Source organism: Pinus tabuliformis, chromosome 5_1 (genome assembly GCF_031772625.1).
Source record: "Pinus tabuliformis cultivar Carrire ecotype Pingquan chromosome 5_1, CPIR1, whole genome shotgun sequence".
NCBI classification, from domain to species: Eukaryota; Viridiplantae; Streptophyta; class Pinopsida; order Pinales; family Pinaceae; genus Pinus; species Pinus tabuliformis.
This window is the reverse complement of record NC_142305.1, coordinates 739,268,774-739,557,131: the sequence shown is the minus strand read 5'-3', so window position 1 is coordinate 739,557,131 and position 288,358 is coordinate 739,268,774. Positions and strand designations below refer to the sequence as shown.

At 38.7% G+C, this 288,358-nt stretch overlaps 1 protein-coding gene across 1 annotated transcript; it reads left to right on the top strand.

Moving 5' to 3' along the window:
* Positions 1–89,791: 89,791 nt before the first annotated feature.
* LOC149167067 (uncharacterized) lies at positions 89,792–277,116 on the top strand. The gene is made up of 4 exons (XM_089431456.1): positions 89,792–90,027; positions 188,100–188,193; positions 276,226–276,330; positions 276,468–277,116. Exons 1-4 carry the CDS (start codon positions 89,897–89,899, stop codon positions 276,741–276,743), a joined length of 606 nt encoding a protein of 201 aa, XP_089287582.1. The 5' UTR covers positions 89,792–89,896; the 3' UTR covers positions 276,744–277,116.
* The last annotated feature ends 11,242 nt before the right edge of the window (positions 277,117–288,358 follow it).

The window sequence follows — 288,358 nt, the reverse complement described above, 5'->3', positions numbered from 1 at the left end:
TAGTGAGTGTGTGAAGAGGCCAATTCACACAAGTGGCTGCATTGGACCCCAATCAGAATTGCGCAAAGAAATAGGAGGCTTGGAGGGCAGACCAGAGGTTAGATAGAGGCCTTTGATTGTCTATGAGTAGCAGAGGTATTGCAGAGAGAGCAGGATAGCTTTTGAGTTGATTCTTTTTGTAATATTGGCTATATTTCCACTTGTATGATAATACAGAGTTGGGGTTTTAGGCTGAGGCTTTCCCCAGGTAAATTCTTCTGTGTTATGTGTGATTTATTTCTCCATATCAGTTATATGTGTTCTTATTGATGTTGCTCATGTTCGATTAAGCTTCCGCTAAATTGGTTGTAGAAGTAGATCAAGTATTTTGCTTTAGTATATTGCATTATCAGGTGATCTGCAGGTGAGAATTTCTACATGGTATTAGAGCTAGCTAATTTGTAGAAAAATTCTACAGTAGTTGCTGACATCCCACCAAAGTATGGCATACTGTTATCCAGATCATGGGGAGCCAAACTTCAGGGATCCTTACAACTAGATATGTCATATGAAACAATCTCTGTTTTTGGACAACCTAAGAAACTATACCCAGAAACTTTAATGAAATATATGGTAAGTAGCCAGGATAGGCCTCAAAACTTTCCCATCTACTCCATACACTCAGATATCGAATCTTTTATCTTGTATAATGCTGATCAAACACAAGAAATTTTTTTAGACAGTACTAATACAGAACCAAAAGAAATTGGAGTTTCTACACAAAATGAAACTAACCAGACAACATAACTATTCAATGAACAAAAAGGTCAAATTTCTGTATGTTTCATTGCTTTATTCCTCTCCTTCTGAATTTTCATAAATTCTACAATTCTTAATTTTTCAGCCTACTCCTTCTTACGCTTATTGACCATTTCCTCGTGCTTCTTTAGGAAGATGATTTCATCTTTGGGAAACAACCTAATTTATCCTACTTCTCTAGTACCCTCATAAAATCATTAGATTTAACATGAGTTGTTTCAGATGTTGTTTCATCATCCTCCTTTTGATCCCTTTTCTCCTCTTGCTGCTCTATCTCAAATGTTGGTTCTTGTGTAAGAACAACATCATCGATAGGTTCTTCTGGTACATCAATCTTTTTATTTTCATTTTACTCTGTTTCAACTGTTGGTTCTTGTGTAACAACAACATCATAAACACGTTCTTATGGATTAGCATATTGTTTTCTTCTTCCTGCTTTGCTTCGACTGTTGGTTCTTTTGTAACAGTATCATCATCAGCACGTTCTTATGGAGCAACAGGTCGAAATTCTTTGTCCTATTCCCCCACTGTTACTCCAACTAAAATAGTAATATTCTCCATGATTTTAGCCTCCTCAAGGATTTGGTAGCATCCCTTACAAAGTTTTTCTGAGACAGTAGATGATACCATTTCTACAACCTCTGCTAACATATCCAATCTAATTTCATTCTTAAAATGAAGTTGATCCTTAACCAAGGCAAGTTATTTCTTTAAATCCTTATTTTCCTCTCTCAGTTTTTCAATTTGAATGAGAGGACCAATTTTCGTCTTACCTGTTAAAGTAACAACCTCTTATTCTTATGCCTGCTCTTTTGTTACTGTTCCTTTTTCCTCTTGTTGTTTCTCTAGTTCTTGTTCAAGCTCTCGTGTAACAGTCGAGATTTCAGATGTAGAGGGGCCTTCTTCTGCAGACTTCTCCTACTTTTCTTTGTCATGTTTCTCCTCAAACCCATCAAGTCTAGTTGTATCAACACATTCCCCCTCAGCTGTAGTAGTAGGTTTTTGAGTCTCTTCTAGTATAACAACTACTCACACCCTTTTCCCAGGGGTTCTTCCACCAATTGGCCTTTTCAATTTCCTTTTCTGCATTATTACCTTTATTGATACTACCCTGGCCCCTCAGGGTCTTCACTTCCTCAGCTCCAGTTTTAGGCATAACTATTGTTCCAATAGTTTCTTCCTCTGGCACTTCCTCTACAATCAAGCACCCACCTCGTCTTTCCTCTAATGACTCACTAGACACCACCACAGGTTCTTCTATCCGTGTCTCCTTTCCTCATGAGGATGAAATAGGGGTCATTCTAATGGAACTCCACCTCTTAGGGTTTTGTCGACCAGTCATAGGAGGTGTATCATCCCTACTCCACTTAGAGCCTGTAATTGTCTTTCTCTTGGAAGATGTAGCAGTTTCAGCAACAAGTGTTTTTTTAGTGTTGGGTGTTGCTTCAGTACTTGGTGTTGTTTCAGCACTAGGGATTACTTCAGCACTAGGTGTTGCTTCAACACTCTCTTCATGATCCTCATTTGCACCAGCACAAGGTCTCACTATCAAAGCATGCCATTAGCTCCTTTGTCTTTGTAATGAATGCATGGTGATTAATTTATTGACCGCATGGTTAGTGACACAAGTTTTTGGATGTGCTATAATGACTCTAGCAAGTAGTATGGTAAATTAATCAACCATCATGTCCTCAGGCGTGCCATAAATTGAAAGTGATAATTGAAAATAATCCCAAAACGACCCTCACGGGTAATAAATTTTTTGAGGAAGAGGGCTACATTTTCCCAAGGGTAAGGAAGAGATGTTCTATCAAAACCCCTATGCATGGGTGTTAATTCTTCTCCCTCCTATAATAATATGGCCTTAGCTTTAGGATTGACCACTTTCCTTGAGAACTATCGTTCTCCTATCCTAGGAAGCCCTGTCACTTTTGTGATAACTTCTTCTATAACAACAATTCTAAAACCCTTGACCACATAGTGTTTTTCAACTAAGGATTGGGCAAATTATAAAGCGACCAATTCATTGAAAACTTGTAATTTCCAATGCTTTTGGATGTTGTAACAACACATTAACAAAGTCAGGTTTGTGTCTGATTGTTGCTCCGCCCATATCTGCTCACAAGCACACTACTCAACAATGCTAGGAACATGTTACAAATTTGTTTGAGCACACACATATTTTTGCTTAGGGGAGAATGTCAAGGTGTTGGAATTACCAGCAGTTACTCCTCCTTATTACCAATTCAAAACTTTTAAATCAAAAGGAGTTTCTGAACGATTACACTGATCTCCGGATGTAACAACACGAATAATAAAGAAAAAAAAAGTAATAATGATGAAGGAATATTGGTACTAACAACAACAATTACATCGATTTAATTGGAAAAAATAATGGTGTCAAAACGGTCTAATCATGTAGTATTATGGTAGGGTGAGGTATGTATTAATTGGATGAATAATTGGATTTCCTAGATCTGGTTTGATTAGGAAAGACAACACGTGCTTAATCAATTGTTTTTGTAACATCAACAGCTCCCAGAACCTTAATTAATCCAAATCAGTAAAGGTACTGAAATGTAATCCTATAACAACAAGCTTCGATAAACCATCCAAACCTGAAATAACCCAGCCATTAACCATTAAAATACCTAACCCATAAGCACCAAATCCCCTAGATCTTGACCCTTAATCCCTTAAACCCTAACCCCTAATCCCTTAGCCCTTAATCTCTATACCCCAAATCCCATAATCCTCAAAGCCCTTAGCCACTTAACCCCCAACACCTCAATTAATTAACTTTTTAGGCACATTCAGAGCTAAATTTGGGGCTAAAAATGGAGTTAACCAAGGAGGTAATTTAGGTGCAAAAAAAGGAGCTAAATCCAACGTTATCACTGACACTATTTTTGGGGAAATTGATAGCACTATTTCCAACAATATTTCTTACGCTATTTTTCGGTCTTATTTCTAGCTCTACTTCTGATGCTATTATCACCTAACTTAGCACCTAAATGTTTTGGCTAGTGAAAGCAACACCAAAAATCGCATCGTCCCCCTAAATGACGTCGACTTTTTCAAAAAAATGGAGAAAAATACACTCAAACAGTCTTTGGAAGCGAAAAAGGGAGCTAACCACAAGGATTTGTTGTAGTAGGAGAAATTCGACATCTTTTAGGTAAACCTTAGAAAAATTATTCATGGTAAATATCATATGCTCATTTTCATTTGTTACCTTTTTCTTTATGCTTTTTGTTTCAACCTTGTTTTTATTATTTGATAATCTTAAACTCTGTTTTTGTAGATCTTCAATAATTCCTTTGAAAAGCTTGCACCCCTCCTTGCTCAGATTTGGAATTTGTTCTCCTTGTTCGCTTGCTTTTGATTTTCGCAAAGCATTTATGATGCTGATCAAGTTGCAAATAAGCTAAATCAGGAGTCTCTCAACCCCTATTTTGTTTTTCATAAGCCTTATTTTTATTGGAAAATTGTTAAGATGTTTTTCATGTAGGCTTAGTTTTGAAAAAAAAGAAAATTTGTAAGTGGAGGGACACATTATTTGACTTCGTTTTCTCTCATAATTGCTATCTTGTTTTGTTTTTTTAAAGCCTAATTACCTATAATTTTGCAAGATATAATTCATCAAAATATCAACTTAAGAAAACGTATATTTTTCTTTCATGCTTGTTCTTTTGTAGAGATATTTTTATAAATAGCCTTGTTGAGGTTTCTTTGAAGTATGCCTTTTATTTTAACTTTCATTTTTGTTGTTATTTTCTTTTTCGTTTGTGATTTTTGGAGTGAGTATATTTATATTTCATTTCGAATTAGTTTTAGTGAGACTACCAAGATTTATATGGGAGAATTTTTCTTACCCAACATTAGTTGACATACATGGAGAACTTTTTTCCTCTATAAATTTCATGGGTCTTCATTTACCTAAAAGGAACATCTTTTTTTAATTCTAAGTCCTCTTACCTTAATTCTTTTCCCCTAGAGGAACATTCATATTTTCCAAGTGATAGAGTTTATCTTTCCAAGTAGAGAACACCTTTAGTCTAACCCAATGAATCCCACCCATCCCCCACTTCATATAAAAGCTTCTAGATTGATAGTTGTAGGGAAAGATGAGGCAGTCAAAATTATTATTTTGTTTCCTTTAAAATCTCTTATACCACCTCACCCTCTTCATCCAATTGAAAAAAACAATTTTTTAGATAAATTTTATTAAAAGGGTGGTAAAAGAGGGTTGAAAACACATATGTGTGGGAAACACAAGTAAAATCATTGAGGTACTGAACAAGCTTGCTAGTAGTGGGACTATGCTTGTGTGGTACTAAGACAACTTTGTTGCGGTACTGAACAGGCTCGCTCGCAGCAAAGTGATGTCGAGTAAGGGAGACTGTTTATATCAATAGATGTATACTTTCTTTAAACTTCCTATATGTACCTCTTCTGTCATTCATAGAAGGTAAATTTAAAATTAATTATTCTCCTAAAAACTTGGATTCATGATTTTAGACTCAGTTTGTTTCAAGTACTTATCTTTTAAGAACTTATTTTTAATTTATTAAAATTCAAAAAGAAAAAAGTTTAAAAATATTTATTGAAAATAATACTTTATAATAAAACTTTCCATGCATGCATTTTCCAGCAAACTAGCAATTTTGACACCTAGACTCTGCAGAGCTCTCTATGGAGTTCTACTCAGCCAAATGAGGCCCAGGAAGATTCCTTGGAATGTTAACATCATGGAGAATAATCAGGAGGCACTAAATCAAGCAAATTTGAACATTAATTATGCCTAAAATTTAGTAGAAGCGAAGGTTATGAACTTGCAACAAGAAATAAATTCTTTGTGATTTGTTTTTAGAATTCCATCTGCCAAAACTTTTGTTGTTGCAAATTGAATTGAAGACTCCCTTCTTGATCCAAAGAAGTCTTGACAAAGATCATTGGGAACCATAATTTTTTTTTAATTTATTTATTTAATTAGATTTTAGTTTGAGAGCATGTTTTACCAATTTTGTTATTTTGATTTTAATGAGCAAATCAATTTGTTTTTATTTTGAATTTTGATGGGTTTTGCAGGGTATTTGTTGGAAAGGATGAAGCAAAGAGATCTTGGAGTAATTAGATTGATAATGCAGAAAAGGAGAAGAGGATTTGTACCTTCAAAATAGATGGATCTAAAAATTCTTTCAATATCTCTCCATTTTTGGAGATTTTCATTTGTTACCTTTTTATTTATGCTTTTTGTTTCAACCTTATTTTTATTATTTGATAATCTTAAACTCTGTTGCAGCAAATCTTCAATAATTCCTTTGAAAATCTTTCACCCCTCCTTGCTCAAATTTGGAATTTGTTCTCATTGTTTCGTTTGCTTTTGAGTTTGGCAAAGCATTTATGATGTTGATCAAGTTGCAAATAAGCTAAATCGGGAGTCTCTCAACACCTATTTTGTTTTTCATAAGCCTTATTTTTATTATAAAATCGTTAAGATGTTTTTCATGTAGGCTTAGTTAGAAAAATTGTAAGAGGAGGGACACCTTATTTGACTTCGTTTTCTCTCATAATTGCTATCTTGTTTTGTTTTTTTAAAGCCTAATTACCTATAATTTAGCAAGATATAATTCATCAAAATATTAACTTAAGAAAACATAAATTTTTCTTTCATACTTGTTCTTTTGTAGAGATATTTTTATAAATAGCCTTGTTGAGGTTTCTTTGAAGTCTGCCTTTTCTTTTAACTTTCATTTTTGTTGTTATTTTCTTTTTCATTTGCGATTTTTGGAGTGAGTAGATTTATCTTTCATTTCGAATTAGTCTTAGTGAGATTACCAAGATTTATATGGGAGAATTTTTCTTACCCAACATTAGTCGACATACATGGAGAATTTTTTCCTCTGTCAATTTCATGGGTCTTCATTTACCTTAAAGGAACATCTTTTTTGACTTCTAAGTCCTCTTACCTTGATTCTTTTCCCCTGGAGAGAATTCATCTTTTCCAAGTGATAGAGTTCATCTTTCCAAGCAGAGAATGCCTTGAGTCTAACCTAATGAATCCCACCCATCCCCCTACTTCATATAAAAGCTTCTAGATTGATAGTTATAGGGAAAGATGGGGCAGTCAAAATTTTATTATTATATTTGTTTCCTTGAAAATCTCTTATACCACCTCACCCTCTTCACCCAATTGAAAAAACAATTTTCTAGATAAATTTTATTAAAAGGGTGGTAAAAGAGGGTTGAAAGCACATGTGTGGGAAGCACAAGTAAAATAATTGAAGTACTGAACAAGCTTGCTAGCAGTGGGACTATGCTTGTGTGGTACAAAGAGAATTTTGTTGGGGTACTGAACATACTCGTTGGCAGCAAAGTGATGTCGAGTAAGGGAGACTATTTATATCAATAGATGTATACTTTCTTTAAACTTCCTATATGTACCTCCACTCATAGAAGGTAAATTTAAAATTAATTATTCTCCTAAAAGCTTGGATTCATGATTTTAGACTTAGTTTGTTTCAAGTACTTATCTTTTTAGAACTTATCTTTAATTTATTAAAATTCAAAAAGAAAAAAAAAATTAAAAATATTTTTTGAAAATAATGCTTTATAATAAAACTTCCCATGCATGCATTTTCTAGCAAACTAGCAATTTTGACACCTAGACTCTGCAGAGCTCTCTATGGAGTTCTACTCAGCCAAATGAGGCCCAGGACGATTCCTTGGAATGTTAACATCATGGAGAATAATCAGGAGGCAATAAATCAAGCAAATTTGAACATTAGTTGTGCCTAAAATTTAGTAGAAGTGAAGGTTATGAATTTGCAACAAGAAACAAATTCTTTGTGCTTTGTTTTTAGAATTCCATTTGTTGAAACTTCTACTGTTGCAAATTGAATTGAAGGCTGCCTTCTTGAGCCAAATAAGTCTTGACAAAGATCAATGGGAACCATCATTTTCTTTTGATTTATTTATTTAATTAGATTTTAGTTTGAGAGTATGTTTTACCAATTTTTTTATTTTGATTTTAATGAGCAAATCAATTTGTTTTTATTTTGAATTTTGATGGGTTTTGCAGGATATTTGTTGGAAAGGATGAAGCAAAGAGATATTGGAGGAATTAGATTGATACTGCAGAAAAGGAGAAGAGGATTTGTAGCTCCAAAATAGATGGATCTAAACTTCTTTCAATATCTCTCCATTTTTGGAGATTTTTGGTAAATTACAAGTAGTTTTTTTTAGGAGGAAGGGTTTCCTCTTGGCTGCAAAATTAGAAGTTTTTTGCACTTTTGTAACAAGAATTATTACTTAGATTAAGAGGAATACTCAGATATAGGTGTTTAGGGATTTGTTTTTCAAGATCTATTCTTTGTTTTTTAAGTTGAGCTTGCAATATTGCAACTCTTGTATCTATTTGCAGAGCTCATGGTTTTGAAAGAACTATTGGAGATCCAATAAAAAATAGAGAAAGGAGATCAGGTTTTATCACATTTGTATTCAAATACCTTTATTTGTCATGCATATTTTATTATTTTTAATGGGAGATGTGTTTCATATTTTGTAGTTTTGTTTGATATGAAAATGATTATATTCTAGATCAATTATTTGGTCTAATGTTTTTCAAGATATTTTATTTATTTCTGATTTGACCTTGTTCTTAATCAAATTTCCGAGTAACTATTTACTCATAAATTTGTCATGTGAAATAGATTTAATTTTCATTAAACTGTAATAACTATTTCTACTTTTTTGGAGCATGCCCACTGAAGATGGATTGTCTGCCACCTCCTTTCACCAACTTGCCCACCTAGGGAACTCACACTTCCGGAAGTTATTCAAGGCCCCCCTAGGGCATCCTTAGCTGAAATTATTCGCATAGCAGGGTTATTCCCTCGATATGTGGATCAAGAAGACTCAAAGGATCTTGTCAAACCTATTTCCATGGGCGAATTAGAGGGCACTATTAAATGGTTCAAGAAGGATAAGAGCCCTGGGTCGGATGGGTGGACAATTGAATTCTATATTTCCTTTTTTGATATCATTGGACAGGATCTGCTCAATCTGGTGGAGGAATGTAGACTCACTGGTCATCTATATGAGGCCATCAACTCCACCTTCATCGCCCTTATTCCCAAGGTGGACTCGCCCAGTTCCTTTGATGACTTCAGGCCCATCTCTCTCTGCAACTGCCTCTACAAAATCATTGCTAAGATTATTGCCAATCGTCTTAAGCCCATTCTGTCTAATCATATTCTTCCTGAGCAGTTTGCCTTCCTACACAATTGACAAATTCATGAGGCTGTGGGCACTTCTCAAGAGGCCCTCCACTCTATCAAGTTAAAGAAGCTCAAAGGAACCATTCTCAAGATTGACTTATCTAAGGCTTTTGACAAGGTTAGCTGGTTATACATCAGAATGCTCCTCACTCACTTGGGTTTCCCGGTATCATTCATCACCTGGACCATGTGCTGCATTACATTTGCATCTTTCAGTGTTCTTATAAATGGCTTTGATTCCTATTTCTTTCATGCAGAACATGGGCTGAGGCAAGGATGTCGTCTGTCCCCTCTCCTTTTTCTCCTTATTATGGAGGGACTCAGTCGACTCATGCACCAAGCTAGAAGGGAGGGGAGGATAATGGGGCTAAAGATCATTGATATATGTATCATTACCCACCTCATATTTGTGGATGATGTGATTATATTTTTAAATGGAGGCATCCAAGATTCCACTGCTTTCCATGAGATCTTGCTACTTTTTACAATAGCTACAGGTATGGAGCCCAACAGGATGAAATCCACTATCACTTTCTCTGCTTGCTCAATTCAGGAAATGTAGTCAGCCTCTCAAAAGTTTCCTTATCAGCGCCTACAATTGGAGACTGGACTTAAATATCTAGGCTTCCGGATCAAACCCCATGGGTACAAGATTGCTGATTGGACATGGTTGGTAGCCAAGATTGAAAGGAGGCTGCTCAATTGGAACCATAGATTCCTATCAAGGGCAGGGAGAATGGTACTCATCAAATCAGTTCTGGAGGCAACGTTGGTGTATTAAATGTCATTAGCATGGATCCCTAAGGGCATCCTATCTCGGATCCAAAAATTATGCTGCAGATTCCTTTGGAGTGGACATAAGGAAGGAAAACCTTTTGCATGGGTGGGATAGACCCAAATCGCACTACTAAAGAAGTGGGGGGGCTGGGGATTTAAAGATCTATCATATATTTCCCATGAAATTTCTGCCAAAACGGGTTGGCTCATTCTCACATCTAACAGTCTATGGAAAAAGGTAGTGCATTACAAATACATCTAGCCATTACCAATCATGGACTGGATTCGACTTCCTACTTGGAATAAATCGGGCATTTCATCAATTTGGAGAGTCGTCCTCCACGCTCTACCCATTGTCAGAAACGGTTTAATCTGGCGCATCAGTGATGGTCATTCAGTAAGGATAGGCATTGATCTGTGGACTGGTAGTGGAAATCTGTATCGACTCCCCCATGAACTCATCCAGCACCTCAAACAAAATGAGATACACGGGATTGCAGACATAACAGACATGGAGAACTCCACCATCTTCGCACAAGCATGGAAATAGGCTCTGAATTTAGGCATCCTGATCCAGGTGGATATTGGTGGCCACCTGCCAAGTCCACCTGGACCCCCACCATTGTTCCTCTCAACATTTTCAGTTTCCTTAATTATAGCGCAGTTTACTATTTTTAGCAGTTTTTCGGGTCCTAAACTTCCGGAGCCATTTTGAGGCCCTAAACGACGTTTTTTGGGAAATCTTGCTTAAATCGTCTTTTCCGTTGTAGTCCTCATATAGATCTTTCCAACGGGCTATCATGCGCGTAAAATGGAGATCGTATGCCAAAGTTATGACCCCGGGAAGTTGATGTACCAACTTACCCAAAAACGGGGCCCACAATTTGGCGTTTCATCTTCTAGGGTTAGGTTTTGGAATGTTAAGGGTTTTCCATTGTTTCTCAACAATAAATAGGCCCTCGAGCCTCATTGTAAGACAGTTCGAAATAGTTCAGAGGCATGTAGCCGACACATCTCTTCTCAGAGATAAGCTACCATCGCCCTAGCTGGGTTATTTCTATTTGTAAGCATATTTCAGTATTCTCCATTAATGAAATGAAGTATCATTTCCGTCGCATCTCTGTTTTTATGGTTATCGCATCTCTGTATTTATGATTATCTCTGTAATCTATTGCATTCCTGCTTAAATCCGGATCAGTGGTATCAGAGCGGTCTGCTTTTTCTCTGTTTTTCTTTGCATGTCCCCAACAAGGTCGGAATATAAGGAGTTAGGGCTTGAATTGGTCGAACCTTTGCAAGACCAACCTCGCAAATCTCGACGACCTCCCATGGCGGATGAGAAGAAAGACGAGGGGGCAGGAGATCCTATCAGAATCTTGCTCGAAGAAGCCCTCGAGCGGCAAAGGAACGCAATGATGGATAGCTTTGCGCAGATCCTTCAGCGGCTACCCAGAGGCGACGCATCGGCTTCCAACAGCTACTCTGGAAATGCCACACCATTTAAGGTAAAAGTTAATTTCGAAATCCCCATCTTCGAGGGTCAAATAGACGCAGATGTCGTAGATAAATGGTTAAATCTGCTAGATGGGTATTTTTCTGTTCATGAATTTTCAAGTCGGGAAAAGATTGTTTTCGCTCTTCTCAAAGCAGCCCGCCACGTCAAGGACTGGTGGGAAACATACTGCGAGCAGAAGGATGAAAGTACAGGCTCACTGTTTTCAGCCGCACCCACTTGGAATGACTTCCGGGATGCCACCAAGGAGCAGTACTACCCTGTCAAAATCTATGAGGACAAATACATCAAATGGACCACACTGCGGCAGGGACGAGACTAAGATGTACCAGAGTTCACAAATATTTTTCATACCCTTCGCACACAGTTGGGTATCAAATATTCTGAGCTGCATCTGGTACTCAAATACCGCGGCTGCCTACACAGATACATCCAGGAAGAGATGGAGTTCTTGAACATCTCCTCACTCGGCACAGCATACCGATACGCTGTCAAAATCGAGAAAAAGTTCAAACAGAAGAAGCGAGACTTTGGATCTGCAAATACGAAGCCCAAAGGACAAAGCCAAGGCATGGTGACCCAAGACAACCCCTCTAAGCTGCAAGAAAAGAGCAACACCATGAAGCCGAAGAAGGACACAGGAAAGTGGTGTGAGTTCCAAAAGAGTCCCACTCATAACACAAGTGAGTGTCGGACCAAGCAGTCGCTGGTGGCCGAGTTGAAGGCTTCCGAATCAGATGCATGTTCCGACTCTGAGTCAGAACCCGACAAGGGGAATGACAAAGGGAAGCAGATCATTGATGCGGATCCCAGCGCCACTGTTGCGACTGCCAAGATCCAGAAAAATGAGCCCGAAGATCCAGAGGAGGGGGAACGTCTTTTCCACTCACAGATGTGGGTGAAGGGTTCGCCGCTGCAATTCATTGTCGACAGTGGCAGCCAAAAGAACCTCATTTCAGTAGAGGTCGTGAAGCGGTTGGGCCTACCAACTACACCACACCCACAGCCGTACAGTATCGGTTGGCTTCACGAAGGACGAGATCTCAAAGTTCGCCAGCAGTGTCGCCTTCCCTACAGCATCAAGCCCTTCACAGACGAGGTATTGTGTGATGTTACACCTCTGGATTTTTGTGATGTACTATTAGGCCAGCCATACTTGTGGAGGCGACATGCTGTGTATGAGTCAAGGCCTCGCGCCGTCATCATTTCTTTGGATAATTCATTATACAGGATACCGGAGGTAGCCCCACCTACCGCCACCTCTTTGATCACTGCTAAGAAAGGCAGCAAGCTCATCTCACAGACTAGGAAATTTATTTTCTGTCTGGTTCGCTCCCAAAGTAAGGGGAAGATCGTTGATACATCCATAACCACCGCGAAGGGTTCCTCCACACAGCAGCAGCAACAGAGGGATACAGTCGTGACAGAACACAGGAACAACTTCTCCTTACCCAGAGGGGTACCACACAAGTTTCAGGTGGGCGACAAAGTTTGGTTACATTTGCAGAGGGAGCGCCTTACCAGAACCCATCAGAAACTCAGACCACTTCGACATGGTCCTTACACCAGTAACAAGGCTACGGGAAACAATGCTTTGAAGCACAGCATTCTGCCATTCCTTCGCTTGCACCGAGTGTTCAATGTGGACCGTCTCCGACCATGCTCCCCACCATTTCTGGACACATCAGAGATTGCAGAACAGCTCACCAGAGACCCAGCTCAGCAGAAGCTTCCTCATCTCAGGGAGGAACTCAACGCAATGGGGACCATTGCTTCCTAAGGGGGGAGGAATGATCCAGGTGGATATTGGTGGCCACCTGCCAAGTCCACCTAGACCCCCACCATTGTTCCTCTCAACATTTTCAGTTTCCTTAATTATAGCGCAGTTTACTATTTTTAGCAGTTTTTCGGGTCCTAAACTTCCGGAGCCGTTTTGAGGCCCTAAACGACGTTTTTTGGGAAATCTTGCTTCCCGCGATTTTTTTGGTAAAAAATCATCTTTTCCGTTGTATTCCTCATAGAGATCTTTCCAACGGGCTATCATGCGCGTAAAACGGAGATCGTATGCCAAAGTTACGACCCCGGGAAGTTGATGTACCAACTTACCCAAAAACGGGGCCCACAATTTGGCGTTTCATCTTCTAGGGTTAGGTTTTGGAATGTGAAGGGTTTTCCATTGTTTCTCAACAATAAATAGGCCCTCGAGCCTCATTGTAAGACAGTTCAAAATAGTTCAGAGGCATGTAGCCGACACATCTCTTCTCAGAGATAAGCTACCATCGCCCTAGCTGGGTTATTTCTATTTGTAAGCATATTTCAGTATTCTCCATTAATGAAATGAAGTATTATTTCCGCTGCATCTCTGTTTTTATGGTTATCGCATCTCTGTATTTATGGTTATCTCTGTAATCTATTGCGTTCCTGCTTAAATCCGGATCACATCCCAGCTTAATGGAACAGGCATGGGATGATTACTTAAAGTCTCTGTTAGAATCCCACGTTCGCATCAAAGAAGGGACAGATGAACTTATTTGGGCGCATGTTGGGCATGGAATATATACACCAAAAGATGGTTACCCTGTCATTCAAGCTACACTTACACCACCTGTACTCACTGATTGGTGGCATCATATATGGAAACTCAAAGCCCCACCTCATACCAGATTACTCATGTGGAACATCTTGAAGAACAAAACACCTACTGGTATCAATCTCATGCACAGGTCATATCACGGTCCCTCCAGATGTGTATTATGCAAACAGGCAGAAGAATCAAATGACCATATTTTCCTCCATTGCAGCTCGGTTATTTAATTATGGACTCAGGTCCTCACAACACTTGCTATTCTACCCGATGGGACGAGAATCACGTTGTGGATGCCTGGAACCAATGGAGATCGAGGACCTCAAATAAAAAGCAACATTGTATTCCATTAATTATTTGCTGGTCTATTTGGCTGAACCGAAACGGTTTTATTTTCCGAGACAAGGCTATAAACTGGCCTTTGTCTATCGCCCGAATAATATCCACATACCATGACATTTTAGAGGACGATAACACATCCCCTGTTCAAACTGTGATTGTCGAGGTCATAAATTGCAGTATATCATGGGCCTATTTTGATGGCGTTGCTCAGGAATAGGGCTGTGGTGGGGGGATTTTGTTGTACCAATCAGAAAATCACACCTTCCATATAAAAATGGGACTGGGCTCAGGCACACATAATTACGCTGAATTAGTCACACTTCGTCACCTGATCCACTTTGCACTTGCACATCACCGCAAACATCTACAAATCTTTGGGGATTCAGAAATCATCATAAAATGGATCAACAATGCATCCATTTGTCATATGCATTGACTCATAAATATATTAGATGAGGCATTGCTTTTCAAATCCCATTTTGAATATATTTCTTGTCAACATATTTACAGGGAGCGCAACGAGGTTGCTGAAAAATTATCCAAGGAGGCAATGGTCCAGCCTAGGGGCATCTGGATCATAAAGGAACAGTAGGGGGATGAGCATTTCCAGTATTACCATCGACTGTACATAGATCAACACTATATGAGGGCCAACATGCCCTAATTTTGTAGTAAATTTTTTGACACAATTTTTTGATATAGACCTATGATATACATATTAATACAACACTGATTACAGTCCACCCTATAAGGGTTTTTTGTACATAACTTATTTGATGACCACGGGCCCAACATTTTCATATGCCACTCAGGTATCTACAAAATGTAATTTTCTTTACTAATAGAAAATTGTGATTTTTCCCCAGGGAAAAACCTATTTCTACTTTTTGATGGCTTATCTTTATTATTATTATCTCTAAAATAGAGCATGCATAACACTTAAAATATCGATTGTTGGAACTTTTTCAATAGTTTGATATTCATCATAAAAGAGGCATGTTAAATCCCCATTCTTTTAAATCACTTTGTTCTTGATTTGGATCAGATCTATACCTAATTCTAATCAAGATAGGAAATATTATATTTTCTTTCAGTTGGTTGCATATAAGAGTAGATTTGCATTTATAATTAAATCCATTACATTTTATAAGTCTCCTCACGTAGGAGCAGCCTTAGGTGTGGCTTGGTTGAGCCCTTATTTCAACTATTGCTTTCTTGCAAGCTAGCAAAAAGAGAGTAATTCTAACATCTATCTTCTTGTTGATGAATTATTAAATATATTATAAGGTAGCAAGAAGGGTGAGGGGGTGATTGAACCCAATAGAACCAATCGAAGCCATATTTACAAATGGATAAGAATCTGATTTGGGATTCTGACTGGGTGGTTTTCCCAAATGTTGATGATGTCATTTTTGGCCATCAACAAATTATCAATAGGAATTCTTGCTTTTCTGTTGCTATGAATGGAGAGGTTCCCATGGACTACTTGAAATGGGGATGTTTCAAGTGTTATTTCAATAGTGATAATAGGCAAAAGAAAGCACAACACGACTAACCCTAGTTCCTATCAAAACACTAACAAAAACACCATGGGAAATTTGTTAAAGTAAGAAAAGCATATTCTTTTCTTCAGGCATGAAAAATTTTGTAACTGTTCTTGTAGGGCGAGATTAAGTTGTCCCAAGAGAGTCTGCTACCTCAAAAATCCATTTTTAGGTTGTAGACTTCTATTTGGTTTCTACATGTGTCCACTTTTTGAAACACACCTAGACAACACCCTAATTAATCGAAATGTGACACTATAAGGATGATGTTATGGATTCTCAAATGTTTGCATAATTTCTTTGTTTAAATCATTTTCTTTTTTTGTTTCCACACTCCCTCAGTTCCAAAGTGCCTCCTACACATCACCTAGATATGGGAACTTAAGTAATTCCTAAAGACAATTATCAATAACAAAGGTAGATAATTTAAACTTCTTTTATAACTAGGAAACACTGCCACATTAAATCATTATCATTATTGATGTTTGTATGGAAAATTTGCATATCGACAGCATCCCCACAAGCATGGGTCATCAACTAACCATATTCATTGCACCAAGAGGCACTCTCCAACCTAGTATGGTAGAGATGTTGTAATGTCTTGTAAACATTTTGACTTGGTTGAAATAAAACAAAAATAGAAATAGAAATAACCCTATGTTAAAATAAAAATAACTTCAAACTAAAATCATAAAAATAAAATTCTACGTTATTATTCTTGTTTTTATTAATTTTTGTTGGGTAGTAAAGGTAAACTTGACTTGATCAAGTTACTGGTGGATTTTTAACTCCAGGTTTTTGAGAACCCATTGTGTTCATGTAGAATATAACCTATTTAAGGGGGGGAATTAAATAGTTACAAACTTTGTCGTGCCCTTTTTTGAGAAAAAAAATATAATTTTTAGAAACTTTTCAACTTTCGACAAGCCAAAGCAATTTTTTTGTTTAGAATTTCATTTTACAGTAAAAGAAAATTGTCAAAAAAATTATTAGCTTCCTATTGCTTATTTTTTAGAATTTTTTTATTCACATTTGATATGTCAACTTAGAAATTGTTTGACTGCGAGTTCTTTAAAAGTCAAGGGATTCATAAAAAGTCATGTTTTTTGGCACTAGTGTATTCTTTAATAACCTTGCATTTAAAAAAAAAAGATGTGTTGCAACAACCTAGACAGACTCTACTTCGATATGGCTATATTTACGAAACCAACAGATGCACATCATAATTCCTAAGAATTTTTTGAATTGAACATATTGTCGCTTGGATTTTACAAGCACCGCAACAACACTCAAGACGGGGGTTGTCACTCTGATCCCTGCCCACTTCGTTCTAGTTATCTACCAACATCATGCTATGGTAGGTAGTCCCTATGGAATGAAGTGAAGGAAAGCAAGTTGAGAATCAAATTACAAGGAGACACAGATGAGTGGCCTAGCCACTTGGTTGAATTTAAGCAAGATTATTGATTGAGTTAGATTTTTATATTTATGAGACCAATGCCTTAATGGAGTCACAAATTCTTGCTTCTTATGAATTGAAACCAAATGACTCGATGGACACCCTTTGCTTGAATGCTTGATTGACCTATATGATGTGCAAATCCTAGGACCTACGTGAGATGCAGTAATCTTGGTAAATTTTAGTTAAATGCCTAGTCTAAGTGTAACCTTCCTTTAATTATTTTGAAGTTGGGCTCTGAGGTAGGTTGTGGGAAGGAGGCTAACAGGAAGCAAGCTAGGGCCCAATTAACGATACCTTATGTTATGATTATATCACCCGATGGTTCTGCCGCTATAGAGACTATGGCTCTGACGCTTGCAAGGTCACCGTGTTAACCACTGAAGAGTTGTCAAGACCCCTCAAGCTAGATAAGAAGGGTTGTCTTATATCTCTATCAACCTAGCTTATGCAAGGAGGTAAATTATTAATGCAAGTCTAGATCTAGATTTCTTATGCAAGAGATTATGAGTGAGATTTATCTTGAGTTAATATTTTATTAAGTTGTTTACATACTTTGATCAGAAACCTTTTAAGAGTACTTATCAATAGTGAATTGCAATCTTAAACAAGATAAAATGCTTATAGATATAAGCGCAAATTTCAACAATATTTCAGAAGATACCAAGTAACCCAAGATGCCAAATGCTAACAATAGCCAATAAAGATGTTGATCACAAATTTATGACAGTTTAATTCAGAAAAATCAGATATTATCAATGTGTTACAGTAGTGCATAAACTACTTCAAATGATGAAACTTGCCCAACACATAAAATTTCCAATTTGACCAGCAATGTAATTAGCTTCTTTAGCACACTTTGTGATGGTGTATTCAACAATATTTCAGATTTAATTTTGAAATTACAACAGTAAGTAAAAACAGGTCAACAAGGTAAAACTTCCCAAAATAGATGGCCACTATGCCAAAAAATAACAAAATGCACTAGAACTTGAAATTTTCAATTTTAGGGCTTTTAGCGAGTTTGACTTAGCAATTTTCAAATTTGATATGTTTGTTATAACAGTGAGTTAACCATAGATCAACAATTTAACCAAGCCTAAAAATAGATGCCCAATATTTCTAAAAATAGAAAAAAATTGCCAAACTTGAAAAAAAAAAAACATTTTTTTTTCGTTTTTTAGAGAATGTGATTCAGAAATTGCAGAACTGATAAACTAATTACAATAGTTAGTTCGCCACACATTATTAAGCTAGAAATATTGAATATGTTGCCCCAAAGGTCTAAAAATAGTAAGTTTTTTTGTCGGAAACTGAAAATTCAAAATTTTAGTTTTTCTTAAGCATATGCTTCGGAAATATTTCAAACTTGAATTTCACAGTTATGCAATAAATTCCAGCAAGCTAAAATATTAGATCTAGGTCAAATAAGAGATGCCCAAGTGGCCAAAACTTCTGAAAATTTAGATTTTGCAATTTTAATCGATTTTGACCAATTGAAATATGATATTAGGGCTTAGATATTAGTAATTTGACTATTGTAATAAAATTGAAGAAAAATGAGGGTTTGGAGGTCAAACCCTAGGCCCAAAGCCTTGAAAATCCCCCTGTTGAAAATCATTGAAACTTTGGGATTACGTTACCTCTTGAAAAATAAGAATTTTGAGACCTTAATCTTGCAAAATCACCAAGTATTTAGCTTTAAAACTTCAGTTTAGGATTTCAAGTCAATTTTGGGGCAAAAGAGACCAATAATTGCAGAACAAGGCTAAGCGAAGCAAATTTGCGGGGATAAATGGGCCAGGATGACATATCGGGGGTTGAAATGGATAAAGGAGGCAAAAAACTGAAAACCCGTGTCTCAAAAATATTTTTTTCCTTCCGGATCTAAATTTTGCCATCAAATCTTCAATAAATGTCCCTGCAAAATTGTCTAGAGACTATATCTTACCCTCAAGAGCCTAGATCTAGCTCTTCTCTCGCTTGATTCCTTGATCCACCCTACAAAAATGAAAATAAAAACACTCAAACCCCAAATACATACGACATCCTAAAAATCCCCAAAACCCAAGTTAGAAAAAATAATTTACAATCTAGATCTACAAAATTATTCAAAAGATCTACAAATATAAAAGGGTTTTAAATTTTTTAAATTTTTGAGAAAAAAATATTTTTATGGAATTTTTTCCTTTGAAGAATGGTTAAAAATACTTTAGAAACCCCAATGTATATTATAGCCTTAGCGAAGATTTAATCCACCATATAAATTTTTGGAATCCAAACAACAATTATTCTTGCCCAAGTTCGTGAACTTGGATGCCAAGGACTAAAGTACCTGCAAGCACTATGAATTTATCTCAAAATAATTTGGTAGATCACATGGAGAATCAAACCACCTAAGATTAGCCCAAAACTATCAATAGTATGGTTCTATCTCCATCTAATGAAAGAGAAAATATTACCAATATTGAGCACAACATATAGATGCTCGTAGTTAGCACATACCACAAATCAATAAGCAAGAACACCTTGAATTGCACCCCAAAGTCTTTATTATGATTGAAAAAATAATTTCCAGCGGAAAATACTTACAAAGTTGATTCAATAGAAATTTTTTAGCCAAACATCAAGATGAATAGAGACTCAACTAACTCTCTAATTTATAGATAAATCCTCCAAATAGAAAAATGATGGTTAGTTTCTTTGATCCTCGTCAAAATAATCTTGGTCGTTGATAAACACTTCAAAATATTTTAATCTTGCCCCTTGATTTTTTTATTTTTGAGGAATTTTCGAATTTATAATTTAATTACATTTTAATTAGCTTGAAATTAATTATTTTGAGCTAATTTCCTCAAAATTTTGACTTTGACTTAACCACCATGGTCTAATGGTCCAAATTTTCTTGAAAAATACAATATTCCCTTGGTGGAGGACCTTTAAAAAATGACTCTTTTAAGACTCGTGAATTATTCCATTTGGAGAATTTATTTTCCTAAGACAATTTAACTTTACTCTAATTAATTAATTTTCTGTCTTAGGATTTCATTTTATTTTGCGAGAAAAATTAATTAATTTACACATGAGAGGATTAATTATTTTTCCAACCCTCAAATACATATGATTTTTCATTTACAAAGCTCAAAGAGAGAATACACATTCGTCTTAGACCCTCAAGGCATAACCCATCTGCGACACAATATGACCTAGTAAATCAAGTGATTTGTAATAAAATAATTTAGCCAATTAGCTTAAATTATTCCCAAATCACTTTTACATTAGACTCGACTAAAACACTGGGACTAACCTAATAATTCAACAATAAATTTCACCCTAGATTTGGGGGTTTATGTTAAAAGGAAAAAACTCTTCTGATTAGCCATGTCGAAAAACACAGGTAATTAGTAAGGTTAAAAAACCTCTTAGGATGGAATTCGTCATTATAGGCTTACCTAGGTTGTTACATAGACTCAAGGTTTACTAAGATAATTTACAATATATAACTTGTAGAATGGAATGACCATGACACATGGACTACTCGTATGTGATACGGTCCTCGTTGGAAAAATTGGTACTTCTGCTTCCCTGAAACTTTGACAATTTGAGTGCAACAGAACCAATATGAAAAAACTACAGATTTTGAAGATGTTTAACTTAGCACCATGTTTCTCAACATATTAGTTAAAAACTAAAAATCTAAAAACTACCCATTTAAGAAGACGAACCAACGTAATGCACCATAAATTTTCCATAATTTTTCACAAAGTATTTTGGAAGATACAAAATTTTGATTACAATGAATCGTAATGACCTAAAGAATTTTTTTGCAAACATTTTACTAGAAAATTAGTTAAAATTAGAAAATATCTATGAAATTCCATAAAGTTTATATCTACTGAAAGTAGATTCAATTATGCAAATGCTCGTATTGGATCCAAAAGTAAATTCACCATATTTGATGGAGTTTAACCATTCCAAACTTGGATAAAGGTGATAAGAGTCGAGTTGTTGCAGAGTTGCAGGTTTTCAACCAAACAAAATAGTTCAGCCGAACAAAACAAAAAAAAATTGTCGAATTTTTGTTTGTCGTGAACGAACATTAAAATAAATGGGGATTTTTTTTCGACCGAAAACGCTATCCATATTTTTTCCATCGGCCACAAAATTAAAATGGTGCGACTTTCCGATATAATTGTTTCAGTTGAACGCTATAAATAAAATTGGCCAAAACATTATTTTCGCACTCACATTCCTCATGTGCAACTTCTGAATTTCAAAATTCTTTGCATCTAATTTTTGTACAAAAAAAATGGTTGGATTTTTAAAGTGAATTTTTTGCGTTGAATTTTGCAAGTAAGTCTTTTGGGCTAAATTTTGAAACTGAGTTTTTTTGGGATGAATTTTGAAAGTGATTTTTTCGATTGAATTTTGAAAGTGAGTTTTTTAGGTTGAATTTAGAAAGTAAATTTTTTTGGTTGGATTTTGAAAATGAGCTTTTTTGCTAGATTTTGAAATTGACTTTTTTGAATTTGATTTTAAAAATATACATAGATTGAATTATCATGGGAAATCAAAGAAATTGCAAGAAAAAATATGATTGAATAAGAGATATTGAGACTCGTAGAGAATACTCGAGAAACTATTACAAAAGAAAGAAAGAAGAACACTTAAATATTATAAATGATATTTAAAATTTAATAGTGTATTGTGCAATTTAATTTTTGTTTTATGAACTAATTTGAAAAATATTTTGCAATGTAAACAGAGAGAGTTTTTCCTCATAGCATTAATAATGAGATTGAAAATGTTGAAATATAAAGTGAAAAAAGAAATGAACCAATGATTGATGTTGTTGAAGATGTTGGAAGAGATTCAAGTGAGCAAGTTGAATCACCTTTAGCTATGTATATATATGTCATGTATTATTGAAATTATACATATTTATTATTTTCAATTTTATGAACTCTATTTTTTAATTTAATTATTTAATGTATATTTATACTCATTTACATTAAATTCTCATGTGTACATATGAAATCAATATCGATGATGAGATGTTAGAAAATGTCGACACTGGCACATTTACAGATAAAAAAAGATGACCATGTTATATGACATCGTGTTAAGCTCATTATTGATAAGTTCTTCAAAGATTAAAATGTGATCGTTCAAGCTCAAATTTTGAGAGGTCTCTTAACATCAAAGAAATTAAAAGCAACTACAACACTATTGGGCGTTCAAAAATCAATGAAAGATAAAAATGTGGAGAAACATGTGATTCAAAATATAAATAGTGCTCTAAAATCAATTGCAAGGTCTAGAAATAAAAGTGATACAAATGCATGTAGAGCAATACAAATGGCAGTGGTTTTATCACGTATTAAAGAAAATCATTTGGTAAAATCTACGGCAAAAGCATTAGGGACTTCACGAAAAACATTGTACAAACATAGGAAATTTCGATTGCAAATAGATGTAAATGATGGGCTTGCTTGTTGGACAATTATTTGTAGGCAACCATACAAAGATAGACTTGGAGAAGATGTTTAGAAAATAATATATGAATATTGGATGAAAATTTCACATGTTTCACCAAAAGTAAGGGATGTGATGTGAGGAAAAATAGCACAAGATCAGTATGAAGAACATGCAAAACATATCTTGGACACCACTAAGATAGAGTTGTTCAATAAGTTCATAGAAGAGAATCGTGGAATTAATGTCTCAATCAGTGGTTTTGTGCAACAAAAACCATGGTATGTTAAACCTATCCATGATTTCATATCCTAAATTCTATGCGGAAGAGAAAATCATGAATTATTTTTCCAAAAGAAATGCATTGGTGGTAAAAATTGTGATCATATTGGAAATTTGATTTTATTTCACAAAAAATATCCTATTGATATGAATGATCAATCATCGTCCAACGATCTAGTCGCATGGGAGCGATGGTCGTTAAAGTTGTGTTGGAGGGTTGCATCGGGAAGGAGAATATATAGCAGGAGTTTCTATACGTCTAGCAGTTGGTGGCAGGGACCAACCGTCGCATGCGCCATATCTGGCACCAAAACACTCCATTTTGGGAACAATGTCACTTGGAAGCGAAGTAAAGAGGATAGGTAGTTTCAAATGACGGGTTTACAACAATGTTTATTTGTGTTACTAGTGTTTACCCTCACCTGCACATGCCCAGCTTAGGAGCTTAACAAGGAGAGGTTTTATGGTTGTTTTTTCACACTTCTGACAGAGACAACAGGAATGGTCAACCCTCAGGACTGTGTCAACCTGGCGCCCGAATTGGAAGATATTATTTCGGTTTGGGGCTTGGAGCCTACTCAACAAAACCTAGCAAAGGTGATTCATCCATGTAGATCTCCAGCTGGAAAACTGGGAGACACGGAGATAGACTAGAGCCCAGAAGGCGAATTAGGGTTTCTGAATGCAGGATTTCCCTGTGCTTCAAAGGCAGGGGGCTGGGGTCTAACACTATTTTCCTAGAGAGTCAGGTGACAATGGCATCATTAGTGGTTTAGGCTTCAAGGGAGTCGGTGGAGAATCGGGTAAGTTCAAAATTCCCCTCATGTTTTCCAGTATCTAGTATTTTTTTGGGAGGGTTGGAGGACATTTTCATTAGCAGTGGTATTCGGGGAAACGGGGGCCCGAAATCGTGCTTGGTTACAGACCTGGGGAAAAATGAAGTTGGTGGGGGAAAAAGGTTGAACATATCTAATGCATGTAAGAATCCATTGAGCCAAAAGGCTAGTGAGCTAAGTAATATCTGTGAAACTTCAAGCCGGAAGAGTCGACAGAAGAGGTCTTTCTCGAGGATATTCGGGTACAAATTGAAGGGGAAAAAGTAGTTTCAACCGAAATTTAGGGGCAAAAAAGGGTGGTTGGTCCCTTCTCTAGAACACTCATATTTGAAGATGAAGGGTTTCAAGGTTTCAGAACCAAGAAGTGGGGGAGCAACTCCAGATTTCAGACCCAAGGCAGGCAGGGTAGCTTATAACTCCTAGGGTTTTTACCAGTTGGAAACGAGTAGTGGAGAAGCAGTCAGGGCCACTCTCTCAGGAAGGGATTGATGAGCGAGAAGGGAAATCTTTTTCAAGTTCAACAGGAAAGGACCAGAATACTAGGACAAAGAGGAAGAAAGGAAAAGTAATAAAGAAGAAGGCGACATGCTAGAATTTTGTCCTAGGAGTCGACATCCAGATTGACAAGGCCATGGAATCCTCATAATTAACATTGGTTGGAAGAGAAAAAGGTAAACAATACTCAACAAATTACATTTCAGAATGGATATCCAAGGTGTGGAGCGAGGAACCATATCATCAGGTCGAAATGACCACCTTAGTTAGGGTTTGGTTTATGGTCAAATTTTGTAAGGGTGAGACATTAGAATGGGTTATGAATCGAAACTGGTGCTTTGAGAGAGCGCCAATTATTTTCAAGAGGTGGAATCCTCTGTTCGATGCTCAGAGAGAAAAGATTGCAAAGATTACAGTATGGATACGACTATTGGATCTCGCTCTGAAAATCTAGACGAAGGATGTCTTCATAGCGATAGGTAACACTCTTAGTTCTTTCCTGGAGGCAAATATGTCGTTCGTGGAAACAAGAAATAACAGTTTGGCTCACATTTTGGTAAGACTGGATCCAAGGGAGGGTTTGGCAGAGAAAATGCATCTTCAACTTCAAGATTACTCTTGCACTCAGCTCATTTATTATGAGTAGTTACCCTTTTGATGTCATAGATTCCATAAGTATGGTCACTTAGCGCACGATTTTCCTCTGGGGTTCAGAAGAAGAAGAATACATAGAGGTGATTCAGGGTTAGAGGATCGACCTTAGGTTGAAGAGGAGGAAATGGTACATGCAGAGGATTTGGAGAATCACCAAGAGGGTGTGCAGGGGCCGATGGAAACTCAGGATGATGAAAGTGTGCGACCAGAGACTGAGGTTGTGTCGGAGCAGGATCAACTCCAGGATATAGTTTGGGAGGATCAGGAGGAAGTGGTTAAAATTGACGATGCTCCCCAATCATTGGGTACTTGTTCTCTCCCGCTCTCCTCATTAAATGAATCTCTTAAACCTTTGCTCAATATGATACCTAGGCCTGATACGTTGATAGACTCATTTATTGGATCTGTGCCTTCAACCATGTACAGTATAATAACATCTATCCTGACACTTATAATAACCATTCCTCCTTCTGACGTCCCTATGTTTTTTTTCTTCCCATGTGGACCCTCCTGAGAATCTCACTATAACCTTCATCCCCAAGAAAAGAAGGATATCCCTCGGGAATCCATAGGAGGTCTGGGAGACTTACATGCTCCCTCTTTACCCAGGAAGACACAAGGTAGGAAGTCTAATCTATCAAAGGCTCAGCTAAGAGAAAAAATTGACATTGTCAATGGGAAAAAATTATCTCTTAAAGTGGTGCTTAGAGCAGTGCAGGCCCTGGTCAGGGTTTCCAAATGATTGTTTGTCTTTCAACTGTCGTGGGCTCGCTAGCACCCATAAGAAGCTAGCTTTAAAATCTATGTTTCTTAATTATTGTCCTAATGTTATTATGCTCCAAGAAACTCTTGGAGCTAGCAAGGAAGTTAAAAATTCCCTTAGTAAAATGATGTCAGATTGGTCTTTTCTGACGGTTGATGCAAAAGGCAGATTTGGGGGATTGGCTATGAGAGTTAAAGATAGTAGTGTGAAGTTTCTAAACTCATGGGGATCAGACCTGGTGCTGGGGGCCAAGGTCTATTTGCAGGAACTATGCTTATAATTTTCGCTCATTAACATTTATGGGTCATTTCAGGATAGGGTTCTATTCTAGAATAATCTTTTTTATAAATCCTTTATGAAAAATACCATGTTGGTTGTGGGGTGGGGGGATTTCAATTTTTCTTTGGGATTGTCTGAGACTTAGGGTCTAGTAGCTGAAGTTGGCCCTCTAGAAGATTTCTTTATGAATAAAATTCGGTCAGGAAAGTTTATTGATGTAAATCTATTAAAATCTAGACCTACTTGGAAGAACAGGCGAGTGGGGGAAGCCAGGGTAACGAAGAGCCTAGACTGGTTTCTACTAAAAGAGGAAATGGCTATTCAAATTCCTTTCTTCAAGCACTGGGTAGGAATTGGAGGAGATTTGGATCACTTCCCATTATGTTGGAGATGAAAGGGTCCAGTCGGAAGCCTCGGTCACCTTTCAAATTTAACTCAACATGGCTAAAAGAGGCCTCATTTAATAGTTTAGTAAAACAAACTTGGAGGTCGTTGGTTAGTCAACAGGGGTCTTATTTAGCCCAATCTTTTATGGAAAATCTAAAAAAATGAAGAGGGAAACGATGGAGTGGGAAAAAGTCAAAAAGATAAGGGATAAAGCCGAGTTAAACAAGATAGGGGAGGAACTGGACTCATTGGAGAGCCTAGAAGAGCATGGATATGAGACTGAAGAGAAGAGGGAAAACATCAAACAGTTGGAGTTAAGAAGAAGGAAAATTCTTAATGATATTAAAGAACAATGGAGACTCAAAATTAGAGCAATATGGACCGCAACTCGTGATGAGAATTAATTTTTTTTCCAAAACTATGCAAAAGGAAGGAAAAATTCAAATACTATCTGGGGAATGAATAGGGCAGATGTCGGCATAGAAAAATCTTTTGACAATTTGGCCTCTATGGGAAGGGACCATTTCAAATATTTGTTCATACCTCGAGAAGATGTTTCAATTGCAGAGGTTATTCGGGTGGCCCAACTTTTCCCTCACTATGTGAAGGAGGAGGAAAATGAGATGCTTATGGCTCCTGTGAAAAAAGGGGAAGTTGAAGGAGTTTTAAAAGCCATGCAGAAAGATAAGAGTTCAGGGCCTAATGGCTGGACTGTGGAATTCTTCAAACATTTATTTCAGCTAATTAGGGAAGAACTTACTGGGGTGGTGGAGGAATCTTGGGTTAAAGGCTATGTATATGAACCTTTCAACGCTACTTTCCTAGTTTTAATTCCTAAAATAGATGACCCCTCATCCTTTGAGGAGTTTAGGCCTATTTCTCTATATAACTATATTTATAAAATTATATCCAAAGTTATTGATGTCCACCTGAAACCAATCCTTTCAAGTAATATATCAAAGGAACTGTTTGGGTTCCTTTATGGTAGACAGATTCATGAAGTTATCAGGGTAGCTCAGGAGACATTGCATAGCATCAAAAGGAGAAGGAAAAAAGGATTGATAGTTAAAATTGATCTAACTAAGGTATATGATAGAATTAGTTGGATTTCCATTCATATGTTGTTGATGCACCTGGGTTTTAGTATTGGTTTCATCAATTGGGTCATGGGATGCATATATAATGTTAACTTTGTAGTTCTAATAAACAGTGTTGCATCCCCGTTCTTCCACAGCCAAAGAAATCTTAGATAGGGATGCCCATTGTCCTCTCTCCTCTTCTTATTGGTGGTAGAAGGCCTTATTCAACTGATTCTGGCAGCGAAACGAAGAGGTGAGTTAAAAGGAATAGAAGTAGCTATCTATTTGTATATCACACACTTCTTGTTCGTGGAATACGTACTTCTGTTCAATGATGGAAGTAGAAGTGATATAAAACATCTGGAAGATTCTCTAGATATGTTTTTAAAAGCAACCAGGATGTGTATAAATGCTCAGAAATCATCAATAATACATGAAGGCTTCTCGGGGAATGAGGTAACCAGGATCATCTCGGTTCTCCCTTTTGAAGCAAAATCCATGAAGGATAGTTTCAAGTATTTGGGTTTCCATCTTAAACCAAACACTTATAGGAAACATGATTGGCATTAGCTCTTGGAAAAATTTGAAAATTGTATTAAACACTGGAGTTATAAGTGGCTTCCGAGAGCTGGGAGACTGGTTCTAGTTAAATAGGTCCTTCTAGCCATTCTAGTCTATTGGATTGCTCTCACATGGGTCCCAAAAGGCATCCTTACTTGGATTAGGAAAGTGTGTCATCATTTTATTTGGGTTGGATCAAAGGAGGATGCAGTACTTCCTTAGGTAGCTTGGGACAAAATTGCTCAGCCAGAGGCCTAGGGAGTTTGGGATATAAAGGACCTCTCATCTTTCGCATCCTCCCTAGCATCAAAATCAGGGTGGAGGTTATTATCAATGGAAAATCTGTGGACGATGGTTGTGAAATGAAAATACATATACCTTGTACCCATTGATGAACGGATGCATAGGCCTAATAAAATGCCCCTGTACACTTCAACAATATGTAAGCGACATTACATTCTTTCGTAATTGTAGAAGATAGTTTGGGCTACCACGTTGAAAATGGGGAGAAACTCATAATAGGAATTGATCTGTGGGTGGGCTGCAATGAGGGTTTCACTCTTTCAAGGGAGATAATGGATTGTCTGCATACCCAAGGTGTTCAATTTCTGAATCAAATTTCAAGGGAGGAACTCTCCACAATGTGGCATCATGGATGGAAATCAATGGAGGATCTACAACTAGAGGCCCTAGGGGAAGAAGGAAGGCGGAATTACCTAAGAGAATTGCAATGCACTAATGTTAGGATAAGGGATCGCCCAAATGTGCTTCGATGGGTTCATGCTCCTACAAGCAAATATTCTCCCAAGTATGGTTACAACTATCTAATGGACAGAAGGGCATGGGGGGTACAGGACTGGTGGTGCAAACTTCTATGGAAACTAAAAAGCCCAACGAAATCAAGACTCTTATTTTGGTGTATCCTAAAAAACAAATTACCTACTTGGGATAACCTTCAGAAGTGAAACAAACATGGTCTCGTATGGTGTACTTTATGCAAAAGTTTGGAAGATAATGTCTATCACCTTTTCCTAAGTTTTCCTTTTATCAATAAGATCTAGGAGGATACGCTGAGACTTTTGGGGATATCACAAACATGGAATGGGGAAAATATATGGGATGCCTGGAAAATATGGTGGAATTCTGCTACAGATGAAAATCTCAAAAATATCCCTTTGATTATTTCTTGGGGCATTTGGCTAGCTAGAAATAAGGGCATCTTCCAGGACATTACTCCCTCACACTCTTTGATTGTTGTTGAATGTGCCTCTATCTTTGCTTTAATCCCTCTAACATCTCCAAAAAAGACACCTAGGATCATTAGAGAAGAACAGATCAGGGTTGGTTTACCATGGGCATGCTTTGATGGAGCATATGACACACATAACATATGTGGATCAGGGATAGTTATCCATGTCAATAATCACATAACTATCAAAGCTTCGATGTGCCTTGGCTCAGGATCAAACAACTATGCAGAACTTCAATCCATGAAACTATTATTGGGTTATTCATTTTGGGATGGGATCAGTTCAAATCTTTGGTGACTCATTAAATGTTAGTAATTGGTTTAACGTAGTACATATATGTCAAAATTATATTTTGATTCCAATCTTAGAATAAACCTTACATTTAAAATTGAGTTTTGATCTCATAACTGTTTTCCACATCTACACGAAGCGGAATATAGAAGCATACCTCCTTTTTAAGGAGAGTTTGCAACAGGCTTTGGGCGACTGGCGCATAACTGAAGTGGAGGATGATAGGATCCATGTGTCAGATTAACAACCATACACTTTTTTATTTGGCAGGCCTGTGAGAAAATGTTTTTTAGCTTCTATCATCTTATTTTTTTATTGGCAGTTTTATGTTTTAACAGACCCTTTATGATTTGGTGGCTACTGGTATATACCTTATGGTTTTTTTTGTATAAAAACATAGTATTATATGGGATGTTTTCCCCATTAATGGGGAGGCCCAGGGTCTGGACATGGTTATTATTTTTTGGTATATGGGTCTAAGTAGTTCTTGCTACGATCAACCCAGATATGGTCTTGATATATGTTTTTGGTGGACATACAACACTCAGAATGCTTAATTGCATCTACAAATGTAAGTTTTTATTGTATTAATAGAAAGTTCGATTTTTCCTTTGAAAAAAATCATTGTCCAACATAAAAATGAAATGGAAGAGATATGAATATATCCATACACCGATTGGTTCAAGTAGTAGTACAAATGCTAGAAGAATTGATTTAGAAGAAGAAGAAATTTCTATGATAGAGTTTTTGTAGAATTTTGAGACAAAAATTTATAAATACGCCAAGCATTCTCATAGAGATCGATGGCAAGACCTACAATTCAAAAAATCTCGTGAAATTTTTCCACCATGGATCATTTTGTCAATAGTTGATTTTGTAGAAAATTACACATTTGTTGCACAAAATAAAATACAGAGTAAATATTATCATTCTGACCAAGTCTTTATGTTTGTTCGTGTTCTATATAGACATGTTGAATAAATTGTTGATCATAAGAAAGCACCAGTGAGAATCGACATGTTATTTAAGAATATCATTTTTATATCATCAATGATCTTACACACGATACACATTTCGTACAACATTTCTTTGATAAGATTTATGACTCATTTAAAGGTCGTGGAGTAAAATTCAATGAATATTGGATATGGTCAAATGGATGCACAGGAAAATTCAAATCTTCATGATCATTCTTTTGGTTGTGTCGTCTTCATATGGAAAACAACATTAAACATTGTTGGAATCTCTTTGAGACTGGTCATGGAAAAGGAGAACATGATGGTGCATGGGCATGTATAAAATGAGCATTTCGAAGATTCAAATGGACCACTCTACAAACTGACTTGTCTCAACTAAACAAGTTGTTCAATGATGCATTGTTGTACTAAGCCATGAGACTAACCCATCAAGGGAGGTACGCAGGTATGTACATATACATTAACTTGTATATATTTTTAATATATGATCATTTTTATTAATTTTATAATTTTAAACATTTATAAATTATATAGTTTAAATAATTGATTAATGATTATCTTTGATATATAAATTTTATTTTAAATAACATATTTAAATTATTGTTTGAATTTACTATAGGTTTTTTTGGCATATTGGAGTCCAAGATGTAGATAGATCGATTACATATGAAGCTGAAACAGTAAAAGGGACTCGAAAATTGCATTTAATTAAAACAAAAGAGTACCGAAATGCATTTGTATTTGATAAAAGAAAAAAATCTTGTTTTTGTCTTGTTTGAATAGAGGACACACAATTCAATGATGTTTTTGAAAACAATATGCATGTAAAAGCTTGGAAACATACAAAAATTAATACAAAAAGGAAAATGTAGGTTGTGTTATCACTCCTCCGAATCTCCAAGGCTGAGGAAGAGTCCAACTGAGGTAACCACAGACCAATCTTTTGACTTGGTAGCTAGCCCTATCAAGCCGGAGAGGGCTCTCTCCAAAGGATTACAGCCAAGAGGGTTGGATAGATTAGGGTTTTAGGCTAGATGTAAAGTGCAGAGGGTTGTTTGATTTGATTTGGTTGGGTAGTCACAAGGATGAGTGAATTAGGTCAGAGAATGAACTAGGTCAGGGCAAAGTGAATCAGAATTGCAGACATCTGATGGGGCAAGTTAGGAAAGTACTTTAAACTTACTAGTATAGTGATGAGATGGTTTAGACTAGTGAGATGCTAAAAAGACCTTGAGGGTCATGAATCCTTTTTAAACTGAAGAAATGAAGCAATTTATGATGATTTTCCCAAAACAGAGCATACAAAGATGAATTCTGCTTATCACACCTTGAAAATCAAACATAATTAGATTGAAATGGATCATGAAAGGAACAAAACATTCACACATATGAAATTGAAGAAGAAACAAGATCAAAATACCATGCCACAAGAATCCCACCAAAATAGCTGCAACTCATTCATTAAATTCTGCCAAACATTGATTACACTAGTGTCTCTGATCAATAGCCAAACATCCAACTGATTCCAACCTTTATCTATGGTGAAGAAAGGTACTAAATAGACATGAAAACCACTTCCCCTCATCCTTAGGGGTCGAATCCATGAGGTGAGGAAGACATTACACAAAAATATGAACTCAAAGCAAAATTGTAGGATGGTCCAAGTGACTCATTCCTATCTTAAGTGAACTGATTCATTACACCTCATATGCTTTGATTTACATAATGAATTTACCCTAGGTAATAGTAAAAACATGATAATTACATCATCCTTATAAATTACATGAGTAAAACATCAAACCCCACAGGTGAAAATCAATTTGGAGTGAAATAGTGAAAGTCTAGGCTAACTGTCAAATGCGCCCTCCATTTTGCAGGCTGATTTTAATTGTCTTCTCGGTGTCCAAATTGAGCCCAAGATAGCTCATTGGAGAGATTATCCTGTCTAGTTTCTATATACATTTATTTTTCAAAATGGACTTGATTTGACCCTCCAAAATGGATTCTCCCAAGACTGGTCAAAAGCGCAGTGCCCAAGCCAGAAATGAGGCAGAAACATGGTTTTTTGGTGGTTTTTGACCTTTTTGGCTGACCTGTTTGTTTCCAAATGCTTAGAAAATGCACAATGTGCATGTCCTCATCACTCTGAAACCAAATACGCTGACCTTTTTCTCATTATATGCCCCAAAAAAAGAGCACAACACCCTAGGTGTTGCGCATTTGACCTTTTCACTGTGCTAAAAGTGCCTCAAAAAACACAGTAATTCACAAGTTACAACATTTGCTTCAAAACTTGTGAAAATTGAGCCTAGGATAGCTCCTTGGAAAGAGTATCCTGTCTAGTTTCCATAGCTACCTTTATTTTGCAAAATGGACTTGATTTGACCCTCCAAAAATGGATTCTCCCAAGACTGGTCAAAAAGTGCAGAATGAGGGTGCAAAAATGAAGTGTGATATTGCAAGAAACTTTTGGAGGTCTTCCTCAACTCCAAATTGAGCTAATGATAGCTCATTGGAAATATATTTCTGCCTGGTTATCATTTGACTCATCAATAAATTCATTTGGACACTCCATCTAGGCGAAAAAAATGATTTTCCCAAGGTCACTCGAGAAGTGCAGCAACTCTCTTGTAGCAACTATATTTGTTATGAAACCAGCTCAAGAAAAGATAGAAAAGATAGATCAACGCCTTAGAATTCAACCTCTTCGAGGGGGCAACCTCCTTTACATTACATAAATGAACAATTCTTGGATGATTCAAATGACAAAACCTCCTTTCTATATATAGGAGTCTAAGGAGTCACAATATAATCCAGCGACCTAACAATAATAATATAAAGCCACAAAAATAACAATAGAGGGATTCTACGGGCACATTAATAACAATATGGGGGCAATGGGGCACAACAATATAAATAAGGGGTATAACTACAATAGTAATGGGGTAATCACTAGTATTATAGGGACCCAACATGCCCCTCTCCTTCAAAAAAGTGTTGTCCTCAACGCTTGAGTAGTTCTGGATACTTCTGCATAAAATTCTCATCCTCCCATGTGGAATCTTCAGCGGATAAGTTCTTCCACTTGATAAGATACTCTGAAATTGATCGATTTCGTAGCTGTCGAGTTCTTGTTTCTGTGACTGCTTCCGGTTCCAATATAATTTTTCCTTCCTCGTCAAGTTCTGGCAATATTGTTTGAACTGGGAGCTTGTCGCCTATAACCTTCTTTAAACATGAAACATGGAAAACTGGGTGCAATCGAGAAGCTGCAGGAAGCTCCAATTTGTATGCCATAGTACCAATCTTTTGCAACACCTTGTACGGACCATAATACTTTGGTGATAATTTATTATCCTTCTTAGCTTGCTTGAGGGACATTTGCTTATATGGTTGTAGCCGTAGGAATACCCAATCACCTACATCAAAACTTCTTTCACTGCGATGTTGATCTGCCTGTTGTTTCATTCTATTCTGTGCCAACACGAGGTTATCCTTTAAGAGTTGGAGGACTTGTTGTTGATGTTCGATGTGATGTTCCACTGCCTGAACCTTAGAATTTTCTCTTAAATATGATGTGATGGATGGTGGTTGATACCCATAAAGTGCCATAAATGGGGTCATTTTTGTTGCTGTATGGAAGGAAGTGTTATACCACCATTCAGCCAGAGGCAACCATTTGACCCATTGTGTCTGTTTATCAGATACAAAGCAACGAAGATATCCTTCCAAACATTTGTTTACTATCTCAGTTTGCCCATCAGATTGAGGATGATAAGATGAGCTATGAGCTAACTGAGTACCAAGACAAGAAAATAATTCTGTCCAAAAATTTCCAGTGAAAATGGGATCTCTGTCACTTACAATAATCTTTGGGTTTCCATGTAGCTTTTGAATTGTTTCCATAAATGCAGTAGAAACTGTACTGGCTTTAAATGGATGTGATAATGCACAAAAGTGTGCATACTTGGTAAGTCTGTCAACTACCACCATGATGACACTCTTTCCCTCAGACTTGGGTAAACCTGTGATAAAATCCATTGAAACCTCCTCCCAACGTTGGCTTGGAATGGATAAAGGTTGTAATAGACCCGGTGTCTTAATTGTTTCAACTTTATTTTGTTGGCAAACCAAACATTCTGCCACAAACTTTTGAATATCTGATTTAAGGCCATCCCAAAAAAATTCCTTCTTAACCCTGTGGTAAGTTTTTAAAAATCCTGAGTGCCCTCCTAAGGGAGAAGTGTGCAATTCCATAAGAATCTTTTGTTTTAGCTGGGAATTCTTACAGAGGTATAAGCGATCTTTGTACCATAACGAATCATTTTTCCAGCTAAATGTATCAGACGTACTGGAATCTTGTTGTAGCTTTCGAATAAGTGCCCACACTTCTTCGTCATTCTTCCATTCCTCCCTTGCTTCATTTATCCAATCTGGTTGGATAATAGAAATGGCGCACAACAATGCTTCCACATCCTCATCCTTTCTTGAGAGTGCATCTGCCACCACATTTTGCTTCCCTTTTTTGTAGATGATTTCAAAGTCATAACCCAACATCTTTGTGACCCACTTTTGTTGCTCTTCAGAGGATAATCTTTGTTCTAAAAAGTATTTAAGGCTATCATGATCCGTTTTTACCTTGAAGTGTCTTCCCATTAGGTAGGGTCGCCATTTCTTAAGTGCATGGAGTATTGCCAACATTTCCTTCTCATAAATAGCTTTGCTTAAAAACTTTCCCTTGATTGGACGACTTTCAAAAGCAATGGGTCTTTCATCTTGCATTAGAACAGCACCAATTCCATTTCCTGAAGCATCACATTCCACAATAAAGGTTTTTGTGAAGTCCGGTGTAGCTAAGACCGGTGCTTGGCACATTGCCTCTTTAAGATGTTCAAAGGCCTTTGTTGCTTCCGGAGTCCATGAAAATGCATCTTTCTTCAATAATGTTGTTAGAGGTGCTGCTATTCTCCCATAATTCTTAACAAACTTGCGATAATACCCTGTCAACCCAAGAAATCCTCGCAGATGCTTTATGGATGTGGGGATTTTCCATTCCTTAATGGCTTTAATTTTGCTAGGGTCTACCTTAACTCCTTCATGAGATACAATATGACCCAAATATTCCACCTCCTGGACTCCAAAAAACATTTGGATCTTTTGCATATAATTGTTTCTCCTCCAATAGTTGTAGCACCCTGTCAACATGTTCAACATGATCCTTCCAAGACTTGTTGTAGATTAGTATATCATCAAAAAATACTAACACAAATTTTCTAAGGAATGGTTTGAAAATTGAATTCATCAAACCTTGAAATGTTGAAGGTGCATTGGTAAGGCCAAAAGGCATGACCAAAAATTCATAATGACCCTCATGAGTTCTAAATGTCGTTTTTGGAATGTCTTCAATCTTCATTCTGATTTGATGATATCCTGAACGAAGATCCAACTTGGTGAAGTAAATTGATCCATGCAATTCATCCAGTAATTCATCAATGACAGGAATGGGGAACTTATCTTTAATAGTGAGCTTGTTGAGCTCCCTATAATCCGGACACATGCGCCATGATCCATCCTTCTTGTGCACCAATACTACTGGAGCAGAGAAAGAACTTTGACTCGGTTGAATTATACCAGCCTCTAGCATTTCTGCAACCATACGTTCAATTTCACTTTTTTGGACATAGGGATATCTGTACGGCCTGATGTTTGGAGGAACACTTCCTGGAATCAGATGAATAGCATGATCATGATCACGCATAGGTGGGAGACCTTTGGGAGTCTCAAATACCTTGGAATGATTGTCCAGGACTTTTTGGAGATCTGGAGAAATAGATGATTCCAATGTGGAAACATCTAGCGAACATAATTGTGCAATTACACCTCTTTGCTCCTTTTTTAGAAGCTTTGTCATACCATTAGAGCTGATTATCTTTCCTGGTTTCCCTGCAATACCCCTTAATTCAACTTCCTTTCCTTCCATAGAAAATTTGATGAAAAGTTCTTGAAAATTAAAAGCTATTGTACCCAAGGATTGTAGCCATTGGACTCCTAGTACAACATCAGCACCTCCCATTGGAATGGAAAGCATTGGGCTAGTCAATACATATTCTCCCATGGATAGCTTGATATTATGGCACTTTCCAGAGCAATTTATTGTTCCTCCATTTGCAATCATCACTTGACACTCTGGTGCTGGATATAGGAAGCAATTCAATTCTTTTGCTACCCTACAATGAATAAAATTGTGGGTGCTTCCTGAATCAATCAACACTATTACCTTTTTCTTCTTGATTTGTCCTTCTATCTTGATGGTTTGAGGAGTGGTAATTCCCGCCAATGCATTACAAGATATGGTCGGATTTATTTGTTCTTCATCTAGGCTTTGTTCCTGGAGTATATCCTCTTCTTTTGACCTTTCTTGCTCCTTTTCTTCTTCCTCTTCACAATCTATGTAGAATAATTTCTTCTCAGCACACTTATGACCTTTAGTGTATTTGCTATCACAACTGTAACAAAGCCCTTTTGCTCTTTTTTCTTCCAATTGTTGTGGTGTCAACCTTATAGGTTGTGGAAGACTAGGGGCAACAACACTTCCGTCTTTATAGTTGTGAGTGGTATGCTTCCTGGTTGCCATAATTTTGCTTTCCATTTTTCTTGCTAACCTGAATGCCTTCTCTAATGAATCAGGTTCCCAAAGGCGAACATCATGTTGGATATTATCCTTTAAAGACCCTATGAACACATCAATCCTATGCTCCTCTGGAATATCTTTTACCCTTATGTTCAATTTTTGGAACTCCTCAATGTGCTCCATTATTGAACCCTTTTGTTTGAGACTTATCAATTGGCTAAAAAAAGTGTTGCTTTTTGTATCCTCATAATGTGCTATCAATTCTTCCGTAAAAATTGCCCAAGTGATAAATTGTTTACGAGAGCAAAGCCATTGATACCATACAAACTGATTTGGTTCCAAATATAAAGTTGCCATACGTACCTTTTGTGTGTTTTGCACATTATTGAGATCGAAGAACTGCTCCATCTGTAATATCCATGTGGCGGGATCCTTGCCATCAAACTTCCTCATATCGATTTTTGGAATATGGTGGGTCTTCGATCCAACATTAGAGTCTATGGAATCATGATTAACATTTCTTTTGTTCACATCATGAGTTTCCTTTACAACCTTTTCACCATTAGTAAGTATTTCTTGTAGAAAATTTGTCAAATCTGTCTTCAAATCTGCCATGTCTGTCTTCAAATTTGTCCTCAAATCTGCCTTTAGATCATCCATCTTAGCTTCCATGCCCTTTATCTTAGATTCCATGCCATTTATCTTAGCATCTGTTAGCTTTTGTGAGCGTGACATTTGTTGCACTTGTTCTTGTAATTTTGATATATCATGTAGCATTTCTTCCTCTTCTTCATGAGTCATGCTAGAGCTTTCAGGTTCCTTACTAGGTGTTTGCATTTTCTTTCCTCGGGGCATCAGTTACCGATAATAATGCTTTACTATGCCCTTTGAATTCCTTCAAACCAAGCTTATGCAAAAATTAAAAAAAAAAAAAATACACACCTTTTTTTTCTTTGTAGAAGCCTGATATTGAATCTGATGTATCTCTGTAATTTTGAATCATCCAGTTCTGAAATTGTGATCTGTAGTAGCCTTCTATGTCCTCTTTCCAATGCCACTAGTCTGATCCAAATTGGATTCTCCAAGAAAGAGTTATGCACAATCTCCCGCAGTGACCTTCTTACGAAATTTCAATCCGATGCTCAGAAAGAAAGTTATGACGATTTTCCCCAGGTCACCTGTTTTGAGTGTAATTCAGGAGTCTGCAAAAAGACCAACTTCCTCAGATCATATCTCCGAAAATATCGCGCGAAAAGCTCTGAAATTCGGACCCAAGGTTCAGCGCGATTTCTTCTCAAATGGGTTTTTTTTGCGACTTCTGAAACGTCACAGAAAAAAAGTTATAGCGAAAATGCCACGATGACCTGTTTGGAGCAGCGAAACCCTAGAATCCAAAGCTCTGATACCAAATGTTATGAAACCAGCTCAAGAAAAGATAGAAAAGATAGATCAACGCCTTAGAATTCAGCCTCTTCGAGGGGGCAACCTCCTTTACATTACATAAATGAACAATTCTTGGATGATTCAAATGACAAAACCTCCTTTCTATATATAGGAGTCTAAGGAGTCACAATATAATCCAGCCGACCTAACAATAATAATATAAAGCCACAAAAATAACAATAGAGGGATTCTATGGGCACATTAATAACAATATGGGGGCAATGGGGCACAACAATATAAATAAGGGGTATAACTACAATAGTAATGGGGTAATCACTAGTATTATAGGGACCCAACAGTATTTTTGACATTTCTCCAAAACCATAACACCTGTGTAAAAACGGAAGGATGTTTTCATCCTTGGACTAGTATGGACAAAAACCTCTCTCACGTTTGTCAAATGCATCTTTGTTTGGTCAGAAACATAGTTTGAAGAAAAACTAGCCCTATATGTGGAAAATGATTTGTCCCTTGGAATGACTTCTTGAAAAATGATGGAGACATAATGTTTATGAGTTGGAATGGCCTCATACTTGCTTAAATGACCTCCCTTATTCCTCCTCTGCTCAGATGTCTCTGATTCCATAGCCAACCTTAGTTCAATGGAAGAGGAAATTAGGGTTTAGTGCTTGTGGAAAATGATGATTTGGATACCCTTGGGAAAAGACAACTCCCTTTGGCATTCAATTAACTTTTTGAAACATTACCCTTTCACTTGACTATTTCCTTTGACAAATTGATCTTTTGATGGTATTTAAGAAGTCTTTGAATTTGAATTTTCTTTAATGACGTTAGCATATAGAGATTGAGTTGGCATCTTAGGAACAATACTTATTACATATAGTGAACATAAAATTACATGATGAAATAAGAATTTCTCTTTACAAATCATCTTCGCATGGTGAAGAGATGTTATTTGATCACCCTTTTCTTTCCAGTCTTATTCAATGGAATGGAGTTTTATTGGAACCTTGGAAACCCTAATGACCTAATGAGACCTTGAAAAACCCTAAAAGACCTAATGAGACCTTGAAGGACTAAATTTCAAGATGACATGACTGATGTGATGGCATGATGTCATTAACTTTATGGACAATGGATACTTAGAAAGGTTGAAATGAGCCAGCAAGGGGTAAATTTCTAAAAGGAGTAAAGGAAACCCTAATTCAACCTTCAGTAACCAAATTTTTGCATGACGACCTAGTGGAATGACAAAAATTTCAGAATGGGACCCTAATATGATATGAAAAGAGGATTTTTCATCATAGATGGTAGTATGCAAATACTACACTAACATTGGACTTATTAGGGATGGCAGCTCCTTGGAGGTGTCAAGAACAATGTAGACCAAGTGCCTAAACCATGTGGGCCAATACGGTCAAAAACTTAACTGAAATGCATGACTAAACGCTGACAACTCAAATGAAACAAACTGACTCGAAACTGACTTGAAATTGACGAAAAAAATGACTCAAGACTTACTTAACTGAAACAAGTACTTACAAAGCTTATTAATGGCCGCAAACCATCAAGATTTGAGGGCTTCAAATCTTGATGACAACCACCTGCCTACTGAAGAAATATGTACAATCATGTGAAGTGAGCCTTCCAATGTAACCAATCCAGCAGGTGGCTACTTACTGAAATTCTGCTCACTTTCCCCGAGCAGGTAGAATGACGTACATGTAGGCAAATCACAATAACAACTGAAACCAAGTCTTATGCTAACAAACAAGACAACATTCATCTTCTCCAATGCTTGCAAAAGACTGCCGAAGGGATCTTGAAAATCCTTAAGCATTACCTTGTCTTGAGATCCAGCAGCAAAAATACAAGTACTCCCTTCATTCTGATCTGAAAGAGCAGTTAGTTGTTGATTGATAGGAAGGCATAGGGAAGTATAAACTTTCACTATCTAAGTGTTGGCTGTAAATTCCTCGAGCATGAGAAATTCTGACTTGATTTAATTTGGCATATTATCTCCTTCAGGCTCATACTCCTCAAATTCATAGTCTAAGTCATTCTTAAACAGAAAACATTCTTCAAGATTATCAAACATGACAGCCCTATCATCTTCATGAAAGAAAGCAATATATGTTAGCTGATCTATAAATCTAATTTCAAGACTGTCCTCATTTTCAAAAGTGGAAGAAGTTTCACTAACACCTTCTTGACTATGTGAACACGACAAACCTACATTAGCTTGGGTTGTAACATGACTTTTCAGGAGTTGATCTTTAGATAGAGGAGATAGTACTTTTTGTTTTCTTTTGCTAAAACAGTAATTGTCTTCTTTCCCTCCTAAAGTTTGACAAGGATGTTGAATATCTTCATTAATTTCAAGCAAAGGAGTATATAAATTTTCATCAGACTATTGATTCATTTCATGTGATTCCTTTTGACTATCAAGATGCACAATTCCTTCATCTTCAAGCAAAGAGGAAGCTATTGTATCAAAGTGACTAGCTTCTTCAGATTGTCCTTGAAACTCAACACTGAAATTTCTATCATTTACCATAGAGTCATCCAAAGAAGATTTTTCACTTACTTGAGCAAAGATCTTGTCTCGTTTTTCATAAAGGGACTGGATTACCTCCTTCTGAAGACTTTGTTCTGATGGGGTGAGAACACTTGGGTTGATAACTTCGTTTTCTTCATTCAAGGTGATCTCAACAATAGATCTCTCCTTCATGGGATCCGAAACAACATACTCTTCATCATCACAATCTAAATCTAGATATGGAATAGCCAACTTGACCTTATCACAATCTGAAATTGGAACTTGATTTTCCTTCATACCATCTTCTGCTGCAAGCAGATCTAAAATAAGACCTTGTCTTCCATCATTTTCAACTGTACAAAGATCTTCAGCCTGCTGCAAACTTTCCTGAGCATCTTGACAAGTATCCTCTAAGCTTTCTTTATGCTGCTGAAATGGATTTTCATACAGGGCTTCCATGATCTCATCGTCCATGAATTCATCATCTCCATAAACATTCTCAAGATTTTTAATAAAACTATCAACATGTTTATAGCAATTCTGAACTAATATTAAGGATGGACAAGATTCTTTATACCTTTCAAAGAACATGGTATGAAAATCCTTTAAACAATAAATACAAGCAGGCGAAAAACTTTCATACCAAGATTGGGCTTCACCTTCCAAAGTGGCCATGAATATCTTCATCAAGCAGTCTTCAGGAAAATCAATCTTTAATCTACGCACATGCATGTGAAATCTCACCAGATGAAGAGTAGCATCATAACCTTTCACATCTTTGAACATAGGAAAATTGATTTGCCATTTTACCTTAGGCATTTTATTTGGGAAACCTTGAATGTGATCTTTTTTCATTAGGGCATACCTTCTTGCAACGGATCCCATATTGAAAGTTCTTCAAGCTACTGATCTTAATGCACTGGAGTCACCATGAAGTGTTGATATTATGTATCTTTCAGTCAATGGAGTTGCCAGGTGAATGGTACAACCTTCCTATGTGTCCAACTGTTGTTCACCATCAACAATTAGATCTAAATTTTGTCGTACACCTAGGGAAAATGAATCTTTCGTTCCCCGACAACGGCGCCATATATTAACAGTGTCAGACAATGGGAGGAAGTCTGATCGAACATGTGATATGTACCTGTCTTTGCTTTTAAAAAAGCTATGATTGTCTTCAAACGAATCAACTAGACCAGGATGCAGAATTTGTCTCTTTGTCTCCTTAAGGCCAGCTTCTACAATCTAGGCACTGAAATCACTGAATCAACCTTAGTGAAGCTTTGTCCTATCATCCAGAGGACCAAATTCCAATTAGAACTAGTCGTACACCCAGGGAAAATTAACCTTTCGATCCCCAACAATGATGCCAATATATTATCGCTCCTCCGGATCTCCAAGGCTGAGGAAGAGTCCAGCTGAGGTAACCACAGACCAATCTTTTGACAAGGTAGCTAGCCCTACCAAGTCGGAGAGGGCTCTCTCCAAAGGATTACAGCCAAGAGGGCTGGATCGATTAGGGTTTTAGGCTAGATGTAAAGTGCAAAGGGTTGTTTGATTTGATTTGGTTGGGTAGTTACAAGGATGAGTGAATTAGTCAAAGAATGAACTAGGTTAAGGCAAAGTGAATCAGAATTGCAGACATCTGATGGAGCAAGGTAGGCAAGTTACTTTAAACTTTATAGTATAGTGATGAGATGGTTTAGACTAGTGAGATTCTAAAAAGAGCTTGAGGTTCATGAATTCTTTCTAAACTAAAGAAATGAAATAATCTATGATGATTTTCCCAAAACAAAGCATACAAAGATGAATTCTGCTTATCAAACTTTGAAAATCAAACATAATTAGAGTGAAATGGAGCATGAAAGGAACAAAACATTCACACATATGAAACTGAAGAAGAAACAAGATCAAAATACCATGCCACAGGAATCCCACCTAAAAAACTGCAACGCATTCATTAAATTCTGCAAAATACTGATTACACTAGTGTCTCTGATCAATAGCCAAACATCCAATTGATTCCAACCTTTCTCTATGGTGAAGACAGGGACTAAATAGACATGAAAACCACTTCCCCTCATCCTTAGTGGTCGAATCCATGAGGTGAGGAAGATATTACACAAAAATCTGAACTGAAAGCTAAATTGTAGGATGGTCAAAGTGACTCATTCCTATCTTAAGTGAACTAATTCATTACACCTCATATGCTTTGATTTACCTAATGAATTTACCCTAGGTAATAGTAAAAACATGATAATTACATCAGCCTTATAAATTACTTGAGTAAAACATCAATTTCCCATGGGTGAAAATCAATTTGGAGTGAAACAGTGAAAATCTGGGTTGGCTATCAAACGCGCCCTCCATCTTGCGGGCTGATTTTGATTGCCTTCCCGCTGTCCAAATTGAGCCCAGGATATCTCATTGGAAATATTATCCTGTCTAGTTTCCATATCTACCTTTAGTCTGTAAAATTCAATTGAGTTGACCCTCCAAAAATGGATTCTCCCAAGACTGGTCAAACGCGTAATGCCCAATCCAGAAATGAGGCAAAAACATGGTTTTTTGGTGGTTTTTGACCTTTTGGGCTTATTTGTTTGTTTCCAAATGCTTAGAAAATGCACAGGGTGCATGTACTCATCACTCTGAATCCAAATATGATGAACTTTTGCTGATTAGATGCCCCAAAAAAGGGTGCAGCACCCTAGGTGTTGCGCATTTGACCTTTTCACTGTGCTAAAAATGCCTCAAAAAACACAATAATTCACAAGTTACAACATTTGCTTCAAAACTTGTCAAAATTGAGCCCATGATAGCTCATTGGAAATATTATCTTGTCTAGTTTCCAGATCTACATTTAGTTTGCAAAATGGACTTGATTTGACCTTCCAAAAATGGATTCTCCCAAGACTGGTCAAAAAGTACAGAACGAGGGTGCAAAAATGAAGTGTGATTTTACAAGAAAATTTTGGAGCTCTTCCTCAACTCCAAATTGAGCTCATGATAGCTCATTGGAAATATATTTCTGCCTAGTTACCATTTGACTCATCAAGAAAGTCATTTGGACACTACAACTAGGAGAAAAATTGATTTTTCCAAGGTCACTCTAGAAGTGCAGCAACTCTCTTGTAGCAACTGTATTTTTCACATTTCTCCAAAACCATAACACCTATGTAAAAACTAAAGGATATTTTTCATCCTTGGACTAGTATGGACAAAAACCTCTCTCACGTTTGTCAAATGCATCTCTGTTTGGTCAGAAACATAGTTTGAAGAAAAACTAGCCCTATGTGTGGCAAATGATTTGTCCCTTGGAATGACTTCTTGAAAAATGATGGAGACATGATGTTTATGAGTTGGAATGGCCTCAATTCTTTCTGAAATGACCTCCCTTATTCCTCCTCTGCTCAGATGTCTCTAATTCCATAGCCAACCCTAGCTCAGTGGGAGAGGAAATTAGTGTTTAATGCTTGTGGAAAATGATGATTTGGATACCCTTGGGAAAAGACAACTCCCTTTGGCATTCACTTAACTTTTTGAAACATTACCCTTTCACTTGACTATTTCCTTTGACAAATTGATCTTTTGATGGTCTTTGAGAACTCTTTGAATTTGACTTTTCTTTAATGAAGTTGGCATATAGAGATTGAGTTGGCAGCTTAGGAACAATACTTATTACATATAGTGAACATAAAATTACATGATGAAATAAGCATTTCTCTTTACAAATCATCTTCACATGGTGAAGAGATGTTATTTGATCACCCTTTACTTTCTGGTCTTATGCAATGGAATGGAGTTTTATTGGAACCTTAGAAACCCTAATGACCTAATGAGACCTTGAAGGATTGAATTTCAAGATGACATGACTGATGTGATGGCATGATGTCATTAACTTTATGGACAATGGATACTTATCAAGGTTGAAATGAGCCAACAAGGGGTAAATTTCTAAAAGGAGTAAAGGAAACCCTAATTCAACCTTCAGTGACCAAATTTTTGCATGACGACCTAGTGGAATGACAAAAATTTCAGAATGGGACCCTAATATGATATGAAAAGAGGATTTTTTATCACTGATGGCAGTATGCAAATATTGACACTAATAGGTTGCAAGCTTCAAAGAGATGGATTCAGAGGAGACTATAGTGTAACCTGAAGGTGATTGAGTTTTTAATCTTGTTAGAGAAGGTAACATCTCAATTGCTTTCAAAGGATATATGTGTGTGTGTGTGTTTATGTTTTTAAAATCATTGTGTACAAGTATCTAGATAATAGTTAAAATATAGATTTAAATAGATAATAAAATCCAGTACATGTTGGTAACTAATTTCCTATTAATTATGATCTTAATTTACACTTGTTTTTATTATGTAGGAGATGTTTTTGATATAGTTGCACCCATTAACAACATAGAAAATGTCAAGTATTATTTGATGTGGTGCACTGAATGAAATATGAAGTTATTGGAAGACTATGATGATAACGGTTTTATATATGAAAGAGGGTCTATTATACTAAAAGGTTATTTTTTCCAAGAAACTCATCAAACCGAGAGTCATGTTTACTTTCAAGACTATCAACCCGATGCCATAAGTTGTCAATATAGTCATTTGGTGTGTGCACATAAAGTTGATAGAAGTTCAATCAAGAAAAAATCGGAAGTTAAAAATTGGAGAATGTCAAAAGTTGACCATGAACGGATCATTGAGGATGGCATTCCATTATAATTTTTTTAATTGAACTGTCCAATGATATTTTCTCCTTGTATTCATCTTTGAGAAAGATTTAAAGCAGATTGTTAGCCTTTCTTTTTTTGCACTCTTAAGTTGTCCATTCTAGCTAGTACTAAGTTTTACATAATCGTTTTCATTAATATGGTGACTTTGTTGTTAAGTTAAAAAGAAATTCAAAGATCCCAAATACTACAATAATGTAAGGACGTAGCATATCACAATTTTCTTGTTTTTTATTGATTGTACAACTATCATGTTTGCATTGCATTCTTCTTTTCTATGGACCGTTATTTTATTTTTTCAAATATTTGTATTGCTATCTTAGTAACATTATTTACTTTATTAAAATCACATTACCATAAATAAAAAAGTGCATTATTATTACATACAATTTATTATTAAAAAAAATATTTTATTGTGTTTGTCCTATACATGTAGTGCATACAAAACCTATTAAAACTAACAATGCATGCTCCACATATGGTATTTAATACAATTTTAAGTTATATGATTATTTTAGACATCTAAACCACTATATGATTCATGAATGCAAAATGTACCATGCTTTTTAATTTTGCAAATTTACAAACATTGCTCCATATTCATGAACTTAAATGTAAAACCTTTAAGCATCAAACCATGCATCATGCAAAATGTAACATGTTTTAAATAATGTTAGTTGCTGATTAAACTCACAAACTATAACTTGAAACCTTACATCAAACAAAAAGTTGGAAGTTAGCTAGAACAACCAAGCAAAGGTTGATGCATGAGAACTTTGGTGGGTAATAATGAAATCCAAAATGGCCCATGCGTTTTACTTATCATTTAATTTGAAACATACATCACTTGAAAAGATGGTATGGGGAAATTGTAACTATTACATTTAGGGTATCACAAGTTGTGTAGCCACTTTATATTAAAAGTTAAGTATCAACCCACATCCATAGTAGCCCTTCTATACAAGATGATGATCTATTCATGAATGCAAAATGTATACCATATTTTATAGTAAAATTTTAAGTTATGATTGTTTTAGACATCTACACCATTATAGATTCATTCAAATGCAAAATGTACCATGTTTGGTAATTTGCAATTTTAATTTATTCATTAAATAACTTGACAAAACAACTTTGAACAAAAGCTAAGAATCATCTACTAACATTATAAGAATCATCATGCAAAATGTACCAACTAAATGCAAATTTGCTTTCATTGCTTCATATTCACGAACTTAAATATGTAAAACCTTTAAGCATCAAACCATTCATTATGCAAATTGTACCATGTGTTTAAAATGCAATTATAAGAATTATTGAATGAAAAATGTACATAAACTCCAAAATTAGCATAATAAAAATCAATTCATAATAAATAGTTCTATTTAAAATATGTCCAAAATTTATATCATTATAAAAGTAAATATATAATAAAAAGTTGTCAAATAAAAATATGCATCAAAGAGATCAATTCATAATAAAGAGTTTTAATTTAAATATGTCCAAAATTTATATCATGATAAAAGTAAATATAATAAAAGACTATCAAATAAAAATTTGCATCAAAGAGAATCTTGTTGATATATATGATGTACAACATCCTCTTGTTCTCATCAGAATCATGGGTCCCCTACACAACATGTGTAATATGCATATATACATAAGATTTTGTACTTTAAAATTAAATTTTAATGTTTTAAAATTAAATGAGAATGTAATCATCAAAACAAAATTATAAAAGGTTTAAAATTCCATGCAATACCTCATGGTGTTCCCCCTTCATTACGCCTTCGTGGGGTTTGTCATGCATTGTGCCCTCCTAGATAATATGTACAATACATGTACATGTATATATTAAAAATTTAAAATTGCACATGAAAATGCATAAACTCGCAATATTAAAAAAATCAAGTATCAAATTCTTCAAATTGTCTAGACGATTCAATCCCTGTAACCGACTCAAGTTTCAAATTCCATGCAATACCTCGTGGTGTTCCCCCTGCATTTCACTCTCATGGATGCCCTGTACAATACATGTACATGTATATATTAAAAATTTAAAATTGCACATGAAAATGCATAAACTCGCAATATTAAAAAAATTGTTAAACAACTTTTTCAAATTGTTTAGACGATCTTATCCCCATCGCTAACTCCATTGCTAAAGACCCTAGAGAACGGAAACTGTCTCCACAAACCTAAAATTCGAAAATTTTAAAACTGTAAGATAGAGATCCCATTTTTCAATGAAACTTGCTTCAATTTATAACAAAACAAAACAAAACTATTAAATACTCGTGACAAGTGAATATTTGACACATCTCCTAATAGGGAGGAAGAGGGTGGCGCTATGTCGAAAATGTCAGATGGAATCAAAATCTGTTAACATTTAATTATATATGTAATTATTTCTTTTAAAAATATGTCTTCACAATACCGATATAATAAAAGTAGAATAATAGTATCAACATGAACTCTTAAAAAAAAACTAACATCTCTCAACACATCTTGATTATAACCTAAACCTGAGACCGTGATATTATCAATTGTTTTGTTCAACAAACAACTTAACTGCAAATGGTGAATATATGATACATTCGTGTTAGATTATATTTGAAAAAATTAACAGAATGTATGTGAATCAACATTAACACATACATTAAAATATCCACCCTAACCATTAACACATACTGATCCCATGCCCTCTTCTTTATGACCAATTAGATCTTTCCAACCATCATGACAACCCTTTGCATATGCTTTAACCTCTTCAATATTCATATTATCTATCTCCTCATCTTTTTTATATACAAAATTAGCACATGCACCAGCTCGTGCTCTTTGTTGATTTAGACCAACATCAATTCCAGTCAATGCAATCTATATGTTGTCTATAATGGCATCCCTTGCTTCTCGACCAATCTGAGAAGTGGCATCCATCTTCGACCACAAAGTTACCAGACATGGAGGTTGAGGTACCAAAGGTGGCAGAGGACAAGGCAATTCAATACCCCTTAATGCACCCTTACGCACATATGTCCGACCTTTCCTAATACCATAAAATTTAGATGGAATGTCAATATAATCAGGTCTCATACCCAAAAAAAATTATGCATAAAAAAAATTGCAAAAAAATGTGGAACCTCATCATTCTTTCTTTCTTTTCGGCCCTTCTTTGAAATTAAACATAGCTTTGGCATGTTCTTTTGTAACCCTTCTACTTACCTCGCCCCATTCTTCGGGGCCCCTCACTGTTTCATTTCTATGCCTCATCATTTCTATAAATAAATTAGTTGTTGGCCCAAGGTTCTTGTAAATATCAATAAATGAGCTTAGAGAGTGCACAACTATTTCCAAGCTTTGTCAACCCTCTATAGAGAGCTCCAAACTCGCAAGATATTTCTTCAATTTTGAATAATGTGCTATGCACCTCTGTTATGTACATTGTTGGATGCTTGTTTCCCAAGGAAGCTCATCAGGAATATCATATGGATAGGTGGTAGTTGGCATATGGTGTTCTTCTTGAATTGCCTTGCTCTGCCTACGTTTACTTCGACCAAAATTTTCACCCCCTACTTCAATATAATTATGTATAAATATAAAAAAAATGTATTTATGCACATGCAAGATAGACATGTGCACGTATATGTAGATACAATTCATTTACATGTACAAATTTGTTTTAACATAAATAAATTATTGATTTACCAAAATGATGAGGATCATGATGATTCGATTGAGATCGATGACCACACAGAGATGGTTGAGCATAATCATGCCCAAGTACATGAGTTGATTGAACTTGTTAACCCTCGCTCGATGACATAGTGAGAGAAGCTTCTAAAAAAATAGGAATTATAATAAATTAATTAAGTTAAATTGAAAAAAAAATATTTCAATATAAGTATGTACATATGATTCTACATATTTATCATTTAAGTAAATGCACATAAACATATATATACCACGATCATGATGTAACAAATGATGGCCCTCCCCCTATTCATTTGATAATCTCCTATATCCATGACCAATCTCATCAACATGCATAGAAATTCGCCCTCTAGTTGATGCATGAGACTGAGTTGATGCTCACCTCGAATTAAGTGGCAACTGCTCATGTGATGATCCAGTCCCTATATATATATATATATATATATATATATATATATATAACCCTTGGAATTACCTCGTATTTAAAATTCTTTAAAATTGCTATTTAAAAAGATCAAGAATTCATAAAATTAACGTAACTATCCAAGGGTTTCTTCAAAATTATTTGGTGTAAATTCTTATTTTAAAATATATTCAAGACTGAAAACACAAATGCTGAAGTGCACATTTTGAGAATTAAATACAAAATTTTCTAAAACATGTTAGGTTCACCAAGTTGCGCTTACATAGTTGGGGTCCACTTAGCATAGGATTGAAAAAAATACGTAGTCATTAAAAACACCACATTTATAGCTAAAAACACACACATACCAAAGATATCTTACAATGTCCATCAATAATTTTTGGTGGGGAGCTTCTTGACACCAATTCATCTTTCATACACATATCTTGAATTGGCATTGCCCCATACAATAGATCACTAGACATCCTATTAACATTTTCACATTGTCTTATGCTTAATGATTGAAATTGACTTACCATATTCTTTGCTTCTCCATGTAGTTGTTTTAACCTCTCCTTTTTGACTTGGTACACGTCTTTCATCTGGTTGCACATAAGTTCAGAATTGGTGAAGACTATAATTCCATTGGATCCATACTCCTTAGTTGTTCCTAAGTCTTCTATCAATGCAATATAATATGCTTCATTATTTGTTGTCCTTCCAAGTACATTCATTTTCCTTTGGAGGACTTTGTTCGTCGCAATATTGCATAGCACATAAGTAATCACTGCTTGCCCTCGATTGGGATAACAAGAAACTTCTATGCATAATGTCCATTTTTCAACCATGTTTAATGGATTTTCTGATCCTTGTAAACAATAAATTCAGTAAAATTAATAATATATTTATTTATCACAAATGCCTTAGTTTATGGGAGAATGATGAAAAATAAATATCTATTGTGATTGAATGATGGAATATTACAAGGATTTAGCCTAGAATTCCATATATGACACTTGGATATGATGATTAACTCCAACAAAGGAATATGACGAGGTCAAAACATGATGAGGAAGAAATCATTATATGGACTTATGTGGGTGCATCGAGTTTGGTATGCAAAATGGATTGTTAGGACTTCTTTCCCAAGGTTTCCTTAGATGCATATCATATCCTAATGTGTATATGTTGAGTCATATTTGATTTTCTAGTGTTGATAGTTCTATATATAGAATCTTACTCGTTATAGGCAAGGATATAAAGTGTGATATATTACCTCCTAAGGGGTAACTACTTTAAGAGCCACCCTAAATGGGTATGTTATTGAGATAATTGGAATTTATTTACTTACATGGGTATGTTATTGAAATAATTGAAATTTCTTTACTTACATATGATGAATGCCCACTTGAATAAAACAAAATAGGAGGTAATCAAATGATATTGAGGAATGGAAGCTCAATATTCTAACCTCCTTAATCTATCAAATCAAGGATTAAAGATGTGATATGTGGCTTGCGTACATGTTAGGAAACCAACTCACAAAAAATATAGAAAAGATAGATCAATGCCTTAGAATTCAGCCTCTTCAAGGGGGCAACCTCCTTTACATTACACAAATGAACAATTCTTGGATGATACAAATGACTAAACCTCCCTTCTATATACAGGAGTCTAAGGGGTCACAATATAATCAAGCCGACATAACAATGATAACATAAGGGCACAAAAATAACAATACTGGGTTTCTATGGGGCATACTAATAACAATATGGGGACAATAGGGGCACAATAATAACAATAAGGGATACAACGACATAGTAATGGGGGAATCACTAGTATTATAGGGGCCTAACATGCCCCTCTTCTTCCGAAAAGTGTTGTCCTCAACGCTTGAGTAGTTCTGGATGCTTCTGTATAAAATTCTCATCCTCCCATGTGGAATCTTCAGTAGAAAAGTTCTTCCACTTGATGAGACACTCTGAAATTGATCGATTTAGTAGTTATCGAGTTCTTATTTATGTGACTACTTCCAGTTCCAATATAATTTTTCCTTCCTCATCAATTTCTGCAAATATTGTTTGAACTGGGAACTTGTCACTTATAACCTTCTTTAAACATGAAACATGGAAAACTGGGTGCACTCGGGAAGCTGCCAGAAGCTCCAATTTGTATGCCATAGTACCAATCTTTTGAAACACCTTGTACAGACCATAATACTTTGGTGATAATTTATTATCCTTCTTAGCTTGCTTGAGGGACATTTTTTTATATCGTTGTAGCCGTAGGAATACCCAGTCACATACATCAAAACTTATTTCGCTGCAATGTTGATCTGCCTGTTGTTTCATTCTATTCTACGCCAACATGAGGTTATCCTTTAAGAGTTGGAGAACTTGTTGTTGATGCTCGATGTGATGTTCCACTGCTTGAACCTTAGAATTTTCTCTTAAATATGATGTGATGGATGTGGATGATATCCATAAAGTGCAATAAATGGGGTCATTTTTGCTGTAGTACGGAAGGAAGTGTTATACCACCATTCAACCAGAGGCAACCATTTGACCCATTGCGTCTGTTTATCATATACAAAGCAACAAAGCTATCCTTCCAAACATTTGTTTATTATCTCAGTTTGCCCATCATATTGAGGATGATAAGATGAGCTATGAGCTAACTGAGTACCGAGACAAGAAAATAATTATGTCCAGAAATTTCCAGTGAAAATGGGATCTCTGTCGCTTACAATAATCTTTGGGTTTCCATGTAGCTTTTGAATTGTTTCCGTAAATGAGTAGAAACTATACTGGCTTTAAATGGATGTGATAATGCACAAAAGTGTGCATACTTGGTCAGTCTGTCAACATGACACTCTTTCTTTCGGACTTGGGTAAACCTGTGATAAAATCCATTGAAACCTCCTCCCAACGTTTGCTTAGAATGGATAAAGGTTGTAATAGACCTGGGGTCTTAATTGTTTCAACTTTATTTTGTTGGCAAACCAAACATTCTGCCAAAAACTTTTGAATATCCAATTTAAGGCCATCCTAAAAAAATTCCTTCTTAACCCTGTGCTAAGTTTTTAAAATCTTGAGTGCCCTCCTAAGGGAGAAGTGTGCAACTCCATAAGAACCTTTTGTTTGAGTTGGGAATTCTTACATAGGTACAAGTGATATTTGTACCATAACGAATCATTTTTCCAGCTAAATGTATCAGATGTACTAGGATCTTGTTGTAACTTTCGAATGAGTGCCCACACTTCTTTGTCATTCTTCCATTCCTCCCTTGCTTCGTTTATCCAAACTGGTTGGATAATAGAAAGAGCACACAACAATGCTTCCACATCCTCATCCTTTCTTGAGAGTGCATATGCCACATCTTTTTTGTAGATGATTTCAAAGTCATAACCAAACATCTTTGTGACCCATTTTTGTTGCTCTTCAGAGGATAATCTTTGTTCTAAAAAGTATTTAAGACTATCATGATTCGTTTTTACCTTGAAGTGTCTTCCCATTAGGTAGGGTCGCCATTTCTTAAGTGCATGTAGTATTGCCAACATTTCCTTCTCATAAATAGCTTTGTGTAAATACTTTCCCTTGATTGGACGACTTTCAAAAGCAATGGATCTTTCATCTTGCATTAAAACAGCATCAATTCCATTTCTTGAAGCATCACATTCCACAATAAAGGTTTTTGTGAAGTCCGACGTAGCTAAGACCGGTGCTTGGCACATTTCCTCTTTAAGATGTTCGAAGGCCTTTGTTGCTTCTAGAGTCCATGAAAATGCATCTTTCTTCAATAATGTTGTTAGAGGTGTTGCTATTCTCCCATAATTCTTAACAAACTTGCGATAATACCCTGTCAACCCAAGAAATCCTCGCAGTGCTTTATGGATGTGAGGATTTTCCATTCCTTAATGGCTTTAATTTTGTTAGGGTCTACCTTAACACCTTCATGAGATACAATATGACCCAGATATTCCACCTCTTGTACTCCAAAGAAACATTTGGAGCTTTTTGCATATAATTGTTTCTCCTCCAATAGTTTGAGCACCCTGCCAACATGTTCAACATGATCCTTCCAAGACTTGTTGTAGATTAGTATATCATCAAAAAATACTAACATAAATTTTCTAAGGAAGGGTTTCAAAATGGAATTCATCAAACCTTGAAATGTAGAAGGTGCATTGGTAAGGCCAAAAGGCATGACCAAAAATTCGTAATGATCCTCATGAGTTCTAAATGTTGAATGTTGTTTTCAGAATGTCTTCAGTATTCATTTTGATTTGATGATATCCTAAATGAAGATCCAAATTGGTGAAATAAATTGATCCATGCAATTCATCCAATAATTCATCAATGACAAGAATGGGAAATTTATCTTTAATAGTGAGCTTGTTGAGCTCCCTATAATCCGGACACATGCACCATGATCCATCCTTCTTGTGCACCAATACTACTGGAGCAGAGAAAGAACTTTGACTAGGCTAAATTGTACCAGCCTCTGGCATTTCTGCAACCATGCGTTCAATTTCACTCTTTTAGGCATAGGGATATCTGTACGGCCTGATGTTTGGAGAAACACTTCCTGGAATCAAATGAATAGCATGATCATGATCACGAATAGGTGGAAGACATTTGGGAGTCTCAAATACCTTGGAATGATTGTCCAATAATTTTTGGAGATCTGGAGAAATAGATGATTTCGATGTGGGAACCTCTAGCGAACATAATTGTGCAATTACACCTCGATGTTCCTTCTTTAGAAGCTTTTTCATACCGTTAGATCTGATTATCTTTCCCAGTTTCCCTGCAATACCCCTTAATTCAACTTCCTTTCCTTCTGCACAAAATTTCATGAAAAGTTCTTGAAAATTAAAAGCTATTGTACCTGAGGATTGTAGCCATTGGACACCTAGTACAACATCAGCACCACCCATTGGAATGGAAAGCATTGGGCTATTCAATACATATTCTCCCATGGATAGCTTGATATTATGGCACTTTCTAGAGCAATTTATGGTTCCTCCACTTGCAACCATCGCATGACACTCTGGTGCTAGATATAGGAAGTAATTCAATTCCTTTGCTATCTTACAATGAATAAACTTATGGGTACTTCCCGAATCAATCAACACTATTACCTTTTTCTTCTTGATATGTCCTCCTTTCTTGATAGTTTGAGGAAAGGTAATTCCAACTAATGCATTACAAGATATGGTCGGGTTCATTTCTTCTTTATCTAGGGTTTGTTCCTAGAGTATATCCTCTTCTTTTGACATTTCTTGTTCCTTTTCTTCCTCCTCTTCACAATCTATGTAGAATAGTTTCTTCTCAGCACACTTATGACCTTTAGTGTATTTGCTATCACAACTGTAACAAATCCCTTTTGCTCTTTTTTCTTCCAATTGTTGTGGTGTCAACCTTGTAGGTTTTGGAAGGCCAGGGGCAACAACACTTCCATCTTTATAGTTGTGAGTGGTAGGCTTCCTAGTTGCCATAATTTTCTTTCCATTTTTCTTGCTAACCTGACTGCCTTCTCCAATGAATCAGGTTCCAAAAGGCGAACCTCATGTTGGATATTATCCTTTAAATTCCCTATGAACATATCAATCCTATGCTCCTCTAGAATATCTTTTACCCTTATGTTCAATTTTTGGAAGTCCTCAATGTGCTCCATCATTGAACCCTTTTGTTTGAGATTTATCAATTGGCTAAAAAAAGGTGTTGCTTTTTCTATCCTCATAATGTGCTATCATTTCTTCTGTAAAAATTGCCCAAGTGATAGTTTGTTTATGAGATCAAAGCCATCGAAACCATACAAACTGATTTGGTTCCAAATATAAAGTTGCAATACGTACCTTTTGTGTGTTTTGCACATTATGGAGATCGAAAAATTGCTCCATCTGTAGTATCCATGTTCCAGGATCCTTGCCATCAAACTTCCTCATATCGATTTTTGGAACATGGTGGGTCTTCAATCCAACATTAGAGTCTATGAAATCATGATTAACATTTCTTTTGTTCTCATCATGAGTTTTCTTTACTACCCTTTCACCATTAGTGACCATTTCTTGTAGCAACTTATTCAATTTTATCTTCAATTCTTGCATCTTAGCTTCCACGTCATCCATCTTAGCTTCCACGCCATCCATCTTAGCTTGCATGCCATTCACATTAGCTTCCACGCCATTCATCTTCGCTTCATTTACCTTTAGTGAGAGTGAAATTTGTTGTACTTGGTCTTGTAATTTTGATATATCATGTTGCATTTCTTCCTCTTCTTCACGAGTCATGCTAGAGCTTTCAGGTTGCTTATTAGTTGTTTCCATTTTCTTTCTTCGGGGCATTAATTAATGCTAATAATTCTTCACTATTCCCTTTGAATTCCTTCAAACTAATTTTTCAAACCAATCTTATGCAAAATTTAAAAAAGGACTACACACCTTTTATTTCACTTTGTAAGATCTCGATATTAAATCTGTTGTATCTTTGTAACTGCGAATCTCGAATATCTGAAATCTCATCCTGCGGTAGCCCTTTGAGTCCTCTTTCTAACCCCGCAAGTATGATCAATATTGGATTCTCCAAGGAAGAGTTATGCCAAATCTCCCACGATGACCGGATTATAGACTAGTTCAGTAGAGCGAACTTGTACAATGTGCCACGTGTCACTGTTTCGACCTTAGTACCTGAAAATGATACACAGAAAACTATAGGTCGTCCTCTTTCTGAAACTTCTTACGAAATTTCAATCTGATGCTCAAAACAAAAGTTATGATGATTTTCCCCAGGTCACCTGTTTGGAATGTAATTTGGGAGTCTGCGAAAACCCTAACTTCATCAGATCATATCTTCGCAAATATAGCGGGACAAGTTATGAAGTTCAAATGCAAAGTTCAGAACGATTTTGGCTCAAACGGGTTTTTTTTGTAGCTTCTGAAACATCATAGAAAAAAATTATCACGAAAATTGCACGATGACCTGTTTGGAGCAACGAAACCCTAAAATCCAAATCTCTGATACCAAATGTTAGGAAACCGACTCACAAAAAGATAGAAAAGATAGATCAACGTCTTAGAATTCAGCCTCTTTGAGGGGGCAACCTCCTTTATAGTACACAAATGAACAATTCTTGGATGATACAAATGACTAAACCTCCCTTCTATATATAGGAGTCTAAGGGGTCACAATATAATCAAGCCAACATAACAGTAATAACATAAGGGCACAAAAATAGCAATAGTGAGTTTCTATGGGGCATACTAATAACAATATGGGGACAATAGGGGCACAATAATAATAATAAGGGATACAATGACAATAGTAATGGGGGAATCACTAGTATTATAGGGGCCTAACAGTGCAGGGATGGATGGATGTGTATGTCAAACGAATTTTGTTGCACACGTAGTTGTTTTTGGATGTGAAATTTTTTATGATTTATATATCAACAACGATTTGAACAACTATATTTAATGGCTTATATATATATATATAATTAGTGGACTCCAAGAGAGCTCAGATTTCGTACACTTAAGATATTAGGGGTAGTACAAAGAAAGATTCAGATGACCATGAATGAAGAAGTATTAAAACACAATTATGATGTTAATTATGCACTGAACATTTGAATAGAACAAAAATAATAGCAATAACAAAGGGTGGACACCGCTCTGTTACGCTGGGACAGTTTAGTCCTTAGGCCTAGCTGTGAGGATAACAACCAAGAACCGGTCTAGGCCCAGTGATTCTAATCTAGCGGTATTCATTAATAAGTCTAAGCTATGTTGGAAACATTAAAAAAATAATTTATAAGACAGATTTATGAAAAGAATATATCCACAATTGTATTGCAAATAACATGTAATAAACTGTATTATTTTTTATCATTGTTACAACAGTTAAAAAAAAGAAGAGACTGGAGAAATCTGTGTGTGTGCGAAAATAGTATGTATACAGTTAATAATAAAGTTAAAATATAGGAGACTGTAAATTGAGTCAATGAAAGCAAGAAGAAGAGTAAAGAACTACAAGCTATTAACTGGAATCCGTAGCGTCACGTTATTTCGACAATTGAAATCATTTTTTATGAGCATTCCAAAGAAATAATAATATTAACCTACGTGAAGCCCTATATATTTTCCCAAGTAAATAGAATGCAAGTCGATAAGTTGTAGCGCTTGTTCAAGAGAAATAATTTTACCGAATGCATACTCTCTAACCAAAATACAATAATGATCTTCCAAACTGAATTAATTCAAGAAAGAGACTACAGGTTTGAAACAGTGACCACAGTAAAAGAAATACATAGAACAACGACCGATAACAATTCCTTTAAAACTCGAAAAACATAGTAATAAATTTATAGTAGATTAGACCATGTCTTATAAGGCTAACCTCTGATTCAAAATTACGTAAAACAAATCGTAGGAATTCCATTAAAAGAGAAATTGTTTATATACGCCTTAATTGCTAACAAAAAATAGCCCTCTACATTCAAGTCTTAAGATTAAAGGAGTCAAATGCCCTCTGAATCTTATGTTACAACTAACCACTGCCATATACATGCATGTATTTTCCTATAATTCTCTTTTCTCCTCTTACTGATTGAAAGAAAGAGAAGGAGATGCATGTGTCAACATACCTGGTTTTTAGTTGTTGTGTGGTCAAACAAGGAGCCTGACAAAATTCCTTCAACGACAACGAGGTGCAAGAAATCCTCTGTCGCCAACCAATCCTGGAAAAAAACCAACAAAAAATAATTTATGCTCCGGAAATCCCAACAAAGAAATCCGGAAAAAACAACAACAAAAATTGAACCTCGAAAAATTTCCTCCACCTGCAAAATTTTCCTCCACGGCAACGAACGAGTCGACAAGTGGATGAACCGACACAAACAAAATCAAATAGACTCAGTGGATGAGCCGACACAAACTTAGTGGACGCGCGGACAAGTGAAAACTCTTCAATATTATAACGACCCATACATATATAAAAATATTTTTGGTTGAAACAATTGTTCGGTCGAAGAAATAAATTCGGTCAAAAAAAAATTGCTGAAAAATTTAGTCGCCGAATTTTTCCACCTCCTGCCAAAAATCCATTACATGTTGTCATTAATTTAAATGGCCACGTTTTTGGCCAAACGTTAAATTCAAATTTTCGGCCAAATTTTTTTTAGTTCGGCCGAAAAAGTGCAATTATAAAATTTTCACGAGCAATTCTCACAAAAATGTAACCCAAATTCACAAGTCAACCTAGCTTAGATCCATCTTAACTCCAGATCTTCCAATTGTCAAGAGGAATCAAATCTCTTGAGATGCGACATCTCAACCAAGAAAAAAAACCAAATCCAATATTTATGGATATGACTAAATTTAATTGAGAAAAACTTAAGGAGCACTTAGTGAATAAGGAAAAATGCTTGTAAGACTCCAATTTCACCTTTTTCCTGACAAAATTTCGTATTACTAACCCCGAAGCTTTCAAAATCACCTACAATTTCTAGTCTTCATGTTTTAAAGCTAACAACTATTGGAATAAGCCAACAATGATTGAACTTTCACTTCTAACAATTTATGTCTATGTTTACCTTTCATCGTCTATTGAGATATTCTTGGAGTACCTATTCTCTTAAATTAAAATTACTTAAAGAACTTAACCAGAATGTAATCAGAATGTTCAATGTTTTTTCTGTTCTTTAGAAGATAAGCACTAACCATTCATATTGTGATAACATAGGTGTAGGAAAATGGCAATAAAAAATGTGTACGGATTTTAGTCACTTGTCTTATTAGTCCCTACCTCGCCAAGGACTATAGCATTTGCTTTGTGGTTAAAGTGCATTGAATCCTCATTATTAGTTTTTTTTTTGCAATTTTAACCAAAGAATTGAGAAATGAATACTTCTATTTTTTGTAAATTCAAAAATAATTTCCAATTTCCTCTAAACCTTATTTCTAATTTTCAATGACCTTTGATGGGATATAATTCCCCTAGTGGAGAGCATTTTATTTTTGGTATTTGTCACTGCCTAACAATTCATTAAAAAGAAGAAGAAAAAAATTGATTTTGTGAGTGCTCATTCCATCGGTGAGTGCTCTGACATCGACACTTACATTATTATGGTACTGTTGTGCCCAATGATGCCAAAATTGACGCGGTTGTAGGTCGTTTACGTAGGTTGGTGGGGAGGAGGGGGGGGGATGTGTGGGTTGAACAAATATCCAGTTAATATTTCCTTGTGCAAAGCTTTGATTGCAAGTCCTTTACTATCAAACTTATTCCTAATTCTTCTCTCGCCCCCGTTGTAATGGTTTGAACATTTTTCATAAATTTGAGATCTGGACATGTTAATGGTTGGAACATACATGATTCAGTTACAATATAATGGGAAATGTTGGAGACGTGGAGCAAGAAAGCTTAGTTTTTTGAAGAACGAATCATAGCTTAGTTTTTTTCTATTAAACATTAATATTAACAAAGAAATTGAATGTCAAAAGTAAATCTAATTCGTTATGTCAACATATGCATGATGGTTGGCAACACAATGCATCGTCTTCAAATAATAAAAGTCATTTTAAACAATGAAAAATAACAAACATATTAAAATTTATTTTAATTGAAATCACTAATCTGCATAGTTAGATAAGTGTGTGAGACATTTCAAAGCTTTAGTGTGTCAAATAAATGATGTGCGGAGAACCTTTATTCATGCACTTCTTCCGCAAATATGCCTATGCAACTATGACTCAACCCCACCTCCAACTCATCATGTTCGCACTATTAATTTGGCAACTCAGTGACAAATTCCAATCATGGGACTATATTCCTCTTTTCGACAAGACCAATTTTGACTATTGAAGCGCTCAATTTAAACAAGGGAAAGTGTATTTTTGAATTAAATCCCACATGTGCACAAAAGGACAAGTTAGCCCAGAAGAGAAATTGGACACCCTCATTTGGACATCATCATTTTATGACCATTCTTCTTTCTTTGGGTTTGGCTTGCACAGGTTTGAGGTTAGGTCGCAGAGATTGGTTCGTACAGGTCCGAGATTGCAGGGTTTGAACCTCACACGTGTAGTTAGGGTTTTGGTTTCCATCTGCAGGCATGACATGGCAAATTTCAGTCACAACCACATGTACACATGCTCATGCATGCAGTTGGAGGGTTTCAGCTACACACACATCATTCTCTATGTGTGGTTTGAAGCTAGGGTTTGAGTTTTACAATTAACTGCAAATTTCATAAACTAACTGCAGAGTTTGGCAGTTGACCGCAAACATTAACAATTCACCGAAGGCTTCTGAATCAGGGTTTTGATTATTAGCTTTATTGGGCTCATCTCATGGATGTTGTTTAGTTAATTTTGCTAGATAGGATCATGGTTGGAGATATGGATCATTGTACTCTCTTTTGCTGAATCATTCAATGGAAATCTAATAAGAAGAATAATTTGAAAAGGTTTTCCCCATAGTGGGTGTTGCCCTAGTCTCTGACCAATCCTAGTGTCTCTACGTGTGAATGATTTTCTTCTATTGTTCCTTTATGTTCTGCTACATTGATTATGATATTATTCTTTCTATATAATTGCATATGTTGTTGAATAATGTTATGACGTTGTGGGGTGAATCGTTTTATCTAAATGAAGAAGTGCAATTATCTAAAGCAAAGAACAATATAGACCGAAGAAAATTTAACATGGTATCAAAGCTAGGTTGAAGAAAAGTGTCTTCACCCCTATGAAGGCACTTTGTCGAAAGCTATAGAAGATGGTGGAGACCTAAAATAATACTAGGGTTTGAAGGAAACCCTAGGCAATTTGGTTATTAAGGTTTGATGGATATCATGAGGTCATTGTTTGGAAGAAACCCTGGATTATAACAAAGATTTGAGATATGTAATCTAGAAACCCTAGCATGATCAGTGTAAAAATGTTATGGTACTTGTGACAGGTTTTATATAACAATAGATGAGATAGTCTCAATTAGGTCTGGTTGCCCATATAGTTGGCTGAAATATAATGAAGGCAACAATGTTATATGGACAATGAAAAATCACTTAAAGGCTGGCTCAAGAGGGAGATGATCACCTCTCATTAAATATAAGTACCTTTTTTTTATGTTACTTCTCTATCTCTTTACTTTTGTTTATATTTATTTATTTAATCATTGACTATACTTCTTGCATGTATATTTGAGTCTTTGGGTACTTCTAACCTCTTGGTGAGATGTGATAAGTGGATTCTTCTTAAGGATCATCTGAGGTGCAAGAAAATATGGCTAGTGCAGGAAGAGAAGAGCTAGTCTTGGAAAAGGAAAGAGGCACCCGATGAAAAGTTGACAAAGTGCTCCATCTACCAATGTCAAATAAGAAGGCACAAAGGTATCTGAATGTTCTAAGGTATGTATAGTATAATGTTTCAAGTGCAATATTGGATGGCAGGGTAATCCCTAAGGTATGATGAGAATATCACCTTCATAAATGACTCATATATGCATATGAAAGTAAGTTTGATTATTGGTACATATGATGAGTTGGTGTACTTGGTATTTGACAAGTCCCTTACATTCTATTAAGTCATAGTAAAGCTTCCTACAAACATTTATTTTTGATATATGGTAACTTGATACTATTGATAATGCTTGCAACAAGCATGGTAACCTTGATGATAAAAGTGTAACAAAAACATTATTTCTCAAGATCTAATTGCTCAACTACGCTTAGTAATTTTGACAATATGGTAAAATTGAATGTCCTATCTTGATGATTGAATAATGTAAAATAAGTAATGTAGTGATTATGATCCTTGAAGTATGATGATACACCTATTAGTTTCCCTAATCATATGACTCTAACCCTTGATGAAATTTTGATGGTGTGTTCATGTGTGACGATGAAGTAGCTAATGTCGATATGTTATGACCATGATGGATATATATTTTAGAACCTGATATATTTTGATTTCATGATCTAACAGTTATGTTGATGCATGACAGTATTATGATAGACAAGCAGATGTCTTGAATGATGATGACTAGAGTGGCTTCCCATTCAGAGGGAGAAACTCTCCATAATATCCCTACACCTATTATCATTTGCATTAAATGTATAGAATATTATTTATTGTTGAAGTAATAATTTTGGACATGAATAGTCAAATATCTAATGTTGTTAGTCTGCAGCAAGTTCTGGTCTGAGAAGAGAGGTTTCTCCTAGTCTAAGCCCCAACCACACGAAAGAAGGCTTAAGAGTACAATTATAGGCCTCCCAACCGCATGGAAGAAGGCCTATGGGTGCAGTTGTGCTTATAGGCCACAAAAGCTAAAGCCTTATGCATAAAACCAAGAGCACAACAAGAGTATGATAGTCCTATAGATATGGAGCAGACAATAGAAAGTTCAATGAGTAGGGAAGATTGAATGTTTGACTTACTATAGAAAATATGAATATGTTGACTAAACTTGTGTTTGTATGGGACTAGAATATGCATATTAGTAATGCTATTTTGATTTGATCATTAAGCTAGTATATGACAGTAATTGATAATAGTTGCAAGGGTTTGACAAGATTTGGCTTATTGGTTATATATAGATGAGAAATATTGGAACTTTGACATTATGCTTGATATTTCATAGATATGTTTTAACTTATGGATTGATTGAATTCAGTGATAAAATAAATAAATAAATAAGTGAAAATAAATAATAAATTATAATATTTTGTCCCTTTACCTATCGTGTTAAAAAATAGTCGTTTTTTTTTAGCCGTTGGAATGTATTGACTCTCTATTTAACTTACAACTATGATCTGATCTTTCATCTTGTCCTGATGATGAACCACACTGGTTGGTTCGAAACGCGTCGGCCTAAATTTACAAATGTGATTTCTTCCGAAATTAGTTTCAAATATTCAAAATATGGATCACAGAAGCTTGAATTTGAAAAATATTTCATGGATGCCCTGATGGAGTTTTGTCTAATAACAATTTGTTGACATGATAATAGATTAAGTCGTAACATGATGTGAGCTCTTCCTGACACATATTCCAAAGAGTTTGTTACAGTGATATTGGCATAAACTTTTATGACTTTGATATTTATTTTGATTTGGCATCCAAGGCTTGATAAGTCGACTTAGTTTATTTGATTGCACAATATTGATTTCTGTGAGGCTCAGTATATTGGTTTAATAAGTATAATGTTTACAACAAGCTTCCTGAGCCTGGTATGTCCACATTGACAATTACCTGGTGAAGCCAGGAAGATGTGTCAATCTAAACCTTGACTTCAAAGTGGTCCAAGGTATGCCTTTGATTTTGGTTTTATATGTTGACGATCTATTCTTGACAAGTAATGAGCCTATGATGATTAAAGTAAGAGGGAGTTAGCATCTAAAGTTCGAGATGAAGAATCTTGGCATGATGAAGTTTTATATATCATGAAGCTATTGAAGAAATTTTGGAAAGTGGGAATGCAAATCCTTGGACACCTCGATGAAATTGAATTTCAAAAAGTTATGCAGAGATATTGTTGGACCTGGCTTCGAAACCAACAGTTTATTGAAGAATTGATGTTCCTTGTAACATCCATCTAGATATATTTTTTGCAAAGAACAACTAAACTCAATTCATGATTGAGCCACTTCATACACATTAGGTTGCCACGAAGCACCCTTCAAGATATTTGCATGGGATGATCAATTTTTTGGTCTGATATATTCTTCCTATGATATGTGACCACATGGATGTACTAATGTTGTTTGGGATCATTATTGATGAGATGAGCACATCTGGGTGTTGCTTTAGTATGAGATCTGTCATGATATTTTGGATGAAAAGTTCATAGCTTTAAGCACGACCGAGGTTGATTACAGTGTTGTTGGCATGGCTAGCTGTGAGAGTTATTTTGAATGGGTTCTGGATGTGACAATGATACATTGTGATAATAAAGAGTGGGATCCAATTGGCAGAGAATCTCATATATAGCTGAGATTGAGATATCTTCATATATTGAGTGAATGTTGTTGTACGAAACAAGCTTAGGCTTTTGGTTTATGCCTCCATGGGAGGGAGGATGAATAAGGCATCCTTTTTGTGATATATATTTGTTCTAATATAATATTTGGTTTGATGTCCTGCATGAACAAGAGACAATTTATATTGAGACATTATGATTGAACTCTTTAGTGAGTTGTTTAAGCTGATACGAGATATGAGCACGATGATATGTTTCTGATCTAGAGAGAGGAGGAATAATCGAGGACACTGAGCCAACACTTCCCCCTTGTCTGAGCTCCCATGATGAGGAATTGAGATTGAGGACCCCTAGGGTTGAGGGATCTCTAGACAACATGGTATCACCCCTATATGTTACCCATAGGGTCGAAGATGTTTCTCCCCTATCTTGGTCTATGCAAAATATACCCTAGTTGACATCATACACACAAGCTGGGCTTGTTGGGAATACCACTCCTCGTGTGGCCAATGGGTTGAGAGAGTTCTTGGTGATGTACAACCCAAGCTGGTTATGATGCAGGTGTTCTACCACATGATTTTTGAGAATATCAATGGGTAATAGGATGGATGAGATATTGTTGATCGACATAGGCTAGAAGATGTTTTCTCCCCTATGCTATGACTCCTATTGGTCAACATAGGGTGGAATATGTTTACTCCCCTGTGAGAGGACTCGGTGTAAGAGTGTCCCATCGGACCTTCCTCATTGTCATTATATTTTGGGTTGATATTGAGTTCCACGATGTGGTTTCAGGTTGAGATGTGCTCCCTGATGTTAAGCCCTCTGATGTTTCATGGGTTGTAGCATTAATCTCCTCGCTGGCAAATGATTATGGGTTGTAGCAATGGCTCCCTAATGAATAAAGGGTGGTATCTTGGACTCCCCTCCAATGTAAAATTCTTCTTCCTTTAGATTCGAAAATGTTCATCATATGAGCATATGCAATCAAGAGATAAGTAGGGATAAGCAGAGATGAGCATAAATGAGTAGTGGCGAAATTTGATGATGAGATACTTGAGATATGATACGATTTGATGTTAAGAGACTTGCAATGATTACATTATGCAATTGGAATTTCTCCCTAGCTGATAGGGAATGTTAATTTGGTAGCTCAGTGATAAATTTCAATCATGGGACTAGCTTCCTCTTTTCAAGAGGAGCAATTTTAACTATTGAAGTGCTCAATTTGGACAAGGGAAAGTGTTTTTTTTTTTTTTTAAATTAAAGCCCACATGTGCATAAAAAGATAGGACAAACCAAAAGAATTTGGACACCCATGGATGGCTATAAATTCAAGTAAAGTGACCCTCATTTGGACATCATCTTTTTATCATCATTAATCTTTCTTTGGGTTTGGCTCACACAAGTTTGAGGCTAGGTCGCGGAGATTGGTTCGTACAGGTCCGAGATTGCAGAATCTGAAACTCACACATGTGGTTAGGGTTTTGGTTTCCAACCAAAGCATGAGACAAGAAGATTTCGATTGCAACTGTAGGCACCCATGCTCATGTGTGGAGTTGGAGTGTTTCAATGGCACACACATAACTCTCTGCATGCGGTTGGAAGCTAGGGTTTGAGTTTTACAGTTAACCGCATATTTCATCAATTGACCACAGAGTTTGGCAATTGACCGCGGATAGTGACAACTTATCGCAAGTTTCTAAATCATGGTTTTGATTATTAGCTTTGTTGGGTTCATCTCATGTATGTTGTCTAGTTCATTTTGCTGGATAGGATTATGGTTGAAGATATGGATCATTGTACTCTCTTTTGTTGAATCATTCAATGACAATATAATAAGAAGAATAATTTGAAAGGATTTTCCCTGTGGTGGGTTTTGCCCTGGTCTCCAACCAATCCTAGTGTCTCTATGTGTGAATGTTTTTCTTCTATTGTTCCTTTATGTTCCGTTGCATTAATGATGATATTATTCTTTCTATATAATTGCATATTTAGTTGAATAATGTTATGTTGTTGTGGGGCACATTACTATTTACTTAAATATGTGATAGTTTATAAATTATTTTGTGTTTCTCGTAGTGGAGGACAAATAATTTCTTCCATCAAATTTCTCATCCTATGACAACAAAAATAATGAGGCTTCTGAACTCTCGGACAAACCCTCAATCACTAAAGCTTTTATTATCAGACAATTGTATGAGGGAAGCACAACAACTCTGCTAAGAATTGTCGAGTGCCATTGAAGACACTAGCGAAAACTCTGAGACCCTCAATCATTAAAGCTTTTATTATATGAGGAAGGCACGATGGCTTTGCCTGAGAATTGTCGACTTTCATTGAAGATACTATCGAAAACTTGAGAAACCCGCGAAAATTAATTTGAAATTTAGTGATTCCTTGCTCTATTGTTTGAGCTTTTGGTCGTGAGAAAAAAAATGGTTCGTAGTGACGAACCACTATAAAAGAAAAATATTCAGTACAATAAGAAGTACAAAAAGTCTTTCGGTAGAAATCACATAACATAATTTTTTGGCCGACGCATTTCGAACCAACCGGTGTGGTTCATCATTAGGATCAGATGGAGAGGCAGACCATGACAATGACTTAAATAGAGAGCAATGTAGAAACCAAAATTTCAAATAATGGTTATTTTTGAAAAACAATATTTAAATTATGATATTAACAAATATTATTAAGTAACGACTATATTAAGGGCTAGTTTTTGAAAAATAATATTTAAATTAATTTATTAAAATAAATTATTACTAAAAATTCTATTTATGGGAAATAATAGAAAAATATAATTAACAAGAATCAAAAAGTCAAAGTAAATAATATTTAAATTATGATATTAATTTATTAAAAACAAATATTATTAAATAACGGTTATATTAAATAGCTAGTTTTTAAAAAATAATATTTGAATTTAATAAATTAATTTAAATATTATTAAATTTTTTATTAATGAAAAAATAAATCAATAATATTTAAATTATGATATTAATTTATTAAAAACAAATATTTGAAAAATAATGTTTAAAATTAATTTATTAAAATCAAATATTATTAAATAATACTATTATGTAATTTCTATGGTTTCGTAATTCATTTGAATCACATAACTCTGAATTCAAAAATTACAATGTGAATTGTCCACGGTGCAAAGTGGACGAGGAAAATGAAAAGCATACCGATTACCCTTTAATGCAAATGCTCCTCTTCGCATTGCTTACGCTATGCAATTGTAATATGCAGAACTTTCATGCATTTTTTTGTTTTAAATCTCACAGTCCATTTAAAAACGAAAACGTCCCTTACTTTCAGTATTGTCTTTGAGTTTCATTAAATGTGTTGCTATATAGCTGAACATAACTCTTCTTCATTATCGTTTCTCTTATTTGTATGCCTCTATTGAATGTGAGATCTGTTAAATGAAATATAACAATACAATGCTTATTCTGAATATATTTTCAGATTTAGCAGAGTATATTTTCCAGTATAGTAAATACATATCATCATACATGGTTTTTATCTGTTTTTGCCGTGGGTCTCCAGGCAATTCGGTTATGCTGTATTCATGGACATTATATTTCCCGTAATATAATATATATGGTTTTTTTTCTTCTGAAAAAAAAAAAATATCAAAGTAGTTCCGAGAAAAAATCTAGAGTGCGGTGTCTTTAGTGTGGAAGAAATTCATTTGGTTAGACTTTTGTAAAGCTTCCACTGCGCGGAAAGCTCTACACACTGCTTGTCCGCACAAGTAAAGCTTTGTTTTGCATGTGATGCCAGAACCATACTCACAATTAAGCCTTTTGGAATGTTGTTCACAACGATGGTTATAGTGTATATCAATACGACACTTTGCACTCCCTCAGAATACAACAAAAATGTCTCATTTTACCTTGTGAAATATAATGGCCATGGCCTCGCTTGCACTACAAGTTTATTACTATTCATTGCAGAAGTCGGTATAATAATATTGACATAAGCAATGCAAACTGCGATTTCGTGTTTGTATAAAACTTTGGACAAAGAAGCCTTAATACTTTATTTCATAGTGTATCTTTTGAAGTAGCCGCCTTAATACTTCATTTCATAGTGTATCTTTTGAGTAGCCATGACGTTTGTCAAGGTGGCAAAGATGAAAAAACGAGAAGTAATATTGTTCTTCATGGATTCTGAAATGCCTCCTTCAGCTCCAAGTTCCATTGGTCGGGTCCTCACTGACAAGGCATTCCGATTTGTATGAGATTAACTTGCTTTCTTTAATTTTGTACCTAACATCTGGTCTCATTCCCCTTTGCTTGTTAATAAGATTGCTTTCCAGCCCACCCCGACAAGGGGACCTAACAATAGATAGAAAGGAATCAAGCATGCAACAAGATCGAATTGATGAAAATAGAAAGAAATCCCTTTAGGAAGGATAGTGCATCAACCTGGAAACAAGATCTTGACCGCTGGATCCAAAAGAAATAAAGCAAACTAAGTTAATGGAGTCTGAAGGGCAATATTAGCATGTGTGCCAATTAGTTGCATTGAGAAGGGAAAATGTGTGGCAATGAAAGCAAAGGCATAGGAACGAGGAGTTAGTGGAAAGGTAGGTAGCTCTCTAAACTAAATGGCAAACGTCATATATTGATCCATCCCTTTATGTCTTATCTTTTATCTATTGTTTCAGCTCCAACCAAACCATGGACCAAGGAATAAAGTCAGGGTGATGGCAACTACATCTTTAAGTTTAAAAGTGAATCCTATTCATAAATAATGGAACGAAAATATATGATTAGCAAATGAAAGTTAGATGATACATGAAGCTCACTTAGTATCCTAAGTCATCTATTCACTCAATCCATTTTTGCTTGAAATAGAACTATATCACATTTATACAATATCTCAAAGACCATAAATGAATTGATATGACTTTACAAATGTCAACAGTGGAATACATACTCTTATGTTGTTATATAAGTCTCATAGTTGAACAAAAATTTGGTTGGCACCTATTACCTTGGTGATACAACGTGGCAGTTGATGAGATAACTTACAACAATTTCATAACACTTCCGAATAAGTATTGGAACTTCCTACGGGACTAGGAATGCTAAGTGGAACACTAGCGATTGTTATTGTACATGAACTCCCACTCAAATGACTTTATTCAACCAACACACCTGGGAGCTACAAGAGAGCGAGTCCAACCAAACCCATTGAATAAGGCAGAGCTCCCCATTAGACTACATGACACCAACCTAGAGGACAGAAACACATGAGGCCACCACACATCAGAGGTGACAAGAGGAGAGGATATTGGTTTTAAAGGAAACAACCAATCAACAAAAACACTCCCCATCACATAAGCATCAAACACACACTTCCACATTCAGTCATTCAACATGGGACTGTGTTTGCTATATTAACTAAGTTGTTGTCAGTGGAATGAAGTGTGGCGTGGGATCTCCATCTACTGTAAGAGCATATCCCTAGTCGACCAAAATAAGAATATTATCATATGGGAGCATATTATACCCAACTTAACTCTGAATGAAAAATCTCGGTATGAAAAATGAGGGCGGAGAAGACCTTGTTGCTAATCAATAAGGATGTCCAACTGCAACATGTTGCGAGAAATGCAAAATGAATATGTTCCTAAAGTGCAAGATACCTTCTTCGACTATATGGCATCCATATTTGTCTGCATGTGTAAACTTCTATTGCGGAAGTCGAACCAACCAACGAAAGTCCAACAAACAATTGGTTAAGAGTGTTAAAGCCACTATATTGGAAAAGTGTACTACTGTAGTTCGTCGAAGTGAAGCCGACAACATTATAGAGCGAAACGGGGGTAACCCTAGGCATGCATAAGAAAGATTTGCATCGACATGCATACCCGCTACTTCTGAAAGCTGAAACGTTGCATCATTGAAAGTGGGTGGACCAATCGTGTATTACTCATAGCCTGACATGCCACCGAAATGGAGATATCTTGGTCACCTGCATTTTCCAGTGGGAGATGGACAATTATTGATTCAATACCATTTTTAACATAACTAATATTAAACCTGATATCAATTTTTTAAATTGTTGATAGCATGTTAAGCTAACATTGTTATGAATCCAACTCACAAATAGATAGATCAACGACTTAAAAATTATCCTCTTTGAGGGGGAAACCTCATTTACATTACATAAATGAATAATTCTCGGATGATACAAATGACAAGACCTCCTTTCTATATATAGGAGTCTAAGGGGTCACAATATAGTCAAAGCCTACATAACAATAATAATGTAAGGGCACAACCATAACAATAGTGGGCTTCAATGGGGCACAACAGTAACAATATGGGAGCTACATGGGCACAATAATAACAATAAGGGGCTACACTAGTATTATAGGGACCTAAAATGCCCCTCTCCTTCAAAAAAGTGTTGTCCTCAACGCTTGAGTGGTTATGGATGCTTATGTATAAAATTCTCATCCTCCCATGTTGAATCTTCGGCGGGTAAGTTCTTCCACTTAATGAGATACCCTAAAATTGATCGATTTCGTAGTTGTCGGGTTCTTGTTTTCGTCGCTGCTTCAGGCTCAAATATGATTTTTCCTTCTTCATCAAGTTTTGGCAACATTGTTTGAACTGAAAGCTTGTCACCGATAACCTTCTTTAAGCATGAAACATGGAAAACTGGGTGTACTTGGGAAGATGCAGGCAGCTCCAATTTGTATGCCATACTACCAATCTTTTGCAGCACCTTGTAAGGACCATATTACTTGGGTAATAATTTAATATCTTTCTTAGCTTGCTTGAGAGACATTTGTTTGTATGGTTGTAGCCGTAAAAATACCGAGTCACCTACATCAAAACTTCTTTCACTGTGATGTTGATCTTCCTATTGTTTCATTCGATTATGCGCCAGAGTGAGGTTATCCTTTAAGAGTTGGAGAACTTGTTGTTGATGCTCGATGTGATCTTCCACTGCTTGAACCTTAGAATTTTCTCTTAAAGATGATGTGATGGATGGTGGATGATATCTAGAAACTGCCATAAATGGGTCATTTTTTTTGCAGTATGGAAAGAAGTTTTATACCACCATTCAGCTAGAGGTAACCACTTGATTGTTTGTGTTTGTTTATCATATAAAAATCAACAAATATATCCTTCCAAACATAAGATTGAGGATAATAAGATGGGGTATGAATTAATTGAGTACCAAGACAAGAAAATAATTTCGTCTAAAAATTTCCAGTGAAAATGGGATCTCTGTCACTTACTATAATCTTTGCGTTTCCATGGAGATTTTGAATTGTTTCCGTAAACACAGTAGCAATTATATTGGCTTTAAAAGGATGAGATAATGAACACAAATATGCATACTTTGTAAGTCTATCAACCACCACCATGATGACACTCTTTCCTTCATACTTGGGTAAACCAATGATAAAATCCATTGAGACCTCCTCACAATGCTAACTTGGAATGGCTAAAGGTTGTAACAGACCCAGGGCCTTAATTGTCTCAACTTTATTTTGTTGGAAAACAAAACATTTTGCCACAAAATTTTGAATATCATATTTAAGGCCATCCAACAAAAAATCCTTCTTGACCCTATGGTAAGTTTTTAAAAATCCTAAGTGCCCTCCTAAGGGAGATGTGTACAATTCCAAAAGAATCTTTTATTTGAGTTTGGAATTCTTACAAAGATATAAGCGATCTTTGTACCATAATGAATCATTTTTCCAAATAAATGTATCAGATGTACTGGGATCTTGCTGCAACTTTTGAATGAGTGTCCACACCTCTTCATCATTCTTCCATTCATCCCTTACTTCGATTATCCACTCAAGTTGGATAATAGAAATGGCACAAAGCAATGCTTCCACATCCTCATCCTTTCTTGAGAGTGCATCTGTAGCAACATTTTGCTTCCCTTTTTTGTAGATGATTTCAAAGTCATAACCCAACATCTTTGTCACCCATTTTTACCTTGAAGTGCCTTCCCATTAGGTAAGGTTGTCATTGCTTTAGTGCATATAGTATTCCAACATTTCTTTCTCATAAATAGGTTAGTGTAAACACTTTCCTTTGATTGGACAACTTTCAAAAGCAATGGGTCTTCCTTCTTGCATTAAAACAACACCAATTCCATTTCTTGAGGCATTACATTCCACAATAAAAGTTTTTGTGAAGTCTGGCATAGCTAAGGTCGGTGCTTGGCACATTGCCTCTTTAAGATGTTCAAAGGCCTTCGTTGCTTTTGGAGTCCAAGAAAATGCATCTTTATTCAATAATGATGTTAGAGGTGTCGTTATTCTCCCATAATTCTTAACAAACTTGCGATAATACCTTGTCAACCCAAGAAATCCTCGAAGATGCTTTATGGTTGTGGGGATTTTCCATTCCTTAATGGATTTAATTTTGTTAGGGTCTACCTTAACACCCTCGTGAAATAAAATATGACCCAAATATTCCACCTCCTATACTAGAAAGAACCATTTGGAGGTTTTTGCATATAATTGTTTCTCCTCTTCACAATCTATGTAGAATAATTTCTTCTCATCACTATTATGACCTTTAATGTATTTTCTATCACAATTGTAACAAAGCCCTTTTTCTCTTTTTTCCTCCAATATTTGTGGTGTCAACCTTGTAGGTTGTGGAAGACTAGGAGCAACAACACTTCCATATTTATAGTTGTGAGTGGTAGACTTCCTAGTTGCCATAATTTTGCTTTCAACTTTTCTTGTGACCCTAAATGCCTTCTCTGATGAAGCAGGTTCCCAAAGGCAAACCTCATGTTGGATGTTATCTTTTAAAGTCCCTATGAAGACATCGATCCTATGCTCCCTTGGAATATCGATTACCCTAATATTCAATTTTTGGAAGTCTTTAGTGTGCTCCACCATTGAACCCTTTTGTTTGAGATTTATCAATTAGCTAAAGAAGGTGTTGCTCTTTGTATCTTCATAATGTGATATCATTTCCTCTATAAAAATTGACCAGGTGACAAGTGGTTTACGAGAACAAAGCCATTTATACAATACAAACTGATTGGGTTCTAAATATAAAGATGCAATACATACCTTTTGTGAGTGTTGCACATCCTGTAGATCAAAATATTGCTCCATCTGTAGTATCCATGTTACCGGATGCTTACCATCAAAATTCCTCATATCTATATTTGGAATGTGGTGGTTATTAAACACCACATTGGAGTCTCTAAAATTATAATACATATTCTTTTTGGCCTCATCATGATTTTCATGGATTACCTTGTCACCATCGAGAAGCCTTTATTGCAACAACTTTGTCAAACCTTCCATGTTGATTTCAAAGAATTCATATTAGCTTCCATCCCGTCCCTCAAACAACATCAATGTCATCTTTGGTTTCTATTTGTGAGAGTGAAATTTGTTGCGCTTGGTCTCATAATTTTGATATATCATGCCGCAATTCTTCCTCTTCATGCGTCATAGTAGAGCTTTATGAGGGCTTAATGGGTGTAGAATTCTTTTGTTTTGGAGGCATTTTAGAACCAAATACTTATATCTATGCTTCAATATGCCCTTTGAATCACTTCAAACTGATTTTTCAAACAAAAGTTATGACAAAATTTAAAAAATACACACCTTTTTCTTGCTTTTTTGGAGCTCGATATTGCAATTGTTGTATCTCTGTAATTTCAAATTTCCAAGGTCTGAAATTTGGTCCTATGGTAGCCCTATGAATCTTCTTTCCAATGCCACAAGTCATACCAATATTGGATTCTTCAATATAGTTATGCTAGATCTCCCATGATGGCCTGATTATGGACTAGTTCAGTAGAGATAAGTTGTACGGGATGCCACGTGTCATTATTTCAATATTCGACCCTGAAATTGCTACAGAAGAAACTATAGTCCGTGCACTTTCAAAAACATTTTCTAGGATTCAAATTCGATGTTGGAAACATAAGTCATGACGATTTTCCGTAGGTCGCTTGTTTGAGACTGAATTATGGAGAATGACAAAACCCTAATTTCTTCGGACCATATTTCAAAAATATAATGAACCAAAAATGAAATTATGGCACAAAGTTCACCAAGATTTCGGCTCCACATGGTTGCAATTTACGCTTTTAAATTTTTGTAGAAAAAATTTATAACGAAAATACGACGATGACCTTTTTTAAGTAGCAAAACCCTAGAATCCAAAGCTCTAATACCAAATGTTATGCAACCAGCTCACAAATAGATAGATCAACAACTTAAAAATTATCCTCTTCGAGGGGGAAACCTCCTTTACATTACATAAATGAACAATTCTTGGATGATACAAATGACAATACCTCCTTTGTATATACAAGAGTTTAAGGGGTCACAATATAATCAAAGCCTACATAACAATAATAATGTAAGGACGCAACCATAACAATAGTGCGCTTCTATGGAGCAAAACAATAACAATATGGGGAAAATAACAATAAAAAGGCTCCACTAGTATTTTAGGGACCTAACAAACATTGCTTTAAGTGCAAAATTACTAACTTGAAACAAATACCAAATTTAATATTTAAATCTATGACGATCTATTCACTATGCAAATAGACTCATTAACGCAATTCCTTGCCAAACATTTTAATTTTAACAAATCACAAATCTATTCAATTTTCAATACCCAAAAGGAAAAGCATCCCTACGACCGTAACTATGTAATTGGACAAAGAAATGTGCATAAGCATGCCCATTATGAGAATGGTTTTATCACAATAAATCAATAAATTTACAAGCATCCATCTGAAGAGTTTCATCTTTTCTCTGAAACTACTTGTCGTAACCAAACCCATAAATGCATGGATGAAACAAGAATAAGGGGTTAATTTACAAAAATTATAACTTAAAAAAAAAATGATTTTGATAGATTCATTGGCTATTAACAACTGTAAAACCACTGAGACAACATTATTAATGCGAAAGAAGCTTGAGGTTTAATCCTTCAAATCACGAGGCAACAAATCTCGTAAGTCTGTCCACTTGACCGAGGAATATTGCTAATGTTAATGAAATATTTTATTCGACACTAAAAGCACACATGTGAGATGCAAGCATTTTGATATCTTTTAGTTCACGTCTCTACTGATAGACTTCGGGTTCCTTTCAAATTCTATTCGTCGATGTAACTATCGTTGGTTTGTATGCTATTTCCAAATCTATTTTGTTAATTGGGTGACGTTGTAATACCATTAATCTAATTTTAATAATTTTTATATTAATAGTTTTTTTCCCAAAAGAGTAAATTCCGTCCTTTCATGGATGTGAGAAACTTTACTTGTGCAGAGTTTTTGATAAAATCTGAATATATTAACTATAAACTAAATGGCTCTCTAGGTGAGATACCTGGAGAGTGTACAAACACTCATACAAGCCCACTTTACATTGACTCAGATGAGCCTCAAATATATAGGCTTTCACATTAACGAGATGGTTTCAACCACTCCCTAGATATTAGGATATGAGGTCTAAGATTAGAGTCTCAAACCTATCATCATCATAACAATAATCTAAGTTTAGCTTTCTCCATTACTTCCAACACTCCCCCTTAATGGAGAAATGGTATTGAAGAATAACATACGCCTGCTAGTCTAGTCTCAGCTAGGCTTACAATTAAAACATGAAAAACCTGGTAATAGAGGTTTTCATTTTCATCTTTTTGCTTGTGAGTCCATGCTTGTTCATTTTGAGTCGAGGCTTCATCTTCACTTTCCTCGCCATGAGGTAGTGATGTATCTTCTCCTCATTTCTTCCCCAGTGATGGAAAGCTTGAATTCTTATTCTCGCCCTTCTCAAGATTATGACAGGCTGGATAGGAGAATTTTCCCTCTCACTATTTCCGGTGTCAACCATCTGAACGTCAGCTATGATGTCTTCATCATTCATTGATGTAACGTCTGCACACACAGAAATATTAATGAGATCATCACAATTTAAATTCTCTCCAGCTTTGTCTTCTTTTGCCACGTCTTTGCAATCAGCTTCATGTGGCTCATCCAATTGATCTTCAACACTTTGTTCCTCTTTACACCCTTCCTGAAGATCAGCTCGTGTGTCTTCAATCTCAGGATCTTGCACAACAGATTGTGCCTCTTGATTCTCATGGTCATCAACAGAACCACATTTTTTTTTCTGAAATTTCTTCTGACTCGAACATACTACTCATGCTAATGCCTCCAAATGCCCACATGAGAAAATCATCATCATCAGAATAAAAAATATCTAAAAATATAGACATGTTGTTAAAGTCCAGCTTATCTCGCTTTATCTTGCTTTGAGATTTCTTTTCGACTCCACACAGTCCTCTAACGAGCTCCAACAACCCCGTTACCACGCAGGTGGGAAACTTCTCCCTTTGGCAGCTCTTCAACTATAGAACCTTGTAGACTATGGCTTCTGTGCCATGCAGGTCTCAGTGCCCTCGGCTCTGGCGACGAGCAACAAAACGACCTCTCACAAGCTGGAAACGCTATCAATATCTAATTTTGATGTATGTAATTAGCAATTTCTGGTAACACATATTTCTAAAGATGGGTTCAAATCAGCAGAACTTTCACATTTTCATTATGGCATATAATAACTTAGAAGAAAATTTTACCCAATTGGTTTTGGGATCTCCACAACCTACAACTTCCAGGTTTCTCAAACAATAATATTTCCAGGACAAATCTGATAGATGACGCTGACAGCAATACCAGATCTATGGCCTAGATGATGGTTCTGTTTGAAACTAGGCAGAATGCGTCCTCTCAAGCATTAACGCTCAAAACAGGGAAAAAATCACCTTGAATGGCGTTCACCACTTCAACGCAATCCTCCACACCACTTACGACAGATGTTTAAGGTTTTTCTTTAATTCAACGCAACAATATTCTATAGCCTCCGGCGATTTCGTGGCCTCCTGCATGCCTCCACGAAATTCCACACAACGACCTGATCTGGCAATCCAACGATCCAGTGTTCTGACAATCCAACGATCCAGGTTGCTGTTGATCTCCTCGCGGCCTGCAAACAAAAAACAAAGATCCGGTCTCCTCGGCCTCCGGGCAAGTCTAGCATCCTGCGATCTCTTCACAGTAGAAGCAGCCGCACAACACAGTTTTTTTGTTGTTGTTCCGCACGGTCGACGCGATTTACCATGGCAGATTCACGCCGTTCAACCCTTTAGTCGTGCCAAAATGTCAAAATAAAATGCACGCAAGTCTTACAGTGGGATCGACATGATTTTTCATCCAAACCACACACCGATTTCGCCTCAGGTGCACCGGGCAAATCCTTCACTCAGCATATAGGTTCCTTGACCCTGTAGCTCTGATACCATGATAAAATCTGAATATATTAACTATAAACTAAATGGCTCTCCAGGTGAGATACCTGGAGAGTGTACAAACACTCATACAAGCCCGCTTTACATTGAGTCAGATGAGCCTCAAATATATAGGCTTTCACACTAACAGGATGGTTTCAACCACTCCCTAGATATTAGGATATGAGGTCTAAGATTAGAGTCTCAAACCTATCATCATCATAACAATAATCTAAGTTTAGCTTTCTCCATTACTTCCAACAGTTTTTTGTGTGTGGTCATGGCTATAAATGTCAAAATCGGGCAAACCAAGGTCAAAGTCTGGGGGGATTACTATAATTGCAAAATAAGACTTTGGGAGGAGTACCAAAATTGCAAAATCAAACAGTGGGAGGAGTCCACAAGCTTGCGCAGATATTTGTTTTGCGATGACTCTAAAATCATAATTTCAAATAATTAAACTAAACCATGGTAATATATTTTACAAACATTTTAAAATTAAACTCTTATAGTGCATGGATATATAAATGTACATTTTCAACGCAAAGAGAAATCATGTGTGGAGAAATCGAGATTTATGCACACGACAAGATGCGGTGAAAATAGACATGTATTTGAAGAGATATCAACTTATTCTTTTTATCACAAGAATTTATAATTACAAAGATTATTTTAGAGCCAAATTTACAAGTACTTATGTCATCATATACTTTATTCTCAACCAATAATTATGGCAACATTAGACAAACAAAACCTCCACTTCATGGCTTCTTACTCCAACATGCCCCTTCATATCATCTCTAGCCAATATCATCACGATGATGACTTTATCCATCACTCATCGATGCAGCATGCTCAGTTTCTCTACAACAATTTCCAATATTTCCCCCCCATGCAAAAGCCCCTCTAGACAATAGTCTAAAAACAATGATTTGATTGTGTCTCATGGCCTTTGTCATTATGCTCTCCTCGCCCAAGTCTGTGTAAACCAAGCCCCTTATTTATTTATTTTGGCTTCCCAATTGCCATCATCTCACAGAGGCTTTACACTACCACTTGGTCTCCACAACTAACATATTTCTCATGGTCCCCAATGCTTGAATTTAAATCTGTATTCTTCTCTATCAATGTCTAAGCCAATTTCGCAAAACCTTTTGATATGTTTATCATATATACTATGACCTGCTTAAGAGATCAACAAACACATCCCTCGTTGCCTTCCCATCAAAGAGATATACAGTATGCACACTCTCCTCAAACACATTATAATGAAAGAAATCAATAATATTTTTCTTTGTGACAGAGAATGGGAGGCCCATTAGCTTCATAACACTCAACACCAACATTATCATTATTAAAATCATCCCGGTGTTGAGAATTATCATTATAACCCTTAAAGTGAAGAATCGGTGCTCTCGTCTTGACATAGGTAGTCTTGCAACTACTTTATTCTCGTAGCGCGAGGTCGACATGAAAGGGCTTGCAAAGATGATGAAGGCATCTCTTGAGAAGCAGCCTTGCTTATTTACTGAAAGAACATTGGAAATGTCAAGCCCACCAAATAATTCATATATGTCGCCCTCCCCACAATTGAATGAGAGATCATGGAGGCGCATTGTGGGGAAGGCATCGCTTGCTCTGCGACCAATTTTGGTGTTATCAAAACGTGGCCTCTGCAAGTAATCGTCATAAGGCAAATGTGGTGGGTATTTTCAGCTGCACTCATTGTCTCTTATGTGATCCCTATTTTTATCAATATGAGATTCCACTAGTTCCCTTTTGGAGAACATTTTTCATTCTCAAGGTTTGAACTTGCACTCACCAAATCTGTGCATTTTTTGCACTGAAATCGCAGCTCCTTCGTTCAAAGAAGTTGGGAGTGGAAATGAAATAACAATGTTGGGAACGAAGGAGATGAGAATTAGGTATATACCCAACAACTCAGTGTCATCAACATTGCAGGGGTATGGTTTCCATGAACACCCTTCCTCTGTTGTAGTCCACATTGATAAAGTGATCTCATGGTAACAATGGAAGGAGGCAAAGGTGTAGGTGTTGGTGTTTGTGGGAAGCATGACAACATGCCACATCATACTGGCATTTTAACATGTGTAGGAGTGTAGAGTGTGAAAAATATTTATCTCCGAATTGTTTTGCACGTTATTTGTTATTACGAAAATAAACTGGAACAAAATACACAGTGGAAAATAAACTAGAGGTTTAGAAAATAATGCACACAATAAAATAAACACCAATATTTTTGGACTAATAATCTCTGGAAAAACCTCGAAAGGAAAATAGGTGCAACAAATGAGGGTTTATTTACTATCATGTAGCAGTAAAATTCTAAGTACAATATTATGGATGCCAAGCTGACTATCCTCCAGAAAATATACTGGCAAAATATTGGGAGATAATTTTCTCCCATGCAATATAATTCAACCTTACTCTGGCTTGCTCATTCTCCATCCTCAGCAACTCGGCCTGCCTGGAACTCATACTACTGGCTTGGGAAATTCATGTTGCCTTCTACTTGGCTCTAACTGAGTCGTTCAACCTCCCTTTGCCTCTGAAAATGACTCACTTTACCTTCTAGGTGATATCCCGACCTCCAACAACTGAAATGACTCTCTTTCTGGCACTTGCACTGGGGTTTCTAGCTGCTCACACTGGCTATTCGACCTCTCTACAGAAATAATATTGACCTCCCTTTTCCTGCCTCTCTGACACTAGAAAATTGCTCGGAAACTCCTCTGTTGGGTTGTGTTATATTCTTTCCACGACTAACGTACGTAGTGAACCGGGGGGTTAGAGGGGGGGTGGTAGCCCCCCTTGTCTGGGGGGTTTGAGGGGGCAAGTAGCCCCCCTCTATGGGGTCCGGGGCAGCGCCCTGGGAATTTTTTTTTTTGGACCCTATATTAGGTTGGGCGAACCTACTTGTGGTTTTTCGGTCCATGGTATTAGATGCTTCAGCATGTATAAATATGTATTGTAACATTGAAAGGAACATAATGAAAAATGAAGTCGATAGTCCCAGTTTTGGGATCCAGGGGAAAATCTCTGTGTATATGTGTTTTATGTGTTATGCTCTCGCATTGTTTATTTTCTGTGTTTTAGAATTTGTATGCAGGTAATTTCTGTATAGGGTTAAAACCTACATTTGGTATCGAAGTTGTTTTGGCTTCAAGGGGACGCCTTTATTGCTGAGGGGTTTCGCTCGGGCCTGTGGTAGACCCTGTTCAGTGGGAGATCTGCGAGATCGATTCTGGTGGTGAAAGAAGATGGCGAGCAATGGAAAGATAGAGATCGAGAAATTTAATGGTCAGAGTTTTGAGTTGTGGAAACTCAAGATGGAGGATCTGTTGGTGGATAAAGATCAGTGGATCGCGGTAGATCCGAGTACTAAACCAAAGGGAGTGTCTGATGAAGAATGGAAGAAATTGGATCAGAAGGCAAAGAGCACAATACGATTGTGTGCCTCAGATTCAATATTGTTGAATGTATCAGGGGAAGCTACGACAAAGGCTTTGTGGGACAAGTTAGGGACTTTGTACCAATCTAAGTCTCTGGTGAATAAATTGTTCCTACGGAAAAACTGTATAACCTGAGGATGAAAGATGGAGACTTGGTGACAAAGCATCTGAACACATTTAATACTGTGGTAAGTCAGTTAGCATTTGTTGATATTAAAATTTCAAATGAAGATAAGTGCATCAGTTTGTTGTGTTCTCTACCAGATTCGTGGGATATTCTGGTTATTGCAATAGGTAGCAATGCAACTGCCTTGCATTTTGATGAAATAGTCTCATCCTTGCTGACGGAGGAGATGAGACGGAAAAATATGGAGAGCCAAAATGGTGATGCCTTGTTTGTATGAGGACGGTCCCAGAACAGAAACAAAAATAAGTCATCGAGTGGGAGATCTAAATCTCCAGGAAAACCTGTAAAGGTGGTGTGTTGGAAATGCAGAAAGGAAGGACACTACAAAAGGGACTGTAAATCTAAAGCTCTTGATAAAGGAAAGGGATCTGATGATGCTCCTTCTGCAGAGGCGAAAACCACCTCAGATGAAGGTGGGAATTTGTACTTGGCTTCTTCAAATACACATGTAGATCATGAGGCATGGTTGATTGACTCAGGTGCATCCTTTCACTTCACTCCCCATAGAGAGTGGTTCTGCGTGTATGATAAATTAGATGGTGGTGATGTCTTCTTAGGGGATGATAGGAAGGCTAGAATCGTTGGTCGCAGAAAAGTAAAGTTGAAGTTGCAAGGTGGAAGGGTTAGAACACTTCCGGGTGTTCTGCATATTCCTGCATTAGCCAAAAATTTGATTTTTGCAAGCAAGTTGGATGATGCAGGTGTAAAAATAGTGTTCGAGAAGGATACTTGCAAGATGGTTCGAGGAGAACTGTTATTGATGCGGGGAGTTCGGACTGGAACTATGTACAAGCTGCAAAGTAGCACTGTTGTTGATGGGTGCAACAGTTCTGTGGTTCCTAAAAGTGGAGCAGAAAATCTAGTGGTCTCTGGAGAGAAGACCATGCTGTGGCGTCAAAGGCTTAGACATATTAGAGAGAAGGGCCTTCGAATACTTCATGGTAAAGGTATGGTAGAAGGTATGAGTAATAGCTCTTTGGATTTTGATTTCTGTGAAAATTGAGTATATGGGAAGCAGAATCGGGTGAGTTTCCTCTCTGGTCGTAAGAGGGTGAAACATATATTAGAGCTTGTGCACAGTGATGTGATTGGACCTGTGAAGGTTCCATCACTGGGTAAGTCTGTGTACTATGTATCATTTATAGATGACTTCTCAAGGAATACATGGATATATTTCCTTGAGAAGAAATCTGAAGTCTTTGACAGGTTTAAAGAGTTCAAGGCTCTGGTGGAAAACCAGACAGAGAAGAAGATAAAGGTGCCGAGGACAGATAATGGCGGAGAGTTTTGCAGTAAGGAATTTGAAGAATTCCGTAAGAAGTGTGGTATAGCACGGTAGAAGACTACTCCATATACACCTCAGCAAAATGGAGTTGCAGAAAGAATGAACAAGACGTTGATGGAAAGGGCAAGAAGCATGCTCAGTGGTGTCGGGTTAGGATAGGAATTCTGGGCAGAGGCGGTGGAAACAGCATGTTACCTGGTCAACAGATCACCTTCATCAGTGTTGGAGGATAAGACTCCACAAGAGGTATGGACTGGTAAGAAACCCTCTCTTTCACATTTGAGGGTATTTGGATGTGATGCATATGTACATGTTCCAAAGGAGAAACGAACCAAGTTGGATAGTAAATTTGAAAAGTGCACCTTTATTGGGTATAAGGATGGTTTAAAGGGTTATAAACTTTGGAAACCATCAACAAGGAAGGTTGTGTACAACCGAGATGTGGTGTTCAAAGAGGTGAAAGATGTTATTAAACATGAAGTCCAACCAAAGGAACCTGAGAAGATAGAGTTTGAGCTAAAGTAGGAAGAATCAGACTCTACAACAAAGGAGGAATCAGAAGATGAAGAGCCACAAACTCTGGGTCTAAGAAGATTAGTTCGAGAAAGAAGGCAGCCAAAAAGGTATAGTCCATCTACTTTTGCTTTATCTATTATTGATGATGATCCCAGAACTGTGAAGGAAGCGGTAGATTCAGAGGATGGAAAACTCTGGAAAGAGGCCATGGTTGATGAAATGGCATCTTTGCACAAAAATGAGGCTTGGGATCTGGTGGAGTTGCTGGCTGGAAGGAAACCCATTGGCAGCAAATGGGTGTTCAAAAAGAAGACAAATGCAGAAGGAAAGGTGGAGAAATATAAAGCTCAGTTGGTAGCAAAAGGTTATTCCTAGGTGTCGGGAATTGATTTTGGTGATATTTTTTCTCCTATTGCCAAGGTAACTTCTATTAGATTACTTTTATCTATTGCTGCTGCTTTTGATTTTGAGGTAGAACAAATGGATGTGAAGACAACATTTCTTCACGAGGATCTGGAAGAGGAGATCTACATGAAGCAACCTGAAGGCTTTGCGGTGAAGGGTAAGAAAGAACTGGTATGCAAGTTAAAGAAGTCTCTGTATGGGTTAAAACAATCACCAAGGATGTGGTATCATAAATTTGATACATTTATACGAGGACTTGGCTTCACCAGAAGCAAAGCAGATCACTGTGTGTATTTTAAATTAATTGGTGACCGTGTTATTTATCTGGTCTTGTATGTGGATGATATGTTGCTGGTTGGACCTGATAAAGAAATTATCTAGGATTTGAAGACCTAGGTGTCCTCCAAATTCGACATGAAAGATCTTGGTGCTGCAAATTATATTTTGGGCATGGAAATTAAAAGAGATCAGGGAAAGAGGAAGCTCTGGTTAAACCAGAGGAAGTATGTCGAGACAATACTGCAGAGGTTTAATATGCAGGATAGTAAACCGGGGAAGGTTCCTATTCCTGTAGGTGTAAAGTTATCTGCTGAACAGTGTCCCAAGACACAAGAAGAGGAAGAGGATATGTCATGTGTTCCATATGTAAGTGCAGTCAGTAGCCTGATGTATGCATTGGTCTGTACTAGACCAGACATTGCACATGCAATGGAGTATTGAGCAGGTTTATGTCAAAACCAGGGAAGGAGCACTGGATAACAGTGAAGCGGGTTTTCAGGTATTTACGTGGCACAAGTGATTATGGTTTGTGCTGCCAAGGAAGACAAGGATTGAACAAAGTGTTGGATATTCGTGGTTTTGTTGATGCAGACTGGGCTGGAAATCTGGATCAGAGAAGATCTACAAGTGGGTATGTGTTTAACCTATTTGGAGGTGTAGTCAGTTGGATGAGTAAGAAACAATCTGTAGTGGCACTATCAACTACAGAGGCAAAATACATGGCAGCCACTCATGCAAGCAAGGAAGCAGTTTGGTTGCAGAGACTGTGTTCAAGTATGGGGTTAGTACAGGGAGCTATAAGGATAGACTGTGACAGCCAAAGTCCAATTTTCTTGGCAAAGAACCCTGCTTATCATTCAAAGACAAAGCACATTGATGTTCAATATCACTTTGTGAGGGATATGATAGAAGACAAAAAGGTGTTGTTGGTAAAAGTGGACACTTTGAAGAATACTGCAGATGCATTGACAAAATCTTTGAGCTCTGACAAGTTCTCTTGGTGTAGAGAAACAATGGGCGTTTTAGGGCTGGAAAAAAGACTAAGCTCTCTTGTGGCCCCATGTGGAAAGAAAACAACAAGTGGAAGAATGTTGGGTTGTGTTATATTCTTTCCACGACTAACCTACGTAGTGAACCGGGGGGTTAGAGATGGGGCAGAGCCCCCCTTCGTTGCATCGATTGTGTAGTGTGGGGATCACAGGGGGGTTTGAGGGGGGCGGGCAGCCCCCCCCTACGGGGTCCGAGGCAGCGCCCCGGGACATTTTTTTTGGACTCTATATTAGGTTGGGCGAACCTACCTGTGGTTTTTCAGTCCATGGTTTTGGACGCGATGGTTTTCGGTCCATGGTATTGGATGCTTCAGCATGTATAAATATGTATTGTAACATTGAAAGGAACATAATGAAAAATCAAGCTGGTAGTCCATTTTGGGATCTAGGGGAAAATCTCTGTGTATATGTGTTTTATGTGTGTATGCTCTCGCATTGTTTATTTTCTGTGTTTTAGAATTCATATGCAGGTAATTTCTGTATGGGGTTAAAACCTACGTCCTCTTGAATTCTCTTTGTTTCTCCCTCAATCACTAATGCTCTCCCTTTAGCTCGAACTCTTCTTACTTGTTGAATCACTACAATTGTATAACTTGATCTGCCAAGGAAATACACTCCCCTCTTGTGTCTCTCTCCATCCCATCAACTTTCTCTTATAATCTCTTGCTGGAGCTTCAACAACCATGATTAAATCCTCATCAACAAATAATATCATCTTAGAATCAATCTGTGTGAGTCTCTAGAGAATTCTCGTTCAGCCTTAATTAATCTCCATTAATTAATCATTTTTCCTAAGTTAGGCTTAAGCATTTTTTAATTATTGATCAATTAATTTAATTAAGGCATTTCACAAGCTTATATCGCAAAATATTTTATGGGTTTTGGAGATCTTGTGTTCCTTAGTTTCTTAGACACAAATTGAGATTAGGGCACTTTTTCGTTGCTACCAAAAACTAACGCAGAGCTTCCTTGACCATACTGGAATTTTAACACTTGCAAGAGTGTGGAGCTTTGCTTGAGTGCGAAGAATTTAATTGTCCAGGAGTGTGAAGAAACACATTTCTCTGTGCTTCTGCATAATAAACTTTTCCACACCCAAATGATGTATATTATATGACAAGTCATACTGTATATTGACGATTTTGTCATTAGTTGTCGACGGTTATTGATTGTAAATTAATTTAATTAATAGTGTAAAAAGACAAGTTGACATTTGTATGATTTGATGTCCATTGTTACTTTTTTGTTTTCTTTATTCGAAAAATTAATTTAATTCTAATGTAACCGTACATCAACAAAAAAATATTGCTATTTTTTTTTTGGAAAATAAGTGATAATATACATACATTAACAAAAGGGATGTTTATTTGAAACAATGTTAAGGTTGCATAAGGCGACAACTCTAATCTATAACAAATGATTTCCAACTTAAAAGAGATAAGTGAGAGGCATAAATAATCAATATGTGGATATGATTTAATGGAGACAAAGACAATAATGACATAAGAATTTTTTGCATAGTTGATAGGATAAAAGTTACAATCATTTCTCCTTGTGAACAGTAAAAGCTAGTTGTTTTAATTGACCCACAACTCGCAGCAGGCTGAGCCATTGGTTATAGTTAGAGGGAAGGTGGAAGTGTGTGCGAAGATGGATGTGCAGAGGAAGTTGCGTGGAGGAAGCATGTGCAAAGCAAGTGTGTGTAGAGGTGGTTGTGCGGAGGAAGTTGTGCAAAGGTGGCTTTCATTGTGCCAACTGCAGAGGAAGCGTGTGCAGAGACATAAATGTGGGCGGAATGAAGACCCCACTGAAAGAAGCATGGCCTTAATCAATTTATTAGCAGTAGAGGCAGGGACTATGTTGCATTGCATCTATTATCCTTGTTTATTGAGGCAAGGAAGACAATAATTGAAGTATTAATTTGTATTTTCTTAATAAATTTGTGTAATTATAACAACGAAAACATTAGAGGAGTTTTCATAGAGAGTGCATGTTCAAATTTTTTTTATGTTCCATGGATGGAACCATTAGTTATTTTTTAAACTCTACAAGGATGGCCTCATTTGTTTAATCTTTACTGCTATGTGGATTGCATAATTTTTTCTTGATCTCCTTTGTGATACTCATTTTTTTTTTTGACTAGTGAAAGGAGATTATAACATTATAAAGAATTCAATTTTACTTACCTAAAAGAGTAGGCTTTGCATGATGTCAATCTAATGTTTTAGATATAACTCCATTTGAAGTTATATGATAGGCTTAAATTCCCCATGTTTGTTAGGACATGTTTCCTCATATAATAACCACATATGAAACTAACATAGAACCATGAATTGTCAGCTGCATACTCAGGGGCTCGTAAATTAGATTAAACAACCAAACAATTATATTAAATAAACACTATGACATGCATCATTACAAAGACTAATCATTAGTCTACTTTACAGTGAACTGAGTATTTTGTAACAACTAGCAACCTTTTGTATCCTCTTTAAAAGTTACAATTCGTGTTCTCACAGAAAAGGTGTTATTGCTATACATGTTACTCTAATTGGTTAAATTGGTTTAAGGTTTGTTACCACTCAGAATGTTGTTAAGGTTTGTTGAGCATAAAACCAAGGTGGTTGTTAGGAGGTTTCACTTTCTTAACTTGCATGCAAAGATATTTACAATGCATCTTTTGATGAATTTGAAGTTAGTAAATACAAATCTTATTCTCAACAACGATTTTGAATTTAATATCTATTAACATAATCGTTTGGTAGAGATTTTGCACTGAATTAACTACATCTATAAGCACTCTTCTTTATATCCTAGTCTAATGTCTTGGTGCCATATTTTTAAATCAGCTTGGGAAGCTTGCTGGAGAGCTTAGGCTGTTGCCTTTATCAAAACAAGTGCGCTTTGCCAAAACTACACTTTTTTTCATATGTTATATTTAGCTTCATTTGAAAGGTCAGCCTAAGCAAATTGAAGTATATTGAAATTTCTATATGAAGCATGGAGATAGGGATAGTCTTTAACAACTTTCTAGTATTGTTTTTAGGTTTTATTTCATTTTCTTCCTACATGAAGAAACCTGACAATCTTATCCTTCCTATTTAGAATCTATTCTTCACATGATAATGAGCAAGTGATACCAACTAGGAAGGAAAACAAATGGGTTATTGTTTGCAACTTTAAAGTAGTGATTTGGATCTTTCACAACTAGTCGACTCTGAGCCAAATGACACCCTCCTCAATGTGGTTCTTGGTCATTCTCCATCTCCATAACTTACTAGAAATATAATGGCTTGATTTCGTCTTCTCCAATCACCTTCCAAGGTGTATATGTCCCTCATGGCATTCTCTTCCTCACTAAGACCCATGAGATTCTATGAACTTCTTCATGCCTACTAACATTCACCAAGAGCCTTCTATCATGTCATTTTTTCAAACCATGCTACCCTACATTTCGACCTATACTAATTGTTTTTGTGCTCACATATCGCCACTTTTTGATAACAACCATAAGCCACCTATAGTCCACAATGTTTATCCTCCCTCTTATTGCCATATGTTCTCTTGTGTTGACATCAAAACAATCCTTATTTCATGAGCACCATCAAAGTCACTAACTAGGAGGCCCTTCACTACCTTTGAGGTAAATAGAATTGTTGGGAATTCATGTTGCCAATATAATACTAATTATATAGTTAATGTGGTAATCAAATACTTAGTTCCCTCTATTTTTGACTTTGTTTATTTGCAATCCCAATATACAACTATCTTCAGTTTCCCAACTTACCTATTAATTGCCTTAATTACTATACTTTGATTATCCTCCATTATATATATATTAAAAAACTTTTTTTTATAAAATGACATCCCACATAATCTAACCTCTCGCCTTTATAAAATGACATCCCACATAATCTAACCTCTAACCTTTATAAAATGACATCCCACATAATCTAACCTCTCGATATTTTAGACTTTTGAAGAAATACTCAACCATTCTATCCACCCATATAAACACATTAGAAATCCTTTTATTTCAAATATTATCATATATATTAAAAGGAAAAAAGAAAAAGTGACATTGCATCTTGTACACAGTTAATAATAATGTTACACCAAGACAATTATCCACAATCAATTACGTTAGTAGAAGGCCAATAATTCATATGATCACATGATAAAGACAATGGAGATTGAGGTAGTTTTGCCGTTAAATTTAGTGATTTGGAATGGAAAAAGTGTCGTTCGATACTTACGCGCGGACTCCCGGGCATCTCGGAGAAAGCGCAACTATAGTGTCAAGAAGGCCTGAATTTTTCGCGCAATGGCGGAGGCAGTGGAGATGGAGGTGGACAGTGTTTGCGAGAGTTCGAAGCCCGCGACGGTGGTTGATCTGCTCCGTCGGTTTCTCACCGTGCAAGAGAACAGAGCTGCAATTTACGCCAGATGGAAGAGGTATGTGCATGGTCCTCTGCACTTTTGTGTTTCCTGGATCATTTTTCCGAATTATACATGTTAGGCATTATAGTATACGTGTCTGTGTAATTTGGTTTCTTAGACAGTGGGTAACAGTTTCCATGCAAGGGGAATGACCGAGGATAAGGGTTGTGTATTAAGGCACCGTTTCACAGATTGCCATGGTAAAATAAGTTTCTGCAACCGGGTACTTCTGCTGAATGAAGATTAGAGCAACATTCAGCTTGTTCTTGTATCTGTTGAATTAGCTTTGCCCTGTAAGCAAAACGGTAAAATCTTTAGTCGTGACCATAACAATGAAATTAGGGCGAAAGGAACGCTGGGCAATTTGGACCCATGACCTGCCGGCCGAGCTTACTTGGCATGAGTTGATTTCCGTGAAAATGTTGTGGGAAAATTTACAGTTTACAGGAAATTTACTATTCTACTATTTTTTTTGATATGACCCTTTCAAGTATCACTTTCGCAAGCATGCCCTTCTGGAGTATTGCAATTGAATGTAACGGGCTTGCAACACTTAAAAGAACTTGGAAGAATCTCTTCGTCTGGCCCCAACCGCATGGAACTCTCTGCTTGCTTGCATGTGCAAAATGACATACAAGGACAAAACATGCCTCTAGATTTGAACCTCGGTGGGAGTATGGAACATTCCCACTTTACCATCAAACTAAGACCTCCTTGACATATTATTCTTTTACTGGCCTGTGCAATAGATGCTTCCTGTCAGCACAAGTGACACTGTCCAATACAGGATATTTCAATCAAAGCTACCCTTCATCTAACCAGCTGTTATTGGGGTATCTATTTCATCAAAGTTACGGAAGACTTGCACTTGGACCCAGCGGCGTTCAACCTCCTGCATATGCAGGTGTACTGCCCTATGAGGGGTGACCATCTACATGGGGTATTTGAGTTTTGGTGGGGAATAACAACACCCAATTAACAAAGCCTCCATTGACAACTATTCTAACTAATCTAACCATTGTTTTATTACAATTATGATTCAGTTATTCAATGTCATTAATCCTAAGTGATTAATTTTACCAAATTTGCATTGTTATTATTATTGGTGGGGAATAACAACATTCTCGCTTTACTAACTAACAAAGCCTCCAATCCCAACGGATTGAAAATTGAGGCTTTCGCTCTTCCAACCTAGTCTCTCTAGACAACTATTCTAACTAATCTAACTGATTTTATTACAATTAAGATTAAATCATTCAATGTTATTAATCTTCTTTTTTATATTAAAAATAAATCTCATTTATATTTCAAGCTCTTTGGGAGAGAGAATTCAGTACATATCATTGTTTTTCACGTAACCAGGAGCTTTAGAACAGTCCAGTTTGATTGTGTATTCGCAAGATATACATTCATGTCCCATCTTTCGTATGCCTATTGCAAACTGATATCAACTTCTACTAACTATCGCTGATACAATCAATACATACACAAGCACAAGCCAATTGCTCATACACCATATCCAACATATATCGACGAAATTGACAAAAAATTATGAAGCAAAATCTAGCGCAGGAACTCCATTTTGGGCTTGGGCAGTCCTCTTCAACAATGGTTCCTTGAGTGCCCTTGGCACCTTCCATACACAAGCTCTTTAGCTTCATAGAGCTTTGTCTTCAAACTCAAGCTTGAGACGACTGTTTCTCTTCACTTTTTGTAGTACTCAATGAACCCAAGCAGAGGCTTTCTTGGTTTAGATCATCAGCAGAGGCTTTATTGGCTTTCTGTCTTTGCTTGTTTAGGCTTGAATAGAATTTCTCGAATGCTTCCTAAAGTCCATGTTGAATGATAAAATTGTTAAGCCACTCTTTATAATTGAAGAGATCTGGAAGTGGGTCCATTTCCTTATTTTTGTGGGTGTCGTCATTTATGCTTTGCAAGTTTCACCATGTTGGTGTTCAAAGATATAGAGGATCTATAGACCTTTAGAAGTCTAGATTGCAAGTTGGAGAAAGCAAGTTGAATTTCTTCACATGAGCGGACAAGAATGACATAACAACACTATGGAGTAGGGTGGCAAATTCATTCCGCTACCCTATCTCATGATGGAAGTACAATAAACCCATCCCTTGCTTGCCCAACTGATTAGGGGGATGGACAATCATAGATGGGAGGTCCAGATTCTCATTGTTTCCTATTTATGATGTTTAATGTGATGTGAAGAGGAAATTTGAGGGGTTCCCCTTTTCTAAATTTTGGCTAGCCTTACTTTCCAATCTTCTTCCTCCTTCATGGGGCGGGGTTTAGTATGTTTGATTTTAGAGGTCTTTTGGACAATGGATACTACCTTATTATTGGATTGCCTAACATGCATGAGGAGTACTAGTCAAAGCAATTGACTGCTTGCCTAAATCCCATTCTTGTATATTAGATAAATCCCAAGCTAGGCTTTGAATCTTCCCATTCATCAAGTCAATGACAAGTTGAGAATCTCCTTTGAATTTAATTTTATTAAATATGAATTTGAGAGATTCAATGATCCCTAAGGATAAAGCTTCCACTTCTACTTGATTATTAGTTTGTATATTCAAGAAACTTAGAGAGCAGTGAAGAAGTTACTATCATGATCCTTGAAGATGCCTCCAACCCCTCACCTTTTGATGCCCTATCAAAGTTGTGTTTCACCCATCCTAACAATTGATGGTAAATCTGCAAACGGATTTTGAAATAGATCACCATAGTGATAAAGTAGTTGATTCATTGGTGAATCCTCTTGATTTTAATTCACGATAGTTGCTTGGAATGAGAAAAAATGAAAACATACTAGAGTGCCCCTTCTTAAACAATTTCTCTATTTTTTGTGCATCTTAACAAACAATGATATTCATCACAACAAAAAACAAGTCAAAGACACATAAATGAGCATAATATTCTTTGTGAAAAATCATTAAAACCATCCCATTGCCCCTTTTCAAAGCTTTCATGCAAAGAGGAAGAAGTTGTGGCTTGGTTGGTCATTTTGGATAAATACTAACTTGGTTGGTCATTTTGAACAAATACTAACTTTTTGTAGCATCAGATGGTGTTCTAGTCTTGATAGTTGTCAGAGAGGGTAAGAAACACTAGGACTCCATAACTCAGAAAAGGTTTCAGAAAAATCCACCTAGAAATGCCTTAATTAAGTTATTTAATCATTACTTAAGTTTTTCCTAAGTCTAACTTAGGGAAAATGATTAATTAACAAGAATTAAATGAGGAAGGTGAGATTTCTCTAGAAACTCATACAGATTGACTAGGAAATAATCTCAGCCATTGATTAAGTTTTAATCTTGGCCGTTAGAGTCCCACAATGAGATTATAAGAAGAAGTCGATGGGTTGATGGAGAAATGCACTTGAGATTGATTTCCTTGGGTAGTTCGATTTCTCTAGAGAGCAACAACAGTTGCCGGAAGAGTTCGAGCCAGAGAAGGGAAGCAAAGACAAAGAGGGGCAGGGATAGTGATCCAGAGGAAGATTTTCTAGTTTCAGAGAGTACATTGCAGAGAGACAGAGATAGCCATAGAGAGGCTATGCAAGGGTTGCGCAAAAGTCTTTAAGATGCAGTTCAATTTGCAGAATCGGGAAGTCATTTCAGAGTTCTGGAAGCAGGAAAATTTTGCAGAGGCCGGGAGAAACATTTCCACAGTAAGTAGCAAGCTGAAGAGGTAGCTTAGTGTGAGATCTAGGCAACACAGATTTGTGCCTGCGCAAAGGGTGATGCAGGGCAATTTGTGGAGGGGTTTTCAAAGGGCAGTCTTCAGTGCCAAATTGCTTGTGGGGTGAGGACAATTCCTCACTAGATTTTTGCCAGTATTTTCTCTGTAGGATTGCTAGTTTTTGGCATATAGATTGTGCTCAGATTATTTCAGTGCTGCTTAGTAATAAAACCCTTAGCTGTTGCACTTGTTTTCCCAAGTTGGGTTTTTTCTGGTGACATTTGGCCAAAAATAACTGTGTCAAATTTATTGTGTGTGTGCTAGGATTGCTCAGTTACTAGCTCTTTTTTTTTCCGCAATATTTTTGAAGATTGCAATGTGATTATTTCGTTGTCGCCGTAACAATAAATTGTTAAATTAATTTACAATTAGAAGAAATAATTCTAGTTGCTGCAATAGGATTTCAGTACTGAAATTTTCACATGGTATTAGAGCGATTTTAATCAGATGGGGAAGCTTAGAAGCGGAGGAAGAAATTCACCATTCAGTGGGAGTAGCAAGACAAATTTTGGGGGCTGCGCAAAGCCTAAGCCAGGAAGTGCGAATCGCTGGACAATTTGATTTTGCAGTGCAGTTTGACAGAAAAATTTGGCTTGCTAGTTCGAGTGATTCTAGTAGGCAGAGGGTAGCTGTAGCACATATTTTTGCTGGGTAAATTCCTTGGTTGGGCGCAGAAGGGTTTTGTAGCAGTTTGTAGTAGCAAAATTAGCGTCAGGTGGAAGAGAAAGTGCACATACAGAGGGAAATTTCTTTCAAAGGGTTTCTAGTTTAGAAACCCAATTTTCTAGTTGTAGTTGGTGGCAGCTACGAGTAGAGTTTCTCACTCCAAAAGGGAGTGCGAGTAGCAGATTCAACAGCCAAGCAGGGGGAAAGAGGGAGTTCCCAGTTCAGATTCGTGATGGCCACAACTGGGCTTAAAGATCAGGATAGGTTGGAGGGAGCCTCCATTTCATTCATTTGGAAGGCAAATATGTTCTTCTTGGTAGAGTTTGAAGACTTATGCAAAAATGCGGTTGTAGTACCGACTGATGTAGATCAACTCTGAGAGTACAGGAAAGAGATGGCAAAGGCGAAGCAGATGATCTTGGATGGTTCAACTTATAACTTTCTAAGTTAAGGTCAATGGCGAAAATTAGCTTGTCAAGTTAACTGAAGATAAATTACTTTAGTTAACTTTCTTATCTTTGGCTTTCTTTATTTTAACTTAAGTACTAGTCATAACTTTAGCTTGCATTACATGTATATCTCATGCATGGCACATGTAACTCATTCGCATGCATGCAACTCTGCATCTAGCATGCAACCCCTTTGCACATTCCGCATGTCGCATGCAACCAACATGCAAACTCCATATATCGCCTGCAACTCACATGCAAACTTCACATGTTGCCTGCAACTCACATGCATGCCTTGCATATCACATGCAAGCTCCTAAAGAGGCAAAAAAAGTTCCTTCTAGTTAAAACACAAGGCTACAAGACCTTCCACAACTACAAAAATCAACACTCCCCTCTTAGCGAGGAAGGTGTTCTGCACAACACCCAACTTATCCTTGAAGAATACAAACTTGTCCTTCATCAAGGCTTTGGTCAAGATGTCTGCTACCTACTCGTCTGTAGGAATGTATTGTAGCTTCACAATTCCCTTCTACAAATAATCACTAATGAAGTGGTACTTGATCTCAGTGTGCTTTGACTTGTCATGAAACACTTGATTCTTAGAGAGTTTGATGCAACTTCGATTATCATAGTAAATGATAGTTGGATCTAGCTCCTGATCAAAAAGCCCAATAATAAGTTTCTGAAGCCAGATCATCTTGCATGTATAGCCATACTTGTTGCCATATACTCGACCTTGCAGAACTTAGTGCAACTGCCTTCTGTTTCTTGCTGTACCAAGAGACTGCTCCTGATCCCAAGCTGAAACTGCACACTCTAAAGTGCTTTTCCTGTCAGTTGTACTGCCTGCCCAATCCGCATTGGTGTACCCCTCAAGCTTCACTCTACTCTGCCGAATATACCTCAACCCATACTCAACTATGCCTCAGAGATATCTCAAAACATGCTTCACAGCTACCAGTGCACTCACTTAGGCTTTACCATAAACTCACTGAGTGAGTTAATTGTGAAACAAATATCTAGCTAATGTTATGTTGGCATTATGTTTCTGGTATGGCTATATGTTACAGATGTTGTACTTGATGGCAACTCCCGTGGCAAGGCTCTCAATTTGTTGAAAATTAAGAAGGACGCAGGAAAGCAGTTTAGAAGGTGCGTACCCGCAGGTACACCATGCAGGGACTGCGTCCAGGTACGCAGGGCAGCCGTTCAGGAGGTGCATCCCCCCAGTGCACACATTTCAAGGCAGAGAAAAGCACACATGGGGTTTCTTATGTTTTACTCTTGGTATTTAGCCGACGGTATTGGGTTATTATGGTGTCGGGTCGTGGTATTGTTCCATGATTTTAGGAGGAGCTTGCCTATATAAAGCAAAGGAGATCATTTGGCTTGTGTATGGTTTTGGTTGAATATCTTATGAGGGCTAGATCTGGTCTAGATCTAAACAAGGCGAATCTACTGATGGACCGAGATCTCTTCGGCGCATGTTCAGATCTGTAGATCTGACTGTCTGGGTTACTTCTGAAGTCTTGAAATCATCTATGCCCGGAGGTACGCAGGTGCAGTAAGGGTTCAGGTGCGCCGGGACGCAGGCGCAGAAGGGTTCAGGTGCGTCGGTACGCAGGCGCAGAAGGGTTCAGGTGCGCCGGGACGCAGAGCGACTAGGGTTCAGGTGCGTCCCTGGAGCAAAAGGACGCGGCGCGATAGCATTTCTAGGTGCGTCCCTGCAGCAAAGTACGCGGCGCGATAGTGTTTCTGGATGCATCCTTGTAGCAACAGGACGCAGTGCAGTTCAAGGAACAGTGCGTGGGCACGCAGTGCAGCAGAAGGATACCTGCGGGTGTACGCAGGAAAGCAGAAGGTGAATTGCGTCGCGACGCATGCCACAGAAGGGAAAACTGCGTCTCTGTCTTAAGATGTTCTGTTGATTGAATTTCTCTGTTGATAAGGTGTTCTGGGTTAGTTCTGTTATTGCTGATCTGATAACTGTAGTGGACTGTAACTGTTATATTCTTGATGATCATTTGATGCTTTATGAAAAGAAGTAGGGGGTTGTAGCTCCTTTCCAGGAGAGACTGGAAAACGAGAGAGAGTTGTAGCTCTCTGCAGGTTGCAGCCTGCGCACTGGTAAAGGACTGCACCAGTACAAAACCATTGTAAAAGGAGTTTCTAATTTGAAAGAAGATAGAGACATATTGCAGCAGGTGGTTTTCACCCACATTGGGTTTCCACCTTACATCTTGTGTTCTTTGGTGTGACTATCTGTTTTCTTTTGTTCATGCTCATTATTTTATGGTACTGACATGCAAAGATAATTCAAAGAACAACTAAAGAAGATTTATTAAAAGAATTATATAATACTGATTCACCCCCGCTCTCAGTATTATTTCCAACAATTGGTATCAGAGCTGGTCCTTCAGAGAAGCTTGATCGCTTGAAGGTAGATCGTTCATCATGAGCAACTACGAGAGAGAAGCATCAATCAGGCCACCGGTTTTTGATGGGACAAACTTCAATTATTGGAAGGTAAGAGTTACTGCCTATCTTCAATCTCTTGGTACAGAAGTTTGGGACATCGTGGAGACAGGCTACGCTTTTCCTTCAGCTACTCCTACAGATGCAGCCGAGAAAAAGAAGTATGAAACAAATGCGAAAGCAGTCAGTACTCTATTAGGATGTATATCTCAATCAGAATTCATGAAGGTAATGCACTATAAATCTGCAAAAGAGATATGGGACAAAATTGTCACAAGCTATGAGGGAGATGAACAGGTAAAGCGTGCTAAACTTCAAACTCTCAGAATTCAGTATGAGACTCTCAAAATGTATAATGATGAAAGTGTGGCTAACTATTTTCTTCGGGTAGATGAGGTTGTTAATTGTATGAAAAATTTGGGTGAAGAAATAAAAGAGGCTATTGTGGTTGAAAAGGTTCTAAGATCATTGTCCCCCAAGTTTGAATCTAAAGTATCTGCAATAGAAGAAAAGGAAAATCTACGAATTCTTACTATGTCTCAGCTACATGGAATTCTAACTGCTTATGAAATGAGAAAGGGAGGTCCATCAGACAGAAGAGAAGCTGCTTTCAAGCCATCAGGCAAAGGAGATTATTATGAAGCAAGCCACGTCCCAGAAGAAGAGGAAGAAGAATCAAATTTTGTCAGAAATCTTCAAAGGGGTTCTGGAAGGTTCAGAGGTAAGTTACCTTTTAAATGCTTTGCTTGTGGAAGAGTAGGTCATTATGCTGCAAAATGTCCTTATAAGGATAAAGGAAAGGAACCTGCTAGATGGAACAAGAAACAGAACGCAAATAAGAAAAGCTACTACACTCATGAAGATAGTGATGGTCTATCAAACAGTGATGAAGATGAACAAGGTAATGAATATAAGTTGTTAATGGCATTTGAAGATGATGATTATATGGATGCTGTAGATGTGGATAACCTTTATGATGAAATTACTAGACTCAAGAGATGTATAGAAGAAAAGAACATGATCATTGATACTCTACAATTTCAAATTGATGAAAAGGAAAAACATCTTGAAAAATTAGAAGGTGAAATTGTTGGTCTTAGAAAAGAGATTGAGAAAACAAAAGCTATTAATCTCAAGTTTGTCAAAGGATCTGAAACTTTGGATGAGATTATCAATGTGCAGCGGTCTCCTCTAAACAAGACAGGTCTGGGCTATAATGGAGAAACTTCTCAAGCATCCACCTCAAAAAGTTATCTTGATGCAGCAAGAAGAAATGAGCAAAAGAACAATGAAGATCAACAGGTAAAGCAGGAACGAATTACAAACAGAAACTATCAAGGGCAATCCATCTTAAGGGTGAACAAAAGCTACAACCAGCCACAGGTAAAATCTTCTCAATTTGGTTCAAGAATAGATGAAAATAGAAACTACAATCAGTTGGCTGGTAGATTCAATAACCGCAGAAGTTTCTTCAATGGACAATGTTTTTCTTGCCATAACTTTGGTCACAAAGCAGCTCAATGTGTTGCATATAAAACAATCATGACTAGAGAAGCTCAAAAGCAAAGAAGTATGACAGGGATTACAAAGAGGACCTATAACAACTTTTCGGTTCTTGAAAATGAAGTTGAATGTTCTATTTGCAATAACTTTGGTCATGAAGACTCTGAATGCAGGAGCAGGTTTCAGCAGAAAAAGGAACAAGCCTCAAGCACCAAAACATGGAGAATAAAGGAACCTCAAACAGAAAGATGTGGGATAGCATTTTATGCAGAGGGACAGGAAAATCTATGGTACATTGACAGTGGATATTCGAAGCATATGACAGGTGATAAAGAAAAACTCGAGTCTTATTCTGCTCTAGAAAAGGGAAAGAAAGTCTCTTTTGGAAATGATACTCCTGCAACTATAAAAGGAAAGGGCATTGCTCAGTTAAAAGAAAAGGTCAAGGCTGGAAATGTTTTGTATGTTGATGGATTGAAGCATAATCTTCTAAGTGTCAGCCAGATGTGTGATCAAAGAACCGAGGTTATATTCAGATCAAATGGATGTCTTGTTCGTGATCTTGATACAGGTAAAACAGTGATCAAAGGTAAAAGAACTCCAAATAATCTGTACATATTTGAAGAAGGACAACAACAATGCTATCTGAGCAAGGATGATGAGCACTGGTTATGGCATCGGAGGTTGGGACATCTAAGCTTTTCACAAATAAGGAAAGCATGCAAATATCAGGCAGTTCGTGATCTTCCAGATATCAAAATTCCTGACAACACCATATGCAAATCATGTCAGTTTGGAAAACAAACCAGAACTAACTTTCCAGAGAAAGAAGGATCAGCTAGCATGCCTCTTGAGCTAGTACATACAGATACATGCGGTCCTTTCAGGAAAAGAACACCTCGAGGAGAAGAATACTTGATATTATTCATTGACGATTTCTCCAGGTTTGTCTGGTTAGGACTTATGAAGCACAAAGATGAAGCATTCGAAAAATTCAAATCCTTCAAAGCCTTGGTTGAAAATCAATCAGGTCACAAAATTAAGTGCCTCAGATTTGATAGAGGTGGGGAATTTACTTCAAATGAATTTTTCGATTTCTGTGAAGAACATGGGATAAGAAGAGAATTCTCTACAGCAAGAACTCCTCAGCAAAATGGAGTTGTGGAAAGGATGAACAGAACAATCCAACAAATGGCTCGTGCTATGCTTGATGAGTCAGGAACTCCCGCAACCTTCTGGGGTGAAGCTGCACATGCTGCGGTTGTGATTCTCAACAAAACAAATGTTCGGGTGAACAGCACTCAAACTCCTCATGAGCTCTGGAGTGGTAGGACTCCTTCGGTAAAGCACTTCAAAATCTTTGGGAGCAAATGCTATATCAAGAATACAGATGAGCAGCTTGGCAAACTTGAACCTAGAGCAGATGAAGGCATTCTTCTTGGTTACTCTCCACATAGCAAAGCATACAAATGCTACAATAAAAGACTTGGCAGAATTGTTGACAGCATTGATGTAGTGGTTGATGAAAAGGGATACATTCCTAGGCAAGTACATCATGAAGACATCGAAGAAGATGAAGGCTACCCCCAACGACAGAATGATGAAGAAGAAGAACCTCAAGAAGAAGAACCAGAGGAGCAAACAAGAATAGAAGAAAAGACTCCATCCAGATATGTTCAGAAGAATCATCCAGAATCTCAGATTATGGGGCAGAAAGAAGCAGGTGTACAAACAAGAAGAACAGTTGCAGAAGCTTCAAGCTATTTGGCATTACTCTCCTCTACTGAACCACAAAATGTGAAAGAGGCATGCAAAGATGAATGTTGGGTGAAAGCAATGGATGAAGAACTTGAGCAGATCGAAAAGAACAACACTTGGGAGCTGGTTCCCAGACCAAAAGATAAGAATGTTATCGGAACAAAATGGGTCTTCAAAAATAAATTGAATGAAAATGGAGAAGTAATTAGAAACAAAGCCAGACTTGTTTGTAAAGGGTATGCGCAGCAAGAAGGAATAGACTTTGAAGAAACCTTTGCTCCTGTTGCAAGACTTGAGGCCATCCGAATGTTCCTTGCTCTCTCAAGTTTTCAAAACTTCAAAGTATTTCAAATGGACGTGAAATCAGCCTTTCTGAATGGAGACTTGGAAGAAGAAGTGTACATTGAACAGCCAGATGGGTTCATTCTTGGAAATGATCCAAATCTTGTATGCAGATTGAAAAAGGCTCTCTATGGTCTCAAACAAGCTCCAAGGGCTTGGTACTACCGTTTGGACAAATATCTTCATCAACAAGGCTTTTCAAAAGGATCAGCAGATAGCAATCTTTATATAAAAGTTGAAAATGACAAATTGCTAATACTTGTTGTATATGTAGATGACATTATTTTTGGGAGCAATGAAGAAGCTATGAGTCAAAACTTTGCCTCGGTCATGCAGAAAGAATTTGAAATGTCCCTGCTAGGAGAACTGACATATTTCCTTGGTTTGCAAATCCAACAAAAAGAAGGAGGAATCTTTTTATCTCAAACCAAGTATTTTAAACAGATTTTGAAGAAATATGGTATGGAAGATGCAAAACCAGTATGTACACCCATGGTCACAGGATGTAGCCTCAGTGCAAATGATGAATCTGCAGCAGTACATCAACCAACCTACAGATCTATGATTGGAAGTTTACTTTATTTGACAGGTACCCGACCAGACATCATGCATGCAGTTGGAATAGTTGGAAGATTTCAGGCAAATCCGAAGGAGACTCATCTTCAGGCAGTGAAGAGAATTTTCAAATATCTTCAAGGGACTCAAAATTATGGCTTATGGTATCCTAGAGATACAGATCTTACACTTCATGCTTATACAGATGCAGATTGGGCCGGAAGCGTGGATGACAGGAAAAGCACAAGTGGTGGTGCGTTCTTTATGGGTTCCAGACTGGTATCTTGGTTCAGCAAGAAACAGAGTTCAATTGCCTTGTCTACAGCTGAAGCGGAATATGTTGCTGCTGCATCTTGTTGCACCCAACTCCTTTGGATGATGCAGACTTTGCAGGATTTTCAAATCACTTGTACACCACCAATCCCCATCTTATGTGACAACACAAGTGCAATCAGCATCTCAAAGAATCCTGTTATGCATTCAAAAACCAAGCACATACCAATCAAGTACCATTTTCTCCGGGAACAAGTACTTGAACAGAAGGTCAAGTTGGAGTATGTTCCTTCTAAGGAACAAGTTGCTGATATTTTCACCAAACCATTGCCTAGGGACACTTTTGAATACCTCAGGCAAAAGCTGGGGGTTGTTGATGCATCATCTTATTGTTGAACTTTTTCTGATTGATGGCACAGGTTCAGGGGGAGCATATAATGCATTGTTGGCATTATGGAGGATGGTCAGAAGGAGATCTTGGAAATAGCTGCAATATGTCTCTATCTCTTTCATGGTGGATTATGGTTCTTTGTTGTAGATCTGGTTCATTTTCAGGAGGAGCATGATCTTAGGGGGAGCATACCCCTTTGCCCTTGATGTCAAAGGGGGAGAATGAAGCTGAAGTTTGTGAGGTTGCCATCAAGTCCAAAGGGGGAGATTGTTGGCATTATGTTTCTGGTATGGCTATATGTTACAGATGTTGTACTTGATGGCAACTCCCGTGGCAAGGCTCTCAATTTGTTGAAAATTAAGAAGGACGCAGGAAAGCAGTTCAGAAGGTGCGTACCCGCAGGTACACCATGCAGGGACTGCGTCCAGGTACGCAGGGCAGCCGTTCAGGAGGTGCGTCCCCCCAGTGCACACATTTCAAGGCAGAGAAAAGCACACATGGGGTTTCTTATGTTTTACTCTTGGTATTTAGCCGACGGTATTGGGTTATTATGGTGTCGGCTCGTGGTATTGTTCCATGATTTTAGGAGGAGCTTGCCTATATAAAGCAAAGGAGATCATTTGGCTTGTGTATGGTTTTGGTTGAATATCTTATGAGGGCTAGATCTGGTCTAGATCTAAACAAGGCGAATCTACTGATGGACCGAGATCTCTTCGGCGCATGTTCAGATCTGTAGATCTGACTGTCTGGGTTACTTCTGAAGTCTTGAAATCATCTATGCCCGGAGGTACGCAGGTGCAGTAAGGGTTCAGGTGCGCCGGGACACAGGCGCAGAAGGGTTCAGGTGCGTCGGTACGCAGGCGCAGAAGGGTTCAGGTGCGTCGGTACGCAGGCGCAGAAGGGTTCAGGTGCGCCGGGACGCAGAGCAACTAGGGTTCAGGTGCGTCCCTGGAGCAAAAGGACGCGGCGCGATAGCATTTCTAGGTGCGTCCCTGCAGCAAAGTACGCGGCGTGATAGTGTTTCTGGGTGCGTCCCTGCAGCAACAGGACGCAGTGCAGTTCAAGGAACAGTGCGTGGGCACGCAGTGCAGCAGAAGGATACCTGCGGGTGTACGCAGGAAAGCAGAAGGTGAATTGCGTCGCGACGCAGGCCACAGAAGGGAAAACTGCGTCTCTGTCTTAAGATGTTCTGTTGATTGAATTTCTCTGTTGATAAGGTGTTCTGGGTTAGTTCTGTTATTGCTGATCTGATAACTGTAGTGGACTGTAACTGTTATATTCTTGATGATCATTTGATGCTTAATGAAAAGAAGTAGGGGGTTGTAGCTCCTTTCCAGGAGAGACTGGAAAACGAGAGAGAGTTGTAGCTCTCTGCAGGTTGCAGCCTGCGTACTGGTAAAGGACTGCACCAGTACAAAACCATTGTAAAAGGAGTTTCTAATTTGAAAGAAGATAGAGACATATTGCAGCAGGTGGTTTTCACCCACATTGGGTTTCCACCTTACATCTTGTGTTCTTTGGTGTGACTATCTGTTTTCTTTTGTTCATGCTCATTATTTTATGGTACTGACATGCAAAGATAATTCAAAGAACAAATAAAGAAGATTTATTAAAAGAATTATATAATACTGATTCACCCCCCCTCTCAGTATTATTTCCAACATGTTAACCATATATTAAGAGATCCTATCAATTGTTTGTACAAATTTGGGTCCACTGCCGTTGATCTAGAAGCATCAATCTTCTTCTAGTTGGTCATAAGTGGTGTGGACATGGGCTTACATTCCATCTTTAATCGCTTCAAGATTGCAACTGTGTATTGTTGAAAATAGTAGTGAGAAATTGATTCCTTGATTTGTGCCTTAATTCAAGGAGTCAAATTCGAGTTCCTTCTTGTGCATGACCTGAGTTCCTAAAAATTAGGAGACTCCCTATAAATTAGGACGAGTTAGGAAGCAGTTAACTGATGTGTTGAAATTGAAAGTCAAGTTCTTGATTTTCTAGTGTGAGTTGATTGAGGAAAAACACAAGTGATTGAGTTTCAAGCAATGTTGCACAAAGCGCGATCGGGATTTAATCGGCGCCGGGAAAAAAGCGGAAAAAATCGTTAAAAGCGGGAAAAAAGCGGAAAAAAGCGGGAAAAAAGCGTTTGGCACAAAAATATTCATTTTTTTTCAATTTTTTTCAATTTTTTTAATATCTAAACCATCTACAACATAAAATAAATACATTGACACATAAATATGATAAAAAAACTAATATATAAGATGTTTAATATCATTTCTAGCGCTAAAATCACACATAACATTGAATCATGTCCTGAATAGTAAGTCCTGAGTCCCAACTCAGCCTCAAAATATCAACAAAAAATATGATAATGTATCTCATTATGTCATAATGTCATATACAATAAAATGAAAGTCTAATCCTATTGATTTCCTCCAGCTCCTCTCCCTCACCTCTTCTCCTCCTCCTCCGCGCGCAAACAGCAAAATGACATAAAAAAAATCGATTTTCGCCTATTAAAAGCCCGCTGCCCCGTGCCTCTGCGATTTTTTCTGTAAAAATCGCGATTTTTTCCGAAAAAATCGCTATAAAAAAAAGTCCGCGATTTTTTGGTATAAAAATCGCGATTTGATCGGGCAGAGGAAAAAATCGCGATTTTCCGATAAAATCGCGATTTTATCGCGATTTTAACAACACTGGTTTCAAGTGGTTGACTTGAAATAGGATGAGTTGCATGAGCAATTAACTCATGCTAACTCAATTAATCACAAAATCATTCCTTAATTAGAAAACTCACTAATTTTAACCATTCGAATTGCCTTTAAAAGGAGGAATGAAGGCACAAGTTTAATCATTGTTTTGGTGAGACCAAGCAATAGGAAACATGAGTTTGTGCGTGGAGCTTGTGAGAGGAAGAGTGTGCAAGAGAAGCTTGTGCATAGGTTGGTAGAGGGCAACAAATATCAATAGTCTTGTAAGGGTTTCAAGCTTAGATCAAGTAGGAAAGACAAGTGTGTCTTTCAGATTGAAACAATTGTATTTTGTAAGAGATCAATTGCTCAATTTTTGCTATCAATAAAATTCTCATCAAGTAGAGGGTTTTCCTAGTTGGGTTCCCTAGACAATTCTGTGTTTTTGAATTGTGTGACTGTGCTTTTATTTATGTTCCTATTTTACTGCATCTAGTAGAGAAATTTTGTGTTTATATGAGAATAAATTTTATTTCAGATTGCTCATATTAGCAGATCAAAATTTCGTGGATTTTCTACATGGTATTAGAGCCTAGATCAGAATAAAGATAACACATCCAAAGTGCAAAACACATCAAGGAAGATCTCTGAAGTGGCCGTAGACTTGAAGGACATCAACGAAGTTGGAAAGGAGCAAGATTGGTTACTTTTCTAGACTGTTTGGAGGGCTGAGTTCCCTAGGTAGGAGGCTGAGTATTTGAGGTAAGATCTCGGCATGTTTGGAGCACATCTAAGTTGCATTATACTTCTGGTCTAGGCCGTAGACCTTTCTGAGGTGACAACATGTTCGAATCTCTGTTTTAAAGGAGGCCGAGAGGCCTAGGAGGCAGTTCAACCCAAGTTGCATACACAGGAAGGAAGAGCAAGTAGTTTAGGCATGTTTTGGAGGGTAAACACAAAAGGTAGCAATAGTGAGTTAAGGCTGACATGTGCCCTAACTAGGTTTGTCAGAGCTCAGAAAAAGTGCACAGTTGCCAAGGACAAAGGGAGCAAAAATAAGGTATGTGTGTCTCCTTTTGTTGATGTTGTTCTGCTAGTGGATAAAGTCTAGTTTGGACAGTTTTGGTGGTATCTTAAGAACAGGTGGAGGGCTGTTAGGAGGTGCCCAATTGTGGCCAGAGAGCAAATTGTGTGAAGGACAACAAGAGTGCTAGCAGTGGTAGAAATATTCAAGCCAAAAAGATTGTAGACTTTGACGGACTAAAGGAGTAGTGAGGTGGGTAGCCTCCAAAGCCCTAAGTACAATCTTTTGTGAAGGATTACAGGCTGTTAGTGGGCAGGTTTTAGAGAGCTCTCAGGGGAAGCGGGATGGCTTACCAAGGGTTGAGAGCATATCACTATCTAGAGGGAGCATCAAACTTCATAGCTTGGAAAGGGAGGATTATGATAGTGTTGGAAGATAATGGTGTGGGAGAATTTGTGAAGCAGGCTATCCCACTACCACAAGATGCCCAACAATTGGCCCAGCATAATAAAAATGATATCAAGGCAAGGAGGATCATTCTAGAAGGGGTCAAAGATCATATAGTGCCTCATATCCATGAGAATAAGACAATGTTTGAGATGTACGATACAATCCTGAAGTTGTATCAGAATACTGGTGATACCAGTAAGCTTGCTCTTAAGGAGAACTTGAGGAGTATCTAGATGAGCAAGGATGAGCTCATCGTCCCTCATTTGACAAGGTTCACTCAAGTACGAGATGAACTAGGTGGGGTGGGCATCGTTGTATCTGATCACGATCTTGTGAGTTTTGCCTTACTTGGACTTCACTAGCTGTGGAAGGGTTCCAGGATGTTGTTAGTGAGAGAGAGAACTTCCCAAATTGGGAAAGGTTTTGGATTGACTGCATACAGGAAGAGATCCAAAGAGGAACCATAGAAGGGAGATCAATTATGACAGAGGACGAGGAGAACTGTGCCCTAGCAGGCAAGAGTAGTAAGGCCAAGGGCAAGAAGGGCCAAGGAGAGGTCGAGTCCAATCAGAAGGGCAAGAAGAAGGATCTAAGCAAGATCAAGTGCTTCCATTGCCATGAGTTTGGGCACTATGCTTCTAAGTGTCCTAATCGGAAGAAGGAGTCCAGTAAGGATCATGTTGCTGCATCAACGGAGGTAGATGCATTTTTTTGCCCAGTTCGAGAAAGATTTCTCATTGATTGCTTGCATGGCAAGCTCAACAGATAGCAATATATGGTATATTGATTCAGGAGCATCCTTCCACATGACTAGGAACAAGAAGAGTTTCAGCCACCTGAAGGAGAAGGACATGCAGTTTTAGATTGAGCTAGGAGATGATGGTCAATATGCAGCTAGAGGAGTTGGTATTGTCAACTTTCAGAGGGACTCAGGTAATCCTCTTCATCTTAGAGATGTTCTCTATGTTCCAGGATTGAGGCAAAATCTTGTTTCGGTAGTCACTCTCGAGGACAAGGGATATGATAACATCTTCAACAGAGGCAAGGCATACCTCTAGCACTTAGCTTCTAGATGTAAGAAGTAGATAGGTGTGAGGGTGAAGAATCTCTACAAGTTACAGGTAGAGACAAGTGTGGCCTTGAGCAACAAGGAAGGTAGTCTTGAAAAATGTGTAACTAGGTTCAGTCTTCATAAATATGAAATGTACTTTTGATTCTTGTATATTGTAAAATGAAAGAAAATTATTATTATTATTTTTGGAGCATGGGTTTCAAGCTCAAGGTCTTTTATTTTACGAGTCAAGCACCCATTGAGTGCTTCTAGGGTTTTTCCTAGGTCAGGAAGTCAAAAGAGTCATTGTCATAAGTTTAAGACCTCATCAGGCACATTGTAACTTGTAAAGAAATTTATTTTTGTCATTAAAAGTGTCAAAATACTCTTCAAGTCCAAGTTGGCCTGGTAGCTAGGAAGTCAACATATTTAAGGAGCCACGTCCACCTTGAAGAGCCTATATAAAGGAGGGAACTTGACCTCCTTGAGACACATTCATCACTCACTCATTCAAGCGAAGGAGAAGAGCAAGAAGGCAAGCGAAGAAGGAAGAGGACGAAGAAAGATTGTTTTTGGGCTAATTCTCTCTCACACGTGTGAAGAAGAGAAGCTAGGGTTTACAACTTCAAGGTTGAAATTCTCTATCTGCTAGAAGAGGATCAAATCTGTTAGAAGAAGTGTCTACTCGGTCTCCTACTAGCCCTAGACAAGGAAGCAAGACAAGCAAAGTTGTTGGGAGGCTAATTTCGCTCACACGTGTGGATGCAGTTGTAGTTGCAAGGGCCGTAAATTTCAGGCCTGTAGTAGAGGTTGAAATTCTGAAGCTAGGGGTCGAAGTTGTGTTGCTGGAAGAGATTTGACTGGGTTTGACTTGGATAAGGGAGGCACATCATTTAGAAAAGGTTGGACTTGGTCTTGGAGGGATCGGTGTTGGTTTAGAGGTCCTGGAATTTGTCAATTGAAGAATTTATTAGAAGAGGATTTTGCAGGTTTTCCTCTCAAGTGGAGAGGTTTTAGCCCTGGCTTGCAACCTACATTCTGTGTTCTTGTGTACTATTGTTCTTCTTGTTTTGGTAGTTGTTTGATGATATCCAAACATAATAATAAGTGAAGAAGCTAATAAGTAAGAAAAGGTAAAAAGACATCACAAGCAGTTATCATAAAAAGAGAAATCATCTTAACCATTGCCATTATAGATTTCTCAACATGGTATCAAAGCTAAGGTTGGCAAAGGGCATTATGAAGATCTCTACTACATTGAAGAAGTTTCTAAAGAAGTGTTCAAAGGTGGCAAGTCATCTCAAGAAAGGCATCAAAGAAGTATGGAATCTCCTATTTACCCCAAAGAAGGAAGTGACCAAGACAAAGGACAAAGGACTCTTCTCAACACTCACTGGCACATTTCAAGATGAGAGCATTTGGGTGATCGATAGTGGAGCATCAAGACACATGACCGGTCATCACAAGCAACTAAAAACATTATCAAAAGGAAAGTCTTCTTACTTCGTAGAGCTTGGTGATAATAAGAGCTATCCTGTGAGAGGAATTGGATCAACCTCAATAGAGCTGGAGAATGGAGGCAATATTCATCTCAACAACATCCTATTTGTTCTAGGTTTGCATAAGAACTTACTCTCCATTTCAAGTCTAGAAGATAAAGGTGATAGAGTGGCTTTCATTGATGGAAAAGTTGTAGTATGGGGTAAAAACTCAAGCATAGAAAATGCTAGAGTGATTGGGATTCGTGAAGGAAGACTTTATAGGTTGTTATCTCCTCTTGCTCAAGCTTTAGTTCACATTGAAATCAACCCATGTGAACTTTGGCATAGAAGATTCGATCATCTCCATTTCAAAATCCTTCCAACTCTAAATTCAATAGTAGATGGAATCCTTGAACTGAAAGAAGATCACGAAGGAGTATGCAAGGGATGTGCATTGGGTAAGAACACCAAGAGACCATTTGGAAGCAATGCTTCACGGCCAAAGAAATCTTGGATCTTATTCATCTGATGTTTGTGGTCCTATGACTCCTAAATCACTATGAGGTCATCTATATTATGTCACATTTATAGATGACCATTCAAGGAAATCTTGGGTTTACCTAATGAAATCCAAGGCTGAAGTGTTTACCAAATTCAAGAATTCAAAGCTGAAGTAGAGAACCTTACAAAAAGAAGAATCAAGATATTAAGATCTGATAATGGAGGAGAATACACATCTAAAGAAATCATAGCTTTTTGTAAGGAGTTTGGGATTAAGAGGGAGCTAATAGTTCCATATAATCCCTAACAAAATGGAGTTGTAGAACGAAAGAATCGACCCATTGAAGAAAGTGTAAAAGCAATGCTACATGATCAAGATTTACCGAAATTTCTGTGTGGTGAAGCTACAAAGACAACTGTATACATACAAAATCGAAGTCCCCATAGGTCACTAGATAACAATGTTGGGTTGTGTTATATTCTTTCCACATAGTTAACAGGGGGTTTGAGGTGTACCTGTAACCCCACTTTATGGGGTCCAGGGCGGTGCCTAGGAAAGTTTTGGTTTTGGACCTATGTTGTAGGAAACGTGGTATAGAGGTCCGTTTCTGTACGAAAACGGGTACGAAATGCGGAAACGCGTTTGGTACGGTTGTGAAAAGCGTTTCCGGTCGTACTGCCACGTTTCCTGAAACAGAAACGTGGCCAGTATGGCCGGAAACGCGTTTCAGGGCCGTACGACCCATGTTTCCTCATTAACTTGTGTTTTTTTTAATTTACTTTTAGGGTATGTTAATGACTTTTTGTTGCTTCTAGATGCGTGTCTAAAGTTATAAAAGTGAAATTTTGCCCTAGTGTTGATATGCAGTTCATCAGGAAGTTTGAGGGATATGCAGTTCATGGTAATGTTAAATTCTTATGCCCTAGTGTTGATATGCAGTTCATCAGGAAGTTTGAGGGATATGCAGTTCATGGTAATGTTAAATTCTTAAAGTAAAAGTGATATTCTCCTTTATTTTTCATTTTATCCTTTTACTTAAATTTTTAACATTACCATGAAATGACTCTGGATGTTTGAGAGTGGTTTCGCCCTCATTGGATTTCATATGGAGAAAGTAGAATTTTAGATCTCACTCAAAATCCAGCAGACTTATTTGCTTTTCAGGATTGGAGGGATTGCAATGTTTCCATTGGATTTTATCATGTACTAGGGTATGGAACTTGTATTTAATCAAGAGAACCAAGCCCTCTATGCAGGGGAAACTCCCAATAATCAAGATCATGCAGGGTACTAGGGCATGAAACGTGTATTTAATCAACAACACTAAGGTCGTTTGACTATGTAGGAGGAGACTCCCAATACAACAGTGGTCCTTCTAAAGATGGGATGTGGATGCAGAAAATCCTGATTTGGATCTCTCTCTTGCAGCCTTATAGTCTTTATTGTACTTGCAGCCTCATATATTAATATAAATAAAGGCTGATTTTGAGATTTGGATATATAATAAAGGTTGCTTTTGGATATTCCGATATTTTTATTTTCATTATGTGATCATTCATGAGTAAATGTGATGTAAATTAAATCTTAATGTTTAAGTGTAATAAATTATAATGTATCATTTATGCTTTATGATTGCACATATATATATATATATATATATTTAAATATTTTCAATATATATATATATATATATATATATATATATATATATTCGCGTTTCCCCGTTTCCAAAATTTGGGGAGGTCGCGTTTCGTATCGCTTCCCGTTTCGGAAACTCGTACCCGTTTCCCCGTTTCGTGCAACTTAGTTTTGGACCCTATGTTAGGTTGGGCGGACCCACCTATGGTTTTGTGCATGATTTTCGCACATGTTTTTGGATGCGATGGTTTTCGGTCCATGGTATTGGATGCTTCGGCATGTATAAATATGTATTGTAACATTGAAAGGAACATAATGAAAAATCAAGCTGGTAGTCCCAGTTTTGGGATCCAGGGGAAAATATATGTGTATATGTGTTATACTCTCGCATTGTTTATTTTATGTGTTTTAGAATTCGTATGCAGGTAATTTCTGTACGGGGTTAAAACCTACAAACAAGACTCCCAAAGAAGTGTTCACTGGAAAGAAACCAACCATAGATCATCTCTGAATTTTTGGTTGTCTTGTCTATATTCATATACCTAAGGACAAAAGGAAGAAGTTGGATCCATCTGGCATGAAGGGAATGTTTGTGGGCTATAGTAACTCTTCTAAGGCCTATAGGATCTACATAAAGGAAGGACACTGAATAGAAGTCAGTCGAGATGTGATATTTGACGAAAGTATTGCATTCAAGAAATCAAAGGATCTCCCTATGGACTCTGATGATGAAGAACTTCCGGTATTTGAAGAAGAAGTTACTAGGGAAGAAGAATCAAATCATGAAGATGAAGGTCCCTGTGAACCTATACAACCTATAGTAATCCCCGAAACTAGAAAAAGACCTAATTGGTTGAAGTCTACACTTCTAGATGCAGAAGGTCATGGAGCAACTCAAGGTACATTCAGGGAAAGCAAGAAACCCAAACGATATTCTGGGTATGCAGCCTACATGACAAAACTAATAGAAGCAGAGCCATCCACTTTTGAAGAAGCTGTTGATCACCAAAAATGGAAGGATGCCATGAATGAAGAATATCAATCTATAATGAAGAATGGAGTTTGGGAGATTGTACCTAGGCCTGAAGACAAATTTGTGGTAACTTCCAAATGGCTCTACAAGATCAAACATGCAGCAGATGGAAGCATTGATAAATATAAGGCAAGATTTGTGGCTAGGGGCTTCTCTCAACAGGAAGGCATCGATTATGAAGAGACATTTGCTCCAAAAGCAAGGTATACAACTATTTGTTCATTGGTCTCTTTGGTAGCATCGATGGGATGGAACATCCACCAAATGGATGTCAAGACTGCATTCCTGAATGACACAATTGATGAGGAAGTCTATATAGAACAACCCTTGGGATTTGAAGTTAAAGACAAAAAGGCATATGTTTGCAGATTGAAGAAGGCATTATATGGCCTCAAGCAAGCACCAAGGGCATGGTATGCTAGGATGGATGCATACCTTTAGAGATTAGGCTTCACAAAGAGTTTTGCTGATTCGAACCTTTATATTAAGGTTATGAAGGGAGAGTCGGTAATCATTCTTCTGTATGTGGATGATCTTCTCTTGACAGGTGTGGAAGGTCGAATTGAAGAATGTAAGAAGCATTTAGCAACATAATTTGACATGAAGGATCTAGGGTTGATGCACTACTATTTGGGACTGGAAGTCTGGCAAGGACCTGATGAAATCTATCTAGGTCAAGGAAAGTATGTGATCAAGATGTTGAAGAAGTTTGATATGATGGATTGCAAACCAATGACAACCCCGATGATCACAAATTTAAAAAGACTAAAGAGTTCCGAATCAAGCCATGTGGATCCTTCCAAGTATAGACAATTGATTGGCTCACTAATGTACTTGGTGAACACTCGACCAAACATATGTTTTGCAGAAAATATTCTCTGTCAATTCCAAGTGGAGCCGAGGCATGATCATTGAATAGCAGCAAAACATATACTGAGATATCTGCAAGGAACTATCCACTACTGTCTGAAATATGATAGAAGGAATGATGTCCACTTGATTGGATATACAAATTCTGACTGGGGAGGCAGTGAGCAGGATGGAAGGAGCACTATCAGAGGATGCTTTAGTTTGGGATCCTCCATGATCTCATGGATGAGCAGAAAGCAAGAAAAAATTGCTTTGAGTAGTGCTAAGGCTGAGTATATTGCAGCTTGTGAAGTAAGCAAAGAAGCTATCTGGTTAAGGAAGCTACTATCCGACCTATTTGAAACAAGGTTACTTGGGAGCGGGAGCGGATGTGACATTTTCAGAAGCTCCTAGTTTGGGAGTGATTTTTTATATAATATATATATATATATATATATATATATATATATATATATTTTGATGCATATATGTCAACAAAAGCATGTAGAATGATGAATTAGATATAAAAAGCATATAAAACATAGATTGAACCATATAACAACAATCATCTAGAAGTTATAATCTTCATCAACTACATCCACAAGTTAGTAGCATAGTAACGTACAACATATTAAGTCTCATGATTCATCAATCTTAAAGTTTCAAGCTTTCAAAATTCAATATATAACATTTATCATTATTGATCACCAAAGTTGTACTTGTAAGCTAAGTGTAACCATTACAAGAAGTAATATCTAACATGAGATGAAATGAAACCACTTTCAACTTTCACGAAGCATTATCTTCATAATTCATTACCAATGAGTTATAATTGCCAACTTCAAACATCAAACTTAAATTGTCATATATTGTTTACAACAAATATCATAATAAATATGAAAGAGTCAAAAGTTATAAAAACTACTAGAAACTAGAAAAGACAAGTAAATCTATTATCTGTTGCTAATTCTTGGGCCTCTTGCCACGAGAAATGCCTAAATTTTGAGCAGGTCATGGTACTATTGGTGGTCTTCTAGTAATCTCCTCCATCATAGTCCTACGACCAGAACTAGAACAATACTTGAGGATGTAGATGGAGGTGGCGACATCAAAGGAACAATACTTGAGGATGTAGATTGAGGCGGTGGTAGCAAAGGAACAATACTTGCAACTCGAGCACTGACATTGCTACTGGATGGTGGGGGGTAGCATGGTTGTTATTGCTTCATCTTCATCTCTCATAAGTTCTGCTTCCAATTCTTCAAGATGTATAGTGTAATCCTTCAAAATATCGTCCTCTGGGTGGTTGTTCCAAATTTTATATGTTGGATCCTCATAAGCTCGATCACAATAATGACTCAACAACCTCAAGTTGTAGTGCACATAAACTAAGCTTTCTGCCTGGTTTTCATTGAGTCTGTTTCTTCTCACATTATGTATGAAGCTGTAGGAGCTCCAACACCTCTCTGCAGAAGAAGTATCTACAACCTGCAAGAGAACTTTTTTTGCCAATTTTGGCAAAAGTCCCATGCCGCCATATGCTTCCCACCATGTGAGAGCATTGAATCTGTCTCTATTTTCCATTGCATGCAAAGAACCAAACAAGCCAGTGCAACTAAAGTATCTGCCTAATTCAAGACGCAGATTAACACATTCCTCCTTGTCAGGTACCAACTTGTTTAATGCTTCCATATATCCTTTAGATACCTCTGGATCTGTATGGGGTTTGATCCTAACCCCACCCCCAGGTGCAGGTTGGCCCAATCAAGATGGAGAGTAGTATTTTGGCATAAGGATATATGCCAAGGCATGTAGTGGAACATTACGTTTATTCCACCATGTACACACACAATTGTGAATCGGTGTATACAAGTTGGGATCATCTTCCTGAACAATATCTTTTATTTGCCCCAACATGGTATCCATCTGCTCATACACCTCCCCAATCACTAGTTTATCTGTATCTACAAAATGAATCATGCTATAAATGGGCTTGGTGAATTGCAATACTTGCCTCACACGTGCCCAAAACAGACCATCAAGAGCGGTCTCCTCCACCTGTTCAAAACCTTGCTTGTTAGTTGCATTTGTAGCCCTGTCCTTTAATACCTACCAGTGTGGACTTGATACCATGCTAGCCAATGACTCTCTTACCTTCAAAAGGCGCTTGAAGGTGAGGTAATAGCTAGCAAATCTAGTCTTCGCAATCTTCAACAACTCCAATCTTGAGTGACTGCGGAAAAGCCCATGGGTATTGCTATGATTTGTAATAAACTTTATCATTTGTTTGCCTCTCTTGTACAAATCACCAATCCATTTGTATTGTTGGTTTTTGTTCTTAATAATATCATGCACCAAAAGGTTCATTGTGTGAACCAAACACCCAGACCAAAATATGTTGAGGTATTTATCTTCAATAATTGCTCCCGCTGCCTTACAATTAGCAGCATTATTAGTGATGACTTGGATGACATTGTTTGGCCCAGTACGTTCAATTGTTCAAGTAATGGTTCTGCAATGTTGATGTTGGTCTTGAACTTCTCTGAGTAATCATATGCTGAAAGAAAGATGGCACCACTAATAGACACAACAAGAACACTTATCAATGGCTTGCCTTTTACATTTGTCCATCCATTAGATACAATGGACACCCCATGCTCAGTCCAGGAATTTGCCATTCTACTTAAAGAATGTGATATTTTTGCTTTTTCATGATCAAGTCCAACGATTCTAGCCTTGTCATACCCAGGGCTCTTATATCCCTTAAAACCAGGGAACATTTTTTTTTTTTTTTTTATAAAGGGAGTGTGCTCCCGACTAGCTCCTGAGAGGAGCGTGAATTGGGAGCAGATTCGTGGGTGGGGGGGCGCTCCCTCGCAACCTTGGTTTCAAGGATCAATGGACCCTATAGTGATATATTGTGATAACACCAGTTGTATAAGATTGTCTGAAGACCCAATATTTCATGGAAAGACAAAACATTTCAACAATAAGTATCACTACATTCAGAAGCTAGTACAAGATGGTGTGCTTCAGCTACAATACATCTCCACCGATGAGAAGGTAGCTGACATATTGACAAAATCTCTTCCCAATAAGAAGCTTGTGTATTTGAGAGACAAACCTAGTTTGGTTGATGTATCCTCCCTGGTTGAGAGGGAGAGATAGGCACGTCATTCTTGTCTTCACCTGGGAAGATAGAATTGAGGACTGGGTAAGCATCTGGCATCCGATACTCTTTGAGGACGAGGTAGGGCTTCTAAGATAAGAGTATTCGTGGACCGATATTCTTTGAGGGCTAGCTATCTAAGATAAGAACAATCCAAGGAAGGTCATACTCTGTGAACACTTGGGTGGGGTATGTACCTTGAGAGACAATGATGATGGTGTCTATAAATCATTGGCCTCGCCAGCACTGTGCTTTGATCTTGTGGAGAGATAGAGCTGTTAGCCAAGGCCTTGCTATATGACAATGTTGGTTGATATGATGCTAAATAGATGGGTTACCAATCCGACTCTTCTTATGAGATCTCTTCAAATTGAGAATGTCCATGTACCATTTATGAATACCTCCTCAGTTAAGAGGGAGTGTTGAAAAATGTTTAACTAGGTTCGATCTTCATAAATATGAAATGTACTTTTGATTCTTATATATTGTAAAATGAAAGCAAATTATTATTATTATTATTTTTGGAGCATGGGTTTCATGCTCATGGTCTTTTATTTTATAGGTCAAGCACCCATTGAGTGCTTCTAGGGTTTGTCCTAGGTCAAGAAGTCAAAAGAGTCATTGTCATAAGTTGAAGACTCCGTTGGGCACATTGTAACTTGTAAACAAAATTATTTTTTTGTCATTAAAAGTGTCAAAATACCCTTCAAGACCAAGTCGGCTTGGTAGTTGGGAAGTCGACATATTTTGAGGAGCCACATCCACCTTGAAGAGCCTACATAAAGGAGGGAACTCGACCTCCTTGAGACACATTCATCACTCACTCGTTCAAGCGAAGGAGAAGAGCAAGAAGGCAAGCGAAGAAGAAAGAGGACGTAGAAAGATTGTTTTTGGGCTAGTTCTCTCTCTCACGTGCGAAGAAAAGATCCTAGAGTTTGCAACTTCAAGGTCGAAATTCTCTATCTACTGGAAGAGGATCAAATTTGCTAGAAGAAGAGTCTATTAGGTCTCCTACTAGCCCTAGACAAGGAAGAAAGACAAGCGAAGTTGCTGGGAGACCTTGGAAGGCTAATTTCGCTCACACATGTGGATGCAATTGTAGTTGCAGGGGGCCAAAAATTTCAGACCTGCAGTAGAGGCTGAAATTCTGAAGCTGGGGGTCGAAGTTGTGCTGCTGGAAGAGATTTGACATGGTTTGACTTGGACAAGGTAAGCACATCATTCATAAAGGTTGGAATTAGTCTTGGAGGGTATTGTTCTTGGTCTAGAGGTCTTGGAATTCGTTAATTGAAGAATCTCTAAGAAGAGAAGAGATTTTGCAAGTTTTCCTCTCAAGTGGAGAGGTTTTAGCCTTGGCTTGCAGCGTACATCTATGTTCTTTGTACTATTGTTCTTCTTGTTTTGGTCGATGTTTGATAATATCCGAACATAATAATAAGTGAAGAAGCTAATAAGTAAGAAAGGGTAAAAAGACATCACAAGCAGTTGTCATAAAAAAAGAGAAATCATCTTGACTACTGCCCTTTTAGATTTCTCAATAGGTAGTGCACAAAGCAGAGAAGTGACGGTTGAGCAAGAGTAGGATAAAGCTCTCAAGATGGAGCCTCAACCAGTGTCTCAGTTTCAAGTTAAGCTAGTTGGCAGTTGGTTGACCAGCAAGATGATGATGATGAGGACCATAGCCCAGGGCGAGTGGAGGTAGCCACTCAGTTAGAGATTTCCAGTATAAGGAAAGTTTGAGCCACGCGGGTAGAGGATTTGGTCAAGGGAGATTATAAGAGAGTTAAGTCTCCCAACATCAAGAAACAGACACTTAGGGTACATGGCACTTATGACTAAAGAAGCGAACTTGCAGAGCATGGTGGGAAAGAACAAGTCTTCAAAGCAGGTTCCACAAAAGAAAGTAGGGAAGTCTTCTAGTTCAGAGGGAGTAGCTGCAACAATGGATAACTTCGTAGTGTTGGGGACAAATCCAGGTGGACGAGGTTCTTATAGGAATCCCATCCTCACTAAGAGGGAGCGTTGAAAATAGTAGCGAGAAATTGGTTCCTTGATTTGTGCCTTAATTCAAGGAGTCAAATTCGAGTTCCTTCTTGTGCATGACTCGAGTTCCTAAAAATTAGGAGATTCCCTATAAATTAGGATGAGTTCCTATAATTTAGGAATCAGTCCCTAAAAATTAGGACGAGTTAGGATGCAGTTAACTAATGTGTTGAAATTGAAAGTCAAGTTCTTGATTTTCTAGTGTGAGTTGATTGAAGAAAAACACAAGTGATTGAGTTTCAAGTGGTTGACTTGAAATAGGATGAGTTGCATGAGCAATTAACTCATGCTAACTCAATCAATCACAAAATCATTCCTTAATTAGAAAACTCACTAATTTTAACCATTTGAATTGCCTTTAAAAGGAGGAACAAAGGCACAAGTTTAATCATTGTTTTGGTGAGCATGAGTTTCGAGACCAAGCAATAAGAAGCACGAGTTTGGGCATGGAGCTTGTGAGAGGAAGAGTGTGCAAGAGAAGCTTGTGCACAGGTTGGTAGAGGGCAACAAAGTTCAACAATCTTGCAAGTGTTTCAATCTTAGATCAAGAAAGAAAGGCAAGTGTGTCTTTTAGATTGAAACAATTGTATGTTGTAAGAGATCAATTGCTTAGGTTTTGCTATCAATAAAATTCTCATCAAGCAGAGGGTTTTCCCAGTTGGGTTCCCTAGACAATTCTGTGTTTTTGAATTGTGTGATTCTGTTTTTATTTTTGTTCCTATTCCACTGCATTTAGTCGAAAAATTCTGTGTTTATGAGAGAAGAAATTTTATTTCAAATTGCTCATATTAGCGGATCAAAATTTCCTGGATTTTCTGCATGTACGTCCCTTGCCCAAGGAAAATTTCTCCCTCTCTCGGCCACACGTCCAACGCCAGAAAGTAGTGCATCAACTCCAAGTACTTCATCTCCAACTCTCTTGTAATATCCCGCTTGCAGTGCACTATGAGCTCCTCCTACCCTGTGAGAAGTAGGGCGTCAACATATAACACTGATATGAGAGGCTCACCCTTCACCTAAATGTAGTACAGGTTCAGGCCAACCTCACTGTTGGTGAATTCCATGCTCTACAAATAACTGTCAATACGTGCATAACACGCCTTGGCAGCCTACTTGAGTCCATACAATGCTGTCCTCAACCTGCATACATGAGGAAGTCCGTCTTCATGTCCATATGGTGAATCCTCCAACCCAATTGCGCTGCTATAGAATTTACAACCCCGATGGATGAGTACCCAACTACTGGAGTGTAGATCTCATCATAGTCGATCCCTTCCTTTTGTGAAAAGCCCTTAGCCACAAATTGAGCTTTGAACTTCTCCATGTTGCACATTTGCAACATGCTTAATCTTATACAACCATCTTGAACCCACCATTGACTTTCCTTCTTGCCATGTCACTACCTCCCAAATATTATTCTTCACGATGGAAGAATACTCTTCACCATGGCATGCATCCATATTAGATGCTTGGATGCCTCTTGAAAACTGGAAGGCTTTGCCTCAATCAATTCATTCATAATGCCATATGTTGACCACTATGTGTCAACGACCCATAACAGTACACCCCCTTTTTCGCAAAAGGGATAACACCTGATCTATGTGTCCATGTCGTCCATCTATCATCATCACCCTGATTGTCATGTTATAATGTAAACCCATTCTGCATATGTGATGTAAATAATCTCAGCAGATTAGTGTCATGTATGTAATTGCCTAGGTAAACCTATTTTTTTGGTAATAATCTACATTTCGAGAGGTTTTTTGTTTCACCGATCCATTCTCTCGGATGGTCGGTAGAGTTTTCCTTCAGCCTTACCCCAAAGATGGAATGAATATTGTCACCAGGATCTTAGGGGAGTCCTAGTGTTATAGATTGAGTCTGTGTAAAAGTGATTTGGGAATTATCTTAACTATTTGGTTAGGTTATTTTATTACAAATTGCTTAGTCTGCTGGATCATATTTGTGTCACATAAATGGGTAGTCTGTGAGGGTCTATTTCAGATGGGTTTTCCCCCTTCAGATGTAAAAAATGTAAAAATCATGATGTAAAGTGTCTTGAGGGTTAGAAAAATAATTTATCCCCTCATAAGTTAATTAATTAAATTTTCTGGACAAAATTAATTAAAATCCCAAGCTAGAAATTTAATTAATTATAGGTCCTAGGTAAATTTAAATTTTCCAAAGGCAAAATTCGTGGGTCTTTTAAAAATTAAATTTTAAGAGGTCCAGGGACTAAGGTTAATTGATTATTTTGCTAAATTTTAAGCCTTTGGTCCCTGGGGTTAAGTCAAAGTCAAAATTTTAATTTTTGAATTAATTAAAATGCATTTAATTGAAAAATTCGAAATTTCCTCAATATTTAAAATTTCGACGGATGAGATTAAATTTTTTTTGATCCTCATCAACGATCGAGATTACTTTGACAAGGATCAGTTGAACTAGCCGTTGGAAGATTTATCTTTAAATAGGAGGTCAGTTGTCAGTTGAGATCATTCGATCTCTAAGTCGTGTGCTAAGTGAAAGCTCCCTTGTAATTTTTTTTTATGAACAATAAAAAAAGACTTTGGGGTTAATTTCTGCTGGTGTTACTCTTCGTGGAAATGCTGTAAGATGTGTTATTTTCATGCATAGATTTCCTTTTAGCCATTGATGATAGCTTTCTGAAGAGTGATTTGAGCACAGGTATCTTGCTCAATCACTGGGGTTTGAATGGTAATTTAGATTTTTGAATATAATAGCAGGTATCTCTATTAAATCTGAATTTTATTATCGTTTTCTTGCCTTATGTTGATGGTTGAATTGAGTTGTGCAGGAAATTCTTGATTTTTTTAGATCATCGGGCATTTGGGGAAGTTTTCAGTTGGACCAACCAACTCCCGATTAGTATTTTCTGAAGAGCCCAACTTGATTGGATCCCAGGCTTATCACAAGAAATTTTATTTTTGATGCATGAAGGGTTTTGGGCGAAGCACCTCTGTTTAAAATCAAAATTTCAATTTTTTCTGTGCTAAATTGATAAATCTGGCTTTTAAGAGCCTTAGATTATCAGATCTGGGAGCGGAGTTGGACTCACACTCGCCAGATCTGATAGATTTGCTGTCTCTGTGCATAGATCTGTAATTTTATTTCATTTTTATTTTTCTGACTAGGGTTTCTGGGGTTTCATTTATATTCGGGTTCTGGGTGTATGTGTTTTCAGGTACAGGTTGCAGATCTGAAGGTGAAGTTTGATTTTGAAGCCAGATCTAGGCCTTGGAGGGTAAGATCTGGCCTCAAAACCAGCTTTTGCAGGGGCATTGTTTTGCAGTCTAGGGTTTCAAATCTCTTCTAAATTTGGAGAAAATTTAAAATCCTGAAGCAGAATATAACATTTTAATCTGGAAATTTCAGGGTTTTATTGTGTAGCGATTTCCCATTTTGTTTGATGCATGGGGTTTTTTTCCAGCATAATTATTTTTCGAAATTTTTTAAGGGTTTTGCTGCTGTGTGCTTGAGCCTGCCTCCCTTTACGCTGATTCAGACCCACGCCTTTGCATATTTCGCATCCTTGCCATCATTCTCATTGATCCCTCCAACTCATCCCTTTCCACGTATCCGTTCTCATCATCTCTGTGTGCCCTCTTCCCTAACTCGCATTCTCCTTTAACCTTCGCTCCATTGCTGCTTTCATCTCTTTCCCTCATTCATCCTCGTCGGCATACCCTCCGCGTTCTCCTTCTCTCTTCATCTCGTAGCCCCTCAAGACTAGCCCGCAACCTCTTGTTCGCTCTTCATCTGTTGCCATATCTTGCTCTCTGTGTCTTCATCGCAACTCCAACCTGCTGCACACATCCCTTCTCCTTTCCGCTACTGCCATTACTCCTCTCCCTTCACCGCCAACCTGCAAACAACGCACTCACAACCCTTATTCCTTCTTCGAGGTCTACTTCCTGCAGTTGAATGTCTAGATCCGTGTGCTGTTTCTAAACTTTCGTGCTACCCATCACTCTCCTCCTTCTCTGCTCCATCCATCGCTGCTAACCCTTCTTCTGTCCTTCCGCCGTCTAGTTTCCTGCATACAATAGCAAGCACCTGCAAGCAAACGCGATTTCATTTTTTCCTTTCTTCTTTAACTTTGTATTTGGGGTTGCTTAGGTTTATTGTTTTTAATTTTTATGATTTTCGTTGTGTCATTTTGGTTTGGTTCAAAAATCTAAAACACAAAAAGGGGTTTTGATTTTGGTTTTTCTTTTTCACTTTGATTTTATTTTACATTATTTCATATTTTTTTTTGTTTTTAATTCAAATCTAAAATCTAAAAGAAAAATAAAAAATTAAAATTAAAATCTAAAAGTCTTAAAAAAAATAAATATCTAAAAACCCTAAAAAACCTAAAAACTTCATCTTATGTGACTAAAATTTGTTTTAAATCAAAGTAAATTTTCACATCTAAAGGTTTTAAATTTTTATAAATTTAAAAATTATTAAAAAAAATAAATATTTTGGTCACATTTAGTCTTGCTTAGCATATCGAGAAATTCACCTAAGGAATAATTAAGTTATCAATTTAAAATTTCTTCTTGGTGTCTTTTTGTGCTAACACTAAGATCTAAAAGAAAAACTTATGTGGTATCAAAATTTTTCCTTAGTTAAATGTGCTTAAATTTTTATATCCTAAGTTCAACTATAGGAAGATGGTAAATTTCCTAGATTTGGGTCACTAAGTATAAATCTTTCAATTCTAGGATCTAAATTGGATAACATTTAAATTTCATCGCTGTTTAAAGTATTTAATCTCTTAAAATTTAATTGCTAAGACATTGTGCATCTGTTGAATATCTTGCACCTATCTATCGTCATTGCTTGGATTATTTAATGCTCATTACATGCTAGACATTTTGCAAATGTTTTCACATGATTGTTAAATAATCTTGTTGTGGAATTATAATAGATCACATATCTCTGTTTCCTAAGCTAAGCATACCTTTGAGCATTTGTTGGTATTGATATCGAATTGCAAAGTAGTTTTTGTTCTCTTTGAGCTAAATTGTATCAAGAAGATTTGAAATAAGTTGGTGTTTTAATTGTAATATCTTCAAGAGTTTATCATTTAAGTCTTCATCTAATAAAGCGAACATCTCATTTGGGTAATTGAAGGCTTTAGCAACGCAAGTGTTTCCCCATCCTCGAGTCTAACTTCATCTCATCTTCCGGTGCATTTGCATAGATAAAATTTACTTCCAAGCATAAGCTTGGTCGATAGACAGATAGATCTCCATCCGTCTTTTCTTGAGAAGCCTGTTTTAATAGTACTTAAAACGGTGACCTTGCAGTCGTCAGAGCCACAGCTCTCTGCAGCGCTGGAGGCACCGGGTATGTTAGAAGTTCAGGAGAGGTATCGTTAATCACACCTTAGTGTGCTTCTCTTGACCTTCTCTTTGCCAATTACTACGAAATCAGGCTCAACACAGAAAGGATTGAAGGATTCAAAATCTAAGTAGGCATTTGACTAAAATCAACCAAGATTCCTGCATCTCACACTAGTTTTAGGATCTGCATTTCATACAAGATAGTCGTTCATCTAAGCAGCAGTCACTAATCGATTACTTGGTCTTCATTTCCCTAGCAAGATCGTTGACTCCATAAGGCACTGGTATTAACTGTTTAAAATCTAATCAAATTCTAAGTCTTGCTAAGCCTTAATCAAGTAGTTGATCGCCTTGCTGTGTCTCCCGAACTGGTTTGGCTTCCAACTAGCTCTTCTTCATTCCATTTTTCATAGGGTCTACCCCCCTTACCCTACTGTAGGGAGACAACTTAAACAAAGAGATTGGGGATCAGGGTAACAAACCCCGATTTGAGCGTTGTTGCGGTGCCTAGACATTCTGTGCGACAATATTTTTGGCGCCGTTGCCGGGGATAGAGTTTTTTCTGTCCTTTGTTCCTTCGACATTCATCTCATTTCTTTCTTCTCATCCTTTCGTCTCTTGCCAAGATAAGTTCCTTGTCCTTGGTTCCCTACTTTTGGGTTATTTTGAGTTAGACTTTTTGTCCGGGTGGCGACTCCACTACCTCTATCTTCTGCAAGAGTGTATACTAGAAGACATCCAAGTAGTTTTGTTAATCTTGCTCCTGATCTTGAAAGGGCTCTCTGAGTACGATTACACAAACTTTCTTTTCGTACCCTTCTTGTTAATCTCGGACAAGAAGCTCTCTCTGATATCTGTTTGCTTTTTACTAACCCGGTCGAGCACGACATCATGGACATATTCGCCTCTTGTAACTTTTCTAACATTCAAGGTTATCCCAATGATATTCCAAAACATGGGATGGATAAAATGCCTCTCTTTCAGGGCAATAATGTAGTTAGTGCTAATTCTCATCTAAAATCTTTTAGTTCATGGATGGGTAAGTATGCAAGGGCTACTGATTTTAATCATGAAGATGTAAAAATGACCCTTTTTGTTCTTACCTTGGAGGGGGATGCTTTAGATTGGTTTACTGAAAAGCCTCAAAATTCATTTGATTCTTTGCAATCAATTGTTAATGACTTTAAGGAAAAGTATGGAGATAAGAGAGAAGGAAGGCATCTCGTAAAAGCTATCAGTGTCATTAAAAAGAGAGAAAATGAGACCGCAGAAGAATTTAACAAGAGGTTCAATGATATTATTAAGGAATTACCTCAAGATTATAAACCTACTGATAAATCTCTTCGGGACTTTTATATTGATGCCTTTAGCCCTGAGCCCTCTTATGAGTTAAGACGTGCTAAACTTCTTGATTATAGAGATTGTCAAGCTTTAGCAGTAGAGTTTGAAAAAGATAAGGCAACATTTGGGAAGTCTGAAATCCCAGGTTTTGATAGGGCTTCAACGAAATTGAAGAACCTAAAGGAAAAGAGGTTCAAGAATCAGATAACGACTTTGTTCAAAAATTATTGCAAAAAATTGAAAGCATGGAGATTAACCAAGTGAAATTAACCTCTAACCATGCTAAGGAAATAACTACTTTGCAGAATAGGTTGGTCCAAATGGAAAGAGCTCAAACGCAAAATTTCTAGCCTAGAAATAATAATAATAATCAAAATAATAATTGGCAGAAGAAAGGTCAATCTAGTGAGCAGAGACCACCTAATCCGCTTGAACATACTAATTTGGTTGATGATGCTCCGCCTTATTGTCGGGCTTGTGATGCTCTTCATGAGGAGGCTACTTGCCCCATAGTTAGAAGGATTTTTGATAATGGAATGTTTGGGGTAGGTAATCAAATAAATGTAGTGGGTAAAGAGTTTTCTTTGTCTATGAAAGACTTGACGGAAATTAAGGAAAACAGTCGAGATGTTATGTCTCCCAAATCAGCGTTTAGTATAAATAATTTTGAGAAAGAAGATGATATGATAGTTAAATTATATGGTGAGAAGCCTTCTCTAGAGTGAATCATGGAAATTGCTAAAGATAAGGGTTTAACTTATCAAAGAAGGGATAAAGATCAAAGCGAGAATCAAATTCCCCCTCGAATTTTTAACCCGGGTTCAAACTCTGGATTAGATGTCGATTTGGGAAGTTGGTTTAATAATGAAAAAATCTGGGTTCCTGCCACCGAGATTGTGAAGATTCCTTCCCAAAGGGCTACGTTACTAAAAGCTATTGAAGCTCCTCAAGTGAATGTTTCTCAACAGAAGGCACCAGAGGTTGATTATCAGGATGCTCCTATATATTTGCAAAGTTTAGATTCAGATAACAAGGATCATCAACCTTTCTTTATTACTTTGATGGTTAATGGATATAAATTGAATAATTGCATGCTGGATTTTGGTGCGTCAACTTGTGTCATGACCAAGAGGGTCATGGAACAACTTAATTTAAGAGTTTCTAGGCCTTACTACAATATATGTGCCATGGATTCTAAGAAGATTGAAGTTCACGGTCTGATCAAGGATTTACAGGTTCATTTATCAGTTTACCCTGACATTATGATTGTTATGGACATTGTTGTTGTTGATGTGCCTGATGCTTGGGGTATGCTTTTATCTAGAAAATGGGCCTCTGATCTAGGAGGGAGTATTCAAATGAATTGGTCATATGCTATGATTCCTTCTCCTAGAGGTGATGGTTTTGTGAGACTTAATAGAGAGCCTGAGAGAAGATTCCATGTTGAAGATCCTAAGAGACCTCATAATGAGATAATTAAAGAACAATCTGACATTGGGAATTATGCTATCCTGTCTAATTCCATAGTTCTTCTCGATGATAAGGTTGATAAAAAGATTGGGGATCTCAAGGATAAAGTTTGGTACATGTATTTTGATGGTGCATCGTCTAGGCATGGTAAAGGTGCAGGAATAGTATTAAAATCTCCCCTTGGTCATATTTTCAAGTTTGCCTATCGACTGGAATTTGAAGCAACCAACAACGTTGCTGAATATGAGGCTTTGTTGTTGGGTCTTGAGTTGGCAAAGGCTTTAAGAGTTAAGTTGCTTAGCATCAAGGGGGATTCCGACTTAATTATCATGCAAATTAAAAATAAATTTACATGTAAAAATCAAAGGTTAAAGAATTATGGAAATGCTGAATGGGATACTATGGAATACTTTAATGCCCTTGACCTTGAGGCTATCCCAAGAGAGCAGAATAGTTCAGCAGATGAGCTTGCCATAGCTGCTTCTACTTTGCAGTTATCTGATGGGCTGATTAAGGATAAGATAAATAGGCCTTCTGTTCCAGATAACTTAGAGCATTGGTAGGTTTTTGATGACGAGAAACAAGTGATTCGTTTTCTTGATAATTTGGATGAGTTGAAATTTTTCGGATAGTTTCTAAGGAGGATGGATCTGATGATCATGAAGATATCATAAATCCTACTCCTAGGAATGTGGTTTCTTTAGAACAACACTTTGATCGGCATGATGCCACAAAGATGAAAGAGGAAAGTAAAATGGATCTAGGCGAATACATTGAGGTAAACATTGGTACTTCTAGGGATCCAAAGATTATCAAAATTGGCAAGGGTACTAATGTTGAAGAAAGAAAAAAGTTAACCAATTTACTTCGTGAATATCGGGATGTTTTAGCATTTTCTTATGATGAATTAAAGGGTTATAGGGAAGATGTCATGGAGCACACTATCCCTTTGAAAGATGAAAATGCTAAACCCTTTCGTCAAAAGCTTAGGCAAATAAATCCTAAGTTAGCCCCTTTGGTTCAAAAGGAGCTTTCAAAGATGCTTGCAGCAGGAATTATTGCTCAAACGAGGCATTCAACATGGTGTTCCAACCTGGTGATTGTTAGGAAAAAGAATGGTACAATAAGACTTTGTGTCGATTTTCAAAACCTTAATCTAGCATGTAAGAAAGATAATTACACTTTGCCAAAAATGGAGACTATGTTGCAAAGTGTAACTGGTTCTGGAATGATGTCGTTGCTAGATGGTTTTTCTGGATATAATCAAGTATGGGTTAAGAAGGAGGATCGTCACAAAACTATAGTCACCACACCATGGGGTACTTTCTAATATATTAGAATGCCGTTTGGATTAACCAATGCTGGGGCTACATTTCAAAGAGCTATGGATTATGCCTTCAAGGGTTTAATTGAAAAGTTTATTGAAATTTATCAGGATGATCTTATTGTTTTTTCTAAGGATGGTATTAGTCACATAAGTCATCTTAGGCAAGTTTTTGACAAATGTAGAGAGTATGGGATTTCCTTAAATCCAGCTAAGTTTGGTTTTGGAGTAATTGAAGGGAAATTACTTGGTCACATCATTTCTAAAGATGGAATCAAGATTGATCCTAAAAGAGTTGAGGCAATCCAAAAGATTCCTCTCCTCCATAATCTTAAATTCCTTCAGTCTTTTCTTGGAAAGACAAATTTTCTTAGAAGATTTATTCCAAATTACGCAGAAATACCGAAGCCTATACAAAGTCTTCTGAAAAAAGATGTAAAATTTGTTTGGAAAGAAGATGGCAAAATGGCTTTTCAGGAAATCAAAGGTGCTATTGCAAAAGACCCTGTTTTAGTTAGTCCTGATTACACCAAGGATTTCATGATTTTCTCTTTCGCTTCTGAAGATACCATTGCTGGTGTCTTATTGCAGAAAATAAGGATGGTCACGAGCAACCTATTGCTTTCATGAGTAGAGCGCTTCAAAATTTTGAGTTAAAATACAATAGCATGGAAAAGCAAGCCTATGCCTTAGTCAAATCTCTTAAGCATTTAAAGACTTATGTGGGTTATTCCAAAATCATTGCTTTTGTCCCACATTCCGCAGTTAAAGATATATTAACTCAAATTAATTGCTTAGGGACTGGTGCTAGGTGGGTTACTAAAATACAAGAATATGATTTAGAGATTAGACCCACCAAGTTAGTCAAAGGCCAAGGCTTGGCTCAAATGATGACCGGAGGTAATGAAAAAGCTCTTGGTTTGATTTGTCTTAACGATCCATCTTTACCTGAGCTGCAAAGATTAGGAGAGCATGAGTGGTACAAGGACATTATTTATTACTTGTTAAATCTTACATGTCCTAACCATTTAGTCGCTCATAAGAGAAGGGCTCTTAGATTAAAAGCTACTAAGTATTGCCTCATGAAGGATGACCTTGCATGGAGGAATCCTGAGGGCATAGTACTTAGGTGTATTGACAAAATTGAGTCCAAGAAGTTAGTTTCCGAGTTTCATTCGGGGTTTTGTGGTGGTCATTATGCTGCTAGAACTACTGCCCACAAAATTTTGAGAGCTGGTTATTATTGGTGTTCACTGGGAAACAGAAGCTTGCTGCCCTGCCCTGCCCTTACAACTTGTGGTTGTGGAGGCACCTTTTCAACATTGGGGTCCGGCTTCATTGGGAAGTTTCATGAAAATTCTAGCAATGGCTACTCATGGATTTTGACTGCTACCGATTATTTCACTAAATGGGTTGAAGCCATCCCTACTAAGAATGGCACTGAAAAGGTCATTATGGATTTCATTGAAAATAATATCATTACTAAATTTGGTGTCCCTGCTAAGATCACCACTGATAATGCCAAGGCTTTTAGTTCTTTAGAATTTTCATAATAAAAATCTCATAACCATTATCAAGAAGATAGTAGGAGAAAATAAGCGACCTTGGGATAGAAAAATCAAGTATGCTTTATGCGCAGATAGGATTGCTAAAAAGAAAGCTATTGGTAAAAGTCCCTTTGAATTAGTTTATGGCTTGGATGTAACCTTACCTGTGCACCTGAAATTGCCAGCTTATCAACTCCTTCAACATTTTTCCACTAATAAAGATGTTGTTCAAAATAGAATTGATCAGATTGTGGAGTTGGATGAAACTCGTAGGACAACTTTTGATAATATATGTAAAAGTCAATCTAACATTAAGAAAAGCTTTGATAAATCATCTCGATCTAGATCTTTGCAGGTTGGAGATATGGTACTCCTTTGGGATCGCAAGAATGAAAAACCAGGAAAACATAAGAAATTTGACAGTTTGTGGCTGGGACCATACATTATCCGAGACATTGCTGGGCCAAATTCATTCCACTTGAGCAGATTGGATGGTGAACCACTTGACTTACCTGCGAATGGCCAAATGCTCAAGCTATTCTTCAAAGATGACATTTGATGCCATGGGGCATCCTTTGTATTGTATTTCTAACCCTACACCTTGTTATTTCAGCATTTCATTTCTGTTTTAGGATTAGATTTACTTTTCATGTTACTAGATAGTTAATAAATGAAGAGCTTATATCTTTCCTGTGCTTAATGTTATATGATGATTTTTGAATGGACGCTACTTATGTTATATTGTGTGTTGCATGGATGCAAATTCTGGATTCTCACATTCCTACAGTGCAACAACATGTCCCCAAGTAGAGCAAGATGTTGACCACTACGTGTCAACGACCCATCGCAGTACACCCCATTTTTCACAAAAGGGATAGCACTTGATCGATGTGTGCATGTCGTGTAGCTATCATCATTAGCCTGATTGTCATGTTATAATGTAAACCCATTCTGCATATATGTGATGTAAATAATCTCAGCAGATCTGTGTCATGTATGTAATTGCCTAGGTAAACCTATTTTTCTGGTAATAATCTACATTCCAGGAGGTTTTTTGTCTCACCGATCCATTCTCGGATGGTTGACAGAGTTTTCCTTCAGCCTTCCCCTAAAGCCGGAATGAATTTTGTCACCAGGATCTTAGGCGAGTCTTAGTGTTATAAATTGAGTCTGTGTAAAAGTGATTTGAGAATAATCTTAACTATTTGGTTAGGTTATTTTATTACAAATTGCTTAGTCTGCTGGATTATATTTGTGTCGCAGAAATGGGTAGTCTGTGAGGGTCTATTTCAGATGGGTTTTCCCCCTTGAGATGTAAAAAATGTAAAAATCATGATGTAAAGTGTCTTGAGGGTTAGAAAAATAATTTATCCCCTCATAGGTTAATTAATTAAATTTTCTGGACAAAATTAATTAAAATCCTAAGCCAGAAATTTAATTAATTATAGGTTTTAGGTAAACTTAAATTTTCGAAAGGCAAAATTCGTGGGTCCTCAAAAAATAAAATTTTAAGAGATTCAGGGACCAAGGTTAATTGATTATTTTGCTAAATTTTAAGCCTTTGGTTGCTAGGGTTAAGTCAAAGTCAAAATTTTGAGGAAATTAATTCAAAATTTTAATTTTTGAATTGATTAAAATGCATTTAATTGAAGAATTCGAAATTTCCTCAATATTTAAAATTCTGACGGATGAGATGAAAAGAAATTTTGGTCCTCATCAACGGTCGAGATTACTTTGACAAAGATTACTCGAACTAGCTGTTGGAAGATTTATCTTTAAATAGCAGGTCAGTTGTTAGTTGAGATCATTCGATCTCTGAGTCGTGTGCTAAGTGAAAGCTCTCTTGTAATTTTTTTTATGAGCAATAAAGAAAGACTTTGGAGTTAACTTCTGCTGGTGTTACTCTTCGTGGAAATACTATAGGATGTGTTATTTTCATGCATAGATTTCCTTTTAGCCATTGATGATAACTTTCTGAAGAGTGATTTGAGCACAGGTATCTTGCTCAATCACTTGGGTTTGAATGGTAATTTAGATTTTGAATATAATAACAGGTATCTCTATTAAATCTGAATTTTATTATCGTTTTCTCGCCCTATGTTGATGGTTGAACTGAGTTGTGCAGGAAATTCTTGATTTTTTTAGATCATCGGGCGTTCGGGGAAGTTTTCAGTTGGACCAGCCAACTCTCGATTAGTATTTTCTGAAGAGCCCAACTTGATTGGATTCCGGGCTTATCACAAGAAATTTTATTTTTGATGCATGAAGGGTTTTGGGCGAAGCACCTTTGTTTAAAAACAAAATTTCAAATTTTTCTGTGCTAAATTGATAAATCTGGCTTTCAAGAGCCTTAGATTATCAGATCTGGGAGCGGAGTTGGACTCACACTCGCCAGATCTGATAGATTTGTTGTCTCTGTGCATGGATATGTAATTTTATTTCATTTTTATTTTTCTGACTAGGGTTTCTGGGGTTTCATTTATATCCGGGTTCTGGGTGTATTTGTTTTCAAGTACAGGTTGCAGATCTGAAGGTGAAGTTTGATTTTGAAGCCAGATCTAGGCCCTGGAGGGTAAGATCTGGCCTCAAAACTAGCTTTTGTAGGGGCATTGTTTTGCAGTGCAGGGTTTCAAATCTCTTCTAAATCTGGGGAAAATTTAAAATCCTGAAGCAGAATGTAACATTTTAATTTGGAAATTTTAGGGTTTTATTGGGTAGCGATTTCCCATTTTGTTTGTTGCCTGGGGTTTTTTCCAGCAGAATTATTTTTCTAAATTTTTTAAGGGTTTTGCTGCCGTGTGCTTGAGCCTGCCTCCCTTTACGCTGCTTCAGACCTACGTGTTTGCATATTCCGCATCCCTGCCGTCATTCTCATTGATCCCTCCAACTCATCCTGTCCACGTATCCGTTCTCATCATCTCTGCGTGCCCTCTTCCCTAACTCGCATTCTCCTTTAATCTTCGCTCCATTGTTGCCTTCATCCCTTTCCCTCATTCATCCTCGTCGGCATACCCTCCGCGTTCTCCTTCTCTCTTCATCTCGCAGCCCCTCAAGACTAGCCCGCAGCCTCCTGTTTGCTCTTCATCCGCTGCCATATCTTGCTCTCTGCGTCTTCATCTCAGCTCCAACCCGCCGCACGCATCCCTTCTCCTTTTGGCTGCTGCCATTACTCCTCTCCCTTCACCGCCAGCCTGCAAACAGTGCACTCACAACCCTTATTCCTTCTTCGAGGTCTGCTTCCTGCCGTCGAATGTCCAGATCCATGCGCTGTTTCTAAACTTGCGTGCTACCCATCGCTCTCCTCCTTCTCTTCTCCATCCATCGCTGCTAACCCTTCTTCCGTCCTTCCGTCGTCTAGTTTCCTGCATACAATAGCAAGCACCTGCAAGCAAACACGATTTCATTTTTTCCTTTCTTCTTTAACTTTGTATTTGGGGTTGCTTAGGTTTATTGTTTTTAATTTTTATGATTTTCGTTGTGTCATTTTGGTTTGGTTCAAAAATCTAAAACATAAAAAAGGGGTTTTGATTTTCGTTTTTCTTTTTCACTTTGATTTTATTTTACATTATTTCATTTTGATTTTGATTTTTTTTTATTCAAATCTAAAATCTAAAAAAAAAAATTAAAAAAATCTAAAAATCTAAAAAACCATAGATATCTAAAAACCCTAAAAAAACCTAAAATGTTCATCTTGTGTGACTAAAATTTGTTTTAAATCAAATTAAATTTTCACATCTAAATGTTTTAAATTTTTTATGTGGGCTCTGGCCCATAAAAAATTTAAAAATTATTAAAAAAAATAATTATTTTGGTCACATTTAGTCTTGCTTAGCATATCGAGAAATTCACTTAAGGAATAATTAAGTTGTCAATTTAAAATTTCTTCTTGGTGTCTTTTTGTGCTAAGGCTAAGATCTAAAAGAAAAACTTGTGTGGTATCAAAATTTTTCCTTAGTTAAATGTGCTTAAATTTTTATATCCTAAGTTTAACTATAGGAAGGTGGTAAATTTCCTAGATTTGGGTCACTAAGCATAAATCTTTCAATTCTAGGATCTAAATCAGTTAGCATTTAAATTTCGTGGTTGTTTAAAGTATTTGAATCTCTTAAAATTTAATTGCTAAGACATTGTGCATCTATTGAATATCTTGCATCTATCTATCGTCATTGCTTGGATTATTTAATGCTCATTACATGCTAGACATTTTGCAAATGTTTTCAAGTGATTGTTAAAGAATCTTGTTGTGGAATTATAATAGATCACATATCTCTATTTCCTAAGCTAAGCATACCTTTGAGCATTTGTTGGCATTGATATTGAATTGCAAAGTAGTTTTTGTTCTCTTTGAGCTAAATTGTATCAAGAAGATTTGAAATAAGCTGGTGTTTTAATTGTAATATCTTCAAGAGTTTATCATTTAAGTTTTCATCTAATAAAGCGAACATCTCATTTGGGTAATTGAAGGCTTTAGCAACGCAAGTGTTTACCCGAGTCTAACTTCATCTCATCTTCCGGTGCATTTGCATAGATAAAATTTACTTCCAAGCATAGGCTTGGTCGACAGACAGATAGATCTCCATCTGTCTTTTCTTGAGAAACCTATTTTAATAGTACTTAAAATGGTGACCTTGCAGTCGTCAGAGCCACAGCTCTCTGCAGCGCTGGAGGCACCGGGTATGTTAGAAGTTCAGGAGAGGTATCGTTAATTACACCTTAGTGTGCTTCTCCCGACCTTCTCTCTGCAAATTACTACGAAATCAGGCTCAACACGGAAAGGATTGAAGGATTCAAAATCTAAGTAGGCATTTGACTAAAATCAACCAAGATTCCTGCATCTCGCACTAGTTTTAAGATCTGCATTTCATACAAGATAGTCGTTCATCTAAGTAGCAGTGGTTAATTGATTACTTGTTCTTCATTTTCCTAGCAAGATCGTTGACTCCATAAGGCACTGGTATTAATTGTTTAAAATCTAATCAAATTCTAAGTCTTGTTAAGCCTTAATCAAGTACTTGAGTGCTTTGCTGTGTCCCCCGAACTGGTTGGCTTCCAACTAGCTCTTCTTCATTCCATTTTTCATAGGGTCTACCCCCCTTAGCCTGCTGTAAGGAGACAACTTAAACGGAGAGATTGGGGATCAGGGTGACAACGCCCAATCTGAGCGTTGTCGTGGTGCCTAGACATTCTGTGCGACAACACCATATAACTAGAATAACGCTTAGGAGCCTTACTTTGTTTGACTGAATACTATGGAGTACCAACATACTCTTGGGCCTCTCTTAATGTCTTCTGCATCCTCTAGTGTCAATTTTCCCAACACCTTGTGTGGGCTTCTATTCTGCAAGTATACAATAGTGTTGCAAGCCTCTGCCAACAAAAACTGTGTTAAATCTTGATCATGGAGCATGGCCTTGGCCACTTCAACTATAGTAGCGTTGCTTTTTCCTTTTGCAACCCCATTCTGCTGAGGGTTGTACGGAACAACCAAATCCTTCTTGATACCTTCCTGAACACATAAGTCCTTAAAGGCATTTGAGGTGTACTCACCTCCATCATCTGACTTCGATGTCTTGATCTTCCTCCCTGCCCGATTCTCCATGAGAGCAATAATGAAGGTAACAATACTCGTACCCACTCAAAGATACTGTTGATTGTTGATTTGTGTAGCTTGGGAGGTACTCCAAGCCCTAGTGTTCAAGGGTTGGAGGTCAAAGTACCACAAATGAGCTTGTGGGCTTGAGATCCAAGCTTGGGGGTTTTGCACCCATCGTGATTTGGGCCAAAACCGTGATGGAGGTACGACATGTGATGGATGAGGATGATAGTGCTCGACGATACGATTCCAATGCATCGAGAATCGTTCGAATCCGAGTTGTCATTAGAGAGAAATGAATTTTTGAAGTTGACAAGGTAATTATTGGTTACCAAGTCATGTAGGCTTGGTGTAAAGCAAGTCCAATAGATGGGTCTCCTCATCAATTCGTTGAGCCCTTGTATGTGTATAAATACAAGGTGTATTGGAGTGTTTTAGAGCATCCATTTGGTGTAACACAAGGCAAGAAAGATAGCTTTGAAATTACCCTAGCCGTAGCAAGAGAGGGAGGCTTTAAGACAGTGTGGAGGAGGTCTGAGTTCCTTGATGGAGGCCGAGTGAGCTACTGGAGCATCGGTTTGTTTTTGGGTCACTTTGTGGGAGGCCGAGAGGCTGTCTTAGAGGCCATAGGCTTGTTCTTGAAGGCGGAAGGGAAAGGGTGCTGTTTTGTGGGGTTAGAACCCTTGGAAAGGGCTGTCGCAACAAGGGATAGGCTTGTTGTAGCAAGCCACAGTCCCTAATACACCCACAGATCTGCGTTAAGGCCAGTAGGGAAGGCGTAAAGCCTGTTTGGGAGTGCTGGTGGATGGCTTGACCGCGTGGAGTTTAGGAGTGTTGGAGAAGGGTGACTGTAACCTTGGAAGGGTTGTTGCAGCTGATGTGTGAGGGTTGGTAGGACTGTCATTGACCGCGTGGAGTTCAGGAGTGTTGGAGAAGGGTGACTGTAACCTTGGAAGGGTTGTTGCAGCTGATGTGTGAGGGTTGGTAGGACTGTCATTGATGCTCTAACCAGTCCATGAATGCAATAGTCAAGGAGACCATAAACAACGAGCAAAGGTATGTTATTTATGACATTTCTTGTAGGTGTTGGATCCTAGATTAGGATCAGATTTGGATCGTGTTAAGGCAGCCTATGGAAGTCAATGAGGAGAGGGCAGATCTCATGATTAGATGCCCTAAACGAGTGATAGTTTCCACAGTGATTGGGCAACAAACTTGGAGCAAGAGATTGCTGTGTATTGGGTCGAAGTGGTGACTATTGCGTGAATTGGTTGGTGGGTAGCTTGAGGAGGCCTACCAAGCAACCAAGGTGACAACAGACACATCAGATCTGAAGGCAAGAGGACAACATCAAAGTGAGTTGCAGATGGACCCAAAGTAGCCCTAGAGCAGCAAACAAGCAGGACATTGTTGGTGTATGATTGGGTGAAGTATTGCAGCCTTATGTGTAGCTCTTTGATGGACGAAAGAGGCTACAAGAAAGGAGATTAGAGTCTGAGACTTGTGTGTGGAGAAGGACTTTGTAATGATCCTAAATAGGAATACAAGTGATAAAAGGCAAATAATCTGTGCAACAATTTATAAAAACGAAATACATATTAAGCATTCATAGAAAAGCTGCAAATATGGAACTGTTGAGTCGTTTTATTACTTTTTTGTAAGGTTAAATACAATGTATAATAAGATGGTGCACCCAGGCTTGTCTCAATGGACAAACATGATCAAACCCAGGTGGGAAAATGGTTAAACTGAAGCCTGCCCAATTGCTGCACCAATCTGCACTGCACTACCCAGAAAACTACCTTTTTGCTTGTTGTCACATAGAATGTCTAGGCATTGCTACAACGACTTAGATTAGGGGCTGTCACTCGAATCCCCAATCTCTCCGTTTAAGCTCTCTCCCTACAACAGGGTAAGGGGGGTAGACCCTATGGAAAAATGGAATGAAGAAGAACTAGTTGGGAACCAACCAGTTCGGGAGACACAGTGAAGCGATCAAGTACTTGATTAAGATTTAGCAAGACTTATAGGATTTGATTAGATTTTTAGATGATTGATACTAGTGCCTTATGGAGTCAACGATCTTGAAGGGGAAATTAAGACCAAGTAATCGATTAGCGACTGTTGCTTAGATGAATGGCTATCTTATATGAAATGCAGATCCTAAAACTAATGTGAGATGCAAGAATCTTGGTTAATTTTAGTTAAATGCCTATTTGAATGCGAATCCTTCAATCTTTTCTGTGTTGAGCCTGATTTTGTAGTAATTGGCAGAGAGAAGATAAGGTGAAGCACACTAAGGTGTGATTAACGATACCTCTCCTGAAAATCTAACATACCCCGTGCCTTCAGCACTGCAGAGCGCTGTGGCTTTGACGACTGCAAGGTCACCATTTAAAGTAAAATGCCTATTTAAATGCGAATCCTTTAATCCTTTCTGTGTTGAGCATGATTTTGTAGTAATTGGCAGAGAGAAGATAAGGCGAAGCACACTAAGGTGTGATTAACGATACCTCTCCTGAAAATCTAACATACCCGGTACCTCCGGCGCTACAGAGCGCTGTGGCTTTGACGATTGCAAGGTCATCGTTTTAAGTACTATTAAATACATGCTTCTGAAGCAAAGATGGATGGATACCTATCTCTCTATCGACCAAGCTTATGCTTGGAAGTAAATTTTATTCATGCAAAGCTAACTTATATGCGAATGCACTAGATGATGGGATGAAGTTAGACTCTAGGATTATAAACACTTGTATCGCAAAACCCTCAATCACCAAAATAAAATGTTCACTTTATTGGATGAAGACTTAAAAATAAACCCCTGAAAATATTACAATTAAACCACAAGTTTATTTCAAATCTTTTTTGATACGATTAATAGCTTAAAGAGAACAAAATATTCTTTGCAATCAATGTCAATAGATGCTCAAAAAATACTCAGTTTATGAAACAAAAGATATGCATTTTATCACAATTCCATGACAAAGTTCTAATTTTCAGAAATTAGTTTTTAGGACAGCAGTAAGAAATTTTTTATGACAACAACAATATGACAATGAAAATAGTAAGCTATCAATGATATCTTTATGCCAAAAATTTACCAAATTTGCCCACATGAATTATCAAATATTTTTTTTCACCCTGTTATGATGTGATTTCCAAAATTATATCAGATCTGATATATTTATTACAGCCAGCAATTAAAACATGAAATAAGCCTAATGATGAATGCCCTACTCAAGAAATTAATTCATTGATGTATTAGGCAACTTAGAAACTGATTTTAGGCTAACCCACATGAAATTTTGCCACCGTTATTTTTCAGACTTCAGAAACAAAATTATTCAGAGATAACAGTCACCCAAAATGTAGATCTAGGCCAAATTTTTGATACACATCAAACATAAATGACTTATTAATGTATTTAGCAATTTTTTTAGTTAATTTCAAACCATTTGGTTTTGTTTTTCACCACTATTAAAAAGGTATATGTCTGCTGTAGCAAACAGTGAGGAAAAAGATGGTTTAGGGATCAAACCCTTAGGCCCTAGGCCTTGAAGATCATTTGCCCAAGTTGCCAAAAAAATTTCAATACCTGAAACACAAATTTTTACCAAATTTTCTGCAAAAACCCACTAATGATTAGCTTCAGAAAAGCAAATATTTAAATCAGAAATGGAGCAAGGGGAATCTAGAGCCAATGAGAGCTAGCACTAGGCCTAATAGAACTAGCGTTGGGCTAGGAGAAGGTAGATTTGGGCTTAGGAGCCTCAAAACTTGAAACCTTTGTTCTAAAATAATTATTTTGCTTCAGATCTTCAGATTTATTGCAAAATATTTAATTGCTGGCCTTGCAAGAATATTTAGGACAAGATATTGTACTCCAGGGCCTAGATCTGTCTCAAAACCCCTAGATCTGCTTGAAAAATCTTAGATTTGAAGGTTTACTTCGCTGATTTCCCAGATCTATTCGTGCAAACAATCTTTGAGCCCAGATCTTACCCTCCAGGGTCTAGATCTGACTCAAATATGAAGATTTCCTTGGCTGATTTCTTAGATCTATTCCTGCACACAATCTTTGATCCCAGATCTTGCCCTCCAGGGTCTAGATATGGCTCAGATCTGAAGATTTCCTTGGTTGATTTCTCAGATCTATTCCGGCACAAGTGAAAAGAGAAAAATCCAATACCCAATATGTACAAAAATAGAGAAAATCCCAAAAACTCAAGTGTTAAAATTCAAAATTATGTTACAAAATTTCAGATCTACACAAGTAAATAACAAATCTATACAAATAATTTACAGATCTATACAAATAATTTACAGATCTATCAGATCGGAGGAGTATGAGTCCAACTCTGTTCCCAGATTTGATTATCTAAGGGTCTTAATAGCTAGATCTATCAAAATTTCCACAAAATATTTAAAAGATTTTGAAATTTTAGAGTGGTACTAGCTCAAAAACACCATGCAGAAAAAGATTATTGTTAGATAAATCTTGAGGCTTATATGAAGTAGGCTGTTCAGAAAATATGTGTTGAGAATTGGCTGGTCCAACCGAAGACTATCGCCAAATGCTCAATGAGAACCTGAGAGATCTTCTGCAAACACTAGATCAACCATCAAATGAAATAGAAAAATAAAACAACAATAAAATTCTGAAGAAATAGAGATCCCTGCTACTTCAATCAAAATTAAAAATGTTACCCTAGATCCAACAAACTGAATAAGATACCTGTATTCAGATTATTCTAAGAGAGCTATTGATTAATAGTTTTCACATAATATTAAGCAGAAATTAAAACAATGTTACCATAAATTCATGAAGAGGAACACTACAGCACGTTGAAACCCCAAAGACTTTTGCATTAATTCAAAAAAGTATACAAGAGAGCTTGAGAGCTTAGTACACGATCCAGAGATCAGATGAATTGATTGACAAATGACTTCTTATTTAAAGATAAATCTTCCAACGACTAGTTTGAGTGATCCTCGTCAAAGCAATCTTGACCATTGATGAGGATCAAAATTTCTTTTAATCTCATCCGTTGAATTTATTTATTTATTTTTGTATAACAAGAACGGTTAATGTATTTATTGCCAAAAGTGGAACATGCTCCTATTACAATCGACAATAGCTTTTAGAAACTGAGCAATGGGAAAGAGTTGATGACGTAGTCCCTTCTCCTATGCTTATACTCAAAAATTCAATGATTTCTTTGGCTATTCTTGTTTTCTGTCTTACATATTATCTCTGGAAGAGCAATTTCTGTGACCTTTTCCTTGTGTTTTTCTTTTCGCTGTTCCTTAAATTGCCGTTCCTTCTGCTTCATTCGTCGAAATTTTAAATTCTTGAGGAAATTCGAATTTTTCAATTAAATGCATTTTAATTAATTCAAAAATTAAAATTTTGAATTAATTTCCTCAAAATTTTGACTTTGACTTAACCCTAGGGACCAAAGGCTTAAAATTTAGCAAAATAATTAATTTACCTTAGTCCCGAGACCTTTTAAAATTTGAATTTTAAGGACCGACGAATTTTCCCTTTGGAGAATTTAAATTTACCTAAGACCTAGAATTAATTAAATTTCTGGCTTAGGATTTTAATTAATTTTTTGGCCAGAAAATTTAATTAATTAACCTATGAGGAGATAAATTATTTTTTCCAACCCTCAAGACACTTTACATCATAAGGGGGAAAACCCATTTGGAAAAGACCCTCATAGACTACCCATTTTTGCGACACAAATATAATCCAACAGACCAAACAATTTGTAACAAAATAACCTAACCAAATAGTTAGGATTATTTTCAAATCACTTTTACATAGACTCGATCTATAACACTAGGACTCGCCTAAGATCCTAGTGACAAAATCCATTCCAGCTTCGGGGTAAGGCTGAAGGAAAATTCTGCCGACCATTCGAGAATGGATCAGTGAAACAAAAAACCTCCCGGAATGTAGATCATCACTAGAAAATTAGGTTTACCCAGGCAATTGCATACACGACATGGATCTGTTGAGATTATTTACATTATACACATGCAAAATGGGTTTACATTATAACATGATGATCAGGCTGATGATGGTAGCTGGATGGCATGAACACATCGATCATGCGCCATCCCTTTTGCGAAAAAGGGGGTGTACTGCTATGGGTTGTTGACATGTAGTGGTCAACACTGCTGAAGTTTGAATGGCTGGAAGGTGCACTTCTATTGCTCAGAAAATTATGTGCTTTTAACCCAGACTACTTGGCCTAAACCCATAAAAAACCACGAAGGATTTTGGTTGGTTTAGATTTCTAAAATTCGACCCCCATGGAGTCCAACTTCAACTGCAACTGCAAAACTTGGCCTGCTGGAAATTGCCTGTACATCCTCCTGGAAATGGTCCCAAAGTGTTGGGTTACCCTTGCTATCAAATCCATGATTTCCTGGATGGGCTTCTGCCCTATAGCTCCTGCTCCCAAACTCCACGAAACTGCTAGAAGTGGCCTCTGTGCTGCCCCCTAGCCCAACAATTCGAACTGCTGGGACGCTGACTCTGTCGGTTGTAAAACTCAGCAAGAAGGCTGGCCTAATGGTGCTCTTTCAGCCCTCTAATTTTCCCGGCAAACACTGGATCTCTGATGGCTCGTAACTCCCTCTGCGTATTCTCTAGCTGCCCAGAAATACGCGCTCCCTGCTCTGCGCTGAATGATGGTGCTGTCTCATAACCCCAAAACTCCTGAAAAACTTGTGGAACTATCTTTCTAGGGTGGGCACGGATGGTCCCCCGAAGTAGAGGTTGAATCTCTCACTTGAGAGATTCGTGGCTAAACAGTTGGTTGACTCAGCTAAACTGCAGAGCAAACAATCAAGTAGTTTTGTTTGCAAGATGTAAGAATGAAAACCCAAAATGAGAGCTGCTCCCTCCTTCCTTGGGCCTCCCTTGCCTCATGTGGGCCCCTCCATCCACCTATTCGACTTTCCCTCCAAGCTATTCAGATTCTCATGTGGGTGGCCCCCACATTTCACTAGCGACCAAATTAAGTCGAATTGCCTCTTAAGTCCCTAAGTCGAAAATGATGGGTTCTCTTCCTTAGCCAAAATTGTGCAAAATTGTGTTGTAGCACACTGTTACAAATGTGTTTGAGAAGGGACATGACAATCCTCCCCTCCCAAATGTTGCTTGCCTTCAAGTAACCTCAAAACTAGGTGCTTCAACATGTGTTCACCTTCCCAGGTGGTGTCTTCATCCGACAAGTTCTTCCAACGCACCAAGAACTCCCTAATGGTCCTGCTCCTTAGTTTCCTTTCCTTGCTCTCCAAAATGGCCTCAGGTTCCAAAACCAAGTGGCCCTCATCATCCAGTGGGGGTAGATCAGCTGCTGCTATCACCTGTTGTCTAGCACCCTTTTAAGGCATGAGACATGAAAGACATCATGGATCCTGCTCCCCTGAGGCAGCTCTAACTCATTGGCCACCTCCCCAACTCATCTAACCACTTGGTAGGGACCATAGAAGCGTGGCTGTAGTTTCTTGGCCCCCTTTTGCTTCAGCGTGGACTGCGTGTAAGGCTGTAGTCGGAGGTACACCAAGTCCCCCTCCTTGAAATGCCTCTCCGTCCTATGCCGATCTGCATATACCTTTTGCTGATTTTGGGCTGTCACCAAGTTCTTCTGGAGAGCCTTGGGGATGTCTTTGCTCTCTTGTATCCAATCTTTGGCCTTTGGGGCCCGACTGCCTCCAAAAAAAATGTTAGTGAAAGATAATGCATCATATCCATATAAAGTGCTACTAATGGACATGTGGTGCGTGGTGTTGTAGCAGTACTCGCCCAGATGCAACCACTGAATCCAAGCCCTCTGCTGACCGGTCACGTAGTTCCTCAGGTACCCCTCCAACCACTGATTAACCCTCTCGGTCTGGCCATCTGTCTGAGGATGGTAGCTGGTGCTAGGAGTGAGCTCGGTCCTGACCAATCTGAAAAGCTCCTGCCAGAAGCCTCCCATGAACCTGTTGTCCCTGTCACTCACAATGTTCTTGGGGAGCCCATGCAATTTGAAAATCTCCCAAAAGAACAGTTCTGCAACCTGTGCAATCATGTATCTAGTGGGGATGGTGAAAAAGTGGGCAAATTTGGTCAACCTGTCGACCACTACGTAGATGCAGTCCTTCCCCTACACTGTGGGAAGCCCTGTGATGAAATCCATAGAGATACTTTCCCATTTCCCCTCAGGGATGGGAAGTGGCTGTAGCAATCCTGCGGGGTGGATCAGTTCCCCCTTGTTCCTCTGGCATGCCTCACACTCCCATGCGTGCTGCAGGATGTCCCCCTTGAGTCCCTTCCACGTGAATCTCTCCTTGACTACTATGTAAGTTTTCTGGAACCCATGGTGCCCAGATAATGGTGAATCATGTGCTGCCTGGAGCACCCTCTCCCTCAACTGCGAGTTGGGTACTAAGAAAATGCGCCCCTTGTAATAGATGACCTCATCCATCACTCGGTAATGCTCATCTGCATGGGTACCCTCCAATACCTCGCATGCCCTCCTGTCCTTGGAGTACTCCACCAATAGCTGAGCCTTCCAATCATGACAGATGCTCATGAGGGATAACCCAGCTGGTCTTCGAGATAGAGCATTGGCCACCACATTGTGCTTCCCCCCACACATTCTCTATATTGAAGTCATAGGCTTGCACCTTGCTGACCCATCTCTGCTACTTGTCATTGAGGCCCTGCTGCCCCATGAAGTGCCGAAGACTGTTGTGATCAGTCTTCACTCAAAACCTGTTGCCTACCAAGTACTGACGAAATTTGGCTAATGCATGCATGATGGCCAACATCTGTTTGTCATATATGGAATATGACAGCTCATGTGGTAGGAGCTTCCGACTCTCGAAAGTAATGGGATGCCCCTCCTGTGACAATACTGCTCCAACTCCTACCCTGGATGCATCACACTCCACAGTGAATGGCTGGGAAAAATCCGGAAGTGCCAAGACCGGGCAACTGCTCATCACCTCCTTGAGGTGGTCGAAGGCAACTTGTGCCCCATCAGTCCATGCGAAAGCCCCTCTCTTGGTCAAGTCAGTCAAGGGTGCTGCCAACTGTGAGAACCCCTTGACAAACTTCCTGTAGTAGGTGCAATTCCCAAGAAGCCCCTCAGCGCAGTCACATCTCGGGGTATTGGCCGATCTCGGATGGCCCGAATCTTCTCCTCGTGGACCTTCACTCCATCAGCACCAATGATGCCCTAGGTAGAGCATCTCTGTCAAACCAAACTCACACTTGGAGAGCTTGGCATAAAACTGCTGCTCTTCCAGAATGCGTAGTACCTTCTTCAAATGTTGGAGGTGCTCCTCCCATGTCCAGCTGTAAATCAAAATGTCATCGAAAAACTAGCACAAACCTCCTCAACTGTCCTCGGAAGACATGGTTCATACATGACTGGAAGGTGGCTAGAGTGTTGGTCAGCCCAAATGGCATGACCAGGAACTCAGAGTGCCCATAGTGGCACCAAAAAGCTGTCTTAGGGATATCCTGATCCCTCACCCTAATTTGGTGGTACCCTGAACGCAGATCGATCTTAGAGAAGTATTTAGCTCCTCTAAGCTCATCCATTATCTCATCTATGCTGGGAATGGGGTACCGATTCTTCAATGTCTTCCGGTTGAGGGCTTTGTAGGCAATGCACATCCGAAGGGTTCCATCCTTCTTCACCAGTACCACTGAAGAAGCGAAGGGACTGGAACTTGGCCTAATATGTCCCAATGCTAGCAGCTCTTAGATGGCTTTCTCTATCTCGTCCTTATAGGCCTTGGGATGCGTATAAGGGGTGGTGATCACTGCATGCACACCTGGCTCCAACTCAATAGTGTGCTTAAATCCCCTATCTGGTGGTTGCCCTAGTGGAATGTCCCCAAATACTACTGCGTATATGTCCACAAAGCCTGTATGTCTACTGGTGGTGGCTAAGCCTATCCCCCAACCTCTTAGATCCTCAGCTCAACTATCCATGCAATGTCCCCATGTCGCAGGTCTGCCTCCATCCCGTGGGACGAAACTGTCTGAGGTAGATAAGACTACATGCCTCTCAAAACTACTAGTTTGCCATCCGACCCAATGAACTCCATCTCTGGCTTCCTCCAATTTGTCGTGACTCACCCAAGGGAATACAACCACTGGACACCCATCACCACGTTGGTGTTTGGCACATCGACCACAAAGAAATGGTCCGTCATCGAGTAGTTCCCCATAACTACTGTCAAGGAAGGCACATATCTAGTGCACTGTATGGTACGGTCACCTGGTACTAGGACTGAAAAGCCCTCGAACTCAGCCATGGTGAGGCCCCTCCTCTGAACCAACTGGGCATCTATGAAATTGTGGGTAGCCCCACTGTCAACTAGAACTGACACCCTCTGCCCTTGTACAGTGCCTCTGATCCTCAGTGTCAAAAATTTGGGAATCTTGCATAAGGAAGCAAGGACTCCCCCGGCTGGGGCAAGGGATGCCCCACCTTGTGGAGGTGGTGGTGGTGGCCCTCTATCAGTCGGACTCTCACCCTCTACCACACCACAATCCTGCTCCACCTTGTCCTCCTGGTCACTGTTAGAAAAACCTCAATATAGTGTGCTCTACCGGTAGTGCACCGATGGCCTAGTGCCTAGGGCTCCTTGCATGTGAAGCAAAACTTCCTCCTCCTGAGGTGCTTTCGTGTCTCATCATCTAATTGCCCCCTCCCCTGTGTGGTCCTCTGAGGTGGAGGTCTAGTCTCATGCCACTTTTGTGGAAAAGGGGTCCGTGCCGGAAAAGGTGCTCTAGTCTTGGGGATGGTCCCCTATAGATCTTTGGTGCAAAAGACTGCTTCCTATAGCGTGGAGGGTCTGCGTGACTTCACCAGTCCACATAGGGGCTCAAGTAAGCCCTCAATGAAGGTGTACACCCTCTTAGCCTCTGATAGATCCGGAACCATCACTAATACTCGCAGAAACTGAGAGATGTACTGCTCCGGGTTCCCTGTTTGGCGTAGTTGGGTTAGCTCTTTGAAGCAGGCCTTTGGATCTCTTTGGTCAAAACGCTCCACCACCCTCCTGGTGAAGTCCTCATAAGAAGCCACGTGGGCATGCCCTAGGGTGGCAAGCCATGAAACCACTAATTACGGGCTTCCCCCTCCATGTGCAGCATCGCCATCTAGATGGCTTCCTGCTCTGTCATCCGGTTGAGTTGGAAGTAGGTGTCCATCTTCTTAACTCGGGCCTTAGCTGTGCACTTGGCAGTGCCATCGAAAGTATGGAAATACATCCTCCCTATGGTCCTCTGCAGCTCGTAGCTCTGGATTCCCTGTACTCCATGACCCTTGTTCTTCTCACTCTGCTTGAGCTTGCAGTGATCTCTGAAGGAGAGGGCTTCCTTAAAGTCTTCATCCATAAACTACCACTCCCTAAAATAGTCTCCCATCTGAGGGGGGTCTTTCCCCCTTGCAAGTTCTATTTGTGCCACTGGCACAAAAGAAGGTAGTGTAGCACGAGTTGGCACATTGGCTGATGGGTGTTGTGTTGCTGGTAAGGGATGATTGAATGGCTTAGAGGCCCCAGAAGTTTCCCCAAACAAAAACCCTCTAGGAGTGGTCCTCTCTCTGTTCTGTGACTTGATCTCTTTCAGTGTGTCTTTTTGACCCTTGGCTAGGTTGTTCAGGGCCCTCAGGAGGTTGTTGAAAGCCATCTCTTCCCTGCTCTTGGGTTCTACCATGTCCTCTTCCTCTACCACTACTTTCCCTCTGTCTTCTGTGTATGGAGTAATCTCCAACTCTCTTTCTCTGCCCTGGTACCTCTGCCTTCGGTAGGTGATGTTCCGCTGGTCCCCTTCTCTCATAGGAGACAATCCCCACAACTGAGACGAGAACCTGGCTATGATACCACTATAATGATCCTAAATAGGAATACAAGTGATAAAGAGCAAATAATCTGTGCAACTATTTATAAAAACGAAATACACATTAAGCATTCATAGAAAAGCTGCAAATATGGAACTGTTGAACCATTTTATTACTTTTCTGAAGGCTAAATACAATGGATAACAAGATGGTGCACCTGAGCTTGTCTCAATGGACAAGCATGATCAAACCACGTGGGAAAATGGCTGAACTGAAGGCTGCCCAACTGCTGCACCAATCTGCACTGCGTTGCCTAGAAATCTGCTTTTCTGCTAAAGTTCGAATGGCTGGAAGGTGCACTTCTACTGCCCAGAAAATTATGTGCTTTTAACCCCAGACTCCTTGGCCTAAACCCGGAAAAACCCATGAAGGATTTTGGCTGGTTTACACTTCTAAAATTCGACCCCCTTGGAGCCCAACTCCAGCTGTAACTGCAAAAATCAGCTTGCTGGAAATTGCCTGTAAATCCTCCTGGAAATGTTCCCAAAGTGCTGGGCTGACCCCTGCTATCAAATCCCTGACTTCCCGGATGGGCTTCCGACCTACAGCGCTTGCTCCCAAACTCCACGAAACTGCTGGAAGTGGCCTCTGTGCTATCCCCTTACCCAACAATTCGAACTGTTGGGATGCCGACTTTGCTGGCTGTAAACTCAACAAGAATGCTGGCCTATTGTTGCTCTCTCATCCCTCTAACTCTCTCGGCAAACACTTGATCTCTGATGGCTCCTAACTCCCTCTGCGTAGTCTCTAGCTGCCCAAAAATACACATTCCCTGCTCTGCGCTGAATGATGGTGCTCTCTCACAACCCCGAAACTCCTGAAAAACTCATGGAACTATCTCTCTAGGGCGAGCACAGATGGTTCCACAAAGTAGAGGTTGAATCTCCCGCTTGAGAGATTCGTGGCTAAACAGCCGGTTGACTCAGCTAAATAGCAGAGCGAACAATCAAGTAGTTTTGTTTGCAAGATGTAAGAATGAAACCCAAAATGAGAGCTGCTCCCTCCTTATAACTCCTTGGGCCTCCCTTGCCTCATGTGGGCCCCTCCATCCACCTATTCGACTTTCCCTCCAAGCTATTTGAATGGGCCAATTCGAATTCTCATGTTGGTGGCCCCCACATTCCACTAGCAACCAAATTAAGTTGAATTGCCTCCTAAGTCCCTAAGTCGAAAATGATGGGTTCTCTTCTTTTGCCAAAATTGTGTAGCAACACCCTGTTACAAATGTGTTTGAGAAGGGACATGATAGACTTCTACAACAGATGATGGGCAGTCCTCTTAGCCCATGTTCATTATGGGAGATGGACATCTTGCAGTGATAGGTTGCAACCCTCTGTGCCCTATGTTGGTATTCATTGGTGCAACACAGGAAGACCATAGTGGATTGAAGTCCCTAAGTAGCTCAGGAGCAACAATGGGCAGATTGAGAGTTGTTCACAAATGGAGTTGTGAACAACTCGACAAGAGTCGCAATGTGTTGTGGCCTTGATGGATGAAGGCACAACTAGTGAGCAGATTGGATAGCCGAGATTAGTGGCTAGATGGACTTGGAGCATTGATAGAGGCAGGAGCTGCAGATCAGGAGTCGAAGGACTAGGCAGGTACAGGGTACGACTGAGAGGAGCTGAGAGAGTGCGCTACATCAACCAGATGGTTAAAGTATCTTGTTGAGGGCAGATTGGTTGTCGATGGACTGACACCAAGTCCCAGTTTTGTATCTTGTACTAAGGGCCATTATCCCTGGTATGGGAGCCCTAGACTATTGTATTGTTAATATAATGAAGTTGGGTTGAAAAATTAAAAAAGTTGTCTATGTTTTGTGCATGTGTGATTTACCGCTTTATCTCTGTTGTGCAAAGTAGTTTATGGTTGAGATTCTTGGTTTGGTAGCGTCAGTGATTTTAAGACTCTAACCTAGACCCAAGGTCGTGGAAATTCAACATGGTATCAGAGCATATCTGAGCTACTTTGAGGGACAGTGAATCAGAGTGTGCACAACGAAGCAACTCAGAGGGAGTTGTGGGTGTCTGGATCATGGAGTAGAGGGTTTAGTTGGAGACATGGAGATGTGGTCTCGATAGACTACATGATGAGATGGGCTGGGAGTTCTGGTGGATTGATGGTGAACTTGGTGCACTTCAGTATGTTGTGTGGCGGTTTGTAGATCGTGGACTTCCTATGTCTTGTCATGGATGGTTGGGACAACTCGAGGGTTTCTTTGGCATGGACGAGATCAGGTTGATTGAGATGGCTTCATGTGATGGACTACAGGTTGGTAGGCTAGAATCTTCATCGGATCGTGATGTTGCATGTCCAAGATTGGAGGGATTTGCACATGTGGTATTTGATCCAGGAGGATGAGTGCTTGTAGGATTAAGCCAGTGGAGATCGTGTAGGCTTAGAGGGAGCAACCCTATGGAGGTTTGGGATCTTCAGGTTTAGATATGATGAGGCAAAGGCATTATTGAGATTGCCGGATTCATTCTACAGGGCATGTTGCAGTGATGGACGCTAGATGGGCTAGTGTTGTTGCCGGAGGATGATGGTTACTTCCTAGTCTTGGAAGTATCTCCCTTGCTAAGAGGGAGTGTTGATTTGTGTAGCTTGGGAGGTACTCCAAGCCCTAGTGTTCAAGGGTTGGAGGTCAAAGCGCCACAAATGAGCTTGTGGGCTTGAGATCCAAGCTTGGGGGTTTTGCGCCCATCGTGATTTGGGCCAAAACTGTGATGGAGGTACGACATGTGATGGATGAGGATGATAATGTTATGATACGATTCCAGCGCATCGAGAATCGTCCGAATCTGAGTTGTTGTTAGAGAGATGAATTTTTGAAGTTGACAAGGTAATTATTGGTTACCAAGTCATGTAGGCTTGGAGTAGAAGTAGTCCAATAGATGGGTCTCCTCATCAATTCGTTGAGCCCTTGTATGTGTATAAATACAAGGTGTATTGGAGTGTTTTAGAGTATCCATTTGGTGTAACACAAGGCAAGAAAGATAGCTTTGAAATTACCGTAGTTGCAGCAAGAGAGGGAGGCTCTAAGATAGCATGGAGGAGGTCCGAGTTCCTTGATGGAGGCCGAGAGGTTGTCTTAGAGGCCGCAGGCCTGTTCTTGAAGGCGGAAGGGAAAGGGTGCTGTTTTGTGGGGGTTAGAACCCTTGGAAAGGGCTGTCGCAACAAGGGATAGGTTTGTTGTAGCAAGCCACAGTCCCAAATACACCCACAAATCTGTGTTAAGGCCAACAAGGAAGGCGTAAGGCCTGTTTGGGAGTGCTGGTGGATGGCATGACAACCTGGAGTTTAGGAGTGTTGGAGAAGGGTGACCGTAGCCTTAGAAGGGCTGTTGCAGCTGATGTGTGAGGGCTAGTAGGATTGTCATTGATGCCCTAACCAGTCCATGAATGCAGCAATCAAGGAGACCATGAACAACTAGCAAAGGTATGTTATTTATGACATTTCTTATAGGTGTTGGATCCTAGATGAGGATCAAATTTGGATCGTGTTAAGGCAGCTTGTGGAAGTTAATGAGGAGAGGGAAGATCTCATGATTAGATGCCCTAGACGAGTGATAGTTTCCACAGTGATTGGGCAACAAACTTGGAGCAAGAGTTTGCCGTGTATTGGGCCAAAGTGTTGACTATTGCGTGAATCGGTTGGTGGGCAGCTTGAGGAGGCCTTAAGAGTTGTTTGGAGGAGCCCATGTTGATTGTTGGAAGGCCTACTAAGCAGCCAAGGTGACAGCAGGCACATTAGATCGGAAGGCAAGAGGACAACAACAAAGTGAGTTGCAGATGGACCCAAAGTAGCCCTAGAGCAACAAACAAGGGCATTGTTGGTGTGTGATTGGGTGAAGTATTGCATCCTTATGTGTAGCTCTTTGATGGATGATAGAGGCTACTAGAAGGTAGATTAGAGCCCGAGACTTGTGTGTGGAGAAGGACTTCTACAATAGATGATGGGCAATCCTCCTGGCCCATGTTCGTTATGGCAGATGGACATCTTGCAGTGATAGGTGGCAGCGCTTCGTGCCCTATGTTGGTCTTCATCGGTGCAACATAGGAAGACCATAGTGGGTTGAAGTCCCTAAGTAGTTGAGGAGCAACAATGGGCAGATTGACAGTTGTTCACAAGTGGAGTTGTGAACAACTCAACAAGAGTCTCGATGTGTTGTGGCATTGATAGACGAAGGCACATGTAGAGAACAAATTGGATAGTTGAGATTCAGTGGCTAGATGGACTTGGAGCATTGATAGAGGCAGGAGTTGCAGATTGGGAGTCGAAGGATCGAGCAGGTACAGGGTACGACCGAGAGGAGCTGAGAGAGCGTGCTACATCAACCAGATGGTTAGAGTATCTTGTTGAGGGCAAATTGGTTGTCAATGGACTGACACCAAGTCCTAGTTTTGTATCTTGTACTAAGGGCCATTATCCCTGGTACGAGAGCCCTAGATTGTTGTATTATATGTTGTTAAAATAACAAAGTTGGGTTGAAAAATTAAAAAGTTGTCTATGTTCTGTGCATGTGTGATTTACTGCTTTATATTTCCATTGTGCAAAGTAGTTTATGGTTGAGATTCTTGGTTTGGTAGCGTCAGTGATTTTAAGACTCTAACCTAGACCTAAGGTCGTGGAAATTCAACATTGACATGGGCCCACACACATTTGAGTGTACTAGATCTAAAATCCATTTGGACCTAGTGTTGTTGCTCGAAAAACTGGTCTTGGCATAATTCCCCAGTGCGCAACCCTTGCACATCTTATGCTTCTCAACCTTCATCTCATGTAGCCCCGTAACTATTTCCTCAAGCACATTAAGTGCTTCATGGTGAAGATAGGTCGTCCTCTTGTGCCACAATTCTCCTATCTCTCTATTGTTGCTCACCAACGCATGCACTAGCTCAAATTGCAACCAAAACAAGCTGCCGTGATTGACTCCAATCACTTTTTCTACCTTGGAATCCTTGGGATGAATATAGGCTTTGGCCCCCTCAAAGTGTTGAGAAATCTAGGGCATCAAGATTAAGTGATTTCTCTTCTATTGATAACTGCTTGTGAATGCTTTTTACTTCTTAGATTAGGATCTTCTTTTACTTATGTTATTATAGTGTTCTTCTTCATCAAACAGTTACCAATGCATAAAACATAAAGAGACAAGAGACACAAAATATAGGCTATCAGCCAGGGCCAAAATCTCTCCCACTTGAGAGGAAAACCCAAACAAATTCTTCTTCTTATAGAGACTTCAATTGACGAGTACTAGGACCAAGACCCTTGACCAATTTGCCACTCCAAGACCAAGACACAAAGCTTCCTCTTCTTCCTTGAGTCAACGATAGTCAAACCGTTTGCTTCTTCCTCCTTCTTGAGTATCCTTCAGAATTTCGGCCCCTTGATTCAGGTCTGCAACTTTCGGTTCTAAAACAGAACCCTAGCTCATGTAGTTGACCAACTTTGACCCCTTAACTATCCTCACTTTAGAAGGAGACTTCTTCTTGATAATTCATTTTCCCTTTGACTTGACCTTCTGTTAATTCGGTTACCTTAGATGACTGTAACCTTCTCTGCCTTATTCCAACAGACGATTCCTCTATTCTTCGCACGTGTGATAGGACAACCCTAAAATAGATCCAAGAAACCTTCGCTCTTCCTTCTTCTCGCTAGCTATGAAACTTCTTTCTGGGTGATTATCGCACTTCTCCTTATTTCAGACCTTGATCAAATTACTTGCTTCTGAAATGAGGCTGAGCTGCCTATTTATAGTGGTTTGCCAAGGTAAATAAGCAGACTTCACAGTTTCCTGGGTTGACATGTCATTTAGAGAGGTTTCATTATTCCTTCTTGAAGCTGACTTGTAGGAGGTGCTTTTGCTTGGTCTTAGAGGGTCTTCTTATTCATTTAATGACACATACAAAAATGTAACATAACCAAGAAGGGTCCTTGATACATGACATTGACTCAAATTGACTTTTATGACTAGATGATAAACCTAAAGGTTCACAATGGGAACCTTAGCTAAGATGAAATTCCTTGATCATGAAACCCATGATTCAAATACTGCAAAAATAATTTTATTTTCTTCTTTTCATCAATTACTTAAAATCACAATTACACATGTCATTATGAAGACCGAACGTAGTTACACTTTTCATCACAAAGGTCATGATGTAACCCTTGTCTTCCAAAGTAGAAACTGATATCAGGTTCTTGTTGAAATTTCTAAGTTTAACCATTAGAAATTCTTTTTGTACTGTCTGATTTATTTCTTCCTACTTGTTCAATTACTTAACTAGTTATTTACCATGTAAATACTGAAAATAAATACAAGTACAGTATCAAAACATACAAATCATTAACTAAAAGTAAACAAGCACACAAGTGACACCGTTGTTTTTGGACTAATGTCCTCGGAAAAACCTAATGCAGGAAAACTGGTGCCGCTATTCAGAGTGTTTTATTATTATGTAGTTTCAAAATACAACCTGGGTGCTAGAAATGGCTCACCCAACAAAGAATGCCCTCGACAGTAGTACCTCTCAGTCGGAGACAGATATTCCGGCTAAATCACCAAATGAACGATCCCACAGCAACAATGCAGCTTCTGCTGCTCTGTGTCACTCTAATAGGGACTGCGTCACCCTATCCAGCTTTCCAGCTCTCAGTCTGTCCCATGAAATTCTCCCTGCGTCAGCCTCTAGGCCCTGCGTCAGCCTCTCTAGGCTCTGTGTCAGCTTCTGGAGCCTCTGCGTCAGCCCCTAGACCCTCTGTGTCAGCCCCTAGACCCTCTGCGTCTCACACGCTGACCCTCTCTGGCTTTGCCCAGATCCTGGCTGCCTCTATGTGGCCACTGGTTGCCTCTGTGTAACCTCTAGCTGGCTCTGCGTCAACCTCTCCCGGCTCTGCGCTGATTCTCCTGGTACTAATTCTGCCTCTCTGCTATGTATTCACTGCCCCTCAGCTGCAACTTAGATCACTCACTTGATTTCCTCAGCAAACCCACTCCCAGAAAAAACGAATTCTTGATCTCTCTTGGTGTATCCTCCAACTGACCCTCAAGCCTTCTCTTATACTTTTCTCGTTGGTCCATCAAAAATCGAGATTAAATCTCTAATCAACTGCTAAGATTAGATTTGGCTTGATCCATGACTTTTGGACCATTTTAACCCAGTTTTATATTAATACCCATTAATATTTTATTTTTCCTAAGTTTAGACTTAGGACCTCCATTAAAAATATTAATTATTTTAATATCTCCCAAACCGGTTAGAATCTGCCCAAACTATTTTTGGGTCTTGGAGATCTCATGTGCTTTAGACTCTCCACCAATTTTCATGGCTAGAGCACATCCGACGCTACCCAAAATCAACACTCCCTCTTAATGAGGACTGTGCTCTAGTAATACTCCTCACTGAGTATCACCCTGATCATCCAGCATCGGTCCCTATGCTGATGCTAGGCCTCCCTGCCCAACATCCTCTGCACTGCTGCATCATGTACTACTGCCCATGGCCCTGCCACTGCCACTGCTGCATTCGTACGACAACTCCCTCTGCATCCGTGCTGCTGCTGGTCCATATACCCAGCACTGCATCTGCACTGCATCCCCTTCTCCTCACGCTGCATCGTGCTGCCCATAGCACTGCCACTGCTAACTGCTGCACTGCAACCCAGTTACTGAGAAGGAAGTAACTGATCCACCCAACTCTGACATCCCTGTCAAGCTAGAGACTCTCCCGATGTTGAAGCTCCCTTTGTCGCTAACAAGTGCTCCCTCTACTGACCTCTGCGCTGCTGCAACAACTCCATGCATCTCGCACCGTTGCACACCTCTCCGTGCCATCCTGCATTGGTGCAATACTCCTGTGCTTCTCGCACTGTTGCATCCTGCTAGCTTTTGCGATGTCCTGGGACTCCTGCACTGTAGTACTTTCTGCTGCTCCATCTGCATCCATCTCTACCAACCTCTGCTAGTCCTGCTACTCCTCTTCGGGGCTCCTGTAGCAAGGTATAATCCAAGAGGTTGGGTACCTCAAGGATCCTACCCGTCATCGCCTGTAGTTTGTTTGACTACAGCTCGATGTCTCCCCACTTTCTCTCAAGTGGCACATAAGCACTCATGGCACAATCGTCATCAGTCTCGACTTCTTTCTCTGCCCTCACTGGCGCTGCCTTCGTCTCAGAAGCCTCTCCCTTGCTTTTCTTCCTAGGACACTGGTTCGCATAGTGACCCAGTTCCCCACAATAGAAGCACTCCAAGGTCCTTCCTCTTCATCTTCTCCTGCTTTCTCGCAGATGCGAGAGCCGCATTTTCTTCTTCCTCCTTCTTGATTCTGACCCCTTTTCCGCTACTCCCCGCCTTGGTCACTCGTCTAATCTCTTCTTGACGAAGAGCCGCCCACAGTTCCTCCCAATCTGGAAGGCTCGACCTGCCCAGTATGCTCTAGACAAATACCTCCCAATCCTCTGAGACTGTGTTCAATGCAGTCCTCACCATTAGTTCCTGATCCGGCGTGGCCCCTATGGAAGTTAGTTGATCACAGATCTCCTTCAATCCACCGAGGAAGACATCTATCTGCTCTCCCTTCTGCATTTGGTATGACCGCAACTGATTTTCAAGTAACATCTTCCTCTGCACGGAAGTATGCTGGTACAATTTCTTCAGGGCTTCCCACATCTCATTTGCCGTGTCCTTCTCGACAATATGCAACACCACATGATCCTTGACCCCATCAAGGATGATGCACTTTGCCCTGGCCATTGCCTTCTCGTACTTCTCATTTTCAGCTAGGTCAACTGGGATCGCTATCATTTTCAAGACGAAGTGCTTGATGCAATACCTGTCTAGAATGGACAAGATCCTGGCCTTCCAGGCTACGAAGTTGGAAGCTCCGTCTAGTCTATCCTGATCTCTCAGCCCATTCACTGCCATCTTGCTGCTCTTCTTCTGACTCCTCTGAGTCTCTTTACTTCCCTCCTCCTTGGTCTTGCCCAGTTAGGTACTGTTCTGACCACAATACCCCACCAGCTTCGCTCCGCAAATTATCCGTACCCTCCTATACCCCAACAACTTGAAGGACTAAGCCTCTAGGCTCTGTGCAATCTCGACACCGGTAAAATCTGCACCTCTTGGCCACAACGTTGATCCTTCCTGATTGAGAAAGATGACCGGGCATTGCGTAGGTTAGGTCTGCTAGTCTCTTCCTCTGCGCTGATCCTCCTCCTGGCTTGAACTGATGACGTAGGCCCTCTGTCACCCCTTCCTTGCTGCTTTCTGCTAGGAACAACCTCTGTCACTCGGGACAACTATTTCTGTTGCTACTGCTCTGCTCGGCTGATGCCTTCAGTTATCTTGTGATCTGCATCCACGCTTTGATACCATGTTGGAATTTCTAAGTTTAACCCATTAGAAATTCTTCCTGTACTATCTGATTTATTTCTTCCTACTTGTTCAATTACTTAACTAGTTATTTACCATGTAAATATTGAAAATAAATACAAGTACAGTATCAACACATACAAATCATCAACTGAAAGTAAACAAGCACACAAGTGACATCATTGTTTTTGGACTAATGTCCCCGGAAAAACCCAATGCGAGAAAACCGATGCAACTATTTAGAGGGTTTTATTATTATGCAATTTCAGAATACAACCTGGGTGCTAGAAATGGCTCACCCAACAGAGGATGCCCTCGGCGGTAGTACCTCTCAATCGGAGACAGATATTTCGGCTAAATCACCGGATGAACGATCCCATAGCAACAATGCAGCTGTAGTTGCCCTGTGTCACTTTGATAGGGATTGCGTCACCCTATCCAGCTTTCCAGCTCTCAGTGTATCCCACGAAATTCTCCCAGCGCTGCCTCTAGGCCAGGCGTCAGCCTCTTTGGCCCTGCATCAGCCTCTCTGGGTTTTGCGTCAGCTTCTGGAGCTTCTGCGTCAGCCCTTAGACCTTCTGCGTCTCACACGCTGGCCCTCTTTGGCTCTGCACAACTCCTGGTTGCCTCTGCGTGGCCACTGGCTGCCTCTGCGTAACCTCTAGCTAGATCTGCGTCAACCTTTCTCGGCTCTGGAGTCTGCGCTGATCCTCTTGGTACTAGCTCTGCCTCTCTGCTATGTATTCATTGCCCCTCAGCTGCAACTTAGATCACTCACTCGATTTCCTCAGCAAACACAGCCCCAAAAAATCAAATTCTTGATCTCTCTTGGTGTATCCTCCAACTGAGCCTCAAGCCTCCTCTTATGCCTTTCTCGTTGGTCCATCAATGGCCGAGATTAAATCTCTAATCAATGGCTAAGATTAGATTTGGCTTGATCCATGACTTTTGGACCATTCTAACCCAGTTTTATATTAATACCCATTAATATTTTATTTTTCCTAAGTTTAGACTTAGGAACTCCATTAAAAATATTAATTATTTTAATATCTCCCAAACCGGTTAGAATCTGCCCAAACTATTTCTGGGTCTTGGAGATCTCATGTGCTTTAGCCTCTCCACCAATTTTCATGGCTAGAGCACATCCGATGCTACCCCAAATCAACAGTTCTTTGTCATCCTTAGGACATACAACAAGTCCTCCACCAACAAGGGTTTGCCTGACTGCCTCTGAAACTTGACCGTGTTAATACCAATTGCATGGTACTTGGCATTATCTCCAAACTCAATATACAAATCCAACTCCTTCTCCTCCAACTTGGTGAAATACTCTCTGACTCTCATCATGTGGTGAGAAGCCCCACTGTCAATATACCGCACACTATTGGCATTGAACTCGAGAGACAGGCAATGAGTGAAAACTCATTCTCAAATCATGTTGCAAACTTGTCCACCTCTGCAGTAGCCACGACCTGCTTCTTTTGCTTGCCTTGTTTTTTTATTCGGGCACTGACTGACATAGTGATCCAACAATGGTAACAAAACACTTCACCTTACTTGGATCTTTCTTGTTCCCACTCTTGGAAGAAGACCCTTCGCGTGGCCTTGTTTTGGCCTTCTGCTTACCCTTGCTTGCTAGAGCAAGGTTCTCCTCTTCTTCGAACCTCTTCTTTTGATCTCCCCATTGACCACTTTCTTAGATCTCCTATGGGATGAAATCATCTCAAGGCCTCGCCCAATCTTGTAGGTGATCTCGACCCATAATACACTTGACAAAGGCCTCCCAACGCTTCGTAAGGCCATTCAAGGCTATACACACTAGCTCCTCCTCATCAATTGTCTCTCCAACAACAACCAATTCATATCTGACCCGTGTCAACCTAGACAAGGAAGATGTCATGCTCTCGCCCTTGGACATTCTTGTGCCATGCAACCTGTCCTTGAGCATCATCTTTTTACTCCGATAGTTGCTTTGATATAGCTTCGTGAGCGTATCCCAGATCGTTTTTGTAGTGTCTTTCTTCTAAGATGGAGTATCAGATGATCTTTAACCCTAGCAAAGATAATCCTCTACGCCTTCGCCTCTCTGACCTTATGCATATATAGGGAAATGGGATCATTCGCTGGTGGAACCATTTCTGTACTTGCACAGGCCTACAACCTGTTCTCCTTGAGAACATAAGTGATTCGAACCTTCCACTACAAGTAGTTCGAAGCACTCTCACGTTTGTTGCAATGTGAGGAGGCATTTTTGTGAGGTATTGGAGAGATGATAATAAGGGGGTCATTGGAATCTTAATTCCCCTAAGGTATCAAAGGAAGATATATATATATAAGGTTAGAGGAGTTGCAAAAATAATGCATGGTAAAAACCAAAAGGTTTGACCTAATGCATCATCTAGATTAGGTGATACCACATCTACATCCTCCATGTGCTAGTGAAATTGTACGGCTATATATATATATGAGGTTAGAGGGAGTTGCACAAATAATGCATGGTAAAAACCAAAAGGTTTGATCCAATGCATCATCTAGATTAGGTGATACCACATCTACATCCTCTATGTGCTAGTGAAATTGTAGGGCTATATATATATATATATGAGGTTAGAGGGAGTTGCACAAATAATGCATGGTAAAAACCAATAGGTTTGATCTAATGCATCATCTAGATTAGGTGAAACCACATCTACATCGTCCATGTGCTAGTGAAATTGTAGGGCTAGAAGAGCAATGGCATATTTCCATGACATTGGTGGTAGGTATGAGGTGGATGCAAGAGGTGGTATAGCTTCTCTATGCGTTTGGTGTATCATTCAATGTTCTTCGTTCCCCTTATTGGCACGATATGGTTCAAGCCATTAACAAAGCACCTTAAGAATACAAAAGCCTTGGGTATGAGGAAGCTAGAACATTGTTACTAGGTAGGGAGAGAGCAAAAATCCCAAGAGCTTTGTCACAATTTACAAATGAGTGAGTGGATAGTGGGGTTTCCATTTTAATTGATGTATGGACAAATGCTATAAACAAACATCTAATAAATGTTCTTGGTGTTTTGGCTAGTGGCGCAATGTTTTCTTTAGTAGTGCATAACTCCTTGTTAATCATCACGTTTATTTAAAACATCTTACACCTCCTATTGTAAACCATTAGTGATGTTGGTCCTTTAATGTGACTCAAGTAATCACTAATGATGTAGTTGTAAGGGAGTGGGAAAAATCATTGCGAAGGCACATCCTCACATATTTTGGTTTGGGTGTTTGGTGCACACATTGGATCTTCTGATGCATGATATTGTTAAGCATAGAGATTGTGAATGGATTAATGACTTGTACAAGAGAGGGAAGAAATTCATCAAATTCGTCATTAGGCACACAAGGATCCATTTATTTTATGGCACTTAATTTGGGTTGCAACTACTTAAGATTGCAAAGACTAGATTTGGTAGCTATGTCCTCACCCTCAGGTGCCTATTGAGGGCAACTTAGGCATTGGTTGCTATGGCGATGCATTGTAAATGGGATGACTTGAGTACTAATAGAGATGGTGCTAAATTCTAATGTGGTGAGGGAAATTGTTTTTGTTGGTCATTTTTGGTCATAGTTTAGCCATGTTTCAGAGTTCTTCAAATCAATTTATAAAATGAGTTGGTTCATAGATTTATATCAGCTAGTCATTGGACAGGTATATGAGTAGATGGACACCATGCTATGTTGGATTAAGGTCATTGTTTAGCGTACAGATGCGAACTTGTATAATCATTCATAAAAAGGTGGAAAAATGATGGGAAAAGCTAAATATTCCACTACACTCCTTAGCATATGTGCATACACCAAAATATTATCATCCATCATAGTTACAAGCAACAATGACTTGGTGGGGTGAAGAGAAACCTACACTAGGATCAGAGGTGTTGATTTTTGTAGCTATGGCCGTTCTGCATAATTACTATTTAAGCCCTCCAAATATATATGTAATATCAAATTCAAGACATGTTCTTCATGTCATTTTCAAAAGAAGGAATTTGTATTTTTAAATTTGAGTTTTTGGCTCCAAGAATGTCAAGTCAGCTCCAAAAGATCAAGTCGGCCCGACCCTTCGAACACACCAGTTCAGGTTCATCCAGTCACTATTTATACCCATTAGACTTCATCAATTGGGAGGCAATTCAGTTTACTTCTATTCAAGCGAAGGTTCACTTCTGTTTAAGCGAAGGAGGAGAAAGACAAGGGCAGATCAAGTTTAAAAGGAAAGTCGTGAAGCCGGGCAGATCTAATTTCTGAAGTAGTAGCAGACCGATTTCTAAGGCAGCAGGCCGAACTTTTAGGAGGCTGAGATTTCAAGAGGCTGAATTTGTCTCTGGTTGACCAGGGTTAGTTTGTGGTCAGTTTCACTTTGTTTTTGATTGGAAGATCAGATTGTATCTCTTGTTGAATTGAATAATTTCTCTAAGGAAAAGGTTGTTGGGTTTTCCCCCAAGTGGATTTTCCCAGAGTAAAATTGTGTGTCTCATGTGTTTGGCTGTCTCTATATGATCCTATGAGCATTTTTGTTTCTACTATTAAGATCTTCTGCACAATTGCTTTATGATAAATGTGAACACAAGAAAGGTTAACATAAGAAATCATAAGAAGTAATTATTAGATTAGAAGATCTTTGGAAAATCAACATGGTATCAGAGGTGGTTGTAACTTGTAAGAGCAGCCTTATAGGAGCAACCAAGAAAAGCCCTAATCTGAATCTTGTAACGCTAGCTCAAAAATCTCATAACAACTGAAGTCAAATCATGGTTCCGAGCAGTGTTGATAATATCGGTATCGGGAAAATATCGGCGAGGGTCCGGAAAATATCTTATCGGAAATATCGGCGAAAATATCGGCAAATATCGGCAAGCATAAAAAATGCATAATATATTCATTTTTTTCAGATTTCTAAACATATAAAGCAATAACAACATGAACTAAACACATTGGCACATAAATATGAAGAAGGCATTGATATATATGATGTCAAATAGAAATGATACATCAAACTTCAAAGGCGATACCAAATCCTGCTGATCCCTGATAATTGTCCAATCAAGGACTCAAACAAAATAACATCACATATCCTGCTGATCCCTGATAGTGATAATTGTCCAATCAAGGACTCAAACAAAACAACATCACATATATAAAACTTTAAAAGTATTTCATCATCATGAGTTATAAACTTATATGTAGCAAAAGTTGCAAAACAAATAAAACTAGCAGCTATCTATTTGAGACCATTGGCCTCTCCCTAGCAGCTTTCTTTCTGTCTTGTTCAGCAATTGCTTCACGAGCTTTTTGTATAACCTCTGCACTAGAAACCATACAAGGCATCACATCTGCATCATATGCAGAGAGTTTAGCCAGATGGTATTTCAATCGTGTACTCCCTCTTGACATCTTGGTCCCACACAAGTTGCATGATATATATGCCTGATTTGCCCCACCAACAGCCTCCCCATACTCCCAAAATGAGTCCAAGGCTTTTGGCATATTTGACATTTGTAGTGAACTAATTCAAACCTAGGGCACAAAAAACAAAAAATTGGCATTAAATGAGTATAACTATACAGTGCCCAGCAAACACTCAAGAAACTAGAAGCATCATAAAACTTTTAACTTTTGATTGACAAAGGAGATAAACACCTAGAAGCATCATATATTAGCACTTAGATTGAGGTTATAACTTATAAGGAAGGTGATTGGAGGTGATATTAGTAATTTAGTACTAGTTTGAGGTCACAAGCAAGGGGATTGACAAAAGTCAAACACCTGGAAGCTATCCCTGGTATCAGATTGAGGGAAGATAAGGCAATTCTTAAGCACAAGCAATAAGCTCTATGCAGATTTTCTGCTCAGAACCTTCATTTGACAGGCTGGGCATATGGATAATCATTTATATGGTGGTTATACTCTTTCAAGGTTTGATCTATGTCTGAGTTTTTGGCCCTCTGTGCTCAGCCCTGAAGCCAAGATAGACCTGAGTTTCAGCCCCTCTAAAGGCCTCAGTCTCGGCCTTCTGTAAGGTCTGTTATAGACCTGAGTTTCTGCCTCTGTGGAAAGCTGTTAGAGACCTTACTTTCGGCCTCTGTGAAGCATGACCAGACCTCTGTTTCGGCCCTGAAATAACACATAATTACAGCCTATACCTGTGACACTGCTTGACATTCGGACAGGTAGATAATTGATGGAACACCTTGTCTTTTAAGCAGACTTTTGAAGGTATGCTTGGTTTAGTTTGAAGATATTCTTGGGAGCATTTTTAAGGTATAGCAATATATTACCAAGTTACCAACACTGGAGCATTACCAATACTGGAGCATTCGGTATGAGAGAGCCGCATTTATAATATATATTACCAAGTTATATATATATGGAAGAAAATCATTTACGTTCACATGTTTTACCCTTAAAGAAGTTGGATTCTCTCTTTCCGAAACGTAATGAATGGTGCACAATGTAAATGAAAGTGCTTCTACGGTTCTACCTCGAAATTTCTTTGGCAAAAGAGTTGAGGATTCAGATAAATCCCTCTTGCTGTAATACATGAAGTTTGAACATACCGAATCCACTGAAGTTTGAACATTAAGATAGCAATAGCATACCTGTAAACCGGAACCCTCCTTCGCAGCCAAAGTTCAAACCCTCGGGCCTCCTTCGCAGCGTCTCCAGCAGCCAGCTCTCACGAAAACGAAATCGCATTGACGTGAAACAAAATGTCAAAAACCAAAAACCCAATTTATAAAGCCCGCCGGCGATATTTACCATCGTCGCGCGATATTTATGAAAATATCGCCGAAATCTCGCAAATATCGCGCGATATTCAAAACAGGCAAATATCGCGATTTTTTCGGGGCGATATTTCGGCGATATTATCAACACTGAGTTCTGAGGATTGGAGTCTTATTATTTTAAGGATCGAATTCTGTTGAGGAACAAAAAGGCCCCAAGTCTAGTAATAGAGGGCCGAGAGGCCTTAGAGATGACCTCAGAAGATCCAAAGTGTCTCAGACCAAAATACTTCAGTCAGTGAAAAAGCCAACAAAATTGTCTTTTGTGCATGAGGTCTACTAAAATCTGTCTGCAAAAAGTTGTTTGTAACCCTTTGATTATGGAAGGCACTGTACATTTAGGTCAAGGAAAGGAGCCCATTTTAAAAAGAGACTTGACTACTGTTTCATGGTTAATAAAGTTCATTTCATGTTAATGTTGCGATAATTGCGATCAGGATTAAATCGATGAGGGTTTGGAAAAAGAAAAAATCATAAAAGTCGGTAAAAATTGGCAAAATACAAAAATACAAAAATTCTTTTTTTTTTTTTTTTTTCAATTTTCAAAAAAATTCACGATTTGTGTAACACTGTTTCATGTATCACAAAAAACATATATAATCAAAGGACCCCGTTGCTAACTTTCTACACAACAAAAGAAGTATGCTAAAATCTGCCTGGAAGGTGTCAAGAAGCATGATCCTTAAATTATGAAGCAGCACCCAGATTTATGCCAAATCTTGTAGAGTGACAAGTTCAAAGTATTCTCTATACTTGTGAAGGATCATTTCAAGTATTATGCAGAGCTTGACAGAGCATACTTTGTTTGACTGATGACATTTACATACTATTATCCAAGTACTCATGAAAGCTCAGTGTTACCACACATAAGGCCTACCCCAAGACAAGATAAGCCATGCTAATAGGAGGATGGACCAATATACAGAAGATGCCTTGCATTGCACTATTGAGATTATGATTGTATCTGGTGCCATTACTTATATGGCAGAGCTTTTTAGAAATATGATAAGGATATTTATAAATAAAGATGAGGTCGAGTTCCACATCAAGTTTGGAAATCAAAGTTTTCTTGTAAAGGCCAAGTCATTTTGCTATTGTGATTTTATCTATTGGAGGAAGAAGAACTCCACAGAAAAAGTATGTTGATTATGAAATACACTTGTACAAAAATCTCTTGGCAAGCCTGAAGAGTGACATGCTGAAGATGAACATTGTCATGATTAAGGAAGGGTCAATCTTGTATAAAAGCAGCCTCTGTGAAAGCATTGGAAGACAACCTGAAATTGTAAGGCATTAATTAAGATCACCATTTTGAGCCAGAGGGAGCTAATCTTTAGTTCCTAATTCTCAGACAAACCCTACCATTGTTTGAAGAAGGAAAAGCTTAGAGTATTGGCTATAGACTTTGCTAAATCTGAAGCAAACCTATTGAGATCACTTATTGAGGCAGAATGAACATTGGATACACTTGTTTCAAGTGTCATGGACTGATAAGACATACTGATGATTGAATTCAGGCCAATGATCTAAATTTGAAAGCAAGAGAATTCATGTTTATCACTGTGCTATGTTGATCATGCACAAAAGCAGAATTCAGTTGATATGGTTTACTAGAGGCTGAGCCACTTAATTTGAAAGGGCCGAGAGAAATCATCTCTGTGAACAAATCCTATGGACAAAATTTGCTAAATGACTCTGAAGGAAGTCTGGACCGTACTCACGCCACCTGAAGATTGTTCTTGATGGAGCAAGGTCTCTTCTATAAGATGCTACAAAGAACAATGAAATGTCATTCCCTCCTTGGAGATTTGTATCTATGACTCGACCTGCTATATTTGTCCTTGATGATAGTTGGAGGATGTTGTTCGAAAGAGACAAAATACAAGTCCTACAAAAATTATAATACTTTTGCTTGGTATCAAGATGGAACATCCTTGATTGTTTGATGACATGATGGATTTCAGATGCTAAGGCATGGGGACTCTATGGTTTTGGACATTTGAAAGAAAAATTTACATATGTCAAAGTCTGTTGGACTTGCAGACGGTGTAAATGAGGGATTGTAAATCTAGGGTTTGTAAACCCTAAAAGACTAAATCTTTTCTGCAAAAGCCCTAGGGTTAGTGGATAAAACCCTAGAGTTGGACCTAGTTCAATGTTTCCGCTGAAATAAGAAAACCTAGCCCATGCAAGGAAGGTACGACATCATGCTCGTAATGAGGACGAGGTTGATAAATTTGCAAGATGGATGCAAGAAGGCTAAGATCAAGAGGGAGCTGGCATTTCCCTATAATCCACAAAAGATAAGTACTTTATATCTCTCTTCCTTGATTATTATTGTTTTATTATTAGTTAACCTCTTGTCTTTGTTTCCTTTTGCTAGGATATAATCATTTCTTCCATGACCTCCTAGTGAGGGTTGCAGGTACATCGTAAAGGATGCTAAGGATTTGGTAGCAATTGAAAGCATTGGGAAGAACGAAGCAAAGCTTACAACAAGAGGATTCTCCCAAAGTGATTTGTGTTCAAGAGGGAGAAGTTGTATTGACATCTAGAACCATGTTTGATTATCAGAAGATCTCCTAGTTCAGAGTGTTGAAATATGTAACTAGGTTCGGTCTTTATAATGGCATATGTAATTGTGATTTTATGTATTTAATGAAAAGAGAAAAATAAATTTATTATTTGTGTTCTTGAGGCATGGGTTTCATGCTCAAGGGAAATTTATTTCTAGGTCAAGCACCCATTGAGTGCTTCTAGGCTTGCCATAAAGTTAATTGAGTCATTGTCATGTATTGAACACCCATTTGGGCATGTTACACGTTGTAAAGAAAAAATTATTGAGTTAGAATAGAGTCAAAAGACCCTCCAATACCTTGTCATGGTACAAAGATCAAGTCAGCCTACATGAAGGGACAAGTCGGCCTACATGAAGGGACAAGTCGGCCTTAAGATAACAATTCGTACCCTGCTCAAGCCTATAAATAAGAAGCAATTCGACCTCATTTGCACACTCACTCAAGCAAGTTCGATTTCCTCAAGATAGAAGTTGGAAAAGGACGGAGAAGAAGAAGAAGATCAAGATCAAAGTTTTTGGGCCTCTCTCTCTCTCTCTCTCTCTTTCGTTATGGTTTCTACAATTTTTGGGCTAGACAAAATTCTGAAGCTGCAAGATCAACGCTGTGAAGCTGCAAGGTCAAAGCAATGAAGCTGCCTCTAGATCGAAGTTGTGAAGCTGCTAAGTCGAAGCTGCTGAGGCTGCATCAATGTCGAAGCTGCTAGGTCGAAGTTGCTGAAGCTGCTAGGTCAAAGTTGCTGAAGCTGCTAGGTTGAAGTTGCAAAAATTGTTGCTGGGGTCAAAGTTGTTGGAAGGTTGAAGTTTGTTGTTGGAAGCTGTGTAAGGAAAGCTCATCAAGAAGGAAGGATGACTTGGTCTTGGAGGGTCTTGGTCAAGGGTCATAGGTCTTGGAATTCGTCAATTGAAGTTCTATAAGAAGAGAAGGATTCTGGTGGGTTTTCCTCTCAGTTGGAGAGGTTTTGGCCCTGGCTGATCGCCTATATCTTGTGTCCTATTGTCTCATTGTTCTTTATGATTTGGTAGCTGTTTGATGATAGAGAACACTAATAATAATAAAGGAAAGAAGAAGTTAATCAAGTAAAGTAAAAATACATCACAAGCAATTATCAAAGTAAGAGAAATCACCTACACTTGTTGCCCCCTAGATTTCTCAACATGGTATCAGAGCTAAGGTGACTACATCAAGGAAGGGCAACACAAAGAAGGATACTCTAGGGCCGAAGTATAAAGAGATCATCTTGGAAACATCAAGAGCATCAATCATCAAGGACTAACCCTCTCATCATATTGAAAGGGAATAATTACGAGCATTAAAAAGACCTCAAAACCCTAGCTCATCCAAAGAAGGGTTCCACTCTTGAAGCATTATTGGGAAACTCACACATTCTACAATCATTATCACTTGGAAGGAAGAGCGAAGCACTTTTGGGTCGGTTTTTCTGGGCTATATTCTCCACACATGCGAAGTATTAAGACATTCTTCTGCAGCAGGAAGTATCGTACTGCAGCCACCATCAAGGATTAAGTTTTGTGCCAAGAAAAGTATCCTTTGCAAGCCGAAATAATAAGAAAAAGAAGTCAAGTCAAGTGAAGTAGAAAGGAGGCAAATTTGTCTATCTTCTAGCCACACGTGTGAAGTAGGGTTATTGCAAAAAAGGCCGAAATTGCAGAACTGCTACAACACACCGAAATCCTGAAGAAGGACCGAAATTTGAGGTTGTGAAACAAGTTTAACTAGCATTATCTTGAAGGAAGAAAAGCAGGGAAAAGTGTTGTCATCATCATCAAGGAATCAATGTGATCTCCCTTTGAGCCAAGGATCACTTTTGAAGAAAGACATCTTCACCAAGAAGACATCTTCTATTATCTATATCATCATCAAAATCAAGAAGGCATCAAGTTGAAGATTTCATCATCTAGGAGTATCTTCACTTGACAAGTAAGTATTTTTATATCTATATTTGAATATGTCAAAATGACTTCATATTGCAAGGAGAGCAACAAATTGGTTGGGTCGTCAAACTTTCTTGCATGGAAGAAGAGGATAGATTTGATCCTCATAGAAAATGAAGTCGTTGGTCATGTTAAGGGTTTAATTGTCGAACCGCCAAAAGAAGAAGCTCAAGCTCTACAAGATGAAGATATCAAAAGAAGAAGGAATAACCTCATACTTTATGAGGGTGTCAGAAATAAGAGACCAACTCCAAGAGTTGGGAGAAATAATGTCTGACAAGGAAATGACTACCATAGTGCTCAATGCACTACTAGAGGAATGGGGCAACTTCACATCAAGCATCTATGGGAAGAAGGAAGCTACTCCATTCAATGAACTATGGTCATTGTGCAAAATCAAAGAAACCAAGCTGAAGGCAAAAATTGATGTAGGATCAAGTGAGCAAGCTCAAGCATTTGCTGCCATGGCTAGAAGAAAAGGAAAGTTTGGGAAGCTTGGTCCTTATAAAAAGAACATGTCGAAGGTTCAATGCTATGGCTGTCATGAATATGGGCACTACAAGAGAGATTGTCCAAAGCTCAAGAAGGACAACAACCAAAGAGGAAGGGAAGAAGCTCATGCCATTGAAGAAGTGGAAGAAGCTGAAAAGAAGAAATCCAAGAAGGAGGAAGTAAAAGATCTCTACTATGATTGAGATAGTCTTCCTCACCTAGTTCTTTTCAAGTTTCTGTTTCAAGTTTTCTGTTGTAAAGTATAACTATCATGGTAGGAATCATTAGAAGCATGATAGGATGCATCATGTTAGGAGATGGCATCATAGAAGCATACGATTGAAAGCAAGAGCTCGTGACATCATCATAAAGAAGCATGAAAGATAGCTGAAATAGAAGTCTATGGTTGTCACCTATAGAAGGATGTAGCTCTTGGTAACCTCATTAGAAGCATAAGTAGTACTTATGGGAAAAAGAAAGTCATCTAGTATAGAGATCATCATACATCATTCAAAAGGGAGCATTTGCAGGATGAGGATGATCAAGATCCTCTGTTGGAATCTTCATCGGAAGGTTCACCTACTGGAAGAAGCAAGTGTCTCGCCGAGAATTCCACCTTGTATGGGATTCATGGAATGATGGTATGATGTCAAAAGAAGTGAAGCAGGTCAAGGTGATTGAAGTTCTTTCAATCAAGGAAGCTACTGAAGGAAGTCTAGATGACCAAAAGGAAGAGATGAGGTATGTATGCTTGTATTTGATAAAATTGAGTCATGTCATATAGTTGCAGATAACATGGATAAATGCTCCACCTCATGAGCATGATCAAGAGAAAGGGATCTCCTCCTTTGGAAGGATGCATAAAGGCATGGTTCACATATTGACTAGATGAAATCAACATAATAAGTCCTCACATGGAATATGAGGTGGTTGATAAAAATGAAGGAACTATGAATGGAAGTTCCTGAGAAGCAATATGTGAAGAAAGTAAGGAGAGATCGTGAAAGATGCAACTACTGTCACATAGAAAAGGAAATCAACATCTGATAACTAGAAGAATTGACCGTGACATCTCCATGGAAAAGGTATGAAGACTCTGAAGAAGTCTGGAAAGGAAGATGACCCTTGACATTTAATATCTTTTTGGAGATGTGTCAATATGAATGCAGGATGTTGATACAACAAGCAAATGTCATGATGTAAGACCATCACAAAGGTAATTTGATGTTCATTTTTTATTTTTGAACAATATCTGGATGGGCTAATGTAGGGCTACCAAAGGAAGAGTTGTAGATGTCATCTACAACTGATACTCATGTGGTGGGATGATAAGATCCTGAAGAAAACATGATGTGGAGAAGGTAGTTGTATGAAGGAAAGCCAGATATGGATTAGTGAATCACTTTCTGATGAAAGAAAGGATGACATGACTGACATGATTCATGAATGAAAGTGATGGATGGCTGATGCCCTGCGAAGAAGTCCCAAAAGATGTAGGCTCCATAAAGAAGAAGAAATTCATGACATCGAAAGAGGGAGTCATACAAGCTGCTGGTTGTCCCATGATCTCCCCCTAGAAAGCTGCTGTAAGCAAGTCTCTGGTTAAGGGGAGGCTTGGTCAAGTCCCTGGTTAAGAGGGAGCTTGGGTACATTCCTTTTATAGGAATGGGTGCATTCCTTCATTGGAATGGGTATATCCTCCCTAATTGAGAGGGAGAGATAGACACATCATTCTTGTCTTCACTTGGGAAGAAAGAATGGAGGATTGGGTAAGCATCTGAGTCCTGAAATTCGATACTCTTTGAAGATGTGGTAGGGCATCCAAGGTAAGAGTAGTCATAGAGGACCGATATTCTTTGAGGATCAACAATCCAAGATAAGAATAGTCCTAGTGGAACATACTCTAGGAGAACTCAGGTGGGGTATGTTCCGAGAGAGCAATGATGAGGGTGTCTATAAATCATTTGTCTCACCAACATTGGGCTCTGATCTTGTGGAGAGATAGAGCTGTTAGTCAAGGCCTTGCTATGTGACAATGCTGGATGATATGATGCTATACAGATGGGTTACCGATCCGACTCTTCTTATGATGATTCTTCAGATTGAGAATGTCCAAGTACCTTGTATAGATTATGAATACCTCCCTAGTTAAGAGGGAGCGCTGAAATATGTAACTAGGTTCGGTCTTCATAATGGCATATGTAATCGTGACTTTATGTATTTAATGAAAAGAGAAAAATAAATTTCTTAATTGTGTTCTTGAGGCATGGGTTTCATGCTCAAGGGAAATTTATTTTTAGGTCAAGCACCCATTGAGTGCTTCTAGGTTTGTCATAAAGTCAATTGAGTCATTGTCATGTATTGAAGACCCATTTGAGCATGTTACATATTGTAAAGAAAAAATTATCGAGTCAAAATAGAGTCAAAATACCCTCCAAGACCTCGTCACGACACAAAGATCAAGTCGACCTACATGAAGGGACAAGTCAACCTCAAGATAATAATTCGTGCTCCTCACAAGCCTATAAATAAGAAGGAATTTGACCTCATTTGTACACTCACTCAAGCAAGTTTGATCTCCTCAAGATAGAAGCTGGAAAAGGACGAAGAAGAAGAAGAAGAAGATCAAGATTGAACTTTTTGGGCCTCTCTCTCTCTTTTGTTAGGGCTTCTACAGTTTCTGGGCTAGACGAAATTCTGAAGCTGCATCGAAGCTGTGAAGCTGCAAGGTCGAAGTTGTGAAGCTATAAGGTCAAAGCTGTGAAGCTGCAAGATTAAAGCTATGAAGCTGCCTCTAGATCGAAGCTTTGAAGCTACTAGGTTGATGCTGCTGAGGCTGCATCAAAGTCGAAGGTGCTAGGTCGAAGTTGCTGAAGCTGCTAGGTCGAAGTTGCAGAAATTGTTGTTGGGGTCAAAGTTGCTGGCAGCTGTGTAAGGAAAGCTCATCAAGAAGGAAGGATGACTTGTTGGAGGGTCTTTGTCAAGGGTCATAGGTCTTGGAATTCGTCAATTGAAGTTCTATAAGAAAAGAAGGATTTTGGTGGGTTTTCCTATCAGTTGGAGAGGTTTTGGCCTTGGATGATCGCCTATATCTTTTGTCCTATTGTCTCATTGTTCTTCGTGATTTGGTCACTGTTTGATGATAAATAACACTAATAATAATAAAGGAAAGAAGAAGTTAATCAAGTAAAGTAAAAATACATCACAAGCAGTTATCAAAGTAAGAGAAATTACCTACACTTGTTGCCCCCTAGATTTCTCAACACAGAGGGAGCAGGCAGGCCAACAGGTTTAAAGGATGCCATAATGAAGACTGTGTCAAGATTTGAGGAAAGTTAGTGGTGAATTCCAAGTGGATCTACAAGTATGCGGTAGATGGAAACATAGAGAAGTACAAAGCAAGATTCGAGGATTCTCCCAGAAAGAGGGAGAAGACTATGACAAGACGTTTGCTCCTGTTGTTAGGTACACTTCTGTTAGATGGATGCAGAGATAGCTTCCCTCAATGGAGTAATTGAGGAAGAAGAGGTCTACTTAGAGCTACCTCAGGGCTTTGAAGTACATGAGAAGAAGTCTCATGATTACAGACTAATGAAGGCTTTGTACAGATCTTGGGCATGGTATTCTTGGTTTGATGGATATCTGATGAGCCTTGGTTGATCTTGTTATTATATGACTTATTTCTGCTGGGAGTAGAAGGATTCACGTGACAGAGGGAGCAACAATGGTAGGAGGATTTGCTTTTGTGATAGAGGGAGCTGTCAAGCTCTGCTTCAGTGTCAAAGAGAGTTGACCTTTGAGTTCGAGATGAAGGATCTTTCTTGGATACTTTACTTCTTAGAACTAGTAGAAGCCGGAGGGAGCAACCAAGATTGCCACAATAGGATCTGTTTTAATGTCAGAGGAAGCACCCAATTAGGGTGACCAGAAAGTAGCTGTGGCACAACATGTGTTGAGGTACCTGCATGGTACAATTAGATGTGAATTGAGAAGTACAATTGCAGGGATATACAGATTTAGATTGGGAAAAGAGTGTTGAAGACAGGAAGAGCACATCAGGATGATGATTCAATTTGGATTCTGCTTGGGCAAGAGGTAGGCATTTGTCACACTCAGGATTGCAGACGCTGAGTATATTGTAGCTAGTTTTGTGAGTTGTGAATGTGAAAATTCAATGATCCGGAATGTTATTGCAATAACTGATAATATTTCTTCTATTTGTTAAATTGCTTAAACAAATTATTTACAGTTTTCTATGGCAAATATCAAATTACATACACTGCAACCTTCACAAATGAAATTCTATGGAAAGTAAATACAAGGAAAATACTAGCACATATATAACCACAGTGAGTTATTTTTGGACAATTTTCCTCAGAAAAACCCAGTGTGGGAAAATTGGTGGAGCAGATGAGGGTTTCTTTTCTTAATCTTCAGTAATAATTTCTGTACAAGACACGGATAGACAAAATAGAGGAAGAATCACTGAGAGAAATTTACTGGTGAATTTCTCACACTCCACAATGTTTTTCTGACCCTGAAGAGGACCCCTTGCTCTTTCACTGACCTTTTTGCGTTACCCTCTATGCAGTGACTGCGTAGGCCCTGCATCAACCCTCTGTGCTGATGATTTGCGTCCCTCCTCTGTGCTGCCCCCTCCAGATTTGTCTTACACTCTCAGACTATGCTGATCCCCTCTCTCTCCCACCTACAACTCACTCTCTGACTCGATTTTCTCTTGCCGAACTTCAACCATTGAGGAAATCGATCTACTTTAGCAACTGAGTTTCTGCCCTGGTGTGTTCTCCATCTACCCATCGACTTCTTCTTATAATCTTCTGTTGGAGCATCAACGAGCAAGATTAAAACATAATCGATGGCTAAGATTAACTAGAAATCAATCCATGTCTTCTTCTAAAAGATTTTCATCATGACTTAATTAATACCCTTTAATTAACCAGATTTCCTAAGTTTAGACTTAGGAACCATTAAATAAAAGTTAATTATTTTAATCAAGTCATCTTTAGGTGGAATTTCCAGAAACGATTTTTGGGTTTTGGAGAATACATGTATTCTAGCCTCTCCACAAAATTTCGTGGCTAGAACACATCTGATGCTACAAAAATAAATACTTCCTCTTAGCGGGGAATGTGTTCTAATGCTGCAATCTACTGGAGCAACATCATGTCTCTGCACCATCCCCTGTCATGCTGCTGATGTCTGGCTGCTATTGCCCACCAACAACTACGTAACTCTGATATGTGTTACATTTGTGCTGCTACTGACCCTGCTGAACTGTTGTCAACTATTGCATCTGCATTGCAACTCCCTCTCAACTGTTGCTGCTGAGAATATATTGAAACAAATTCTCCACCATACCCATCTATTCTTTGAATTGTATGAACTTAGCTCTCCCTAGAGCTTTTGTGAGTATGTCTGCTACCTAATCGCCTGTGGGGACATACTGCAGCTAGACTGCCCCATGTTGAACACAATCTCTGATGAAATGACATCTGATATCAATGTGCTTCGACCTATCATGAAATACTAGATTCTCAGAGAGTTTTATGCAACTCTGATTATCACAGTAAACACTGGTCACTCCCATTTTCTTCTTGAACAAACTCACCAGCAATTTCCTAATCCATATGGCTTCACACGTAGCCGTGCTGACCACCATATATTCTGCTTCTGCTGAGCTCAGTGCTACTGACTTCTGCTTCCTGCTGCACCAAGAGATCATCCCTGATCCAACGTTGAAGCAGTACTCGAAGGTACTTTTCCTGTCCACTGAACTACCTGCCCAATCTGCATCTGTGAATCCGCTCAACCTGACATCATCTCCTCGAGTATATTTCAACTCGAGTCCGACTATTCCATGCACATATCTGAGAATGTGCCTAGCTGCTGCGCATTGTACCCTTTCAGTTCCACCATGAACTGGCTAAGGGTATTGACAACAAAACAAATGTTTGGCCTGGTGTTGAATGAATACGTGAGTGACCCAATTAGTTGTCTGTACAAGGTGGGGTCGACTTCCTTGCCCCCTGAGGTATTTACATTTTTCCTGTTGGTAATCATGGGTGTTGCCATGGGTCTACAATCTTGCATTCTGAATCTCTTCAGAATTTCTATAGCATATCTTCTTTGCCCATGGAAGATTTCCCCATTCTTCTGACATACTTCCAACCCCAAAAAATAGTGCATCAACCCCATATCCTTCATGTTGAATTTTGTTGCAAGGTTCCTTTTGCAGTCCTCTATGAGCCTCAATGATCCTATCAAAAACATATCATCTACATATAAAACCAGAATGAGAGGCTCATTCTCCACCATCAGATAATAGAGATTGGGATCTGCATCACTCTTGATGAATCTCAACTGCTGCAAGTAACTGTCAATCAAATCGTACCACGCCTGGGTGCCTACTTGAGCCCATACAGGGCTTTCTTCAATCTGCATACATGAGTGCACTTCTCATGAGTTTTGAAGCCTTCAGGTTGCTCCATGTACACCTCTTCTTCTATCACCCCATTCAAGAATGTTGTCTTGACGTCCATCTGGTGAATTTTCCATCTCATTTGCGCTGCTAGGGATATGACGGATCTGATAGAGGTATATCTGGCAACTGGGGCGAACGTCTCCTCATAATCTCTTCCTTGTTTTTGTGCATACCCCTTTGCCACGAATCTAGCCTTATACTTCTCTACACTGCCATCTGCAACGTACTTGATCTTGTAGATCCACCTGGAACCCACAACTAATCTATCCTTTGGTCTAGGCACCACCTCCCAAACATCATTTGTCATGATAGAACTGTACTCTTCTACCATGGCATCCACCCACACCTGATGTTGTGTAGCTTCCTGAAAATTGGAGGGTTCTACAACCTGAGCCACCAAGGCCTGGTATCTATTAGGTTGCCTGCGCTGCCTCTTGTTGGTTCTAGGAGCTCCGACAAACTCTTCTGCGTCCTTTAAGGTCTGACGCACTTCCCTATTGGTCCTACCACTGGTGGTGGGAGGTTCAATCTGTTCCTCCACCTGTACCTGCAACTTTGTCTGCTGAGAACTTCCTGGATCTCCTGCTACTGAGGAGATGCTGGTACTAGTCACTGTACTCGAATCCTATGACTGTCCCCCTGCTTGTTCTACCTGCAGTCCCTGCTGTTGTTGGACTAAGGGAATATCTGATGACTGATCTCTTATAGGCATCTCTCAAGATCTTCTGAAAGCTCTATCTTCCATGAAATTTACATCTCGCCTCACTACAATTTGGCTGTCAGGAATGCAGGTTCATTATATGATTAAAATTATTATATAGTTTTAACCATATAGTTATATATTATAATTATATAGTTTTATTTTTTTTCCAAAGAAAAAATTGAACTTTTTATTAAGGTAATAAAAAGTTACATAGTATATGCATTTAAGCATTTAGTAAACTGTATGACTTTGTTCAAAGCATAGAGTTGATCTAAAATGGTAAGTTTGAGTGTCTTCTAACTCTACCATCTCATTTTTGCTAAAACAAGATCACTGAAAACATTATCTCGGGCCTCCTCAATGAGGAAAACAACCCAAATAGGATATTGGTTAGCTTTGAGTAACTGTCCTCCAAAAAATAGCATTATAAAACTGATAACTGATAAAAAGCAAAGCACCAACAATATGCCTTGAGCCATTCCCGGGCCTCCTCATTGAGGAAAATAGCCCAAACAGGAATGCGTTCAGCTTACAATTTTAACAATCTATTTAACCAAGTCGTTGTTGTTGTTTTCTAGTAACGGATTTACATGATAATAAGTATGTTTGCTGCTTAAATCTAGAACACTGAAGCAAAAACAAAAAAAAATTGAATGAAAAAGATATCATATGCCGAAGCGAAGTCTGTGTGACAAGATTGTCAAAAAGGTGGCTGATCCGACGCATGGATCTCATCCTGTTCAACTTCCTCTATCCTCCAACTGTCCATATCTTGTTGTAGACCCGCTTTAGAACGCTGGTCTGCTTTACTATTGTGTTCCTTGTAGATATGACATAGTGAAAATTCATTAATTTTTTCTTTAAGTATTTTGCTTCTTCTAACAAAGGAGATAGAATGTAATTCTGGCATCTGCTCATGCCATTGAACCATTTAATGATATTCATCGAATCCCCGAAGATCTAAACCGAATGGATGCCCAGGTGAGTAAGCCAACAAAGGAGTAGTTTTAAAGCAAGAAGTTCTGCGTAATTTTTGGTTCCATTCCCCAATCCAACTGAGGCTTTTAGGCTCCTGTGGTCATTTAGGTGAATCACCATTCTTGCCCCACATTTGTTATTTTGATCTGAGGCCCCGTCAAAATAGGCCCAAGGAGTTCCTTCTCTTATTTGTTCCTCTCTTACGATTCTTGGGTTTGCATCCCGAATTGGCTCAGGTATACTTGAATAAATTGCAGTGCATCCTACAACAATGTGACCTGCAGTGGGATTCTGGTCTTTAAAAATAATGTTGTTGCGGGCCAACCAGATACCCCAGGCTATGATTAGGGGTAGATTCCTCAAATTTCCTTCTAGATAATCCTTCCACCATTTGTTCCATACTTCTGCTAGTGATTCCCCTTCCCAGGTCATCCTGGTCTGAATCAATCTCCCTGATTCCATCCACACCTCCTTTGTGAACGGGCATTTTAGGAAGAGATGGTGGATCGTTTCTACGTCATTTTTACATAAAGCACACCTTCCTGGGCCCGACTTGTATCTCCTCTGTAATATGTCCCAGGTTGGCACTTTATTCCTTAGTATGCACCAGAAGAACATTCGAGCTTTGGCTGGGCATTTCAACTTCTAGATGAGGCTAACCCACCATTCCTGATTCCCCCACCCCTTTCTTGACATGAGAAATTTATAGCCTTGTTTTGGAGAATAGGAGCCCGTGGGGGCATGTGCCCAAACTAGCTGATCTGGTCTATCTCTAAGCCTGACATTTGACCTGGTCAGTTCCTTGGTGAAGTTTTGCCACTCCTCCCTCCATTGTTGATTGAGATTTAGGTTAGTCCCGGATAACCAGACTTGGCCCCATATTGTGGAGTGACCATTCTTTCCGATCTGGCTTATATGCTGGATGCCTCTTGAGCCTAGTTGGTTTATAAGACCCGGAGTTAGTGAAAATCCTTCGTTGCACCCCACCCATGGATCCTTTCCTATCTTGAGTTGTTCTCCATTTCCTATTTTCTAGGAGAGGCCTTGTTCAATGATATTGAAGGCATCTATGGTAGATTTCCACACTGCCGAAGCATTCCCTTTCTTCTTATTTGGCTTCTAGATCCAATCATCCAAAGGAATGGGATCAATGTACTTTCTTTTGACCACTATAGTCCACAGGTTCTCTATCTTTATTAATCTCCATCCCAGCTTGGCTGCTAGAGATGGTCCAAATGCAAATAACTCTTTTATTCCCCATCCTCCCCATTCCTTTGGTCTTGCCACCTTATCCCAGGCCACCCAGGGCAACATCGATTCCTCCTTCGAACCAGCCCAAAGAAAACTGCTGCATACTCGTCTGATCCTTTCCAGAATTCCTTTCGAAACCCATGTTAGTGCCGCCCAGTATACTGGTATGGCCAATAGGACTGATTTAATGAGTGTCAATCTTCCTGCTCTGGACAACCATTTGAAACTCCAATGATTAATCCTGGATTCTATTTTTGCTACCAGCCAGAACCAATCTTGTTTCTTGTATGAGTGTGGCTTTAGGAAGAATCCCAGGTACTTGAAACTATCCTCTAACTTCCGATCTTCGAAGGGCAAGTCTTCTGCTATATACCTTGCTTCCATTCTATTGAATCCTTCCAGAAGTAAATGGGATTTCTCCTTATTAACGAGCATGCCCGTCGCCTTGAGAAAAAGTTCCAATATCCTTTTTAACTCCTTTGTTTCACTCCTTCTTCCATTGCTGAAGAGAAGAATGTCGTCCACAAACAGTAAATGAGTTATATATAAGTTGACTGCCACTTCAACTCCTTAGATATCTCCTTTTCTTCTGGCTTCTAGTAGCAACTGACTAAGACCTTCTACTGCCAGGAGGAAGAGGAGAGGAGATAAGGGGCAGCCTTGTCTCAGCCCTCTTTGACCTTGGAAAAAGGGGGATGCCGCTCCGTTGATTAACACCGCAAAGCTCACATTGTTCAAACACCCCATGACCCAATTTATGAAGTCCACTTGAAACCCCAGGTGAGTTAGAAGCATTCGAAGGTACATCCAACTGATTCTGTCATAAGCTTTAGATAGGTCAATTTTCACTACTGCTCCTTTGTTTTTTTTTTTTTTTTTAAATTTTATGCTATGAATAGTTTCCTAAGCCACTCCTATTGCTTCATGAATCTGTCTTCCATCCAGGAATCCAAATTGTTCTTTTGAAATATGCCTGGATAGCAGTGGCTTCAATCTGACAGCAATCACCTTTGCTATAATTTTGTAGATACAATTGCACAAAGAAATCGGTCTAAAATCCTCAAAAGAGGCTGGGTCTTCCTTCTTGGGAATAAGGGCTATAAAGGTGGCATTAAAAGGGTCAAATATTGCACCTTTTCTTCTGGACTCTTCAACCACATCAGTCAATTCACTGCCTATAGTCTCGAAGAAGTGTTGAAACAGCTCCACTGTCCAACCATCTGGACATGGACTCTTGTCCTTTGGCATAGATTTTATGATTCCTTCGACCTCCCCTCTTGTGACTTCCCCCATGAGCTCAACAGAATCCTCCTCATCCACATAGCGAGGGAAAGCCTGAGCTGTCTGGATCACTTCAGCTAACGACACTTCCGAAGGTGCTGTAAAGAGATTTTTGAAGTGTCTTATTCCCATTGATGATAATTCCTCAAATGAGTTTGCCTGCCTTCCATCCTCTGATTTTAAAGACCAAATGGTATTTGCATTTTTCCTTCCTTTTGCATAATTTTGGAAGAATTTAGTGTTTTCATCCCCTGCCCTTAACCAGATGGCCCTACTTTTCAAGCGCCACTATTCTTCTCTTGCTAAAAGGATTTTCCTCCTTTGGGTTTCCAGTAGCTTGATCCTATCCCTTTTTTCAGTTGTCTCATATCCATCAGCTTCGGGCATTCGAGCTCATCGAGCTCCACCCCTATTTGGATTAGGTTTTCATCTTCTTTCATTTTCTTGACTCTGGCCCATTCCATCGTAGCCTTCTTAAGGCATTTTAGGTTCTCCATAAAGTGGTGAGCTTTGTCCCCATTCTCACTAAGCCTCACAGGTCTCCAGGTTTCTTTAAAGAGGGTGTTATAGGAATCCTCCATTAGCCAAGTTGGATTGAATTTGAAGGGAGCTGCCAGCTTTTTGGGAGGCCCTTTTAGTTCGAGCAAGATGGGCAGATGATCAAAATCACCTCCCTCCCCTACCCACTGATGGAACACTGGGATCTTTGCCGCTACCTCCTCTCTGAGGAGAAAACGATCCAGTCTTTTGGCCACTTGATCTTCCCCTGTTCTCCTATTCCTCCAGGTAGGTCTCGGTTTCAGCAGATTAATGTCTAGCAGCGTATTCTCTCTAATGATTTTTGAGAAAAAATCTGAGAGTAGGTTTGCTTGTGCAGAGGGGCCTAGGTTTCAACAATGCCCAGGGAAAAATTTAAGTCGCCCCCAATCACCAAGTTCTGGTTATCCATAATGGACTTTGAGCAAAGATTATTCCAAAAGTGGACTCTGTCTTGACAGGGCCCATAAATATTGAGAATCAGCAGGGTTGTGCAGAGCTCTAAGGAGTAAACTTCTATTTCGATCGCCTGGTCCAACCCCCAAGTGTTCAGAACTCTTAATTTTCCTTCTTTTACTCCCAATGCCAGTCCCCTTGAACGGCCTTTGGCATCCAATGCCTGGATGTGCCATCCAGACAATAATTTAGATAGAGTTTTTGAGACTTCAGATCCAACACCCAACGTTTCTTGTAATAGTAGAATGTCCGGATTGTAATTGCGAATCACCTCCTTTAGAGCCAGTTTTTTAGGACTACTGGCTAAACCCCTACAATTCAGGGATAGAATAATCATTGGATTACCTTTGGGGGGTTTTTCGCTACTCTAAGCACCCCAGAGATGGACATTTGCTTCCCATCCGCAATGCCCAGTTTGGCTCGCAATTGAGCCATAGACAAGTTTGATTTCCTCCCTCTAGCCTTCCGGTCCCCTTCTTGGAGATTCTGCATTTCAAGTCCACCCACTGCCTCCCAAGGAGGAGGCTTTTTCTCGCGGGGTCTGAGATTGTGGGAGGGTTTTATAGCAAGGGTATCTACAAGGTTCGAGATTTCCTCACCCTTCCCAGTCTTTGGGTTCAGATCTAAATTAGGGATTGATGTAATAATACTATCTAGTTGTTCATTTGCTATGATTGAAAAGGGAATTACAAGATTTTGAGGCCTGGAGGGACCAGGCACTGATGCAGGAAGAATCAAAGAATGAACAGGAGAAAAATGAGTAGGGGTAGAAACCGGAACCGTACCCTCTTTTGGATGAGTATGGCTCCCGGCCTCCACTGTTGCTGGTTCTGGTTCTGGACTTGTCTCCTTCTACTGCTGAATTTGTTGACTTGCTGGATGACCTTCTTCCTGTACTTCCATATTCTCCACGGAATCCTCCTGAGTCTTATCAATATCCATCTGATCGTCCCTGAGCCCTTATTCGACTTTCCCCCCTTGTTCTCCTCCTCTGCTGCTTTCCCTCCCTCTTCCTTCCTTTGCTTTCTTCTTCGCCTGAACCCCAACGAACATTCTTTTGCCAGGTGTCCATATTTGTGACACCTGTGACATTTGAATGGCAGGTGTTCATAATCTAAAATTTGAGTATACTTGAAGTCCTTGTATTGTAAATTGATTTCCTCCGCCAAGCTTGCACGAGGGTTTAAGCATACCAATATACGGGCCATCCCTTGATCTCTTGTTTGTAGAAACAACATATCTACTTCCATGAATTTTCCCAGGTGGTTGTCGATGGCCTTGAATACTGATTCGACCTAGAGAAACGACGGTAGTCCCGTCATGCGTACCCATACAGGTGATTTGTCCACTCTTTCCCTCTGTGCATCAAACATGGGGTTCCATTTCTTAAAGAAGATCGGGTACCTCCCGAAACACCAATTCCTCGCCATGACCCATTCCGCTGATTCTCTCTTCCCGAACTTGACCATGAACCATCCTTTCGCCAGTGTTGTGACCACAAAAGTTGTGTTCGACACTTCCTGCCAGTTTTTTGTTGTCCATTCTTGAATATAGTTGGCGGAGTATTTCTTACCTCTTGCCCTTCCTACCAGGGTTAGTTCTGCGACGTCCATGGCCTTGTCGATTTGGACATCCATTCCCAGGACCAAGTTAGCTACAATTTCACTTTTCTTGATTATTTTATGTTTTTTCCTCTTCTCCCCTGGCTGTCGCTGTCTAAACCCTCTCTCCTTGTTCTATGTGTTTGCTTTCACATTGGTTGTTGCTTCTGGGAGCATTCTTGAACGCCCCTTTTTCCTTAATATGCTGGGCCCTTCGAAGGTTCTTCTGCCTTCTTGATTCGTCTCTTCAACCCCTGTGGTCAATACCTTGTCACCTGACTGCCCTTCCCTTTCGATTGCAGTTCCCTTCTCGGCCTCTGTCTACTTGGCTCCTCCTCTCTTTCCGCCCTCCTTCAAACTATCTCCAACCGCCTTCTAGCCACTTGACGAGTCCTTTGCTATCTCTAGCAGGCCTGTAATGCCCACCCCTATAGATGGGTTTTGCCGCAGGGCACTTCTACTTGCATTTGTGTGAGGGCTTCTGCTTGCATGGGTATGGGTGAGGCTCAACCCGATCTCCTCTTTTCCCGGCCCTAACCCCACCGCTTGGCAGGTGTGCTGACCTTCTTGGCCTTTAAATCCAGAACTGATTACAATATCCTCTAAACCACCTAAGTAAAATTGATTGAGAGAACGAGAAGGGTCGTAACTTACTTGGAAACCTTCGCTATCCCCCGTGCTATGCTCAGAAAAGGACGACCTCTCTTGCAGTTGCTGCCCTTCCCAGCTTTCTAGACACGACAACCCTAAACTTTCCTCCAGAAGTCCTAGGGATTTGCTTTGCTTCCAACCCGCTTTCGAACCTCCTTTCTTCCTCCCTAAACGTCCAACTGGACGAATATACCGCTCTATATTTTGGTGCGTTACCTCTAGACCCCAGACTGACAGTATGTCCCTAGGTTTGGGGTCCAGATCAACAACATCGCTCTGTTTGACCATCTTCTGCCCTCCTGTTCCCTGTTAACAGCTTAGTGAGGAAAACGATCCTTTGCTTTCACTTTAAGTGCGTGTTGAGGGTAGAAGGCGACACCGCAGCTTAGTTTAACCCTGAACTCCATTTCACCATTTTTTTATACCGTTTTTTATATAGTTTTATAATCATATAATTAATTCAATTATATAATTAAATTAAAAAAAAAATAAAAAAAATAAAGAGGAAATTAGTAGAGTCAAGGTTATTTAAAAAAAAGTGGAGAATATTTGAAAAATATATATAGAAAAAAGGGATTTATTTAAAAAAAAGTGATTTAAAAAGTATTTAATATTCAAGAAGCAAAATGGAGCCTAATACAGAAATGAAGGCCAAAAGATTCCCAGAAACCTTACCCAGAGACGGTAAAGCACTATTTAACATTAAAGGAACTCTCGCAGGAAAAGATGTTATTATTTCTATTTCTCCGATAGAAGATACAAATTATATAACACCTAAAATTGCAAACCAATTAGTGATCCCAGAGTCAAATATAACTGAAAAATTAGACTTTTTTGGCAATAAAAAATATGACATAGCCAATTTACAGTTAAACATTGAAGATTATACATTTGTATCGCAATTCTCAGTTCACACCCTATGGAACAATCAAGGTGACATTATTTTGGGATCACCCTGGATGGAAACGGTAGGATCTGTCATCTTAAATACGAAGAAAAAGTTTCTAACATTTTCTTACAAGAAGAAGAAAATAACAGTCCAAGATGTTACACTGAAACCAAATTCAATAACAATAGAAGAAATATCAGATATTTCAAAAGTAATTTCTCAAGAAGGTAAAAAAATATTACAAAATATGCAAAATGAAATTGACAAAATCACTGTTGATAGAAATGAAGAAGTCTTGCGACTTAGGGATCATAGTGAAAAATTACTAACACAAATTAAGAAGCTTAAAAAGGACAAAAAATCATTAACAAACAAGTTATAGCAACTTAATCAAGAAGTATCGAAGTCTCTAGACATAACAGTCCAGGTTGAAGGGGAATTAATACCGAACTAGTCAATAACAGAACCCAAGAAGAGGATCAATTAGTGGAAGGAAAAACACATTCACATGTTACAATCTAGATGATGAAAATTCCAAACAAAGATTTTGTACCTAACTCAAAAACCGTAGTACTAGAAGGAAATCAGAAAATTTCCACACACCTAATAAGGGGGAGTCGAACCAAAAAGGTTCCGTATCGGCATTCAATTCACGAGAGTAGACAACTCAATCAAGCTACATATATGTACCATTCAGAACATAAACAACAAAGTGATGTTCCAGAGAAGAGTGACGTAACCTCAATCCAGTCCTTTGATGACAAGTCGTTACAAAATTCCAGTGATCAGAATATTCCACAAAAGCTTAATCTAGGATGGTCTGATCCCTTCTTAGTGCGACAGTTTTGTTTGTCACTTAGAAGATCATATCAGCTTGTATTGACGAAGATGACTGTTTCGAGATAGAAAGACATTCGAAGCCAAAAAAGAGATCAAGCCTTTTTCATTAGCAAGCTTTGAGGACAAAGCTTTTGAGGAGGAAGGCAATGTTATGAATACATATATATGAAATAATGTAAATGACAATAATCATAAATAATTATTAGTTAATTAGTAATTAGGTTGAAGAGGCATGTCTAAATGAGACATGACTCTCCATGAAGAGGCACCTGCTTGGTATATAAACAAGCCTCTCATTCTCATTGTATCAATCATTCTTATTCACACATTTAATATATAATATTTGTATCTTCATGGATATCTTTATATTCCAAGTCTTTTGGAGTAATTAATCTATAGAAGGAATTTTGTTCGCTTCAGCGACCTCTCTGGGGTTTCGAACTGCTGCCTACGCAATGCTTTTCAAAATCCTTTTTCCGTCTGCAACCAAGATCTTCCTGCTTTTCTAGTGCTCTGATACCATGTGAAAATCCAGTGATCCCGAATCCTACTACAGTAACTGATAATGTTTCTTCTATTTGTTAAATTACTTAAATAAATTATTTGTAGTTTTCTACGACAAATATCAAAATACATACACTGTAGCCTTCACAAATAAAATTCTGTGGAAAATAAATACAAGGAACACACTAGCACATATATAACCACAATGACAGTTATTTTTGGACAATTGTCCCCGGAAAAACCGGTGCAGCACATGAGGGTTTCTTTTATTAATCTTTAGTGATAATTTCTGTACAAGACACGAAATCACTGAGAGAAATTTACTGGTGAATTTCTCACCCTCCACAATGTTTTTTTGACCCTAAAGAGGACCTCCTGCCCTTTCGCTAACCTTTATGTGTCACCCTCTGTGCAGTGACTGTGTAGGCCCTGCGTCAACCCTCTGCGCTGATGATCTGCGTCCCTCCTCTGTGCTGCCTCCTCTAGATTTGTCCTGCACTCTCAGACTATGCTGATGCCCTCTCTCTCCCACCTGCAACTCACTCTCTGACTCGATTTTCTCTTGCCAAACTTCAGCCACTGAGAAAATCGATCTACTTGAGCAACTGAGTATCTGCCCTAGTGTGTTCTCCATCTACCCATCGACTTCTTATAATCTTCTGTTGGAGCACCAACGACCAAGATTAAAACATAATTGATGGATAAGATTAACTAGAAATTAATCCATGTCTTCTTCTAGAAGATTCTCACCATGACTTAATTAATATCCTTAATTAACCAGATTTCCTATGTTTAGACTTAGGAACCATTAAAAAAAGTTAATTATTTTAATTAAGTCGTCTTTGACTCTCTAGGTGGAATTTCTAGAAACGATTTCTGGGTTTTGGAGAATACATGTGTTCTAGCCTCTCCACAAAATTTTGTGGCTAGAACACATCCGATGATACAAAAATCAACAGTGAAGTAGTGTGGCTTCAGTCACTGCTCGTAGGATTGTTTGATCAGGTGCAGGAAACGACCACAATGATAGGTCGAAGCATATTGAGATCAAGTATCGAGACATGGTACAGAAGGGAGCAGTGAGGCTCCAATGCATTTCTACAGTTGAGTAGGTTGCTAACATTCTCACAGAGCCTCTATCCTAGGGAGAAGTTTGTATACTTCAGGGACAAGCTTGAGAAGTTTGTACACTTCAGGGACAAGCTTGAGAAGTTTGTATACTTTAGGGACAAGCTGGAGTGGTTGAGAATGTTTTCCTTGGTTAGAGGGAGTGTTGATGTTGTTGCATCAAGGGGCAAACATTCTCCCTAGGTCAGAATATAGACAGGTCAAAGTATTGACTAGGGGCCACAAAATGTGGCTAGAGAGAATGGCCCAGAGAACATCAAGGCTTAGAGTGCTCCCTAGGTGGGCGAGTGAGTGCCTTTAGCATCGGGTAGGAGAGTTACCATTCAATTAACATGCAGGAATGGTAATAGCCTAGGGTTTCACCATAGGTCACAGGTGTTGACCAGGTTCCAAGTGACAACTTGGATAATTGGTGAATGGCTCCAAGTGACGACTTGTTGAGCATGATGCTAATGCAGGATGCTTTCCACAGTTAGTGGATAGATACATCAACATAGCTAGCTCATTCAACCTTTTCCTAGAGAATTTTTTCAACAAGAGAACATTTGATGAAGTCATTATGAATACCTCCCTAGCTAAGAGGGAGTGTTGATTTTTGTAGCTATGGTCAGTCTTCATAATTACTATTTTAGCCCTCCAAATATATATGTAATATTAAATTCAAGACATATTCTTCATGTCATTTTCAAAAGAAAGAATTTGAATTTTTAAATTTGAGTTTTTGGCTCCAAGAATGTCAAGTTGGCCCTCCAAAAGATCAAGTTGGCCTGACCCTTGGGACACACCACTTCGGGTTCATCCAATCACTATATATACCCATTAGACTTCATCAATTGGGAGGCAATTCAGATTACTTCTGTTCAAGCGAATGTGCACTTTTGTTAAAGTGAAGGAGGAGAAAGACAAGGGTAGATAGAGTTTAAAGGGCAAGTTGAGAATCTGGGCAGACCTAATTTCTGAAGTAGCAGCAGACCGATTTCTGAGGCAGGAGGCCGAGATTTCAGGAGGCCGAATTCATCTTTGCTTGACCAGGGTATGTTTGTGGTCAGTTTGACTTTGTTTTTGACTGGAAGATCAGATTGTATCTCTTATTGAATTGAATAATTTCTCTAAGGAAAAGGTTGTTGGGTTTTTCCTCGAAGTGGGTTTTCGCAGGGTAAAATTCTATATCTCATGTGTTTGGCTGTCTCTATATGATCTTATTAGATTTTTGTTTCTACTGTTGAGATCTTTTGTGCAATTGCTTTATGATGAATGTGAACACAAGAAAGATTAACATAAGAAATCATAAGAAGTAATTATCAGATTAGAAGATCTTTGGAAAATCAGCAGGAAGTTTAGGTTGGTGATTTGAAAACTGAAAGCATTAAATAAAATGGTCCCTGATGAGGAGTGGTGTAATAACATATGAGAACAATTGAGCCACTACATCAGTGTCAACCATGCTTTTGGGACCAACCATGCAATTAGAGATTGAGGGAATCTGTCTTCTCTAGAGTGTGGTGGAACATACATGTTGGTTCTGTGCAACAACGACAATGTTTGGTGACATGGGTGCTTTTTCAAGTGGCAAACACTAGGTGTTGGAGCACCTCTATAGTTTCATCCACAATGTGAGAAGAAATAGGTTGAGTGTAAACCGGTTAGGAGATTGGTTTATATGCATTGCAACTTGCGATTGGCGTCCCATTATTGTGAGGAGTTAAAGATGGATAAAGAACATAAGAGTTGGGACACGAATCTAGAGGAGGATAATTGGAGGATGGATAATTGGTTTTGAAGCAATTGGAGAATACTCTTTTTGATGATGATGATCGTTGTGTGATGTTGCATTTATCTACTACCATGGTCACCCTGACTAGGACCTTTATGTTCAGTTTCATGTACATACTAGTTATGTCCGGCTTTCGCTTGGGCTCCACTACCATAGGGAGGCTCATAGGGAAATCATGGTGGTGCAAAGAGGAAGAAAAAGTAGATAGAAATTAGAATATTTGTTTCTTATTTTCACTATATATGTCATAGACTTTAGCTCAGTGAGTGTTTTTTCAGTCTCATATGTGGTTTAAATTATTATTTTATAACTTTTGCTAATGGCCTATTTTGTAAACATAACTCTTTGGTCATGTTGACAATGGGTGGATAGCTTATTTCATTCCATAAATTAATGGTCTACTTCCTATTATTTGCTTTAAATATTTGTATGTTTGTACCTGCTAGATGGTTGATGTTTTATATCATTAATCTACTATGGATGACATTTCTAACTTCAGAATTACGTAGTATTCATCTACAAGTAGCACAAATATGCATGTTCGCATATATTCTGCTACAAATTTGGCATTCTGCACAGTTTTTGAGAGTACAAATGCATCGTAATATAAAAATATATATCATATTAAAAAGAACTCCTGGGGTATTTTGGGAAATGGTGCTTTTTGTGTGCTTGCTCTGCTCCATGCTTTGGAAACCTCGATTTCAAGTTAGAGCCTCTTCATGCTGCCTTGATAGACTTTAGAATGTTGGCTGTCTCAGTAGGTGAATTTATCACATGGAGGTGTTCCGGCAGAATTTGGGTAGCCTCAATTGGTGAATTTATCACATGGAAGTCTTGGAACAAAAATTACATGTTGTTCAAACCGCAATGAAAGAACACTTTTTTTCTTGTCAAAATTTGAACAGTTAGTTTTAATATCTATTTGTGAAAGATATAGTTGAGTTCTGTAATGCCTCTGGGAAGCTCAGATAAACTCCTCAAATGAAAAACAGATGGACTCTTTCAATGCAAATTAGTTATGGGTATTGTTAAGAATATTTGTAGAGTCTATTCAGCAGGATGTTTGCAACACCTGTGCTATTATTGGTAATTTTTCGTATTATATTCATGCATTAGGGGCTTTACGGAATATTTAAGAACAGGAGGTGATCGGGTGTATCAGCAAATTTGCAGTCAAATCACCACTGAATTCAATGATTGTTCGAAACAAGTGAGTTGATTTTATCTAATAGGATTTAAGCTATTTTAGCATTTTATGAAGCTCCTGGGATCAATCATGAAAATATAATTTTTTTAAGGACTTGTTTGGACTGCATATGCTCTATGGGATGCAAATAGGGTTACATGTTCTAATATTTTTTTTGAAAGGCTTCATGAAACAGTTTTAAGTAAATTCTAGCTACATCATACAATGTCGATTAATGAATGCCTCAAAATTGACGACAACGAACAGTTATAGAAGAAGCTATGAATTTTCTATAATATTTTCTGCAGAATCTTAGAGAAAATCTGTTACTGGGAGTTGGGACAGTCTCATTGGCTGTATTTTGGTCATCTGTGGACATTAATATTATTTATTTCTTTCTATGGCCCACTATAGCCTCTTTGGGGACATTTTTAGTGCTAGACTACTGCACTGCAATAGTTCATTAGCTTCACGAAATGTGTGTTTTATTTATTTATTTTTTATTTTATCTTATTTTCTGCGGAAAATCAGGGTAGGCCCACTTGAAGGGAACACACCCCCCGGCCACACTAATCTGAGCCTAACCCCTGAGGGTGTCAAGGAGAATTGAACCTGTGACCTCCCCAGTGGCAGGGTAATTTTAGCAATGGGACCTCTACCAATTGAACTAACCCTTGGGGGCTGCTTCAAGTAATGTGTTGAAAATTGAAATTTCACCTACAATGTGATTATCTCATGTAGGAATTTCGTCAAACACTTAGTCAACACTCAGATTTCCGACTCCAATAAAAACTTCAGCAATAATGTATTTTAACCCAAACACATGCAATCTGATTTTTATGAGCAGAAACACTGAAGACTAAATCTGAACTTTAAATGCTGAAGATAACAGTAAAAACCCACAAAAATTGACACGAGATTTTTGGGCAAAGCCCCTGGAAAAACCCCAAAGGGAAAACCAGTAGAGGAGGAAATTTTATTAAATGCTCACAGAGAAATTTCTGAGTTTACAACAATTAATTTCCAGCAAAAACCAGCTGTACTTATCTAAAAAATTGTGCCCAATATTCTCTCAAAAATTATGCCACATGCTGTCTAGAATTCCATGCCTCTGCTGTACAGACTGTGTGGACAACACTAAATGCACCAGAAAACAGTCTAGAAAACAGCACCCTTGCTGTCTTGATTTTTGTGCCAATTTTTCCTGTACAAAACAGCAGTATTTCTCCTTGAAATTCGTGCCCTCTCAGCTGAAATTTCGTGCCCAGATTTACTGCTGTATGACCTGCATTAATGGCTAAAAGTCTCTTAGCAAAATGTGCTCTTTCCCTGCTACAAGCTGCCTTGAGAAATGTGCTATTCTCTCACTACTGCTGCCTTGGAATTTGTGCCCTTGCTGCTCCTCTTTTTCTCCTCAGCCCTCTTTTCCTTACTCTCTCTCTTGAAAAATGTGCCTCTTCACTTCCCCCTTATCCTTTTATAAACTCATTAATTACTAAAACCATTAAATCTTGCCATCTCAAGATCAACGGTTGTGACTTAATCTCTCATTGAGATGACTTAAGTCACTTTTAGAAAAAACACTTTCTAAAATCACTTAAGTCACTCAAACTTTATAAAATCACTTTTAGAAAAAACCACTTTCTAAAATCACTTAAATCACTTTTAGTAATTAAATATAAAAAACCACTTTATAAATAAAGTGTCTAGGAAGTGACACTTGCTCAGTCACTTCTGCAGGCTAGGCATTGCCACTGCAGAAGTACCCCCGAGCTACAATTTCTAACACTCTCTTAGTGAGGGAGGTACTTCTGGCACCTCTACCACCACCAGGATCTGACTTAAAGTCCACTTCAAGTCCACTTCAAGTCCATCACACTGTTTACTGTAGCAACTCCCTCTAAACCAGAAGCTCCCTTTGACTCAGTAACCTGCCCTGTTACCTGTCCCTGATTTGAAGACCTCTGCCAGTAACCCATGCTCCTAGGAGACTCCTCTCTCCCACCCTGAGCATCCTCCTCTGTCATCTCGAACCATGACAGTTTCCTGACCGAGCTAGAAGAATCCTCTCCTCCAGCTGCCTCTGGCACTACCACTGAATATGAGATCCATCCGGACTCACCATCCATAGGATGACCTGCCAACTTGTACATCCTGCCCACACGGATGCCAATAACTTGTGCTGCATCCACACTCTCTCCCATCAAATAAATCACCACCTGTCCATTACAAAATAGAATAGCATATTTGTCATCCTCCAGAGTTGCCACAGAGAGGAGATTTGCTTGCAACTCTGGTACCTAAAGCACATGGTCACCCTCTAGATATCCTCCTGACTCCAACTGGAATCTCACATATCCAGTCCCCCTCACTGCATGTGTGGTGTGCACCCCACTATCAACACACATGTCTAAGTCGATACCTTCATATTCAAGAACTTAGCTCTAATCCCTGTCATGTAGCGCAATGCCCTACTGCCCGCAAACCAAACTCTAGTGTTCTCGCACTCAGCAGCATTGCTCCTCGAAAGATGAGATACCAAGGAGAACTCCTTCTCGAACTTATGGAAACTCAACAAACTTAGCTAATCCAACTACTTGTTCCTCATTCTCCTTCTTACCTTTCTTTTTGTTTGGACATTGGCCTGCATAGTGACCAAACTTGTGACATGCAAAGCACTTGACTTTGCTCATGTCCTTCTCGGAAGTAGATCCCCCACTTCCCTTTACATTTCCCTTGCCTTTACCCTTTGCTACAAGGGCCACATTCTCTTTGTCACCACCATCTGTCTTCACCTGATCTCTACTCATAGAACACTCTTGGATCTCTTCTTGAGTAAAGTCATCCCACAACTTGCTCCAATTTGGAAGATGCTCTCTGTTGAGAAATCTAGGGGCAACTAGATTAGGTGATTTCTCTTACTTTGATAACTGCTTGTGATGTATTTTTACCTAACTTGATTAGCTTCTTTTTTTATTTGATTATTATTATGTTCTTATCATCAAACAACTACCAAACTATGAAGATCAAATAGACAAGAGGACACAAAATATAGGCTGCAAGCCAGGGCCAAAACCTCTCCTCTTGAGAGGAAAACCCACAAGAATTCTTCTCTTCTTATAGAATGTTCAGATGACGAATTCCAAGACCTAAGACCCTTGTCAAAGACTCCTCCAAGACCAAGTCAAACTTCACCTTGATAGACTTTTCCAACTACTTTGACCTAGTAGCTTCCAACAATTTCGACCCAGCGACTTGTTGAAGTTTCTAAGCCTAACCCGTTAGAAACCCTTCATGTACTTTACTGATTTATTCCTACCTACTTGTTCTGTTAATTAACAAGTTATTTACCATGTAAACCCTGGAAATAAATACAAGTACATGCTCAACACATTATAGATCATCAACTGAAGGAAATAGAAACAAACACAAGTGACATTGTTGTTTTTGGACTAATGTCCCTGGAAAAACCCAATGTGGGAAAACTGGTGCAGCTATTTGAGGGTTTGATTTATTAAGCAGTTTTAGAATACAATTTGGGTGCCAAATTTGGCTCACCCAACAAAGAAAAATTTCGACAGTAGTACCTCTCTACTCGGAAGCAGATATTCCGGCTGAAACCCCGGATAAACACTCCGGCAACTCCACAGCTCCAATCTGCCCCACAAAACCCCAACATCAGCCTCTCTCTGGCCCAGCGTTAGCCCAACGTTACTCTGGCTTGGCATGCATCAGCCTTTGGAGACACTGCGTCAGTCCTCTGGCCCTCTGCGTCATCCACGCTGGCCCTCTGAGGCACTGCGCAACTCCTGGCTGCCTCTGCGTGAGCCTTAGTTGCCTTTGCATGAACCCTTGGCTGCTTCTGCGTCCCTCTCTGACTACTACGCTGACCCTCCCGGTGCTATCTCTGCCTCTCTGCTTTTGTATTCACTGCCCCTCAGCTGCAACTTTGATCACTCTATCAACTTTCTCAGCAAACCTAGCTCCAGAAAGTCGAAATCTTGATCTCTTGGTGTGTTTTCCAAGTGACCCTCAAGGCTCCTCTTATACTTTTCTCGTTGACAAATCAACGACCGAGATTAAGTCCCTAATCAACGGCTAAGATTAGATCTGGCTTGATCCATGACTTTTGGACCATTCTAACACAGTTTTATATTAATTCACATTAATATTTTATTTTCCCAAAGTTTAGACTTAGGGACTCCATTAAAAATATTAATTATTTTAATATCTCCCAAACTGTTTAGAATCTGCTCAAATCCTTTCTGGGTATTGGAGATCTCATGTGCCTTAGCCTCTCCACCAATTTTCATGGCTAGAGCACATCCGATGCTACCCCAAATCAACACTCCCTCTTAGCGAGCACTGTGCTCTAGCAATACTCCTCATTGAGTATCACTATGATCATCCGGCATCGGTCCTTGTGCTGATGCTAGGCCTGCTGTTCATCATCTGCACTGTTGCATCTTGTATTGCTACCCATGGCCTTGCCATTGCCACTGCTGCATCTGTACTGCAACTCCCTCTGCATCTGTGCTGCTACCCATGGCTTTACCACTGCCACTGTTGCATCTGCACTGCAACCCCTCTCATCATGCTGCATTGTGCTGCCCATAGCACTGCCACTGCTAACTGTTGCACTGCAACTCAGTTACTGAGAAGTAAGTAATTGATCTCCCAACTCTGACATCTCCGTCAGACTAGAGACACCCATGATGTTGAAGCTCCCTCTGTCGCTGACAAGTGTTCCCTCTCTGATCTCTGTGCCACTGCAACTACTCCATGCATCTCGCACCGTTTCACACCTCTCTGTGCCATCCTGCACTGGTGCAACATTCCCGTGCTTCTCGCACTGTTGCCTTACACTGTCCTAGGAATCGTGCACTGTAGCTCCATCTCTCGCTCCACCCGCATCTGTCTCTACTGACATCTGCCAGTACTGTTACTCTTCGGGGCTCCCGTAGCAAGGTCTAATCCAAGAGGCTGGGTACCTCGAGGATCCTGCCCCTCATTGCTTGTAGTTCATCTGACTATAGCTCGATGTCTCCCCACTTCCGCTCAAGTGGTGTGTGTGCACTCATGGCACAATCATCGTTTGTCTCCACTTCCTTCTCTGCCCTTGCTGGCACAGCCTTGGTCTCGGAGGCCTCTCCCTTGCTCTTCTTCCTTGAACACTGGGTCGCATAATGACCCAGCTCCACACAGTCGAAGCATTTGACCTTGGAGAGGTCCTTCTTCTTCCGTTTCTCCTGCTTTCCCTCAGATGCTAGGGCAGCATCCACCACCTTCTCCTTCTTGATTCTGATCCCCTTGTCGTTTCTTCCTGCCTTGCTCAACCTTCTGATCTCTTCTTGGCGAAGAGCAACCCACATTTTCTCCCAATCTGGAAGGGTCGCCCTGTGCAGTATGCTCCAGACAAACACCTCCTAGTATTCTGAGATTGCGTTCAGGGCTATTCTCACCATCAATTCTTGATCCGGCGTTGCCCCTATGGAAGTCAGCTGATCTCAAATCTCCTTCAATCGACCGAGGAAGGGGTCGATTTGTTCTCCCTTTTGCATTTGGTATGATCGCAGCTGATTTTCTAGTAACATTCTTCTCTGCAAAGAAGTATGTTGGTACAATTTCTTTAGGGCCTCCTACATCTCATTTGTCGTTTCCTTTTTGGCAATATGTGGTACTACAAGGTCCTTGACCCCGTCAAGAATGATGCTCTTGGCCCTCGCCATTGCCTCCTCGTACTTATCGTTATCAGCTGGGTCAACTGGGATAATTATCATCCTTAAGGCGAAGTGCTTGACACGATTCCTGTCTAGAACGGATAGGATTCTGGCCTTCCAGACTACGAAGTTTGAGGCTCCGTCCAGTCTGTCTTGGTCTCTTACCCTGTTCACTGCCATCTCGCTACTCCTCTACTTCGCTCTTGGAAGTTCCCAGTGTGACTCCCTCTGAGTCTTGATTTCCCTCCTGGAAACCATTTTGCTAATGTCGAGATGCCCCCACTCCGATCGCTGGTGCAATTGCACCACTGATCCGGATTTCCTGGCTATAAATCCTTGGTTGCAACTCCCTCCTTGGCCTTGTCCTGTTAGGTACTGTTCTGACTACAGTACCCCACCATCTCTACTCTGCAACTTCCCCACAACCTCCTAAACCCCAGCAAACTGAAGGTTAGAGCTCCTAGGCTCTGCGCAATCCTGACACCAGCAAATCAACGTCCTTAGCCTACTGTGTCAGCCTTGCTGGGCTCTGCGTGGCTTTGCATGAGCCTGTCTTTGCCTCCCTTAGCCTCTGCACTGCCTCTTCCTGGCTCAATCTTGATGATGCAGGCACTGCATCGTCCCTTCCTTGCTGCTACTCTTCTAGGAACAACTTCTGTCACTCGGGACAATTGTTTTCTGCTGCTGCTGCTGCTTTGCTTGGCTGATGTCCTCAGTTCTCCTGTGGTTTGCAACCATGCTTTGATACCATGTTGAAGTTTCTAAGTCTAACCCGTTAGAAACCCTTCATGTACTTTACTGATTTATTCCTACCTACTTGTTCTGTTAATTAACAAGTTATTTACCATGTAAATACTCGAAATAAATACAAGTACATGCTCAACACATTACAGATCATCAACTGAAGGAAATAGAAACAAGCACACAAGTGACAACATTGTTTTTGGACTAATGTCCCCGGAAAAACCCAATGCGGGAATACCGGTCCAACTATCTGAGGGTTTGATTTATTAAGCAGTTTCAGAATACAACCTGGGTGCCAAATCCAGCGCACCCAACAAAGAAATCTCGGTAGTAGTACCTCTCTACTCGGAAGCAGATATTCCGGTTGAAACCCCGGATAAACACTCCGGCAGCTCCACAGCTCCATTCTGCCCCACAAAACCCCAACGTCAGCCTCTCTCTGGCCCAACGTTAGCCCAACGTCACTTTGGCTTGGCCTGCGTCAGCCTCTGGGGACACTGCGTTAGTCCTCTAGCCCTCTGCGTCACCCACGCTGTCCCTCTGAGGCACTGCACAACTCCTGGCTGCCTCTGCGTGAGCCTTGGTTGGCTCTGCGTGAACCCTTGGCTGCTTCTGCATCCTCTTTGGCTATTGTGCTGATCCTCCTGGTGCTTTCTCTGCCTCTCTGCTTCTGTATTCACTGCCCCTTAGCTGCAATTCTAATCACTCTATCAACTTTCTCAGCAAACCCAACCCCAGAAAGTCGAAATCTTGATCTCTTTGTGTGTTCTCCAACTCTTTGTGTGTTCTCCAAGTGACCCTCAAGTCTTCTCTTATACTTTTCTCGTTGACAAATCAACGACTGAGATTAAGTTCCTAATCAACGGCTAAGATTAGATCTGGCTTGATCCATGACTTTTGGACCATTCTAACACAGTTTTATATTAATTCACATTAATATTTTATTTTCCCTAAGTCTAAACTTAGGGACTCCATTAAAAATATTAATTATTTTAATATCTCCCAAACTGTTTAGAATCTGCCCAAACCCTTTCTCGGTATTGGAGATCTCATGGGCCTTAGCCTCTCCACCAATTTTCGTGGCTAGAGCACATCTGATGCTATCCCAAATCAACACAACTTCTAGCAACTTCAACCTTCCAACAATTTTGATCTAGCAGTAACTTAGACTTCCTAGCAACCTCGACTTCCCCAACAACTTTTGCAACTTCGATTTCCCCAACAGTTTCTTCTGTAATTTCGACTTTCCCAACAACTTTTGCAATTTCGGTCTAGCAGCTACTCTAGAAACCCTAACATGAGAGAGAGAGGTCCAAAACTTCGATCTTGCTTCTCCTCTTCTTTTCCTTGAACTTTGTCCTTTTTCCTTGTCTTCTAGCTTCTTTTTCGAGGAGATCGAACTTTTTTCTTGCTTGAATGAATGTGTCACAAATGAAGTTGAGGTCCCCTTATATATAGGCTTCCTAGGAGGTCGAATTGCTGCCCATGAGGCTGACTTGTTTGACAAGGTCTTGGAGGGTCTTTACGACACTTTTGACTTTACAAAAAAAATTCTTTACAAGATACAACACACCCAAAGGGGTCTTACATGTATGATAATGTCTCGTTTGACTTCATAATTCTATGACAAACCTAGGAGCACTCAATGGGTGCTTGACCTACAAATAAATTTATCTTGAACTTGAAACCCATGCATCAAGAATGAAAATAATAAATTTCTTCTCTTTAGTATCAAATATATAACATCAAGATTACAATAGAGATTATGAAGATCGAACCTAGTTACACATTTCAACACTCTTTCTTAATTAGGGAGGTATTCATAATCCATACATGGTACTTGGTCTTGGACTTTCTCATACTGAAGAATTTTCATAAGAAGAGTCGGATTGGTAAGCCATCTCATAAGCTATTTTATCAGCTTATATCTGTGCATCTCATCATATCAACCAACATTGTCATATAGCAAGGCCTTGACTAACAACTCTATCTCTCCACAAGATCAGAGCACAATGTTGGCGAGAGAATGACTAATAGACACCTTTCATCATTGTCTCTCAAGGCACATACCCTTTTCATCATTGCTAGTGTTCAAGGCACATACCCCATTTGGATGTTCACAGTGACACATAATAAGGTCCAATGTCCACTATCCAGGTCTAGCTATGCCCAATGTCCACTATCCACTGTCCACCAACACTCAACAAGGTCAATTACTCTACTATCCATTGTCTAGCAGCAATTGACAAGGTTGAAAAGACTCTCTCAGCATCATAGAGTCTCTCCTTAGTATCTATTTCAGTTAACTCTTCCCAAGTTCTCATGGTGGGCAAGTGAAATAAAGGAAAATAGGTGCAAATTTACAATATACAAATGTTAGTTTAATGTACTATGGATGCCATCTCTCTCTTGATTTATGTACAATATACATGTTTTCATATATTCTGCAACTAATTTGGCTTTTTGGATTCTTTTTTAATATAAATGCAAGCTCTCTCTCTCTCTCTCTCTCTCTATGACACTTTTTATGCTTCGCTTCTAAAAAATGCACTTGCTTCATGCAACATTGGTTACACTTTTTCTTAGCATGTGGTTAGGATGGGATAACTAGTAATGTTTTCAATTGATACCAAAGGTCTTTTGCAGAATTTGATACTGTTACCCACCCAATGTGGGTAACCCATAGGAGAAAGGTTTCCTCCTCATTTGACAAAGGTATGCTAACCATTCTTGTATTGATTTTCCTTCATCTAATGTTTTGGGGCATTGCTAATATGGATCACAAGCCAAGCTGGAAGATTGACTGCTCTTGATTGTACCGTTGTTGCCATACTTCACCTAGGAGGTTATCTTGTGCCCCTAGTCCAATGTGACCTTCCGTTAGGTCCTTCCTTCAAGAGGGGCATTGATTGAAGTAGCATGCCCAAGGTACTCCATACTTAACACATTCCATGCATCCTTATCATCTCGTTCCATTCTTTGTGTTGGTTGTCATTGTCAATGGGACTGACACACTTTATCCTCATTTCTGAGTCAGGGCCTAGAAATTTGCCTAAGATGTTGATGCAACTGAAAGAATGATAAAAGCATATAAATCCACAACTAAAGAAAAGAAAAGTGCAAAATGTGGCTGGGACTTTGTAAGAATGTGGGAAAAAGCCTAGCATGAGCTCTACCTCTCTCATTAGCCATCACCCAGTTCCTCAACATTCCATGCTACATCATAAAGGAACTCTTGAATGTTCCAACCTTGATGAGCGAGAAATTGCTACATCTTTAAGGGGTATTGGAAAAGCATAAAGCAAGCTTGGTCTCCTAAGCTATGAAAGAAAGAAGATAAATCATTAAAGTAAAAGGCAAACCAGAATGGTGGAAAAAACAAGCTAAGGAAAGGGGTAATTCATGCCTCCGCAATTGCTACCTCTTCTCATTATCGCACTTAGAGATGTTGGACCTCTCTAACTGGTACCATGGCTATGGTCATCTTCCTTGAAGTCTTTCCCACTCCATCACCATCATTATTACTTGCACATACATATTGATAGGTCTATGTGTCACATGTCCTTCCCCTTGCAGACTGGAAGCATGTAATAGGGTTAGAGGTATAACCATACCTAACACAAGTGTGGTAACTTGCCTACAAATCCTGAGCTAGAAAGACATTGGAAGGAAAAGCTTATGTGCCCTAACATTTAATATGGCTCACAATGATACTTTAATGGTTTTTGTCCCTTATGGTGTTGATCTCACTTGATCTTGAGGGCATGTTTCAGGTGGTTCATACTCGTGCAACAAAGATCCTTTGAAGGAAGGCTTGACACTTATCTAGTACCTCCTTTCAGAGGATGTGTTGCCTATTGTTGAGAGCAAACATGATCTTGTAGCCCTAGCGTTGCCCTTATGAGATGGTCTTGGACCTTGATGAGACTTGGCGTGGTTGTATGCCCCTTGCTGCACCTCCAAATGCTGAAATGCTATACCAAGAAGCCAAGGAGTTGGCTTGTTTGATGATGTGCTCACATGGACTTGGGATGCCCCTAGGCTGGCATTTGATGGTCATTGCCTTGTTATAGAGCCTAGATGAGGATGGTTATCGCTAAGATTACTTGGGAGGGCTAGTACGTCATGCCCATGTGCTAACGCTTGCCTTAGAGCCTAGGGTAGGGGTTGATCGCCTTAATGGGCCGTCAAACCCACTCAACCCACACGTGCACCAAGAGATAAGTAGTCAGCCATTGTAGCAGTCATTGAAAAAGATTGCTAGCCAAAGTAAACACAGGGCGGGTGTTGTTAGATCTAGTGGCAAGGGATTGGGCTGCAAAGCCATCATATTGGTCTGGCCCAATGTTGCACGAAGGGGGACGTTTTTTGGAAGCGGGGACACGAAAGCGTCATTTCCCAGAAATCTAGGAAGCAGAGCGTCTACTATATATATTTATATTTTTTTGCATTTATATTAAAAAACATCCAAAATAACAAATTAGCTGTAGAAGATATGGAAGCATGCATATTTGTACATAAATCAAGATAGATATGGCATCCATTGTACCTTAATGATTAATTATTTGAGCATCAACCATTTAGATGCATCAACCATCTAGAATCTAGATTCTTCTCCCCTTGTCTAACATTTGCCTCTACCTCAATTGTCTAGGGATATTAGTCAACATTGCCCAATTTTGATCAAACTACCTAATCCAAGCCTTAAAATATGGTATAAAAATCTTAACATGCTTGATTGATGATTTTGACTTGATTGAAAGGTAATTTTTTTGCTAAGGGCATGACAAAGGAATTCAAAGATTAACACCACCAACATAGGGCTTGGTGCTCTTGATTAAATGCTAATCACATACCCTCATACATGATATAATCTAATGAAATACCAAAATCCCATTGATCTTGAATTCCTAAAAACTGTTAAATCCACTGAATTTTGAATAGGATATGAAATTCTATATTCTCCATATGAAGTCCGATGAGGCTGCAACCACTCTCAAACATCCTGAGTCATTTCATTTTAATGTTAAAAATTTAAGTATAAGGATGAAAATGAAAAATAAATGAGAATGCCACTTTTACTTTAAGAATTTAACATTACCACGAGGGAGCAACTAGGGAGTATCTAAGGAGCATCAAGGGAGCACCTTGGGAGTGTTCGAGAAGCGCCAACCCAACTTAAGTCAAAGAAAAAAAAAATTAGAACCCTATGGAACTGCCCGTCCCCCCTTCGGATTTGCTTGGGATCTGTGCTCGATCTGCCGCGGATTCGGGGAGGATCTGTCATCGGATTTGCGGTTCGGAAATCTGGAACTGCCGATCGGGTTGACACGATTTCGAATTTCCAGGAACTGTCTTTGCCAGCACAACCTACGGTTTTGAAATTCTGAACTGTGGATCTGACGACGAATCCCCAGCGGATCCGAAGAGCTATTCCTAGTTTGGATCCTTGGTGGGGGGGGGTACGTGCAACACTGGGACTCTGGCCACACGAGGATGAGGGAGCTATTGGGCACCAAAGATTTGAGATGAGCATTGTTGGCATGGATCTGGATGCAACAAAGGAGTAGTCTACATAAAGCAAACAGTTGGTGCAGGGCCTCGTTGTTCAAGCTCAGGGTGAGAGGAAAAGGTCAGGTCGAGAGTAGTTGCAAGCAAGGTTGTTGACGACAGAGGGTAGAGAAGTCGATTGGCACGTGGACTAGCCGCAAGTGGGTCAATTGGCAACAGACAGGTGTGTGAGGCAGCTTACAGTAGGAGAGTTAGGTCGTGCGGTTGCATGAGGTAGCAGAGATTGTGTGCAGGGGTGTTCAACTTCATGGGTAGCCAAATGAGTCAGTAGGATGCAAGTTTGAGCGTGCAAGAAAGAGTGCAGTCGGGACGAGGTTATCAACACGTGGAGACACAGGTCGTTAGGCTTGGATAGGTTGTGGGATGGTTGGCAAGCAACTAGTTGTAGAAGTCACCCAAGTTTGTGAGTGCAACTGAGCCAGTACAATGCCCAAAGTGTGATCAGGACCCAAAGATTCACAAAGGTCAACCCTCACAAGGAGAGAGGAAGATCATACCACTTAGGGTGTGATAGTCAAAAGTTTTAATAATTTTTTGGATTTCAAGATGGCATCAACTGGTTAGAGGATTGAGGACAGGTTGGATGGGGCTTACAACTTTAGTCCATGGGAGGATAGGATAACGCTGATTCTCAAGGAGAATAGCCTATGGGAGTTTGCAAACACGCAGGTTACAACTCCTTCAGACGCTACAAGCTTTGACAACCCACAAATTGAAAGACAAGAAGGCCAAACATATCATCATGGTTGGGGTGAAGGATCACGTGATCCCTCCCATATTAGGGAGGAATAATGCCCATGAGATGTGGACCACTTGAATGAACCTAAATTAATTGGAAAAAGATGTGAAGGGGGAAGCTAAAAAACACTAAGATGACTAAATTATATATCATGGCATCATACCTCAATAGGATCCAACAAGTTCAAGATGAGCTTTGGAGTTGTTGGGGTAGCCTTGCCAGATGATGAGTGGGTTCTCAAAACCTTGGGATACCTTTGTGACAAGTGTTCTAGCATGAGAAAAGCTACCATATTGGAATAAGCTGTGGGATGACTTCACTCAAAAGGAGATCTAGGAGAAATCATTATTTGGAGGACAACAAAAGAGTGGAGATGATGAGAGCCTTGCTCTTGCCGGTAGGGCAACGAGTAGCAAAGGTTTGAGTAGCAGGGGTGAGGAGTCAACCTCACAGCCTAAGAAAAAGATGGACTTGACTAAGGTCAAGTGTTTTGCCTGTCATAAGAGGTCAAGTGTTTTGCCTATCATAAGATGGGGCACTATGCTTCACAATGTTCAGAGAGGAAAAAAGGGGGAAAGGCCACACAACCAATTGTAGCTGTGTCAACAAAAGCTCAGGAAGAGTTTGACAAGAAGTTTGGAACTGATTTCGTACTTGTTTCCTACCTTACCTTAGACACCTTACCAATGGGTGTGTGGCTACTAGATAACAGAGCCACAAGGTATATGATAGGAGCATGGGAACAATTTGATAGACTGATTGAGTGGGACTTAGAACTACCTGTGGAGTTTGGTGTTGATACCAAACATGCAGTAAAAGGGGTTGGAACAATTATATTCCAACTTAAGGGGTTGGATGGAAGTAAAGGACGTGTTATGGGTGCCAAAACTTAGGTGGAGTCTGATCTTAGTCTCTATGATGGAGAAGAAGGGGTTCTATATTACATTCTAGGTTGGTAAGGTACTAATCACACCCAAGGGATCTAGCTTTGATTAGGTACATGTGATAAGAGTTAGAGAGAGCAACATCTATAGGCTAAAAGGCCATCTTATTCGAGTGATTACACGAAGCAGAGCAACGACAAAGAACAAGGAGTAGCAGAGCAACGACAAAGAACAAGGAGTAGCAGAGCAATGACAAAGAACAAGGAGTAGGTAGCTTCAAAGGTTGAGCAACTTAGAGGAAGTTAGCCTTCAGTTTCAGGAGAGGAGGAGCAATGGACAAATTCCTCCAAATTTGTCAAGATCTCTTGGTATGAGATGACCTTACATGATGTTTAGGAGCAGGAGGCATCTAGGAACTAGGCGAAAGAAAGCAAGACTTTGAGGATGTTTCTAGACTAGATGACAGGGAAGGCTTCTAGTTTAGAGGGAGAAACTATGGCAACAGATGTAGTTCTAGAATCAAACTCAGTTCCAAGTGGCAAGCCGCAAAAATACCTTCCTTGCTAAAGAGTGGTTGATGTTTGTAGCTCGGGAAGGTACTTCCACACAAGCCTAAGTGTCTAGGTGTGCAAAAGTCACCCAAAGTATCCTTTGACACTTGCTCTAGTGTGAGCAAGTTGTTTTTGAAACTTAGCCTAAGTTAGACTTAGGAAAAACACATAATTATTATGTTGGCTAATTGAGCTAAAGTTAACTTGGAAAACATAAATTATTTACTTTAGTGATTATGTTTTAATCTCGACCCTGTTGATTTCTGGTAGCATCAGATGTGCTCTAAGTCTCAAATTTTTCAGGGAGGCCCGAGGGCATGTATTCCAAAGAACCTAGAAAGCATTTTGAGAAATTCCACCCAGAAACAGTTTTATTAAAATAATTAATTATTTTTAATGGGACCTTAAGTCTAAACTTAGGAAAATAAAATAATTAATGGGTATTAATCTAATTGTGGGTGTAACTTCTAGAAGAAGACGAGGATCAAGCAAAAATGATCTTAGCCATTGATTAGCTTCTAATCTGGGCCGTTGAATGTCAACGAGGAGATTATTTAAGGAGGCTTGAGGGTCATTTGGAAAGACACATAGAGAGTGAGTTCAAAAGTTCGATTTTTTGAAGCAGAGCAGTTGCCAGGAGAATATTGACAGTGAGCTTGTGCAGTGAGGGGCAGGGATAGTTGGGTTGGAGTATCTTCTCCAAAGCCTAGGATACGCAACAGAGAGGCAGAGAGACACCAGAAGGAGACAATTCAAGACCCAGGAAGGGTTGACGCTGAGCCAGAAGGGCTCACGCAGAGAGGTTGACGCTGAGCCAGAAGGGCTCACGCAGAGAGGTTGACGCTGAGCCAGAAGGGCTCATGCAGAAGCAATGCAGTTCTCCAACCAGAAATCCGAATTTGCTGAGGGAGCTGACATTTTTGAGCTGGGAGAGATGGAAACTGCTCCAGAAAGCAAATCAATTCCCAGCAGCGCTGACGCAGAGCCTTAGAGGCTGACGCAAGGCCCACGTAGGGGCAACGCAGAAATAGCCAGGTACACTTTGGTTCAATTGTCGGATCAGCCGGGACTTGCCGGGTAGAGTGAGGTAATCTCACAAATTTCTTCTGCCAGTTGTATTTCTCTGTAACTGGATTGCCGGGAGGGCATCCAAAGCTATATTTAGAAAACTATTGCATAATAATAAAAACCCTCAGATCTACTGCACTGGTTTTCCCGCATTGGGTTTTTCCGGGGACATTTGTCCAAAAAATACTATGTCATTTGTGTTGTATCTTTCTCTATTGTTCTGTTCTTGTTTTGGGCATATTATTTAATTGTAGGTTGCAGTGTATTAGCTTCGATATTTGCTGTAGGAAGTAGTACATAATTTGTTTTAGAAATTAACAAATAGGAGAAGCTTAATCAGTCGCTGCAGTAGGGATTTTGGTTTGCGGAATTTTCACAGACCCTTGATCTTAAGTGAGGTTAGATCTAATCTCAGTGGTCAATCACTTTGGAGATTAGGGTTAGGGATTTAATCATTTAGCTCAATGTAAAATTATAAAAGCAAGGATAAGGATAAGGAGAAGACACACCATACAACAACACAAGATTGAGAGAGGCATCTTAGTGAACGTGTTGGGTCTGAGAAAGGGGGCAACAAGGAGATCTAAATCAGCTAAGGAGGGCTTGATCAGCTGGATCAGATCCAGTTGTGTGTATTTCCTCAATTGGGCCATTTTCCTAGGAAAGGAGCCCAATTAAGTTTTGAAGAAATCAATGAAGAATTGTCACTGGGTAGAATCTGTTGTGTCATTTTTCATGATTGAGATTGGTGTATTCTGCTTCTGTTGAATTTATTGTGTTAGGAATCTAGCTGTGCAATTAATCAGTAGATCAATATTCTATTATTCTGCTAGGAATTGAGTGTCGGGTGTTAGGTTTGCAAGATAACTAACAAATACCCTCATATAAATAAAGGGGAGTCACTTTCATTTTGAGTCATGACACTTCACATAAGTTCTCTCTTTGTCTCTCTCTCTCTCAAAAAGTGCGTTCTAGCATTCTTGTTCTTTTTTCTTGGACGCAATGTGATCTTGGTGGAGCATATTATCTTGGGAGGGATATTTTTGTATGAGGAGACTTGTCTCAGATTGATGAAGTGATTCTTGATTGAAAGTTGTAATTTTATTGCTGATTTTCTTCAATTTTACATGCCAATTTCTGAAATTAAGGTTTCGTTGTGCCATATTAAAAAGTACAATAACTTTTAAGAAATCTTGTTTCTTCATGCTTTGCAAAATTAGTCTTTCAAGGATCCATAAAAGGAGCTTTGTGTATGCTTCCTTGGATCTTAAATCTCCACTTAGAGAAAGTCACTAGGATTTCTAAGAGAGGCCTTTTAGTCCTCCACCTACCTCATCCATATTACCCTATCTTTGACCTTGCCATCATTGGCTCCATTGCCCAATTGAGGGAAGACACTAGACTAGCTTGTGGCGGTCATTTAAATTTCTTCTTTTTCTCTTAGTTTTATGTTGACTAGGGTTAGGGTTAGCTTAATTTTTCATCTACAAGCAATTTATTGCCCATTTGTTATTACCCTATTGAAAGGAATCACATTTAATAAATATAAAAAGTCAAAGTCAAGCATTAATTGCATGTTTTCACCCCAAAATTAGGTTGATGTCTTCATTTTTAATTGTTGTCATATGCATTTGCAACCATCTAAAACCATTGTTTACTTAGCCCTAGCTTGCCTCCATCAGAGCCTTTGCTCCTTTGCTGATACTATCACTCATGGGCTATTTTCTCAAGTTGGTATATGCCATTGTGTGCCCTAAATTTGTTTATCATACAAACCCTAACTTATAGTAGCCTTCTAAATTATAAAGGTCTTTGAAAAGTGTACTTGAACTGTAGGCAACTCTTATTTCAGCTTGTTAAGGCTTGACCAATACCGTTTCCTTTAATCATTATACCTTGCATCATCATTGAGCCCTCCTTAGTTGACGTCTTACCGATGATCTTTTGTAGGGAAGTTGCCCCTGTGGAGATAACATCCACCACTAAATAGCTAGAGAGAAGCCATTGAGGTGACAGTGGTGGTTGATCTCTTGTTGCCATAAGACCTAGGTTGCCTAGTGAGGCTTTGCACTAGGCTTGCTAGATTTTGCAGTAATAGGTACCATCCTATGTTTTGTATATATAGAGATTTATGGATTTATTAGTCACTGTTGTTATGTTTATGCATGCAATAAAATGCGGAAAATAGGAAGCAATGAAATACAAAGACGCACCAAACACCATGAACACAAAGATATGATCTAGGAAACCCTTTTGGGAGAAAGCCTAGCTAGAAGGTCACATTGCTTTGTTCTCATTTGTCTAGAATGGAAATGATGCATCATTCAATTTGCAAATACAAATGAGAAGGTACTCTCTATGGAGTTGCTTGAAACCGATGGCCCATGGGTTGCAACAGAACATAAAACCCATCTATTATGCTCCCTCTCTATTGACACTTAGCTACTCTGATATGTTATGTAACAAATGCAAGATAATAGAATGGAACCCCTTTTCCTCCTCATGATTTGGTTATAACACAACCCGATAGCCAACTAGGGGTCAAATTTGACCCATTCAACCCTCAACATGAGTTGCAATTCGACCCTTCTAGAGTCTTCTTCATAGTCCCCATGCGGTCAGCCCCCTTTCCATAAGTAATGTGGGTTGATGTGGCATTCTCTCGAATTATGGTGGTCAAACATGACAGTCAACTTCTGTGAGGCATAACTTTTGCATCTGAACTATGATTGATATGATTCTTGCACTATTGGAAAGGTTTTCGAGTGTAGAATAGCGCCATGGTTGCATTGCTCAAGAGACAAAGTTTTACACCAAAACAACGTCATTTAATGACTTCAATTGGCCCCGAAGGGTTTCTGACCCCAATTCTCCAAATTGGGTCCCATTGCTAAAATTGCTCTTGTAAGCCAATTTCTTTGATTTTTCCACCCTGAAAGCATTGAGATGGATGACAAACAATATAATGATCCAATCCAGATCAATCATTTCTCATGGATCAAATAAAGATGTAAGATAATAACATGCATTTTCAAACTACAAAGCCCTTGGCAATATGTGCACAATATGTCCTATGTATCTGATCAAAGAAATACCAAAGGAATACCCCCAATTCATAGTTTTGACAATCTCATTGTTTTTATGAATGTGCATGTATTAACACACACACATATCCATAGATATTTGTTCTTTGTGTGCGCACAGACATGTCTCATGGGGTGCTGTTCCCTTAATATTGGGAGTCTAATCTTAGAAATCTCAAGGAACACCATCATTTACTAGATTTGACGAACTTATTTTTTCATGACTGTGCTTTTATTAATCTACACACACATATACACTTTTGTCTCTCTCTCTCTCCAAACACACACACTCCAGCCATTGTGATCAATAACAGGAGAAGGACATTCCACTAAGCCCTTCTCTTTGAATTAGAATTACATACACGATATATGCACTTTTAGTAGAAAACTAAATCTCCTCAAAATGTATACCTATCGTCCTCTTTGTGCACCTTTTTTGAGTCTTGTAGCAAAGTATCATCCCTCTCATCCGCCAAATTCAACCTTTACTTCTTTCCACCCAGGTTCCACCATACATTTTGCTTGTGACTTAGGAGACAGATAAAGAATATGCAACCCTATTATTTACAACTTTCTTGTATTGAATTTCAAAGTCAAAGCCATATAACTTATCAACCTTGCTTGCTGCTGCATCAGGTTTTTTTGCAATAAGTACTTTAAATTTTAGTGATTTGTTTCCCTTAATAAATATTGCTTGAAATGTTGTACAACATGCAGAAGGGCCAACATTTTGCTAACATATAAGTATAACAACTTCACCTTAATAGTTAACTTTCTGATTTCAAAAGAATTTGGTTATTCATTTGCATGAGGGAAACCCCTATTTCTGTAATTGATGCATCACTTTCCACTACAAAAGGCGCTGGAGTGTGAGAAATCTGGAAGCACAAATGTATGACTAGCTTCTTCATATGCTGGAATGTGGCCATTGTTGTCTCTATTTATTTTATTATGTGGCCACCAATATTTTAACAAACCTCCTGTAAAAGTGAAATAGCCCATGAAACCTTTTCAATCATGTTGCGCTCTTTAATGTGGTCAATGAAGAATGATTTGAACCCTTGTTGGATCAGCTTAAACTCCATTCTTGCTAATGGCATGCTCTACGCAAACCACTCCATCCTTTACAAATTTATACCTTGATTCTTTTGCATTTGGGAGTTGAGCTGAAGGACTTCTAATGCTAGTCTCAAATGATGAAAATGCTCCTTCATCTTCTTGCTGCAAATAGAAATATCATTAAAGAAAACAAAAATAAGTCTCCTCATGTATGGCTTAAAATGCAAGTCATTGTGCCTTGAAAGATGGCCGGGGCATGGGCTAACCCAAAAGACATCACTCGGAACTCATAGTCCTAATTAGTTCGAAATACTGTGTTGACTTGGTCACTTTGCCGCACTCTTATTTGATTGTATCCAGATCTGAGATCAACTTTTGAAAATACCCTTTGCCTATGTAACTTGACAAGTTATTCATTTACATGAGGAATGGGATATCTTATTTTAATGGTCCTCTTGTTTAGTTACTGATTATCAATATGCATGTGAAAGGAACTGTCCTTCCAACTTATGAATATCACTGGAGATGGAAAACGACACTTGCTTGAAACTATATGATTCATTTCCAATATCTTTTAGACTAATTTTTAAAATCTTATCCTTAAACAATTTGGGATACTTGTAAAACAACTTGGGGCACTTGTAAGCAGAAGGAATGGCTGTTTTAGATCCCAGTTCCATCTCCGTGATGCGTTCTTGCCCCATCTCCAGTGGCAGTCCATGAGCGAGGTCTTGTAAAATCTCTGACAACTCCTTAATTAACTACTGCACTTCCGTTAGCCTTGCTGGTTTCAGGCCCTTCATGAAATTACATAAAAAATTGAAACATAATTTAACTTTAGTAAAGCTATTTGGACATTTTGTGTGCTGAAATTAGCCTTTTTGTACCAAGTTGCATTCCTGTAACTGTGATCAATTTTTGCCCTTTCTCAGATTTCATATGCAACTCCTCCAGATTCATGCACAATTCACCAATGTTTTCAACCAATGTTCCCCATGACTACACCAGTCTCTGCCAAGGCTACAACATAAATATATGAATTCAATTTGTACTTGTCCAATTATATATTTAGTTCTTTAACCATCTCCTTGCAGTCCATCATAGAGTCATTGGCCACTAATGCCTGGAACATTTTGTATTGGGTCACTGTTCAGGTCAACATAGGACACTAACTTGGAGTTGTTGAAGTTATGAGTGCTGTTGATTGTTGATTTCTCAAGTGCAATATAGACAACAACAATTTTCTGCTACAAATAATTACTTCCAATAATTACTTCCAAAGATATTGTTCTTTAGCACACTTCAGATCATTAAGCAATTATACTTCAGGAAATTTCAAATATTCAACTATAAGTGCAGTAGGGCAGTAGAGATCACAGTAAACTAATCATGCACAAGAGACAAAACTTTTACCCTGGGAAAACCCAACCTTGGGAAAAACCCAGCAATCTTTTCTTAGGAGAAATTGTTCAATTCAACAAAGTACAATCTGATTTTTCCCAGTCAAACTTGGTCAAACTAACCACACAATTCACTTAGGTCAGACCTGGTCAAAGAGGGGAAATTTGGCTTTCTGCTACAGCTAGTCAACTCAGCTCAAAAGGCAGAACTTTGGCCTCTGCAATTGCCTCAGGAATTTCAGTCAATCTGCAGTCAACCTGCCCAGAAAAGATTCAGTCAACGGTGGTCAAACTTCTCAGAATTGGTTCGGTCAACTGCCTCAGTCAAACTGCGGTCAAAAAGATCAGAAGAAGGTTCGGTCAATGCAGGTCAGACAGTCCAGGAAAAACCTCAGTCAACGCTGTTCAGCGCAAGTCAAATTTTAGGTCAAACTTGGCTGGTCTTGTCTCTCTCTCTCTCCTTCACACATGTGGAAAGAAATCAGAAGAATTGATGATCTGAATTGCTTTCCAGATGAGAGAGGTTGAATGTCAATATATAGAGGTCAAAGTAGGAGGGTTTTGACCAAGGGTCAAACCCATTCTTATGGTGCGACCGACCTGACTTTCTAGAGCCAACATGAACTAAAAAATAATATTTTCTTTCATTTAGTTTGAATTTTGGTTGACTTGAATACTGACTGTAGCTAAAGAATTCAACATTTCGTCTTAGCTAAGGAGGTATTCACCTTGACTTCCTCATATGTGCATTTGTTGAATTTTTTTTTCTCCATCCTAAGAAAAGATTGAATGAGCTAGCCATTTTGATGTATCCATCAACTACATGTGGAAAGCATCTCGCATCGACATCATGCAAAGGGATCTAGTCACCCACTAGACACATACTCTTTGCAAATGGATCTTGTCACCCACTAGCCAAAACCTATGGCAATATGGTCAGAACCTTATGATCGGGGTCAACAAGACTAGTCCTGGGTCACTAGCTCAACAAGTTGTCACTTGGAGTCATGTCAGGAACCCTCTGACAAATGGTGAAACCTTGGGCCCATTTACCATCCCTACTTGTTGTCACATGCTATTGAATGGCATAACACTTGCCTAATGCTATAAGGCACTCACTCAACCCACTGGCCAAGTAAACCATTGGCAATATTGTCAGGTAACCCCTGACCGGGGGAGCACTTCAATCCTTGACGTTCTCTGGGCCAATCTCCCTAGCCACATTATATGGCTCTGGATCAATACTCATGACCTGGTTAATACCCTTGACCTAGGGAGAATCTCCACCTATTGATGTTACAACATCAACACTCCCTCTTACCGAGGGAGGCATTCTCAACCACTCCAAGTTTGTCCTTGAACTTTGAAGTATACAAACTTCACCCTGGGTAGAGGCTTTGTGAGAATGTCAACAACCTACTCATTTGTAGAAATGTATTGGAGCTTCATTGCTCCCTTCTGTACCATGTCACAAATGTAGTGGTACTTGATCTCAATGTGCTTCGACCTATCATGAAAAATTGGATTTTCTGAAAGCTTCACACAACTTTGATTGTCACAATATATCATGGTCGGTTCCAACACCTGATCAAACAATCTTGCGAGTAGCTTTCGAAGCCACACTGCTTCACAACTCGCTAAGCTAGCTGCAATATACTCAACTTCAGTAGTGCTGAGTGCGACAAATATTTGCTTCCGGCTCATCCAAGAGATCATAGCAGAACCCAGATTGAAACAACATCTCGATGTGCTTTTCTTGTCATCAGTACTTCTTGCCCAATCAAAATCTGTGAATCCTTGTAGCTGAACTTCACCATTTGAGACATATGTCAATCCATAATTGACTGTACCACGTAAATATCTTAATACATGGTTTGCTGCAATCCAATGTTCATGCCTTGGTTCCACCTGGAACTGACTCAGAGTGTTTACTGCAAAGAAAATATCCGACCTAGTATTAACCAGATACATCAAGGATCCAATCAATCGTCGATACATAGAGGGATCCACCAAATCTGACTCAGAGTCTCTCAGCTTTAGGTTTGTCTCCATGGAAGTGGCTATGGACTTGCAGTCCATCATCCTGAATCTCTGAAGGATCATAGTAACATACTTCCCTTGACCAAGGAAGATCTCACTCGACTTTTTCCATACTTCTAATCCCAAGAAGTAGTGCATCAGGCCAAAATCCTTCATCTCGAACTTTAGAGGTTAACTCTTTCTTACACTGATCAATGAAATTCTTTGCTCTTGTCAGAAACAAGTCATCAACATATAGCAACAGGGTCATAGGCTTATCTTAAACAACTTTGAAGTAAAGATTTGGATCAACATCAGTCTTCGAGAAACCAAGACTCATGAGGTATTTATCAATTCGTGAATACCAAACTCAAGTCCGTACAAAGCCTTCTTCAGTGTGCAAACATGAGATTCCTTCTCATGTACCTCAAAGCCCTAAGGTTGTTCTATGTACACTTCCTCCTTCAGTCACTCCATTGAGGAAGGCAGTCTTCACATCCATCTGGTGCAATTTCCAACCCATAATAGAAGCAATAGAAATAATAGTTCTAATAGAAGTGTGCCTGACAACTAGAGAAAATGTCTCTTTGTTGTCCTCTCCCTCTTTTTGGGAGAATCCTCTTGCAACAAATCTCGCTTTGTATTTGTCTATGCTGCCATGAATAGCATGCTTGATTTGGTATAGACACTTGGAAGTCACCACTGACTTCCCCTCAGGTGTCAACACAATTTCCCACACATCATTTTTCATGATAGACTAGTATTCCTCCAACATTTTATCCTTCCAAACTTCTGGCTAGTTGCCTCTTCATCTTTGGATGGTTTAGAATCAATTATGTGACTCATTAGTGCTACATATCCCAAGTACTTCTTAAGAAATTTGGGTTCTTTGAATGTGCCACTGGGAGTTGCATGTCTCTCTACATCCTGCAAGGTATTTCGAAGCCATGCTAACCTCTTCTTGCATTCTGGAACAATGACCCTAGGTGGGTCCATAAGTTCATTGGGCCCTTTTGGCTCTTCTTGATGATCTAGAGGATGTTCCATAGGTACAAAAGGCCCTGTACCTATATCCTTAGGAGCTTCATGCTCTTCATCATTATCAATATCCATTTGAGATTCTTTAGATTTCCAGAAGGCAACATCCTCATCAAAAGTAATGTCCTGATTGAGCTCAACTTGCGGCTATCCTAGAATATAAATTCTATAAGCCTTTGATGTCTCACTATATCTAACAAATGTTCCCTTCTTTCCAGAAGGCTCCAACATTGTCCTCTTCTCCTTGGGAACATGAATGTAAACGAGACAACCAAAGATCCTCAAATGCTCGACCTCTGGTTTCTCACTTGTTAAAGGCCTTCAAAACACCAAATTCAACACCTACAATAGAAGTTGACATTAATGTTAAAGAGGATGAGTTTGAGCCAAGTGTTTTGATAGAGAAAAATATGACAGCTGAAGATGAAAGCAAGGAGGACAAAAATGAATCTACAAAAATTATTCATGAAGAATCACTACATTCTGCAGAAGATCAAGTTATGACAATTTTAGATTATGATGAGAATGAAGGTGATCTTAAATATAAAGATGAGCCTGCTAGCTGGGAGACCGTTGAAGAAGCTGAAAAAGATGATGAACGTGAAATTAATGACATGCTTGCCCCCCTTAAAGGATGGGAAGAAACAAAAGCAATTTGAAATTTTAATAGGTGCCCTTGACAAAGAATCTGATGAAGAAGATTTAAAAGAAGTTTTTGGTGCATTTGGTGAAATTAAGGTGAAGGGTGACTGTTGTGGGAATAAAATTACGTGTAATAACATGGAAGCCGACGACAAACACAATGCAAAAAATGATGGTGACTATGAGTCAATAGAGATTCTAGATGTCCTGCCTCCAAGATTTCGACGAATTAGTGCCAATTCAACAGCCCTCAAACGTTTCAAGTTAGTGTGGATCATTCTTCTTCTTCTATGGATCGAGTCATCAATGTTCAACTGAGATGAGGTCATGGAGCTTGATCTGGAGACCCACAGGGTTTGGATGATAGTTGTGGTAAGTCGATCCCCCCTATCATTGATTGTGGATTATTCTTCTTCTATGAGACAAGATGAGATTAGCTTTATGTTGAGACATGTACATTCGGGATGAGACACATGTTGCAACTGAAAATTCCTCTTTAATAGAGAGAGGGACTGTTGAAATTTGGGGCAGCTATGGGATGAATTTCCCCAAGATAAATCCAATTTCCCCAAAGGAAGTCCATCTTTCCCCAAGGAAGAATTCAAATTGTAAAGGAAAATGTTATTATTTAATGTGTGCTTGGCACTCCTCCCATTATTGATTGAATTGACAAAGTTATTTGGGCAAGATCATCAAGGCATTTGTTAAATACATTTATTTATTATCGAGAGTAATTTAAAATGGGGTTTCCCACAAGTCGACCTCATAATATTCAAGTCGGCCTGCACCAATGGTTGTGACCCTTCATATGGAGGAATAAATATATATTGAGCATATTCGCTCACCTTCATAGCGGATTTTCAGATCATCTTCTGTGAGGTATGGGAGCAAGACCGAGCCTATTCTGTGCATCTTTTGTAGCCTAATGAGGTCTAGTTCTGTGACCTATTCTGTGCATCATCTGTGGCCTAATGGAGTCTATCTTTGCGGCCTCTCTCCGCGGCCTAATGAAGGCTATCTCTGTTGCCTAATGGAGGCTATCTCTACAGCCTATTCTTTGTCTCGTTTGCAACCTATCTTAATGGATTTAATGAAGCTACCTTTGTCTTATCTGTAGCCTATTCTCTGTGGCATTGTGGCTTATTCTCTGTGCTAGTTTCTGTGTATTACCATGGGATGTAAGTTTGTTTTGGGAGGGCCAAGATGCCTATCTAGGGGCTGGTTCAAGACTGTATTACCTCAGAACTATAGCACTAGACTGTTTGAGGAGATTTGAGGCCCAAATTAGGGCTAACATAGTAACCACAGGAAGTCCTAATTAGGGTTGAAATACCTTAGATATATGTGCACAGGACCGATGAGTTTTGTTGACTACTACGTGTCAACGACCCATAGCAGTACACCTCCTTTTTCGCAAAAGGGATAGCGCCTGATCGATGTGTTCCTGCCATCCAGCTATCATCATCAACTTGATCATCATCTTATAATGTAAACCCAGTCTGCATGTGTATACTGTAAATAATCTCAGCAGATCCGTGTCGTGTATGTAATTACCTAGGTAAACCTACTTTCTGGTGACGATTTACATTCCGAGAGGTTTTGTGTCTCACCGATCCATTCTCAGATGGTCGACAGAGTTTTCCTTCAGCCTTACCCAAAGCCAGAATGGATTTTGTCATTGGGACATTAAGGAAGTCCTAGTGTTCTAGATCGAGTCTATGTAAAAGTGATTTGGGAATAATCCTAATTATTTGGTTAGGTTATTTTATTACAAATTGCTTGATTTGCTAGATTATATTGTGTCGTAGAACTGGGTAGTCTGTGAAGGTCTTTTGCAAATGGGTTTTCCCCCTTGAGATGTAAAAAATGTAAAAATCATGATGTAAAGTGTCTTGAGGGTTAAAATTAATTTATTCCCTTATAGGTTAATTAATTAAATTTTCTAGCCAAAATTAATTAAAATCCTAAGCCAAAAATTTGATTAATTCTAGGTCCTAGGTAAATTTAAATTCTCCAAAGGCAAAATTCGTTGGTCCTTAAAAAATTAAAGTTTAAAAGGTCTAGGGACTAAGGTAAATTAATTATTTTGCTTAATTTTAAGCCTTTGGTCCCTGAGATTAAGTCAAAGTCAAAATATTGGGGAAATTAATTCAAAAATTTAATTTTTGAATTAATTAAAATGCATTTAATTGAAAATTTCGAATTTCCTCAATAATTTAAAATTTCGACAGATGAGATTAAAATTTTTTTTAATCTTCATCAACGGTTGAGATTGCTTTAACGAGGATCACTCAAACTAGCCATTGGAGGATTTGTCTTTAAATAGGAAGTCATTTGTCAGTCAGTTCATCCGATCTCTAGATCGTGTACTAAGAGAGAAGCTTTCTTGTAATCTTTTTATGAGCAATAAAGAAAGACTTTGGGGTTAATTTCTGTTGGTGTTATTCTTTGTGGAAACACTGTAAGATGTGTCATTTTCATGCATAGATTTCTTTTTAGCCATTGATGATAGCTTTCTGAAGAGCGATTAGAGTACAGGTATCTTGCTTAGTCGCTGGGGTTTGAATGATAATTTAAGTTTTGAATATAATAGTAGGTATCTTTATTAAATCTAAATTTTATTATCGTTTTCTCGCTCTATGTTGATGGCTAAATTGAGTTTTGCAGGAAAGTCTTGATTTTTAGATCATCGGGCATTCGGGGAAGTTCTCGGTTGAACCAGCCAACTCTCGATCCGTGTTTTCTGAAGAGCCCAACTTAAATTTGATCCCGGGCTTATCATAAGATATTTTTTTTGGGTGATGCATGAAGGGTTTTGAGCTCAGTACCTCCTTTAAAATTAAAAAAAATTAATTTTTTTGTGCTAAATCGACAGATCTGGTTGTTGAGAGCCTCATATCATCAAATTTGGCAGCAGAGTCGGACTCACACTCCATAGATCTGATAGATCTGCCATTTATGTACATAGATCTGTAAAATTATTTTTAGTTCTCCGACATGGGTTTTCTGGGTTTTAATTTTTTGGGTCATTGTATATATCGTTTGGGTGTTTTATCGTTGTCTTGCAGCTACAGTTTTGAAGGAGAAATCTGTATAGAGTCTAGATCTAGGCCCTGGAGGGTAAGATTTCGATCTCTGGGGTTCATCAATATCATTTTTGTAGGGATTCTATCCAGAGATTTTGCAATCCGTGGTTTTAATTTTTTTTTTAATCTGGAAATAATTTCACCGGGGTTTCACTCATAAATCTGAAGCATTAAAACATATTAGTGTGAAATTCGTTTTCTTGGGTTTATCTTAAGTTTCTGGATGTAGTTCCTTTGCTGCTTGGGTTTTCTGGAAAAAATTCGATTTTTTATTTTATTTTATTTTTAATCTGAGCTTGGGTTTTTTTTTTTTTTAGGGATCTGGGAAATTTTGGGTCTCTGCTGGAGCTCTTTACATCATTTCATCTGCTTCTTCACGCAACCATCAACACTGCCCTTCCATCCACGCAGACATATCCACATTCTTCTCCTCAAGCCTTCAGCTGCTCCGTCGTTCTTTTTCTCTCATCGCTGCTTCCATCTCCCTCATTACTGTCCGAAGCTTATTTTCTGCTCCCCGCAGTCCTCATTCCAACCTGTGTACTCTTTCTCGTTGTCCAGCATCCACATGCAAGAAAGAAATCGCAGTCACTCCACGAAATTCCGCCAGTATACCCTTTCCCTAACCCTCTGTCCTCGGTCCTCATTCCTCTGGCGCTGACCTGCGTATTCTCCCTCGGCCTCCTCTCGCTGCTTCGATCCACCAGCGTGCTGCCATCTCCACGCATCTCCACAAATTTGTCTACGTTGCTCAAACCCTCCTTCCGCTCTTCGAACTTGCTGTGTGTACCCTCGCTGCCAGAACATCAAACTTCGTCTTCCCTCTCCTCACAGCCTCATTTCATTGCCTCCTTCCTCATCGCTCCTCCTTTCTGCTCTAGCCGCCGCAAACCTGCACCTGCATTCACAATAATAAACACATTCGATTTTCTTTTATGTTTGCTAGTTCTTTTATTTATTAGTTTTGGTTTCCTTTTTTTTTTTGTTTTTTAATAAAAGTTTCCGATTTCATTTTAGTTTTGATTCATTAAAAAATTAAAAGCTTAAAAAGTTATTGATTTTGGTTTTTCTTTTTGATTTTGATTATATTTTTTTTATTAAAATTCTAAAATCCTAAAAATCTAAAAAATCTAAAAAATCTAAAACATTCAAATTCATTTAAAAAATTAATAAATCTAAAAATCCTAAAAAATTAAAACATCTAAAAACCCTTTAAAAATTTAAAATTCTCAAAATTAAAAAGTTCTAAAAATTAAAAAATTAAAAAATCTTAAAAACATTAAAACATTTTAAAAGTCTAAAAAAACTTTGGTGACTAAGGAGTTTAAAATAAATTGAAGGGGTTTTCGCTTAAACATTAAAATTTTTAATGTGGCCTATGGCCCATTAAAAATTAGGCCACATTAAAAATTTCAATTTTTTAAACTTGTTGATTTATTTTCCTTCTTTAGTTATTGACTAAGGGTAATTAAGATTTAAATTTGAAGTTCCTTAGTGTTATTAAATGCATGTTTTTCTATGGTCAAGTGCGACAAATGTTTTAAATCAGATTTATTGTGTAGGAATTTACAGGGTAAGTTCTTCAGACAGAACACCAAGGGACACCGCTCACAAACAGATCACAGATCAATAGACCAGTACTTTTGACGTGGTTAAAACCCTCAAAGAGGGAAACAGTCCACGGCCTGAGCCAACGCGGCCACTTCAGGCAATTTATTAATAAAAGAATGAAAATTTACATAAGCTTCTCTCATGGACGGTTAACCTACAAATGACCCTCCATGCTCTTTAAATAGAGATCATGGACCAATCGGGTGTTAAGCCACGGATCAAGTGTCAGTAATACCGAGGAGAGAATGAACCGTCGGATCACTACATATCGTGACTGTCGGATTGTAAGTTACAAAATGTACATAGTAAAGAAACACACTTTACCTAACTCTATACTAGACCAAGTTATACTTAACTATTTCCTATGTGTCGGAATATCCTAACATCCCCCCTTAAGAACAACTTGGGATAGGATTGAAGGATTTACAAATATGACACAATAGGAGAAGGAAGGAGGCACTAGAGCCTATCCCCCCTTAGTGACAACTTCCTGAACTCCAACCATAAATCGAAGTTTAGTAAACTTCGCCTCTGTGAGAGCCTTTGTAAAGATGTCTACAACTTGATCATCTGTTGAACAATATTGCACTTCAAGAACATGGTCGTGAATGAGCTTTCTGATGAAGTGCATGTGCAGTTCAATGTGTTTGCTGCGCTGATGTTGGACTGGATCTTTGCATAGTTGAATGGCACTTTGATTATCACACCAAAGTGTAGTCAGATGCTGCTGCTGAAAGCCAAACTCTGATAAGATCTGACGAAGCCACAAGGCTTCCTTACTGGCTTCTACAGCACCACGATACTCTGCTTCTGCTGAAGAAAGAGAAATGGCACCTTGTTTCTTGCAAGCCCATGTAATAGGTCCTGAACCAAGAGTGAACACATAACCTGCAGTAGACTTCCGATCATCAGGGTCACCAGCCCAATCGGAATCAGTGAAACCAACCAATAGAGGAGATGCTTCGGCACTGTAATGAATCCCAAACTGAATTGTACCTCGAACATAACGAAGTATTCTTTTAGCTGCTTTCCAATGACTTTCACGTGGGTTTTGCATAAACCGAGCAACAAGGCCAACAGCAAAGGAAAGGTCAGGACGAGTATGGGTTAGATACAAAAGTTTTCTTACAAGTTGACGGTATAAGGTAGCATCAACTTCAGGAGAAGTACAAGTGACTGAAAGTTTGACTCCAGACTGAAAGGGAGAAGGGGCTGGCTTACAGTCTTCCATGTGAAAATGGCGTAGAATATCACTGGCATACTTGGACTGGGAAAGGGAAATACCTTCCTTGGATTTCAAGACTTGAAGACCAAGAAAATAATGTAAGTGTCCTAAGTCCGTCATTTCAAACTTCTTTTTAAGGCTGGACTTCACATGGTTTATAAGGTTGGGATCACTACCAGTCAGGATAAGATCATCAACATAAAGAACAAGAATGATAAGAGACTTGCCCACTTTCTTGGTGTAGACAATATTGTCAGAATGACACCTAGAAAAGCCATTTTCTAAAAGAAAGTTATCCATTTTGGCATACCAAGCTTGAGGAGCTTGCTTGAGACCATAAAGGGATTTCTTAAGCCGACATACAAGGCTGGAGTTAGTTTGTATAAAGCCAATAGGTTGTTCCATATAGATTTCTTCATGCAAGTCCCCATGCAAGAAGGCAGATTTAACATCCATCTGATGGACTTCCCATTTGAAAGAGGCAGCAAGGGAAAGAACAAGGCGGATATAGTTCATTTTGGCAACATGGGAGAAGGTTTCAGTGTAGTCAATGCCTTCAACTTGTGAAAAACCCTTAGCAACAAGACGAGCTTTATGTTTATCAACTTTCCCATCTGGTCCATGCTTGGTTCTGTAAACCCATTTGCATCTAACAAGTTTTCGTTCCTTTGGTAGAGGAACAAGATCCCATGTATCATTTGCCAATAATGAATGATATTCTTCATTCATAGCTGCTTCCCAATCTGGATGGCTTGAAGCTTCTGCAAAGGTGTCAGGATCATAATTCACTGAAGCTTGGGCCAGTAAAGAAGAGGCTCTATCAAACTGAGAACGTGTACGTCGCTGATCTGTAGGATCACCGGCAAGATCACCTGCTGCATCCCGAGTAGCACGGATCCATTTTGGAAGCTGAGGAGCTGAAGGAGGATCCTGAGAAGGTGGGGGAGGATTTTCATCCTCGATTTCATCATCTGAAGAAGAAATATTTTCAAAAGTAGAAGAGATAGGGAGAGGTGGCACATCCGCCAAACTAGTTTCGTAGGCCGATATATTTTCAGCAAACTTTACATCTCTTCTAATGATAACATTTTTGGACTTAAGTGGAATAAGTGTATATCCTTTGACATCTTCAGAATATTCAACAAAAATACATTTTTCACTCTTAGGTTCTAAAGCTTTATGTTTCTCATCTGGAATATGGGCCCATGCTTCACTTCCAAAAACACGAAAGTGACTTACATCTGGTTTAATTGAGCTCCATGCTTCTTTTGGAGTGATATTCTTTAAAACCTTAGTAGGAGTGCGATTTATTATGTAATTTGCACAGTTAATTGCTTCTGCCCAATAATTAAGACTAAGTCTTTTAGATTGAAGCATACAATTAGCCATTTCTTTTAAGGTGCGATTCTTCCTTTCAGCTACACCATTTTGTTGTGGAGTATATGGAACAATATGTTGCATTTGAATTCCATTATCAGTGCAAAAGTTGATGAATTTGTTGTTAACATATTCTCCGCCATTATCAGATCTTAGCTTAAGAATTTGATGTCCAGATTGTTTTTCAACAAAGGCCTTAAAGGCCAAGAACATGTTAAATACTTCACTCTTGAGTTTTAAGAAGTATACCCAAGTGCGTCTGGAGAAATCATCAATGAAAGTTAAGTAATACTTGTAGCCAGAGAATGAAACAACTGGAAGCGGACCACATAAATCACTATGCACGAGCTGTAAAGGGGTTGAGGCGTGCCAAGAGGCACGTTTTTCAAAACTATCCCGATGATGTTTTCCGAGTACACATCTGGAACAAACACCATCTCTGCAAGATACCATTGGAAGACCTGTCACCATATTTTATTTACATAGATTCTGAAGGGAGCGATAGTTTAAGTGACCAAATCGCTCATGCCAAAGTTTGCTCACTTCATCGTTATGAGCAACAAATACTGAGGGAAGATTTGATGACCCAAAGTTGTGAAACTTATACAATCTTGTAGAATCATCAGCAATGCCAGTAGCTAAAATCTGTCTAGGATCTCTTAGGTCCTTAATTACAACATCGTGAGGTGAAAATTCAACGATTTTACCTTCACCTGAATGAGTTATCTGATATACAGATAGAAGGTTGCAGGATAAGGTTGGAACACATAATACATCATTAAACTGACCATTGTCTATATGAACAGTTCCAGTCCCTACAACACTAAGAGATCTATCATCACCAACATATATATTTTTGGTGTTACAATCATTTAAAGAAGAAAACATGGCTTTGCTTTTGGCCATGTGATAAGAAGCTCCAGAATCAATGAGCCACTCATGAGAATGAGAAGAAGAAGATACATTTAGTGCATAGCCAGACCGAGATGCTTGACAACCACATGCAAAAAGTGCCATTCCTGAAGATGAAGTTGAAGTTGAAGAGTGCTCCAAATGGATGTTATGCTTCTTCATTGCTGCTTCCAAGGCTTCCATCTTCTTAAAGCATTTGGATTCTAAGTGGCCATCTCGATTACAAAAGTTGCAATGTCTATCAGTCTTCTTCCCTTTGTTTTTATTTGTCTTATCATTTTGTTGAAATGATTTTTCATTTTGAGGCTGAGATTGCTTTGGACCCTTGTTTGGTTTAGGACCATTACTTTTAAGATACAACTTCTTAGGATTCTTTGGATTTGGTTGCTGCTAGGTGGCTAACGCTTTCTTGGAAGAGTTTCCAAGATTAAGAAGACCAAGGTGTAAGAGTTTTTCTTGTTCTCTTATTAAAGAATCACAAAAAGAATCAAAGGAAGGGGACTTGTAGTCTTGTCCTTGAGAAATGAAGGCTTCTCTTGTAGAATGGAAGGTGGAAACAAACACAGAATAGGCTGGTCCCAACTTAGTAAGAATGGAATAGATAAGGTTACTATCTTCTTTTTTAACCTTAACACCTTCCAAGAGAAGTCTAAGGGTCTTGAACTTGGACAAAAAATCTTCAATGCAAGAAAAATTATTGGGGTCCAGTGTAAGCAACTCATTTTCGAGTTGATGGGCTTTAACTTCATTTTTAATTCCAAAAACTTTAGTAATCTGTTTCAATGCTTCATCAGGAGTATCAAGTTCTGCAATATGGAATCTAAGATCTGGAGAAATAGACATCCCTATCAACCCACGTGCTTGATCTTGCCTATTTTCCCATTTAGTTGCCTTATCTTCATCTTTCGGTTTGGTTTCTTGGCCTGAGGCTATTCTGTAGAGACCTTTACTTCTAAGTAAATCCACAATGTAGGACCACCATTGGAAGTAGTTGGTGCTGTCAAGAATAACTTGGCATGGACTTTCCATTTTAACAGAAACTGAAGCTATAGATGCTGAAACTAAGTGTTCCAATGGAAAGATCTCGAAAAATTAGGCTGTTTAAAAAAAAACGGTTCTGAAAACGGCTTCCGGATGAAGAAGTTATGGCTTTTTGAAGAAAATTTGATGAAGATGCCGACAAAGTGCGGGAATGTGTGGAAATGAAAAATCCGCCCCCACAAAAAGGAGACTTGAACTCAAGACCTCTATTCTCATAAATTAGCGTTGGACCAAGTGAGCTATACAAAAAGTTTGAGAGAGAGAGGGGGGGGGGGGAAGCTTTGGGTTGCGTGCTTGCTTTGAGAAAGCTCTTTTTCCCTACAATACAAAAAACACAAAATCCAACACGGACATACAAAAAAAAACGAACCTTGCGGCTCGAGGTTAGCTTTAGCCGGAAACTAAATATTTTCCTCAATGTTTCTGATTTTCTGAGATCACACTAAGGCGCAGCGGAAAAGAGCATACGCATGAGAAAAATCCTTCCTTTCTGTTTCTGATTTGCCCAGATTGCACAAAGTCGGGGGCAAAGAGCATACGCAAAAATGAAAGGTATAGATCCGGTAATAAAAAAGGCTAAATAAACCGAAACTGAAATAAACAGAGAGAAAATAACTGTAAACTGCAAATAAACATTGTATACCTCCAGATCTTAAAAATGACGCAGTTAGGGCTACCAGAAACCTTTTCGCGTGAAACGAAAGGGGTTCCTCACTGGAATAGATGATCCCAACACAACAGAGCAGTCCTCTCGGCCCGAAAGCAGTCAGAAACAGTAGATCTAGGAAACGGTAGTCAGATGCAGTTCTACCGACTTCAGATTTGGATCACCAACGGACACGGCCCTCAAATAGCTCTGATACCATGTAGGAATTTACAGGGTAAGTTCCTCAGACAGAACACCAAAGGACACCGCTCACAAACAGATCACAGATCAATACACCAGTACTTTTGACGTGGTTAAAACCCTCAAAGAGGGAAACAGTCCACGGCCTGAGCCAACGCGGCCACTTCAGGCAATTTATTAATAAAAGAATGAAAATTTACATAAGCTTCTCTCATGGACGGTTAACCTACAAATGACCCTCCATGCTCTTTAAATAGAGATCATGGACCAATCGGGTGTTAAGCCACGGATCAAGTGTCGGTAATACCGAGGAGAGAATGAACCGTCGGATCACTACATATCGTGACCGTCGGATTGTAAGTTACAAAATGTACATAGTAAAGAAACACACTTTACCTAACTCTATACTAGACCAAGTTATACTTAACTATTTCCTATGTGTCGGAATATCCTAACATATTGTTGGAGAAAATTAAATGTTCTAGATCTGGGCAGTTAACGAAAATTATTTTAAATCTTGAATCTCTTGCATGTTAGAGTTTTGGGCATTTTACATCTAATTGTTCATTATTGTCGCTTTGCCACATAAATAAGTTTTCTTTGGATAGCTTGTTTTATTTAATGGTTAATTGAGCATAAAGGCATTGATATATAATTGTTCCTATCTTATGGTCGTGTCTTGGTTACATAAGCGTTTAATCTATTCATCTAAGTTAATCGAGATTCGTTTACTTTTGTCAAGTTGTCTATCATTAAAATCTCCTAGAGTCTGTTGTTCATAGGCTATCCTCGTCCATTTGCCTAGGGACTACCCCCCTTGACTTGCCTAGGAGAGAGTCTAAACGGAGTAAGGATCGAGAGTGAGAACCCTTACTCTGAGTGTTGTCGCGGTGCCTAGACACTTTGCGCGACAACATTTTTTGGTGCCGTTGTCGGGGATAGAGTTTTTCTGTCCTTGGTTTCCTCAACATCATTTTAATCATCTCATCTTTTCTGCCATTCATTAGCCTGTCAAGCGGCACAACATTTCCTGGCGTCATTTGATCTTTTCATCGCCCTATCTTTCGTCATCTCATTAATCGTTTCATCTGCACCTTTAGCACCTGGACATATCGGTTCATTTCTTGTTTGGGTGGCGACTCCACTTATTCATCCATTATTTCTCAAACAAGAAGCCCTCCCTTATATCTGGTTGTTTTTTGCCTTTTGGATCCTAGAGTTAGATTCATGTTCAAGTGGCGACTCCATTTCTTTCATTTCTTACAAGAATTTCTACTAGATCTCTTGATTTTCTTGAGTAGGGGTCTCTCTCTAGCATCCATTTGGTCCCTCATTATTCCTTCAGGCAAGTCATCATGGATGATTCGTTTACCCCGTGTTATTTTACTGTTGTTCTCCATGATATTCCCGAAGTGGCCATTCATAAATTGTCTTTGTTCTCGGGTGGTGATTCAGTCGCTATTAGAAAGCATCTATGCAGGTTTACTCATACAATACTCAGATATTGTAGTTCTTCCCAGTATGATCATGAAGATGTCAAAATGCGTTTATTTGCCTTTTCTTTAGAGGGTGATGCTTTGAATTGGTTTAATAATTGTCCTGAAGATTCTTTCGCTTCTTTACAAGACATCGTCAATGCTTTTACAGATAGATATGGTTACCAAGGTAGCTTGCCTTCTGCCCCTAAAATTATGCAACAGAATGAAAGTGATCTTGTGAAGGATCCAACTGTTAATGAAAGATTTCAAGACAATTCTCCATATCAAAATGTGTCATCCACTTGTACCATTGCAAGCCAAATCAATGACAGTGGAAAAACAGGGACAAGTTATCAAATCAATGATGATAATGAAAGGGAAAATGATAAGCAAATTATAGAAGAACTAAAGCAGTTGGTTAAAGACATGCAGTTCAGTCAAACGCAGCTGGTAAAAAATATGGAGCTTAATCAAGAGAAATTTGTAATTGATTACGACAAGGATATGAGAACTTTATACACTCAACTGAAAAAACGTGATCAGGAGATGGAAATCATGAAAATTAAACACTCTGATCACGTAACCACCGTAGTAGAAAAGTGTGCTCAGAATATGGAGGATATGAGGACCGACATGCAGAAGGAAGTTGAAACCATGAAAGCTAATCATGGTAGAGAAATTAATTCTATGCAAAGCAAGTTATTAACTATGGATGAAGAAATGACCATCATGAGATTCGATTATAATAATCAGTTAGCTACCATGCAAGCAAATCATAAGAAAGAGATAAACTATATGCAAAACTGTTTTATGGGCATGAAAACAAAGAATGAAAAAGTAATAAAAGATATGGAAGCTAGTCAGATATGTCTTCAGAATAAGTTGTTGACCATGGAGGAAAACCATGCCAAGGAAGTCATTGCTATGAAGGTTGAAAGCTCTAACCAGATGGATGCCATAACAATACAGGTACAGAAATTTCAGCGTCGGTCAGAGGATGAAAGAAACAAGGAAACATCAACAGATCAGAAGCCTCCTTATCTGTTGTAGCAAGCTCCATCTTATTATGAGGAGGTCATTTGTTCCATTGAAAAGTGGTTAATTGAAGGTGACCCGGATAAAATTGAAATTGATAAGAATCAGGTTGACGCTCACATGGTTAATCCACCAGTCATTGAAGATCAAGTTATAACTCATGACACCTGTGAGACTGATCCATCATTCTTGATAGAGCAGATGCAGAATGAAGAGAGACATGTCATGCATATCTTACATACTTCATCTGAGAGTTTTGAAGTAGAATGTTCCACATCATTAGTGATACAACTTGCCACAAAGAAAAAGCGCAAGAGAAAGATAATGAGGAAGCGGTTTGATGCATCTGATGGCCGCGAGCAACTTGATTTTCGGATAGGAAAAAGTCCTATTGTATGCAGGATTGGACATGGCACATCCGAGAAACAGCCGACAGATTTGCCTGAAAGCAGGGAAATGCTCAGTATGCACTATATTGAATGCATCTGATGCCATGGGGCATCTTTGTATTGTATTTCTAACCTTATGCCCTGTTATTTCAGTATTTCATTTTGTAGTTAGATTTGGTTTTTCATGTTGTTAGACTAGTTAATAAATGAAGAACTTATATCTTTCCTATGCTTAACGTTATATGATGATTTTTTGATGGACGCTACTTATGTTTTGTTGCGTGGATGCAGATTATGGATTCTCACATTCCTCCAGTGCAGCAACGTGTCCCCAAGTAGAGCCAGATGTTGAGCACTACATGTCAACGACCCATAGCAGTACACCCCCTTTTTCGCAAAAGGGATAGCGCCTGATCGATGTGTTCCTGCCATCCATCTATCATCATCAGCTTGATCATCATCTTATAATGTAAACCCAGTCTGCATGTGTATAATGTAAATAATCTCAGCAGATCCGTGTCGTGTATGTAATTGCCTAGGTAAACCTACTTTTCTAGTGACGATTTACATTCCGAGAGGTTTTTTGTCTCATCGATCCATACTCGGATGGTCGGCAGAGTTTTCCTTCATCCTTACCCCAAAGCCAGAATGGATTTTGTCATTGGGACCTTACGGGAGTCTTAGTGTTTTAGATCGAGTCTATGTAAAAGTGATTTGGGAATAATCCTAACTATTTGGTTAGGTTATTTTATTACAAAGTGCTTGATCTACTAGATTATATTTTGTGTCACAGAACTGGGTAGTCTGTGAGGGTTTTTTGCAAATGGGTTTTCGCCCCTGAGATGTAAAAAATTGTAAAAATCATGATGTAAGTGTCTTGAGGGTTAGAAAAATAATTTATCCCCTCATATGTTAATTACTTAAATTTTCTGGCCAAAATTATTTAAAATCCTAAGCTAGAAATTTGATTAATTCTAGGTCCTAGGTAAATTTAAATTCTCCAAAGGCAAAATTCGTTGGTCCTTAAAAAATTAAAGTTTAAGAGGTCTAGGGACTAAGGTAAATTAATTATTTTGCTAAATTTTAAGCCTTTGGTTCCTGGGATTAAGTCAAAATCAAAATATTGGGGAAATTAACTCAAAAATTTAATTTTTGAATTAATTAAAATGCATTTAATTGAAAATTTCGAATTTCCTCAATAATTTAAAATTTCGACGGATGAGATTAAAAGAAATTTTAATCTTCATCAACGGTTGAGATTGCTTTGACGAGGATCACTCGAACTAGCCATTGGAGGATTTATCTTTAAATAGGAGGTCATTTGTCAGTCAGTTCATCCGATCTCTGGATCGTGTACTAAGCGAAAATCTCTCTTGTAATCTTTTTATGAGCAATAAAGAAAGACTTTGGGGTTAATTTCTGTTGGTGTTACTCTTCGTGGAAATATTGTAAGATGTGTCATTTTCATGCATAGATTTCTTTTTAGCCATTGATGATAGCTTTCTGAAGAGTGATTCGAGTATATGTATCTTGTTTAGTCGCTGGGGTTTGAATGATAATTTAAGTTTTGAATATAATAGCAGGTATCTCTATTAAATCTAAATTTTATTATCGTTTTCTCGCTCTATGTTGATGGCTGAATTGAGTTTTGCAGGAAAGTCTTGATTTTTAGATCATCGGGCGTTCGGGGAAGTTCTCGGTTGAACCAGCCAACTCCCGATCCGTGTTTTCTGAAGAGCCCAACGTAAATTTGATCCTGGGTTTATCATAAGATATTTTTTGTGGGTGATGCATGATGGGTTTTGAGTTCAGTACCTCCTTTAAAATTAAAAGAAAAATAATCTTTTTTGTGCTAAATCGATAGATCTGGCTGTTGAGAGCCTCAGATCATCAGATCTGGGAGCGGAGTTGAACTCACACTCCCTAGATCTGATAGATCTGCCATTTATGTACATAGATCTATAAAATTATTTTCAGTTTTCTGACTTGGGTTTTCTGGGTTTTAATTTTTTGGGTCATTGTATATATCGTTTGGGTGTTTTATCGTTGTCTTGTAGCTACAGATCTGAAGGAGAAATCTGTATAGAGTCCAGATCTAGGCCCTGGAGGGTAAGATCTGGATCTCTGGAGTTCGTTAATATCATTTTGCAGAGATTCTATCAAGAGATTTTGCAATCCAGGGTTTTTTTTTTTTTTTTTTTTTTTTTGTTAATCTAGAAATAATTTTACATGGTTTCACTCATAAATCTGAAGCGTTAAAACATATTAGTGTGAAATTCGTTTTCTTGGGTTTATCTTAAGTTTCTGGATGCAGTTCCTTTGCTGCCTGGGGTTTTTTGGAAAAATTTCAATTTTTATTTTATTTTGTTTTCTATCTGAGCTTGGGTTTTTATATTTTTTTAGGGATCTGGAAAATTTTGGGTCTCTGCCTGAGCTCTTTACATCATTCCGTCTGCTCCTTCATGCAGCCATCGACATTGCCCTTCCATCCACGCAGTCATATCCACGTTCTTCTCCTTAAGCCTTCAGCTGTTCCGTCGTTCTTTTTCTCTTGTCGCTGCTTCCATCTCCCTCATTACTGTCCAAAGCTTCTTTTGTGCTCCCTGCAATCCTCATTCCAACCTGCGTACTCTTTCTCGCTATCTAGCATCCACATGCAAGAAAGAAGTCGTAGTCACTCCATGAAATTTCGCCAGTATACCCTTTCCCTAACCCTCGTTCCTTGCTCCTCATTCCTCCAGTGCCAACCTGCGTATTCTCCCTCGACATCCTCTTGCTGTTTCGATCCACCAGCGTGCTGCCATCTCCACAACTCCGTCTACGTTGCTCAAACCCTCCTTCCGCTCTTCGAACCTGTTGCGTGTACCCTCGCTGCCAGAACGTCAAGCTTCGTCCTCCCTCTCCTCGCAACGTCATTTCATTGCCTCCTTCCTCATTGCTCCTCCGTTCTGCTCTAGCCGCCGCAAACCTGCACTTGCGTTCACAATAATAAACACATTCGATTTTCTTTTATGTATGCTAGTTCTTTTATTTATTAGTTTAGGGTTCAAGTTTTGGTTTCCTTTTTTTTTTTAATAAAAGCTTCCGATTTCATTTTAGTTTGATTCATTAAAAAATTTAAAAGCTTAAAATTTGTTTGATTTTGGTTTTGGTTTTTTTTTTTTTTTTGATTTTGATTATATATATATATTTTTATTCAAATTCTAAAATCCTAAAAATCTAAATATCCTAAAAAATTAAAAAATTTAAAAACCGTTTAAAAATTTAAAATTCTCAAAATTAAAAAGTTCTAAACATTAAAAAATTAAAAAATCTTAAAAACATTAAAACTTCCTAAAATTTTAAGTCTAAAAAAGCTTTGGTGACTAAGGAGTTTAAATAAATTGAAGGGGTTTTTGCTTAAACATTAAAACTTTTAATGTGGCCTATGGCCCATTAAAAATTTCGATTTTTTTAACCCGTTGATTTGTTTTCCTTCTTTAGTTAAATTTGAAGTTCCTTAGTGTTATTAAATGCCTATTTTCTATGGTCAAGTGCGACAAACGTTTTAAATCAGATTTATTGTTGGAGAAAATTAAATGTTCTAGATCTGGGCAGTTAACGAAAATTATTTTAAATCTTGAATCTCTTGCATGTTAGAGTTTTGGGCATTTTACATCTAATTATTCATGATCGTCGCTTTGCCACATAAATAAGTCTTCTCTGGATAACTTGTTTTATTTAATGGTTAATTGAGCATAAAGGCACTGGTCTATAATTGTTCCTATCTTGTGGTCGTGTTTTGGTTACATTAGCGTTTAATCTATTTATCTTAGTTAATCGAGATTCGTTTACTTTCGTCCAGTTGTCCATCATTAAAATCTTCTAGTCTGTTTTTCACAGGTTATCCTCATCCATTTGCCTAGGGACTACCCCCCTTGACTTGCTTAGGAGAGAGTCTAAACAGAGTGAGTAAGGATCAAGAGTGACAACCCTTACTCTGAGCATTGTCGCGGTGCCTAGACACTTTGAGTGACAACAAGTTTAAAGGCAGAAACAAAGTCTTCCAAGCCAAGGTATGTTGTCTTTCCATGGTTGATGTTTTACAAAGTGATGAAGTTTGATACATGCGGTTTTTGGAAAGTGCTTAGGGGTAGCATTAGAACAGTAAGTATGGACTGTTAGTGGTTGAACTAGAAAGCAGGGTTGTGGGGGAATGCCCTCCCCCCCTCTCGAACCCACTCTTGAAGCGATCTCCCTTCGGGAGCGACCCCTGGAGCGTGCTTCCAATTTTTTTTTCTGCTCCCTAGCTTTTTGCAATTTTTTTTATGTAAACACATTCCAAACACAATTTTTTTCAAAGAAACAAGAATTTTTGAGTGGGGCAGCCTAATGATCAAGCGTATGTCCCTAGTATTGATATGCAATTCATGGTAATGTTAAATTCTTAAAGTAAGAGGATGAAAATGAAAGATAAAGGAGAATGTCACTTCTACTTAAATTTTGAACATTACCATGAAATGACTCAGGATGTTTGAGAGTGGTTCCGACCTCATTGGATTTCATATGGAGAAAGTAGAATTTTAGATCTCACTCAAAATCCAGCAGACTTATCAGTTTTTTAGGATTTCAGGATTGGGGGGATTGCAATGTTTCCATTGGATTTTGTCATGTACTATGGTATAGAACTTGTCAAGAGCACCAATCCCTCTATGTACCTTGATGTTAGTGACATTGGTTGTCAAACTCCTCTATCATGACCCTACTAAAAATGTACCCATCACTCAAACAAAATCTTGACTTGACATGCTATGTTTTTTCTATCCTATGTTAATGCTTAGAGGGTGATATTAATGACAAAGATCCCAAGATAGACAATGATTTTGATGATATGTAGGTATTTGTTGTAGCATGATTTTTTTGGATGATAGAGGCCATCTAGAGCTTGTTTGTTGATGTATTTTTGGTTCAGAGATGGATTACACTTGATGCTATTTTGGTTATGTGCACCCTTACATGCTATATAAATCAAAACTTGTAACTTGTGGACCTGTGGTTGATGAAGGGTGTAACTACTAGATGATTGATGTTATATGGTTTAATCCTTGTTTTTATGCTTTTTATAACTAATTCATCATTCTACATGCTTTCTCAGAAATTAGACATTCCTTTTGGCAGCATGAGGCCCAAGCATGAGCAATAGATCATAGGTTTACTTGTCTTTTCTAGTTTCTAGTAGTTTTCATAACCGTTGATTTTTTCATATTTATTATGATATTTTTTGTAAACAATATATGACAATTAAATAAATAATTTACTATTATAATTATTAATTATTAATTTTATATTTATTTATTTATTTAATAAATAAACAAATATATTTTTATTATTGATATATTTATTTATAAAAATAAATAAATAATTTACTATTTTATTTATATATCTATATATTTAGTTATCTCCACCTAATATAACTAAACTTATATGTTTATATATGAGTTTATATTTATTTACCTCACTAATAATACCATTTATATAAATTAAGTAAATAATTTACCTTTGCTATTATATGTATTAATTTATATTTTTATATTTATTTTTATTTAATAAATAAATAAATAAAAATTATTATTAATTTTATTTATTTAAATAAATAAATATAAATTATTTATATAGTTATATATTTTTAATAAATAAATAATTTATTAAGGAATTTAGACTTCTGTGATCCATAACATTGTTAAGATAGTCTTCGGCAAAATCACATAACCAAGACTATCTTAACAAATAATTTATTATTACTTTATTTATATATTTATATATTAATTTGGTTATCTCACACCTAATTTTAACTAAATTTATATATATTTATTTATTTTATCATTGATATATTTATGTATTTATTTTTATATTTATTTTTATTTAATAAATAAATAAATATAAATTATTATTAATTTTATTTATTTAAATAAATAAATAAAAATTATTATTTATATAGTTATATATTTTTAATAAATAAATAATTTATTATTACTTTATTTATATATTTATATATTAATTTGGTTATCTCACACCTAATTTTAACTAAATTTATATATATTTATTTAATTTTGATTTTATCATTGATATATTTATGTATTTCTTACCTTATATAACTAATTTTGACCTTGCTCCTTGAGTCAATCTTTGGCCAAGTAACCGTTGGTGTCTCTGCTCTAGCTATTTAAACAGGCTAAGCTGGATCTGTTCTTCAACTTGTCCTGACGATGAACCACACTGGTTGGTTCGAAACGCGTCGACAAAAGATTGGTTATGTGATTTTGCCGAAGATTATCTAAACAATGCTATGGATCACAGAAGTCTAAATTCCTTAATATATGACAATTTAAGTTTGAAGTTTGAAGTTGACAATTATAACTCATTGGTAACGAATTATGAATATGATGCTCCGTGAAAGTTGAAACATTTCATTTCATGTTAGATATTCTTTGTTATTGTTTGGTTACTTGGTCTTGGTAATGGTAATGGTTACAAGTACAAATTACAACTTTAGTGATCAATGATGGTAAATGTTATATATCGAATTTTGAAAGTTTGAAACTTTAAGATTGATGAATCACGAGACTCCATATGTTGTATGTTACTAACTTGTGGATGTGGTTGATGAAGATTATAACTTCTAGATGATTGATGTTATATGGTTCAATCCATGTTTTTATGCTTTTATATCTAATTCATCATTCTACATGCTTTTGTGTTGACATATATGCATCAAAATATATATTATATAAAAAATTGCTCCCGATTTGCTCCCAAACCAAGAGCTTTTGAAAATGTCGCTCCTTGCTCCCGCTCCTTGCTTCCGCTCTCAAGTAACCTTTGCTAGAAAGCCCTAGTTTAGTGCTATTCAAGGAGGCTAATTACAAAAGTATGGACTGTGGATCATGCCCTAGTTTGTGAATTGTGTAAGGGCAGATTTGGGTACTCTATTCAATATAGTTGCAAAGATCTTCTTCCGTATTTGGACAATGATACTTGTCTTGATGACAATGATGATAGAGATGTATATGACAATGATTTATATGACATTGATGTAGATGCATATGACAATGATGTACAAGGTAGTGATGTTTATGACTGTGATGTATGATAGTATGATTGTATTGCATGGCAATATCCTTATGACAATGTTGACAGTAATACTTGTGACAAAGATATATGCTACTTTCTGTAAATATGGAGACAACACTATCAAAGGTCATGTGGAGAACTTCTTGTCTTGTGTGCTACAATCTTATGAGGATCTAGCATGATCTAGGATTGGCCCTAGGTGGCCTAATGTGATTGATGATGGAAGACTTATGTCTCATTATAATTGTACATTGTATCTCAGTTAAACATTTGATGAATATCTAAGAAGAAGAATTGATTTTTGGATTTTCCCCCTTGTGGGGTTTTTCCTTGGTCTTTGACCTAAATCGTGGTGTCTCTATTGTTTATGAGGTTGAATATGATCCATTCTCTCCCTTTGTAGAAGCTGCAAGGGTGGCCTCCTATACTGAGGGTTAAATTTCTGTTAGGAATTGGTTGGCTTTGTCGAGGAGGGTTTTTGTTCTCCAACCCCAGTTTTACGAGTTTGTTGGTCAAACTCCTTATTAACTTGCTTATCTCATCTAGCTTATGTTCTTGACTTTGCTTTACATGGTATGAAGAACTGGCTTCCTCCTTTCCCCTCCTCCAGTCACCATATTCAAACTTCCCTTTCCACTTTCTAGTGGAGGTGAAATTTGCTTCGACTTCCAGGGCATCTGTTTGAATTTGGTCCAGAGTACGAGACTTTCTTTCTCTGAGGGTAAACCCAAACTCTGGTTCAAAAGCTCCAGCAAAAACCACTTTAGCAGCAGCTTGTGGGGGTTTAATTTCAGCAGGAAGGCTATTATATAATTTATTAAATCTCCTTATAAATTCTGAGACATCTTCATTATGTTTTTTCTTCATTCCATTAAACTCTGTTAGGATATACCCATGGTCTCTTTTCTCCCCCCATTTTTGCATGAAAGAGTTCTCCATCTCCTCCCAAGTATTAATAGAAGCATTAGGTAGGATCTTGAACCATTTCCTGGCCTCTCCGTCCAAAGACTAAACAAAGAGTCTTAGGACAACATCTAGATGTTCGACATTCAAATTCTCAGCGAATGCACAAAAAGTTTCTATATGCTTTTGGGCCGAAATATCATCCTCTCCAGTGAACCTTGGCAAGAGTTTAAGGTAATCTTGTGGCATCCCATTCAGAGGTTGTGGCAAGTTGAGTGGAGCATATCTATTGAGTAGAAAACCAGGGACAACCATGTTTTGCAATGGAGGTGGTAGAAGATTTACTACAGGGCCTTGAGACTACAAGCTCATAAATTTGTTATTTCAAATGGCCAACTATACTCGAAGGACCTGGTGGGGATCTTATTTTTGGTAGAAGAGGAGATTCCTAGAGTAATCGATGAATTCCATAGCTGTGTCTGTGGGCGACATTACATTTGGAGAGCCACAACCCATAAGATCCTCAAGGCTGGTTTCTATTGGCCAAAATTATTTAGTGAGGTTCATACTTATGTTAGGGCATGTGAGAAATGTCAGATTTTTGCAGAGAAACAGAGGTTGGCACCCCTCCCCTTAATCCTTGTCTTTGTAGAAGAGCCTTTCAGAGAGTGGGTCTAGACTTTATTGGAGAAATACATCCACCATCCAGTGGTCAACACAAATGGATACTTATAGCCACATATTTTTTCACAAAATGGGTGGAGGCCATCTCATCCAGAAATACAGCCGATGTAGTGGTCATCAAGTTTATGGAGGAGAATATCCTTACTAGATTTGGCTGTCCAAGGAAGATTATCACTAATAATGCTCAGGTATTTAAGTCAACCAAGTTTATTAGTTTCTGCCAAAAGTATAACATCATCGTGGGCCACTCCACCACCTACTATCCACAAGGAAATGGATTGGCTGAATCTTAAAAAAAAACTCTTGTGAGGATTTTGAAAAAGGCCACATCCGAAAATCAGAAAAACTGGGTCTCATAGCTAAAATTTGCTTTGTGGGCCAACAGAATTACCACCAAGAGGTCAACTTGGAAGTCTCCTTTTGAGTTGGTGTATGGAAAGGCTGCAATTTTCCCTATTCAACTAGCCATGCTAGTGGCTAAAATTCTACAAGATGTTGAGGAGGAACCCAATTCTCTGACCAGGAAAATAAAGCAGCTGGTAGAACTACAAGAAAACAAAGAGTAGGTAACTCAAAATCTGATTAAATATCATGAAAAGATGAAATACCTTTTTGACAGAAAGGCAAGGGACATATCCTTACAACCAATTTATTTGGTACTAAGATGGGATGTTAGAAGAGAATGTTGACACCTAATCCTTAGGATTGGGTGAATATAATGTAAATAGATAAATAAGTAATATGAACAGTCATCGGGAGATGAAGTGAACAGTCTCTCCCTCATGTATATAATGAAGACCTACCTAATGGAATAAGACATACGAATCATTTTTGCCTTGAGGAGTCACTGCCTGGCCTGACATGGTATCAGAGCCGGCGCCATTTTTGGCTTTCCTCTGCTTTGTAACTCCCTATTTTGCCTATGTTCTACCTTGCATACAAAACTCTGCTCCTCTGCTCTCCATTTAAAAGCGCTGCTCCATACAAAGCGCTGCTCCATTTAAAAGCACTGCTCCATACAATGCGCTGCTCCATTCAAAAGCGTTGTCCATATAATACGCTGCCCATATAAATGTTGGTGTCAGTTGCTTGACATTTTCTCAAGCCTACCTGCACCATTGACTGCTACTGCTACGCTGCTCGATACCTGCCTTGAACATTGCTACCATTCTCCTAAACCCTCTCAGAACCTCTGGTAACAGTACAACGAAAATGTGGTGATATCCTCGGCCTTCACGCAGGATACTTTGATTGATTGAGTCGTTCTGTCTCGTTGATTGATACTTTCACTGATACCACTTCGTTAATTTGCTCTTTGCTCATCCTGGCGTCTTGCAGACATTGGTGGAGGATTAGCATGCACTTATCGAAGAAATCAGTATTGAGCTCTTCGAACTTGGGTCTCCTAATCTGCATGTGAAAATCTAGACCTTCATAGAGACAGTCGATATCAATCACAGTCTCTACCACTGAAGACAAATTTCTTTTTGCCCTTTCGCATTCTGAGCGGAGTTTCCGGAGGGCTTTGGCGCTTGTGGTCATGTCCTTTTTGTATTTTAATTATCAACACAGTGTTTGAGCATCCGATTGTCAAAATCTTCGCCACCCAAATGCGTGTCCCCTCCTACGCGTTTTAGAAAATCTGGAAATTATGTGTTATTTCTTTGAAAATCGATTGCTGTTCTAAGTAATGCATTGAAGCAGTGTAGTGTTAAATAGTCTTGAAGAATGCGTTGAATACTGAAAGCGCTGTCTTTATTCCAAGTCCATGAGCAGTCTAATGGTTGAATTGAGCACTGAGTCCATGCATTTTGCGCTATATCATTCAACCTTTGGAGATTGGTGAATGCACATGGTATTGGGTAGTCTCGCAACATCCCTTGCCATTGGTCCTCCGCTCCTCGAATGTTGATCTACCGTAGATAATAGATTCCTTCTGCTGCTGCTGCGGGATAGTATTTGATGAGTGGAGCTGTGTCGGATGACAACTCTGTAAATGCAGGGTATCAACCCTTCCATTGGTATCGCTTTGACAGATCTCCTACAATAACAGTATACACATAACATATCCTTTCACGAAAGAACACAAACGTAGTTGAAATAACAATTATTGTAGCAACATTACTGATGATCATCAAAAGAATTCGAGTCGTAAAGATCCATATGCCGGTTTACTAGATACTACTGTCCAAGAACACTGCTGTTCTGGTGCATTAACTCGACCGTGCTTGGTATATGAATATTGTGGAATATGTTATAAGGAATACAATATATATTGCATGATATATGAATATTGAGAGCTTGCAGTTGATTCTATTTTTTTTGTAAAGTCATAGCAAATTATTATTAGTATTTTGCTACGAATACTGTAATTATTTTTGGGCTCAATTCAAATTTTTATGATGGAGAAGTTTGTTGAAAAAGAGAAGGGTTTGGAAAAGAAGACAACTCTTCTTGCACACAGAGAGAATAATCTTGCTCAAGATTTTTCCAGAGGAAGAGGTAGAAGATATTTCAGAGGCAGGGGGGGCAGACACTCTCAAGGAGAAAAGGCAGATTTGCACTGCATTCGCTACAAAAGAAATGGATCACATGATGCCTCTACATGCAAGCTACCATGGGACAAAATTGAGCAGCAAAGAAACCAACAGAAAGGTAAAACTGATGATATAGACAAAGGTAAAGTCCCTGAATCCACTCACTATGTTGTGGCACAATGTAACATTGGAGTAAATGAAGATTTATTTAATGCTTCACTTGCTTCTTGGAAAAATGATTGGTTGCTTGATTCAGGAGCAACCTGCCACATGACTCATAGAAAAGATTTTTTTGAAGAATTTACTGACAATGTTGATGGAGCAGTATACTTTGCAGACCAATCAAAAATCAAGCCATCAGAGCTTGGCACAATCAGGCTTAAATTGCTTGGTCTTCCAGACTTTCTTCTGCACCATGTTCTATATCTCCCACAGCTGAAGAGAAACTTGTTGTCCTTGGTTTACATCCGCCAGCAAGGTCACTCCATTCATATATTTGATGGCAAGCTTGAGGTGAGAAAAGCATCTGACCACTCACTTGTCATGAGGGGAATAGAAGAAGAAAGGCTTATCAAGCTGCAAGGAACCTCTGCTCGGGCACAACATTTCTCATACAATTCTCATCATGAAGAAGGTACTCTTCCATCAAGTTTATTATGGCATGCTAGATTTGGACATTTGAACTATGACAGCCTCCGCTTGTTAAAGAAAAATGGTTTTGCTAGTTTGCCTACAATTCCTAGGAAACTTAAGCAATGTGATGCTTGCATCCTAGGAAAGCATAGCAAACAGTCTTTTCATGATTCACATTCAAGAGCACATAGAAAACTTGAACTCATTCATTCAGATTTATGTGGTCCAATGCCTATTCCTTCTGCAAATGGAAATAAATATATGATGACATTTATTGATGACTACACCAGAATGTGTTGGGTTTATTTATTGAAAAACAAATCTGATGCTTTTCAAACATTCAAGAATTTTCATAAATGGATTGAAAACTAAGTTGCACGAAACGGGGAAACGGGTACGAGTTTCCGAAACGGAAAGCGATACGAAACGCGACCTCCCCAAATTTTGGAAACGGGGAAACGCGAATATATATATATATATATATATATATATATATATATATTGAAAATATTTAAATATATATATATATATATGTGCAATCATAAAGCATAAATGGTACATTATAATTTATTACACTTAAACATTAAGATTTAATTTACATCATATTTACTCATGAATGATCACATAATGAAAATAAAAATATCGGAATATCCAAAAGCAACCTTTATTATATATCCAAATCTCAAAATCAACCTTTATTTATATTAATATATGAGGCTGCAAGTACAATAAAGACTATAAGGCTGCAAGAGAGAGATCCAAATCAGGATTTTCTGCATCCACATCCCATTATTTAGAAGGACCATTGTTGTATTGGGAGTTTCCTCCTACATAGTCGAACGACTTTAGTGCTCTTGATTAAATACACATTTCATACCCTAGTACCCTACATGATCTTGATTATTGGGAGTTTCCCATGCATAGAGGGCTTGGTTCTCTTGATTAAATACAAGTTCCATACCCTAGTACATGATAAAATCCAATGGAAACATTGCAATCCCTCCAATCCTAAAATCCTGAAAAACAAATAAGTTTGATGGATTTTGAGTGAGATCTAAAATTCTACTTTCTCCATATGAAATCCAATGAGGGTGAAAACACTCTTAAACATCCTGAGTCATTTCATGGTAATGTTAAAAATTTAAGTAAAAGGATGAAAATGAAAAATAAAGGAGAATATCACTTTTACTTTAAGAATTTAACATTACCATGAACTGCATATCCCTCAAACTTCCTGATGAACTGCATATCAACACTAGGGCAAAAATTCACTTTTATAACTTTAGACATGCATCTAGAAGCAACAAGAAGTCACTAACATACCCTAAAAGTAAATTAAAAAACAAATTAAAAAAAACACAAGTTAATGAGGAAACGTGGGTCGTACGGCCCTGAAACGCGTTTCCGGCCGTACTGGCCACGTTTCCATTTCGGGAAACGTGGCAGTACGGCCGGAAACGCGTTTCACGGCCGTACCAAACGCGTTTTCACGTTTCATACCCGTTTCCGTACAGAAACGGACCTCTATACCACGTTTCCTGCAACATAGATTGAAAATGATGCACAATCTCATATTGGGTCTATTCACACTGATAATGGAAAAGAATACACATCAAATGAATTTGAAAACTATCTTCGCCAACATGGGATCAAACATCAAACAACTGTGCCTTATAATCCCCAACAGAATGGTGTAGTTGAAAGAATGAATAGGACAATCGTAAATATGGTACGATCCATGCTCTTCTTAAAAAATGTAAAGATAATGTTTTGGGCTGATGCTGTTCTATGTGCTGCATATATAAAGAATAGATGTCCATCTAATGCTATTAGAAACAAGACTCCATGTGAAATGTGGTATGGACATGTTCCTTCGGTAAAGCATCTCAGGGTCTTTGTTTCCACCTGTTATGCCTTGATACCAAAGGTACATAGAAACAAACTTGGTGCTAGAAGTCGTAAGTGTATCTTCCTAGGGTATTCAAACACCTTCAAAGCATATCGTCTCTATGATGAAGTAAATAAAAAGTTTGTTATATCTAAAGATGTAATTTTTCTTGAATCATCCAAAACTGACAATGTTGTTGAGCGGCAACTTGATCGCTTGGATAGATTCGCAAAAGCAAAATCATTTCAAGAATTTGATAATCAGATTCCACATCTTGAAGGGGGGATTCCTATACTAGATCAACATGTGGAATTTTCTTCTGAAGAACACTCTCCCTTGCATGAAACTTCAACAACGGATGATGCTTTAAGTGATGTGATTGACAGAATTGGGAGACTCAATCTTGATTCAGTCCCAACTCAATCAGCGGAGCAGCCTGGACCATCTGAAAATGGTCCCCCAAAGTGGCTGACAAAGACATTTGAAAGTGTTCATCCTGATGAGATTGGAAAGACAGGAACCAGAAATTCAAACCGGCAAAATGGAGGTGATGTAGATGACTCTAATTCACCTGTTGATATGGATGTTTCTTATGATTGTGAATTGAACTTGTTTACAGATTTTGAACTAACTTCCTTCAAAGAAGCTGCTTCTCATGATGAATGGAAAGAAGCAATGCAAAAGGAGTATGATGCCCTCATAAAGAATGGCACTTGGAAGCTGGTTGATCCTCCATTAGGAACCAAACCAATTGGTTGCAAGTGGGTCTACAAGAACAAGTATAAAGCTGATGGCTCACTTGACAAACACAAAGCTAGGCTTGTGGCAAAAGGTTTTGCACAGAAGGAAGGGGTCGATTATGAGGAGACTTTTTCCCCCACAGCAAAATGGGCTACCATCTGGACACTCTTTGCCATAGCAACTCAGAACAGTTGGAAAGTCCATCAAATGGATGTAAAAACTGCTTTCTTAAATGGAGATCTAAAAGAGAATGTTTTTATGTCTCAGTCTGAAGGATTTGCTGTGAAAGGACATGAACATAAAGTATGCAAACTTGTGAAGACCTTGTATGGCCTCAAACAAGCACCGCGAGCCTGGTATGAAAAGCTAACTGAGCATCTTCTGAAACTCAATTTCAAACATTATGATCTTGATGATGCAACTTTATTTGTCAAGAAAGTTGGCAAAACAATTGTATATCTTGTGGTATATGTAGATGATCTTTTGATGACAGGGAACAATGAAAGCTACATTGCATCCATAAAGAAGGAATTGGGGAAAAGTTTTGAAATGACTGATTTGGGCTATGTTCATTACTATCTTGGCATTGAAGTAACCCAATATCCGAAGTCCATATTTCTTTCTCAAAAGAAATACATTGGAGATCTGTTGAACAGGGTTGGCATGACAGAATGCAATCCTCTTACTACTCCAATGGAACAAAGCTTAAAGCTCACATCTATTGAAGGAAAAGAATTTGAGGATGCAACAAAGTATAGACAGCTTGTAGGAAGTCTCAATTGCCTAACTACTACCAGACCAAACATTTCGTTTGCTGTTGGAATCCTCTCCAGGTTTATGCAAAAGCCTTGTGAGGGACATTGGTTTGTTGCAAAAAGAGTTCTAAGGTACTTGAAGGGAACTCAAGACTTTGGAATCAAGTATACACAGGTGGACGACTTCAACTTGATTGGATACTCTGATTCAGACTTCGATGGAGACAAAGAAATTGGGGTATCTACTTCAGGATATGCTATGAGTCTTGGATCAGGAGCTGTCTCCTGGAGATCACGCAAACAATCAGTTCCAACAGATTCCACAACAGAAGCAGAATATGTGGCAGCAGCTGAAGCAACAAAAGAAATTGTGTGGCTCAGGAAAATTCTTGAAGATTTGCAGGTAAAACAAGTACAATCAACTCCACTCATGATTGACAATACCTCTGCAATAAAGTTGGCCAAGAACCCAAAGTTCTATGATCAAACGAAGCACATCAATACTAAATATCATCTGATTCGACATCATATTGAGGCCAAAACAATCCATCTCCATCATCGTTCCACTAATGAGCAAATTGCAGACATCTTCACCAAAGCGCTTGGAAGAGAAAAGCTTGAATGATTCAGAATGATGGTTGGCCTCACCAACATCCCTTCAGATTAACAGGGGGAATGTTGATACCTAATCCTCAGGATTGGGTGAATATAATGTAAATAGATAAATAAGTAATATGAACAGTCATCGGGAGATGAAGTGAACAGTTTCTCCCTCATGTATATAATGAAGACCTACCTGATCGAATAAGACATACGAATCATTTTTTCCTTGAGGAGTTACTGCCTGGCCTGACAGAGAAGATAAGGGGAAGCATGGGAAGTTTGATCCCTTGTGGTTTGGATCCTTCAAGATATCTAAAGCAAAGGGAAACAACACCTTCTTACTGGAAAATTTGGATGGTGAGGTGCTTGGACTGCCTCTGAATGGGCAGTGTCTCAAGCTCTATTTTCAGCATTAATGAGGTCCATTTTCACCCATTGTATATACCGGTGAGCCATTGTACACTAAGTCACCACATTCGTGTTCGTGTTCGAGTTCGGCAACCTTGAAATTCGAATAAAGTTCGGCACCTAAAATTTTGCTGATAAAATTCGGCATAAAATTCGACATATAAAATTTGAAATATTATATACAATTTAAGTTTAAGCAGGCTGAAAAACACATTTAGCGATAGTTCTTCTCAAATAAATTATGTAGATTACCCCATAAAAAACAAAAAATCACCATTAACTTTCACCAAATCCATACAGACAATTACAAATTATTCCGCCGACAATACATCACAATGGAATTGTATGCTGATAACAGAACTACAAATTGACAAGAAAATAATTGTTGTTTTAGTTAGTGAATTCTATTAACTGAACTAGACAAAAATTCATCTCGATGATTCAACCCTCTCAATGGGTTGGTTGACAGAAACATTAATGAAGAAGATTGATTATTGTTCCCATTAGAAAAGTCTGTGAATCGGATGAAAAACCTTTGTCGCTTTTTCAATGATTCCAAATGCCCTAGTGGTCCAATGGCCTAGTTATCCAACTTCCCGGTGGCTAATTATCAAACTCCCAAAGGCCCAATTATCTCATCGGTTGGTGGTGGAGTGAGCGAGTGTCACTGTGAGTGAGGTAGATTTTCGCGTGTCACCAAGCTTTAGCCTCAAGTTCATTAGGGTTACCAAACTTACCATTTAATTTTTTTTTAATTATTAATGATGAGAAAATGTCGAACCACAAAACCCTGAAATAAACTTCAATGACTTTTTGGCGAATTTCATTGAATTTGTTCGTGTTCTGCATAAAGTTCGGTGAACATAAAATTTGTTTGAATTGTTTTAAGGTTCGATGAATTTCAAATTCGAAGGATTAAATTTACCGAACCCGGTGACTTAGGTAATAGGCAAGGATTGGTGGGCAAGGGCCAAAATCATTTGCAAGAAGGCCTGTTGTCCCCAGCTGAGAGGGTGGCATAACTGTAAAATAAGGTGGGTTCAATGAATTTTACTAGATCAACAAAGACTAGGTATACTAAAGATTTTTGAATTGGCTTTGGGGTCACCTCCAAGATTTTGGCCCCAGTAGAAGATAAGAAACAATTCTTCTTCTCAACGTAAGACACAGCCAGCCATGAAATAAACTCAGGGAAATCATAGACAAAAGGCGCAATTTGGTAATAAAGCCCTGATTCAACCACTCTGAAGGGTCTTCCCCCCTAACATTGTGGCCATAAACCAGAGGCCTGAGAGGTGGTAAGGACAGGATGGGTCGAAGATTTGTGCCTCTGTGTCCATCAGTGGCTCAACCTAGGATGAGGGTTTGACTTCCAGGGCTTTGGGGGTCTTTGGGGCCAGTTTCTTCATTTTTAGCATGGAAACAAAAATTGCAGGTGGGAAGCTAGCGGGTTACCTGGTTGACTGAGTGAGAGATGGCGAATGACGTTGGTAAGAGATCTGGAGTAGTCCAGTGAATGAACGGTGTCACAAACCAAACGAATGGCGGGAGAACTCAACTACAGGAAGAACGGATTTAAATTCAAACAGCTAAACGGGAAGGGCTTTTATAGGCGATGAGCAATGGTCATCGGACATCATATGAGATCAGCGGGGCAGACACGTAGCAGAAGATGATAGGAGGGGTAACAAGTGGACAAGTGTGGGGGTACTTTACCGTTACCTTCGGCACTCGCTTGCTGGAATTGTCGGTGATTAGATGCATGGCAGGTGTGGTACCCACCTCTCTTCGGCGAGTGAGGGAGCAAGAGGCGGGATCAAGCCAAGACCCCCTAGAGTTAATCTGGGTCGTCGATCGGTTGATCCCGCTCCACTGACTTTTCAACTCCGGGGGGTGGTGCCCATGTAATAGTCGCGCAAGTGCCCCCCCACCCCGAAGTGCCTCTTGAGGTTAGTTGGGCAGAGACGGACGGCAATCTGCCCAAGGATCTGCTAGACCTTTAACAAAAGACCATTCCCCTTTAGTTTTCACTTGTTGCACTGTTGCGCCTGCTCAGGGAGAGATTTTTCTGATGCAGCCTCTTGCTTAAAGATCTTTAGTGTACTACCAGCACTAAAATTTTGTCCACTTTGGCCAATCTAAACTGATCTACCCATCATTGTACCAGGGATGTCAAATGAAACCTTTTGACACCCATACAAAAGGTATGGCAGATAACAACATTGGCTCCAATTGGGGATAGTGCATTGCAAGCGATGGACTGAGAACCTGTACACTAGTGCCTTACCCATTGAGCATGGAATCATTTTATTCAAGTACACATAAAGCAAAACAGAAACAGTAAGAACACAAAACATTATTGCTATGTACAATCTAAGTCACTGGGTTCGGCAAATTTAATCCTTCGAATTCAAAATTCGCCGAACCTTAAAACAATTCGAACAAATTCATTTATGTTTGCCGAACTTTATGCTGAATACAAACAAATTCGATGAAATTCGCCAAAAAGTCGTTGAAGTTTATTTCAGGGTTTTGTGGTTCGACATTTTCTCATCATTAATAATTAAAAAAAAATTTAAATGGTAAGTTTGGTAACCCTAATGAACTTGAGGCTAAAGCTTGGTGACACGCGAAAATCTACCTCACTCACAGTGACACTTGCTCACTCCACCACCAACCAATGAGATAATTGGGCCTTTGGGAGTTGGATAACTAGCCATTGGGAAGTTGGATAACTAGGCCATTGGGCCACTGGGGCATTTGGAATCATTGAAAAAATGACAAAGGTTTTTCATCCGATTGACAAACTTTTCTAATGGGAACAATAATCAATCTTCTTCATTAATGTTTCTGTCAACCAACCCATTGAGAGGGTTGAATCATCGAGATGAATTTTTTTCTAGTTCAATTAATAGAATTCACTAACTAAAACAACAATTATTTTCTTGTCAATTTATAGTTCTGTTAATCAGCATATAATTCCATTGTGATGTATTGTCGGCAGAGTAATTTGTAATTGTCTGTATGGATTTGGTGAAAGTTAATGGTGATTTTTTGCTTTTTATGGGGTAATCTACATAATTTATTTGAGAAGAACTATCGCTAAATGTGTTTTTCAGCGTGCTTAAACTCAAATTGTATATAATATTTCAAATTTTATATGTCGAATTTTATGCCGAATTTTATCAGCAAAATTTTAGGTGCCGAACTTTATTCGAATTTCAAGGTTGCCGAACTCGAACACGAACACGAATGCGGTGACTTAGCCTGTTACTAATACTTTTTGAATATCTACATTTACAGAGGCCGTGTAGCCCATCCTCACTGTAATTGCCTATTTGTTTGGGGAAGACGATGCCAATGTTACTACTAAAGCCACCGTAGGGTTTTTGAGAGAGATGATGCAACCATACCATCTATTTGACATACCTTCTTTCCTCGCTGAGTCCATCAAATTCTAGTTGCACCACTTTTCTATCACCTCGTTCTTCATATACTATTCCCTAATGTTTTATTTGTTCCTATACACTCATGTTGATGAATTTGAGTGCCTGGGTCTTAGTCTAATGGATTCAAACAAGCAGAGAAAGTTTGTCTTTGATTGGGATGTTGCTGTCAGGTAGAAACCCAACAATGAGGGCTACTCTCAATTCATATCCTCTTATATGGCTATTGCATATAAAATCATTCATAATGTCTCCCCACCAAGAATCTTGCCTAAAGAGATCCTCCAGCTCAGTAAGGACACCAGGGTGGGTGATTGGTATTTGTTTGAGAATTACATTGAAATCAGGGTTTATGGGTGTGAGCTCCCTCCTTATCGTCTACCTGTGTTCATGCTAATGAGAATATTTTCCCTTGAGTTTATTAGATAGAGCCTACACGTGGATCAAATCCACTTTGTCCCTGCTAAGAAAGACCATATGTTCAAATTGGGAAGCCTATAGGCCCTTTCATTGTCAACCAGCTGAGAATTTGTTGAAAGAAATGAATTTTGAAATGGGAGATGTTTGGCATTATGACCCTCATGGTGTCATTGCAAAGAAAGGAAAAAGAATTAATGCTTCAACCTATGATCATGAATACATGCCAGAGATTGAGTGGAAAGCTAACTTTGATTCATGGCCTATTAACACAGAAATGGAGATTGAGACTCCAACAACAAAGGACAAGACACAGAAAAGGAGTGTGGATGAGACCAGAGATGTGGAGATGGAGGACGTTCACACTAGCAAAAGGGGCAAGACCCAAGAAGCAGAGGAAGAGGAGATTGGAGATGGAGGACATTCACACTAGCAAAAGGGGCAAGACCCAAGAAGCAGAGGAAGAGGAGATTGAAACCAGGTTGATGGAGATAAAGCCAGACCAACCAAGCTTCTAGGTGACCCTAGAAGACCCACAACAAGCTTCTGCTTCCTCATCTATAGAGGTAGCCCTTATGAGTTTTGCAGCGAGTTCAACAATGACAAAATCCAGTTGGCCTATAGGGAAGGCGATAGAGGAAAGTAACAAGAAAGTGAGGGAAGAGATGCAACAACAACTGGCATTGCATTCGATCCCCTATGAGACTAGACTCTTGGTTGCCATGGACTTGGAGAGGAATTAGATGAAGTTTTCACTACACCACCCCTTGGCACAGTCCCTCCCATCAGGCTCACAGTTTAAGGCTTTGGATGTGTCTCTGGACCTGACAAGTGTCCCTCTGCCTGATAAAATCAACTTTCACAGGCAGGTGGGAGAAATGTTGTATAGTGAGCTAAGCAGGAATGCCATGACCATTAGTAAAGCTAAAAAGTTGCTGGAGAAGGCTGCAACGAAGCTGAAACAAGAGAGGGCTAACTCTAGAGCCTTACACATGCAAAACGAGAACTTCAAGGAACTGATTGTGAAGTTGGGAGTGAATCCAGAAGACAAAGTTGTCTTAGAAACTCTTATCCAGGGTTCACAAGCTGAAATCCAAGAACTGAGGCATAAGCTGAAGATGCCTGCTAGTGAACATGTGCAGTCCAGAGAACTAGCACAGGTGGAGGAAGAAAAAGAGATCTTGGCTAAGGAGCTAATAGACAGGAATAACGAAGTGGTGGCCCTCAAGCAACAGGTAGCAAAGCTTCAAAAGAAAATTGACTCCCACATTTGAGCTGCAACTCTTAGAAGGAGAACTCAAGAAGGTACATGTGGATTTAGACAATGCCAAACGTGCCCTTGCACAAAAGGAGAAGTAGCTGGAGACTGCCAAGACCAATGCAGAATTGATCAGCAAAAATTTGCATGAAGCAAATCAAGAAATCACTGAACTGAAAGGCAGATTGAAAGGAAACATGTCTCTCCTCCAGGCTAAACATCTAATATGGGATGAAATGATAGCAGAGATGAAGAATAACTGGGAGTATATCACTCTAATGGCAGAACAAAAAGTTGTAATCAAGGACTATGAGTTCTTCATCTTAGCTGCCAAGGAGGAGGGTGAAAAGAATGCTCAGACAACTAAAAGATTCATCCAATATGTCAATGAAAAACCACTCAGTGAGTTGAGGGCCATAGATGTGGTAGATCAGGTGTCTGCAATCATGGAGGTCTCCAAAGTGGTCCAGAAAGAAGATGCCAGAGCCAAAGCTAAAGAATGTCTAGAGAGAGTGTCGAAGGATGTAGCTGCTTTTGATTTAGAGTTTGAGTAGAGGGTCCGAGCAGGATTTCCCAACTGTTGGGACCTCATAGGAGGATTAATCCCATGGGAACAATACAATCAAACGCTGGTAGAGGCTAAGAGCATAGTCAATTCCTCCCACGAGAAGACATCCATCTTAAAGGGCAAGACAATGGTGAACTATCTAAGGAGAGATTTCCAACTGCTAGGGCTGGTGAACACCTTCTTTCGCTCCGGGCCAAACTATGTAGGGCTCATAGGTCCTAAGATCGCTTAACATGTTTTCTTTCGCTCTCCTCAACCGAGTCCAACACTGTGGCAGAGATGTGACCAGTTCGTCAACCCTCCACTACTCCAAATCATCGATCCAACAACCCTTCCTCCAGAACTGGTCTACCATGAATGAATATTTTTCTGATCGTGTCAATCATGACACTTCACTGTTTTATGTTTTCTGTAAATATTTTATTTCAAGAAATGAACTCCAGTTAGTTAGGGTTTAGCTAGTATAGCTGTGTTACTAGCATGCTCACATCTTTTTGTTATGATGAATCATTGAGAGATCAAGAAGGAATATTTTGTAAGGGGTTCTCATCCTGAGGCCCTATAAAAACAGTTTATGATACATTATCAAGGGTTCTGAATTTTGTTTTCAAAGGGGCTCTAGCACTGTGAATGAAGAGAATGGAAAATGTATGCTTTGTCTGAAGATTAATAAAAACTTTGGTGATTCTGGCTCACATGAAGCTGTAGTATGTATTTTTCTTCTGTGTTCACTCCATTTATCTTTGTTTTCTTCTCAGATGACATGTAATTGTAGTTGCTGGGTGTATTTTATGTGATCATGGATTCATCTAAGTCTAAATGCTGATTTAAGATGCATGTGGCTAGTAAGATCTAACATCCTTAATATGCGCTCCATGTAATCTGATATGCTATTCGTTGTTTCATTCATCCGTTTCTTGTTGAAGTCTGTTGCACTGGATTCTACACTTAGCCCTATGTATTTGATTTCATTTCTTCATAGTCTTCTAACTCACTACAATGGCAAATGAACTATGTGCTTTTGAAAGTTTAGCCTTTAGAGCTAGATATTAATTCTTTTATGAGTTTGCTTTACTATCAATTACATTTTCCCTCTTGAAAGAGGTTCTGAACCAATTATGTTTTAAAAATGTGTTAAATGTTGAGTGTAAGTGAACAATTTCAACAAATCTTGCAAACACTCATTAAGATGTCCTAGGCACTTGTCTCTCCTCAACCCGGGGGCTGTCTCTAGGAGCTTCAACAGGCTCGAGGTGGCCTAATGTGATTGATGATGGAAGACTTTTGTCTCATTATAATTGTACATTGTATCTCAGTTAAACATTTGATGAATATCTAAGAAGAAGAAGAATTGATTTTTGGGTTTTCCCCCTTGTGGGGTTTTGCCCTGGTCTCTGACCTAAATCATGGTGTCTCTGTTGTGTATGCTTTTCTTCTATTGTTCCTTACTGTCCCACTACATTGTTGATGTTATTGTTCTCTCTATATAATTGCTTATGATGATATGGGGTGAATGTAATGTGTAAATTGTTGAAAAAGTTGAAAAATGCAATTATCTATAATAGAGAACAACTGTCCAAGGAGGGCTGACTTGGTCTTTGTGTTGACTTTTGACTCGAAAATAAAATTCAAATTTGTTTCTTACAAAAGTCCAAATGGGACTTGACTCAAATACATTTTCTTTTTGACTAAATAAATTCTTTTTGACTCTTTTGACTCTATAAGCATGAAGAACATGCTTTGACCAATAATAGTAATAATTACAACAATAATATTGAATATGATAAATATATTAATGATGAAGTTACATTACATTATGAAGATCGACACTAGTTACACTCTCCCTCTTAAATAGGGAGGTATTCATAGTGACTCAATAAGATAGTCTCAATTTGAAATATTCATATAAGAAAGGATCTGGATTGATAAGCATCCATGATGATTACATCATCATAACCAACATTGTCAAACTATCAAGGCCTTGACAAGTAAGTTCTTTCTTTCCACTAGATCAGAGCACAATGCTAGGAGGCATAAATTTGGACACCACCACCTCTTCAAGTCACATACCCTACCTGGTTGTTCACTAAGGTATGTCCTCAAAGGACCATTTCCTAATCCATTGTAACAATACTTGACACAAGGAAATGTTGGTCCTCAAGACCATTCTCATCTTAGATTAATGTACTTGACTTATGATGGTTAGTCCTGGTCACAATACAAATCTTCAAGAATGTCAGTCCTTGATGCTTATCCAATCCGCCATTCTCCCTACCAGTGTTCATACAGTAGGATTACGGCTGTTAATCTTGGCCATAGTACATGACACATAGAGATCACGGTGTCCACCCTACTCCCTCCTAACTAGGGAGGAGATCTTCACTCCCTCTCAACCAGGGAGGAGATATCCACAAGTCCAAACTTGTCTTGAAAATACTCATGCTTTTTATTAGGAAGGGACTTTGTTAATACATTTACTACTTGTTCGTCAGTGGAGATATACTGTTGCTTCATGAATCGATCTTGCACCATGCTTCGAAAGTAATGATATTTGATATTAATGTGCTTTGAACTTGCATGAAAAACTGGGTTCTCTGACAATTTTATGCAGCTTTGATTATCACAACATATGATGGTCGAATCCAAAGGTCCTTCAAACAAATCAACAAGAAAATTACAGAGGCAAACTGCTTTACGACTAACTTCACTGGTTGCCATATATTAAGCTTAAGTAGTGCTTAATGCAACCGAGTCATGTTTTTTGCTCATCCATGAAACCATAATGGATCCCAAACAAAAACAACCACCTATAGTACTTTTTCCATCTTCAGCACTGCCTTCCCAATCCAAATTAATGTAACCCAATAATTGAATCTCATTTCCTGCAACATATCTCAAACAATGATGTATGGTCCCATGGAGATATCTTAAGATGTGTTTTGTTGCTATCCAATGATCATGTCTAGGCTCCATCTGAAACTGGCTAAGAGTATTTACTGCAAAACATATATTTGGCCAGGTGTTCACGAGATACATGTTGGTAAGATGATGGATCAACAAAACTTGAATCTGAACTCCTTAGCTTCTTCAAATTGGTGATCATAGGTGTTGTCATGGGTTTACTATCCATCATCCCAAATTTCTGTAGAATCTTGATCACATATTTTCCTTGACCAAGATAAATTTCTTCATGTTTCTGCCAAATGTTGAGTCCCAGGTAATAGCACATTAGTCCAAGATCTTTCATGTCAAATTCAGTTGTTAGTTCCTTCTTACATTAACGAATAATATGCTTCACTCCTGTTATCAGTAAGTCATCCACATATAACAATATGATCAGAGGTTCATTCTTTACTACTTTGATGTAGAGGTTTGGATTTGCAGTATTCTTGACATAACCGAGTCTTGTTAGATAAGCATCCATTCAGACATGCCATGCTTTAGGGGCTTGTTTTAAGTCATATAGAGCCTTCTTTAACCCACAAACATGAGTTTCTTTTCCATGCACTTCAAATCCTTGAGGTTTCTTAGTGTAGACTTCTTCATTAATTGTGCCATTTAGAAAGGTTGTCTTTACGTCCATTTGATGTATATTCCATCCCATAGAAGTTGCAATAGAGATGAGAGATCTAATTGTTGTGTACTTGACTATAGGAGCAAAAGTTTCATCATAATCAATTCCTTCTTGTTGAGAGAATCCTCTAGCCACAAATCTTGCCTTTTATTTGTCAATACTCCCATCAACTACATGCTTAATTTTGTACACCCACTTGGAAGTCACAACTAATTTATCCTTTGGTCTAGGAACAATTTCCCAAACATCATTCTTCATTATTGATTGGTATTCTTCTAACATTGCAGCGTTCCATACTTGATGTTCAACGACCTTTTCGTAAGAAGTAGGTTCTGCTTCAATGAGTTTGATCATATATGCCTCAAAACCAGAATATCTTTAGGGTCTCTTGCTTTCTATGAATGTTCCTTTTGCTGCCACATGTCCTTCAACGTCTTGTAGAGTTGTTCTTAGCCAACCCTTCTTTTTTGAGTTTCTGGAATGATGACAGGTTGTACAGGTTCGATTGGTCCTTCTGGTTCTTCATGATGATCCACTGTAGGTTTTGGAGAATTGACTTGCCTTGGACTCTCTTCATTGGGAAGGATAAGTCCTTCTTCATCGGAGTCAATGGGGATATCTTTCGACTTCTTGTATGCAACACTTTCATTGAATGTGACATCTCTGCTTACTTCAATATGACATTGTTCCTTGATGTAGATTATATATGCTTTGGATGAGGTGCTATAACCAACAAAGATTCCTTTCAAACCTGCAAGATCCAACTATTGTCCTTGGGAATATGAATGTAGACAAGGCATCCAAAAATTCTAAGGTGATCAACATTAGGCCTCTTTCCAGTAAATGCTTCTACTAGAGTCATGTTGTCAAGGATTTTGTGAGGACTTCTATTTTGAATGTAAACCACTGCCATAGAGGCTTCTCCCCATAAGAACTTGTGACTATATTGGTCATGTAGCATGGCTCTTACACATTCTTCAATAGATCGATTCTTCCTTTTAGCTACACCATTTTGTTGAGGATTATAAGGAACTATCAACTCCCTCTTAATCCCAGCTTCTTTGCAAAAGGCCACAAGTTCTTTAGATGTATATTCACCTCCATTATCAGATCTCAAGGTCTTGATCTTCTTTTCTGTCATATTCTCAACTTCTGCTTTGAACTCTTGGAACTTTTCGAATACTTCATCTTTAGACTTCAAGAAATATATCCAAGTCTTTCTAGAATGATCATCAATAAATGTTACATAGTATTGATGACCACCAAGTGATTTTTCTGACATGGGCCCACAAACATCAGAGTGGATTAGGTCCAAGATTTCCTTGGATCTTGAGTCACTGCTAGGAAATGAATTCTTCACATTTTTGCCAAGAGCACACCCTTTACAAACCCCTTCATGTTCTTCTTTCAATTGGGGTATACCCATGACCATTTGGTTTAAGGATGGAAATATTTTTAATTGGATATTGCCATATCTTCTATGCCATAACTCACAAGGATTGATGTCCAAGTGACCTAAAGCTTGAGGAGGAGTTAGAAGTCTATACAACCTCCCCTCACAAATCCCAATAATCCTTGCATTTTCTATATTAGATCCCTTTGCCCAAACAATTACTTTGCCATCAATAAACACTGACCTGTCTCCTTTATCTTCTAAACAAGAAATAGAAAGAAAATTCTTTTCAAACCTGGAACATAGAGGATATTGTTGAGATGAATGTTCCCACTAGATTCCAGCTCTATGGAGGTAGATCCAATGCCTTTGACCGGATAGCTATTTTTGTTTCCAAGTACAACTTTGTGAGAAGAGCTTCCTTTAGTTAAGGTATTGAGATGTCCACATTCACCTGTCATATGCCTTGAAGCTCCACTATCGATTACCCATATGTTGTCATCTTCAAATGAACTTTAAGTGTAGAGTAGAGACTTCCATCCTTGATTTCTTTAGATAGTTTAGAAATGAAGTTGGTGATGTATCCTTTGATGGATTCAAAGAGACTCCTTAGAGCCTTGAGACCTTCCTTCATGTTTCTTGCCATTGAAAGAGAGGAAAGCTAGCTGCTACAAAGATGTCTTAAATAAAAAAGGCCAACACACTGTGATCTTCAAGCTTCCTTTCTTCACCTTAGCTCTGATACCATGTTGAGAAACCAAGTGCTATGTAGTTTAATGCTTGATTCCTCTTTCTTGATAATTACTTGTGAATATTAGCTATCTTCTTATTACTTTTATGTTCTCTTCATCAAGCAATTATACAAATATTCAAAGCATAAAGATCACAAAGAGAAAGAACACTAAAAATTAGGCTCCAAGCCAGGACAAAATCCCACAAGGGGGAAAACCCAACAATCCTTCTCTTATAGAATCAGATCAAATGAGAGATATCCAAGAACCAAACCAAGACCAAACTGTTACAAAGATTCCAAGTCAACCCTCCTCCAACAAGTCAAAGTCAACATTGGTCAACCTTCTCAAAATCTGGTCAATCTTCAGATTTCGGCCCTGCAATACCACAGAAATTGCTTCAGAAAAATTCGCATGTGTGAACAAAATTAGGGCATAAAACATTGGATCTTCCTTTCTCCTTTCACTTGTTTCTCTCTCCTTTGACTTCGACTCTCTGTCTTCTTGGCTAATCGCAGAAATAGATAGATGGTGATGTGATGAATGAATGGTTCTCCAAGAGGTCAAATTGGCCTTTATTTATAACTGCCCACGAGGGTTGAATAGGTGCCACATAGGCCGACTTGTCCAAAGAGGGCAGACTTGGTCTTTGTGTTGACTTTTGACTCAAAAATAAAGTTCAAATTCTTTTCTTACAAAAGTCCAAATGGAACTTGACTCAAATACATTATCTTTTTGACTCATAATAATTTCTTTTTCACTCTTTTGACTTCATAATAACTTCTTTTTCACTCTTTTGACTCTATAAGCATGGAGAACATGCTTTGACCAGAAATTATAATAATAATAATGAATATGATAAATCTATTAATGATAAAGTTACATTGCATTATGAAGACCAACACTAGTTACAATTTCAACAGGCAGTCCCCTGAACTAGAAGCCTTCTGTGCTGTTTGGTTTGGAAACATCCTCAAAGTCTGTTGTCCTTGGCCTAGTTCTTAGAGGCCTCCTACTCCTGAACATCCCGTAAGGTCATCTCATACCAAGATACCTTGATAGATTTGGAGGAATTTGTCTACTGAACCTCACCTCCTGAACTTGAAGGCCAACTTCCTTTGAGCTGCTCACCCATTGGAGCTACCCACTTCTTGTTTTCTGGCACTGCTCTACTTTGTGCCATTGCTGGAATAGGCTGGCCCTTTAGCCTATACATGTCGTTCTCTCTAACTCCTATGAAATATCCCTCATTGGATTTAGATCACTTAGGTTTGATCAATAACTTCCTATCCTAGAAAGAAACACATAACCATAACCCCTTCTTCTCCACCATAAAGACAGAGAGAAATTTCCACCTAAGTTCAGACACCCACATTACGTCTTTCACTTCCATCCTACCTCCTGACTCAAGTTGAAATATCACTGTTCCAACCCCTTTTACTTCATGTTTGGTATCATCACCAAACTCCACATGTAGTTTTGAGTCCCACTTGGTCAGGCTGTTGAATTGTTTCCATGCTCCTGTCATATGCCTTGTGGCTTCGCTATCTATCAGCCACATACCCATTGATAATGTGCTTGAGGTAATGTAGGAAACAAGTACAAATTCGACAGTTCTAACTTCCTGGCGAGCTCCTCCTGAGCTTCTGCCAATGCAACTATAGTTGGTTGCATGCCCTTTCCTCCTTCCTTCCTCTTTATTATTATTATTATTATTATTATTATTTTTAAATTTATCTTTATCTTGAGCTAAAAGAAATTTGGCCCCCTCTTAAAAGATTTTGCTTCAGTGAAATTGTACATTTGATTTCTTTGGTCGGTCTTCAAAAAAATAATTTCCGCTTGTACAATCATGACTGAATCTTGCCCATGCAATCCTATACGAGCATGGTTTGTAATTTAGAGATCGGTAAACTTTAAAATTTTCGCTCTGATAACATGTTCGAATTCTTGCAAACCTAGCACTCAACACTTAATTCCTAACATAAAACTAATCTACTGATTAATTGCATAGTTAGGTTCCTAACACAGTAAATTAGTAAAAGCAAAATTCACAAATCTTAATCACGAAAAATGACACAATAGGTTTTATCCAATCACAATTCTTCATTAACTTTCTAAACTTAGGTTCCCTTCTTGGGAAAATGGCTCAACTGAGGATATAAATACAACAACTGGATCTGATCCAGTTGATCAAACTCTCTTTGGCCGATCTAGATCTCCTTGCTGTGTCCTTCTTTGGACCCACCACACTCACTGAGATGTCTCTTTCAATCTTGTGCTGCTGTATGGTGTGTCTTCTCCTTCTCCCTATCCTTGCTTTTATAACTTTACATTGAGCTAAATCCCTAAACCTAATCTCCAAAGTGATGGATGGCTGAGAGTATATTTCACCTCACTTGAGATCAAGGGCTGAGATTAAAACATAATCACTAAAGTAATTTACTTTACTTTTCCTTAGTTTACTTTAGCTCAATAAGCCAGCATAATAATTATGTGCTTTTCCTAACTCTAACTTAAGCTAAGTTACGAAAACAACTTGCTCAGACTAGAGCAATTGTCTAAGGTGATCTAGGGCAACTTCTGCACGCCTAGACACTGTGACTTAGGCCTTTGCAGAAGTACCTGCCTGAGCTACAAACATCAACACCAAGTAAGTCATTATTTATTGCTTGATATTGATTATTTGTGTTATGATAATTATAATGTGTTTAATTTACATTATTTTTGAAACATTATTCTCTATTAATTTTTTTGGTAAGTTAGCTAATTTTATATTCATATTCACATGAGAAGTACTTAATCCCTATGCGGCAGCCTATCCAAGAGAGCCTACCACCTTCATTTAAAAAATTATAGACATGCTTTTTGTTCCTTAGTTTGGGAGCAAACCTGTTACTCTATCTAAGAGCCTATGTAATAGTCTTATGATCTGCTTTAAACAAAATCTGATATTTCTGAAGGTAACTCTACGCAAATGTCCATATCGGTTGTGATCAAAGCATTCTTCAAAAATAAAGAAAGATAAGTGAACCATAAAGTCTATGATCTGGGAGTCATTCATTGAGGCCTAAAGTCACATCAATTGTTGTTGCTGGAGTGCCACCTGCCTCCCTAGATTGCCACTACATCTGCAGGTTTCATTATGGCTCTTATTTGGTGAATTGTTTCTAGAATGTAAAAAGCTATCCCATTTTGGTAACTAGGTGATAGCATAAAGAGAAAATATAACTGGGCTCTAGATAGAATCCAGATGGAAGATAGCTGAACAGAGGATATGGAAATTGATGGTGATGGTCAACGACAAAAATAGTGTTAAAGCCAGCAACAATAAACTACATGGAGTTTTGCATAGGTACTTGGGTAACATGTAGGTTACTCAGAGAATTGTGATGTATGTACTTGGGTATTGTAACTGTTTTTTTAGGCTGCCTTTCAAAAGCTCACATCTCCCCAAGAAGGCCATGGTACAATTACATACCTAGGGCATACAATGGACACAAGCACAATGTTATGTGTTGATTTTGTGCCGAAAACACCTAGGAGTCTATGTGGCCAAGAGCATCATTCTAATTTTGAGGGCCAAAAGTCTAACTTGTTGAAATATGTAACTAGGTTTGGTCTTCATAATGACATGTGTAATCATGATTTCATGTAATTGATGTAAAGAAGAAAAATAAAATTATTTATGTTATGCTTGAGTCATGGGTTTTATGCTCAAAGAATTTTCTTTTTATAGATCAAACTCCTATTGTGAGCTGTTAGGATTGGTCATTAAGTCATAAAGTCAAATAAGTCTTTGTCATGTATGACAGACCCTTCTTGGGCACGTTACATACGTATTTGAGTCATTATAAGAGTCAAAAGACCCTCCAAGGCCTTGTCACAAGTACTCAAACAAGTCGACCTTCCAAAGAAGATATAGATCATTCTAGGAGATGTTGACCTAGGCACAAGGACAAGTCGACTTATTTTTAGGGACAAATTGCTATATAGAGGAGGACTCGACCTTACTTGGAGTGTATTCATTCAAGCATCGAAATAGAGAAAGAAGTGAGAGAAACACTAGAAAAGGAGCCTCTCATCTAGCGAAGAAAGGAGAAGAAGGAACCAAAGTGTTTTGGGGTAAATATCTCTCACACTTGCGAGGAGAATTGGTACTATCTGTTGCAGAAGTAACCGAGTTATCACAGTGATCCAAGAAGGTCCGAATCAAGAAAGAAATCAACTCACCTTTCAAGTTGAATTGCAAAAGAAAGAGACACTATCCAAGTGAGAAGGGAATCAAGGGATAAATAGTTGTTTATCCCTCTCACGTGCTGCAACTAGGGTTTTTGAAGACGCTGGAAATTGTAGCGTGTGACAATAGGCCGAAATCTGAAGAGAAGCCGAGATCTTTGGTGAAACAATCAGTTTGACCAATGTTGACTTAAGGAAGAAGAATTGTTTCAAGGAAGCCTTGTGACTTGGTCTTGGAGAGGTTAGTAGGTCAAGGGTCTTGGTCTTGGAAATCATCAATTGAAGATTCTATAAGAAGAAGAATTCGGTGGGTTTTCCTCTCAAGTTTGGAGAGGTTTTGGCCCTCGCTGATAGCCTATATCTTGTGTCCTTTGTCTTATTGTTCATCATGTTTTTGGTAATTGTTTGATGAGAAGAACACTATAATAATCAAGCTAAAGTAGAACTAATCAAGAAAAAGTAAAAATATATTCACAAGCAATTATCATTGCTAGAGAAATCACCTACTTTTACTACCCTAGATTTCTCAACATAACTTGTGTAATCTCCAAGCCCCACTAGGTTGGTGATTCAGAGTCAAGAGTGGCCAATGATGAGCTTGTCTTAGATCTTAGTGCTCAGTTTTGATTATGGCTTCTCAAAAGACTTTGCTCACTAGATTCCAAATTTTCTTTAAGATTGAGATGCCTGGTGGTAAACTATTTGAAGGAAATCTTGTTTGCTATTTGTTTGATGATATACCTACACAATGTTTTGGTCTAGCATAGGGGTTCAAATCTTTGTGAAATCGCTGGATCAAAGACCATTTCCTTGCAAGTGTACTCTATGGATTCCATGGTTGTTTTTAAAGCTAAAGCTAAAGATGCAACTTAAGGAGGGAGGGGATCCCACTAGGTCGACAACGACTGCTCTTCATTAGAAAGCAACTAGTTGATCATTGGTTTATGCTTTGAATATGATATTATCAAGGATTCAACACTGATCTTGGTGCAACATCTTTGTGGAGTGTGGGCATTGGCATACCTTCCCTCTTAAGGCTCCATTCTTTCAAAAATGTGAACTAGGATAGCCTCTCCTCCTTTATAGATACAAATAATCCTCATAACATTTCCGTAATAGTGGATAATTGGAGGATATTAAAGGATTAGAAGTGTAGGAATCAATGGTTTATGCCCTTGGAGGATATTCAAGTATTAGAAGTGTAGGAATCAATGGTTTATGCCCTTGGCCAAGTATTTCATAACTAAGTCCTAATTTGCTAGTTTAATGGGTTTTGGCCATTTTTTTATTGTTTCTTTTAGAACATAGAACATAGCCATAAAGTCATAGAAGATCAAATGTGGTTTTGGGCTAGAGCAACTTTGTTTGTTAAACAATGGTTTTTTGATTTCAACCCTAGATGTTACAACTCTAGTATGGGTAAGATTGTCAAATCTTCCGATTTAAATGTGGCACTTGAAAGTTCTTGAAACAATTAGAAATGCCCTTAGTCATTTTATTAAAAAAATATACCAGGTTCATTAGGGCCTCACAACTTATTCGCTAATTTTGCGTTGAGCTTGTTGTTAGCCTTGGATTATTGAATTGGGACACTTCTATATGGATCCAAGTTTAAGATTATGAGCAAAATTTTTCGGTGTAGGTCTTGCCAGCAAACATGCCACTTACGGGAATTGTGCCCAATGACATGTATCTTTTTAAGGAAAAGTGCAATAGTAATAAACCTAGATAATGGCAATCAACAAAGACAAAATACTTTGGACAATGCCTAAACAACATGCAATTTTGTATCGACCAACATCAAAAGCATAACTAACTACAGTTGGACCCATTGTTAAGTTTTTAAGTCATTGATCATATCTGCACTCTAAGAATTACAACCTACAACTACAAACTAAAAAATATAGGAACCACCTATAAAAAATTCACATTTGCTTCTACTAAAACAATATTTGGTAAATTTAGGAGTATAAATACTATATTCTATGAGCTAATTCAAAACAACAGACAAATAGGAAGTTGGAACTATCATACATCAACCAGGTGGGTTGGCTTGAGTGGGTACGGTGCTTTGAGTTTCATGCAAGAGGTTTTGGGGTTGATTAACCATCTGGTTGCCTGTATTTGGTGCTTCACTTGATGTCCATCCCATGGTAGAAGTTGTAATCAATGACAATGGGTTTTCACAAGGTACCATCTATAATACAAGGAAGGGCTTGGGAGTTTCCCTGCAAGGTTTTCCTTGGAAAAAATGTAACTTGTACCCCCCAAGGGGTAGCTACATTAGAGGCGCCCCCATAGGGGTGTGTGCTGCTGACTTGCAATATCTCTTTCCTCACATTTAGCTTGAATGGTTTGGTGCTTTGAGTTTCATCCAAGAGGCTTTGGGGTTGATTCCCCATGTTGGTTGCCTCTGTTTTGTGCCTCACTCGATGTCCATGCCATGGTAGTGTTGATTTGTGTAGCTTGGGAGGTACTCCAAGCCCTAGGGTTTAGGGTTTGGAGGGAAAAGCGCCGCAAGGGTCACTTGTGGGTTTGGAACCCAAGGATGGGGTTTTGCACCCAATCGTGTTTGGGGCAATTCCGGAAGCACATTTCTACATGTGATGGCATGAGACGATAGAGGCGAAAAGGAGAATTTAATGCTTTGAGAATCATCAAATTCCGAGTTGTAGAAGTGGAGAAATGAATTTTTGAAGTTGACAAATAATTATTGGTATTCAAGTCATGTAGGCTTGAAGTAAAATTGTCCAATAGATGTGTCTCTTCATGAATTCGTGGAGCCCCTTTATTGGTGTATAAATAAAGGGTGAATTGGAGTCATTAAGGCATCCAAAAGTGCAACATTAAGGCAACGTTAAGGAGGAGGGACAACAACTCGGTGAAGAGGGAGATACCTCTGTTTTGCTGCAGGAGAAGAGGACAAAACAACGTGAGGACTTAGGGCTGGTTTGGGTGCCTATTTGATTGCGTGGAGGGTTGTCTCATGCCACAACAAGGCCAAGTAAGGTAAGGTGTGAACGCAGGTCTGATATGACAGATTTAAGGTGTGTTATCTCTGTTTTGTGTGGGCCGTAGGTACATGAGGATAGCTGTTGTAGGCCGCAGGCCATACCACCTCAGAAAGGTGCCTACGCAGGGCTGTTTGAGGGTGGTATAAGCCTAGAAACAACACGAAATCAGGGCATACTCCGTTGACTAAGTTGCATTGAATTAAGGGTTGTTTGGGTGGAGAAGTAAGGGTTGTTGTAGCATGCAAGTGCCCTAACTAGGGACAACATTGATATCACACTTGAAGTTGGAGGTTGTCTTATGTTGGGTCACAGTTTGTTGACGAGAATTGGATCAGAATTGGAGTAGCCTGTTGGTGTCGCGTGGAGGTCGTTCTGTAGTGGTGAAGAGTTTATCATAGGAGCATAACTGATAGTGTAGTATTGGGCATCTTTGTACTGTTGGAGGGCAGTGTGTGGATGTCCAAAGTAGCCCTAGACTAGCAGTCTTGAAGTGACGAAGATAGCTGAAGATTGGGTGAAGTTTGTAGCCTTATGAGTAGCTCTTTGATGGACGAAAGAGGCTACTAGAAGGCAGATTGGAGCTCGGGAAGTGGCGAGCCTAGAGAGTATATTGATTAGCCCATGTACATGCTATAGAAGTGACGTGCAACAGTGTTAGGTGGTAGCCCTCCTGGAGTCTCGATGTGTTGTCCTTTGAAGGACTAAGGGGTAGCTAGAGAGCAGTACGGAAGTGAAGGACCGACAGGACAAGATACGACATAAAAGCTGCAACGATGTTTGTCATTGTATCTTGTATGCCATAGACTGTTGTTTTTCCATCGTTCTTATTCTGGAACAAATTCTGAAGAGCCATCCAAATCTCATGTGCATTGTACTTCCCGGACAAATGAGGTATTAGGGCATCCTTCACACCATCTAGGATGATCAATCTCGTCCTCGCATCCAAATCTTCTTATATTTCCAGCTCCTCAGGGTCAGTTGGCTTCTTGATCTCTTTGTCGGCAAACTCCCAGATCTTGTTGACCTGCAAGACCAACTTGATCCTTTCCTTCCAAGGACTATAGTTGGGCAACCCCTCCAACCCGTCCTCATACCAGAGACTGATATTGGAGGATAAGTTGAAGTCCACCAGGATGATAAAGGGTGAAAGAGTGACCTCGTATCTGACGAGGTTGTCTTAGGTTAAAGATGAGCTTGCTACCATCGGTGTGACTATCTCAGATGTAGATATGGTAAGGATTTCCTTGAATGATTTCATAGAGGAATGGAAGCCCTTCATCAAAGGGATCGTTTCCAGGGAAAAGCTGCCAGACTAGGATAGGTTGTGGGATGACTTCATTCAGGAAGAGTTGCGAGACGAGGATCTGCATCCAAAGAAGAAGTCTTTCGATGATGACGTGGCACTTATAGTGCGAATGAAGGGTAAGCAAAAGAAGGACTTGAATAAAGTCAAGTGTTTCAACTATGGCGAGATGGGTCATTATTTGTCGAGATGTCCGATGAAGAAGAAGGGAGATGATGAGAAGAGGAAAGGAAAGCAGGCCGCCGATGTTACCACTTCAGTTGAGATAGATGATCTCATCAAGAGATTCGAAGAGGATGACTTTGCTATGATTTCTCATTTCTTGCAGGGTACTATCTACTAGGATGGATGGTACGTGGACAATGGTGCAACGAAGCATATGACAGGGTCACAGGAGGTTTTTGAGACTCTAGCTGAATGGGACTCGAAGTTGCACATGGTGTTGGGTGACAAGAGTCAGTTGGAGATTCGAGGATTGGGAGTTGTGCCATTCAGGATGGAGACAGGATGTGTGATGCGGGTCTAGGATGTACTATTTGTACCAGGACTCAGATATAGCGTGATTTCCATCTCGATGATCGAGAGGAAGGGGTTTGAGGTCTTGTTCCAGGATGGGAAGGCAAGACTCAAGCCCAGAGGCTCTAAGTCCGATGGGATTGTACTCAGAGTTAGAGAGCATGGTCTCTACAGGTTGACAGGCAAGCCTGTGGATCATGGAAAGAAGCAGGTGGAGCAGGTGCAAGTTCCAGAGAAGCAGCAGCAGGTGCAGGCTTCAGAGGAGCAGGTATAGGTTCCCAAGAAGAAGGTCCAGGTTCTAGAGACTGAGAAGGATTCTTGTTCGAGAGGGAGCTTGCAGATTCAGAGGGAGACTTTGCAGTCTAAGAAGAGCGCGTGGTTAGTGGGGAGCAAGGGTGCTCCTACAACTGCCAAGAAGGAATCATGGAGAGAGTGGAAGACGTTACAAGATAAGAAGAAGCATGGTGCTTCCAGTAGTGACAATGACACTTCCGAGAAGGGCGTAGTTCACCATACAAGGATTGCTGTGATTGTGAGCGCCAGGAGTTGGGCAAGTGTTGCGAGCAGTGATGACGATGACGAAGTACTTCCTAGTCTTGGAAGTACCTCCCTCGCTAAGAGGGAGTGTTGATTTGTGTAGCTTGGGAGGTACTCCAAGCCCTAGGGTTCAGGGTTTGGAGGGCAAAGCGCCACAAGGGTCACTTGTGGGTTTGGAACCCGAGTATGGGGTTTTGCACCCAATCATGTTTGGGGCAATTCCGGAAGCACATTTCTACATATGATGGCATGAGAATCGAGACGATAGAGGGCGGAAAGGAGAATCCAACATTTTGAGAATTGTCGAATTCTAAGTTGTAGAAGTGGAGAAATTAATTTTTGAAGTTGACAAATAATTATTGGTATTCAAGTCATGTAGGTTTGAAGTAAAACTGTCCAATAGATGTGTCTCTTCATGAATTCGTGGAGCCCCTTTATTGATGTACAAATAAAGGGTGAGTTGGAGTCATTAAGGCATCCAAAAGTGCAACATTACGGCAGTGTTAAGGAGGAGGGACAGAAACTTGGTGAAGAGGGAAATACCCCTGTTTTGCCACAGGAGAAGAGGACAGAACAGCGTGAGGACTTAGGGCTGGTTTGGGTGCCTCTTTGACTGCGTGGAGGGCTGTCTCATGCCACAGCAAGGCCGAGTAAGGTAAGGTGTGAATGCAGGTCTGATATGGCAGATTTAAGGTGTGTTATCTCTGTTTTGTGTGGGCTGTAGGTACAGGAGGATAGTTGTGGTAGGCCGCAGGCCATACCACCTCAGAAAGGTGCCTACGCAGGGCTGTTTGAGGGTGGTATAAACCCAGAACAGCAACACGAAATCAGGGCATACTCCCTTGACTAGGCCACATTGAATTAAGGGCTGTTTGGGTGGAGAAGTAAGGGTTGTTGCAGCGTGCAAGTGCCCTAACCAGGGACAGCAGTGATATCAGACTTGAAGCTGGAGGTTGTCTTATGTTGGGTCACAGTTTGTTGACGAGAATTGGATCAGAATTGGAGCAGCCTGTTGGTGCCGTGTGGAGGAATTTCCGTGGTGGTGAAGAGTTCATCCTAGGAGCAGAACTGACAGTGTAGTATTGGGCATCTTTGGACTGTTGGAGGGCAGCGTGTGGATGTCCAAAGTAGCCCTAGACTAGCAGTCTTGAAGTGGCAAAGATACTTGAAGATTGGGTGAAGTTTACAGCCTTATGAGTAGCTCTTTGATGGACAAAAGAGGCTACTAGAAGGCAGGACAGAGCTTGGGAAGTGGCCAGCCTAGAGAGCAGATTGATTAGCCCGTGTACATGCTACAAAAGTGGTGCGCAGCAGTGTTAGGTGGCAGCCCCCCTGGAGTCTTGATGTGTTGTCCTTTGAAGGACTAAGGGGCAGCTAGAGAGCAGTATGGAAGCGAAAGACCAACAGGACAAGATATGACATAGAAGCTGCAGTGATGTTTGTCATTGTATCTTGTATACCATAAACTGTTGTATTATTCAGATTGGTTTAATATAACGAAGATTGGGTTGTACATTATTGTACAATATTTGTTAAAAACTGTGTATATATGTGCATGTGTGATTTACTGCTTTATATTTCCGCTGTGCAAAGTAGTTTATGGTTGAGATTCTTGGTTTGGTAGCGCCAGTGATTCTATCCCAGACACCAAGATCGTGGAAGAACAACAGGCAGATGTTGTAATCAATGACAATAGGTTTTCACAAGGTACCATCTATAATACAAGGGAGAGCTTGGGAGTTTCCCTGCAAGGTTTTCCTTGGAAGCAAAGTAACTTGTACGGCCCAAAGGGTAGCTGCATTAGATGCGCTCCTCTATAGTTTCCCTGCAAGGTTTTCCTTGGAAGCAAAGTAACTTGTACCCCCCAAAGGGTAGCTACATTAGAGGTGCTCCCCATAGGGGTGTATGCTGCTGACCTGCAGGATCTCTTTCCTCACGTTTGCTCTTCATCATCCAAACAACTCATGTATTATCTCACTCAGATACTTGTGCTGACTCAGATGTATCAGATGTATCAGATGTCTTCCTCACCTCTCAGATGGCAAAATGCAAATCCTTGGATGAAAGTTCCCATGATTATCATGTATACACATTTTAATTGGACATGGTGTTAAGGCTTTGAGTGGGTTGTGATGCTGGTGCTTACTGAAGTAAGGTCTAACAATACTTCATAGTCCTATAATTTTATTGTTTGCCTTGTTGTATTAGGACATACTTTGGTACCTAGGTACCAAAGTAAATTGAAATTAAAATAAAGCTTGAGTTAATGCTACCTCATTATGAGGCTATCGCCCTAGTCCTTGGTTTGTCTAAATAATATCTAAATAAAAGATACATGTTCGATAACTAAACACTGAATGAAATGAAAAAGGGGTAATGAAACAAAGTCGAGTATTAGCTGGTACATTTATTTTCAACTGTTTGTGTTTGAGGTTTGGAACTTATCTGTTCACATTTATGCCTGAGACAGTTTCGGCTATGGTATATGAAATTTGGTGCATTGGAACGATGATAATATGCCTGTCTGAGCTGTAAATCACTCTCTGCTTATAATGCTGATGCATGGCAGTTTTAAAGGCATTCAAAATAAAAACAATAATCATTCTGGAATATCACTTAATGTTTCAATGTCATAAAGTTGTCAGATCTACACTTGTAATTTGTAGTTAATGGTGCATACTGATTGATGCAATTTGTGTACGTTTGTGCAATCATTTGAGTTTTCCATTGTAACAGAATCATAACACTATAAAGCCCCGTACTGCTAATCATGTATTTCAATAACACTATAAGCTCCGTACTGCTAATCATGTATTTCAATAACACTATAAGCCCTGTACTGCTAATCATGTATTTCATTGCTTAAGTTAGGTTTCTTTTCTGAGATAAATTGTTAAATTTGATGATCCTGTTGAAATGCTTGAACTATGGTGAACATGTGGTACCTGTTGTCTTCCTGAAGTTGCTGAATTGATCATATGTTACACTTCCATGGCAGTGTTGACTTGTTGAAAGTATACTTCACAGATATTTTTAGATCTGGATGTGGTCTCTGCATTTCGGATCCATAGTGAATTTTTTAAAGCAGAATAGCTTTGTGATGGATAATAATTTATGGATGATTTTGGTACTCTTGCAAGCATAAATTGTGAAGCATGTGCAACTTTCATGTTTTCAAGCATTTTATACATTTGATAAGTCATATTGGCAAACCGAGCATCCTTGAACTTGATCTATTGGATGATTTGGTGCTCGCTCATCATGATCCATCTCTTGAATACCAATTTACCTTAGCCCATGCCTAGCTAGATGAACTCACCCTTCCTACTGCTTGACCTAGCTTGGTTTTGGCCAATAGGAAAACCATGCTTAGGTTAAGAAGCCCTTTTCTTAGCCTTAAAGAGAGAGGCAAGGCCATGGAGGTGACAGCAGGTGGCTTGCTTCATAGTTGCTCCTTGGCTCTCCCAATAGGATTAGGAATTTTACCTTTAAGCGAGAATCTGAGTTGCAATAGTAACTATTCTATTCAAATCTGCAATTTGGAAATTTAGGACAACAAGTACCATCTCCAACAGAAAGTCATATTACTCTATTACCAAGGGAAATCACAACAATAGCTAACACAATGGTTGTAAATACTCGCTGTCACAGTGACAGACAAAAATAGACACAGTAACTCTCTTCCTGACATAAACTTGCTAAGTTAATGCACCCTCCTCTTTCTATAGTCTAAGAAGAGAAGTGGAGTTATAATAGATAATCTCTAACCTTAAGTGGTGAGTTAACTCCATCATAAATGTGCCCCACCACTACTAGTGCTCATTAATGAGATGAATCACTGCACTAATCCACCTAGCTGTTAGAATATAGCAATTATCATAAATGTTCCATGCCCAAGAATTATTGTGCTCGGCATCAAGTGTAACTGCTAATGTTAAAGAACTTCAATACTTTAGCATTAAGGTGTCCAGCCAGGCAAGCATCCCCATCATGGAAGAGAATAACTTTGGAACATAAATGGTAAAGAGGGTTCACAAATTAAACTTCCCTTAAGAAACCCTCACAAGTGTGCCCTCTCTCTCCAGCTGTGCCATCTCTACTGTTGCTCACCCAAGGCAAAGGGAGAACTTTGGAGCAACTAAGGAAAATTTCTAACATTCCCTCATTGCGAGGAAGGAGTTTTTCACTAAACCAAGCTTCTCCCCTTAGCATCTTCAAGAGTCTTCAAGGTGTACTTCCCTTGCTCAAGGAAGATTTCATCAACATTTGCATACTCACAGTCAATCAATGTATCCATGTTAGGTTTTGGAACTATTTATGATAATGAGACATCCTCTGTCATGGCATCTTGAAATACTTATTTAGTTTCTTCCTTACAGCGGAAATGTTTATTCATACAAATAGAAGCAGTGTTGTTAAAATCATGATATTATCGCGATATTATCGTTTTTTCGCGATTTTTTCAGCAAAAAGATAAAATCGCGAGTAGTACTCGGACTTTTTTTTTATAGGCGATTTTTTCGAAAAAATCACGATTTTTTCCCAAAAAATCGTGGGATTAAAAATATATATATATATACATATTTTTGAGGAGGAGGAGGTGACACAAGCTACCCCTGTCACAAGTAGAGGACGTGGTCTACCTCCTGTAGCTCCTAGTTCTTCAGCTTCTAGAGCACAGCAGACTCCATAGTCTACTGCGGCTTGCTAACTCCACTGACATCTACATCTAGAGGGGCAAAGGAAATCAATAGTATTAGACTTTAGTTATTTGGTTCATTTCATTGTATATGACATTATGACTCATGATATGAGATACATTATTATATTTTTTGTTGATATTTTGAGGTTGAGTTGGGACTCAGGAGTCAGGGCTTACTATTCAGGACATGATTCATTGTTATATGTGATTTTAGCACTAGAAATGATATTAAACATCTTATATATTAGTTATTTTATCATAGTTATGTGTCAATGTATTTATTTTATGTTGTAGATGATTATATATTAAAAAAATTGAAAAAAAATGAATATTTTTGTACCAAACGATTTTTTCCCGATTATTACCATTTTTTTACCGATTATTACGATTTTTCCGATTTTTTCCTCATGCCGATATTATCCCGATAACGATTAGTACAACATTGAATAGAAGTCATTAATGTGACTTGAGTGGGAAAATTCTTAGGAGGATTAATGGCCCAAAATGTAGCTTTAAGTGCTCCCACTTTCTCTAGTGCCTTCTGCAATGTCTGAACGAGCTGTCTTGGCTTCCTAATTGAACTGGAGGGTACTGAAGCATCTTTTCCTTAAGGAACTTTGCTGATCTGAATCTGGTTTCTCCTCATTCTATAGATCAACCTTTGTGAGAGCAAGCTTTTGTCCCTCAATTTTCATTGGAGGCTCTTGAGACTAAGAAGATCATGCATCCTCATCAAACTTAACATCCCGATTTACCGTTGGCTTCTGCTGTGTTGTCTTATAGATCCAATAAGCCTTGCAGGTCTCACTATTTTAACCTTTTTACAAGAGCATAGACTCTAGAGGTATTATTTGTTAGGTTTTGACAACAGTAGTGATTATCTATTTTTGGCTGCAATTGTACTAGCTGAAGTACACCTTCTTGTGCTGCTTTATCTTTCATCTCCTGGATTTTAATGAAGGCGGGTTTGATAGAAATAATGACAAGCGGCAGAGCATGCTTATGGAGTGGGTAACCTCTCATCTATAGTGGGGTTTGTGCTTATCTTTGGCAAATGTCAATGAGTGTGTGTATGTGGAGGTTCTTTGCTATTCTGGAGAGGGCACACTGGTGGATTGGTTAGCATGCAGTTGAGTTGCAATCTGATTTTACCGATTCATGCTTTCAGTTGACTTGCACAGAAAGAGGGCATTCATATTGAAGTGAATTTAATCTGCATGGTTGAGGTTGTTTTAGTATATGGAAGTGGTAGGTGGGTTATTTTTGGCCAAGAGGAGAGTGCACCATTTAGATAGTGTTTTCCCATATCTTAATCTTCAAATGCCAGGACATGTGGGTGCATTCTCGCCTTATCTTGAGATTTCTACATGTAGTGAGTACACAACAGTGTGTGAGAGCGTTCTGATGGCAAGGATTGTTGGTGATTCCATGCAAACATGTAAGTGTTTTCTTTAGGGAGTTACACGTCTGTTGTGGGGCAGCATACATAGTGTATGCATCCACAAATTTAGTGGAAGAGCACATCATGTGGTAAGGATCAGAAGTGTATTAAATGATGGATAACTGATTGTAAAGTAATTGGATTCATGAGGAGTTGCTTTTGTACTTTTGAAAAAAAAAAAACTTTTGCTTGTAATTGTTCAACAACTTTGATAACGAAAAAAGCTTTGAGTATTTTGGTCCACATCTTTTTTATCATTCTAGTTTATTGATTGCTGCTATTAATGCTTGCAGCGCTTTCATTTACTGGTACCAGTTAATCTCATTAAGTCTTGTGTGTCTCTCTACCTAAGCTTAATGAGGTTGTTATAAACCCGTGCTGTTGTTCTTGACCCCAAGGGTTTGTAGGGTAGATTTTACTTCTTTGGTTATATTTTGAGTGACCAAGATAGGGTTGTGAAACTAGTGTTGACAGAGGGGTTTAGGACGCACTAGTCCAATGATATTCATGTGGCATGGATTTCTCATTGAATTCTCTATCTCCGTATAGACATTTTTGTTCGCTCTTTTTCAACTCCATGATGCAATGACAAGCACTTGTTTCCTGATCCATTCCTAAAGTTTGTAGTTTTTACCTTTGTGCGCTTTGTGTGCTTATTGACCTAATTTGCTTTTGTTGGGCCAATTCGCAGGTCATAGGCAACTTTAGAGGTACTCCCTTGGTGTTGTCATAAACCAACATAGAGTGAGAGGAATTCATGAGGTGATAGGGCCATTGCTCCTAAATGGTTTCATTGAAGGCTCATTATTGGGTGTTAATACATTTAATTAAATATTAGAAATATTTAGGAAAAATAAAATATTTAAGGTTACAGAAGTTGGTGAGAGTATATTGTTAACCATCGAAGTGGGTAACCACTAGGAGAAAATTTTTCTCCCATGTGTTCAACTTGCCAACCAAGAGCCCTAAGATGATATTCAGATAGCTAGCGTCAAAGGACTTCCATCCATGCTTGGGTCAGTGCTTTATTTCATCTTACTCATTAGATTTAGCTGGGTCATCTATTAAAAAGTTCATTAACCAATTTTTTATCAAGTGCTTTGATTTAATGTTCCAAGGACATTCTAGTACATATCACAGGTGGAATTGGATGATAGACCACTTTTGGTTGTATTCTTTTTCCCATGCTTCATCGTGGTGGTTATCCCTTGCCCCTAGTCTAGTGTGACCTTTGTTAAGGCCTTTCTTTCACTGTTCAGGAGGGGCGCAAATAGGAGGCATTGATTGATGTTGTGTGTCCATGGTAATCCATACTTAACACTATCCAACTATCCCCTTATCCACATCGCATCTCTCACCAATATTGGTTCCTTGTTTTCCTCGTTCTTGAGTAGGAGCCTAGAAACCTTGCCCTAAGAGGTTGATGCAGTAGAAAGAAAAGAAAAAGCATGAGCCATAACGAGTAAATGTAAAAAATTGGTTGGGATATAATAAATCATGTGGACAAAAGCCTAGTCTGAGCTCTAACTCCCTTCATTAGCCCTCACCTAGTTCTAGGCTAATGCATGAGCAATCAAAATGAAAGGAACTATGAATATTCCAACCTCGATGCGCATTGAACTACTTCATTTTGAAGGGGTCAATGATGCATAAATGAAAGCTTGTAACCCAAGCTATGCAAGAAAAAGAAAATCGATGAAGATAAAGGTGCACAAGAGGGGTGGTAAAAATAGGCTGAGGAAAGGGGTAATCAGGTCCTACAATTGCTCCCTCTTCACATTATAACACTCAAAGATGATGGAATTTCATAACTAATACAAACACTGTGACATCCTTCGTGAAGTAAATCGTGCCATATCACTAACCACTTGCACCTACTTATTAATGGGTCAAACTAGGAACTATTCCTCCCCTTAGGGTTGGAAGCACCTAATAGGGCCTTTTGATAACCCTTCCATATCTAAATATGGTAACTTGTTTACAAATCATAAGCTAGGAAGAATTTGAAGATGATGCTTGTGTGAAGTACTTTTGTGTCTTTTGCATTAGATATGGCCCACTGTGATACTCTTATGGTTATTTTACCTATGATGATGGTTTCACTTGATTTTGAGGGTATGTTTCAGGTGGTTAATCCCAAGTGTAGCTGCCATCCCTTGAGTGATTGTAAGAGGCTTCTCCAACACTTCAGAGAGGATGTCCAATGCCACTTGATGACCATTTTGACCACTAGAGCTAGGATGTTGACCATCTTTTAAGGAGCATTGACCTTGGGTTGTATTCAACATTGACGATGAACTTTTCCTCTCTTTTTAGAGCCTAAAATGCTGTGCATTTGGATTAGGACGTTGCTGAAGCAAAGATGATGTACCCCAAAGACAATAGGGTGCCCCCAAGTTGGTGTTGTACCTTCTTTTTGGATGTTGCCCTAGTGCTGAGCCGATTTGATGAGGATGATGACTTGAGACCCCTTTGAAGGGGACGGGACACTCCCTAAATGACGATGTCATGCTCTAGTCTTGTGACATCCCCTGTGTGGCTTGGGGTGATGACGTGGGCTTGGTTAATATGATGTGTTGATGAAAAGGGTTTTGCTTGATGATTTGACACCTTCTTGATGAGGAGATGGCCTTTTTGAGTGAGGAGCACTCTTTGACCCATCCATGGCACACCTTGATGGAGATAATCATTTTTAGAGGATGATGTCACCCTTGGAAGTCTTTTTGCTCACACATATAGGTTAAAAAGGGACTATTTGTTATGTTTTATCATTGAGATAACTATATTTTAGGTCGACTTGTGACCTACTTAACTTGTGGTCAGATCACATATTTTATTAATTTTAGCACTTTTAAGTTTTAGCCAATATTAGACCTAAATCGACTTGGCTTCCCTCCTATAAACAGAGGGAAGTCAATTTAGGAAAATTTGTCGTCACACACTCTTTACTCACTTGAGAGAGTGCGCACTAAGTCTCCTTTCTCTTGGTCGCTATGGGGCATTAAATGAGAAGATTATCTTGGGGAAGATATTGTGATCGGATGTGAATTTCTCTTGGATTATGGATGGTAAATAAATGGTGATTTGTGCAAATTTACTGTAAGTTATTTTCTTCCACCTTGTACTTGTTGTAAAATTAGGGTTTCATTGAAATTTTCATCAAATGTATTGAATATTCTATGGCTCTAACATCTCTTGGACAAGATTATCATGAAGATTCCATTAAGGAACATTAGTATAGCTTCTTTACATTTTCTCCAATTTGATTGAAAATTGCTAGGGTTTGTGTAGAGAAACCTCTTTGTAAATTTTTCCTCTCTCGTGAATCATTCAATTGGTCTTCTAATTTCTTCCATTGATCTTGCATAAAGACTCCATTAGTCTAGGATTGAGAAAGACACTAGTCTATTAGTGTGTCTATCCTTTCAAATTTAAAGCCCTAGATTTGTATTTTTTATGTTTTCTAGGGTGGATTAGGGTTAGGTTACACCAAAATCTGCATTTAATAGCATAAAATACATTGGACCTCATAGTTGTAGGCTTAGGCTTTGCATCTACTAATTTGAAAAAAGAAAAATATCATTTTTAATGCAATTTTCAGCCACCTTTTTAGGTCTGATGCCTAGAGTTTCGTAGCTGTTTTATGTATTTTCAACCATTGAAAAATTGCTGCAACCTTTTTCCTTATCTACTCATCCAATAGCCTTTTTAACTTATTGTTTATCATCATTTATAGGTTGTTTTATAATTGCTGTCATAAATGTTGTATGATGTAAATTGTATTGTTTAAAAACCCTAATTTATATCAACTGTTGATAATTTAATGGTAGCATGTGCTTGGGATCTATTTGAGCTTCTTCAGGATTATTCAAACCCTCTAGTTTTAGCCATAGCTCCGTTGAACTCGTTATCTTGAATTATCTCTCATCTCACCTGGAGCCCTCCTTTATTGAATATCATCTTTGGGTGTCTTTTTTAGCACAACCCTTGGAGGGTATTTAGCCCAGGAAATCTTGGGTAATCTATCTTTGAGGTTTGCTAGGGATTTGGGAAGTCCCCCCGTGGGGCTAATATCCATCCATAGAACAACAGGGGAACAATTACTAAGGTGGCAGTGTTGGCTGATCCCATTTTTGCTCCTAATCTAGAATGCTTAGTGAGGCTTAGCGCTAGGGTGCTAGATTTTGTAGTAACATAGACAAAAAAAGTTAGGCGGTGAAAGAATGAAAAGGGTTATAAAAATGATGATTTTTTTAACAAAAGTTACTTTTAGAGAAACACTAGACAAAGGCAATGCATATGACAATCTATTTCTTGAATAAGAGTCCCACTAGAAAAGTGAGATAGGAGTCTTACTAGAGGAGGCATGGTCCGAAAGGAAACCAAAAGTAAGTCACTGCAAAATCTTTGGTTCTGTTGCTTCTAAGGTAATTCCAAAGGAAAATACAATTGAATATGAAGTCACATCTAGGAAATTATTGTTGGTTGCCTATTTTGAGCAAACCAAAGTATATAGGATTCTCGATCCTTGTGCAAAGTTCAAACCATGTTGTGAGCATGACATGTGAATATATGAAAAATCAGATCTAAATCAGATTATTTGTGCTTCATAATTGGCTGATAGTTTCTGTTTTGAAACTGCAAGTTTCGCTGGTCTGTGAGGAGAACAGGTGCAGGGTGATAGGCAAAAATCACGCAGAAAATGTTTCAATAGAAGTGGAAAATGGTGTTGATTTGAATGCTATTCAAGAGGAGGGCAGGCCAGAAGATGTCGAGGAAGAACTTCCACATCTTGGTGTCGAGGAATTGTGTGGAACACGAAAAATCATAGATAAACAAGGTGTGCAATAGGTTTCTTGTGTTTTGTTGATGGCTGATTTCTCCACTGGTTTAAACTCTTTTGAATCCCTGTTTGATGGAAGAGAAGAAGTCAAGGTAAGTAGAAGAAAACACTTGTTGCTCCTACAACGAAGTTGCATATATCTAGGTTAGTGCTAGCCATGGAAATACATTTTGGCTGGTGGATTTGCAGGTTGGATGTAATTAATAGCATATTTAATAGTTTGCCACAAGAGGTGCGATTTGCAGGTAAGAGGGATCTTGTGGATGGGGCTCTTTATAGGTTGAAGTTAGCTCTGAAGACTTGGTTTCTAAAGATTGATATACTTTGGTACCTAGGTGTAGAAAGTAATGGTTTTCTGGAGTTGAAATCAGCTTCTACATCTGGGGTAGGCAGGCTGAATTTTTCAACTAACATTGAATCTAATATGACTAAAACGAGTTAATGTTCAGATAGGTGGCTGGTGTCTTGGCATATCCTTCATCAACCATGCTGGTAGGTCATGTGCTCAACTTTAACTCACTGTGCGGCACCTTCAAAAGTTAAAATTTTGAGTGCATTGCGAGGGGCATATGGTCTAGTACATGAGGTATTGGGATGTGAATTTGTGGACAACAGAATATAGGGTTGCCAATAGTTTGACTTCCAATATCATCTGATTTAATTGCTGATTGGTCGCACAATTAAGAGGCACACTGCAAACATGTTTTATGACACATGGTCCATATAAGTTTATAATTTGGAAAAATCATTTGTTTTCCATATGACCATTATACGAGGGTGATAGAGTCTATGTTTTAATAGTTGTCCTATTATTTTATATCATTAGTACTTTTGACTTGGGATAAAGTGAGTTAAGTGATGATTAACTAAGTTGCTTTCACTTTTCTATGGCAGCATACTGGTGGCTATCCAACTCACGTTGTTCTCATGAGACATGATTATCAATGTATTAATTATTACACATTGCATAATATCCTCTCTTTTCTTCTAGCATTTTTATATGGATGTAATCCGATTAGAGAATAAGACTGTTGTTCATAATATTCATTTATGAAAGAGATCATTTTTTTTTGATATGGAGTTTATAATATTCATTTACAAAATACAAAATCGTTATGTTTTTCATATAGAGTTTGTTCATAATAAGCTTCCATAATTTTTGCACACATGCTAACTTCAAATATTGTGATTATGATTTCATTCTTGCAAAGTAATAGAAAAAAGAGGCCCAAAACAAGAATAGGAAGGTGCTCATGGGACGCCCAACATAGGGACAAGGTGATTACGACCAAGATTTTGTAATCCTTAATAGCCTTGCAGCTGTTTGCATATAATCCATACCTGAACAGTGATATGGGATATTGACATTGTAGATATTGAAAAATCGCATTCACTTTCAATTTGTGTTTTTTCACAAGTGGAAACGTCTTTGTCAATGTCTAAGGCCATTTTGGGTTGAAAGGAAATAAAAGCTGTAATTATTATGTAGTTCAGTTATTATCTCGTCTTCAACTAGGAGCATGTATCTATATGGGATTACTACATATGGAAATCTCTCCAATCCAAACATTGTTTTTTCTAATCCAGATTGGTCAGCCTCATCTTTATGCAGGTTTCCTGCAAGCATTACAGTGGTGTAACATTCTCATAACTGAGTCAGCGATCTTGAAATGTGATGATCTTGATGCTGCTCTATTTGATTAGTTCATGTCATATTTTGGACTGTAAACCATAATCTTTAGTGGGCTAATAGTAAATTCTGTCACGTGAAACATTTGGATGTTGTTAACTTAGGTATTTTTCCAAGGTTTCTTCGTGTCTGTGGCTACACACACAAGTATGAATATTTATAAAATTTAAATATATATTTATACCGAATTTCAAAATTTTAAAAAGTTAATTCTTGTATGAAACTTTTGCTGTTTTCCTATTTAAGGTAATTATTTTATGATACATGTATTTGTCAATACAACATCAAGGAAAAATATGCGAGGAAGACATTGGTTATGCCTTAGAAAATTTCAAAATAATGAATTCATGGTGTCATAGCTGTACCTTGAACATTGTTGGTTTTATTTTTCAAGCTTTCCAATGCTCTGCTGCTCATATTAGTATAGAGCTTTTTGCAAACAAGGGAGAAGGGTTTTTTCTTTCCACATTGTCTAGATAGTTTCCTACATTCACACATATGAAGAGAACCCAAATGAAACCCACATACAAGCAGAGGCTTAAACATTTGCTAAATGTTTGAGTTCGTATGTTGATTATTGTTTTCTGGATTATTTTATATCAGGTAATTGAAATGGAATCAATACTTGGGGGCTCAGATTATCGCCGAGAAGACCTTGTTCATTTGCTGAAGACAGTTCAGGCCCATGAGAAGCAGAAGCTACATATGGTAAATGAAATTTCATACTTGTACTGCCTTGCTTATACAAAAAATCTGTATTCTATTAATTCTGTTACTAATTGTTCATCACTACTCTTAACATATGGCCTGAATCTTCTTATTTTCCTGTTTTATTCCCAAAAAAGGTTGCTACTATCCAAGTTTTGAAGAAGGCTGGCCGTCCATCAGAGCGCCATGTTCAGTTGAAGAACAGGCCTGTTGAGCATCGATGTGTTCATGTTACTGAGATAACAGAGGTCACTGGGCTTGAGGATGCAGAGGCAGATGCTGAGTATGATGCTGCATTAAATGAAGCAATCAGAGTTATACAGGAAGTAGTGACATATATTAATGATCAAATGGAAGAGGTTAGATATGAGATTGAAGAGTTGGAAGCTAAAGAATGTCAGGAGAATCAATGAACTATTTCTTAGCTGGATTTCTGGGTATATTGTAAGAGACATTGGCAATTGTATGTCTACTACCTGATTTTTTTGTATATAACATGTATTACAGCTTTTCTGAGATTGCAGTGAAGGCTTGTGAAATGTTGTAAAACGATGGATTTTATAACGAGGATTTGTATATCCTACATCAAACAAAGGTATTACATGGCTCTCTTATCCTTATAGTGCCTGCAAGGCATTTGGAGATAAGTGCAAAGAAGACAGAAATAAGATTTATGGAAGCATTGCTTGCTTTGGTGAGGTTGGTGTCAAACTTACTGCTATCTGACAATTAAATGTGACTATCATTTTGGAATCATAGAACTTGGAAAAGAATATTGCAGAACAAGCACTCGACTGAAACTGTCAATACCATTATTGTCCATGCGATTCAGCAGTATTTTCTTTCCATAACTACAGCCGTTGGCTTGTGAATGCACCTATTGTTATAGAAACATTGTAGTATTTTCCTTATGATAAATTTCCACGGGACATTATCAACTAATCTGGTCTAATTATAGAAGATGGTGAAACAAAACTACACTTTCTTCATGATGAAATATGAAAGTCTGGCACTAAGTTCCGAAAAAACCTTCTAGCCCAGAGCCATTGTAGCTAAAGGAAAACCCCTGATATCACTCTTCTCATTCTGTATCTCAACATCCTAACAAGAAACAATTAGTGGAGTAATTAATTCAGCATGTTTATCTCATTTCCAAACAATCTGGCCAGTGTGAATACTGAACAGAATATGGACTTATTAACAACTCAAGCAATCTGCAAACCTGTGAAAGGGAAATTGAGGAGAGCACACAATTAGCAAGGAATGTCTATGATAACGGAGCTTGGACATGAGTTGCTTCTCACAAACGTGATATATGATTTGCAATTTCTAGTGTACGTTTTCAAACCAACTCATTTATGTAGACATGACCTCCAGTGGTGTTGTATGTTTTCAGACCAACTCATTTATGAAGACATCACCTCCAGTGGGGTTGTATCCTAAGCTTTGCTGGTCTTTTATTTGATTTCCAAAATATGAATACTTTTATTATTAAGATAGCTGTATGTACAGCTTGTAAGTTGTAACCTTACAGAATTTGGAAGTAATCTATGACAAATACATTTTGGTGCAGTATAAGGCTATAAGCACAATCAACAACCATATTGATATGTGATCACAGTTTAACGATGGCCATATAAAGGTAAGTGAACACAAGGCTAAACCAAAACCAAAACACAATATGACTGAAAGAGCTTCTCAGCAATTGAGCAAGTCATGCAAAACCATTAAAATAGGTGTAGAAGCTTGAACCAGGACATGTATTAGTCACGAAGGATAAGTTGGGTACCATATCCCATGGCATCTTAATTGTGATACTGAATCCTAAACATGAGCATTCATTCCAGCTCGGATGTCAAATCTGCTTCATTGTTGCTTCCTGTTGCCCTGTTGAATGTTTGATCCACAAACTTAAAAACTTTTGCTGTATGCATCTAATGCCTTGTACTGGTCTTGTACGGACTTAATACAACCATAGATGAAATGTTGGCTTTCATCTACATATGAAGTTCTAATGCATCCTATGTTTTTATTAAAGACACTAGCTAGAGTAGAATCTCCACGGGATGCATTTGCATCATGCCTTCTCTATTAATTATATGTTGTCTCTCTCTTGGCTTGCTAGCCTGTTTGGAATATTCCTCTGCATCATATGTATTAGTTCATGTCCTTTAGTAACATTGTTTTTGAAGGTGTTAGCTTTTGATGTCATGTACACACTGTGTTTGGGGGTGCTTTATGAGTTTTGGGGCACATAGTATATTTTCAGCCCTTGGATGGTCCTTGATGGATTGCACATGAGAGATGGTTTGTGATGGATTTACATATTGGAGATGGTTTATGTAGTGGTTGTTTGTATCGGAAAATGTAACTAGGTTCAGTGTTCATTAAATGTATTTGAATCATCTTGTAATGTACTTGTCAAAAGAATAAAGAAAAGAATTATTATTATTATTATTATGACTTATTAAAGCATGGGTTTCATGCTTGGGTTATCATGTTTTAGGTCAAAGTCCTCATTGAGGACTTCTAGGATTTATTCTGAGTAATAGAGTCATTGTACTTTTAAAGGGACCTTTCTTGGGCTTTTGAATCATGTAAAAAGATTAAGTATTGAGTGAAATATGAATTATGTTGCCTCCACACCAAGTCGGCTTTAATATGATCAAGTTGGCCTCAAAGAGGGCTATTTGACCTCACCAAAGGACTATAAATGAAGCAATTCGAATTCCATTTGAAGCACTTACAAGCAAGTTCGATATCTCCTTGAAGCTGGAAAAAGTGTGAAATAGAGGATGGAAGAAAAGGAAGTGCGAGTTTGGTCTAAGAGAAGGAAGGAAGGAAGATCGAAATTTCGGTGCATCCATCACTCTCTTTTGTGCCCTAGTTTGGAAGATCGAAGTTCTCTTGTTGATGTCATAGCCAGTTGCTGCATGTTGTTGTCGCCAGATCAAAGTATAGGTCGAAAATACTGTTGCTGGGTGCTGTTGCCTCTAGAAGTTGTATTGGTCAAGAGTGAAGTTTCTAAGTGAAGATCGAAATCTTCAAGATAAGGTCGAAGTCTTCAAGATAAGGTCAAAGTTGTTGGGTTGAAGAAAGTGTTGTTACTGCTGTTGTTGTTGTTGTTGCTAGGTCAAGTAGGATCATCTGCAAGAGAAGAGGAAGGTCGAAGTTGTTGGGTTGAAGAAAGTGTTGCCACTGCTGCTGTTGTTGTTGCTGCTAGGTCAAGTAGGATCATCTGCAAGAGAAGAGGAACGCTGACTTGATGTGGAGGAAAGTTTGTGTCAAGGTCTAGAGTCTTGGAATATCTCCGAAAAACTTTTGAAGGAAGAACTATTGATTGGGTTTTCCCTTATAGAGGGGTTTTGCCTGACTGTGAGCCTATATCTAGTGTCCATTGTTTTATGTGCTATTGCTTTGGTAATTACTTGATGAACTAAAAGAAAGAAGATATAAAGAAACCTAATAATAAGGTAAGAACATCACAAGTAATTATCAAGTATAAGAAAATCTTTCTGCTTTTTTGATTTTCTAACATGGTTTCAGAGCTTTCGTGAAGAAGGAAGTAAAAGGCAGTCTCAAGCACTTGATCATGGAATCATTCAAAAGGATTATTCAAGGGAAGAAGTCTACTATCTTCAAAGACAATGTCTAACACAATCAAAGGAGAGAACAAACTTGAAGGAGCATCGAACTACATGTCTTGGAAGAAGATGATTGACCTCATTCTTGAAAAGAACAAGGTTTTAGACTTGGTCAAAGGAAAAGTAAAGAAGCCTACATATGACTCTAGTGATGCTGATAAAGTAAAGTTCAGAGAATTAGAATTAGTTGCCATGACCCTAATGGTAAGAGGAATAAAGGACAACCTTGTCCCGTTTATAGCCAACATTAATAATGCTCAAGAAATGTATGAGGCCCTGTCAAAGTGATTTACTATTACGAACATTGGTCAAGTAGCAAGCTTGAAGAATGAACCTAGGACCACAAAGATGACTAAAGAAGACACAATGGCTCCCTTTTGTGTGAAGATAGCAAGAATCAAAGATGATCTTTTAGCCATTGATGAAATTGTTCCAGACAAAGAACTCATGATCACTGCTCTATCAAGATTGCTACCTATTTGGGGTGCATTTGCTGTAGGCCTTAACAATTGGAAGGAAGCTCCCACTTTTGAAGAACTATGGAATGCTTGCAGTCAAGAACAATTAAGGATCTCATTAGTTGCCAATCTTGAAGGAGTTCAAATGCCTACACTGATCAACACAAAAGAAAGAAATCGAAAGGACCAAGGAAGAAAGTAGACATGTCCAAGGTAGAATGCTATCAATGTCATAAGAAGGGTCACTACAGGAGTGATTGTTTCGACAATCCAAAGAATAAAAAGAGATAGAGATCATGCTAACATTGTTGAAGAAGAAGATCCAAAGAAAATCAAACCCGAAGTATCTGACATAAGGGACTTACACTACTAAGTCCTTTGCTTGTAGTCTTAGATATCTTATTTTGTATTTTTGATATTTTAGAATTTATAGGTTTTTAACATGTTTTTGGAAAATATACTCTTTTGTTTTTATAAGATTATAGGTATCCCTCAAAGCTTTGGAAGGAGCCCCCAACATCTCCAAAAGATAAGTATCTCTTTTCCTTTCAATTTTTGGTTTCAAGTACTTATTTAAGTTTTGATTATATTAAATACTAATTACCATTCTCCCTCTTTTATCTTGATTAGGAAAACATCCGCTATATCTTCAGGGAGTATGGAATAGAGCCACCCAAGGCAAGGTTTGTCAAGAAACAAATGTATGTCTGAAACTACAAAACATTGATTTATTTATATTAAATGTTTGTTCATTTGACAATCTATTACTAACATTGTTATGTTTAGCTATATTGAATCATAACGATTCTTGTTTTGGGTGATTCATCACTTGATAAATCTACCCCACTCATATTCTTAATTGATTTTATAGAACCCTAGACATGTTCTCTGGAAAACTCTAACCTAAGGCTATGCTAATGTTAATGTCTAAAACCCTAATTTGCTTAGGGTATTGAGAAATGCTATTTGAAGTTTTATTGATGATGCTGTTGATTTGGGGTAGCATCGGATGTGCTCTAGCCATGGAATTTGATGGAGAGGTTGGAGCACATGAGATCTCCAATACCCAGAAAGGGTTTGGGCAATTTCTAAACAGATCAAGAGATATTAAAATAATTAATATTTTTAATGAAGTCCCTAAGTCTAAACTTAGGGAAAATAAAATATTAATGTGTATTAATATGAATTTGTGTTAGAGTGGTCCAAAAGACATGGATCAAGCCAGATCTAATCTTAGTTATTGATTAGGGACTTAATCTCGGCCGTTGAGATGTCAACAGGAAAGTATAAGAGGAGGTTTGAGGGTCACTAGGAGAATACACTAGAGTGATCAGTCATTCTATTCTCTAGAGTAGGGTTTGCTAAGAGAGATAGAATCAGTGATTGGGAGAGCAGCTGGCGGGCATTGAGTACAGAGAAACAAAAAAGGCAGGGATTATGTTGGGAAAGCAGCGCAGCAACCAAGGAGAGTGATGCAGAGCTAGCAAGGGCTCACACAGGGCCACACAAAGGCAGCAAAGTGCTGCGCAGAGCACCAGAGAGGTGAGCGTGCTTGACCCAGAGGCCCAGAAAGCTGACGCATGGCCTCTTGGGGCTGACGTAGACCAAGAAAGGCTGACGTAGGGCTAGCGTGAGGCAGAGAGGCACTGAGGCAGTCCAGATTGGGTAGACGCTGGGGTTGCAGAGCAATTTTGTGCTGAGGAGCTGCCGGAAGGATTTTCCGGGGTTTTAGCCAGGAGATTTCTCTCAAACTGTGAGGTATAGCTGCTAAGGAAATTCTCTGTTGGGTAGGCCAGTTTCGGAACCCAAATTGTACTCTGATATTGCTTAATAAGAAAACCCTCAGATCGCTGCACCGGTTTTCCCGCTTTGGGTTTTTCTGGGGACATTGGTCCAAAAATAATGGTGTCATGTGGTGTGTTTGTTCTTGTTTCTTTTAGTTGTTGATCTGTAATATGTTGAGCATGCATTGGTGTTTATTTTCAGTATTTACTTTGTAAATAACTTGTTAAAGAAAAATAACAAGTAGGTAGGAATAAATCAGAAAAAGTGCATGAAGGTTTCTAAACTAAGTAAACTTAAAAACTTCAACATGGTATCTTTAGCGTGATTGCAGATCACAGGAGGACTAAAAGACATCATCCAAGCAAAGCAATAACAACAGAAAATAGTTGTCTCGAGATGACAAAAGCTGTTTCTAGCAGCGCGGATGCCAAGAAGTGTGACGCAGAGCTAGCCAGAGCCACGCAGAAGAAGCTGGGGGTTGCGCAGAGCCCCAGAGAGGCCAGCGTTGCTGACGCAGAGGGCCAAAGGGTTGACGCAGGGCATCCCAGGGCTGACGCAGACCCATTTGGGGTGACGCAGAGAGCGTGAGGCAGAGAAGGGCTGACGCAGTTCACAGAGACATAGTTGTTGGAGTTTAGAACGCTGCAGAAATATTGCAGAGTGGAGCTGGTGAGGTACTGTAGTCAGAACAATACCTGACAAAGCAGGGCTAGAGGAGTTGTTACCGAGGGTTTCTAGCCGAGGAACCTAGATCAACAATGCAGTTGCATAAGATGATCATGGTAGGGGGCATCTCGACAAGCGGCAGAAGGATTTCCAGGAGGGAAATCAAGACTCAGAGGGAGTTCAGAAGAGAATTTCCAGACGGGAAGTAGAGACACAGAGGAGTCGAACAAAGAACTTCCAGGAGGGAAGTAGAGGAGCGTCATGGCACTACACGAGGTAAGAGACCAGGATAGACTGGACGGAGCATCGAACTTTGCAGTTTGGAAGGCCAGAATCTTATCAGTGCTTGACAGGAATTGTGTCAAGAACTTCGCCTTGAAGGTTACAGCTATCCCAGTCGACCCCAATGATAACGACAAGTACGAAGAGGCAATGGCGAGGGCCAAGTGCATTATCTTTGACGGGGTCAAGGATCATGTGGTACCACATATAGCCGAGAAGGAAACGACAGTTGAGATGTGGGAGGCTCTTAAGAACTTGTACCAGCATACTTCTATGCAGAGAAGAATGTTGCTCGAGAACCAGATGAGGTTGTATCAGATGAGGAAGGGTCAATCGATTGACACCTTCCTCGGAGGACTGAATGAGATCCGAGACCAGTTGATTGTTATAGGAGCGACACTGGATCAAGAGCTTATGGTGAGGACAACCCTGAATGCTGTCTCAGAATATTGGGAAGTGTTTGTCCAGAGTATCCTGGGTAGAGGGACTCTCCCACCTTGGGACAAGATGTGGGCAACTCTTCGCCAGGAAGAGATCAAACGACAGTCGAAGACAGGTAGCAGCAACAAAGGGATCAAGGTCAAGCAGGAGGAGGAGGATGTGGCCCTAGCATATGAGGGAAAGCAGGAGAAGCGGAAGAAGAAAGATCTCTCCAAGATCAAGTGCTTCCACTGTGGGGAGATGGGTCATTATGTGACCTAGTGCCCGAGGAAGAAGAAGAAGGGAGAGTCTTCCGAGACTAAGGCAACGCCAACACGGGCATAGAAGGAAGTTTTGATAGATGATGACTGTGCCATGAGTGCACACGCACCACTTGAGCGGAAGTGGGGAGACATCGAGCTGTAGTCAGGCAGACTACAGGCGATGAGGGGCAGGATCCTCGAGGTACCCAGCCTCTTGGATTAGACCTTGTTACGGAAGCCCCGACGAGGAGTAGCAAGACTGGCTGAGTGGGTAGAGACGGATGCAGATGGAGCGTCAGAGAGAGCTACAGTGCAGGAGTCCCGAGACAGCGTAGAGCTAGCAGGCTGCAACAATGCGAGAGGCATAGGAGTGTTGCACCAGTGCAGGAAGGCACATTGAGGTGTGCAACGGTGCGAGATGCAGGTTGTTGTTGCAACAACGCAAAGGTCAGAGAGAGGGAGCACTTGTCAGTGACAGAGGGAGCTTCAGCATCAGTGGGTGTTTCTAACCCAACAGGGAGGTCAGTTGGGAGATCAGTTACTTACTTATCAGTAACTGTGTTGCAGTGCAGCAGTGGGCAGCACGATGCAACATGATGGGAGGAGGTGCAGTACAGGTGCAGTGCTGCGAGGAAGGACCAGCAACAACACGGATGCAGAGGGCACTGTCGTACAAATGCAACAGTGGCAGTGGCATAACCATGGGCAGCAGTACAAGATGCAACAGTGCAGAGGATGTTGGGCAAAAAGGCCTAGCATCAGCATAGGTACCGATGCTGGATGATCAAAGTAATACTCAGTGAGGAGTATTGCTAGAGCACAGTGCTCGCTAAGAGAAAGTGTTGATTTGGAGTAGCATCGGATATGCCCTAGCCACAAAATTTGGTGGAGAGGTTGGGGCATATGAGATTTCCAATACTCAGAAAGGGTTTGGGCAGATTTTAAACAGATTAGGGGATATTAAAATAATTAATATTTTTAATGAAGTCCCTAAGTCTAAACTTAGGGAAAATAAAATATTAATGTGTATTAATATGAATCTGTGTTAGAGTGGTCCAAAAGACATGGATCAAGCCAGCTCTAATCTTAGCCGTTGATTAGGGACTTAATCTCGGCCGTTGAGATGTCAACAGGAAAAATATAAGAGGCTTGAGGGTCACTAGGAGAATACACCAGAGTGATCAGTCATTCTATTCTCTAGAGCGGGGTTTGCGAAGAGATATAATCAGTGATCGGGAGAGCAATTGAGGGGCATTGAGTACAGAGAAACAGAGAAGGCAAAGATTGTGTCGGGAGAGCAGCACAACAGCAAAGGAGAGTGACGCAGAGCCAACAAGGGCTCACGCAGGGCCACGCAGAGGCAGCCAAGTGCTGCGCAGAGCACCGGAGAGGCCAACATGTCTGATGCAGAGGCCTAGAACGCTGACACAGGGCCTCCTGGGGCTGACGTAGGGCCAAGATGAAGCAGAGAGGGGCTGGCGTAGTCCAGATTGGGCAGACACTGGGGTTGCAGAGCAGTATTGTGCTGAGGAGCTGTCGGAAATATTTTTCGGGGTTTCAACCAGGGGATTTCTCTCAAACTGTGATGTATAGCTGCTAAGGAAATTCTCTATTGGGTAGGCCAGTTTCGGCACCCAGATTGTACTCTGATATTGCTTAATAAGAAAACCATCAGATAGTTGCACTAGTTTTCTCGCATTGGGTTTTTCCGGGGACATTGGTCCAAAAATAATGGTGTCATGTGGTGTGTTCGTTCTTGTTTCTTTTAGTTGCTGATTTGTAATATGTTGAGCATGCACTGGTGTTTATTTTCAATATTTACTTTGTAAATAACTTGTTAAAGAAAAATAACAAGTAGGTAGGAATAAATCAGAAAAAGTGCATGAAGGGTTTCTGAACTAAGTAAACTTAGAAACTTCAATAGATGCCATGTTTGGGATTTTGGTATGATCATGAAAACCTAACTTTTTAGGGTTGAATGATAAAGTCTAAAATCCCGAACCTTTGAAGTATTGGTAATTTTGGGTTTGCTATGTTCTTATATTGAAACCCTAATTCATTAGGGTTTGGTGGAATGTGTAAACAAGACCCTTGTAATTTCTTAGAAATGATTTCCTTGGAATGTGTGTTTGTCTGATCAAACCCTAGTCTAACCAAGTTTGTTGTATGTCTAACTCTTATTGATATTTGTGAAGTTGGGTTTGACTAACACATGATATGAAATGCCTATGCATGATGATGAAGTCCTAGATGTATGAGTTGACCTGTTTATCGGTGATCATGAATCCTAGGGTTTGGAACTAAGCCCTAGTCAAAGTTTTGTTTCTCTAGGATGATAATATTTGTGAAATTCTAGGGTTTTGGAATTAAGCCTTAGTAGAAGTAAAAATCTTTGATGTATATGTGACACTTTGAGACTTGTGTAAGATTGTTATTTGAGTTTTAGTTGTAATTGATGTTTGATTGAAAAATCTAGGGTTTGCAACTAACCCTAGTGGAAGTTGGTCATGTTGATGACTAATTCTCATATATGAAATCTAGGATTTGTGTGAAACCCTAGCGAGAAGTCTAACATATGAATTCTGAAAGTTAGATGTTTTGTAGATCTATATTTATTTGAATTGTTTCTAGGGTTTGCTATATGTTGTAGTAGGGTATGTCATACCTTTGGAAGAAACATTGAAACCCTAGATGTAATGAAAGTTGTTATGAAGTAGTCTAGGGTTTATGACAAAGTCCCTAACAAGATGTTGAAGAGTATGTGTCTCTTATTTGTAATTAAGTTTGGTTATCTGATATATATAAGGTTGAAATGCTTCCGTAATTTTGATATGGCTAACTTCATGCTTCTAGAGATTTGGTTGTACTTATTATCTAAGTTGTGTAGGTACACAATCTTCAATATGGTGAAGATGTTTGTTAATAAGCATGATGTGAATAGTGATGACAATGATAACTTTGATGAAATGGTTGGAAGCCAAAAAAGATTCTCCAATGTCGAAGTAAAGAAGTTGATCTCCCTAGGTTAAGAGGGAGCTTGAATAAGAAATATCTCCCTGAGATTAAGAGGGAGTTTGGATAAAGGGAAGCTCCCTGGTTGAGAGGGAGGGCATAACATAGTTTTGATTGGAGAATGCATTTTGAAAGATATGTTGCTATATATAAAGTAGGAAAGGAAATCATATGACTAAGGAATCTTCTGTTAAAGATTCGATTGATAATCCTACTATGTTGAGGAGCAACATCTGTTGTTTGAAAGACCCCAAAGGTTTGTATTTGATTATGTACATGTGAAAGTATATTATTGATTGGGGTTGTGTTTGTATAGGTGAATCTCTCGAAGGTTTTGATAGCATGCTGGTTACCAATTAGGATGATTGGGAGAGATTGGTTATCCTTGATCCAGCGGATCAAGGAGTGCTGAGGCTTTGTGAGTGAAGCATTGCCTGAGAGGGCATATGGCCGACACATTGTGTTGATGTCTAAGTCCCAAAGTTGAAAAGGTGGTGTTGGATGTAGAGCTATGTTTTTGGATACACACCTGGACCTTTAGTTTGATGGTTAGTAAGTAAGCTTGATGGTACCTAGAGAGGTTGAAAGCTTGAGTCCATCTTAGTTCCACATGAATAGATTGTCTTGGTCAAAAATCTAGTCCATGGCATTGTGGTGCCTAAACTGTTGAAAGACCAATTAATATATTTCTCTGGTCAAGAATCTAGTCCATGGCATTGAGGTGCCTAAAGTTCTTCATGGTTCATATAGTTGAGATCTTCCTTGTACTTGTATATGATGAATACCTCCCTAGTTAAGAGGGAGTGTTGGAAAATGTAACTAGGTTTGGTCTTCATTAAATGTATTTGAGTCATCTTGTAATGTACTTGTCAAAAGAATAAAGAAAATAATAATAATTATTATTATTATGACTTGTTAAAGCATGAGTTTCATGCTTGGGTCATCATGTTTTAGGTCAAAGCCCCCACTGAGGACTTCTAGGATTTATTATGAGTTAATAGAGTCATTGTACTTTTAAAGAGACTCTTCTTGGGCTTTTGAATCATGTAAAAATGTTAAGTATTGAGTCAAATATGAATTATGTTGCCTCCACACCAACTCGGCCTCAAAGAGGGCTATTCGACCTCACCAATGGACTATAAATGAAGTAGTTCGAATTCCATTTGAAATACTCACAAGCAAGTTCGATATCTCATTGAAGCTGGAAAAAGTGTGAAATAGAGGAAGGAAGAAAAGGAAGTGCGAGTTTGGTCTAAGAGAAGGAAGGAAGGAAGATTGAAATTTTGGTGCATCCATCTCTCTCTCTCTTGTGCCCTAGTTTGGAAGATCGGAGTTCTCTTGTTGATGCTATAGCCAAATGCTGCATGTTGTTGCTGCCAGATCAAAGTATAGGTCGAAGCTGTTGTCGTTGGGTGTTGCTGGCTCTAGAAGTTATATTGGGCCAAGATCAAAGTTCCTAAGTGAAGATCGAAGCATTTTAGTGAAGATCAAAGTCTTC

Bases quoted from the DNA above. Each gene is read 5' to 3' on its own strand.
- LOC149167067 (XM_089431456.1), top strand. From the start codon at position 89,897: ATGGCGGAGGCAGTGGAGATGGAGGTGGACAGTGTTTGCGAGAGTTCG. The intron at 90,028-188,099 runs GTATGTGCATGG...TTCATGCATTAG, and splicing joins ATTTACGCCAGATGGAAGAG to GGGCTTTACGGAATATTTAA. The intron at 188,194-276,225 runs GTGAGTTGATTT...ATTTTATATCAG, and splicing joins TCAATGATTGTTCGAAACAA to GTAATTGAAATGGAATCAAT.